The sequence below is a fragment of the Astatotilapia calliptera genome, chromosome 16 (genome assembly GCF_964374335.1).
Source record: "Astatotilapia calliptera chromosome 16, fAstCal68.1, whole genome shotgun sequence".
NCBI lineage: Eukaryota > Metazoa > Chordata > Actinopteri > Cichliformes > Cichlidae > Astatotilapia > Astatotilapia calliptera.
The window spans coordinates 31,428,060-31,716,417 of record NC_137437.1 but is presented as its reverse complement, the minus strand read 5'-3'; the positions used below and the strand labels follow the sequence as shown (position 1 = coordinate 31,716,417).

At 40.8% G+C, this 288,358-nt stretch overlaps 1 protein-coding gene and 2 long non-coding RNA genes across 27 annotated transcripts; 2 read left to right on the top strand and 1 right to left on the bottom strand.

Moving 5' to 3' along the window:
* Window positions 1–34,340: 34,340 nt before the first annotated feature.
* On the top strand, window positions 34,341–40,822 carry LOC113007276 (uncharacterized). The gene is made up of 4 exons (XR_003269897.2): window positions 34,341–34,569; window positions 34,655–34,731; window positions 39,070–39,179; window positions 39,380–40,822. It is a non-coding gene; the product is annotated as an uncharacterized LOC113007276 (long non-coding RNA).
* Window positions 40,823–85,289: 44,467 nt separating this feature from the next.
* Window positions 85,290–280,775, bottom strand: tns1b (tensin 1b). Of its 25 annotated transcripts, none has more exons than XM_080290504.1 (35): window positions 280,642–280,775; window positions 220,141–220,255; window positions 200,820–200,857; window positions 167,324–167,362; window positions 150,416–150,457; window positions 142,723–142,772; window positions 135,771–135,942; window positions 133,523–133,573; window positions 133,311–133,433; window positions 131,368–131,432; window positions 130,002–130,085; window positions 129,291–129,403; window positions 129,118–129,178; window positions 127,900–127,975; window positions 124,846–124,975; window positions 124,567–124,632; window positions 123,674–123,799; window positions 105,803–107,290; window positions 103,884–103,964; window positions 100,652–100,845; window positions 100,414–100,552; window positions 98,360–98,455; window positions 98,009–98,035; window positions 97,525–97,708; window positions 96,363–97,405; window positions 95,839–95,925; window positions 93,715–93,843; window positions 93,403–93,495; window positions 91,625–91,702; window positions 91,376–91,444; window positions 91,194–91,220; window positions 90,687–90,855; window positions 88,987–89,055; window positions 88,803–88,832; window positions 85,290–88,048 (listed from the first exon to the last, which is right to left on the bottom strand). In XM_080290504.1, the coding sequence occupies exons 1-35, from the start codon at window positions 280,738–280,740 to the stop codon at window positions 87,910–87,912; spliced, it is 5,592 nt and encodes a 1,863-aa protein (XP_080146630.1). In that variant the 5' UTR covers window positions 280,741–280,775; the 3' UTR covers window positions 85,290–87,909. The 25 variants fall into 25 exon arrangements, with proteins under 25 accessions (XP_080146630.1, XP_080146631.1, XP_080146633.1 ...); XM_080290505.1 differs by having other exon boundaries at window positions 105,803–107,287; XM_080290507.1 differs by having other exon boundaries at window positions 123,683–123,799.
* A 91-nt stretch (window positions 280,776–280,866) lies between these two features.
* Window positions 280,867–282,079, top strand: LOC145420964 (uncharacterized). Its single transcript, XR_013902212.1, has 2 exons — window positions 280,867–281,005; window positions 281,146–282,079. It is a non-coding gene; the product is annotated as an uncharacterized LOC145420964 (long non-coding RNA).
* Window positions 282,080–288,358: the final 6,279 nt, after the last annotated feature.

Sequence of the window (288,358 nt, the reverse complement as noted above, 5' to 3'; positions counted from 1 at the left end):
TGGATACTCACTGCTGATGATGTCACTGTTTTGAACTGTGTAATGTTTGCTTTGGAGAAATCATAAGGATCCAGATGTGTATTTTGCAAAGCACCACATACAGCATCTTTCTTTATTTTAAAGCGTGTTATTGGGCTATATTTAGATTACTTGGTTGCTATAGCTTTCAAAGCAATCCAGCTAACACATGGTTGACTCTGCTGGTCCCGAGTGCAAGTACAAACTGAGAAAGAAGTCGTTCAGCTGGATTAAGTGTCTACATTCAGGCCACATGGAGAAAACCTGACCAGCAGGACACAGACCTAATGATAGGACATGTTTTTCTGTAGTAGCTGAATTCTCACTTAAGATCATCATCATATCACACAGATATATGATATTTACATGGATGTCAGAGCAATAATTTGACGTTATGTAAATACAGTTATTCATTTTCTGAAGCAGTCGTCATATGAGAATAAAATATACCACTCACAAACCAGTGCCCCCATCATGGGGAAGGTGACAGGAGAATTAACCTTGCATGTTTTTGACTGTGGAAGAAACCGGAGCCCCTGAGGCATAGCTGGACTGGCCATCGGGCATACCGGGCATTTGCCCGGTGGGCCGCTGGCGATTTTTTGTTGTTATGGGCCGATGGATTTTTTTTTTTTTTTTAGGAAGGGTATATATAATGAAAGGTGTTGGATTGGCCAATTGGTCATGATCGACTCTGGGCTGGACCAATTACAGCCGAGGAGGCCGGATGGACCCTCCCCCTTGTTTAGCAATCACGTGATTTTTGCGCATTGCATGCCGGGAACTCGTGGCAAAACAATCCAAGTACCGCATCAAATGCAAGCATTTGCAGCACCGCAAAACGTTCATTCTCCGGTTCCAATGCCTTCTTGTTTTTTCTTTGACGCACAAAAAAGGAATGTACAAAACAAAAGGAGAACAATGCCGGTCCGTACAAAGACAGACTCGACGAAAAGACAAAGAAAAGATACGAGGAAAAAATCAAAGGAGTGAAAGGGTCAGACCCTTAGGAGCACACAGAGTGGACAAAAGAGGTTAGCGTGTTGCCCAACTTTCACCACGCTCAGATTTATAATTATACGGTTCTTGGAGTGAGTGCATACACTCATGAAGTTTAGTAACTTCAGGTCACTGCAACAAGCCCAGGTACAGTTTACCGACGGATGGGTACAGGATCTTGAAATGCACCGTGTAGAACGAAAGACCATCATACGAACAAAGGTAAGTTTACCAGTCTCACAAATCGTCTTCATAAATACACATTCGTTAACCGTTTATTAATAGGACCTTTGAGCTCAACGGTAATTAATTAGTAGTGGAAATAATTTCTGGTTCATTACAGAAATGTAGCAGTGACAATAATATTGTATGCTGTAATCGCACTGGACAATTAGTGATACAAAACAACTGTTTTATCCTGTGAATAAAAGTATATGTTTTTGTCAATGTACCATGGTAATAACAGAAGCGAAGCGCAATATTGTGTCAGGACAATTCACTATTTATGCACAATAAACAAAGGAGCATAGCGCGACAATTTCTGTTCAGCGCCAGACTTGCTTGTAACCTATATCACTAATTATGTTAAGAAAAATGACGTATTAACTACTACAAAACTCTGACCTTTGTGGGAATGCTTGGAGCAGACTAACATGTGAGCTGGAGTGTTCTGAGACGTTATATTTGGTATATCCAGACCATCCGTGGCTCTTACTTCGGAAACATGGCTTAAAAAATTTCTCTTCAACGACATAATCCGATAAAACAAAACGATCTCTTTACCCGTCGGCTTCCCGTGGCTGTCATGCGACCGGCTATTGCAGTTAATAATACAACAGCTTCTTGCCATTTTTTGGGTTTCTTTTTATCGCTGTGTAACTGAGTTCAATTGAAAGCCTGCGTGCGCTAGTACCTCTTGCCACAAGTTCCCAGAACCCTTTGCGGTTTTACCCCTGAATGACGTCACATTTTCAATCTTTATCCTGGTGGGCCGGTCTCCAGTCAAAATGCCCGGGCCGATTTTTTGTCCCAGTCCAGCCTTGCCCTGAGGCTCCACTATGTGTAAGATAACACAGTACTGCATCTTAGTTTGCACTGTTAAATATTAAATAATTACACTGTGAAAATAAAAGTGTGATACATGGTAAATATATTTTGTTGTGTGGGATAATAGTGAACAGATTCCAGGCGATATGAATGATGAGTGATTTGACTGAATATCTGTTACATTTGACAGAAATCGGATGAGTTAAAGCATAAGATCTTTGGCCGCACTATGTTTCTAAATCATTTGCTGCAGACCATATTATTACGTTTTTGCTATCCTCATCATGAACCTTTGTGGCAATAAACTTGATTGACTAAAGTGATGCAAGCCAAGGCCGTTTATTACAATCTTAACTGAGAAGGATTAAACGTGAGCAGTGTAGGTTACTTCAAATATGTGGACCGAGTCCAGGGGCATTGAATTACAAAAACCCTTCTCACCTTGTCTGGTAACTCGAAACCCAAACTTTATGTTGAGAAATGTGGAGCTGGCACAAACAGATAATGTTCCCCATCAGAGTTACCACAAACCACATGCTGCCTGCTCTCAGGAACACATGCTCACTTCTTTAACTTTTGGCCAACATGAACATTTTATCCCACCTCACCCGCTGAATAAGATGAGCAATTACACAAGCCTCCCTTAATGTGGGAGCAGAGTAATTTACATCCATGACAAGGATGAGGAGATGGAGGCCTAATCTCAGCTCAAGAGGCTTAGTCATTCAACCCTTATTGCCCTTACTTTCTGCCAGCTGCTATAATAAAACAATCTATTCATATTGTGTTTCACCACAGTCAATTATGTCTTAGCATCTCTCTTAACCATGAGTAATCGTAGCTCTAAATTAGTGTTGTTCATCTAGTGGGAGGCCTTCGGAGTTAAGAGGTTAACTCTAGGTCAAACTTGCGGCCCTGAATGAATTTCTACCCCATTAATTTTACTGTGGGTCCTGTACTCCTTCTCACCTATCCTGGCCTTTCTTGGTAAAACGATCCTATCTTCTCATGCTGTGTGTCTTGAGCATATGCTCTAACTATATAAATCTTAAAAGGGCAGAGCTCCAGTTAGTTTCAGTGTTTTGTTTGCCAGCATGTTTGCGCACGAATGTTTTTTATCGAACACGCAATAGTTCAGGCAGCCCGTGAAGTTGAGCTCAGTCGCATTGCCGCAGATCTGAGTGCATGATCACATCAGCTGATGCTTCGGGTTCATATTTAAATTGACAAATCTCGTATAGAATATTTCACTTAAGCTTCTTTATCTCGTCCCCAGTTGCTGCACTTCTGAAAACTGCTTTGCAACCCACTTCCGCCCCAGAAGAATATGTGCAGTAATTACTATTAGTATTCACTAGAGTAAAAAAAACACTCTTGAGTCAACAGCTAAACTAAGGATCCTATAAACGCAGTTTATCTGATATCACATGTTCTTCTTCTCAGATTTCAATATTGGCACGTTGGCTTAAATTTGCTAGCAAGGAAAATTAAAAGGGATTATTACTGGTTGGTAGTCAGTCATTGTGTTAAAGATCTCAAAAGCCCAGACAAACTGATTGCTAAAATGAAAAAATTAACCATTCAGCGTGCCCAGTTTGATTTTTTAACATCAGTGGACTAACCAATACACCCATGCTAGCACTGCTGTGTGGCTATAGTAGCATACATAGCGTTAGCCCAGGATATCTTGTTAGGTTAGACAGTTGTTGGACATGGGAATGGACATTTCCATGCTGGTGGTTCTGTATAGAGTACTTCATTGATGATATTATGCAGGTTTACAGTCGCTAGGGATTTCTGAGAATCTCTGCCTGTTCCATGTACAATTCTGAGCTCTCTGCAACAAAAAAGGAAGGAGGCACCACCTTGTGCCACTTTGCAATGCTTCTACTGCAAACTGCCACAAAGTGGGTGGTTTTTAGACTGGCTGAACACCAACTTCCAGTTTTATTTGGATATTTTTTCTTTTAATTGCACTTTGCAAAAACATATTTACCAAGTTCACTTCTGAAACATGAGCTGAACCTAGATGAGAGCCCTGAGACGGCGTTAGAGTCCCAACACAAATCATTTTAATCAGTGACTCGCTCCTTTTTTTTTTTATCAGCAACTAGTCAAGAAAATGAGCTTAAAACAAAAATCAAGTTCCACCTTCTATTGACACAAAAGGAGAATATTTGCTACCACTTATTTACTACCATATTCATTATTTATAAGGATCCCAAAGGATTATGGTGATGGCATTTGTATGCATGCGCATCACGTATTACATCAAGTATTATGCAAGATGGACCACTGAGATTACTTATAAACCTTCCAGATCTTTTCTACTACTGCACATTGCATGCTCTTGTTATACTTCAGTCTATTCTAGAGTCTCTCATATCACTAACTGACCAACATCCACTAAAGTATGGGAACTTACAGTCTTTGTTCCCAAGTCACGTTCTTTCCAACTATCCCAAAAGCTTGTAATGAGTGGAGAAAATATGCCACTCCCTACACTTGGAATGAACTGCGAAATCAAATAATGTTAGAGAGCTGTTGACAAATGTAAGAACGAATTAAAGGTCATTTTAAATAACCTGGAGGCAGTTTACTCCAGGCTCAAACCATCATGCCTGAACATTGCTGATCCTGCTTGGCGCGATGACAGTAACAGTTACTGATTGTGTTGTTTTAAGTTTGCTCAGTTAAGATGTGTGTGATTTTGTATTTTACTCTTCATCTCGTGTGTTTTTGCTGTGTACATTTGTGCTTACTGCTGTCTGCCGTTACCAGGACACTTTTGCAGAGCAGATTTTTCAATCTGAGTCATATTTTCCTGGATAAAATTTGTAAAAAAAAAAAAAAGAAGAAATTGACAAAATTTATGTAACCCTACCACCACCAGTAAACTTGCGCATGCCTCAAAAAGCTTGAATGAATAAACAATGCAGTTGCTTAAAATGGAAAACTTGCTAAGTTGTGGGTGACACCAAATAAAAATAAATGTGCTTTAAATTCACGCCTCTTATTAAGCTCGAAGCCTCAGTCTCGCACACAACTGACGTGTACTCATGGGAGTGTGCAGGCATCGCTTGCAAAACACGTTGCTTTTCCATCAGTATCCATAAAAAATTTTTTGGCTATTATTATTTTTCCATAATCAATCATAAGCAATGTTAGACTCCCCTTGTACACTGCAGTCTTTTGGGGATCGGGGATTTTCCGTTACTGGCTGAGCTAAACTAATCAGCTATTTATTTATTCACATCAAGCACAGGTTTCTACCAGCACTGTTATGCTCTTGTGAATTCAACACAAGATAAACCCGGATTTCTGGGAAGGTGAGCACGGAGTGGCCACATTATTTAATTTCCCGTGAAACATCTTGTGTTTTCGGATTAGTGTTGGTCTTTGCTCAGCATCTTCCTTCACAAAACAATATGAAGCAAACGGAGCGGCAGCCAAAAAGACACAATAAACCGAAAACCAAAACATTTATGAAACTTCTGAGGGATTACCAATCTGTGGTAACCATCCATTCTCTTGATCCGGCTCTCTTTTGCTTTAAATGTTGCAGCAGGATTGTGTGCTGGATTTGTTTTGGATGTTATGCCGTCCTTGCTGTTTTGATATACCGGATCTTGCTGAGAGCTGCCCTCATGTTCCTCCAGCTTCACACAGTTTTCTTTCTCAGGTTTTAAGAGTCGAAGCGTCGTGGGAAAACCTACTGACCACTCTTTCATCTTTCCTCTTAGCTTTTGCCCTCTTATATTTTTTATTATTACACCTTTCGGAGCCATTTTCCACCCTTCCTTCCTCTAACTACCTCCTCCTTATCTCTCTTGTCTTTATTGTTGTTTCCTGCCCCTGCTTTTGTGCCTTTTTCTTCTGAGTCATTCTCCGCTTTATCGCCATTACTTGCATGTCTACTTCACACACCGTCTACAGTAAGCAGAAAAACGCACGTGTTATGCCATGCTTCTGCTTGGAGGGTTGGGATACTGAGGGGGGTAATGGTGGTGAACTCTTAGCCAGTGAGTCATTCTTTTCAAAAGCAATGATGTCATCCCTTAATGCTGCTGAAAAGTTACCTGATTTAAAGCATTCACCCGTGGTACACTCCACAGTAAAAACACAGAGTGGCATTAGGACTGTCTTTAAAATTGCAAAGCCCTACTCGCCCCCCTTGTTTTCTCTCCTTCACTAATGGTCTTGCTTTGTTCGTTCTATGCTTAAAGGCCAGATGGTCTGATCTGGGTGGCGTGCTGTGGGGATTGAAAGAATATATAAGAATAATACATGTGAGCCAAGGCGTGGGTTGGGGAAAAACAAAGGCAAAGCAGACATAAGTGATTGCCTCATACGCAAAGCCCGTCCCCTTGGCATGACTTGGAATTCATTTTTGCAGCAGGAGTGGGCTCATTGCCGGGGCAAAGTTCATTTCTTACACCTAGATAGTATACGGGCCATGCATGAGTTCCTAACCAGCAGCTGTGTTTACATCCAGACTACATGCATACAGGAAAAACGGCTGCTGTCCTGCCACTGTGTCTTCTTCCTCTCCGCAGCTTTCATCTCACCCCTATACTGGATTTTTCTAGGCTTGAAAGGTTTAACCCTTCAAGCGCCTTGACTTAAAGGAAACGATGACAGGAAGCGTCAGTATTTCATCGTCTGCGTTACTTTGGAGCCTTTGCCGTCATTGTTCGAAACACCTGAAGTATGTCTGCATGTAAGTCAGAGATGCTGTCCAGTTGATTTAGGGTGGAAAGCTGTTCAGGAGCGCTCTCAGTGTTGGGAGGCATCTTAACAGCTGAAGTTCAAAAAGGTCAAAATAGCTTTTCAGATTGTGCTAAGACGCCTTTTTAACAAAAATAAAAATAAATAACCCTTCTACTTAATTTCTTTATAACCATCCGGGCAATTAAAGATTAGAGAACTTTTCTTTCACTTATTCTGTGATACCTCCCCAGGAATGTAATCAGGCCAAATCTACTGAAGGAGATGGGCTCTGTGCATATCAAAATAACCATAGCTCAGTAAGGAAGGGTCACACATATGTCTCATTCACTTGGAACAAAGTGACGTCATGTGATGCTAAACTGATCCAAGGATTTGCGTTGCTTTCACTATTAGAGTTGAGAGAAGTTCAGCTTTTCAAGGACCAACAAATTCACCGCACAGCAAATAACTTTGCAAATAAGGTCACTTACGGCTCAGAAAAAGCAAAAATGCCTGGACAGTACTATGAGTTAATTAGCCTTAAAAACAAAAATAAATAAGCATCAAAAAAACAAAACTGTCTTTTAGGTTACAGAAAGCAGGACATGGAAATTTGCTAAAATATAGTATTGATTATTAAAAAGAAAAGAAACTCCCCATTATTCACTTGGCTTGACTCTAGGTTCCCCTTCCTTCCCCTTGGAAAGCTTTAAAGCTGTTTGAGCGAGAGTGATGAATGTTCTCATAACCGCAGAGGATTTCAGAGCTGAAGCAGAGGAAGCACAATCAAACCAAGACAGTTCAGAAAGCCGCTGCGAGGTGAAAGTGCTGCCTTTATCTGACAATTGAAAGAAGTGTCGTTAAAACACTCACTATGTTATGGCTAAGACCTTGAAAGCGAAGCAGACGTGTTATGTTTATTATGCACTTTAAGGAAACAAAAGTTTGCAAGAGATCAGGGGGGAAACGCTGAGCCTCAGACCATTCTGAGCCAGGAGGATGGCAAAAGCAATCAGCTTCTTCAGGGTACTCAGAGTTCAGGCTGTTTTTTTATTTCCAGTTCATCCAGGCAGCGACAGGCGAACACGGTTGTAGCCTTTGAAATGAAGTTCACCCCTGTGCCATCCATGCTTGTAAAAGGCATGCATGACTCATGCATAGTGAGATGAAAGTATGATGGTTTCAAAAAGGGACAGAATGTCTGAGCATCCATGAACATAGCCCAAGTTGTTGTCACCAATTTATTAACTCAAGCAAATACTTATTACACCCAAAAGGCCAATGCATGTGTTTCATATTGAGGGGTCCTCACCCTTCAAATGTGTGACCTCACATAATTATCCCACAACATAGCAATAAAGGACATCTGTGAGAGCACAATGTGATTTTTGTGAAAACATAAAGAAACATATTAAAAAAACACCACAATGCCCTACTTTGTTAGATGTCACTGTTTTGCTCATTTGTCTTTCTTTTTTGTTCTCTTAGCAAGCCTTCAGTTCATGCTCCCTCTTTTTCCTTCCTTCTTTCTTTAGCTGCCTCTTTCTGCCCCTTTCCCTCACCATCACCACCACACACCACAGAGCCTCCCTCGACCCCGTCCTCTCAGCAGTCTGTTTTACTTTTCCAGCTGTTGGTAATCACGCAGGTGCCTGATTGGCTGACAAGCCCAGCTGCTGGCTGATGGGAAGGCCTGTGTGCGTCCAGCTGTGCGGTTTGAGATGGACCGTAGTCAAAGGGAAAAGGTGACAATCACACCGGACTCCCACGCACCCCACCTCCAATATTCACACAGGCAAGACTCGGGATGGAAGGAAGTGATTAAACCTGCCAACTCCCCCCCCCCCATCACCCTCCCCTTGCCTCCTGTTAATATCATCTGCATCATCATCATCATTAATATTATTTTGCAAGAATTCTTCTGGGACAGGCTTCTCAAAGGCTGCAGCAGGGAGGGAATGGGACTTAGCTCAGCTAACATTAAACATGTGATCTCATGTTCTAGGCACAGCATTGTGTTAGTGACATGCAGTGTGTGTAGCAGTTGTGTATCTGCCCTGGCCATGTGTGCTTGATATGAACACGGCCAAGGATCCCCAGCAGCCCTTAAAAGGCCCGGTTGGTCTCGGGCTGTCAGTCCATAGGTGGGCTCTACAATTCTTCCAACTGTTACAGATCTCCCCACAACGACCAGAACAAATAGTCAAGTTTGTAGGAGGGCCCCCTGTGGCTTTCTTACCCAGTAAATTCCATTTCGAGGAACACACATTGTTCCTTAATATGGTTTCAAGTCCTCCTCATAAAAATTACAGATTACATGTTAGACAAGAATAATATAAAGTGTATTCCATCACCATAATAAACTACACGCCAGCAGAGTAAAATGGACTCCAGCATGAGTTGGAGACAAGCATATTGCATGTTTGTCACATTTAAAATTTCACTAATCATTTTACTTTACTCGAAAAATTGATAAATGTATTATAGAAGAAATCTCACATATGATTTAAACTAATAAAAATTTTGATTCTTTTGGGGTTTCTTTCCTCACTGTTTTGGAAACCCCCTTCAGCAGTAGCAGAGGTGATCCTAGAGTCTACAGGGGCCCGGGGCAAAGATGTCCACCCACACCCTCCTTCAGTAAATTCAGTCAAAAGCTACATTTAACCAATTGTACTTGATCAGATCTCATAAATGATATCATATAGCTGAGGAATGGGCATTAAAAGCAGGCTGTGGTAGATATCTGAGTCATCCTGTTTTATATCTAGGGGGTAAAAACACCAAGAGCCCAAGTTGCATGCTGGTAAACAGGCAATGAGACAACATTAACCAGAAGGAACCAGACAATTATTCCCTATAAAAATGTGGCTTTGTTACATTTTTCACTTTGTTTGGATTAAATGACACTGCAAAACAAAACATGCAGGTTGAAAAATCCAAATTAAAGGATACCAAACGCACGCAGATTTTGTTAATTAATTCATTGTCTCAACTAAGAGTCTATTAGGTTTTATCTATGAGGCACATATTGGGCTAATATGTTAAATGTCTTACTTAACTCACTTAACTGGGTTTCACAAAGGTTCTGGCGAATGATTCTGTGTCTGTCAGGACATCACTTTGTGTACTTGAAGTGAGGAATGTGGTGCTTGGAAGTTGTTATAAATACAGGGGAAGTACAAAGGGAAGTACTTCTAAAAATCTGCTTGTTCCTCACAGTGACTCAGTGTTATTGTGTATACCTGTCACAAGGCTGGGTTCGCTCTGACTGCCCATATTTCACAAGAAAAAGTCCAGTGAAGTGCAGAAAACCAATCCCTGAGTGTATAAATGTAATTTTGTGAAAGGTCACACTGAGAGCCATTCCTGGCCTACAGTTCTTGCTCCTACTCATGTCCAATTAATAGTTTCCTAATACTTCCCTCAGTATCCAAGTGCAGCTGTCGGATTTAGACAGAACAGAACACACCTCGCTTTCGTCTCCATGGAAAAGTTGTGTTAATGTGTAAGGTTTTAAACTACTTTGTCAGGATATTTCATATTTATTCACAGTTCTTTAGACAAATGTTAAAGGTCTAACGTTAGGGCACGAAGGAGTTGCAGCTGGGAAGATTTTGTGAAAACTGACTTTTGGAAGTCTTTCAGTCCACATTTATTTGAAGGCAGAGGTGACTGGATTAAGAAAGGCTTTACTTGTTTTTCTTTTTAACCATTTAGAGTTTGACAGCATGTCCTCGGACCTTAGCTACACACTGAATTGATTGCCAGTAATTCATATTTACAACCATAGGGGCTCATGTGGTTCATAACTTGTTTGGCAACTTATTTTTCAGAGGTTTTAGGTTTATTAATTTTAGTTAGTAGGGTTAGAAAAACATGATCCTTTATTTACACTCAACAAAAATATAAACGCAACACCTTTGTTACTGCTCCCATTCCCCATGGGATGGATGTAGAGACCTAAAATTCATTCCAGATACACAATATAACCATCCCTCCCAAACAGTGGTCACAAATCAGTCCAAATATGTGGTAGTGGGCACATCTGCCATATTGAGATAATCCATCCCACCTCACAGGTGTGCCACATCAGGATGCTGATCTGACATCATGAGTAGCGCACAGGTGTACCTCAGACTGCCCACAACAAAAGGCCACCCTGGAATGTGCAGTTTTGTCTCACAGCAAAATGCCACAGATGCCACAAGCAATGAGGGAGCGTGCAATTGGCATGCTGACAGCAGGAATGTCAACCAGATCTGTCGCCCGTGCATTGAATGTTCATTTCTCAACCATAAGCCGTCTCCACAGGCGTTTCAGAAAATATGGCAGCACATCCAACCGGCCTCACAACCGCAGACCTCGTGTAACCACACCAGCCCAGGACCTCCACATCCAGCAGGTTCACCTCCAAGATCGTCTGAGACCAGCCACCCAGACAGCTGCTGGAACAATTGGTTTGCACAACCAAACAATTTCTGCACAAACTGTCAGAAACCGTCTCAGGGACGCTCAACTGCATGCCCGTCGTCCTCATCTGGGTCTTGACCTGACTCCAGCTCGTCTTCGTAACAGACTTGTGTGGGCAAATGCTCACATTCGATGGCGTCTGGCACGTTGGAGAGGTGTGCGCTTCACGGATGAATCATGGTTCACATTGTTCAGGGCAGATGGCAGCTGAGAATGTCCCAGTTCTTGCATGGCCAGCATACTCACCGGACATGTCACCCATTGAGCATGTTCGGGATGTGCTTGACCGGCGTATACGACAGCGTGTACCAGTTCCCACGAATATCCAACAACCTCGCACAGCCATTGAAGTGGAGTGGACCAACATTCCACAGGCCACAATTGACAATCTGATAGACTCCATGTGACGATGTGTTGCACTGCATGAGGCAAATGGTGGTCACACCAGATACTGACCGGTTCTGGGTCCCCAGACCCCCAATAGCGCAAAAAACTGCACATTCCAGGGTGGCCTTTTGTTGTGGGCAGTCTGAGGTACACCTGTGCACTACTCATGATGTCAGATCAGCATCCTGATGTGGCACACCTGTGAGGTGGGATGGATTAACTCAATATAGCAGATGTGCCCACTACCACACATTTGGACTGATTTGTGACCACTGTTTGGGAGGGATGGTTATATTGTGTATCTGGAATGAATTTTAGGTCTCTACGTCCATCCCATGGGAATGGGAGCAGTAACAAAGGTGTTGCGTTTATATTTTTGTTGAGTGTAAGTCAGAAACTTTGACCCCACGTCTTAGAAAACAAGCTTCATCCATCCACAACAAGTTTCTCCTCCATTTCCTTTGACGCACTGATGAATTTATCCCCACCGTTTTGAAAAGACTGGATATTTCTTCCTGGACTTACGAGTGTACAATTTTTCCCACACATGCAGCACATTTAAAGCTTCTTTTACTGTTTTTCTGTTGAGCTCAGAGTGACCGAGGCTTGTTGTTGGGCTAGTGGGCTGCCAAGACTACCAAAACCCAGCCTAGTGGCACCTTGGGCTGTGTCAGATGACAGTCCCCTAAAAGATGATAGCGTCTATCAAACATTTCTCCTGGTTTGTTGAAAGTCGTTTATTTCGTTTCGTTATTTATTATTTCGTTATTTATTATTTCGTTTGTATAAATAACTTAGAACTTTTTTTAAAAGCCAATGTCTTATTTTCACCACAGTAAACACAATAACCAGCACAAGCACCACTCAACATTTTAACCATTTGCCATCCTTGAAATTTTAGGACTGGTGTGATAGTTGTCTGGAAAGCACACAGTGGAGAGGTGGTAGGAAAGAGGCTAACAGGTGGGTGATTCATTTGTATGAGTCAGCACAAAGCTGAGCTTGTTAGTGGAAATTGTGACCTATAACACTGCTGAGAACAAACATCGCAGAACGACACCAGTTTCTAGTACAGAGTCAGTCAGTTGCAATTTATTATTCCTAAAATGGCATCAAATGGTAAACATAAAGGAAAGCACTGATCTCTAAACTAATGATTCTCACAATGAAGGACTAAAATCAGTGGCAGCAGGTCTGATGGAGCGATGAGTCCAGATTTGATTTTTTTTAAACACAGTGAAGCATCTGTCATTTGGATTCAGCACATAAGTCCATAAGCAAAGTTTCAAATTTTATCTCCAAAGCAGATGTAGCCCGTGTTTTTGATGAGTCAATGTCCTGTTGATTATGTGAGAGACTGGAAACTGATCTCAGACATGATTTTGACACTTTTTGTGGTTAAATGCTCTAAATTGTTGATGTGAATATGTCAAATAAAACTGAAATATCATTGGACTGAACTGTAAATTTTTTTTTTTTTTCTGCCATTGCCGAATGTGGTCCTGTGTATTTACAGTCACAGTATCATATCTGGGGGGAAAAGCCCCTCTTCATTTGTCAAGCACTCGTTGCTGCAGGTCTCATCCCTCTAAGTTAAATTCCATTAAGTCAGCCCCTTTGTGCTTTGCTCTGCTTCATGTACTTGAACCAAACCTGGAAGTTTTATGTTTAGTCAGCGTATGAGCCCACAACCTGCCACCCTTAGATTCTTCAGCACCACAGTTGTCCAAGCATCATTATCAAGCCACATACGAAAGCCTCTCATCATGCTATTCTGGATTCACACTCTTAATGAAGTCCAAAACCTGATTGCGAACTGTTCAAAACCATTTCCTCTGGTCATAAATCTGGTCTGTTTGGACTCATTATCTTTCCAAACTGTAAAACATGAATCAAGCGGGAATTAGCAAAGTATTGTATGGAGATTTCTTTCTTTTTTTTGGCCCTGAGGTACTTAACAAATGTGTTTTTAGTAACCCTCTGAGAGCATCTTAGCCGTGAGACCTTTCTTTGTCATCACTGCAGCTGTCCTATGACCTGAACCTTGCACAGTAGTTCGGTCTCTTTGGGCTGCGGCAACATGAGAATGGGGAGTGAAAAGACCCCATTTTTCTCTTTATAATTAGACATGTGCTATTAAAAAACACTGGAGTGTAAATGGGGTGAGTAGCAGTTCCTATTATTTAGCGTAGAAAATCTATTAAATCTATAATGCTAAAGTAAAGAGAATGTTTCTTGTGCTGTGGGTGGACCTGGTTGGCAGGAACATTATGGCCATTCCAAGTCTTTAAACCTTTAAGGTAAACTATGAATTTCAAGCAAGGAGGCGATGATTATCATTGACTTGTGTAATGCCGTTTGACATCTTTAATGTCTTTAATAAACTTTTATTTAAGTTTTTGTGAATGCAATTGACAGAGAAAATGAATATAAAGAGGTTGGGGCTGTAAAGACTGGAAACCACACCCTTGGCAGATGTTGACAGAGTGTATAGACTGTCTACAGTAAGGGTGTGTTCCTCGTATTACAGCCTATTGATCAGTTGTGTTTTTCCAGACTTCATTCATAGAAAAATTGGAAGCAGCTGCTCAATCTGCCTCCTCTGTTTCAGAAAATCTGCTGAGATGTGTGTACTGAATATGTTTCTGGATTTAAGAGAAATGTCTCAACCACATTACCTTTGGATGGATGTCAGCTATCGTTCTGCACAGCGCTGTTCTAATCACAGTCAATAGGCTGTCCACTTGTTAGCTTATTGTTTACATTTTTAGGTGATTTAGGATCTTCCTTCTTGCTTTATATTTCAAAACTTGTCGGATGGGGCTGTTAACAATCCACGCTCACATTGCCTGAGAAGATCACCGTGAGTTATCCAGCCATCTCTACCCAGGTTTTCCCTTTATCACAAAGCGCAGTTTGAAACAGGTCAGTTGCTGCGGTAAACTATGCTACATCGCGAACACGTTGTGAAGCTTTTTAACTTCAGAAGGTCGGATTAGATACATTATGACAAAGATACTTAAACTGTCCTAAGACTGAAATCTAGGAGAAAATCTCATAAAGCAAAGACAGTGGTACAACATAATGTGGTGGATTGGTAGCAGCTAGTTGTCTCCCATCATGCCTCGGAAGCATGTGTTATCAGTTAAGACGTAAAACTGTGTATTTGCATTTGTTTTTGTTACGTTACTCTTACAACCAATCCTGTTGATATTCTGGTGTAAATTCACTGATAGTTGTTGTTTTGATGGAGGAAGATGTTGCACCGTGAGTGAGTTCATGTGTGGGGTTGCTGTGTGGCCTGTTCAATAAAGAGCGCCCCCTTCCTGCTTGGGGTGAAATAACAGGCTCAACCTCTGTGGGTTCTCAGTTGTTGAGATTCCTCAGCTTGCCACAATAACTTTCTTTTTGCAAGATTTTTGGAAAAGTTTTGACCCTCTCTATCTTAGCTTTTTGACAGCAGACAGGATTGGATTATAAAACCAAAAGACACCGCACACACATGCTAGCAACTTTGAACTAACCTGGTAACACACACTCTGCTTTAGGAAACTAATGAGGACTGTGATTTGCGACATGAGCATCGTGCTGCAGTCAAAAAGCCGGGATACTAATGACTGAGCCGATAAATTCATCGGGAAATTTTTTAATGATGATATAAATCAAACAAACAGCTCACAGTTCAAGATATGCAACAAGATATACAACTTGATGTCTTTTCAGTCATGCCCCTGGCTATCAGAAACAATGGAGGTTAAGTTGTTCTTATATTTTTCAGCTAAAGTTGAGAGTTCAATCATCCCAAAGCTCATGCAATAGGACAGGTTGTGCACAATGATCCTTTCATAGCATATATTGTTTAGATTGTCAATTTAGTATGTTTCACGACCAGACTACGGTCAGGGGAATGCCGAATTCTACCAAAAGACTGAAACTAAGAGTGGATGTCAACCTTAATTTCTAATGTGGGTGTGAAATTTCTGCCCATAATACCCTGCTTTATCATCCATGATATCTAAATGGGACCATAAATAACAACTGAATATCATGCTTTGTTAAAAAGACATGAAAATCAAGGCTGAGACCATAAACTCAGGTCTACTCGAACTAAAATTTCATTTGTGCTTTTCTTCTATCAGACTTTGGCTATCAAACTGGGGCTCCATGTCTATATTTTATATACAGTCTATGACAGAGATAAAAGTGCTGAATTTCCAAAGTAGCTGTTAAGGAGAATCATAAATAGTTTAATCAGTGGAATAATTTAGCTTTTCCAAGCTTTCCACACCGGTTTAAACAGTTTATTTACAATGCTAATACTTGTTGATTCACTCCAGCTTAAAATAAAAACTTGATGAGTGATGAGTGGAAATAAACAGCACGGCCTCTGCTATTGATTATAAATGCAACATTTTGGTCAGAAATGGCTTTTAAGGCATTATGTAGGCTTCTTCTCATCTTTTTTTCTCCTGTTTGCTTTGGCAATAGAAAATTGCCTCATGACAGAAGTCTGTTGATTATTACATTAAAAGGGGGAAAAAGAATAAAAATGCTATATATTGACTTATTTATAGTATATTTAACCTAAAAAAAAAACAGTTGAACATCAGACTGAACATTACTTTTTGGTCATAATCAAAATTGGCTGTTCAGTCTTTGCGCAGCCAGGGAACCGTCAGCCAGAATTAATGGATTTTGGACTATACACCTCTGCTTGTGTTGGCAATCTACAGCTTTTCAAGGAGAAGTAGTGGGTGCTGCTGTGATGTGACAAACAGTGAGACAGCGTCGGGTTGCAATGCAGTTGTCTGAGCAGCACAGGCTTAAGAAAACAGACGTGCACCTCCTGCTGTGGTCACATGTTTGGGCGCCACAACGCCGGTTACCAGTTGTGATGATCACATTGTTCACACTCTCTTGCCCTCTCTTGGCTGCAGAGAAGCTGGTCTCACAGACCTCGTCGATGATAACCTGCTGCTTTGTTATGATAGCTGTACAACCTTGGCAGTCTTCAATCAGCCATAAATGGATTATTCATAAGGGGTAAAGCCATGACACATCAAAGCTGTGGACAAATTAAATATCAGGAAATGTCTTCTTTTGATCTTCAGATCAGTGTCCGGAGCTTGGCAGGCTTAGTCACTGCCAGTAACACCTAAGAACAGACACAGGCTGAGCAATGAGGCCTCTTACTTCATCAGGTTATTGATTAATTTTGCTATTTGGAGTGCCTCATGTACCGTTCTAATAATATGAAAGTTAAGCTCTAACATTCATCATCTTTTAAGGGTGCTGTTATTTGAAAACACACATACAGTCATCAGTTTTCTGTGTGATTTTATCCATCTCTCACAAAATTGGGTGGAAATTTTGGCCCACTCTCTTTCACAGCGTTGTTTCAGTTCATTATGATTTGTGGGCACTCGTTTGCGCAAACCTCTCTGAAGCTCCAACCACAGCATTTCAGTCAGGTTGAGGTCTGAACTTTAACTGGGCCTTCGCAATACTTTGATTCTTTTTGTCCTTTCGAGCATTGTCCTGTTGTATGACCCAGGCTGATTCAAGCTTAAGCAGTTGGACAGATGAGCTCTCTAGAAAACTTTGCTGTTCAGAGAAGCTCATGGTCAAATCAGGGACTGCAAGGTGCCCAGGTCCTGTGGCTGCAAAACAAGCCAAAGTCATGACCTCTCCACCACCACGCTATTAGCTGGTATCTGTTTGGGTTTTTTGCGGCATTTGTGGCACTGTGAATTGTGGCCAAACACCTTCAAATGTGTCCGAAGGACATTGCAGAAGTCTTGTGATTTGTTCATATTCACCAAATTATTATTATTGATTACCTTAGCCTCTTTTTTCTGACTTTCAGCTATTTGAATTTGCTGGGTTGTCTATGCCCTATTGGGCAGCACGGTGGCACGGTGGTTAGCACTGTTGCTGCACAGCAAGAAGGTCCTGAGTTCAATTCCACCATCAGGCCGGGGTCTTTCTGTGTGGAGTTTGCATGTTCTCCCCGTGTTTGTGTGGGTTCCCTCCGGGTACTCCGGCTTCCTCCCACCGTCCAAAGACATGCAGCTTGTGGGGATAGGTTAATTGGATAATCCAAATTGCCACTAGGTGTGAATGTGTGCGTGAATGTGAGTGCGAATGGTTGTCTGTCCCTGTGTGTTGGCCCTGCGATAGACTGGCGACCTGTCCAGGGTGTACCCCGCCTCTCGCCCTATGACAGCTGGGATAGGCTCCAGCGCCCCCCGTGACCCTGAAAAGGATAAGTGGAAGCGGATGGATGGGTTGTCTATTCCTGGAAAAACTGTTGCATTGTGTTAACACACACCTGAATGCTCCAGACCAACAAACTGACAAAACCTCTGTTTTTGCAGAGGTGCTCACACTTGCTGGTGATCAATTAATTGAGTGTCTTTGCTTAGTAGCACCTGGCTGCCGCTTCTTAATTACTATTGCAGCAGTAAGGGTGTACTTATTTTTCACAGGCCTGGTCAGAGTCACGTGAAAAGGACTGTATCCAAATCTCAACAAAAGCTCATCAATCTCCCTCTTTTTTAATCTGTTTCTTGTCAAGTATTCCTCTATTTTATCGCATGCTGTCATCCAACACTGGCAAAATGATCAAAGCAGATAAAATATGGATGATCAAAGGCAAAGAAAGCAATACTTTATTGTCCAAATGAAATTATAGGCTTCTGATATGAGACACACTCAGTGAAAGAGATACAGACTTTGATGGTTCAGTGCAAGTATAGTAATGTATATAAGCCCCTTTCTTCCTGAGTGTATAGTTTCTTTTTTATTTTCTCTGAGTTTGGTTTCTAATGCTATAAAAAGACCAGAAAAGAAGTTCATCAGCTGCTCTTGGACTTTCTAGACTTGACACATCTCGAAATAAGAGAAGACAGGGCATCTTTGCAGGAAGGAAAACTGGCACTAAAGCCATTTCAGCCAGCTGTGAAGTGATTAAACCAAAGGGGACTTTTTATAAGATGTGATTCAACCGGAAATTGCTTCTTTTTTTTCCCAGAGGCAAAAGTTCTTCTGTCTGTATTAAAAGGTCACATTTTTTCTGTGAAGTAATGTTTAGAAAAATACTCAAACCACACAATTGGGGTCACTGACAGAGTTTTACAAGTAGAAGGATCATGATTACAGGTAGGTGCAGTAAGACTAACTTTTCTGTTACGTTAAAGGTAACGAGAGGCCCTGATTTGATTGCCTGTCATTCAAATCCACCACATTGCCTCTAAATAATGCATTGCTCTCATCTTGGCTCGCTCAACCATAGTAATGAGTGTATGATGCTCCAATGCTTGTTGCGAAGACAAATGATGGAATTACAAATAATACAATGAAAAATTATTTGGAACTTTGAATTTATAATGAGGCTAGACCAAAAGTCAGATGCATCATGACAATTTACAGATTAATATGAGCACCAATGCACCAGGTTATCCACGTAGATTGGTGGTGGTGTGTAAAACTGAGGGAATCACTAAGGTGAGCGATCCTGTTGTTAAGTGATGACGTATGAAACCTGCTTCAGGGTCCAAACTACTCTGTGTTTATTAAGGCTGTTGTGTTTTTAACATTTTTTAATGCTTTGTATCTTGTTCTATTTCAGTGTTTCCCAACCACTGTGAGAAATGATCAGGTGTGCCGTGGAAGATTATCTGGTTCCACCTGATTAATACTCTAAGCGACCAGTGTGAGTAACGGGCGGAACAATTGCATTTTCTTCCACTAGAGGGCAGCTTAACTACCTGCTCTGATTAAATGGGTCACCAACTGACAGTAAAACAGAAGACAACGAAGAAGAAATTACATAACAGTCATGCTGTGAGATGAAGCAGCATATGTGAAAAGAAAAAGTAGTCAATCTGACCTGGGTGCTGGAGAAAATTCCGACCCAGATGAAGGCCCTTGCATGAGTAGTGGTCAGAAGAAAGCAAAAAGGGTATACTGGGGAAAAACTGAGCCAATTCCACTATACCTGGTGGGTGGGGAAAAATTATCACTATACTTTTTGTGACATTTCTGTTTGGTGGTGTGCCGTGTGATTTTTTTAAATGTCAAATATGTGCCCTGGCTCCAAAAGGTTGGGAAACACACTGTTCTGTTTAATCTGAACAAGCCCCTAAAAAAAGTCAGTGACGTTCAGTTTTTAAAACCTTACGATGTAACTTCAGCCCAGCCCATGCAGCAGTATATTAGTGACTAACCTCATATTGTGGATGGATTATCTCAGTTGTTCTCCTCACTGAAGATCGGTCCATTTATAGCATCCTGCCATGCGATTGCATTTATCGAGTGGAAAAAAGTTAGCGTTCATCCTCCAGCTTCACTGTGTTTATATTATGCTAACCATAGCCATGTAGCTAGTCACCATGTAGCACATCATTATACCAGGTAGCCCAAATTCAGTAATCCCACAAACATCACTACTCTATAGTTTTCAGCCTTCATTTATGATAGCAGAGCAGTACGTTTTAATTTTTCAGAAATCTCTCAATCAGAACATGGTGCATCATCTTTATATGGAAACTAGCAAGCTAACTCAATGCTAAGGTCAAACTCTGTTAAACTTCATAAATTCTGTTTTCATGGATGCCTGGATGTTAAACTTAATTGTTACACCTGGTAGAGCAGCTACACTGATAATTTTATTAAAGATGAAATAATTTAGACAGTTTGTAACTCTCAGTGGTGCCACAGTGTTTGTTTGACTTTGGGACCTGAAGCAGAGTTTGGACCCGGAAACGTCTAATGATGTCAGACTTAAAGACTGGATACTCCTTTGAGGAACAAAGAAATCTGAATAATTTATGTAAATAATTTTTTTTTCAATTGAAATCCAACCTGTTTTAAGCACTAGATGCAAAGTGAAGGGATCACCAAAGTTGTCATCTGCAGCAACTTTTGTGGCCTGTGCCAGTGATATTCCTAAAACAGAACCTTCATCAACTGATTGCCACTCTATTTTTAGGTCATGCTGTGAAGTCCTGTTCTGTTGATGTACGCCTGTCAATCTGTGAATTTCCCTGCAGACAAGTTTTACAGCCACACCAACATAGTTGTTGGAGAACAACCATGACACTAACCAGGTTTGGTTTCTGTGGCTTTGTTCTCTTCCTTGAAAAGAAGTTCATGCATTACAGGTGGTTAGGATGAGACTTCCAGGGAGCGATATAAAATTACCTGACACATCATAGGCACTGCCTACAGGGGGAGATCTGCCAACTTTAAATCAATTATGGTTTTTGAGTTTTATGGGTGCAGTCATCAAACTTCATGTTGCACCTTTAGCCTACTTAAGAAAGGGCTTGAGTAAAGTGCATATATTTTTATTGAGTCCTTTAGGATTGCATTAGTACCCAGGCTTTGCTACAAGGATGCTTGAGAATTATATCTGATAACACCCAGACACCCAGTGTTATTTGTGCATGTGAGTACCGTTTTGCTCTCTAAGTGTAACACATGGCAGTGTTTGAGCTCATTTTCTTATCAGTCTCTAGAAGACTCTTTCAACTATATTAACATACAACCTAAAACAGTAAGCATAGGCAAGCATGAGGCATCTTAACGGTGTTCTTCTTTGATGGTGTCATACCTATCTTGTTTTTTCAATCAGAGATGGAGCCAAATATAATAAATATTATTTAGAAGAAATAAAGTGTTCATGAGTATTTTTTCTACCCCTTTTTTCCAGTGTCTTCTTCCTCTTATCTCCAACAATCTGCTGGCTCAACAGAAATCTAATCCATGTTTATTTTACCCTGAGTATTAGGGCGAGATTGTTTGTACCCGTGTGTGCTGGATGCTCTCTGGGTTCATAAGAGGCAGTCAGCAGAAGCAGACGCCAAGTTCAAAATCTTGCCAAGTTGAAAGTCATAAATTACAGTCCGTGCGATGCCGAAGCTGCTCTGTGCCGATTTCCATTCTGATACATTGCGGTTTTATTGCTTATCTCTTCCCTGCTTGGGCAAACTTTTTCCCAATAATATTTACATCAGTCCATAGTGGGCCATGTGCTTCTTTTTCCCTTTTGTAAATGTTATGTTTGGGTTAGAGGGGACACTGATGATGAACCAGAGGAGGAACTCATCATCTCCCAGGATTTGGACGCACTTCCCCTCACGTGCAGACTGGTATCGCTTCACAGTTATTAACACTGATACAAGAACACAATGTTCTCAGATCTGTGTTGCATGAAGAGGGAAATGTAAGGCACATACCAAGCATTGCTGGAAATACTGAGTAATACTGCATTTCGTTGCCCTGTACCTGTGCATGTGCAATGACAATAAAGTTGAATTCTATTCTATTCTATTCTAATGTTGTTTGTACTGTACGTCCATGGGTGTTCACCACCCTGATGGACAAATACCAAAGCCTGCTTTAAAGACATACAGTGCAAAACTTCATTTAAGAACAGGGTTTTTTTCCAGGCCATTTTCTTTTCATCTGGGGAAAGTTTGTTTGGGCACCAGTGTCTTATTTAGGTACTGTTTTGATAAGATGTGGCTTTAGTAATGTGCGAACTTCCAACTTATCCTCTTTCAAATGATTACATGTTTCCAGCAAAGAATAAAGTGTTGGTGCATCTTACCTCTTTTCCTTTTTCTTAGTAATACCTTGGCTGTTAGGTTTACTAACTACTAGCTTTTGACTCCTTGCCTTTTCACACACCTAAGAAGTAGAAGCACTTTGATCTGGGCTTAATTACCAACCTTAAACATGTCACTTAAAAGAGAGAGCAGCATGACAGGGAGTGCATGAGAAGGAAAATCTGCACGAACAGTGCGCACTTGGTGGAGGCCACAACGAGCCCAACAAGATCAATGGAGCTGCCTGTTGGGTGGAGGTAACATGATCTAGAGGTTCGTTTAAAAAAGATCGGCCCGAGCCTTTAAGATAGACTGTGTGCTAACCTCGGAAGAAATGGTGGGGATTTGGCCAGTCAAAACATCACTCCGTGATTATAGAGAAAGAGAAAAGAGAGAGGAGAAAATGAGGGAGGATATATAATGTGCAGTATAGCACAACGCTGCCCTAGACAGAAATCCTTGCTTAAAAACTCAAGTGATGTGCTTTGTGACTTGAAACTCGTCCAAGGTCTCTGCTTTCTTTTATAATTAAAGCTATGGTGGTCAGTCATGCCCAAGAGTATAGGAAAAACCGGTTTGTGGGAGTAGGAGACATTTTTAAGCATAAGAATAAAGAACGAGGATACGTTTTGCTAAAAGGTCTTTGTTAAGGTAGTAAAGCTTCTTCCCTGACAAACACATGTCAGAACTTAATATAGATACACATTTTTTGCAGGGCTTTTCCCTTAAAGCCATTTGTAGAATAGTGTATAATGACAAAAGCATCCTTTTCCCAGTGAAACTTGGAAAAGACTTACTGGTTCGAATCCAGGCTGACAACAAACTTTAAAAAATGTAGCATCCATCACATTTCAAGTTTCCAAGTCGCTGTGAGACAATGCTTCACATGAGACTACATGGGTGATAAAATATGTTGGGATGTATTAAGGACTGCCAAGTCTCATGTCAAACCCCTGCATGTTTTTAACTGTAATATTCTGCTTGGTCCACTCCAGAGCTTGTCCCATCAATAGAAAAGGCCATTTTTCAAAAAAGTTGGACTGTTTTGGAGTTTGTGATTGGGTAGCTCTCCCAGAATGGGATCCAAAATGTCAGGAAGCCAAAATCCTGAAGCCAAAATGGAACTGAAGTGAGATTTTATTGTTATGTTTTTAACAGGTGTGTGATATTTTCTCATTTAGCCTGATTCAAATTTCCAATCGTCTGCGTCCTTTGTGTTCTCCCTGGTCTTCTATTTTTTCCCCGCCTTTATTAGTGTCATTACGTTTGTGAGTTGTGCTCATGGTATGCACACTTGTGGCTCATCAAGTCATCCCTGTGGGTTTGTCAACCCCCTGCTATCACATCTCTCTGCGTGCTACTACAGAAGTTAATTTGTGCTTTGCTTATTTAAACGTAAATTTAAAAAATTTACATTTGTTTTTAGACTGGCCGTCTCAATGCCAGTTAAGTCAGGCAGCATTCCATTCACCAAATACTGGCTGACTGCAGTCACTCTAAGACCACAGACTAGTGAAGGTGTTTTGAATAATTGCCATCTAATTTGTAAAACAACACTCAACACGTTGCGGTCGATCTGAGTCAGTCTGCGCCTTATTTGCAGTGCGTCTCTTTGCAGGGGGCTCAGCTGATTGCCACTGCTTGTATTCTGATTATATTCCTATTTATAAAAGCATGGTCACCAAATGCCTCTGCCATTTTGCAGTTAAATCGCTGTCCTGCAGCAACGATGTCACTGTTTGTGAAGGAACTTCACTGTTTCAGGACAAGCAAAAATAATTGCTGTATTATCACAAATAACAAACTGCCAACTTGACTCTCAGCTGCAGACTGATGGTAGACTGATACCATCTTATTGCCAATTTATTTCTGTCTTTAAGAACCCTAAATTTCTTTGAAGACAGAAACTGTGAGAAGTGGCAGACCTGGTCCCCATCTTCAAACCAACCATTTCAAAGGCAATTCAGTTCAGCAGTTTTATTCTTTATAGCACCAATTCATTAAAGTTGCTTTTTATTGTAAGGTAAAGACCCTACAGTATTAGCAATAAACCCCAACAATCCAATGACCCATGACATGAGCAAGCACATGGTGACAGTGGAAAGGAAAAACTGCTTTTTAACAGGAAGACAATTGCAGATGAACCAGGCTCAGGTAGGGACAGCCCGGTAGGAGGGAGGAAGGAGGAAAGAAAAGACCACAGAGAGACAAAAAAAGACAAACTATAACAATGAGATCACAAGTTCAGTGCACACAGTCTCTCTAATTATGATCCACTGCTTTCTGTAGTGTGACAATAACATTAGGCAGGTGATTTTATTGATGGCGTTAGCCTAGTAATAAACTGGGTGTGATATCACATCTCTGAACTGGTTGTGCTTTAAACCTTCATGCAGGTTTAAAGCACGCTGACCCTGTTCAGTTTTTAGTCTGCACACGGTCTCTTATTTTGAAAAAATTCCTGAATCTCTCTGCTATATTTGTGTATGACTTCCTGCTTTCTCCTGATGTCCTCAAAAACAGATTTGATGTGTATTTTAGTGACCTGTAACAATGAGTGCTTTTGGGAAATGGAGTGTCGGGTGGACTCAAAAGCATTAGCTTGAGTTGATGAATCAGTACCAGAATGCAACACAGCTGCATATGTTTTTCAGGTTGCTTTCGTACAGACTGAGCAACCTCTGTGCAAACCAGGCTCTAGGTTTATCTCTGTCCAGCTGTTAAGACATGTAATGGGCTAGTTACAGCAAGTCAGTCTCTAAAAACCACAAAATTTCATTTCTCCTATTCAGGGACCACACAAATAGTCGATGATATGATAATTATTAAATGTGAGGTGTTCCTCTGCTGGCTGCTTCCCACCACTGCCAGTCTCTTGGCTGGGCTGGGCTTGTTGCCAGCTTCCACCCAACTCTCGCTTCACACAGACAAGGAGAAGAATCCACTTATAAGCTGATAGCTGGTAAAAAGAACATTTTAAGTGATTTATGCCTTTAATAAATTTGTACCTGATCTTTTGAAAGCAGTGGGTCAAGTATAACTTTTATACAATTATCTAATGTTCTCGGACCAGTGCAACATTGTGCTTTATATCATATTTATAGTATATGATAAATGGGGCATATTATGAGACAGTGTTATGAAGTATTGTGTGCTGCTCCAGGGACTGCCCTCTGATAAAATGGAATTGCTCCATGGAGCTTTTATATTGAACTGTCTCAGGATGAGTCTCTGTCTAGATGCTCTCTTAAAAGCTCCTTCCAGACACTTTATTAATGATACTATAAAAATGACAGATGGCCTCCTTATAAAAATGTCACATTCCTACTCAGTCAGCCCCACTCCTGTTAGGAGTTCATGTTTAGCTACTTATACTCTCTGAATTTCCTGTAATATCTGGGACATCAACCAGCTTTCACATTTGAGTGATTCAGGAGATGATTGTGCAGTTAAGCTGGCTTTGGATCAGCACCTTGTCAAAGGTTTATCTGGTTTTAAGATCTGAATGATTTTAAATAGCAGGTGGATTAAGTCAGCTGTTGAGCTGGACCTTTGGATTAGGTTTGTTTTTTTATTCCTTGATGGATGGTTTCAGTCACAATGTGCAATTTTAGTGGATAAATAAAAAGCTAAAGTGAATAGGGTAATGAAAGAGGCATGGAGCAAGAGAGGACTACGTGTTGGTTTGGTATTTAGTTGCTGTGCCCTTGACCATGGCATGAGCTTTCCATGCAGCCAGAAATTACAGGAGGACATATTGGTCAAGATCCCCAAGTACTGAGTTTCAGTGATGATGCATCGTTGTATAGTGTTAAGCAATGAAATAGTCAGATTTGCAAAAGTGATTCCCCCTCATGCACTTTCACAGTGGTTCGGTCCACTGCCTGCATTCGTTAAATGGGGTTGTCTCCGTGCATGCAAGCTATGGTTCTTCAAAATTCCCTTGTTATTCAATTTTTGCCTGTGTATAAGCTGCCAGTCATATCAAAAACAGGTGATCCAATGTTTACCACATGCTGTTTATGTGGTTAGTCTGCTGGTGGCAGCTTTTGGCCTTGGGTTCATCCACATGTTCATCCACCAGCCTGGCCTCTGACTCCCGTTTCATGCACATCCTAATCACCTCCTCGAGGAACCACTGCTATGGGAGGAACCCCCATAGAGAGATTGTGTTGCAGAATGAATTACCATCTCAGACATGTGATCTTCATTAACTGATGCTGACACGTCTCGGTCCATTTGGCTGTTTACATTGTCATTTGTTTTTTAAGTGCCTACAACAAGGCTTCTGCAGCAGTAAATCTTGCTACACTGGGCCTGTTAGCAATGGTTCACAGCCAAACTTTACAGTGTAGTCTTTAGAAGTGGAAAATTAAAATAACTTACAATTAAAATACAAAGCCTGTAATGTGGGTAGCCACTAAAACAATAAGATCGCATATACAAAAGCATGAAATTAGTTTTCTCCAAAGCATGTCTGGGCTTTCCCTTAAAGATAGGATGAGGGGCTCGGTCATTTGTGAGGGACTCTGAGTAGAGCTGCTACTCTTCTAGTGAGTGAAGGAGTGAGTTGAGGTGTTTTGTCATCTGACATCCTGGACACCTCCTAGATGAGTCCTTTCAGGCACATCAAACTGGGAGAAGGCCAAGTAGCTGCGGTGATGGAGGTCTTTGCTTTAACTGTTGTCTCGATAACCACATGGATGGATGTACAATTTTTAAAAAAAAATCTATGAAAAGCTGTAAGAGAAGTAATTTGACAAATTCAGTGAAGAAAACATGATGATGATTAAAAAAATTACATAAATTGAAAAATCAATCACTTGAAGCTTGTTAACAGAATTCATGATGTATTTGAACAACCAAAAGTGGGTAAAAAGCAGGTCAATTAAAACAGAAAATACAGATAAAACTGAAAACAATGAAAAAATGCAAAAATACCAAAATTGAAAGATAAATAGCAAATTCAGAGAATGATACATTATATCCAAATGTTTTTGGATTACAAAGTATTTTCTTTGAATAACTAAGCACAAACTGTTAAGAAGAAAACCTCTTTGAGGCTTTCCAGAAGCTTTTTTATCGACCTTGAGAGTACATCGACTACACTGGGAGGACTCAAAGAATAATTTCTGGTCTCGGGAAAATATGAATTCATTTTTCTTTCTCACGTCTGCCAGAAACTTTAATAAACACATTACAGATTGTTATTTTTTCTTATCTAAAGCTCAAAAAGATCAGTCAGTGAAAGTTTTTTTTCCCTGAGACTGCCTAAAATAACACTCACACTCTCAAATATTCTCTTCAAATGCTGAGTCAATTCATTATTTTGTGTCCACATGCAAAGACAGTATATGCACACACAGGCACACAGCTGTTAGTTCTACTAATGTCATTAATATCCCCACGCAGTGAAACTTCAGCATTATTAGTCTCTGTCACACTGAGCTTTGTTGCCTTGTCACACTCAGCAGATTGAATACAACTCGTGACATTTTCCCCCGCTGCATAGTTCATGTAATGAGAAGGCGAGACTCTGATCTGGGTGTCGTCTCTGTAAACAAACTGTGCATGGGAGTAGCTTGTTATAGCCAACATCACTCCCCAGTGCTGCTGATGTAAGCAGAGTTATTTTCCAAATTTTCCAGACTCCCTGCTCGCATCTGTTTAGCCTTCAACGTGACCACATAACAGAGAGTCAATATTATTCAATATGTCTTATAATGACCATAATTTCAGCGTAATGATAACATGCAGGCAGCAACGATTTTGATTCTTGCCTGTGATTTTTTTCCCTGTCCTTGAAGCTTCGGATCATGTGGGAATCAATAACCGTGTCGCACCATATTCACTGTAGGCAAAAGCATATTTTCCAAGACAAGAGCCGTCATTTGTTATTCATACTTTGCTCTAACGAAATATTTGCTCACACCCATGGATGGAGGGGTGCAGTGATGGATTTATTATCTCAGCAGGGACACTTTGACAGATTTCACCAGTCAACACATTGAAATGAGTAGGCAACATCTGGCTTATCACACCTGCAATTTCTGAGGTTTGATTCGGGAGCATAGGTCCATCTCTTCTGGTTTTACATTTTTGGAACCAGTAGGCAAATGCAGGTCCAAAGGTTTAAGATATGGAGTTGTTAATTTTATGGAGAATGTGAGGGAGCACCAAATGTATGGGGGGGAGGAATTTAGGGAGTTGATGAAGACATTAGTGGAGTCTTATCAGTGATGAAAAGAGAAAGAACAGAGCAAAAAGGGAATTCAGGTTGATACGGCCTGTGTGAAGCAACACAGTAGGAACAGATGAGGCAAAGTATCTAAGATGTGTTTTTGTAGCCCATGTTTAGACGATTCATAGACATTGAACACTGAAGTGCCCTAAACCTGCATTCTTTTTAATGGACACTAGAGGGCGATACTAGTGGTTGCAAAAAGATCTCCATAGGTGATCTATGGAAAATGGCCTTCCGTTAACATGTTTCTGACAAGTTTACAGGTTCAATCACTGGGTTACATTGGGGGGGGGAGCACACTACATCCAAATGTTGGTCATTCTAAGTGAGGATGGAGCTAAGGGATTGTGAATGATAAGCCATTGAGAAGCCTTGGATTGTCAGAGCACCTTTTATTTCTAAGCTCTTTAGAATTGTCCTTCACATCTTTCCTTGACCTCATCCGATCTCCCATCGGGAGTGTTTCAAACTCGTGTCAAGCCACATCCACCCACTTAGATGTCCTCATGCTCTCGTTCTGGTTTCAGTCACATGACTTTCACAGCCGGTGCACCTGTTCCCAATCCACCAGAATCATCGATGTTTCCATTGTTCTCACTCATGCACCTTTCCCCAAACTTGGCTTAGAAGTTCTGCTCTGCTTTGTTGTCTGATTTATGATTGTTTCCATTTTCTGTCTCCTGCATGCCTGCCTGTCTGCCAACCTGTCTTTGAGCATCTACTCCACCTTTTAAATAAACCACCTAAACTGTCTCTTCCTGTCTGGTTGTATCTGCACCTTCTTCCTGCTCTCATTGTGGAAAATGTGACAGGCTAGCTGTTTTTTCTCTTCCAGTATTTGCGCTAGGCTAACAGTCTCTCATGTTACAGCGGTTTCAGGCTTCTCATTTAACTCTTGGCAAAGCAAGAAAGCAAATAAGGATATTTACAGAAATGTTGACATATTCCTTTTGAAAATCTCATCACTCATACGCCCCACTGTTATAATCCATTTTATATGTTCTGCAGTGCTACTATCTCCCTTTTTTTTGTTTTGTCCTGTGAAAACTCATTTTTCATCCTCTGTTTGTTTTCTTCATTTTTCCTAAAGTTCCCACTTCACTTTTCCTTTTTGTTCAGCTTCAGTTCATTAAACATTCTTGGCGCTGCAGGAACGTACTTTTCCATTACTGCGCCATTAATCATTTCAGTCGTTCCTTCTCCCCAGCTTATGCGGACACCCCCGTCCCTCCACTCCCAATTCAATTAGTCTTGTTTGACAGTTGTTATCTTGGAAAATGGCAGTAACGGCAAGTGCCACACATACAGAAAAGTACATGAAAGGAAGAGGAAAATTGAATGACTACCATCTGAACGCACATGCTAAATTACAGTAACCTATGACCCGTCACAGGATGGGCTTGAGTCAGTGAAAGCTTCGGGCCCTTGTAAAAACAGGACAGAGCGGATGAGGGAGCAGCTCAGCGGTTGGTCATATTTTGCAAGCCGCTGGATTCACTGCTGTAGTGGACACCAAGAACAGATGAAACGCTTGTGAGTCATCCTGGCCCTTGAATTCTTAATGGAGCAAGAAACACTGACCATGTTAAACTGTTTTCAAAGCGTGTGTGTGCATATATTTGAGTGCATTTATGTTTGTCTGCGATTTTTCATCCAAATGTTGTAATGATTTATTTTGTCTGAAACTCCACAGAGTTAACCCACTTGTGTTCCAAACTATAGTCTGAAAACCATCTCCGAGGTGCAACATGGAGCGTTCCGGAAAAGCTGAAGTGATAAAACGCAAAAAAGCCCATTACCTGAACTGACCTAACGTACACGAGAGTCCAACCGAAGTAGGACACAGGAATGACTGCCAGCCATTTGCAGAAATGCTGTAACTGAGGTCTGAGGTCCAATGCACTATTAAGACTGGAGGAGCACCATATGCTATGTCGTGCGTCACTGTTGGCTAGCATGTCACATTTATAATGCAAACACTTCCTTGGGCACACATGCAAAATGCATGGTGATAGGAACACCAAACAAAGACTATAAGACACATTGTTTTGTTGAGCCACTGTTAAGGTCTCTGAAGGGCAAGCAGCTTTAATTGTAGAACAGTTACATAATAATTGGACCTTCTTGGGTGTCTGACCTTTACGTAAGAGCTTGATTAGCGCTGGTTCATATAGCTACGATATATCAGGTTAAGACATGGAGATCCAGCATTGGTTAGCATTGTGACAAGAAGCTTCTACCCTCTAATCTGCTGTTCTGATAGGGTCTTTCCATGTGGCTTCCTCTCAGACTCCAGTGACATGCATATTAGACTATCTGATGTCTCTAAACTGGCTGCAAATGTGTGAATGTGTGAGTGAATGGTTGCCTGCCTCTTTAGGCTCTTGAAGGAGTAGCGGCCTGTTGAGTATGCGTCCTGTTTCCCGGGGGGATAGGGAGCTATAAAACAGCCAAGGAAAGCAAGAATTATTGGACTGTGTTGCCTCTGTAGCAGCCAGAGCTGTACCCAAAAATACACACACCTGGCATACTGTCAATACGAACATGTTTTATTTAAAAAATGGCACTGTGAAAGCTTGCGATGAGTAACAGTTCCACTACATACTGACAAGAACAAATGCTAATGCAGAAGTTAGCTTCTGCATCTACTGCACCTGGCCAATAAGTGAGGAAGTCTATAAGAAAATGACTTCGCTACAACCCCTTCAACTCACTCATGGCCTTGACAAACAATGTACTGATGAGTTTACGGTCCTAATCATTAGTTTCAGGCCTTATCTAATACAATATAATAAAGCGAGGTGTGTTTTAGTGATTGAAAACTAGCTACCATAGCAACAAGCATTGTCCACAGGCATAGAGATTGGACAACCTTAGTTTTCTGATGTGTATTCTTTGACCAGTTGGTTATTGGAAGTTGCTGGCTGGTGAATGGTGAAACTGGTCACAAGGAGACCTCCTTGTGATCACTTTGGTCAATTGCTGCAGTCGCTTATGTTTTACATGGAGGATGCTGACTGCAAACACTCGCAAATTACTCGCCAAGTATTACTGAAACGTGTAACATGAACTGGAAACAGAATATGTTCACAAAGTAAAAATGACACCTTTTAAATCTGAATCATCTGTATTTGGACAGGTGTGTGCACACAAACAGGAATCAGGAATGTTTGTGTTCATTTTGCTCTTCTGAAAACTAAAAAACATTTCTTTTTTATGTGTGCTGAGTTGCTGTGCTAAGGCACAGAACATACTTGAAAGGTCTCTGTTTCCAGTTTGTCTCACTTTTTCCCACACAAACTTATTGGTCTCTCAGACTTTAGTAATTTATTTTATACAACTGACAGAAGCCTCAACCAACCGCTCACCAACCACAGAATACAACATTTTTCTCCAGTGACCAGTGGTTGCCAGATGGTTGCCGACTGGTCTCTATGTGTCACTGGTAAATCCAGCCCTTGCTCATTGCTTCTGTTGAACGTCAACACCTAGGTTTTGATGTTCAAGAGGCTCAGCTTCACAAACAAATTGGTTATTTTACGGTGGCCACGTCTTTTTGTTTCATACAGTCTATGACGTGTACACAGACAAGAAGCTTAAGTTCAGTTTTTTGAGATGGAAGATTTGATTTTTGTGGTCCTTGTAAATATGGAGTGCAGATCCAAAGCTATGCAACTCACCACTTATGTTATTTGTCAGACATTATTATGTTTATTCACAAGCACTTTAAGTACACCCACGTCCATATAAAGGAACATGAGCAAACCTCCCCTGAACAGTATCCATATAGTTCATGTAAAGCATAAGGGCTGACTTGTTATGTGCTGGGTAAAACCTGAGCCAGATGGGTGCGGTGTTTCCATAATACTGCCGCATTTTCAATGAGACTCAAGGCGACTGCGTAGCAGGGCCACCCATGCTGTGCCGTGCTGAGGCTTGTACAGAACAGTAAACATGGCAGGGGCCTTTTGGACCGGCTTCTCAAGCCCCTGGCCAAGTTGTCTGTAGTGGATGCCAACCAGAACTGACTGAAAAAAGAGGCAGAGCTGTTCTATAAGTTAGCGCTGCCAGTGTATGTCAAGAGTTTCCCCAAGGGGATGAAATATTCACAGCGCTGCCAGTGGAGATGAAAGTAACTGCAGACACGTCATTAATTTGTCATGTTGTCCAGAGGAAGCCTTCCTTTTATTCTAAATCATGGGTTTGCCTTAAGAGATCCTTAAATGAGTTTGTGATGGATTTTCCCAATAAAGAAAATTACTAAGGGCAGTGCAGCTCCAACTCTCTCATGAATAATAATGATGATGAAATACACTGGTGATTCTCAGTTCATACAGAGCTAAATGAATCATAAGTCTGACTCTAAAACTCTTTTAGCTCAACTCAAACAGACCTCAGAGGAAACTTTCCACAATATCATGAAAGAAACATATGCAAGTGTAGTCAGAGTATGAATGTACCTGGAGCAATTTTGTACATTAACTATGAAGACCTCTCAGTAATTAAGATTAGATCCAGGGCTCCCATTGGACATCTTTCCGTTTTGTCACTGCCACCCAGTCAGCGTGGGAAACCATACAAGCTCCAAACTCGTGTAATTTCCTGCCTTTTGTAAACACTCCTTGGGGAGCTAGATATTATGCTGCATAGTCATAAATATATTGGTCACTGCTCTGGCCAGAACATTTGTGTAACACATGATAATGGTGCTCCGTTAAAGAAAAGAAAAACACTGAAATCACAATCTTTTCCCATATCCCATTCATTCTTACAAGTGTGTGAATGTTCAATTTAGGTTTGCACCAGTTAGTTCCTCAGGTCCAAATGTAAAATTGTGATGAGGAAAAAGCTGATACCCAGAAGGGAAATTCAAACAGAGAGCTAAATAGTAAATAGATCAAATAGATAGAATAAGACACCAAAGTAATAGATTTCAGGTATTAAGTGAATACTTCCTTGTTCTGCTAAAGCCAAAAAAAAGTTGGAATCCACCGCATGATGAAAAGAATTGCAACTGTATGCAATGAACTTGCGGTCCTCTTGAATTGAAACTTGCTTCAAAGACAAGGACCAGTTCTGCAACCACTTGCAGACAGTTGCTGTATTCTAAGGGAGTTTGGTGCTTCAATATGCAATAAAATGGCAATAAAGTGAACTCAGTCTGTGATTAATCAGTCGGTTGCTATCTGCATGCACAGAAATTCATATTTGCTACTTACATTAGACTCCAGACATAAACTCATGAATTTAAAACAGAAATTCCTTCACAAGTGGTGACATAGTTGCCGTCTATGCTGTCATAGTTGCAGCTATTCATGCAAAATGACACAGGTGCTCGGCAGCCTTGCTTTATATAGTTATGTAACCATAATATAACCAGCTGGGAACCACTCGCAAAAAGACATGTTGCAGACAAGTTGTGTTCATCATTGCAGACTGACTCAGATTGATTGGGTCATGTTGGGAGTCTGTCTTCATTTATGAATTGGATGGTGATTAGTTGCAAACCTTCACCAATCTGTCTAAGCGGGACTACAGACAGTCCAAGTCTGAAAGTATCCTTTGTGACTACCTTGTGATTGAAAGTGTGACCAGTTGGTCAACACATTCACTTGCAAACAACGGGCAACCTCTGTGTCATTTTTGTATTATATTTACATTTACAGTTTGGTTAAATATCTGATTTAACCACATATACGACAGTCAGGTATTTAACACGATAAAGGTTATCTTGTGTTTCTGTTTCGATATTATGTTGCAGTTGCAATGTTACATTTCAACCATAGTGTAACTGTATTTATTTACTTAAAAAACATGTTTCTAAATACTTTGCACCTTCCAATTAACAACTGGTCAAATAGCGCCCCCTTACGGTGCTGTGTAAGTGCGTATCACTAACTCAGTGGGAGAGAGAAGAGAGGACAGGCCAGCTGTCCTAAACAGTAAAATATTCAACTCTTAACAGGAAGAAAGAAGAGCTAGCATTGTTTAATAAACTAACAAGCGCGTGTTTTCAGATAGTGAAATTAATTAAGAATTAAAACAGACGTCGTATAACGGGAAGTTAAACAAATGAAGGTAAGTTTAGCACCGTTAAGCTTTTCTTCGATGGCTTAGAAAGCTAATTGTTTTGGTGCTAACAGCTGCACATTTATCGCCACAGAAACTCCAGTGGAAATGTCTGGGTATGGATAATAAACATTCAGCTCACGGGGGAAAGGAAGACAGCCTGCAAACAGAGTGAGTCCCATACAGCTTGTTTGTCGGGTTTGTTTTTCTGGCCTTGCTTCGTTAGATTGGTATTATGCATATGAACGCGTTCTGAATGAGGAGTGCTTTTGTCTGAAGTGTGAGCTTGTTGTAAAGCCGTGTGCCTACACAGAAGCACCCCGGAGAGAGCTCTTTAAGAGCTGGTGCCGTTTTCCCATCTTGTAAAGGTCACCTGTTGGATAGAACACGTGTCAGAGGTTATCTGCCATATTTGCTCACAGCTGATGTTTACTGCATATGTGAAACGTGGCTGTGTAGAAAAATCATCACCTGATTTTGTTATATGTGGATGGAGAGAGAGAGAGAGATTCTGTAGCAGACTATATCTATTTCCACAGATTAGGCTGGCACAGAAAAAGTTGTCCATAATCCCACAGTGATCATGCAGAGTGATTCATAGAGTAAGTTAATAATAGCCACTATTTTTACTCATGAATTGCAATCTTTATGGCGACATGGTTATTCATTAAATGGAGAAACATTGTGCATTTCTTAGATGAAACTCTCTCTTTTCACCTTAGATTTTCTTGAACTTCTGATACAAGTTAAACAAAAACCAAACAGCTGGAGTGCGGTGTGGGACACAGGGTCCTCTGGTGGGGCATTAGGCTCGAAACATTGGGTGTTTTTGACCATAAAGCCTTCAACTGGAGGGCAACTGGAGCTGCATGCTCCCTGCTGCAAACTTATTGGCGGGTCGGGTGATGAACCCTCTGAGATCTACTGACTAATCTGATAAGTATGTCCACTTGCAACCAGCCAAGATTAGATCCTAACATCTTAAAACCATAAGCGAAAGAAAATGGTCCAGCGTAGTCGGTTCACTGTGGTCAAACTGAAAAGTGCATTCCACAAACTCAATAAGCGCTGCTCTGTGACAGCCCGTGGTGACTTGGTTTCTTGATTAACTGCGTTCTGGAAAGATGTCATGTTGGTCTTAAAGCAGCTTTTGCGCAATACTTGCATGTCACAAAGCCACAACAGCTGCCTACAACTTAATATTGCTTTTGACGCTGTTCTTTTCCTGCCCGTTTTAATTATAAATCCAAGTGATGCATAAAAATCCAGTCCAGAAGCCAAAGCTGAATTTTCATTATTGACTGATTTTTTTTTTTTGGGGGGGGGGGGTTTCACAGCCATCAGTTTCTCTTCACAACTCATTTCCTTACCATAGCTTTTTTGTGGTCTGATTTACTTGACAGAAACTCTCGAGTGAAATTACAATGCGAGCATGATTTATTCATAGAGATTAAGTTAGATGAGGTTCCCAGAATTGAGACATTTTAATACAGAGGTATTTGCTTGAAAGTCACAAAGGCTACAGTAGAACTTTTGTTCACAGTGTGTTGTTCAGTTGATGTGGGGTATTTCAGATGGCTTTGCCCACCGGAAGTTTAGATGGAATAAAAACAAAACAAATCCCTCCAGTGAATTCTGAGTCTACCGTATTTTGAAAATCCCACAAAGGATGCACACAGGAGATATCTTGGTCAGATGCAGCTAACTTCAGATCTCTGAGCACCCTACCTGTAATGCTGAGCTCAGCATCACTTAATTTAGCGTCTTTTAGTCACTACCTTTATCTCTTTTAATTAAAATGGTCACAACTGTGCATATAAATATTAGGGCTGCCACGATTAGTCGACTAGTCACGATTACGTCGACTATCAAAATCGTCGATGACTAATTTAATAGTTGACGCGTCGTTTGAAGCTTTGTAAGATCCCAAAAGACGCAGGAATAAGTAGTAGGATTTAAGAGTGTAATAACGGACTGAAACAGAAGATGGCAGCACTGCATGCACAAGGATGCCAGCTGCCGTTAAACTCCGAAGAAGAAGCAGTGTCCGGTATCATAGCTGTATCCAAATTCAGGAACCGCATCCTCCTGTGCCCGCATTTGTAGGCCGATTATGTTACAACCAGACGACGAAGACTGTCCAAATTCGAAGATCCCGACAAATGCGCGTTTCATTTCCCCAGATTTGAAGGATGGGTCGGGTGTATACTTCGTGGCCCAACCTATCCCAGAATTCATAGCGCGGCCCTGCTTAGTTTCCAACAATGGCGGCAGCTGGTTAGTTTTAATATTACTCTTTTTATTCTTTCTGGGTCACAAAATAAACGTTTAACATATTTTCAGGCGAGAATGTAGCTGTGTAAACCTCAAATATCTGCTCAGTTTATCAAAACATCACATATTTTCAAAAGTGCTCCGACGTTTTCCGAGACGTCTGTTACCCACCAGCTCGATAGCTAGCCGGGGTTCAAGGCTCACTAGAGCCGTGAGAACACCGGACTCCCGGCAAATCGTTTTCAAACCCACCGCCGTCTTTCGCTACTCAGGTTAAACATGATATATAAGTCACTTAGATAACTTAAAAATGTTATTGTTTGGCTTTTTTCAGTATTTTATTTGTTCCTGAGTAAATCGGTTTGGCTGAGATTAAAATTATAGTTTCTACACAGCTGAATAAACGTCAAGCAGACAGCTGATTATCAGAAGTGTGAGATGCTCGAGAACATACTCCAGTGTCCTGTTATATTTTAGATAGCAAGGAGCAGACGGCTGAGTTTATTAAACTTCACCTAAACAATCTCCAGATTTCATTAAAATTTAATAAAATATCATATTATCTTTATTTTTAGTTAGCACATACCTTAAACACTTAAAGCTGTAAGCTAATGATAGTTATATAAGAGCAGATGCTGCTGGTGCATCTGCTCTTATCCAATGGATGCATGATCTGATTAGTCGACTAATCGCAAAAATAATTGGTGACTAGTCGACTATCAAAATAATCATTTGTGGCAGCCCTTATAAACATACAGCTTGTGTCTAAGTGAGTCTGCTTGGTCACCTGACGGATAAACGCCTTCTGAAATTCTTTCTAGAGAGAGTCGAAAGTTTGGTCATATGAATGCCTTTCTGCCTTTAGATCAGGAAACTTAAATTTGACAAAGAAAAGAAGCTGTTTGTTACACGAGCTGGTCGAGAGGAATGCTCCGGTGAAACGCTGTTGGCCTGCGAGTCTACATTGTTGCATTTCCTTTTTATTTGTGACCTTTCTAAAACGATTGCTCACAGATCCTACAGTCCAAGACTGTTCAAAGACCCCCTCTCAGTATTAGACATGATTTAGGGTCAAAATTTATGGTTTGTATTTAAAAATGTTAAAGTTTTGTAAGTTTTAGAGTCCTTCTTGTCAAATAACTTTCCAATTTTCTGATCTTGGAGGGTTTTTAATATCTGGCATCAGCTGAACTAGGAATTTAGCTTATTTTATTTTGCAGGGACTATTAGAGTGAATGCTTTTTATTGTGCGTTTACTGTAAATTACAGCAGCACATCATCTCACCCTCTGCTCCTGCTTCCTTGGAAGTTAGCATTTAAAAATGATTACCGATTTCTTGCAGAACTGGTGCAGTTCTCTAAAGAGCTGTTGTCTGTCATGGTCTTTATATCCAAGCTTTACCAACATGTTGCTTCAAATGTTTTCTCAGAGTGCTTATTTAATAAGTTAAGTTTACAGAACTGCCAAGACTTTACCTAATGTGAACAGGGTTTTTTGTCAGATTATATTTTTAACCAGGCATGAAGAGATTAGAGGTTTGTTCTGAAGTCTAATTTACATTAGTTTTGTGCATTAAAACGCAGAGAGTTGTGGGCTGTGAGTCATGTGTTGCTCTGGGGACATTGCTATTAGTCCACTGTGCACTCACTCACTCCCTTTTGGTGATGGCAAAAATGGCTCTGGGTAGGTACCAATAATCTAACCAGTATAGGGAAGAAACTGAATGCAACACCTTCATAGCTAAAGCAGATTCCTTGAGTCTTTCATTTGGATTTTTCCACGGGATAACACCACCATATGATGAATCTCTGTTACTCTTGTCAGCTGTATACATAGCCAGTCTTGGAAATTTGTGTGTTGCACCTGTAATAGCAGCAGCATGGTTGACTTCTCTTGTGAGAAGAGGTGCACATCACTCAGATGTGCCTTCCCATGGAAGCTTCACTACTGTTGTGTGGTTGTTGTTGTTTTTTTAAGCTAAGTGCATATGTACTAGTTTTTTTCTTTTCTTTTTTTTTTTTCTTTTTTTTTACGTTTCGAGTTGTTTAAACTTGAATGCAAAGGCCATACTGCGAATGTGTTAGATGTTTTAAATGTTTGAAGTACCAGACATCTAAGTATAAACATCAGCCTCAGTCTCAGGCATCAGGGTGGAGCAGATCGTCTGGGCTTAAATCATGCGAGTATAGTGCTGTCAGAAGGGTACAGACAGCATTCATCACATTCCTCAACAGATGCCACAGACGTAAGACCAGCACGCCTTAAATGCATTGGACCTGAACCTGGGGCAGGCAAAACCGAGGAAATCAGAGCTGACTGGGGCACTGACGGAGAATGCTTTGAGGTAAAAAAAAGAAAATTACTGTTAAGCAGACTTCTTACCATTTCCTCGTCTGCTGAGCTGCACCACCCAAAATGTATAAACAGACCTGATGAATATGTGTGTTGATGGATGCAATAGCACGCATTTCAACAGCAAATTAAACTGCACATGGCAGTATGGAATGTACTAGCATTAAAGTTTCCTATTATGTCTGTTTCCAGGTTTCCCTTACAGTGTTAGATACACTGCATGAAAGGGAGATGGACCTCACAACATCTTTGTTTATCTCAATGCATCAAATTAAAGTAACAAAAAAAAAAGATTTCCCACCTGGCCTGAAAAAAGATGCACTTTTTAATAGGAATGATGTAAAATGTAAAGTATTTAATTTTTTTGTGTGTGTAATTGATGAAAGCAGGGTTATTGCTAGTTGTCTTCCTTGACCAGTTTTTATAGGGTCCATTTTAATATCCCATTGTGGAGAAGTGGTTGTGCTAGACCTTTGAAATGTTTTAGGGTAAATGTATGGACTCTCAGGGGTGTAGCTCAAGTTAACACAGAATGATGGATTGAAAGATGTAGAGTCTCTGGCAGCAGATTTGGAGGCCTGTAAAAACCACAGCTTTGTAGGTATGGGACTGATTTTTTTTTTTTTTTTAGCATATTCTCATATACATAGCACATTATTTATAACAGTCCAAATCAGGTGACTGGTTTGACAGATATTACAGTTTGAATGTGGTAGGAAAAACACACATTTTCATCTAACTTTAGAATAATATTCCCAAATTACAAAGCCAAGTTCCAAATCAGAATTTCTTTTTATTTGTAGAAAGGGTGAAGTTAATACTACGGCCAATATGCTGCTGCTGCTGATGATGGTGATGAACTCTCTCCAAGACGGAACATTTCCATGTAACACTTTTTAAAGCAACTTATAAGATATTTCCAGAAACACTTTTGAGATGGTGAGAGTTAGAGCAGTTGAGTTCCACATGCAATCAGAAAAGTAAAGATTCTTGGAATTCAAAAAAAACCCCAAACACCCCAAACAAAACACGCCAGTGGCGCAATTGCTGGACAACACACTCATAACTGGCTCTGTTTTAGTTTTTCGCTAACTGCTTTAACACAGCCAAGGTCTTTGGACTGCTGAGCACAACATACCAGCACTATTACTTTTTCCTGACTCAGAACATGTAGTGAGCTTTAGCTTGTGGCAAAGATAATCAGCATACATTGTTTGTGCATTGTTCTGCTTTTGAAATGGTTCTAATTTCTTTTAGCTTTTAAGAATTGTTTCAAAGGTTGCCTGTGATGAACAGCCAGGCAGTTGAGATTCTTTCGGGACAGTCATCATATTTGTGTGAGCAGAATGAGTTTGAAGCTCTCCACATTTCTGCTATTCTTAATTGACCGGATCTAATGACATTATTTATGTTTTTTTTCTGTGAATAAGGACTATTTTCTTGTAATTGGATCACATTTGAAATATGTAATTGGTTGATGTCAGTGCTAGGCATTCATTCTTTGCATAGTTCACAACTGCTATTTGTGGTATTTTAAGCTTTAAAGAGCTTGTTGACATTTTGAACGATTGAGATGTACTGCCAAAAAAATAAAATAAATAAAAAATCCCAAATTCCACAGCTTTCCCAACCTCAGTCCTTCATGTTAAGATTTGTCACATTTGTCAGTTTGGGATTTTCCCAGGAATTTTCAAGAGATGTCTAAACTTCAGAGGAAAAACAAAAAAATGTAAGAACAGCACTGTGAAAACACAACGTGGATTATCTGCCATCGTGAGCAGGGATAAGGCGCACGGTTCTTAAAAGAAAACAATCCAAAGAATTTGCATGTGCAGAAACTTCCAGCTCCAAGATGTGTTCCTGAGCGACTGAACAGGAAATCTTGACTTGGAGCGAACATAAGCATCTTTTTTCACATTTCATTTTTAACATTTTAACATTTTGTCTCCTTTTTCCTGTTCCTGTCTGCCACTGGGGCAAAACACCAGCAGGAGAGGGATTGTGTTTGATTGTGGTGGACCAAAACCCAGACTACTGACCAATACGCACTTTGAATCGGGCTTCGAAGGATCAGATTCAAAGTGATGGAGTGGAGAATGGAAGCAGGCAGATCTCTGTGGGTTGGAAGACTTTGTGAGTTGGGAAAGATTTTTGCCAGAGGACAGCCAAGTGGATGGCATCTGTGGTCAGCAAGGCATTGCCTTTATTTCCTTGGATCAAAGTTAGCCAGGACTCGGTCTGTTTAAAGTAGGCTTTGTAAAACTCTAACTTGGCAGCTTTTAACTTGGAATAATAAAAATACATCTGATTTGTAATGCACCTTTCATACAAAAATGCAGCTTTGTTGCCATGTTCCCAGTGAGCAGCCATTTCTTAACCACAGTTTTTGTTATGTGTACCCTTGTGGGTCACATGCAATTTTGAATAGCTAAAGACAAGATGGAACTTAAAAATATACAAACGGCTTCCTGCCGACTAAAGAATTCAGGTCAGCTGTTTACATGGGATGTGATTTTATTCTAGTCTTGTGTTTAAATGTCACAACACATTCAATCAGAACAGTGTTAAATGCTTTGCATGACTCATGGTTCAAAATAATCCTTGTTTTTCAGTCCTTCAGTTCATTCTGTCTGAACAAAGCTGTTTTAGCTCCTATCCTTTATGGCCCCTCTCCCTTTAAACCACCTTTGTGCTGATTAATTGCAAGAGGCAACCAAGGTGGGGAGTCGGGGGCAATTTAGACTCTCTAATTAACCTAACAAGCAAAGAGAAGAAGCCAAAGTGCCTGAAAAGAGCCCCCCCCATGCATTGGGAGAACATTGAAACTCCATAAAGAAGGCATCCTCAACTAAAAAACGTCTTGCTATGAGGGAACAGCACCAACTACCACATTATAACACATTATTAAAACTTTGCCCAGGGTTCATGTTAGCACCCTCAAAAGGAAAAGCACAACATATAAGATTTTACGTTGAAAACAAACTCTTCACAGAGTAGTTGAGCTTGGAAGCCAGCAGTCTTGGAAAGCAAAGAAGCATACGTCCCCACGCATTTTAGGCCAAGATGGGATGCATGAATGCAGAGCAAGGGGCAATGCAGCCAGCAGTGAATCACATTAAAGCTCTTGTGTGATAGAATTCTTCTTTTAATCTGTTTTTGAAAACATTTACTCCGTTGCATTGAAATTCCAGCTGTTTATTCAGATTTAGGTGTTTATATGGAGCATTTTTTTAATCTTGTGTTTGGTTTTTAATGCGATTAGAATCATTATACCACGCGCCATGTAAATGTAGCTATTCTTCTACCAGCCGCAGGCCTTTTATTTACCCTGTAGTCAAATATTTTCATTCTAATTTTCATGAGTTGATTTGTAGCTTAGATAGCCTGACTACACTAGACCGCATACATGTTCTTCCCAGCTGCCTTTGCTAACCACGTCTCAGTTGTGTATTCTATTTATGCCACTCATGACACCAGAGAACCAACCAGCTTTGCCCGGGCTTTATGACAACACCTGGCTTGTATTTAACAGGCCTATAAATAGACTTTCCTCCAAATACAAACCACCTGGATGGGGTCAAACCACTGTCACACGCATCCATTTCAGTTTTGCCAGAAAGAGTTATCTGAGATGTAACGATGGTGGTGAACAGTGATTTACATAGATGATATCCATCAGAGCCTGTGGTCAGCCCTGTGGTCTGTGAAGACTAAGCACACACATGGAGGCTTTTTGGTGTCTACTCCATCATTGCTAACCAATGTAAGTTAAAGGGAAAAAACGTGATTTACTCTGAGTGAATTTTAATCGTCTTGTAATGGTTTTACTGCTTAGTCCCGCATAACTGATGGGTTTGGGATGGGCCTTACACATGAAATGTCTGTGTTTGGTTTTCAGTAATTGCTTTTGCATGACTTGGTCACAGGTGTCAGGCAGAGACTTTTGGTAAATGTTTGGCATGGTAGAGTAAGAAAAGTTTCAGGGCCTACCTGGAATAGTCCGGGCTTTAAATAGCGACAAGGCGTTACCCGTTTCCTCTGCCGGTTCACTCACAAACACACATGAACTGATGAAAGTTGACTGGAAATTATGAAGACTTGGAGAAAATAAGAGCAATTTTGCAGTAATTGCCGTCAAGCTGTTAGGTCTTCCAGTGCAAAGGCTGCATTGCGTGTTGGGAGTGTGAGTGTGGTGGGAGGTAGATATTTTTAGAATCAAACTCCTCTGTTCCAATGGCATGGCACTCAAGCACAACATACCTTCTGTGCTGTGCTTTCCTCCTTAAGACGAGCACTTTCCCTTCTATGTTTTGTGTGCTGGGCTGGCGGCCAAGACGGTGGCTTCACAAAGGGTCACAGAGCAGGGGCTTTTAATATGACCGGCTTTTGCTGACTCAAAAAAAGCAGTCCGTGGAAGGATTTATGTAACTACATAACAGCAACAGACTGAACTTAGATGTTCCCTTTAAGGAAGGCTTATCTAAAAAGAAAAGATTGCGAGGTTTGGAAAAATGTGATTGTGTAGTAAGACAGTTGTCTATCTTCATACGATCCTGTTGTCGTCACTGTTTACTTGGAGGCAATCTGAAAGCATCCTGTGGCTCATTCGCTGCTCATTTTGTTTTTTGTTTTTTAAATAAATGCCAGTAGATAAGAGTTTTACCAGCCAGGGAGGAAATTATTGTAATTACTTTATATACTACAGGATATTGCATAATTTAGTAGTAGCTTTCCAAATAAAATACATGTAGTCACGTACACCCTGAATAGAACAAGCAGTGGTGACTGCTGTCACCCGGCCACTCAGTTGACAACAGTCTAAGAAATATGGAGATCTGATCCAGTGATTTCAAGCCCTTGATTCAAAGACTAGGATTAGAGACATTTGCACACCAGCTAAATTTAACTATTGCATAGAGCTGGGCGATATAAGATTTTTTCATATCACGATATGTTTCTTTTTTCATTTCAGGCGATAACGATATCTATCACGATATAAGCCAAATAACTATATTTGTAAGATTTTAAATGTGCCGTTGCTCACAAGTAAAATGTGAAATAATCAGCAGCTTGTTTTTATTTAAATATTTATTTCCCATAATAAGTTCAACAGGGTAGATGTACTTAAGGAACATGAGACTTTTTCAGCTAAATAAAGGCAAATATGGCAAACTACATAAAAGGCAGCTGCTGAAGCGTTTAAGTTTCAAAATAGAACAAACAAAACAGGCTACTAAATTGTCAGTTCCACTTAGAAACAAAATATTAATTCTAAAAATAAATCTGTTTGTTTTGTAACTTGTCATCAGACAAAATTGACTAACTTTTGTCAATATCAAATAAAGTGAGAACTAAAAGGAAATTCTCAATGTCTCCTTGTTGTATAGCTTAGCTTTTCAAACAGTTACTTTAGTCTGACAAAAGCCGAATGACGAATTAGCGCTTCCAGTCAGAGATTGAGCATGCACCGCTTTATTGTATTTCCAGACTTGCTTTCGGCACATTTACAGTACGCGCTACTCTGTTTTTGTCAGACTTGAAATAGCCGAAATACCTTCACACTACGGAACTTCTATGGCTCTTCCGTTCGACAATCTCTCCGACGTTGGAACCATCATCTGTTTTCTCTTTGGTAACCTTCGGTCACACTCGGTTGATCTTTCTCTAGTTGGCGCACTCATTTCCTCCATTACCGGGCGGCACAGCGGCTGGCTGCTTCCCAAACAAATACACATGTGCGGCACGTAACAAGTCACGTCACGTGACGCTGCGGCTGTGATTGGTTCGGCTCTGCGCTACTTAATTTGGATTGGCTGTTGTTCTTTTTTTTTTTTTTTTTTTTTTTTTTAAGAGGACAAGAGAGACGAGGCCTATCGCAATAGTTTAACTTTTCTATCAAGGAAAAGTTATTTCGCAATACATATCGTTATCGTTCTATCGCCCAGCTCTACTATTACAGTAGCAGAAATATAGAGTATTGATAAACAGGTTCTTTTTCTAACTTAGCTCGGTGTTTCACTATGGGAATCCCCTCGGCGCAGGTTCAAAGGACATCATAGCATTTTGATCTTGATTTTATTAATAGAATTTTTATATATACATATACACGCCCGATTGCCACTGTAGCTTCTTTTCAGGCCCACAGTTTGTGAAACTGCCTTGCAGTTTCTCAGGTCATTGCACAGTCTGACCTCAGGTGAAATTACTGGGCCATCAGCTCCTGGGAAAAATGTTACATTATGTTAACACATGCCTGAATGCACTAGATCAGCAACTTAAAGTTCTGCTTTTATAGAGATGTGCATGCTTGCTGATGATGAATTAACCACATGCATTTTATTAGCAGCACTTGGCTGCGACTTACTCTCTTAATTACTATGGAAACAGTAACCTGTACTTAGTTTTTCACAGGCCATCAGTCCTCTATTTTTTTCCTAAATTCTTTTATAGGGAAAAGATCTAAATACAACTGATGCAGAGAGCAATATAAAGTTGACTTGCTGAATCATGAGAACAATAATTCCCTGTTTCCTTCAAATCCCCCCCCCCCCCCCCCCCAAAAAAAAAAAAAAAAAAATCCACAAAAGCATCACATTCCCTAACTATGCCCAAGAGCAGCAGAACTGTCTGTGATAAATGTGCCGTGGTCATAACAGCTGGGGGATGACAGAAGCTGTCAGACTACAGATTAACTCAAAACCCCACTGAAAGCAGTCATGTCACTTCTTACCTGATGTGCACAGAAGAGCTGATATGCACACACGCACGCACACACACGACTGCACACAGAAGTACAAACTAAACTGCCAGCACCTTTGTTTTGTTGCACACATGGCTGAGATGATCTCTTATCATGATTTGCTTTTGCACACATGCACACACAAAAACAGGCATGAAAGATCAAACACATGAGATATAGATCAGAGCACGGATGTGCACAAAGCATATACCGTACACCTCCACCCACTCAAATCACACAGGTAAGTTTTATTGTGTCTTGATGATAAGCCATTAGTACTGCAAATGTTCTTTCTGATTTATTTCTCTCAAGCTTCCCACACTTTTTTTTTTTTTTTTTTTTTTTTTAATCTCAGCAAGTGGAAAGAGGTGGAATTGCTTCTTGCCTATACTGTGAAAAAACAGTGCTGGGGTCTGAAGTGATGGCACTTATGTGGAAGACTTTATTAAAGCTCAGATATAATAAGTTGGAGCAAATGATATTGGTTTTATATTAAAACGTTAGTTGAGCACCTTAGAACACACAGTAACTTGTGTTCCAGATTTCATTACTGCAGAATCTGCTTGTGTTCTATCAAGTGGATAAATATGCTTTATTTTGTTCTTCCAGATGCTTAATGGTATGCAAGATAATACTGTCAGAAGCAGGCAGTCATTCACTGAGAGGCTGTTTGTCAAATTCCATTAAGCAACAAAAATGCAGGAACAACATGTAAACTACCAGATATTAGACTGATATCGGACTGCGTGGGTGAGATTAAACATGTCATGCTTTTTTTTGCTGCAAACCCTACGACTAGTACAAACTTCAAAAGATTTGGAAAAAAAAAACACTCCATAAAAATGAAAAAACTCTGCAAGACAACGTTAGCATGTCATAAGTCTACATCTACATGGTGGGCCATTTATATGGATACACCGTAATAACACGGGAATGGTTGGTGATATTAAAGTCCTGTTTGTGGCACATTAGTATATGTGAGGGGGCAAACTCCTCAAGATGGGTGGTGACCATGGTGGCCATTTAGAAGTCGGCCATCTTGGATACAACTTTTGTTTTTTCAATAGGAAGAGGGCCATGTGACACATCAAACTTATTGGTAATGTCACAAGAAAAACAATGGTGTGCTTGGTTTCAACGTGAATGTATTCTTTCATGAGTTATTTACAAGTTTCTCTTTGTTCACAGCCATTCAAAGAGGTTAACACGTGAGGAGCGGATCGAAATTGCGTTGATATCTGGTGAACGTAGTAACAGGGTCATTGCAGCAGATTTCAATGCGAGACGCCCTACGAGACCACCCATCTCCCATGCTACAGTCAGCAAACTGCTTGCTAAGTTTCGTGAAACTGGTTCAGTGTTGGATTTGCCAAAATGTGGATGCAAGAAAACTGTCACTAGTGAAGAAACATCAGTGGCTGTCCTAGCTTCATTCAGCAAGAGCCCACAGCGTAGCACTCGCCGCATGTCTCTGGAGAGTGGCATTAGTCGAACATCCCTTCGGCGGATATTAACTACTCACAAATGGCACCCTTACAAACTCCAGCTACTGCAGCATCTCAACGAGGATGACCCATATCGGTGCGCAGAATGGGCAAAACAAAAATTGGAACAGGACCCTCAGTTCACGCAGAAGATTTTGTTCAGTGATGAGGCAAACTTTTATGTGAATGGTGAAGTTAACAAACAAAACCACCGCTATTGGTCTGACACTAACCCACATTGGATGGATCCCTCCAAGACTGTTGGAACAACAAAAGTGATGGTTTGGTGTGGTATATGGGGTACAACGATAGTGGGTCCATTCTTCATCAATGGAAACCTCAAGGCCACTGGATATTTGAAATTGCTACATGATGTGTTTCCCTCTTTATGCACTGAAGCTGGCACGTTCCCTGAGATTTTTCAGCAAGATGGTCCACCACCACATTATGGGTGCCAGGTCTGAGCATTCCTAGATGAACAGTTTCCTGGAAAGTGGATTGGTCGTCGTGGGCCAGTTGAATGGCCCCCAAGGTCTCCCGATCTGACCCCCTTAGACTTTTATCTTTGGGGTCATCTGAAGGCAATTGTCTATGGTGTGAAGATACGAGATGTGCAGCACCTGAAACTACGATACTGGATGCCTGTGCTGGCATTTCTCCTGCGGTGTTGTTATCAGTGTGTGAAGAGTGGGATAAGAGGGTTGCATTGACAATCCAACACAATGGGCAGCACATTGAACACATTTTATAAGTGGTCAGAAACTTGTAAATAACTCATGAAAGAATACATTTACGTTGAAACCAAGCACACCATTGTTTTTCTTGTGACATTACCAATAAGTTTGATGTGTCACATGGCCCTCTTCCTATTGAAAAAACAAAAGTTGTATCCAAGATGGCCGACTTCTAAATGGTCACCATGGTCACCACCCATCTTGAGGAGTTTGCCCCCTCACATATACTAATGTGTCACAAACAGGACTTTAATATCACCAACCATTCCCATGTTATTACGGTGTATCCATATAACTGACCCACCCTGTACAATCATTCAAGTGTGAATGCATAGGGCAAAAAGGTGATGGGTTCTCTGGAGGGGCTGGTCAAAAAAGGGAAAATCATGATCATGAAAAGCAACATGATTATTAATTGATTTTGAAATAATTGTGGATTCAAGTGCAGGAAAACCAAATCTTTTCATTGATGTGGCTTTCTTTGCGCTTTAACTATAATTCCCTTGAAAAATAAATATGAACTTACTAATTTAGCCACAGTCATACTGGGAGTCAAATGAAAGGGCCATGCTGAAAAGAAAAACAAGAAAATTTATGCAAAACTGAAAATATGAAATATTTGATATTATCACTTCATATAAAGAGACTCCTTCAGCTCCAAATCACACACTTCAAGAGACCAGTTGGCAATCATATGGGAGTCACTGGTCGCAATGGAAAATTGTCTATTCCCTGACTGGTTGGTGACTGGTTACTAGAGGTTGCTGGCTGTAGCTAGGTGAAATCTCTTTGTGATTTCTTTAGTCACTAGCAGATTGTTAACCTGTGCTTTTCTGCAAACACTAATCAACTACTCAGAGCAACTGTAAAACCTAGAAAATCTGCAGTGCAAACTGAAACATTTTCACATTCACATAATAAACAGTCCACATTTCTCTTTTGTGTCACACTTTTCAGTGAAGCTACTTATCAGGGAATACATTTCTTTTCTCCACGGGTAGTTGACGTGGGGGTTGTTGACAAGTGTCTTGGTAGTGTGATTAGAGCCTAAACTTGTGGGTAGGGCTCTGAATTTTTAACCTAACAGCACCCTCTTCGCTCCTGTAAAGACTGCTGTGTTGGGTTTCTTGTTTGCTTTAGCTCATTGTCATAGTTCTGTTATTATTTGACTGTTGGAGAGATTCAAAGTCAGAGCAAATTTTACACAAGCCTTCACACACAGAGTGATGCCTTCCTATAATGTTATTGTGAGCACAATTTTCTGAGGATTATCCCTTTGGACCACGCAGTGATTAATAGGCCTCCTGTACCTTGCAGCACCATTCTTACCCAAATTAATACATTTCTTGGAAAAGTTTGGGGCCGGTTTCAACTGTCTGTCATGCAGTTCCATCGAAACTCTCAAATCTCTGTGTGTGCTCCTTGCAACTTGTATTTGGGCTTGCGTGTGCGTGTTGGCATTGTATATGGCATTGTCCTATTTGCACTCCAAATAAGTAGTTCAAATGAGTATCTACTGAAGCACGCACACCAAACGTCATTAATCATTATCCCATCATCCCTCCCATCAGTTTTTAAAGATATTAACTGTAGCGCCTCTGATTGTAGTTGACAGTTTCTTTTTGCATTATTAGTTATGCCAATGTAGTTGTAAAAGCATCATACCATTCATAAAAGTACCCCCATTCGAGTCTCGATGTGCTGGCTGGTTATCAATTAGCAGAAAGAATCAACATGCCACATGAAAAAGATGAGGGGGATTGTTTTTGGCTTTGAGGCTTTTTTTTTTTTTTTAACCCGCAGGTCATAAAATGATCAAGCAGTCCTTGGAATGCATAGTGGAACTCTTAAAACGTCCTTCAGTGCCAGAAGGCAAACCTAAAAGGAGCAGAAATATTGCCAGCTGTTGCAATCAGAATGGGAGGAGGTACATTTTTAACCTTTACAATATCACATCGTTTATTTTTGGGATTAATACAAACCGAAGGCTTACAGCAGATGTTTTCATAAGCTTGAATTTTTGTATTTATATACTTGCAGTAAATCATGCCACCTTACAGAGCTGTAATCAGTTTTACACATATCATATTTCTTTCCAGTTTGTCCATCGTCAATAAAGTATGCTGAAACAAAGTATAGGTTTTGTAATGAGAAAACAAATTGGCAACAGTTTTAGTAGTTCATTAAATGGTTAAAATAAAGTTTTTATTTGTCATCATGGTAAAGGATGGTAGGGTTAGACATGACCAAAGGTTCAAATATTTAGGTTGGTGTATGTGCAGGTAATCCGTGTGAGGAATTCGGACTTCTGTCTAGTCTAACCATATGTGTTGAGTATTGTTTGAATACATTTGTACTTAAACCTTGTGATTATGCAGTGCATCCAGTCAGAAGAGAGTTGGCTTAATGGGAAGACCTTAAAGAGGGATGAGCTAAAACTGCTTGTTTTAGACAGAGGATGAAGTGAGGGGCTAAACAAAGACCAGTACAAGCTACTAATGGACCCCAACGATGAGGAGCTGGATGCTAACATGTCCTTTTTAAGCTGGCCAGGGAATGGAAAATATGTTACCTTGGGCTTGATAAAGTTTGATGTATCTGTAGTGTGTTTTCTGTGAACAGTGTATATGTAAATATAAATGATAATATAACAGTAAAACAGAAAATATTCTAAGTGCTTGGTTTGGTTGCAAGCTTTATGCCCCCAGGCACTTGTGTAAACTGCACTTAAGCCAAGCTGAACTGTTTTTTTGTTTTTTGTTTTTTTTTGTGTGCAAACTGCTGTTGAATTCAGCTTGTCAAACACGGCTTGTCTTAATTACCGTCTCATAGAGCGTCCCTGTCATTCCAAAGAAGATTGAGACGTCTAACAAGCTGACACGGTCGTTTGTACTTTGAACTGAGCTCGAGAGTCTAGAGACATTCAACAAAAATGGCCACAACAGATGGGCCTCTCCTCTCTCTGGGAGCTGACACATGGAAAAATGAAGGTACACTGGAATGAATGTGTAGGTTTCTGCATATAGTGGAGATGTAAAATGCGAGGAAAGGAATGAATGCTAGCGTCTGCCCATGGACCGTGGCTCCTGGTACTCGATGCTTAAGTGCGATAGCGTGCATAAAGAATTTATGCATAACTGAGTTAGAGACAGGGCGGGTCGGGTACAACATGAATAAATTGACAGACAAACAGACATATGACCTGCGAGTAGCTGTGGAGTCGTTTGTACAGCCTCGCCTTTTATTGGTTTCACTTTAAGCCGGTCTCCGAATCTACACACTGGTTTCATTTAGCCCAACTCATGCTAGGTGTGGCACAGTGGCAGGCGAAAGGAAACCAAAACCAAATGGGTCCCGGGCTTGGCCCCTTAGCTGAAGCCGCCGTTGGTCCCTCCAGAAGCTGGCTGCTGTCTCGTGGCTGCCCAGGAAGAAACGAGTGTAAATCAGGCTACATAGGCGTGGTCCACCGCAAAGCACACCACTGCACAGCCAGCCACATTGTAGATTGGCACAGGGACAGCCGGCAGACACAAGCCCCGTATCCTAACATGCAGTGAGGGGTTCACGGGAGGTTGGAGAGGCCAGCTGTGTGTGTTACGGTTTCTGAGGGCATTCACTCTTAACGAAGAAAGACACCTCTGGCAAAACGGATCAAGTAAGTGGAGGACGGTAAGGGAAGAGGGCAGCAGGAACACAAGGGCACAGCGAGTGCACTGTGCCAGCACCGCTGCAGCACTAAGAAAACAAGCGCCATGACCAAACTTCATGAGGCGAGCAGTGAACATGCAGTCGAGGAGGAGGAGGAGACGACCGAGTGCCCTGCCAGCCCTCAGATTTAAACCAGAGCTTGAGTTTGTTGATTTTCTCGTAAGAAGGCAACAGTCATGCCAGCTCCGTTTTAATTCACATGGCTACTTTGCATGAGAGATGGTGAAAGCATACCTTTTAGGACTTTGTAAATGAGCCATTTGTTTTAATTTCAGTTGGTGTGCGTGAGTGGCCGCGAGTGGTTTTGCTCTTAAATGTGTCAACGTGCTTGTCTGCAGAAACACTGTAAAATCTTATTTGTGTGACTAATGCAGCACATATTACACATTATATTTGGATAAACAACACATGCTCATAACCTAATTTATCCATTCATTCATCTCTCAGAGAAGTAGCACGTGAGGTTGTGAATCTCATTGATATGTGTGCTAGTTTTGCCTGAGCATAACCAGTAGCTTCTAGGGTTGGGTGATCTGCAGAACAGTCTGATGATCCTGTTCCCTTTGTGACATTGACAATAACCAATATCATCACTGCAGGGTGGTCACTACTACTACGTGCCTGTTTACACTCTTCTCAAAGCCCTACAAACACATAGACACAGCAGAGTCCTTCGCCAACAAACATACAACAATGAAACAGTGGTGCGAGCACGAATGTGGACACTCAGACATGTCAGGGACATGAAGAGTTGCCAATGTGAAAATACAGTGGGGAAGATTAAATTTGATAAGATGACCTGATGGAAGACTTTCTATTCCAGTATGCTTACCAAAGCAGACAGTTGCGTTTAAATGGAAAGCAGCTACAGCTAAATATTAACAAAAATGTCCATGGCCACAAATCCCTGGTGTGTGTGTGTGTGTGTGTGCGCGCGCATACAGTATATAGGCCACAACAAGACCCAGATGCAGGAGTGGAAGAACGTCGAAGGATCATTTGCTCTGATGCAAGAATCCAAACACAACAGAATGACAGCAGCGGGCTAAGCTTCAGGCACTGTGAAAACTGGACAAAACAAAGGTTGAACTGTATCACAATAAATAAAAAGACAAATCAACGATAAATGAAAAATGTTCAGATTAGATGCACTACAACACAGACATGACTCAGCCATGAAGGTAAGTGCTCAGAGGGTCCACTCATCATTAACCATAGCCCCGAGCTTTGTAGAAAGGGGGGATACATTTAACTTATAAAACAAGCCATTTTATTGTATTTAATCTAATTGTTACATTGTTTTCTTAGTTACTAGTAATGTTCAAGAAGAATTAAAGCTGCTGCAGGACAGAAATGTAACTCTCAAATGACAGAAGCTTGGTACCTTGCTTTATGTAGGCAAACAGTTAAGCTGAGGCCCTTGCAAAGAGACACATAAAAAGACAGACTGAACCAGATAGATTGTAATCTGTCAGAAGGACTTTGCTGTCCTATTTTTACTCTAGTGTGACTGAGCCATAAATGATCAAAAGTTGTAATGGTAATAAATCAGAATGATCGTTGGCTGATACCTGCTGATATGTTAGCAATAATTTAATGTGGTAGATTTAACTGCTATGGTCGAGTTCGATATCCCTATCAGTAAATTGGTATTCACTGTTTCCATTGGTCTGTTTCTGATGCTGTGGTGCAACATAAAGATGGGAGAATATATTGATATTGGTATTGGTTGTCATTCGGACAGTCCTTATGTGTTCTGAGCAGTGAGATGCTACTTTTTAAATACTGTTATGTAAGGTTTTTGTAATCATGTCTTATGTTTCTGGTGTGGTATTGTGTTGGTGTATTTATATGTACACATGTTGTAGCTTTGTCTAGTCACCAGGAAGTCTGAACATGACAATAGCTAAAATGAATCCAGCAACATTTACTGTGAAATAAAGTGGCATAAAAGTAAAACATAAGCACCTCAAAATTGTAGTTTCAGTTAAAGCACTTGGGAGTTATGCCTCTGCCAAGCCATCTGCCTCCTTATGCTGACTTTGTTCTTCTTTTTAACTGTAGGAATGTGGAGTTTAGTTGAATGGGAATAAGTTTTAAAAGACGGGGTCGCCTGGTATTAATAAACCCAACAGCTGAGATCTGCTCACATTGTGAGTCAGATCACCTCCAGGTCTGGCCGGTGCAGTCGCATTCCTATGACAGTGTGTACATGTAGTGTGTCTGCATTTACAACTTGCATTAATGTGTTTTGCCTTATCCAAGCTGGACTCTAGACTGCACATTAAAGTGATTTTTATTAATCAGAAATGTGTGGGTTTGGATTTAGATGTGGAGCATTTGCTAGAACCTTTGAGATCATGTTTTAATTACTCTCACTGGATACATCCTCCTACAAAATGCCAGAGCATGCAAGATTTCGTTCTTTTTAAAGCTTTCTTTAAACTCTTTATGTGCTTTGATTTGTCCTATTCTACGTGTGGGTTGTGAGTTTTGTGTGTTTTTGCATGAAACGTGCTCCCTATGTATCTGTGGCCATGCAGAACATCTGTGTGGGAACTGAAAAACTTGAAGTAATAAAAGCTTTTATAAGGTTACCAAAGAGCATGTCTCAGCATCCTACACAGACCGCTTTTACAATCTAATCAATTTCTCATTATGATGGTGGTTTTGATTTCTATGCCAAAAGGTTAACACCCGACTCCACACGTTCCCCCAAGAACTAAATGAATTTCTCTTGTTCTGCCAATACCACCAAAGGGGGCTTAAGCAGGCTTATTTCAATTATCTTCCATTAATGTTAACTTTTTGCCCCGAGGTTATTAAAAACTTAGGACTGTCTACTTTGATTTTAGCACATAGTTTAGTCTCTGTGGCAGTTTTTTGTTTTGTTTTTTTTGAATGGAAAACAAGATCTTGGCTTTAGTGAAGGTTTTATTCTTGTGTACAAGACAAAATAATTGCAGATCTGCACTGACACACGTTGAGTCATTCTGAATACAAGCTGAGAAATTATCCAATTGATCCTGACCTTTTGAGATGGGCTCTCTAAGACCAGCTCTTCCTCAGTTCCAGACATGGTCTGCTGGCAGTCCTCAAGCTCTGAACCGTGTGACTCCTACAGAGGACTGTCCTGCCAGGCTAAATTTCTTTCACCTGCTCTAAAGTTAGACTGCCCTTTGTTTGGCACTTCCTTGGCTCTACCTTAACACTTGGTTTCTGGAAGGCAGCTGAGCATACCGAGCATGTTCCCATGTGACTTTCTCTTACAGTTTTAACAGAAAGGTACTTGACTTTAAGCTACAGCGTGCTTATCTATCCACACATCTCAGGTGAAAATAACTAGACAGACTCAACAGCTGAAAGATTTTTGGTGTCTGCTACATTTCCATAGAGCCATCTTTTGTAGAGAAGCACGACTACAGAAGTTGTAAAGCTCCAAACTACACTATAATCTGTTTAAAGAGGGCAGCCTAGCAGATAAGACTTGTGTAAATATTGTTGGAGTAGATTTAGATTGTCGTGTCGAATGAAGGTACCAGCATACTAGCAAGCTTCAGTGTTCGTGTAAGACATGAACGAAAGCCCTATGCAGAGCCTTTATGATTGAAAGACTGTTTTGTGTCACTGACATGATTGTTCAAAGTCTGTCTGCTTGCCAAAACATGCATGGCGTTTTCAGAAATGAACGCATGAAATGTGTCCTCCTCTAAAGATTTTCATACAAATACTTACGTGTCTATTTGGAAGTTTATTCATTAGGAAATGTATTGGGTTTTAAATTTGAGGATTTGGATGTTAGTCCCAACAGTGATCATAGTTTGGACATTATGAGAGAAAGAAATGACACTCAGAGACTCACCATCAACAGCTTAAACGGGAACGTATTAGCTGATTACATTTTTCACTGAAGTCTGTTCCCATTAGAGGTTTTGAGCAGATTTGGCCTTGGGGTCAGAGACGAATCTGAAGATTCTGGGTTGAGTTTTTAGTGAAGCTGTAACGTGAAACTTTGCACATTCATATTAAAAGCTTTTATTTGCTTTTCAAAGCATTCTTTGTCATTTGTTTCGTCATAAATCCACACCCACTCCCAAACATAATGGCTTGAGCATCAAATTATCTCAAGTGTCAGTGTTAATTTTCTGTTGACAGAATGATGACATAATCAAATAAATATGGGAGGGATTTCTAATGAGTGAAACAATCATTTTAACTTTCCAGTAATATCATCAAATAATTCTGGTGTTATGTTTCTGGGAGGTCTTTTCCCACTCCCAGTGAACTCCTGATACCCTAATGACATAAATCCGAAACGTATTATCTGTAAGAGAGCCATAAGACAGTCGTAATTCTTTTCTCAGTTTTGTCCACACTGAGCGGCAACAAAAGGCAAAACATGTTCCCTCATCAGATCAAATGCTTCTGTTTCCAGCTGTGCAAAAGAGCAACACACAAAATTGTTGAATGTGTGTGTTAGGGCTATGTTGGTGTTCAGCCCATGTGGCCAGTTTTCAGTAGAAGCCTCACTTTTTCCAAAATAAAGACACGTCAGAACAATTAAATTGGCGATATCAGATTATGTTTTCTAGCTACCTGCGTCTGAGGAAATGACTGATTTAATCTGAAGAATTTTTTTTTCACTGAGTGCTAATAACTGTTAGATCACTTACTAATCTCTGTGAGATGATGTCTGAATGGCTCTGTTGTTTTATTTCAAATCTAAATACCCTTTAGTTTCCTTTATTTCAGTATTATTATTATTTTGTTCTGAACTGGAAAATACGCTGTAATTTATTAAAAATCTCCCTTTCAGTCTCACATCTTATCCAATTTACTTTGTATAAAATCATTTTAGATTTCACGTGTTGATAGGTCTTTGTGTACTGTAGCTTAGTTTCAAGAGTTGATCAGAGTCAGAATAATATATATTTTAGGTTCAATGGTATTTCCCTTTAGAGCAGGCAGTATTTCTTTGCGTTCTCTTACGCTTGTTTGCACTGGCGTCATTCTTGTATTTGTCTGACCACTGCATGACCACACATTATAAAATGTCCTCCGAGCCGACCTGCCTCATGCACAAATGTAATTATCGTTATTTGCATATCAGTTTGATCTCATGACATCACTCAGCTTTCAAAATTGGATTTTCAAATACAAGGAAGGAACAGTGCTCATTAATGACAACAGTGAGCTGTGGTGTAATGGCTCAATTACTAATATGAAAATGTATTTCCAGGGTTGTCAAAATAAAACTCTGAAACGGGAAGAAAAAAAGAATTCCCCTTCCAATTTAGCTCATGATGTGATTTCAAGAGATAATTTTACAGCAGATGTCTCCCTTTTGAAAAACAAAATGAATAAATGATTGCTTGATAATCACATAAGTGGTCTTATATTTGTGTGAGTCATGTTACAGTATTGATTGGGAATCCGATTCTCTGATGCCTCTAAACTTCTCATTCAGGCTGTGTGTTACCTCAGATCACCTCACTAAGAGAGGAAAAAAACCCTCATCAGTGCTATCTGGTGAATTTAAAAAACATGTAATTTATTCCTTCCATATTTAGTGGTGACTGTTAATTTGCATACTGGTGATTTGGGCTGTGACACATGAAACAAATGGAAACAGAGAATGTAACAAGACATTTGCAGGAGGATGATGAATACAAAAACAAAAAGATCGTGGATTCATAAGAACTGTTTTTCAAAAACATACAGATGTTAATAATCGCTCTGTGTGCTCGCTACAATCATTAATTAATCAATTTCTGTTTATGCCACACAAGATATTGCAATGCTATGCTGTATCCACACCCCCCCCCCAACTCTATTAAAACATATACTGAATATGAAATATAAATATCATCCATTGATACTAAAGTGGCTACAACTTCCTGTATCGCTACTCAATTTTTTGTATCAGGCAGTAAACATGTTTATTTCTGTTGTGGATTTTGAGGTTTTTAAACATGGTAGCATATGGGGACTGATTCACTTTTGGATCCAGCCTCTAGTTGCCACTAGAGGCTGTGTTGCTGTGCTGATCAGCTAGCAGGTGTGCGCGCTTCCATTTTCAATGAGTCCCTGGCAAAGTCTGTGATCCCCACATGCTTCAAGAGATCCACCATCGTCCCTGTGCCCAAGAACAACAAGCTCTCATGCCTGAATGACTACCAACCGGTTGCGTGACTTTGGTGGTGATGGTGTTTGAGAGGTTGCTGAAGAACAACATCTCCTCCATCCCAAGCACCACAGATCTGCTCCAATTCGCCTACCGACCCAGCCTTTTATTTTTGGACACATTTCACTGCGTGTTGTACTTGTATGCATGTGACAAATAAAGAATCATGAATCTAGATAAACTGCAGTTTGTAGCACATTTTTCAGCCCAAGAAGCTTTTAATGAAATTAAAAATGTCATTCATTTAAATGGAGGCTTCAAAATGACCAAAAGCATCTCTAAATGTGCTTCTGGAATGGCTTATACCTGCGTTGTCACATGCAGTGTGAAACAAGTTTAAGTGTTCTGCATTCTCTTGGAACTGTAGAGGTATGCTTGTTCCTCACTTTAAAGAATGAACTTGGGTGTAATATGTGAGCAGGCCTCTAATCCAGACTTCCGTCAAACTCTAACACAGCCAGTTTGCCAGCTTTTTATGGAAGGTCAATCAACAGTCCTCTGCAGCCAACCGCATGACAGAATTGAGGGGCAACCAAAAGCATCGCTGCTCTACGCATGAAACGATGAAAGGGCCTGCTCGATGTAAGCCAGTGGAAAAAGTACTCAAGTGTATTTTTTCCATCCTCAGTCTTGGATGTTTTGAAAAACCAGAAAAATACAAACCCACTAGTAGATATGAATCTTCTCTACAGAGTAGCATTTTTTTCACTTCTGTTCAGTTAATTTCACTTTACTGTCTGATGGCTGTGCTTCAAAGGGTACCTTCTTAACTGTCTGCCGTACTGTTCCGGGTCAAAGCATCATCACAGACCTCTGGCTCTGTGTAGGAATTAATGCGTTACAACTTCTGTAGTTGATTTAGTCTTTTCCTCTGCAGCCCTTTCATATGCTCAGTGGGTCCTTGGACCTCACCCAGCACAGGAAGCTGAACTTCTTGTGTGCACCTTTCATGTTATTCCAGACAACAGGGAAAGAAGGACACACAAACACACACACAAATACACACAAGGCTAGGCAAATAGGGAAAGAAAGAAAAAAGAGTTGCAGCTAGCCATAGAGCAAAACCGATTCCAAGGATAGATTTCATTATCTGTGTTTGGCAGCTTGAATTTCTGACCTCTGCAGCTGTGAACACTGTGGCTTTCTGACTGTTTTGGTGCCGCGTCGGTGAGGAGTACAACTTTTAGTTGCCCTCAATGCTGTATATTTTGACCGCGTCTAGAATCTAATTATATATGCCATGTGTTCATACAGTAGCTTAGAATAATTTTGATTTTGTTTTGCAGAAAGACAAAAGCGTAACAGTCAAATCCAAATTTCTCGCAGGAAGTAAAATAAAGAAGTTATTTTTACCGTCTACACCATGACACGAAAACAAGATGCTCTGAATATGTCTTTCCTTCTGTTTTGTCTCCTTGCTCCTCTTTGTTCCCTGTTGTGCTTTCCACACCATGCTTTTTTGCCAGTGCTTTGCTCCTAATGACAGTCCCAGATGTGGCTTAATAAATGCACTGTTGAACCCCAGATTAACTCTGGGAAGTTCACTGAAGACGCATGTTTCACGACACCGACAGATGAACCCGTTCATTCTAAGTTGGAAATTGTTTTTGCTCTTGAAGAACAGAGCATGCAGGAGGTTTGGGGAAGGTGGGGGAACCTTCCTCCCTGCACGCCCACAGAGTATGTTTCACATTAGAGACACATCATATTTCATGTCATTTTATCAAGAAGATGGTCAGGAGTACAGGCTGTATGGAGCTAGTGAAACCGCAAGCTAAAAATACATTTATGTGCCACGATTGAGGCTGCAGCAGTACGCCCATTGCATGCATTGAAATGATTTTGTGTGGATCAACATCAGCGGCTTCAGCAGGCTTAAAAACACACTCTGTGCGTTTATATGGCCATATGTTATAAAAGCCGGATGTATCCATATTGGATGTGAGTGACAGACAGAGAATAAGCAAGCGATGAGACGGAGACTGGAAAAAATGCAAAGAAAAAGACTCTGAAGACCTGTTTGTCAGTAACTACTTTAAAATAACTTTTCACCTTCTGTGCTGGCAGACTGAAAATGAGCCTGGTCCTGAGCCAGGTCTTGAGTCTAACGTGTTACATAAAGATACTTCTAACAAACCACTAGCAACATATTTGAACACACTGGATACAGTTTATGTATCCAGTGACGAGCATGGTTAATGTTGAGCGTGAAACAGATATCCGAGCATTAGTGACTCAACCTAACCAAAGATTCTGTGACAGCAAAACTACACACATACTGAAAACAAATCAAAACTCCCACAGAGGACACAAACCGTTGACTCTCTTCTGATTTATGCCATAACCACTTCTCTTGCCTCCCTATATGGACTTTTAATGCTCTTTTAAATAGGAAGCTGTAATATTTTCGGGATTCAATATTGCCATGGCTGATGAATCAATCTACCATCACCTGGGGACAGCTTTAAAACGTCCTCTACTACCTGTCGTCAAGTTCAGATCCAAAGAGTTTTTATGCGTGCATAGTGCAGGTTTCTGCATATGATGGCCCTCCAGCTCCAGAGCAGAAGGTGGACCAGCCAATGGCAGCTGCAGTCCAAGAACGCTGGAGTACAAAAATGCCAACCTCTCCAACATGAGAAGGGAAGGGACAGGGCTAGGTGGTTAGCATCAACTGAACTTTTATAAGAAGAAATTATAGTTGGCCACCAGCAAACTGATCATGGATGTTTTCCTTCTCTTAGACAGATATATTTAAAAAATCCTTTTAGTCTGTGAGAAACCCTGTGTTACCCACAACCAGGCAAGCATTTGGCATTTCTGTATTTGCATGTGAGGGGAAAAAGACAAACTTTTGCCATTCTTGCAGCATTAGAGCTGGCGCACAGTAATTGGTCAAAAACTTGACAAAAAGATGCCAATAATTTTAGACACGGACAAGCTTTAAATCTGCAATCTTGCTCAATTAAACAATTACTTACAAAAATTGGAACTGATTATGGAACTTTTTGTGATGACTATGTAACAGAAATAATGGGGGCGTGAGTGACTTTATCCAAATTGCTTTAAGTGGTCATTGAGCAAATAATTGGGGACAACTACGAGGTCTTAAATCTCTTTATGCTTCTGGCCATTTGATAGGTCCAGCATGGACTCGTGTTCCTCCAGCTTGTGAGGAAAAAATGTCTCCTCAGACTGATGTTCTACTGCACCGACTGCTCATTTGCTTTGGAAAACCATTTGACAGCTGTCTACGCTGGTATTTGGTGGAGCTGATGAGACTGGCGAGAATGAACAATATAGTCTATGTGCAGGCCATGCAGCCAAAACAATGAGCTAAAAGCAGTGTACAGATCCAGGGTTACATGTACAGGAAGTCAGATGGAGAAAATGCACGTTAATTGCTTCATCAGTTTAATTTGAAACAGGGTTGCATTTTGTATAACTGTTGTCAGGTGCAATGGGAGTTTAAGTCAATGATGGGCTTTAAAACTCCTCCATCACCTCTCCCTCTTCTCCCTCTTGGCTGTGAAGCACCAAAGCACATCCATCTTCCTGTCCTCCTCCTAGCTGCCATCTCTTTAACACCTCTTTAACACCACCTGTGACTCTCTCACCAGCAGCTCTGCCCCAGTTTTAACCACTCTCTCCCTGGCCTCTCACTTAATGGGCTGTTAGTTTGGGTCAAACCTTCTGATGGAGGATGGAGACCCATGAGTTTCAGTGCTGAACACTAAGGTAATGTAACAACCATAGAAAGGATTGGATTCATCTTCCACAGTTGAGTTAAAGTGTTGCTTGCACATCTTTTGAATATAAAACGTCTGCCACCTCTATTAACATTGTGTGGTCAGCTTTACTTCATGGAACTTGCAGTGGATTTTTATCGACTGCCAACTTTTTATGTGGAAAAACAATCTAACCATCATTGGAAAACTCTCCAATAGATTTAAATGATGCCGCCAGGATACTGTCTTAAAATCACTGGTTGATATTAAGCAGATATAAAACTGTAGTTAATTCACAGACAAACCTGTATGTGACTCAGTAAAAAGGCAGTGGAATATGTTATGTTACTGTCATTGGTTTTGTTGTATATCCAAGAGTTGGGATGAATGTGTTTATTTGGAAATTAAGGGAGATGACGGAAAGGTTTTTCCATTACATTTTTTCATCTGCGTATATCTCATTTTTCTGAATCGCTGTGAAAACAAATGGGTTTATAATCTACAAGTTCATTTGACAGCTGTGTACAAAGTGTGTCATTTTTGAGGGCGCGCAGAGTGACATGGTGAATATTTGAAGTTAACAGTAACCACATCAATTTAAGACACACACAGACTCAACATCCCCCCCTCATGAGACATGTAATCACATCACTAATACACTTAAATTCCTGCTAAACCTTTGCTGCTCTTAGCTAGCTATTAGCCAGTGTCATTGCTATTATTGGTGATGACACTGAAGACATATAACATCCTAAATCCTCTATGTGGCCAAAAGAGCATTCACTCAGAGTAACCAACTGTAGCCTAACAGTGAGTCCTCACAACACACTTCACATCTTAATATATATTGGAGGGGATGCACCATCACCATCGCCCGCTATTTCAAATATGTACATAATGGGATCCCCGGTATTTTTTATGAGATTTTTAAAAAATGGTTTGGTAAAAAGTGTCAGTAACTTCATGCAGTGGAAACATGGTTTGTTTTTGTTGGTAAAAACTTCTTTTTGAAAATGCAAATTAATTAATTTTAACACTAACTATTTTATCCATTAAGGTAATTTTAATAAGTTGCCAAAAACTGCTGTTTCTAACGGCCTCTTGAGCCTTCCTCTCCCCATGTAAAAATGTCCAATTTGGCAGAACCAGTGAGAGCTTCAACATCCTGGTACAATGATTACCTCTGGGCCAAAGAATGGGAATCTGTCCACTGTGTGTGCGGTGTTGGTGCCTTTTGGAGAATCTTTGGGGAAAGACATAATTTGGGCCACTGTGAGGTTTGTGCTTCTTTATTTTCCTTTGTAAAGTGAAATCCTAGCATCTTTGAGTGGCTTGGTCTGTTACATAACACTGATTGGCAGCTATCTGTAGCCAGACTAACTACTACCTTATAACTCAGCACTTCACCTTCCCATCCAAACATGGTCATCTCCATCTCAAAAACTCATTGTTACCACTTTGGTGGCCAAACTGGAAACGATGAGTCTTCAGAATGTGCAGTCCAAAATCAATAAATGACATCACATATGCAATCTTTCATGATCAAGAATGATGCTCACATGTGTATTCGACTATCCAAAATGGCCCCGACTTAGATTTGATTTCCTCAAACTTGAATCCAAGTTGTATCACATAAACTGGACCTGTCAGTGTAAATATGCTTTATTTACTAGATTTAGAATAAAAGGAGTGACGGGTACCCTCTGGAGATGAAAAATTAAGCCAAGGCAGAAGTGACAAAAAACTGCAGTTCCTCCAAGTGTCATTTGAGGCTGGCTCAGTCCCCATAGACTCCCCTGTTAAAAATATACAGCATTAGCCCCTTTATAACAACTCGCAATTGTGATAAATGGAGGATGAATTATTTTATAACTCATCCACTTGGATAATGAGTTTGGGGTGTGGCCACGATGATTGGCAGGTGTCCTCATAAGCATCTTCTTGACCTCATCACTACTTCATGTTGTGTTATTGGACCTCTTTACTGTGTACGCTGCTGGTGCTTTTAGGGCCATTTTTAATGAGTTATCTGACCAATAATATGGCTTCCTCTGAGGTACAAACCATCCCAATGTCTGTGCTCAGGGTTTGATGAGTGGAAAATAAAGTGTCACTAATTAGCTAATGATGTGTCTGTCTTATGAATATAGCTTGCTAACCAAGTTAACTTCTGGCTTAAAAAACAAAAAACTAAAAATCCGCAATAGCCTTCAAAGCGCTTAAAAATGCAGAGTCTAGTGACTGCATCAATGTTTCATACAATACACATTTTTCAGTATCACCCAGAACAAACATCCTACCTTACTTTGCATTGGTCAGTGTCCTTTTACATGCTTTGTGGGATAATAAGAGCAAATACCAACTATTGTGCAAATCCTCTTGTGCATTCACTGACACACTGGGTTATTTATTGAGTTCCCTGAGCCATTTGTGAGAAGTTTTATGTGGCATGTCCACATGTTGTGTACAGATAGGAGTGGGTGCACCGCTCTTGTGCGTAGTGTACTTTATCTTTGATGATGTTTAAGTGTTAAATTTAAGTAACTTGTCATAGTAACAGCCACCTTAATGCTGGGACCCATTGCAATGAAGTGATTAATTGTAATTCAGAGACAAACAATGAGTGTCAGCCAGGAGAAAGTATCATTCTTCCTTTGCACAGCAACATCACTCCTCCTCTACAGAATGATTTACGTGTTTATAAATGTGTCCATGTTGGTAGCCATGTGTTTGGTTGCAATAGTTTGTGCTTTACATAAATAAGAAAGGCTTTGCATGAAAAGTTGGTTTTGTCTCGTGGAGACTTAAAAGGTGAGGTTGAAGCGTAGCATGGCCTCGTACAGTAACTGGTCTCGACTTACAAGCGTGAACAGAGATTAATGTGACCGTGTCCCTGCATGTGCATTGCAGGGTCAGATGTGCATGCCTGAGTCTGTTCAAACATAAACTCTAACACCCTCTTAAGTAGATGTCAGTGTTTATGTGGGCGTGTGTTTGTGCAGAGCTCATACAACACACTGACTAAAGAAAGAGGAGGAGGAGGAGGGGGGAATGTTCCCATGGAAGTGCTGCGAGCTCCATGATGCCCTCAATTTGTTTGGTTGCTCCTGTCAAGCTAATGAGGTGAGTGAGTGAGGGCGGCCCGGTGGAGGCAGAGGTCAGCCAAAAGCCAGCGCTGCCTGCCAGGCTGCTTTGCTGTGAGACTGTAGCCCAGGGCCCGACTGAGACTCTGGTCACGGCACAGCTCCCTGGCGAGGCTTGGCACACAGCGTGCCCATCTGCCACACATCAAAACACTGCATGGCAAAGGCAGGTTTACACTGTTGCATGAGTGGGCCACTTGTCCATGTAGAAAGTATGCATATTGGCACATCCCGTGAAACACACACACATTTTTGGAGAGAATCTTTTCTAGCCCCCGCAAGACCGCCATCAGGGTGGACTGCCCCCACCAGCTGCCAGTATAGCACTCAGAGTGGATGCTTCAGTGCATGCATCAATATGAGCAATTCTTTTAATTATGGGTGTTGTGCGGCCGATGCCGCTGTGTTTCCTGGACACAGTTCCAGTTATTGGGTCATTCGCACAGACTGAAATCCAATCTGTTTACAATTTTAAATGCCTGCAGAAGTTAAAATCTATTTTTCCTATCTTGTTGGTCTTTATGTGGTATGAGCATGTGTCTTAGTAGGCATACTTAGTTTTACAAATTGGAGCTGTCCGCTAATGGAGCCACATGTTGTGCTCAGATGCCGTGGAGTATAAATGTCAGATTAAACGCCGTACAGGGGATAGCATATCTTGTCCATTACACGAAACTTTATCCTATGTATAAAGCAGTTTATTTCAGCTAGAAAATGCACTTTTTAAATGTTTATGTAATAATGTGTAATTGCCTACTTGGTGATTAAGTGCATTAAAGTGTATTTAATAAGGACATCCTGCTGGACAGGTAGCAGTTGTTTATATTAATTTCCAGGAGGCTCATCATCCTGCAGTGTTTTGGAGCACACAGTGCCTGATATTCCACATGCTCGTACTCTCAGTGCCTCTGCAGCCTTCAGAATTGCAGCTCTAAACTGAAATCAAGTCGCCACACCTGCCGGACAGTGCAGCTGCGGCTGTGACACAAGTCCACAGAAACGGAGAGCAAGTCAAAGGTCATCACCTCCCTTCCTCCTCATCTCCGCAGCAGCACTTGCCAACCCAGTGACCCATAGGCCCTTCGGGGTAGTGTAGCAGCACCAGTGTTGCGTGCGTGTGTGTGTGTGTATGTATGTGTGTGTGTGTATGTATGTATGTATGTATATGTATGTATGTATGTATGTATGTATATATATATATATATATATATATATATATATATATATATATATATATATATATATATATATATATATCTCAACACACTCGCTCACAGCTGAGGGTGATTCGACACAAGGGTCAAGGTCAGGCAACAGATGGGACTCTGTCGCAACCTCGTATGGATAACAGCAGCTTGATTAGGCCGTTTACTCGCTCCACCCTGTGAAACTCAGACTGGGCTTAAACCACTCACAGCCACCTGTTGAGTAGAATTATGGCCTGTATTTCTATCCCAGTGATTTCTCATGCAGGTAAAGGGTTACCTGCATGAATGAACGGCTTAAACACACTTTTTGCATTAAGCGTTAAGGCTGAACAAGATAACATGCAGACATTACTACCCCAGGAAACAAGTGATTGAAATGGGGAAAGTGATCGGTTATGATGAAGGTGATGATGGGATTATTATGGACATCCCGTCTGTGACCTTACAGGCCCCAGACACACAGGGCTTGGGTCTGGCCACCACTGATTGTGAGGGAAATTTGATATACCCAGGCCAGTTTCGAGTGGTTGGTGGGAGTTGCTGGCAGTAACTCTAATATTAATTGCTAAATCCACACTGATGCAGGCCTAGTGACTGGGCTGTTGCCCCTCTGGTAACCACTTGTTGCTAGAAAAAACAGAGTGTCCAGAAACCAGTTGGGGAGTACAGGGTGGACCATTTATATGGATACACCGTAATAAAATGGGAATGGTTGGTGATATTAAAGTCCTGTTTGTGGCACATTAGTATATAAGAGGGGGCAAACTCCTCAAGATGGGTGGTGACCATGGTGGCCATTTAGAAGTCGGCCATCTTGGATACAACTTTTGTTTTTTTTCAATAGGAAGAGGGCCATGTGACACATCAAACTTATTGGTAATGTTACAAGAAAAACAATGGTGTGCTTGGTTTCAATGTAACTTTATTCTGTGCACGGGGGGGCTTTTCAGAAGAGAGACATCAGTCTATCCTCGGCTAGAGCGACAGCTTTAAACTTGATGTGTTATTTAATATTTGGATGAAAGGGTGCAGTATGTAGCTGTTTAGAAAAATGAGAGGGGAGGCAAAGACATGGAGCTTGTTAACATAATGAAACCCTAACAGGGTCAGTTGTTGTTTCACTGCGGTGGGATCCAGAAACCGAGCCAGCGAGTGGTCTCGGGTCACATCAGGGTCTCGTCTCTCACAGCATAAGTGCAAACGTGACAATGATGCCAGCTTCCACTGTGAGCGGCAGTCTTCTGCCTCAAATTACTTATTATGGGAATTGTTGCAATCAGCTATTGGACTGCCCATTACAGTATGTGATGTTATGTAAAACACTGAATATTTTCCAGGACATTTGTTGACAGTATCATTGTTTTTTCATTTTTAAGCAACATCTCTTTTGGAGACCGACGTTGCTGTTACTGCACACGTCTGGGTGCACGGGGCTTTACGCCGCCTTTTGAGTGTTGATGTTAATTCAACAGTTTATTATTTTGTTGGCCTCTGTTTAGTTTAAAGCTCTGACACTGACTGTGTTTTTCCTGACCTTTAACTCCAGTGTGAGCCAAACCAATATAACCAAATTGTACTCGCGTCTCACGTCACAGGCGCCCGTGCGCACGCAGTGCTGTTACAAGAAATATCTGGACTATACTCTCAGCTGGTGACGGACATAGACAGACACATGCGCTGGCATGCAACAAAACTGGGAAGTGGACAGCGAAAGTGGGAAGAAGGAAGAACTAAATACCAGTAACTGTTTACAGTTGCCCACCCCTTCCCCACACAGACGCACACATCCCGACGGTCCCACCAGGCAAATGCATCTGCCAGCGAAGATCCGGCCTGAGAGAGAGAACACTTTCCCAGAGATATCAGTGACGTACATATGTGAGCAAACGCACTTATAGTTTTACTCACTCACACACTCTCTCTCTCACACACACACACACACACACACACACACACACACACACACACACACACACACACACTCTGATGTCATGTCAGTCACCGTCAGGTTTCATTGTTTTTGCTGGATTGCCTGTTTATATTATCAGCCGATCCCCAGGGAGCCGACAGTGAATCATAGATTCTGGCCGTACCCTTCCTTTACAATGTGAAGGTCAAAACATAAACAACTACATAACATGATTATTTGTATCTGTGTCTCAAGTATGCATCATTGAGATCTGTGAACATTTGTTGTATTCAGTCTGTTTTGTGTCTGTCATTTGGAAACCTCAGTCGAGGAGGCCTAGAGAAGAGTCCGCAACCCCTGTCAACCACCAGGTGCTAGAGCAAATGTATATTCTTAAACCCATTGACGAGGAGTTGCATTGTGACAGAACTGTTGCAATGAGTTTACTTGACTGGTTGCCACGGTGGCTGGTAGTTTGCACGGAAGACGCTCGCCAGTGATTCATTGAGCTCCAGTGAAACTGAAAAAGTACCAGAAATAAAGACTGCCTTCAGAGTTGCTCCTTTGAATACATGTTGGATGCTGCAAAAAGGCATAACTTTTATTCCATTTTTATTTTGGGTTCCAGCAGCTTTCCCATTTTCATGACTGCGTGGTGAGTAGTTGGTGTTTGAACTAAACATATTTCATGAAAACTACAGGAAAACAGTAAGGGTTTCAGTGCAGTACCCTCTTTGTGATCAATTTCCCCCAGAAATGGCCAACAACTATTCGCCAACTGGTCAGAGAATACAGAAATTATCGCTAGGGCTTGCTATATAGGCCTGTGAGACCTAGCTGAGTAGCAATAGGTTATTTTGAATTGACTTCTAGGGATCGAGTCCAATTTTGTGGGGCTTTCAGTACAGCCAGTGGGTGTTAGGTTTCCATCAGTTTGTTTTTTTTTCTTCTTTTTTTAAACTTAACACATAGGGTACTTATTCACACATGCATTTAGGAAGCCAAAAACTAGCAAGGTTCTTGTGAGAAAAACTGTCCCTTGCCTACAAATACAGACTCTGTTAAGAGATTAGAAAATAACAGACCCCAGGGCCCTGTACTAAGGAGCAAGTTCAGCATACCCAGGATATCTTTTCCTTATTCGGCTCCGCTCAACATCGTCAATCACAGTTGACATAAGTTAATAGTTTTCAGTATCGCAGCTCTATCATTAAGACACAGGAAGAGCAAACATATGATTACGGTTTCCTATTTCGCTAAATTAATCTGATGTTTAAATGTGCCCAAGACAGTTTTAGTCTCGTTCATTCAGTCGGAGCCCTGAGAGCGTGTAAAGAATATAAGCAGAATATAAAAAGAAAATTCAGTGTACTTAACCTCCTTGGTTGATTTATGTAAGGTCAGCAAGTACAACTCTTAGGCGCTTTATTTTAGGATTGTATATCACTTTTTGATGGCTTATAAAGAAACAAAATTGTTTTAAAATTGCTTGGACTCAACAGGAAAGTTGTCATGGTGATGAACCCCGAAGTTTCCCCACTAAGACACAAATTCTTTATAGTGCAGGCTTCTCACACAGCTTTATTTTATGTCATATCATGGCACATAGTCTGGGTCTGGTGTGTTTTAATGATGGACAGACAGGAGGGTGACTGCCCCTGTTGGTATAAGGGTTCACACTCAGTTTGTAGACCGGGCGGTGATCGGAATCTAGACGCCTTGTAGGGAAGACGAGAGGCCGGGTGTTTGCTTTCCAGCTCAGAAAATGATATTGCCGGCTCGTGTTCCTTCACTTTTTCACCCCCTTTTTCCCTCTCGCTCTCCTCACCTCTAAGTCTAACAAAACAATTTGCACTTTCGGTCGCTAAATCTGCATATGGACCCAAGGCTGTTTTGGCCTCAATACAAATGTCTAATTTTATGAAAACTACTAATCACATAATAATATTATCCAATTTGTGAGTGTACAATGTGTAATTAGGAAAAATGTTTTCCTAATCTGTGAGGTGATTACTGTGACAGTGCAGGCTACTTCATTTGTGGAAATCCTGTAATAAAGCAGGATAAACTTTAAACAAGGAAAAATACATTTGGGGAGAAGAAGAAATTCGAGCTTTATTTTAATTTTCAGCTTAAGAAATTATCACTACAGACAAACATGTAAAACACATTTCCACCTGGAAATCGTGCAGTGTATATATTTTAGGCCACTGTCTGGCTTCTCTTCCTCCTGAATTTTTAACGCAATTACCTAAGTTCAGTTTTTCCCTTTGAGTTCTCACCAATGGCATCAAATTGAGAGAAGTTTATGGAGTAATCACGCTAATGAAAACAATAATTGGAGACTGCGGTACAAACAAAGTAACTGATAATGTGCAATTAGCTTGTGGTCTCGTTGCCTTTGAAACGGTTGCTTCAAAGACGGGGACCAGAGGTCTGTACAAAGCAGGATTTTCTGTGCTACAAAGGTGGTTCACTTCCCATCAGAATAATCCCACGACAACTTTTGCTGTATGTTTAGGCTCCACAAATAGTGCCAGAGTTGGTAAACTCAAAAATGTGTATGACAACCTTGCCTTTACATAGGATTAGAACTAGAATACAATCAGTTGGCAGCCAGCTGATTCAAGTCCCCTGTTGCAGGAGAGTCATTGCTCAGTGGTGCAGACTGACTCAGATTGAGTGCAACATGTTGGGAATCTGTCTGCATTTATAAATTAGGTTACAGTTATTTGCAAACCTTTGCCAGTCGGTCTGATTCAGACCAGTTTTTCGGAGACGGGCTGAATCATACTAGGAAACCTGTGCAATTTCCTTGTAATCCAAATTGGTCACCCAGCTGGTCACTGCAACTTCTTGCAATCTGTTAGTACTTGCAAAAAGATTCAGTGTAATTACTGATCAACTACCATTTTTTTATAGTTTGCAATGAGGCTGCTGTTCTGCTTTTACTCAAGTATGAATAATCGTGATTTTATGGATTGGTTCTTATTTAGCACTTTTCTACTGTACTGTAGCTCTATATATAACTTGTCTCATTCACCCATTATATTTATTCACACACATTCACACTGCTGGTTCATCAGAACTGCATCCTTGCCCAAGGATACTTTGGCATGCAGACTGGAGCAGCCAGTGATTGAACTAGTAGATGGCCTGTCCTACTTCCTGAGCTACATCCACCTTTAAAAAAAAAAAAAAAAAAAGGTTTATTGTTTGCTAGTGTTGGCTAAATATTTAACTTTCTTATCTTATAAACTCAAAACTTTATGAAACTTTCCACACAATGTAAGTGAGCCACAGTTACATACTCGTGTGCTTCGTGATTAAGCATGAACATCAATCTTAAATAGACCAAGAAGGGTCAGGGGTCTTTTAGGGTTAAAGAGCACAGATTAATCAGAGCACCATGCTGTCCAGGTTCAAGTCCTTCCTTGTGCTCTTGTGTTTATTGTGGCCACCCCCCCCCCCCCCCCCTTCTCGACTTAGCCCTGTACCTTTCCAAAGCAGATGCAAGGGGGTGCTGAGTAAGCCGAACGCGTAAATTCTTGTGCCTCAGTCTGGGATGACCACTGAATCTCTCCATCCTGACTTCTTGACCTGTAATCAAAGCCCTGGGTTTGGGAAAGTATGGGGTTGAGGAGGGGGATTGGAGGCCACATGCTACTCATCCACCTGCACACTGACAGGCACACAGGCCATCTGACAAACACCCCTGCACCCTAGCTTAACCTTTGCCCACCTCCACCATACCCCACTGCTCCCCTGGTGACCTCTGGAGCCATCTGTTAGAAGGATCTGAGATGTGTTGAGTGGATGGAGGGCGTGGGGTAAGCAAAGGGGCACCAGTAGGAATTGGGCCTCCTTCATTGGTGATTGAGAACTACGAGGTTCAAGGGAATTTGTACACAAAGCATTTTGGGGTTCAAAGTGACACCTTGTAATAACAGTAGTCTGTATTTATTTTGGCACACACAAAGGCCGTAACATATCTCAAAGCATTGCAATGGTGCCTTTTGTTAAGGATGAGACTTTTTCAGCAGCTTGGTATACAGTGCTGGGTCATGTTACAGTGTCCTGCACAGCCTTTCTACACGGCCGCCATCAGCGCTGCTCAAAAACACTCGAAGGAGGGCTTCCCACTAGGGCTGCTCAATTAATCGAATTTTAATCTCGATTACGATCTGGGCTTTCAACGATCATTAAAAATGACTGAGCCGATTATTAGCCCCTCCCTCGTGCTTTACTCTCGCGCTGCTCTGTGTGGCAAATCGAGCGCACCTCTCTGCATTTCGAAACACGTGTCACAACAATTAAGAGCAGCGGTCCCCAACCTTTTTTGCTCCACGGACCGGTTTATTTCATGGACCGGCCTTTAAGGTGTCGCGGATAAATACAACAAAATAAAACTAGTACTGGTACTGAAAAAAAGAAAATTTATTCATAACACACGTGAAAACCAAGTAAACGATAAAAATGATAACAAAATAACGCTGAAAACCGATAAAAACCGTGAAAACTATACATTTCACACCTGAGCCTCAACTCTCGCGGCCCGGTACCAAACGACTCACGGACCGGTACCGGCCCGGGGATTGGGGACCGCTGATTAAGAGGACCCAAGGGAAGCTCGGAAAGCTAAGCAGAAGTTATTTGGAGAGGAGAATGACTGCCGTTGGTTGAAAAGAGGTAAAAAAAAAACTTCAGTGGTGTGGAAACATTATGGGTTCGCGGAGTCAGACGTGGATCAAGTAGACATAGTGTGTAAACTTTGCTACAGTGTCGTAGCTGCACCACAGAGCAACACTGCAAAGTTCACTAAACATAGATGTTTACATTTTTCATTTATTTTTTTATATTGCAAACATTTGCACTGTTATCAGTATTTGCACACTATTTTATATTATTTTTGACAATCTTTAAAGTCATTATTCAATACATTGTTATTGTTAAATAAATATCGTCAAATAATCGAGATCTCAATTTTAGTGAAAATAATCGTGATTATCATTTTTGCCATAATCGAGCAGCCCTACTTCCCACTATAGCTCTTCCTACAAACAAGCAGTTGGCCAGTAATAATGAAATGGTCTTTTTCAAGACGTCACGTTTTCTTATATTCTATATTGTAGAGGTTTTGCTGTGTGTTCTTTCCTATGGCTGGAATGCATACTGACTAGGATAAATAAGCTTCTAAAGTAGTGCCCTTAAAAACGTACGTTTGTCCAAATGTGGCTGTGTTGAGTCTGGTTTTTCAGTCCAGCTATTTGTTTGTTAACAATTGAGATTTGAGATGGTTGTTGTGATCTGGAGCTTTCTGCCAGAAAAACAGAAACCAGAAGAATCTGTTTAAACCAAAATTGTGAGCAAGGCAATCAACTTTTTTTTTTCCTACTAAAAAGCTGGAAACTTTTTAGTCTACCTGCTGAGAGTGAAAGAAACAGCATGTAAAATGAAACAGCCATGGAACAGGTGGGTCTGCTCTGTTATGCAGCTAACTCTCCCACTGCTGGAGACATCAACCACCTGATGCCTTTTTCTGGCTGCCCACTTTCTGTCCTCTTTTTTTTTTTTTTTTTTTTTTTGTAAACTGTAGTAGTGCAAGTACTTCTAAGGTTTGCCCTTTACCACATTTCCCCAGGGCTGTTTTTACTGGCACATGCTACACATGTACCAGAGGCCAGGTGGAAGGAGGCATTTTTCTGGCCTGTGCTGTGATGTGTTTAAGCTGTAATACAGTATTCAAAGTCATCAATGACTGTTTACGTAGCCTGTAATCATATACAGCCTTTATAGTTTGCAATGGTACAGTGGAAAGGAATGCATCAAATACAATGTTTTCCACACACAGGTTTTACTTGTTTGGCCTCCCAGGTACATTAATGATAGTCAAGTATACTTGGCTGCTGTTTTTACCATTTATTTATTTTTATGTGAAAGAACAGTATCACTCTCAATCATTTTACTATCGCTGGGCAGCTCTTGTTGGGCGTTTGGATTGGTCCTCAATTCCACGTGTCGAAATATCTTTGGGAAACATACAGAATCCCAAACTGCTCACGATGTAGCTGTGTGAGAGTGTTAGAAAGCACTTGGACATGTTGGTAACATCTTGACGCCAAATACCACAGCACAGCTCAAGTCCAGCTTCCTGTAGTAGCATCGAGCTACCTGGGGAACACCTGACATCCTGGTGCCAGGCACCAAGCACTTTCTTCCATTGCTTAGTGGTCCAGTTTTGATGCTCACGTGTCCATTGTTGGAGCTTTCGGTGGTGGACGGGGTCAGCGTGGACCCCCTGACTGGGATGCACTGAGACACCTTTCTATTAGAACCAGCTTTAAATATTTCTGCAATTTGAACTACAGTAGCTCATCTATGACCGGAGCACATGGGCCAGCCTTTGATCCACTTTGCTTATTTTCCACTTGTGAGTAAAGGAGGGGAAAAAAGCGCAAGATGCTAAAATTTATACCTTTGTCTTTACTGGTGTTTGGTATGTGTGATACATCTCTACTGCCAGACTGTGGCAGCCAGAAACAGTTTGCTGACCACCAATAAAATAAACAACAGAAAAGAGCACAATGCTAACTTCTAGTCTCCACACTGTAAAGTAGCACCTAATCTAAGTCCAGCACACACATTTTATCAAACAGATGAAACATGCAAAGCCAAGACGCAGCCACAGCCATCAAATAGAAACAAAAATAAAGTCTAGTATAAAACAAATCTGCCAGGTAGAGCTGACACAGGTGAATGAGGGTTATCTTGCACTGGGAATGATTCCCAGTGAAAACTTGCAAACCTGCTCTTCCTGAAATTTTAAATAAGATTAATCACCCATTTATTTGTGACATGTGACATGCTAAACGGTCATAAACAGACAATCTGGGGTTCCAAATTTGGTATAGATATTTATTGTGAGAGCATATACTGAATGCATAGACTCTAACTGTAAGGGTTGGTGCTTGTCGCTGAAAACTGTCAGTTGCAGGTCGATAAGAAGGGATTGGCTGGCTGAAAACCACAGAGCTTTATAATGGAAAAAAAGGCTTCATCGAGCTGCAGTGGTCAGCAATAATCTAAGCAGGTTGGTCACTACATGAAAACCCAGTCACATTTAAAATAAGGTTTTAAATAGGCCTCAAAAATCCACCATAGTAACTTCTTCAGGAACTGCCTGTCGTCAGAGCCATCACATGCTTATTACACTGCATTATTACTCTGACTGATGTGTGTGAGCAGTTTAACCTTTGTTATTTATGGAGAGAAGACAGAGACATCAAGTGCCAGGTTCAGAAAAGAAATCCAAGGCAGTCATGTATCGGTGCCTTTGCAATAACATCCTGAAGGTTGTATTTTTAGCTGAAGTCTTTGAGTCAGGGACGTGAGGCGGGCAGCCCAGGAGGGCCTTTACCATCCAGATGGTGACGGCACTCGATGGTTTTGCCTTTGAGGCGCCAAGATGGAAACATTTGGAATAGGAGTGAGTCACACACACCGGATGGACAGTCAGTCACGAGTCCAGAAATCACTCACACATATACACAACTTTTGTGTACACACACAGGATGCATACTGTATTTCTATTACATGTTTGTCCTTTCTGTACACCAGTGAACTCCAGCGGCCGCAAACATCCTGTAAAACATGTCTAGCATCTCAGTCCCAATTGTCAAGATGAAAGGACAAATTAGATGTCCTCCTGTTTGTGACTGAATCCTCGCCAGATCTGGAGATGTGGCGTAATTTACACGATTAGAGCAAATACATTATCGTGCATGTATGTCTTTTCGTTCTGCTTTTAAGGTTTGCACGCCATCTGGCAGAGTGTAAACTTCTCTGCACATCCAGTTGGAGCCAGGAGGCCTGACACTCATTTCTCACTCCAAATGGTGACATGTTTCCATGTGTGACGACGGGCAGCAGGCTTTAGCAAGAAACAAGACACCTGTTGCTCTGGTCAGATTACCGCACTTTGCCAAGCAGACATAATATTGATTTTCACATTTTCCCTCCCATTAAGTAGCATGGTTGCACTTTCCAAAAGATGAAAAATAGTTGGAATAGGTACTGTGATGGTTAAATCAACATTTATTCTAAAGTTGTTTTGGTAAATGGATTCAAACTGAGGATTCACCCACTCCCACAGGACTATTCTGGGCTTTTAGGTGATTTCTAACTCTCGTATAGACACTTAGAATTTAGGGTTCAGTGTATTACTTGGGGGCACTTTGACACACAGACAGGTAGAACGACCCAACGACCTCCCGATGAGGTTGTTAGTCTGATCTGCAGCCATCTTTGATTCAGTTGAGCTGTAACTCGGGCTGTTTTTTATGTTGCAGAAATGTAAATTTGTAACTTAAAAAGTAACTTCTCTTAAATAAATAACTGTAAATTTAAAAAGAAAATCTCCAGTGGTTAGCTGTTAGTAGGTGTAGGTATGGTGACGTTTAGCAAACCAGTGCAAAACTGCTGCTCTGTGAAGCAGATTTGGGCGTCAGGTTTTCAGAATGACTGCTGGAGCGAAGCCCTGCATTCACTGGTCAGTTGCTGAAAGTAGTTATTAAAATTGGCTCCCATTCAGATTTCAGTTGTGATTAAAGCTCTCAGTCCTGAGCTGCTGTAAGCGGGCAGCCATGTTACGTATAATACTAGAGAAAGTAGCGTCTGCCCCAACTCTTACGTCACAACAAAAGTGGTCATTTGTTATGCCCTGTGGTTTGTGTGTAGTTATGTTTGGGTGACTTAAACTACTTGTGGTTATGGGAAGCTCATGCATATAGTTTGGGTAAGTGATGTCATTGTTTGCATGGCATAATGATACCTATCGGACAAGAATGGAGTCAGGTAAGGTTAGACTTCTGGCTACAAACCAACCAAACCAACCCAGTCCGTGGATAAACAGGCAAATAGGAGGCACCGGAGGGGCCTCGCAATCAGGTGATCAAAATCAGTATTTGGTTTGGCGAGCCCGAGCTAATTGGCCCATAATTGTACAGCAGTTGTCTCTCCACAAAGCCAAGATTATATGTCTGAGTATGACAAAGGTGTCCGAATCAGAGCCACAGAGGAGAGAAACTAGCAGGCGAGAAGGCTAAACAGAAGCAAACGCAGATTAGAAGTATTATCCACCGTCAAATCAACAGCTGATGCTCTCGTCGTGTCATCTGGACGCCATGCGGCGAAGCGACTTACCACTTCCAGAGTCGCAGCTCTGGCATGAAGGAGATGAAACGATTGGAATTCTGCTCATGAATCCTCTATGCACGACTCGCAGAGTGGTGATAAATCTTTCCCGTAAAGTGAAGGTTGAACTCGGTGGTAAGAATGCATTTAGAGAGAATGCTGAGGAGGGATGTTGCTTTAACTCTGAAAGACAAACTTGATCTTTAATGTGAGATGATGATAGAAGGAGTTTTATGCACAATCACTGGCCCGCTTAAAAAGAAAAAAAAATGCACCATTCCTTCTCTGAATATGACCCACACAACAACAAATGTTCTAATTTTTTAAAGCCATAACAATTTAATGCTGGTATGAGAAATAGATCTACATGTACGGGTGGAATCCATAGAAACACAATGTGAAGCTTACGTTCACTGAGGTGAGATGGAAATATTGTGCACAATACAAATGTGAGTAGCTCTGGACAAACATCTGTCTGGAAAGGAAACACTGCCATCAAGTGGGCGGACACATTATTACAGACCACTGCTGCAACTGCAAGTCATACCACATTAAACTGAGAAGTCAGTGTTGCTTATTGGATCAAAAAAATCTGTACTATTGATGGATTTGTCTTTAAGCCATTTTGTCTGTACATTTGATCCCTCTGTGAGACAAACGTTTAAAAATCATTGATTTAATAAGGACATCCGTTATAGCATCATATAATACTGTGTATGTTGAAACAGATTTAATGGTGTCACTTTAAAAATGTCTTCTCTTGCATGAATGACAAAAACAACAGTGTTCACACTGTTTGTGTGAGTTCAGACATGTCAGTCAAATCTTATTAGAATCTGTAAATTCTTCCCTTCTGCTTCCTTGCTGTCACATGTCATATATGACTTTTAGCCAGCGCTTACACGTCAAAAGCAGAACCTGGCGCGCACATTTTCTGCCTTTCGCCGTTTTCCCAGATGGCCAAGATTTGATAGAACATGTTTTAGGATCCAGAAATATTGCTCATTATTCTCCTCGTGAAGAGATGGAGTATGTGTGTTCTGTTTGTTTGTCTGTTTGTTAGCAGTCTAGTGTCCATAGTTCTCAAGCTTTCATGTGTAAGTTTTGTGTGATTGTATGAATAATACCTCAAGCTGATTTAATTTTGGTGACAATCGTACGGGCTCAAATTCTGGTCATAAATATTTTGTACTTGTAAATCAGACTGCGTAGCTGTGAACTGAGTTTTGTAACATTGTAAATCAAAGTATATGAAAACTTTGTTTGTGCATCTATAGGTGTGTGTGTGTGTGTGTGTGTGTGTGTGTGTGTGTGTGTGTGCGTGTGTGCGTGTGTGTGTGTGTGTGTGTGTGCGTGCGTGCGCGCGCGTATTTCCCTACTATAAGAATTTGGTATGTCACTTTTTCTTGAGCCTTTGACTTCGCAACTAAAACACGCAAATGTACTCCTCTATATGTATATATGGAGTGATGTGCCACTCTTCACTGACCCCCATATTTGACCCATTCCAGTTTGGGTCAAATATGGGGGTGCCAAATCAAATGGGTCAGTTTGCACCCCCCATCAGCCCTCCCATGTGTAACTAGCTGCTGGACTTTGGTGAGGACTGCTGAGAAGATCATTGGGACTTCTCAATGTCCCATGCACAGATGCCATCTCATCAAAGACTCCGCCCAACTCCACCCGACGCTGTTCTTCCTGCTCGCCTCTGGAGGTTTTGCAGCATCAGCATAATCTATTCTATTCTATAAGGACTCCTTGTCATCTCATTCTGAAGTTTGATTTACTTTCCAGCTTTTTCATTTAGTATTTATTAGAGACCTTTGTGAAGCCTCTTTCTAAACCATGTTTTATTTGCTTTTTGAGTTTGGTGTTCTCAGGCCTGGAGAAACTGTAGACTCGTGACATCATTGAAATAACACAAATGACATTAATTGCAAAGTTTTTATACTGTGACGTTCCTTTACCCCGCTCATATTAACTGTGTGCATTTTTTCATAATTTTATTAGGCTAGTAAGGCGACAGAAAATTGCTGTCTGTAAAACTTTATTATAACAATTGGAGAATTTAATAGACTAAAGCAATGATGTCATGAGATTGCCCTACAAATAATCCCAGTAGGTGCAGCTAGACTTGGCTGTGGATTTTAATGGAAAAGCCATTTGTCGCCGTTATGTTGTAAATCATGCGTGTGAGCAATAAGACCAAGAACTGTGTCATCCTAAGATGACACACTTGTAATAAATAAGCCATGGTTATTTCGGAAATCTGGAAGTTACATTTGATCAAGTGTTTGGTTCGCAGTGTGTCAATCTGAAGTGGAAATGATCGCACGTGATTTTATTTTGCGATTATCTTCACCTACAAAGTGCCCAAAACGGTCCCCCACCTGTGTCCTCTTTACACTGGGTTTAGGATCCAATTCAAAATTTTAGGGATCATCTTCAGAGCTCTTTATGGCCACGTGTAATAGTGTGCTTTAAATTGAAACACCAGCCCTGACCTGATAACCAACCCAGCCACGTGAGCTGCAGCCACTTCAGTAGTCGGGTAAAATAGTTTGAACTTTCACTTTCTTTGTAAAAAATATAAAGTCTTTGTCTTTGAAGACAAGTCCATGGAGTTTGAGGCAAAAAGAGTTTTGAATAACTACGATTTTTAATGCTTTAACCACTTTTTTTACACACTTAATCAGCATTCAAGTTGATTAAAGATGCTATTTTCCCACCAGTCTACATCCAATAACGCTTTTAATTTTGGCAAATTTCTTAAAAGTGTTGAATTTAAGTCTGTCATTTACAAAAGTATTCTCATCTCGCTCAGCGTTCTTTAACAGTCCCTTTTGCGGTAATTACAGTTTTGAGTATTCGTGGATAAACGTTGGGTTTCCTGGATTTGAGCGGGTTGATCCAATTCTTCCTGTCAAAGCTTCATCACACGGCATGAGAAGCATCTGTGAACATCAGCTCTCTCAAAGCAGGGTTCTGACGGGTTTAAGTCTGGGCATGGCTGGGAAATTTTGACAGTTTGAGCTGGAATCGCTCTGCGATATTGTGTGAGCAAAAATATTGAGCCACACCCCTTAATCTTTGAATTCGGGTGTTTACAGTCGCATTACCGCAAGTTTATAAAAAATCAAGCCCCTATGGAAGCAGTCTGCCTTTGCAAATCTTTGTGAGAGAACAGGTTGACTGAAATTGAATGTCATACTGTAATTATCTCTGTTACAGTTGATGGTGGAATGTCTTGGAAGAAAGACATTTCTGACTTGTTGCAAAGTGGAAGCATTTAGGTACCACAGCAATCCAGCCACCACAGCAGGCCATGCAAAGTTACAGAACAGGGTCGCCAGGTGCTGTTTGTAGTACCAGACCTGCTCTGGCATTAACATCAGACTTTCCACCAGGAGCTTCAGGGTTTCCATATCTGAGCAATTGATGCAATGTAACGGTAATGTGTAGCTGACCCAGTGCTTTTGTACATGTAATGTACATCTCCAAAAGTTGATTCTGTTCATCTGGATGTAGCGTTTTGTGGGAGAAGAGGAAAAGAGGGCTTTGCTATCCTACCCTGGAACACCACCAAGCCATTGGTTCAGATATGTGGATGACACCTGGGTGAAAATCAAATCTCAGGACGTACTACATTTCACGGATCACATTAACTCGGTGGACCAGCACATCAAATTCACCAGGGGGGATATGAAAAGTGGCAGGTTAGCCTTCTTAGACTGTGACATTTCCATCAGTAATGGGGGATATCTAAAAGCTGACGTGTACCGTAAACCTACACGTACGGATCAGTATTTAAGGTTTGACTCTCATCATCCACTGGTCATCAGGACGCTACAACGCAGAGCGAACACCATCCCCACTGACACAGCAGCCAGGGAGGCAGAAGAACAGCACATCAAGAAGGCCCTGAGTAAATGTGGTTATCCCAGCTGGACTTTTGTCAAAGCTGGAAAGGCACCTAAAGAAAGATCTAGCCGATCCAGGAGAGAAGGACAACCGCTGCCCAAGCGAAAACCTGTAGTGATCCCGTACGTGTCAGGAGTATCGGAGCAGTTGAGACGCATTTTTTCTAAACACCGGGTCTCTGTGGCTTTTAAATCCCAAAACACGCTGCGCCAAAAATTGGTCCACCCCAAGGATCGGGTCCCCCGACACTAACAGAGTAACATAGTGTACGCTGTTAAGTGCCAGGAGGATTGCCAGGATTTATACATCGGGGAAACCAAACAACCTCTGGCGAAGCGGATGGCACAACACAGAAGAGCTACCTCGTCAGGCCAGGACTCTGCAGTCTATTTACACCTACAGGACAGTGGACACTCTTTCAATGATGAGGATGTAACATCCTGGACATGGAGGAACGCTGGTTTGAGCGCGGAGTCAAGGAGGCCATTTACGTGAAAAGGGAAAGACCATCTCTGAATCGAGGAGGGGGCCTAAGGGTACATCTTTCACCATCTTACAATGCTGTGATTGCAGCCATTCCCCAACTCTCTGTGAATGGTACTCATGGCCATTGATCAGTGGTCTTTGGTCAGTGGGTTTTGGTCAGTGGTTGTTGATCAATGGTCATGAGAATTTGCATAATTATGATTAAGGAACTGACCTCCCAGCCCATTGCTCCTTCAGTGGGCTGGTTTCAGTCATTATGCAAATGTACTGTTTATAAGTTTTGGGGAAACCTGCAGTCAGCTGAGACTGAAGAAGTCACTTGGATGAGTGACGAAACGTTTCTCCCACAAAACGCTACATCCAGATGAACAGAATCAACTTTTGGAGATTTACTTTCCTGGATGATTGAGAATGCATCAAGATGTAATGCACATCTTTGTCTTAGCTGTTGATCTTAGCTGTATTTGCCTGCTTTCAGTCTTCCTTCTGTTTTGAAGAGTATCTCTGCCTTTGCCACTGTGAAGCAGCCATAAGCTGTAATTTATTCAAAAGATGAGCGCGGCCACCATAATACCACACATTGATTTTAGACATTTTGAAGTCTAAGACTAGTCCAAAAGTCTAAAGGCAAAATTAAACAATGGACATGATCTTATATGAAGCAATTTGATTGTTTCAAATTTCACTGAGTGTCAAATTAGTTTTATTCAGTATGGCTAATGTTAGCAGTGCTAGCACCAGTAGTCTTAGTTTCTGCAGGCTATTGTCCACATACCTGTGTAAAATGTGGTTGTACATTGCTTTGGTTGTGTGGATATATGTCATAGCACCCTGACACAGTCTATATAGGATTGTTCATTTTCCTGTAACTGGTTACTGTCCACCTCACAGGGAGACGGACACACTTTCGTCTGTTTGCAGCCCCGATTAGAGTCTTGGAAGCAACAGATAAGGCCAGTTGTGCTCCCGTAAGATAATACATCTGTTATTAATCTATCTTCTCATCACAGAACCAATGTCATTTATTTGAGCATTTTAACATGACAGACTATAGAGATTGACACGAGGCAGACTGAAGTGGAAATGAGCAGAACTGCAGTTTTGGCATTTCTGAGTTGGCTTAACTTTCCACACTTTGCAACTTTGAAGTATCCTCACTGTAGCATCAGTTGGTGAGAAGCAGTGTCTGGTTTTCACCACAGTATAATTTGGTCTAAAGTGCTGTTTGTTTGGGGGTTGTTTTTTTTTTTTGTTTTTTTTGGCACGCTCACATTGTCCTTTAAAGGATAGTTTGTAACAACAGGTCTGTTATGAGCAGCGCTTTCAGTTTTAGGCAATGTGAACTGTGAGACCTTATGTACATGGGTGTGTCCTCTCCATTGATATCAACTGGCTAAATGGCTGTTATCAGCTCTTATCAATCCCAGACCTGCTAACAGGCGGATTTCAAATCATTCAGTGGCGGTTGTCGCCCTTGTTAAATAGAAATATTAAAGCAGCGTTTCAGTCTTAAAACAATGGACTTGTGTGGCGTGAGTTTGAGGCCAGGCTTCTGGACTTTTTTTTTTTTTCTTCTTTAAATCACTCTTCACTTAAATTTTTCACAAGTTACTCGGTTACGTTATTCAATTACATCACATATTCAGTTACAATACATCTTTTTACAGCGCACAACAGATGCTTCAAAGCTCAATTTGCTGCAGTACCTTGCAGCAACTTGTACTACTGGAGCATCTATATTCATTGCTGCACATAAGTGCTAGAGTCCTTCTGTGTAATCTGCATTGCCCTGTGGTCTTTTCACATTCTTCTTCACGTTGTTTCCTTTTTCCCTCAAGGTCAAGAAAGTGTTCTGAAAAGATGAGGGACGCATCTATGGGTGTGATTTGTGTACTCCAAAAAATAAAAACCCTCCTATGCATCATGAAAGCAAACAATAAAGTGTAAATGTGCACAGATCAGAACCACATCTTTGCACGTCGAGCCGAACATGTCTCACTTTAAAGTTATCCAACCAGGAGGATAAATAAACCTGTTTTATTGCAAGGGTCTGACTTTACAGACATTCTTTACATCCTCTCAAATTTCATATGAACAATCCTTCAATAACAACAAGACTCCTCCCTTTATCCCCCCCTAAGCCCCATCATCCCACTCTGTCACACCAGCGCTCTGCATGTTCTCCTTCACTACATCCATGAATCTTCTTTGTGGTCTCCATATTCCACAGCTTTGTTCAGTACGCCCACACTCCCTCTGCATGTATCCAGACTATAGCAGCCTTGTCTCTTTTCAAACTGCTCGACATCTTGGTTCATCCTGGTCACTCCCAGTGAAAATCTTCTGTCAGCTCAGCCCTCCTGTCTTTTGTCAGTGCCACAGTCTCCAATGCATACATCAGAGCAGGTCTTACTACCATCTTGTAAACCTTTTTTTTTTTTTTTTGCCGCTATCCTTCTTTCACAAACCACCCCTGACACTTGTCTCCACCCACTCCATCCTGCCTGCACTCTCTCCTTCACCTCTCTGTGGCTTTCGATGGTTGACCCCAGGCAACTGAACCTCCTCCACCTTCACTCCCTCTGCTCTTTGCACCTTCATGTTTCCACCCGTCTCCCTCTCACTCACACACATGTATTCTTTCTTACTTCTACTGATTGTCATTCCTCTTTTCTCCAGAGATGTGACCCCTGCCGCACACCTCACCAAAGCTGGCTGTGGGGTGGCTGTGGCTCAGGTGGTAGAGCAGATGAGCTAGTGACTGGAAGGTTGGTGGTTCGATCCTTGGCTTCCCCAGTCTGCATGCCAAGTATCCTTGGGCAAGATACTAACCCCAAGTTGCTTGGGGTTAGTACACATTCACACTCCGACTCCATTGGAGTGTGAATGTGTGTGAATGCTTAGATTGTACTTAAGTATAGAAGGAAGTGCTTGTATGGGTGTGAATGGGTGAATGAGGCATGTTATATAGAGCGCTTTGAGTACTCCGGGAGAGTAGAAAAGCTATATAAGAATCAGTCCATTTACCATGTCCTGCATATATTTCTCTGCCACCCCGACTTCCTCATGCAGCACCACAGTTCCTGTCTTGGCACACTATCAGACGCTTTCAGTGAAACTCATTCTGACCTCCTCTGTACTCCATCAACTCTCTCAAACGTCACATCTGTAAAGCTATTTCATTTCTTAATTTAAAGTTTCACTGCTGCTCACTGATCATCACCACTCTTCTTAACCAAACAACTCATTCTAACATCTTTATTGTATAGTTATCAGCTTCTATCCGTGTCGTTACCACAGCTCTGCAGATCACCTTTATTCTTGAAAATCAGAACCTGTACACTTCTCCATTTCTCAAGCATCGTGTCACTCTACACAAGACTGTGTTAAACAGTCTGATTTAAAAAGCCTTCTCTCGTAGACATCTCTATATCTCCATGGGAATCTCATCTGAGCCTTTCTGCTCTTCATAGCTGTCCTGTCTTTACTCATCCTCTACACTTCCCGATTCACTAACCTTACTCCTCATCCACCCATCAATTTGGTAATCAGTTTAAAAATGTTAAATGCAATGTTGTAATATTTTATGCTAAATTAACCTTAAATCTTCAGTTTCTGCACAACAAAGCCAACCTGCCTGTTTAGTGAAAGAACAAACTTAGGCGGTTTTGATTTGTACTGCTTTTTAATGTGTTTTTTTTTCCATCAGAAATAGTAAAAGCCATACAATGTAGCAAACCAAAACAACATGACAAAGCTCTATACAGGAATAGTAGCTCATTCACACACATTCTTGGGTCCAGACTGATCTGTCTAGAGTGGGCAGACGCCACTGGAGTGTCCATCTTGGCAAACAAATGACTGACATTCAGTTTCATGGTTAGGAAGTCTTTTATCTTTTTTTTTCCCCTCAAGAAGGAGTTTGTAGGCAAAAAAAGCTTATTTGTCTTATAAGCTGAGCCAAGAGGCAGTCGTCACGTGAAACTCGCACTGATATCTTCCTATGGGCTTCTCTGCGGAAAGGCTGGTTTAAATGAGTCATGAAGATGCTGTGCACAGATTAGTCAACAGGCCGACGGTTACAATTTGAGTCGAGCATGCAAGCTCCTGCTAATAAATAATGGAACATTCTAGTCAGGTATAAACTCCTGGAAGGGCTCCGTTGCTTTTTTCCTTTTTGGAGACGTAGGTTTGAGTCCAAATAGGCCCCCAAACTAACCCTTACTTATGTTGCATCATGCTGCCATAGGTGGGAGTTTTCATTGCCACTCATTCCTTTAATTAAAATTGAAAAAGCAAAATAATTTTGTTTGTCAAGAAAACTACAAAATCATTTAAGTTTTGTCAGTGATCAAATTGTGTTAACTCAATATTTCACAGCTAAAACACTGTATTAAATTAAAAGTGGCTCCTTTGTAGTGATCCTTTTGCACCACACGGGGGAAGCAGCTACTTACTAAACTGACTTGGTTTTGCTGTTAAAAGCCTCAGACCTACTGTGAGGCAGTGTGAAAGTAAGGACCCCCGATAGTCTGCCTGAATACACGCAGGGACATGACACAGGTCTGTCAACAGCTCCCCTCCACTCGGTTGACAACAAAAACACGGATAATACTTTAACATTTCAAGTGCTCTAAACTTGGACAACGTATTTTCTCGGCAGGTTTTAAGTTAATAAAACAGCGGCGTTGGCATCACTTTAGGATAACTCCAATTTGGATTTTAGTAACAACCATTTTTCATACAAAATATTTCCCCCAAGAAAACAACAAGAATGTTAACAAAAGAAAATAATGCTGTGAAAAAAACATTCAAAAACAACAGTGATACCCCTTTTAAAATGCACACACTTTACACCTTTATATACGTCAATGCACTTGACTTTAGCCAAAATAAAAGCAATCTTTTCTTCTTGCTTTCAGTAATCTTGATGTATACTTTATAATACATGTATACAAGATAATATAGAGCAACAAAGCAACAAAAATAAATATCTTAAGTCACTGTTTGGAAGTTTATATATATATATATTTATATCTATATATGTATATTTATATGTATAGCTTACTTTTGGGTAGGGTGAGAGCTTCTTTCATCGATGGAAACTTTGAGCAGAGAAAAGTGCAGAGCAGATTTAGAGGACCAAATCTTTTTTCTTTAAAATAAAGATCGTCCTCACAAAAACTGCCCTCGGCCCTTCAATCATGAGTGAACGGTGTGGCTGCGGAGGCTGAACAGAGGATGGTGGCAGACGGGAAGCAAACCCCCCTCCTCCACGCTTCTCTGATACAATCAATGCCTTGTGGATGCAGTGATTCAGTGGCCTGTTCTATAATATTTTTTCTGTGGTCTCACTGAATGCAAGGTTCAGCTGATCTCTTCAGGCTCAAGCTGCACATCAGTCGCATCTTTAGCTACACTACGAACAGGGAAGGACCTGTGGTATTTTGGCTATTTGCATATATTAAGACGGCGTGGATATGTTTTAGGTTCTTCTTTTTTTCTTTAAAAGCTCTGCATTTAGTTAAGAAAGTCAGGCACCAAATGTTATCTAGAACAGTCCTACTCAAAAAAAGCAATCTAGAGTATTTACACAACCCTTACCAGCTGCAAAAAATCTTTTTTTTTTCTTTTTTTGCAAGATGGCAACGGTGCAGAATTGACCTACAGTATCAGTACATACAGAAAGAAACAGTATTTTTTGTTTAAGCAGCCATATTTGTTTTACAAAAGAATACTTCCGACCCTCATAGTCAGTGGCACGCTATACCCGCCCTGACTGCTTTTTTAAAATCTTTGGTTGACCAGTCAAAAAAGCCTGATAGATTCACAATCCACCTTTTACATCACACTACTTGACTTCTTCTTCTTTTTTTTAAAAAAAAACAAAAAAAGAAACAGTTGCTAAAAAAATAACATTTGCACACAATGTCATTCCCTCTTCCTGTTCATGAGTTAACCCTGCCCGGGAGGTTAAAGTCGCCTCCCTTGCCCATTGTCACACACAGCCACGCCTCATCCTGCACTTCCTCTGGTCCATTCTGGAGTCCATCCAAGATTATAAGCAAACGCATGCAAGCCGCGCACACACGAACACACTCTCAACACACACGCGCACTCATTCTTTCACAACTACACACGCGTTGGCTTAAATGTGAAAGAGCAGGAAAAATGAAGCGATACGTAAAACTGAAAGCCGAGAGCGTCTGTGAGGTTTAAAAGAAAAGGAAGGAAAATAACCAAAGTTATTTTGAAAAAAAGCGTGAGGGGTTTTTGCTGACAGCGCTCATCGTTTCTGCGAGGTGATCATCTTCGAGACGAAGTTGACGATGGCGCTGGCAGGTTGGTCAGGGTCCAGCTCGGCGAAGAGGTGGCTGACGTTGTCTGTTGTGCTTCCCTGCTTACGCGCCACAAACCCGAACAGCCTGAAACATCAATATTGGAGATTTCGTCATTAGGGCTGCCATTTTCATTCATCAACGACTTAAAGCAGATTTACAGACACTTGAAGGTATTTTTGTAAATGTGTGTTTGGTTTTGTTTATTTAGTTTAATCTCTTCCGAACTGAAGCCATCGACAGGAAGTAGTTTTTGAAAATACATTACCTGAACTATTGCCAGGATGTACTTCATTATAATACCAATAGTACCCTTAGTACAAAGTACTAAGTGAAACTGAAAATCTTTGTTCCTGCTTCCCATGGAGGTGAGGTTTTTACCAGTTACCAGAGCGTTATTACAAAAATTACCTTTTAAGTAGTTCACATTAGAGCCCCACTGACATAACAGCGGATAGTATCTTTGATGATATATCGTTACGTGGTTGTAACAGCCAACTAATCAAAGTTTAAAAAGGAAGGAAGAGATGGAAGTAACACCGACCATTGTGTTGATGTTACACAATCCACCAGAGGGCACTGTGTAACTTCTCTGTTTGCAATGTGTTTGAAAGACTACAAACACAAGCAGAGTGTGAACGAATAATCAGCAGGTTGGAAGAGTAAAACAAACTGTTTCTTTTCAAACTTCAACGCCATATCATCTTAGTAAGGACTCAAATTACTACACGAAGCAACTGTTATGGGTGCGTCTGACAGAAACTAAATATCAGCATCGGTCAGTCTCTTAAAAAGAGTACTTTCAAGTATCAAATGTTGACTGAAAGGAAAGTTTACTTACTTGGCTGTTCCTCCCTCAGGCTTGTTCCATCTGAAATGATTTAAGTATTTTGTTTAAGGTCTTAACTAAACAAAACCAATGTGCTACTTGGACTAGCTGAAATCACGGGCTTTAAACACACTTGAGGAACTGAAAACAAGTCGCTAATATTGTTCTAAGTATTTTAATGGCTCTCTGTACTCACTTTCTGTCCTGAGGGTCTATATCACAGAACGTGACAGTGTTGGTTGGGTAATGGCGTCGGAAGAAAAGCCTAAAAAAGATGTAAATGACACAAAACTTAAAAATTGAAATGTCCATTCTGTGGACTTGCATGTCATATACTTTTATACAGCTTTTAAACAGAGCAACCATTGATGATTTAGGCTGATTTGGTCAATATGAACTTTAACCTCCTAGGACCTGCGTCCACATATGTGGACATCACATTTTGGGTTATTTAGACTAAAATACTCAATTTTGCTCTACAAGGGCCTGATATCCACTTACGAGGACATTATACTGCTACTGTTCTATCAAAATTTTAAACGAATATCCTCATATGTGGCTCTTATTTTTCTTAAAAACAAAATAAGGTTAAAAAAAAATCTGGTAATTCTTTGTTTTTACATTCATCAGGCCCCAATCAGCCCAAATATCAAAGAGAAATAAAAAATGCATGTCGTGGAAGAGTTCGGGTCTTAGGAGGTTAAACTCAGACTGTGCCAGTTATGCAAGGGCTCTACTTTTTCTCGTGTATCACTACACATCAGACCGGTTCTAAATTGTTCATTCCATCAGTACCAGTAAGCTATCTCTCTTTGTCAATGCTAGCATGCTTTTCCTGACAGCCGTGCATTTAAAAACATTAATGTAAAACTTGTGGAAGCTGAGCTTCTATGATAATGCTCAAAGTTCATGTTTTCAAGCATTCGAGTAGTGAACTTGAATGCTTAAAATCACTCTTCCTGTTAAAAATGAGTTCTTCTTCTCTGCCGTCACCAAGTGCTTGATCACAAAGTTGGAGTTGGAGTTTAGGGTTGCTTTGAGAAAACTGCTGCTGTGAACTACCACTACATAAATAAAAACTGAAACATATGATGCACATGTCCACCCTTTTTCTTCTGCTTATCTAAAGTGCTTTTGGTATGGCCACAGGCTAAAGGAGAGTAAGACTTCCTTTCTCCCCAAGATCTTTTTCCATCTCCTCCCAGGGAATGTTGAGATATATAATCGTTCCAACAAATTCTACTGTGGGCTCCTGTCCCAGCTGGGTGTGCCCTAAAAACCTCAAAAGGGAGGTATCCAGGATACATCTTGTTAAGACGCTCAGATCACCTCAGCTAGCCCCTTTTGACACACTTTTGACACTGTGCTCCTCACAGTATCTCTAAGGGTGAGCACAGCCACTCAACAAAGGAAACTCATTTTGGTCGCTTGTATCAGCAGTGTCATTCTTTCTGTCACTACCCAGAGCTCGTGACCATCATTGATGACTGGGACATAGAGCCACTGGGTAGTCAAAACCTTGGTCTTCTGGCTTAGCTCTCTTTCTACAACAGGCCAGTACGTCTGCTTCACTGTTCTCTAACACCCTTCCAAAGCTCAGCACCCAAATGTAATGATGATATGCAGATGTAATAATAGGGAAAGCTGTGAAATAGTTAATAATATAGTGTATAAAAATTCTAATACTTTAATTTTCTCTATTGTTTTGTGATTGTGTTCAGTTGCTCATATTCATTAATTCCAGCCCTTTAAAGACATATTTATATCTTAAAATACGCTGAGATGTCAAAGGCTCGTCAAAAATATGTCTGCGACAACATATGACATGCAACGTCTACACTTGTGAGACATCAAACACCTCATGTTTAAGATGGGACAGGTGTGGTTTAGACTTACTTCCTCTGGTTGTCAGTGAGTGTGATGCCTTGTGAGGACACCTTGAAGTGCACAATGGTGGCAGTAGGTGGAGAAGCAGCAGCCAGTGTCTCAGATATGGCCTTAGCGACAGCCTGAGGCCCTGTCAGTGATTCCATCTCCACTGAGTTGATGTAGAGAACATTGCATGCTGTAAAGAGAGCAGACATCCCAGCTGGATAAATGGTGTCAAACCCAATCGTGAACAATCTGTTCATGCAATAATGTTGACATTGTCCTCATTAGAGTGCATGCTTTCTGCAACAAGGCTGGGGTTTTAGAAACCAAACAGATCATTCCACATAAAACATTCTGTCTGTTATGGAGCGCAAGCTGGACGCTAGTGTTAAAAGACATGTTCTGGGGAAATCTGTCACACGGGACTGTTATTTATTCGTCTTCATTTGTGGAGCATACACGGACAGACAACACACAGACACGATGCACATTCCAGTTGTAGGTTTCCAAATGAAAGTGCACTGGGTTTACCATGGGAGTCAGCAGGGGCCCTCAGCACTGGGACAACAAGAACGTCACGTTGTCAGAATGAGTGACAAAACACACTAATGACGCTGACAATTATGTCCAAGAACCTCAAAACTTGGCTGACTGTCTTGGAATGTTAAACTTAAATAACCTAATGACTTTTAATACTGAGGAGGAGGTTTTACCTGCTCCTTGTTTCAGCCTTTCAGCCATCGGGTTTGCTGTTGTGACCTCTGGTACTTCCTCAGTGAGCTCTGATTTACAGGAGAGAAAGTTTAAAGTTTACCGTTTTGGGATGAGGACTCCATCAAGGGTCAGATTTTCAGTTTTTTAAAAAAAAAAAAAATTTTTTTAACTGTAAAGATTTGCTTAAGAGTAAGACAGAAACACTTTTAAATGGAATACATGTTACACAGAACACTTATTGCACATACCTGTGGTGGGGATGACTAGTTTGCATGGGAGGGCCAGTGGTGTTATAGCATGTTGGTAGACCAATGCAGACAGGCAACCTGTCAAAGAGAAACAAGTTTTTATAAATGTTCAGCTTTACTTAAAGGGAGTTTTGAGTTGCCATGAGAAAGTTTGTGGATTTTTTTTTTCTCATATAACTGGATCAATTCTGCCGCTTGGTAGTTTTCTTCTTAGAGTGCCAAATCACAACAACAGTCAGCCCAGGGTGCTTTATATTGCAAGGTAAAGAACTACAACAATGGAACAAAAACCCCAACAATCAAATGACCCCCTTAGAGGAAACACTTGTTGACAGTGGGAAGAGAAAAACTCCTTTTTAACAGGAAGAAACCTCAGAACCGGGTTGAAAAGTGATGGGGGGAAGACAGGTGGAAGAGAGGCAGAGATCAATAAGAACTAATGATTAAATGCAGAGAGGTGTATAAACACATAGTGAGTAAAGAAGAAACACTGCAGTGCATCATGGGAAGCCCCCCAGCAGCCTAAGCCTATTGCAGCGTGACTAAGGGAGGGTTCAACGTCATCTGATCCAGCCCTAACTCTATGCTTTATCAAAAGGAACATTTTAAGCCTAATCTTAAAAGTAGAGAGAGAATCTGTCTCCTGAATCCAAACTGGGAGCTGGTTCCACAGAAGCTTCCAGTTTGAGAGTGTTGCTTTCTTCAGTTATAACAACCATCTTGACACGTGGTATAGATGACCTGTAGCTGGTTAATTGTTTAACAAGATTGCTGACATTAGGTTTTTATTATGGTGACCCATATTAAAATTATAAATAAAGAGGTAAATGTATGTGCAGGTAATCCCCCCTGAGCATTTTGACCAGTCTGAAGCATGAGCTTTTGACTCTTATAGTGACTTTTTCTTGTAGGTTTTCTACAATAGATAAGCCCTATTTAGCTGCTTTTCAAACCTTCTGTTTCCATTGGGCAGGCAATCTGATGAAAGCTAACTTAAAGGGAGGTGAAGGGAGTTAAAAGGCTTCTTTTAGGGAGTGTATGAACTGAGGGGCTGCATCATGGCCAAGGATTACTGAAAACTACTCTATTAGTGTCGAAGAATACACATTTAGATTTTAAATTAATCATAATGGATCCCTCGTTAACTAAATCTGTAGTACGCCTGACTTCTTACACAATGACAGCTGAATCTTTTAATTGGAGTTATTAATGTTACTTTTAAATGGTGGAGGATTATGGATAAACTTCACGAGCTCTGAAAGAGGGATTCAAAGGACTCAGGTTTAATTGTTCATTGTTGGCTGTAATGTCACACTGAAGTAAATTTAAAAAAAAAAAAAAAAGATGACAGGAAAAAACAGTTTTGTGCTTTTGTGTTAGTTGAAATTAAAGAAATACAAGCAAAAACTCCACTAAAGAATAAGAGCGATAAAGTGAGTTACAAGCTGAAGACAAGAGTGGAACAGAAGAAACGAGGAGCGCGAAGGCAAAAGTTCACAGAAGTTGGTCTGCCCCTTTAGTGCATGCAGACGCGCACGCACACACAGCCGTGTAGTGTAATTAGTAGGGAGAACACGAGAGAGATCACGTCACTCAATACTATAATTACAGCAGGATTAGACGTTTTCAAACTTGGAAAGGGGCTCAGATTTTCAACTGACACACAAAAGAGAGAAAGCGCTCGTGCTTGACATTTCCTACAGACTCGTTATGTCACTGCTAAGCTGTTAGTGTATGTTTTAGAAATGAAAGACAGCAGCAAGAGTGCTTCCACTAACCAAAGTAAGGCTCGTTGGGGCAACCTTTCAGCTTCACTCCTTTAGGGCTGCTCTCGATCAGGAAATGCCTCACCAGTTCATTGGTGATGTCACCTGCAACAAAAGAGCCAAGCAGTGCGTGAGTCCAGGCGGGTAATGCACCAGCTGAATCACATTCAGACATCGTCTCATATCTTTGGTATTAAGGTACTAACATTCATGCTGCCTCCAACAAAACAAGAAGGGCTGCACTAAACACAGAAGTAGTGTGTGTACTGAATATTTGGCACATTTGTAACTGCTTTGATGTACTGCCCACCGTCCTCCCCCTACCTTTCTTGTTCGGATGCACAGTGGGTGGAGGAGACGCCACCTTCATGGCTAGGCCATAAGCTCCTTTGAAGGAGTGACTGTCCCGGATAACAAAGGCTCCGGGCTCCCTGTCCTTCAGCAGGCTGATGGCTGGAATACAGAGAACATTGAGTTACTTTAGAACATCAGGAATCTGGGAGGTGATACAATAACCTACATGCTACTGCTGAGTCGGTTTATGGACCGACTTAGATGGATTGATGTTCCAACACTCACCTCAAGATAAATTAAGATCTTTTAACAAATCTTTAAACAAATTTCCCATGTGTGGGACTAATAAAGGTTCTTAACATCTACTGACTGTTAATCTGACATCATCAACAAGCCACATTTCATTTGTGCCTTTCTCAACAACCAAAACTCGAATGTAAAAACTCCTCGGCCGTCCGTTTCTGATAGCATGCTGTTGCTAGCAGCTCACAGAACGACTCGCCTGTGCCTCATTATGGCCTCACAGATGAAATAACAGTCGCTCTTTACTTTTGCTGGGTTCAGATGACACAACAAAGATGTAAAGCAGCACCAATCCAAAGATTTAGGCTATAATGGATAAGAGAGAAAAAGCTAGTAGTCTTGGGTACAGTGTAATGCATGAAGTGATACATCGGCCAAAGGACAAGCAGTCCAGATCTGTCCTCTTAGTATGATCTAGTGTTTGTTTAAATTCTTGTCTTTAGTTGTAATTCTCTGGCACCTCCTTCCTGATTATATCAAATAGGGGCAAAAGGCAGCAAAGCCAGATCTGCTCTGTGTTTATGTAGAAATGTATGTATCCTGGCCAAAGTCGGCAAGAATCTTTGAGCCTACAGTCACCTCATACCACACGGTGACCATCTTAAAGTCCTAAATGTCATACAGAACTAAGTGAACCTGGCATTAGTCTTGTTATTTATCTATTACATGCACTTTCCTCTGTGTTATGTCAATAAGTTGTAACAAAGCTCAGTATTAGATTACATTGTCGATGTGCAGGCCCCTGGCAGGTTGTTGTTAAAACATGGAGAAACTGCATACTACAGTATACAAACCACATGTTACACAATTATGGTTAGAAGCTTTATTTGTTACAATAAGTACTTAACAAAAAGAAATGCATTTGAGGGAAAGAAAAACTGGACAATTTGTCCACAATGAAAAACCTCTTTATTATTCCACCAGCTAAATTTAGGTGATGGAATTTGGAGGTCGGAAAAGTCATTAAAGAATGAAGGTAAGCCAAGGAAGAAGGTGGCATGAAGTCAAAAGTGAAGCATGAGTAAGAGTAGGATGAAATGAGTCCTGACCCTTTGTTTAAAAAAAAAACAAAAAAAAAAAAACTGCCGTTGGTCTGCATTTTATTAGAACTACAACTTCTAACATGACACTTTGCTTCAGACACTCCATTGTTCACAGAGAGGAGCTTTAGAGCTTTAACTTCACTGTTTAGTTCAATGCCCAGGCCTGTCCACATGTGACAGTTTAAGCAAGGAAGATGGATGAGATGAGCAACACATGCAGATGTTCCCTAATTCTCTGCATATGGTGTGGCTTTCTTTCTGGGAGTGCACTGCACTAAGTATAAACTCTCCGTGTGTCTGATGTCATCGCAGTTGAGCATATGCTTATGTTTAACATGATATAATCCATTACAGGCCAGTCACTAGCTGCTGACCTCACAGCTAAAACACACGAGGACAGAAATGTTTTGTGTATGCTGCTGCATGCATCGTCAGTATTGTGCACATGTGTACGTGCATTTATCAAAAGAGATGACGTTGCCGGGTCCAGTGACTTACATCACTGACATTCAGAACAATGACTTGAGTTTCAACAAAGAGTCCTTTTAGTGCAACTCAAAGGATTCAGAGTAAAACTCAATTAAACCATGCAGCCCAAGTCATTTCTATAATATGCTCTGTATGTTCACCACAATAACGTTTGCAAAAGTACTGCTCACAACACAGCTGATATGTTACGCTGCTAATGATGACAGCTGCTTCTGTTCCTTAATGTTTGTCTAAATGTTTAAAAGTATGACATAAATCCACCCACTTGGATGGATCTATATTTGATTAATATAATAAATGAGGTCTTTTGACTTCCTACCTTGCTCTCTGGAAATGTCAGGTTTGTACCAGAACTTGGACGTGTCTTGAACAAACTTGACGTTCAGCCTGCTGTCGGGGCTTCCATCTGCAACAAAAATCCAAAGATGTAACAGGAAATCACAAAAATATATCCTCTTTGCCTTGACTGTGAATTGGATCGGCCAAGATATAAAACGGATGTCACCCCAAACACTCGAAACTCATTTAAAAAAACAAAACATCAATGCTGATTTGTGGACTGCTGTTTTTGAAACCCTGACTTCACCATAGTGGTGCCAAACTGTACTAATTGTTTAATTCTAGAGTTAGCTGGCTAGCTTGCCAGCAAGATCAAGCAAGCAAATCCATAGTTTACTGACATATTACCTCGGATGCTAATTTTGCACAGTTGACAGTTGATCAGTTTAAATCCGGTTTGTAATTTTCATTTTTCTGGTCAGAGTCTGGAAACTTTTCCATCGCACTTCTATATACAGTTTATGGAATGAACCCCTTAAGAATCCATAAATTGTATGTACTTACCAGTCATAGTGAACCTTGAAAAGTCAGAAAGTGTGTGGAAGTAGCTGGGATTGCCTCCTCCACTCATTGTGGGCATCATCTTCCCGTTCATCGTGCCATAGGACAGCGCTCCGTTTGGTCTATCGCCGCTTGACATGCGCCTCTTCTCTGGAAGCTGGGGCTGAAATCCAGGGGCTGGACTGCCCTGCCTGAACCCTAAACCCATCCCCATCATCCCTCCATCTTGGTAGCCTGCAGGTGAGATGGGGAATGAGGGAGTTGGTGGTCCCTGGTAGCCCGAAGAACTGCTCTGTCGTGACAGGTTCCCATGTCGTTCATCTGGTGTCGTGTAACCACTGTGCATGGGGTGACGGTCCAAACTGGGGCTTCTCTGGGACATCTGAGAAATGGAGGGGTGACGGCCCAACACCGGACTTCCTTGAGCCTGTGTGATCGATGGCTGTCGGCTGAGCACAGGGCTGCTCTGAATAGGCTGACCGAGGGACGGCTGTCTGCTGAGGACTGGGCTCTGTTGGGGCCCTGGCCCCATAGCAGCCTGCCTGTTGAGGACTGGACTGCTCTGCGCTCCCTGAGATGGACAATGACCGAGGACGGGACTGCCACTGAGACCCGACACGCCCACTTCAAAGCCATTAGCTGGTGATGTCTGCTGGCTCATGGCGGGAACTTCCTGATTAATACTGGGGCGCTGCTGGAGGACGGGGTTGTTAGTAGAGCCAATGATGTTGGTCTGGATCTGTTTACTGGGGCTTCCATGGCCGAGTGTGGTCTGAACTGGTTCTGAACTGGGCGGGTTGGGATCTGAGGATGCATAGCTTCCTAACAAGGTGCTGGGACCCAGGTAAGGTGGTGTGGGTGTTGCAGTGCCAAGGTAGGAGGAGGTTGGAGAGCTAGAATCCAGGTAGGATGAAGTGGGGGTATTCAAGGCTTGATATGATGGAGTAGGAGTGGGGTAGGCACTCTCTGTAGGCTGGGAGCGGAACCCGGAATCAGTAGTGGGTTGGGACGGAGTGCTAACACTGCTCTCTGCTACAGGGTGATCGCTGAAAGAGAAGCGAGAGAAGTAAATAAGCGTGCGTAATAATGCAGTATAGCTTCTCACGGAGGAGTACAAGTACTCAAGGAGAAGGCTAAACATGACTATAAGACAGGCCCATCTTACCCCGGTGAGCTCTGTATGGGACTGCTGCTGGACAAAGGTGGGTTCAGTGTGTGAGTGGTGGTGGGACTTTGACTTCTCTGCTTGGTTGTAGCATCTCCCAGCGGAGTAAGGCTTCTATGTGATGTGCATGGCTCTCCTCCTGCCACTGCTGACTTGGCGACAGACTCCACATAGCTTCTTGGTGCTGTATATGAAAGACACGCCTAAATAAATAAAAGCTCTATACTGGGTTTCTGATTTTCCAGGGTGGGGTGCCTCATTATTGTCCATAAGGGTGATAAAATGCAAATAATAGCCTAAAGTGGTACTTAAGACCACTCCGAAAAGCAGCATACACTATTACTTAACTCTGATGGCAACTAAAAATGGGAATGGCTTTGCCGAATGTGACACGTGGACGGAAAAAGACTAAATATGTTGAGAAAAATGGGGTGGAGAGGGTTAAAGTGAATGATGATATGTGGCATTATACTGGAGCTCTTACCTTCCTCACCCTCACTGCTTTCATCATCTGTGAAGCATCATTGGGATAAACCAAAGAACAAAATGTTGTAAAAAAACAAAAAAAACCCAAGACGTATCAAGGGGGTTGGAAACTTTAGTGTTTGGTGTCTTTAGGGAAAGAAATATTAGCAGCAGTTAAATGTTGTCTTGTCATTTTTAACCAAACTCCTTTTATTTCTGTTTCTCAGCTCATCTGAACTAAAATGTATGCTTATAAAATGATCTTCAGTTGTATTTATATACGTCATTAGAAGGGAGTGGCAACTTGACTCTCATTTATCGATAACCAAAGGTGTTTGCATCACCAGAATCTGAAACTGTTGCAACCAACCTGAGCCTGTTTGATTGAGGAGGATTTCTGCTGGGTTGTGGGGCTTCAAACCCAGGGCTGACAGTGGAGTCTTGGCAAGACCAGGAGGGGAGCGACCTGAAGAGATACCAGACATTTATCACCGCGCACCATGGTACATTACAGACCTCTTGACAGCTGCTACCTGCTCACACAGTTTAACACTAACTCATCACTGGTTTTAGAAAATTATGAGGCAATCTAATTAACTTAATGTTTAAACCTATTAATGTTAAATTAACAGGTGAAAAGCTGTCAAGACACAGTATTGCATTTCCATCAATTAGCACACACGAGTGCAGTGTTTAGAAGGTGCCCATGCCTCATGCTCTGATGGAGGGGCAAAACATGCATGTGACCAGTAACGGGGTAAAACACGAGCTTAGACAGTCTCTGCTGTACTGACACTGGAGGGAAAGATAAGAAGAGGAATATGTTACTTCTTAGGCTTTAGCCATTAGACCTGTGTTACTCTAACAACAAATATGTAATACTCCTGTTGAGTCTTTCCAAAACATTACCTATCTTACATCTGTTTTTTTTTTTTTTTTGCAATGCCCACTTCTCTTTTTTCCCCTCCAGCCCAAATTAAAATAAAATCAAGATAACAGAATTATCAGATCAAGACACTCTAGCTGGGTAAGACTGACAGGGGAAGGGAGGCAATGCAGTGAAATAAGGCAGCAACATGACCCCAAACACAATTGACAACAATATACACTGAGAGCAGCAGCTCTAGAGAGTGTAAAAGTTCATGATAATGGCTGTGCTGTGTGTGTGTGTTTGAGTCTGCATGTCCTAATCTGTAGAGTTTTAACTGTAAGTGCTGCTCTCGTGTGGTTCTCATGCCAAAGCGGTGCAGGATTGTAGTACATGGCGGGTAATGGGGGCGAGGGGGTCGTTATGGCTGACGTTGTGGGACAGTGGAACTCCAGTAGAGCCGTGCATCCTCCACTTACCAAAGAATCCTAATCAATTCTTTGTACTTGAGACCCTGATGTGTCACCTTTAATTAGTGGTTTTGGTGTGTGTGTGTCTTTAGAGCGAGGGAGGGACAGGTGATTTGAAGACACACTACTCAGAAGACAGCTTGGTGGGAAATAAATCCGATGTCACGTGCGCTCATCATTTAGCCAACCGTGCGCTTTCAACAGGTTTTGCAAAAGACTTGCAAAACTGTTCTTAGTTAACTGGTAACCAGTTAACACCAGTTTGTGCACAGCTGGAGGAAAAAAAGTTTTCTGGCCCATCTTCATGTTTTTAAACCCAGTCCAACTATTTTTTTTCTCCCTGTTTCACAAACATTTAAGTTTGCTTTGTGAAAAAAATGTGCAGCTCCGTATGACTGAGACGTGTTCCTGAGCAGTGTTCCTAGTTTAAGTGGGAGGAAATATCTTCGGCCACAAAATAAGTGTTAAAAATACAGTGTCTGCGTTTTATAACTAACTTTTATGGGAGTGCCCAAAGAGGAGATACGCAAGAGAACTGGATGAGGTAATTGGCAGAGCTGGCTAAGACACTGTTATGTAATGCATGACCTTTTTTGTTGGGTGTGTGAGAGACTAAGAGGGGGTAGATGTATGTATGTGGATATGCTTTCAAACTTATATGCTGGTTTGTCTACGTAGTTCTTGTCAAAAACTCTGTTGTCCAAGTTACAAACTCATTTGTCAACACTAATAAAGCTTATCCTGTTTTATTATCTTTTTTACTGTAACTGGAGAGCATACTTTGCTAAACAAACCTCGTGTCCTACTGAATTTGATTTGAAACAGTTGGTGGGGAAGATAAACAATCCAGTGTTAACTGAGGTCATAGATCGAGTGTTAAGTTGGGTTATCCTCTCACAGAATTCTATATGTTCATTTTGCGACCAGGAGAGTCGCCATCTGCTGGCCATCAGAAAGAATGCAGGTTCAGTGCTGGATTAAAAAAGGCTAAAAATAATAATTTGTTAAATTCCAGGATATAAATCTTGAAAAAGTAATTACACCTGAGCTCCACAGTGCCCTCTGTCAGCCGGAGGGGGGACTTACATAGGTTGAAGTAAGGGGTTTGCGGTGAGACGGGGAAGGCAGGGGTTTGGGGAAACACCTCACCACCAACTGTGGGTGTAGGACTGATGTGACCTCCTTCCAGCTCCTCAAAGGCCTCTCGATAGCTGTGCATATTTTTCTGGAGTAGGAAAAGAGATGAGATGAGAAGAAAAAAAGAAACTGCCATCGCTGGTGCAGAGAAAATGTGAAAAGCAGTTCTAAAATGTGCGTTTTCTACCTCCTTTGGCCGTCCACCGGGGTTCATCGCTATGGCGTTGACAAACTCTGGTGAAACACACCGAATAGGAGAGCGAAGTGGGACATCAGGAGACGTACTGTCATCTGGTCCGTTCTGGTTCTGGCCTTCGCTGGTGATGCGACGGCGGGGAGCAGCTGTGGGCTCATCCAAGGATGACACACGGGCCTGGACGCCTAAGAAAAGCAAGTGAGTGTTACAACTTGGCAAAAGCTTGCTGCTTCTCTTTTATCCGCCTTCACTCAATCACTTCCATCAACGCCACCGAATGTTAATGGTTGTCAGCTATCGCTATTGCTCAATGCACAGGCCACTGCGTGTGTTTTGCAGACAATCAAACCAGGCAAAGCATCGGCAGGAGCCCGTGGTCCTTTCAAATTTAACATGCACATACAAAAAAAAAAAAAGTTACGAACGGATTAGCTGCTCATCAGAAGAAGAAGCCTGAAGGTCAACAGCGTTATTCAGAAGAAACCCACACCATGTTGGAAATGTGGCACACAGAATGATACTCCCGTCTTCTATGCAACAATTCTTTAATACTAGGACAAAATGTTCTGTTACAAACTCTTTGATGTGCTGGTGCAAACTGAATGTTTTGGCTGAACTTCAGAGCAGCCAATAAGCTGATTTTTCCTAATCTCATTTGAACTGAGAGGCAGAGAGAAAAGCTAGCAGCATAAAACAAACAGGATTGGAGTAAAGAGGCTTTTTGTATGCTAATATTCAGCAGCATTGACTCAAAGGATTGAGGGAGCAATACCTGAAATGCTGGCCAAAGCAGAAAAAGCCAGTGCCAAAGATTAGCACTGGCTGCCCAGTGCTTTGAAACTAGATGGAGGTCAATGGGAGGAAGTGAAAAGAAGGAAAAAAACATTAAGAAACAAAGAGGGGAGTGGGCGGATTATAAATGCTGTGAAGGTGCTTGTTCTCAAGTGGCTGTTTACAATTTTTAACAAGTATCTTGTTTCAAATTTTGTCACCAACTCTTCTCCTGCTTCTACCTTTATGTTTATTTATGCCTCTAATTCAGACCTAAATGAAAAGATGCCTTGTACAGGTGGAATATCCTTACAGGGAGATAAAGTTTAGTCCCTTTTTTTTTTGCTACGTTTTTAAAGTCAGCACTAACCAGCGAGCCCCAACTATTCGCAGCCTATGTACATATTCTATCAGCCACTGGAGCCATCCTTTTCTGGACCATTTTACACTGCAGCTGCTGGCAGATCATCTTCTGCTCTGGAGATCGGGTGTGAGCTAACCAGAACCCAGAACCTGCAGCAGGTGTACAACAGGTTCACAGAGACTGCAACGCAAAACAAAACCTACCAGCTGTCATTCAAGACGGTGGAGTTGGACTCTGTCCACTCAAAAAGCTGCAACAGAAAATAATGACTGTATATATACAGCATATAGAATTCCTTAATTGTTATAAGAAAGCGTGCACCACCCTGCTGCAGATTCTGTGGGAAACGCTGGTGTGACCGAGCGCTTCTCTCATCCTAACACTGGCAGATGATTTTGTGGACATCTTGAAAGCCTGACTGTTGTGGAAACCTAAAAATGTTGATATTCCCTTCACTCGGCTCCACTTTGAAGTGAGACAAAAAAAGACTTGGCCAAATATCTTAGGAGAAAAGTTGGAGATAGCAGCTATAAAAATGTAGCAGTCAGACAGTCGGGATTAAAGTTATCAGGCACTGCTTTTACCAAAACCTGAGATGTTAAAAATAATTTCCTGTGAGTTATCACCAAAACTGAATAGAACTTTCCAAATGCATGCGTTTCATTTTCCTGTTATTAATTTATGTATCTAAGTCATTCATCAATTTTAAAAGGCAGAAATCGGTGCCGGCGTAGGTGGAATGCCTCAGATATTTCAGCACTGGCCAAAATCTTCATCCAGACAGCTTTAAAAGTATGCAGTCTACACCCCCAGAACAGAAACACACCATCACACCGAGCCTGGAAACTGACAACCAGATGTACCCATGATACACTGCTCTACAGCGGAGCACTGTCAAACACCATGCCGTTGCCTTAGCGACCGCTAATAGTTTCCAGCTGGGGCTGCTGGTAATCCCTTGAACTGATTTTTTTTTCTCTCATCTCCTATTTCTGAGCTTTTGAAAGTCCAACTATATCATGGCATTGATTCGAAAAACAAACTTGATCGGTGATCCTGTGGCGTGCTTTTTCTTTTCTTTTAAAGTGAAAAACGCCGTTTCCATATGTGCACCTCTGCAACTAAGAAAGGGCATTTAAGGCCAGACTGAGCAGACTGTATTACTGGGAAAGTGTTCAGATCAATAAGAGAACTGAGCCGTCTTAATGATCTGCACTTTTGCGTGACATTTGCGTGAATAGTTCTGGGAGTTTGTTGTATATAAATGTCATGGCTGTAAATATGATCTCAGAGATTATTCCAGTTCTATCCTAGATCATTTTAACATTTAACTGTGATGTAGTGTTGCATCACTGCAAAGGATATTACTGTCTGTGGTGGAGAGGCCAGACTGACCCCTTACACAGAACAATCCTGTCTGCATTGTGGTCACTAGTTCTCAGGGGACATATAGCACTTTAGTGATGTTTCCAACTAGGACTGTGGTCCCTCTTTTACATTCAGTGTCTTTTGTCTGGCTTTGTAAATCTTGAAAGTAGCACAAGAGAAAAAACTCAGCCTTGAATGAGCCCAGTGTATCCTGGCCTCGGTATTGTTTCCCAAGTTTGGCAAAACGGATCTTGTGACATGCACTCTCCTGGCAAGGGACAGAGCCTCCTTTGTGCTTCCTCTGTGTCGTTCTTGTGAAACTTTAACATTATCCAATTGAGGGTTTTTTTCCCCCTTCTTTTTGCACCACTGTTGGGGCGATTCCCTAACCTTGAAGAAGAAAGCGGCTCAGAACAAACATAGATGAAGTGTGAGGGTGTACGAAGAAAGGAATCAGTGGTTAGTTTGATGATGATGCACCTCAAACGTATAAAAGGGAGGAAGTGGAATAAAAAGACAAAATGAGCAGATGGGGGCAGTCTAGTATTAAACAAGAAAAATGGTTAAAAATGCAAACCAAAGCCCACATCAGTCAAAGGCAAAGCAGATACAGAATCGGTTTGAAGCAACACTTGCAAAAGAAGAAGAAGAAGAGGGGATCTCCTTTCTTTCTTTTTCCTTTTTTTGAAGTGTTCCTTCAGACAGGATGGGAGAACCAACCCGAGAGGGAGTGAGAACGGTGGTGCTCAGACTGAGAAGAGGTCATGCTGGGGATGACACTTTGGACACGAGCCGAGTACTCTGGGGTAAACAGATGAATGATGAAAGAAAGAAGAATGATGAGGAAACTGAAAAAAGGAGATGGGGGATGAGGGGTCTGATAAGAACAGCAGAACGAGGAGATAACAGACATTTTCTGTTCGTATAAAAGATGCTTTTTCCTGAAAACAAGAGTGAATCACACACACACACTAAAAAAAACCCAGAGGTAACACAATGTTGCCTTCACAGTCCCCAAACAAATTACATAAGTATATTTCTGTTTTAAAGAAAGTAAAAGGTATTTTTAATTCCTGATGTTACAAGAACAAAAACTACCATTTTGTGCTCCTTAATGTAAAAAGTGTTCTACATTCAAATGGCAGCAGAATGAAGTATTGTTGATTCTGGAAAGCCTCATGTTCGCTATCTGAGGTCATGGCTATCGCACTTCGTCATGTTGACTTTGTTCAATTTCTTGCCATTCTGCAGGATGTCTCCCAAGCTTATCTAGGGATAGTCAACCTGCTGGACTGGAGAGAACCCTTCCTGTTTGAGCCTGAGTGACGGGGACTGATGATGTGACATGCAGGAAATGAGATAAGGGCTGAACAGTGTTTTCCAAGAGAGATGTGTATACAGTGCACAGATGATGGCATCAACTCTACTCATCACTACATTATTCTACATTTGCTGCCAATTATGAACTAAATGTACAGTGACGGTCATGTGAATGAGTTTCCATCAGACTCCTTGATGTCCTGTAAAAAACTAACTACAGCCCGCGATTAAGTAATATCTAGACCCACCTTTAGCAGCAATAGGTTTAAGTAATTATTCACTGTGTGAGTTCATTAGTCTCACACTTCATTGTGGAGGAATTTTGGCCTGCTTTAGTTCATTGACGTTTACAGGAATTCATTCTTGCACAGCCCTCTTAAGGTCTCACTACAGGAGTTCAATCATGATTCCAAAGGTTCTGTGGGTGCAAAACAAGCCAAAGTCATCCGCCCTCTCCCACTGTGCTTCATAAATGGTATGAAGCTTTTGTTGGTTTTTGCTCGACATGCTGCCGTGCATCATGGCCAAACATCCGTCCAAAGGACATTGTGCTAGAAGTCTTGTTGTTTGTTTAGATGCAACTTTTGTAAAATCACAACATGCAGTGATGTTCTACCCCCTAATTTCCTATAGAAGCAGTAAGGGGGCATTTATTTAGGACTGCAAAGTGTCCTGTAAAAACTTTTCACATGACTGTAACGGGGGGCTGTAGTAAGACAGTTTGGCCTAGTCAGTTCTGTGCCAGTCCTCATGGTAGAAATTTGGACAATTTTGTAGAAAGAGACAATGTCAGCTGCTGAACTCTTTAGTAAAACAGTCTCTACATTTTAGAAACGGTATCTGTCAGCTGTATATAAAACACTAGTTAAAGAGCTTAATGACACATAGTAGAAAATAAAGTAACGCTTTTTAGACAGAAAGCTCATCTTATTTTTTACTTTCAAAGACATCAACAGTTTGCTAAATTGGAAGTATTGGAGTATAAACTTCCACAGACTGTGCCACTTCAAGCAATTTAGTTTTTGTTGAATGTCATATCAAATTGACTACTTCGTGGTTATCGTGGCTGAACAAAAATAGAAAGTAAGTATTATTGACACACATAGTTGAATGTACTGTAGGTCAAGTTCAGTGCCCATACATCAATCTGTAGTAAAAATGGATTTTAACGGGGTTTTTTTAACATGCCAGAAAGAATACAGAAAGCTGTCAGATCATATACAGCAAATACCTTTGAAGATACAACCTGCAGCATTATCATAAGTTTTAAAATCTATACATATATAAGGGTCAGCATAAAATAAACTGTGTGATCTTACCAGCCACTCTTTGGGCCACCAGACCTTCAATGTTAAAGACCTCATCAGGCTCACTGTCTCTTGGCTGGGGTGATGCTGAAGATGCACTAGGGCTTTTCTGGGGTTCAGAGGCCTCTGCAGACTGGGGCAGCGTTGTTGGTGGGTAAGTGCTGACTGTCTTGATCTGGCAACTTACAGTGGGGGAGGCTTGTGAGGAAGTACTTGTTGAAGCTGTTCCAGAGGTGTAACTCGGAGATCGTTGGACAGGTGCAGGTTCTGATGTACTAGGCTTCACAGGCGGTGATGAGTGGCTGGACATGGGGCCTGAAAAATGGGTGTGAATGGTGGAATCAGGCAGGTAGGAGGGCCTGGTTTGGTTCTGAGAAAAGGATGGCTGTGTGGTCACTACAGCAGAGTTTTCGCGCAATGGAGCACTTTGGGACTTTGTCACCAGCGAACGGCCTGGCTCCAGGTCCAACATAAGGAGATTAAGAGTTTCAATTGATTGCTCAATCTCTTGTTGCGAAGCGCTGTGGCGATGAGGGAACTGTGGCAGGCTGTGGTGGCTAGGCATGGTTGCAACAGTGGGAGGCGGACTAAAAGTGAGGCCTTCAGTTACTGGCTCTTCTGGCACTCCGAACCGCTGCCAAACATTGAGACCACGCTGGACGGCATCCCTGCTACTAGTGGTGCGAGTGGGAGCTTGTGGCATTGACTTTAACTCTGCACCAAAAGACTGAGAGCGGTACAGACTGCCATTCTGAGTAGGCATGTAACTACCAGAGAATGGGGTAGAATCACTGTGGGGCAACGTGACAGACTTGCCAGATATGCCAAGCTGTGGTTGGACGGTTTCCAGAGGCTTTTCTGGGACGTTGCGCTCCAGATATGGCACGTGGTCCTGACCATTGATAATGGACTCAGACTGATAGTAGAGATCAGCTGGTGTAGCCCGCCCATCTGTGGAAGAGAACGTTCCAAGGCTGTCAACACTGTTGCCCTCTTGACTGGTAGGAAGCTCATCATCTAGAATGTCGGTCTCACGGTCAATGTTACCATGCCCATTAACATGGACCTGTGCGGGCACCAGGTGAAGCATCCCTCCAACAGCGGATGCCGGAGCTGATAGGAAGGCCTGTCTGTGCATGGGCCCCTCCAAGCCACTCAGTAGCTGCTCTAGCTCCTTTTTCTCTTGCGGACTGATAGACTGTTGGGCAGGTGGAGCGTGTTGATGGACCGAGGGTAACTCCTCACCCACAGGAATGTGTGTCTGGTTCACTGTGGAAGCCGGAGGGGCTGCTGTTGCTTCATCAGTTCGGTCGGTTTTGATAGAGGCAGTAGAGTTTCCTGAGTCGCTGCTCACAGACAAGGCATGGTCAACCGCAGGTAAAGCATGTTCAATAGCAGAGGGTGGAAGGCCGTTCGATGTGACTGCTCCGTCAACAGATTCTTTTTTGCGTACTTTGGCATAGAGGCTGCCATCCAGGGGTCCTTGGGTATGAATGACTTCTAAAAACAAAAGTATGAAAAAGCATCATTAGGATCACATTAAGCCAAATACAACTATTAAAGATGCCTACATTTTCCACAAACCTTAAATTTTTTGTTACCCAAGTATTTTTAGAGCCACAGCAATTTGCACATTTATTTCTGTAATTGTTAATCTTCAAAATATAAACACATGGGATTCATCAAGACATTAAGAAGAAGAAAAAAGTGTGAGGAACTATCAGAGATGCTGGATATCAAGAGGTTCTGTGGGTATAGCCAAAGCAGCTGCAGTAAAATTAAACACTGGCTCGTGTCCACCTATTCTACCAGCTTCAGGAAATGAGCCGGGTCTGTGGCATGCGCTGTGGAAAAAACGATGAAATCACGAGGGTCTGCCTTGCACTTTCTCAAGCCAATTGCATTAAATGTGTCACCTGAGAAATGCTGGTATATCAGCAGATGAACTGGTGGTTAACTTGTTTTTTTATGATCCCCAAAACCGCAAACATGATGGTCTCATATAAAATAAATAGATCTCTATACACGGCAGATGTAACCTGCTGAGTTGTTTCTGCATAAGCCAAGATTGAAGTGCCGCTGCAAACAAGCACAAACACGTGTGCACACACACACACACACACACACACACACACACACACACACACACACACACACACACACACACACACACACACTGACACATTATATTGTAGATCCAAACTCAGCCACAAGTCTAATGAAGAGGAAGTAGGGTGCCCTAAACAGAAAATTTTAGTCATCACTGGAAAAATCTGCCTCACTGAGTAAGGAAGTCCTGCAGGCTTTTTCTGGCCTATGCAACTGAAAGCAAAACAACAAAAAAAAGGCTGAAAACATGTGTGTATTTATACACATGAGCTTACATGCTCGCTTTTTCCCCTCTCTCATCCAGCCAACTCAGTAGCCCAATGCCAACTGAATTAGCAACATTTTCATGTGATCCGTAACAGGAATCCAATCTTCAAGAATGTAATGCCAACAAAAATCATGACCGACATCCTGTAACACCATTTACCGACAGCTAAACACGCTTCAGGAGAGTAAAGAGGAAAAACGGTACCTTCTCAAACAATTCCTCTTCCACTGTCTATGAAAGTTCCTCACTCATAACGCATGAATAGGCACGCCCTGATAACAAAATCAGATTTTACAGCTGGAAAAGAAGCTGCACAAAGACGCTGTCTGTATCTCGGTACCTTATAGAGATCTCCATCTCAGCTTTAGTGAATACGGGGCTCTGTAATGGAGCTCAGTGGGTGTACACAAGCCAAGTACTGCAAGGTCTCCTTGACTGGCCAGAGGCAACTTGCCAAGGGAATGGCACACTGTCAGGGTGCTGGTGGAAACAAATCTGGTGGCTCCTGGTCACAAAAACATCGGTTTTCTACTACTGAGCCGCTAACGAGTTCGGTAGATTTTTGGGGCACATGCAGAGAGAAAGACATTATGGTAACCACTGTTATAGTGTTTCCGATATGGCCCGCTGCAGATTTACAGCATTTGGAGGCTTATATTTGATGTATACAGTAGCAGCAGTTAAGTCAACTCACTGTATCAATACTCAAGGCTGTTGCCATAGTTACTACACACAGTACATACCAATTAGAATAAGTGATTAGACTCCTGGTAGTTGTTATTCTGTATTATACCCCTAAGTCTCTACTGAAAAGTTCACTTGTAAAACAGGACACTCCAAATCAAGTCATCATGACACATTTATGCAGCCCATGAAACTACTTGGGTATCAAGTGGGTATCAACCTATTTCCACTGACATGAGCGCACGCACACACACACACGTGTGTGTGTGTGTATGTGTATGTGTGTGTGTGTGTGTGTGTATATATATATATATATATATATATATATATATACACACACACACTTTTAATGCAACAGTCATGCCGATAAACATAGACATAAGTCATGAAAGAAGAGCCCTCCTCACTTTCTCCATTTCAGTGCCTTTATAATCACCTGCCCAGTAGCCAAATGTGACGCCAGCACAGCTAATTTGACATCCTCCCTGCCTCAGCTACACCACTTTAACAAGCTAACTCAAAGTTAAGTCACAGCCTTGTCAAAGGAAACGGCGGAAAGACCTTAGCAGGAGGTGGTTCCCCTACCTGTGTGAGCAGAGGATGAGAGTACAGTCCCAAACTAAGCTGGGAAAAGCCCTGCAGAGTTGCCCCCGGGGTGGGACATGAAGGATTACAGCAGGAGTTGGGGGAGTTGGTTTTGGCTACTGTTCCTGCTCCTCCTCTCTCTCCTGAATACCTCGCTGTCTGCATGGAGAGCGACTGCTGCTGTTGCTGGCTGCTCGGTGGCGCGCACTAGTCTAAAGGTTGCCTCTGCTATGTGTGCGCATGTGGGAGGTCTATCACAACAGGCTGGCTGACGGTTTATGTGAGAGGTGGAGGGTAAGGGGCCACTGAATTCCACTGTATAGCGTTTGATCAAATGACATCAGTCCCTGATGTCATTTGTCCCAGAGAGCCATACTCTCTGAAATGTATGGCTTGTTATGAGTTATGGACATTTATATTCTAATACATAATATATTCCATGCCAGTTAATGTTATAAATAGAAGAGACAAGCTGAATAACATATTCAAACATCCAGTAATATACGTAGAAATAAGCCATATTCATGCACACACAGATGCCCATCCCTCAGTCCATCAGTGTTGAAAACACTCGTGTAATGGAAAGAGCTACATCGTCCAACAGTCATTTAACAAGCACTCTCAAAGCTAGGAAGCAGGGAGCAAACTCCACCCTGGTGCAGGCAGATGGAGAAAACAGAAAAGCGTAGTGGGTAAAAACAAAAAAACCCAGAAGAGCAAATGCTGATCTGATTTATGTCCAGCTAAAACAACAGATAAAGAGTGACGCAGATGAGTCACAGTAGCTGTTTGTTATATCTTCTAACCCCAACACGGGAAAAGTGTGTGGTGCATATCACCTAGCCATTTGTATTTATTAGCATACTGGACAACCACTTTATTATTCCACAACATAATCTAGAATAATGGACAAAAACCACATGTGTCACTCTGACTGAAAATAAAAACGTTATATATCCACATTTTAGGGCTATTCAGTGGAAGTTGGACTACTTTGAGTGGCAGATTGTCACCAGTTCCCATTTTCCTTCCTCATATCCTTCCTTCTGGTCTGTTCTTTGAGTAATGTTGATGATTGTACTGATTGCAATGACTCCAGCTGTTCCACTGTCACATCCAGTAAAAGCCCAGCATAGTCATCCCTCGGCTTGTGTCTTCACTTTAGACACGACGTGACTGATCGGCAGGATTTGTACTACAGGAAATCTAATCTGTCACTTTACACTTGTGAGACTTTTCTTAGCGGAGCAGGACTATTTATGTTGAGGCTGCTTCTGTGTGTGCTGCTATGTCTGCTGTTTTCTTTTGGTTGAAATGAACCAATGGGAGCCTCTACAAATAACCTTTGACAGGGCTCCTTCATTTGCTAAGAAAGGGCATGTGTACGTATGACGCTCCACACTGTGTGTGTCCACGCTGGTGTGTTTTTATATAATCCCTAGGAGGTAAATACTTGCTCAGTGATCCCGAACACAGTACTTGGAGGAGAATATCTGCAATCCAGACCTCGTAGCTTTAACTAATTATAACGCAGCAGGAGAGACTGGACCAAGTGTTACCAGTGTGGAATGACCAATTAGTCTACACCCGCTCCATTAGTGACGAGACTGAGTGTGACAAACCCTTTATCATGTAACGCTTTAGGAAAAAGCAGGAGGCCAGCAACCAGACCAAACACAACAAAAACACCATCACCAAGAGATACAGTAGAGTCTACGATGTATAGTACTGTGCAAATGTCCTAGGCCTGTCCTCTTTTCTTCATGTTTTGCTTCTAAGAAGCTAGACATTCTTGTCATTTTTTAATGATCTTAATAGTAGTAGTAATACTAATAGTTGTCCAGGATTTTGGATGATCTTTCAAAGTTTTTCTTTGGACATTGTTCCCAATCTTGAGTATATGAAAAATGCTGAAAAGATAACACAGTTTGACGAGTATAAAATTGTATGTTTGCGCCAACAAGGTAATTCAGAAAGAGACAAAATTGTAGCACATCTCGGGATGATGTGCAGTGTGTGTGTGTGTAAGAAATCTAAAGCAGATGAACAATATCTGAAAATTGTGTTTCTAAGAAATAGGCTGATCCAATGAAGCCTCATCAGAAGTGGTCTCAGTGGCTGTGAAGAAGTCATTCTTAAAGAAGGGAAATGGGAAGAAAACGGCTTGGCAACAGTTTCATCTTTCAGAATGACAATGATTCCAAACACATTGCCAATGCAGTAAAAGCATTCCTAGATAGGAAGGCACACAGCGAAACACTATCAGTTATGGACTGGCCTCCCCAGAGCCCGAACCTCAAAATTATTGAAGCAGTTTGAGATCAAAAGATGGCCAACATCAAAAAAAGAGCTCTAAATGTCCTTCAAGAAGCCTCAAGAAGAATTCCTGAAGACTACTCAAAGAAAATACAAGAAAGCTGTCTAAGAGAGTTCAGGTTGTCTTGAAGAATTGACTTTCACCCCCGTTAGACCTGTACAAAATCTGTTTTTGCCTTAGATACAGTATTCCCATGTATGTTTGCACATTTCAGTACATTGCTTTATCTTTTTCTCCACTTTCTTCTGATAAGTATGTAGCTCAATATTTTTTACAGTACCATATAAAAACAGATAAATGGATAAAAGAAACTGAGAAGACTTGTAGCTAGAAAATGGTGTCAGATATTTTGAGGTTCTGTGGGCCAGATGGTGCAACTGTGTGACCTCCTAATCTCTGAACTCTGAGCTATGACCTTTGTGGCAATTGACCCTCCCTCTTACAGCATGTTTCTCCTCAAGCTTACAAGTATAAACATACATGTGGCCGTCTTGAGAGGAAAAAAAGTGTGTGTGTGTGTGTGTGTGTGTGTGTGTGTGTGTGTGTGTGTGTGTGTGTGTGTGTGTGTGTGTGTGTGTGTGTGTGTGTGTGGACACTGCTGCCTAAACCAGACAGGATGGGGTAGTCCATGTTTTCTGACCCTAAAGGTTGCACTAATAAAAAGCAATGACAAAACGATTTGACAATATATTAGTATAGCCTGGTGCCATTTTTGGTCAAAGTTAATGGCTTAACTATTGATTTGGCAACAAAGTCTACTTTTACTGTATGACTGGGCTCAAGGACAGATTAAAGTAATACATCGGTCTCATAAATGATCTACACTCAAGAGGATTTTAGATGTCCTAGGGTGGATTAATTGGACTTGTGAAGACTAAAAAGAGTCAGTACAAGTTAATAAAGCTGACCTGGGACAAAAACAAAACAGCATAGTGCTTGTCATGGTAGAAGAGTTGTTGTTGTTGTTATTATTATTATTATGAAGAGATTGGATGCACATGTAAGCACAGTTTGGCTAATACCAACACTCACAGTTGCCAGTCAAATGTAAGTGCAGGAACTTGTTCTTGCTAAATGAACACTTGCCTTGCAGCTCATTAAATATACATTAAAGATCACTGTGAATCAATCTGCGTAAGTGCAGATTCTCTGAGTTGGGGAAACAAAGAGCACGGTAATGGATGGTCTTCTCGAGTAGTCAGAAAAAAACCTATCGATGACTTCAGACTGGCAAACACTGTCCTGATTACAGGTACTAATGTTTGTATTCCAAAAATAAACTTCAAAGATAAACATAAAGTACATTAGCATCAAAACATATTCATCTTATCTAACCCTATCCAGGTGTGCGGTAACCTGTAGCCAATGTTGGTCACACAGAGTAACTATATTTAGCACAAATACTACTAAAAACAAACCCAAAGGCACAGCCATAACCTACGCACGCCACAAGCTATAAATCAGCCCAACAGCTCATCCTCGCAGAGCATTATGTTTCATCCTGGATGAGGCTGTGTCTCAGGAAAAGTCATCAACGGTCGTTAGCAGTAGGGCTGCAAAAGGAAAAATCTTGAGGGCCAAATGAGGAGAGCGTCTGATGAGCTGGCTGCAGCTATCTTACTCCAGAGGTGAAGAGAAGCTTTGATGAGCTAACTCTTCATACCCATGGTCTGGACTTACTACAAAGACAGAACCGCAATATTTGCCTTAAAGCCTTGATAGTTTATGCAGATCTTCCTCAAAGCGTCTCCTGTAGGCTCTTGTTTTAGTCAACATCCTCATAAATTCTTCAGACAGAGACCGGTCTTGCTCCTAACTGATACTTCCTGCTATTAGAGCTGAGTCAATATGATTTTACATTGGGTTAAACTCTCAAGTACGTTCAGCCCAAAAAACAAACAAACCTCAGCTTATTGTGATAGTGAGTGTCCCAAGTGACTGCTGTTGCTCTTTACTTTTTAAGACATGAGGCAAGAAGAGAAAAAGCAGGGCACCTACATTAAAAAAAAATTACCATAAAATTATGACCTTTTTTATTTTGGTGGTATTTCTTTAGCATACTACCCAGCAAAAATACCAGTTTTCAATTTTTTCACTGATTTTGATTTACAAATAACCCTGTAATTAGAATAGAACTTTATTGTCATTGCACATGCACAGGTACAGGGCAACGAAATGCAGTTTGCATCCATCCAGAAGTGCTTTAGTGATATAGATATATTACAATATATATTAGCAATAATATAGATATGTAAGTATATTACAGAAATGGGTCTATTATGGTATGTTATAATGTACACGGTATGAAGTATGTTGTGAGTATTCTATAACTTTATGTATGTACAGGCTGTAGTACATACAGGCTGTACATACAGCCTAATTACAATCATAACAATCATAATCCATTATTTTGGCCTCCACGTTGTGTCACTAGCCACTTCTTTGGATCTATCCAGGATGGCAGAAGTAGTTACCGCTATTCCACATGCTTTTCAGAGGTGCCTCCAGAATTTTTGGCCAAAATTATCTCGGTGGGACAACAGGAAATTGTGAGGGACGTACAAATTGTATATGCAGGAATAAATAATAAGTTCATGTTTCAACTCATTATATGGTGTCCTCCTCTGTTTTGTGCTCATGTTTATTAAAATTATTACCAACATAGGGCAGTCTTGTAAAGTTCCCCCCACCCCCGGTGGTGCCCCGATGCCATTCCTATCCGTGCCAGTCGGCAACCTACACAACCATTCTTTAGTGCAGCAGCAACAAAGCCACAGTCCCTCACTGGCTCCTTCCCTCTCTGGCTTTGTTTTGGTAAAAACTCATAAATCTGAGCTACTGCTATCAGGGACTGAATCTAGACAGTGATTGTGCCAAGATCTGCCCCTCAGGAATCCTAAACTATTGATAGCACTCAGATGAGAAGAGTGGAAGTTCCTTGATGTTAATATAACACTTTTTCCCCCTGGTAAAGTGAAAAATATTGTGTTCTGACAAAGACCAGGAAAAGTCAGTGAATAGACTTGTCTTTAGGCATCAAATCATAAGGCAGAGGAGAGGCCAATTATTCCCAGTGGAACTGAAATGAAAGTGAGATCTCCTGTGCTTTTACACCTCTGTGGCTCAAAAGAAGAGAAAAGCATGACCCACAGGAGAGTGTGCCAGGCATTTTGTGCTGCTCCGCCTATTTTCTCCTGAACTGGATTAAAAGAAAGGTTTGCTTTGAGATGAACATAGAACCATTGTGAGTTTGCAGCAGGTATTCCATCACCTACAGTGGGGCAAAAAAGTATTTAGTCAGCCACCGATTGTGCAAGTTCCCCCACCTAAAATGATGACACAGGTCAGTAATTTGCACCAGAGGTACACTTCAACTGTGAGAGACAGAATGTGAAAAAAAAATCCATGAATTCACATGGTAGGATTTGTAAAGAATTTATTTGTAAATCAGGGTGGAAAATAAGTATTTGGTCACCTCAAACAAGGAAAATCTCTGGCTCTCACAGACCTGTAACGTCTTCTGTAAGAAGCTTTTCTGTCCCCCACTCGTTACCTGTATGAATGGCAACTGTTTGAACTCATCTGTATAAAAGACACCTGTCCACAGCCTCAAACAGTCAGACTCCAAACTCCACCATGGCCAAGACCAAAGAGCTTTCGAAGGACACCAGGAAAAGTATTGTAGACCTGCACCAGACTGGGAAGAGTGAATCTACAATAGGCAAGCAGCTTGGTGTGAAAAAATCAACTGTGGGAGCAATCATCAGAAAATGGAAGACATACAAGACCACTGATAATCTCCCTCGATCTGGGGCTCCACGCAAGATCTCATCCCGTGGGGTCAAAATGATCATGAGAACGGTGAGCAAAGATCCCAGAACCACACGGGGGGACCTGGTGAATGACCTGCAGAGAGCTGGGACCAAAGTAACAAAGGTCACCATCAGTAACACACTACAACGGCAGGGAATCAAATCCCGCAGTGCCAGACGTGTTCCGCTGCTGAAGCCAGTGCATGTCCAGGCCCGTCTGAAGTTTACCAGAGAGCACATGGATGATACAGCAGAGGATTGGGAGAATGTCATGTGGTCAGATGAAACCAAAGTAGAACTTTTTGGTATAAACTCAACTCGTCGTGTTTGGAGGAAGAAGAATACTGAGTTGCATCCCAAGAACACCATACCTACTGTGAAGCATGGGGGTGGAAGCATCATGCTATGGGGCTGTTTTTCTGCCAAGGGGACAGGACGACTGATCCGTGTTAAGGACAGAATGAATGGGGCCATGTATCGTGAGATTTTGAGCCAAAACCTCCTTCCATCAGTGAGAACTTTGAAGATGAAACGAGGCTGGGTCTTCCAACATGACAATGATCCAAAACACACCGCCCGGGCAACAAAGGAGTGGCTCCGTAAGAAGCATTTGAAAGTCCTGGAGTGGCCTAGCCAGTCTCCAGACCTCAACCCCATAGAAAATCTGTGGCGGGAGTTGAAAGTCCGTGTTGCTGGGCGACAGCCCAAAGCATCACTGCTCTCGAGAAGATCTGCATGGAGGAATGGGCCAAAATACCAGCTACTGTGTGTGCAAACCTGGTAAAGACCTATAGTAAACATTTGACCTCTGTTATTGCCAACAAAGGTTATGTTACAAAGTATTGAGTTGTATTTTTGTTATTGACCAAATACTTATTTTCCACCCTGATTTACGAATAAATTCTTTACAAATCCTACCATGTGGATTCATGGATTTTTTTTTCACATTCTGTCTCTCACAGTTGAAGTGTACCTCTGGTGCAAATTACTGACCTGTGTCATCATTTTAGGTGGGGGAACTTGCACAATCGGTGGCTGACTAAATACTTTTTTGCCCCACTGTATGTCAGGTCTGGGCATTCGACGTTCATTGGGGAACGAGGGGAGTCTTCTAGACACGACATTAGCTATTTCAAATGTGACATCCACAAGAGTTACTGCGTGTCCACTTACAGTGCAAAGACCTCAACAGCAGATAAAAGACAGATACAAAGAGGGCCCTGTGAGAAGAGTCTATGGAAAGTGATCATGATTAATTATGTCATGAACCTTCAGTGGCACTTTTAGCCAGATCAGCTGTGTAAAGATGGAGATGGAGAGAGAACAGGAGTGTCCGGTCACAGCTGGACTAAATCTGTGTCCATACGGACTTAACAAACCAGTCATTCATTCCCACACATTATGGAAAACCAGCATCCACTCTCTCAGGATAGCCATAGAGTACATAAACTGAGGTTTTCCTGTGGGGATTCAGCCTCTAAGTCAAGTGCACATAAAACATTCTAAAAATCTTAACTAAACCCTAAGCTCACGATGCTCTCTCTGTCACCTAGCAGATGTCCCTGTCCCTGTGCCCCTGTAGCCAGGGTCCAAACTGGGACACTTTACAACACAAGGCACTTGTTCTCTCTTTGTGTGCTGTGCAGTCTTAACTAGAGAGGCCTTTATTTTTCTGTCTTGGCTGTTACGCAATAGGAGCTGTGCAAAGTTTGGAGTCAAAGCAGCCTAATCCGCCCAAAGCCTTGGACCAGACTGAGGGATTGATAGCATGGAAGCCTGTTGCCAACACAAAAGGCCAGAGATTTGACCTCTGCACAGTTTGACACTGTCTCTGTGCTTCAAATGAGATCACATTTTTTATGGAGAAGTTGGATTTATTTATTTATTTTGCATCAGGGAAACGGTCATTAAAGTGGCTAAAATGTGGCATAAGCAGATGTTCAGGCCAAGTGATATGAGAAGAGGTGGACAGCTGCTGTTGAGACCGATAGCATTTAGGGCACTTTACAAAGACGTGTACACATTAGTCTCATTTCCATTTAGTTATAATACAATTCATCTGGAAAAACCTGGCTTCCATAAGAACATCTGCAGGAAAGAAAACTTGGGAATCCATCCCGGTGGAAATATGGGCCACAATGTTAGAAAGTCTCTAGAGCTGCTGAAGGACCAAGGACCAGAACTGTTCAAGGATTAATAAAGGGGTAATTATTAAGATTTCAGCAATATCACGTGTGATTCCAAAGAATAAAAAAGCAAGAAAAATTGTGACGCTGATATTTGAGTTTTTGAATTAAAGGGACAATTGATCATTTTAGTGTGAATTATCCAGTTCTGCAGATATCTGTTTAAATATATGGTGTACTCTTAATGTGCAGTGGAACTAAACAGCAATTTCCGTCATCAAAGTGACAAGAAAAGAAATTTGTTTTAAGTTCATTTCTTAGCCACCAGAAAACATCCAGTTTGTCCAAAGAAATTCCACAGATTCACACAGAAACTACTTTTTTTCCTGCTGACTACACCTGTCAACCTTTACACTTTGCGGGAGGAACCGTGTGCCAGCCTGTGACTGGAGGCTTTTTAGCCAGACATTAATGGTGTCCCCCTGTGCGGGGCAGTGCTGGTAGCTTGCTTTATGATTCTTTTTGTAGCTGGATGTACATGACATAAAGAAAGTTTTTCTTTACGTCATGTACATTTCAAGGAACAATTCAGAACAAAATATTCTAGACGGATAAACGGCACTGTAGGATGAAGGGAGGGGGAAATTGTTCATTTGTTTTGGCGATGAAGTGTCCCTTTAATATTTAGGTATTTCTTTGAGCTGAGAGAAACTGAAAAAATAGATGTGACTGGAATTTGAAGTGTCCTTTTCTATTTTCTGATTTATCCACAAAACAAAAGAAGAAACTGCATTCTTTTAGAACAAGTAACGGCTGCATGTCAAAGTCTGGGCTAATTTATTGCTCACCTGGCCAACACACCATTTGAATCCCAGTCATCCGTATGAGCCCAAACATAGTCTCATAGCAGTGATATCATGCTGTTGCATCAACTTCCATTTCCACCAGACTTATGTAACTCTCCCAATCCCACCCCGCCCCAGTCTGTGGCTCACAAATACAGACTTAACTATAAAGCCCTCTCTATTGCTATAAGAAGTTACTAACAAATCGTCTGTGCCCACAGGGCAGGCACGATCCACCTCTGCTGGACTCCGAGCTGTTGGTCCGGGAACACACGTCTCTCCCTGTGACTAATGCGCATGGGATCAAGGAGGAAGCATTAACCTCCAGCAGAGAAAGTACAAAGCATACAGGGAAATGCTTATTTGGGCACTGGATAAAGTGCAACATTACAGCATCAGAAAAACACGCTTCTGCAGACAAATCAAGGACACTTGAGTCCTCTTGTTTCTAGAATTTGCTATAGTGTCTCAAAGCTTCCAGGCAAAACATGTAGTGTCACCCTTCATCTTGAGACATTATTGCACTCATACAGTTTTGCTGAGATGTGGGAACGCTACAATGTAGCTGACCAGAGAAGAATGAGAAAATCTGTTTCAAGGATGCTCATCTCCCCCTCTTTTAAGTTCCATGATGATTTCTCCCAGTAGGAATCATTCATAAATTCCATAAATGGAGAGCCTAAAAACACACAACTTTCTGTTGTTGTGGAATAAAAGCATTTGTAAAAGATTAAACATCGAAACATAAGTTTCCTTGTGAAGCTGAAGAACTAAGAAACATTAACAAATAGGTCACATGGTCAAGTGTTTGGATAATATATAACCTGAGGGCAATAAGTATCGTCAGGAACTGTGAAAATCAAATCTGTGATTGCCTTCAAATTTCCACGTTACTCACATGTGAGAGACGTCAAACTGCTGAATTAGTGACAACGTTTCACTCCGGAGTCACCCGAAGAGCAAACTGCACACAGGTTCGCGGCTGAACTCTTCAACAGCTATCAACGCTTGAAAAAAGGCGTCACGGTGAAGGGAAATTGAAGAAGCACCGGACACAAATTCACTGTGTAACTCTTAGAAAGTCTCTCTGCTAAGCAGCAGCGTGCACAAACCCACACTGACATTCTCTGTCACTCCTCCTCCTGTGAATGTGTGCACAAAAGAGCTTCACAGTTGAGCTGAAGAGTCCTGCCCTTAACTCCTCCGACTCCTCAGAGGACACGGGGGGAGAGAGAAAGTGAAGACTAAAAGGGCCAAGGTTTGGACCAAATGACTGAACTGCGGCTCACAAGCCTAGCGGAATATATGCAAAACGTTTTTCTGAGGCAAACCCTAATCACACTGGAATCCCTCTATTCCAACAACTTTTCATCCAACACTTTACTTAATAAACTGTTTTTTTTAACTGTCTCGTAAAAAAATATCTCTCTTCAGCCTCTGCAATTTTTTCTCTAGATACATCTCTCACGATTTCTTTTTCTCCTTATCAGTAATCTCTCCCTCCTTCTCTTTCCAGTTATTTCAGAAATATAGCAGGGTTGGCCAACTGAGGAGATGAGTACATAAGAGTAAACAAAAAAACCCCCAAAAAAAACACAACGTCCGTCACACCGCAAAGGACTCTCAGTACAAAAATAAATAAACAATACAATCCACCCTTCACTGAAGCTGAGAGTTCAGGCTGTGCTGCACATCGGCTCCTCACACAGATTCCTGAAGTAACGAGACCGTTGCAGAGCAACAAGCTCGCAAAGAATTCAAGCAATGAGGAAAAAATCAAAAAAGTTAAGTATCAAGTCTCCCTGGGTTGGACAATACTCGTGATATGTTAGCCAGACAGCTAATGAATGAGTTAATGAATCATTGTGATGCAGCTAAAAAAAGTCACTTTTGACATGCCCTGCAATGCACCGTCTCTCAGTCTGATTTAGGTTGCGCTGTTTGACTTCTCTGACTATATTTTACCTAATCGTGAACACCAGGATACATCTGGAGACATTCACACAAACAAAGCTGTGGCTGAGAGCTCATGATGACCTGAATGAAGGGGTCAAAGTGTAAGATTAAAAGTTTTTCTCATCTTTTTCTTGGATCTTAGCGATGGCTGAGAATAGATCTGGTCTTCGCAGCTCTGCATGCACAGCAGCTCCACCCATCTGCTGTTAAAACCTTCTGTTTTGCAAGGAGCAGCCAATCGAAAGGAAGCTGGCTCAAAGGAATGTGTCGTGGAAAGGAGAGGAGTTTAAATGGCTTGCTGTAGAGCAAAGATAAACTGAGGGTGCATTTGAATTATTCAAAGCCACTTTAGCAGGTTCCAGGAATAAAATATGGGGCTGTAAATGAGAATAATTCAAGAAATATAACCAGGAGACTCAGAACTTATTCCACCATGACTGAAATTTGACTGGCTGATTTGCATGGGCTGAACCACTGAAAGAAGGCAAAATGTACCTTAGTTATTGACATGCATGCTGTCCAAACTCATCATCCGATGAGAGACTGCCTTTCTAATATTTGACCATACTTTTTTTACTAGGCTATGAAGCAACACAAACTGTGTCCTGTCCAAACTCTCATTTACCACACACCTCTATAACACTGCATAACTAAGGGAATAAATAACGAAAGAAGGAAAAACTGAAGTCACAGTGCTGTAGGCTAGCACAGGAATTTGCATGGGAGTAATACCACAGATGACCGTTGACTTTATTACAAAATATTAGAGGTCTACAGGTAATACTACTCATGTCTAAATCGGGCTTTTGAGTGCATGTAATGTTATAGTTGTGTATAGTCAGTTGTGTAAGTGTTGTTTTGGATGTTGCTTGTTCTGCTGATGCAAGGTGCAGGCATGACAAGAATCCCTGAGCTAAAACTAACCCACAGCAGCTGAAACTGTTTTTATGCAATAAACATAATAAAAGTCAACATCAATCTTTGGAAACTAACAGCCACAGAGACACCACTTACCCAAAGTTGATCCCAGCAAAACATCAGCCCTATAATTTGAAGCTTTATGTAGTGCCCTAATAAGCTAAGGGTTCATGCAAGTAGCCTTGTGCTTTCCCAGCAGTGATCCCGACAGCGTGCAAACCCAACAACAACTCTTTTTCTTTCTAAGACTCGTGGAGATGTAAATCCAGAGCTATTTTTCCCTTCGGCTCTAAAAGTCACTCTTTCAAAGGAGTTAATTGCCTTTTCAGCACCAACAAGTGTGAAGCCAAAAAACAGTGGAAACACTTTGATTTATTGGAAACACTTTTTCCTATCTAGTCTGCGAATTATTTTTTTTCTTTAAAAGCTATTTTCACACTGAGCTCATTTGAAACCGTGCATCAGTCTGACGGTGCTGGCCGAGTAGTCACAGCACAAAAGGCTATTAAGGGATCACCTTTGAAGTCTTATCGACTACTTCAAACTCGAGTGGCTAAAAAAACAACGTGTGGGTGTGTGTGTGTTCCACATGTGCAGATGCTTACTTATATCATGCGCGCGAGTCTGTGATCTCATTAAATTCTAATTCAGATTTGACCACAGTATCATCATCAGATGACAGAAGGCAAGATGAGACAGACGGCTTGGACCAGACTGGTCTGGACACACAGATAATTTACACACACACCTTCACTGAAACAGAGTGAGCGGAGACTTACACCTGTTCTATTTTAGTAGGGCCTATTTCAAGCTGCCGCCAAGTGTTGGGTAGACACTTTATGAGCAGTGATAGAAGGAAGCCAATTGACCTCTGACCTTTAACTATTTGGGCAGCTAATAAAAAAAATGCTGGAATGTTGTATAAAATGTTAGTTAAAAGAAAAAGATCTTTTTTTTTTTAGGATTTTTTAAATATATATGGTAATTTTGAATTTGATTCCAGCAACATGTTTCTTCTTTTAACCACACTAAGTTAGAGTTTTAGAACTGTGGAGACCATATGCTGTAGTTGCAACAGCCAAATGCTCTGCTATTATTGCTCAAGATTGGATTGTGGCTGTTCAGCAGTCCAGGACCTGCTTTTGTTACACACCACATGGACAGAAGTTCTGGCCCGCCTACACAGTACACCTACAGGAGCTGCCACGAAGCTCCCAGAAACAGTTTTTATGCTGATATTAATGAAAGAGAAGATTTTGAACTACTAACCTACATTCTGAGTCAGCAGAATGTAGGTGACTTTTATACACGATGATGTTCCTCGGCATGTGGCGACTCCACTCTATACCTTTACATGGTCTTCCGCTTCCTGGTTAAGTTGCTATGTCTCTTAAACACTTCCACATTGGAATAATATTGCTTACAGCTGAGCCCTGCTATTTAAAACATGCAGAAAGTGATTTGGTATTGTCTTGCTGAAGTATGCAAGGGCTTCTTTGAAAAAGACACCACATGCATGGAAGCATATGTTGCTCCACATCGTTCTGCTTTAACTGGGACCCCAACAGATAACAAGCTGGATGGTTCCTCCTCTCTTTGAAGGACTTGGCGTTCTTGGGGTTTTTTGTTGTTTGTTAAATCCGAGACAAACCCATCTAACGTACGGTGCTGTTTCTAAGGGCGTAACATTGCTTCCTTTTTTGGGTGGCATAGAAAGCAGCACTTTGGTCACAGAGTGACCACGGCTCCCTCAAAAGGAAGCTTCTGTCCATGCCTGTGGCTGAACCAAGGAATGTCTCACACTGTGCTCTGGAAAGCGGTTGAGTTCGGTCCCGAGGGGCCCTCGGTTTCTCTGTGGTGATAATTTCACCACAAATGAATTCAGCGGTAGCGATGCCTCTCCTTCCTTTCAAAATACAATCCAACATTTACATTTACAACCTAAAAACTTGGTAATGCAATTTTGGGGTTATTTTTGGTATTTGTAGGGCAAAGTTTTGTAGGGCAAAATATCTGAATGGAAAAGATCTGAATGTGTCCTCTGTATCTGTATGGTGGGTTCGGCACATGATTTAGTCCATGACTTCAATAATCCACACAGTTAAAAATAAATTAGAAAATTGTGTAAGAAAATTATTCCATAAATCTCACATGAAATCAGACTGAGAACTATCATATGGCACATCTTTAAAGAGTCAGTGGATCTGATGCATTGTAACACCTGAATTCTACACGGTAAAGTTTGAAGGATAAGCATTCCTACCATTTTCACCTTCTGTGGTGTCCTCGCAGTTCTGATTGAAGTTTTCGTAGGAGTCCCAGCGGATCAGGGGATCTTGAGTGTTGTAGTCGACTGAGACACTCGGCCCGTTCTCCAGGTGGTCCACACCTTGACCAGAAGTACAAAGAGGCAGAGCAGAAAATGTGAATGTCTTTACATCCGGAAAAGGGAAAAGCTATTTTTATCAGAATCAAGGAAAAAAAATTGAGATTCAGAATTCATATTGAGATAATTGTTTTCCCTATTCGATTACATTCAAGACCCTGCGCTAAACTGACACGTTTTCTTTTTTTTATTTTCTTTAAACCTGGCTGGATTCTTTTGCTGCATGCTATCATCCTGTCTCACTTTTCTACCTGAAACCGTAAACTACACATGGAAGATGGACTGGTCTGGTGGTTGCTCTTTGGTGAGCCTGTTTCTGCTGGAGGTTTCTTCCTGTTACCAGGGATTTGTTTTCTTCCCACTGTCACCAAGTTACTGTTCCTCAAGGATCATCATGTTGTTGGAGTTTTCTCTCTAACACTGAAGGATCTGCATCTTGAGGCAAGGTGACAGTTATTGTAAATTAAAACAATATAAGTAAAACTCTGCTGAGCTGAGCTGTACTAACAACAGTCTGGCAACCTGTCCGAATTGTACCCCACGTTGCACCCTTTGACAGGTGGAATAGGCACCAGCCCCAACGCAACCCAGAATTAGATAAGCACTAGAAGAGAGATGGATGGTTCCATTTACAGTTCAGTGGAGTCACTGTTGTATGGGGCGTATGAGAGTGAGCTAATTTTCTCAGTCATGCCAATTATGTATAAGAGTATAGTATGGTTATGGAAAATGCTTAGTATGGCCATAAGACCCAACACATTGATCCTTACCATGTATTTTCTCTGGTCCAAAGGAGAAAATAAACTCCACTTTTCCATATTCTGGAAATCTATCATCTGCAAAGAAAAAAATAAATAAATAAATAGAGAGAGTTTTCTCTTTATATCTAAAGATGCATATATTGTTACACTAGAAAACACATGCAGTTTTTAAAGATTATACGCCCATTCAGATGTTCAGGTTTTACTTACTAATAGGTATAAGTTCATTGTTTGCAGGAGCATTATAATGCTGTTGTCAGTAGTATTTCAGAGTTGCAAGTCTTTTACCTTTGAATGTGTCATCTAGCTCATCTTTCCCAAAGACAATCCCCAGGTCGTGAACAGCGCAGGTGTGGAATTGTACCCGGAAGATCACGTCTCGGCATGGGCTGCGGTAGCGTTTGTGGTAGCACTTAAGCTGCAGGGCGATTAAAAAAGAAAAAAGGCTAATTTGCAAGTGCATAAATCTCTTTTAGCAGATCACCACTCGGTGTCATACCAAACAAGCAAAAGTAATGCTTCTTTATTAATAATTTATAATAAAATAATATTTTTATAATGTATAAAAATACTGTTTCACAGGATTCAATTCACAGGATTTTAACTGAGTGCAAGCAAAGAGACACAGCAGCCTGATTCTCTGCTGGCTCAGGTTTACTCTGTTTTTTTTGTAGCTCTATGTTTATTTTATTTTAGTTTTTTATCTGTTTCCCTTGTAATGGAAGGACCATCCACAAACATTATTATCCAAACTGGTTTTCCAAATACAGCAGCTTTAAGAGTAATGTTAAAACCACACTGAGGAAAATCGGCTCTCTCCCTCCTGCTGTTTCCTGACTGGCAGCCTTTTTTTTTTTAAAACAAGGCCTCATTTTTACATTCACTGAAAGAAACCAAAGAACTGTAATCATTCCTTACTGTGGATGTAAAGAATAATAAAACTGACAAACAGATTATTGCATATAGACAAAGAAATTAAAAAGAATTCAGCTGCAGCTAAAATTAACGATTTTTGCTAAAGGACTGACTGACTCGACTTTCTGACTGTGGGGTTAACCATAAAACCAAAACGTTTAGGACTGAGGAATAAAAGTAAAATATCCTCTGGTTTTGTGCAGCTTTTTGGGATATCGTAAAGGTCCTGCTGAGTGGTCCATTACCGCTGCTGAGTCAAGTTTAATTACAAAATATTATTCTGCTAATTTTATTCTAACATGCCTTCAGGGCTCGACCAATTTTCATATTTAGGTAGAGGCTTTAAACATCCCAAAATTGTTCTTCCCTCATTTGTGAAAAGGTTATTTTTAATTTGCTATTTCCCAAAATGTCAAAGAGTTTGACATTTTGGGAAACTGGCTTATTTGCTTTCTTGCTGATAGTGAGAGAGGCAAAGGGATCAGCTAGTGCCAGGAGATGGTTAGCTTAGCCTAGCATAAAAACAGGGAGGGTTAGCTTAGTTCTTTCTGAGGGTTAAAAAAGCCATATATAATAATCAATATTAAAACTCAAGAAATTTTTTATCATAATGACTGTATTTCTTCTTTCATGTGTATAAAAGGCTCATATTTGCACTGAAAAGTCTCTGTACACAGAGACTAGCAAACTTTTTCTACATTTAGTTTTGTTCCTGTACCCTCATGACACTCTGCAGACCTATGATTCTTTTCTCTTTCAGCAATTCTGTTATAGATTTGCTACTGTGCTTGAGATCATTGTCCTGTTGCATGACCCATTTTCAATCAACTTTTGGCTACCGGACAGATGGCCTCAGATTGCCACTGCAAAGTGTCCAGGTCCTGTGGTTACAAAACAAGCCAAATCATCACCCCTCCACCACCATGCTGACAGTATGAGGAATGTATGAGAGGTGTTGTGCAGACATGCTGAGTGGTCATATTGGCTGACGATCAGTTAATCAAATGTGCAGCTGGCTGTGTTATTTACCTTCTTAATTCAGATGGAAGCAGTGATATTAGTCCTGTTAAGATTTACTGTACATGTCAATGACCTTTAGCAGTGCCAAGAGGTGGATTTTGTTACACTAGGGCAGACACTTTTTTACTAATGCAGTTTATGTTAATGTAACCATCTGCTGCTCATTAAAGAGTGGCTTCCATCTTCTCCATTCTCCAAGAAAGCCACTAAAGATTTTCCCAAAATGTTGAAATGGCCTAACTTGTTATGGTCTTTTAGGTTTAAAGTTTCATTATAAACCCAAATGCAAACTTTAAAAAGATCATTAAAACAATTAACAAACCAATGCGAGGTTCTTCTCTGCAATTATCTTTAATCTGACCAATTAGATATACAAAACCATCACAGTTAAAAATGCAGGAGCACTCTGTGCTAATGTCTCCTCAGGCAGCAGTTCAAATTTTCCCTGTTATTTGAAAAATAACAAGCATCAGCAAGCAGTGTCTCAGCCTGACGGTGCATTCAGCAGAATCCATTAGTCTGTGTTAAATAAAGGATGAGATATGAGTTCAGCTTTGAAGGCCAAAACAGCCTCAGGTACAAACTAAGTGCTCACTTTCTAATTCTTCATGCTGACATTATGAGCCCCGAGAACATCCCATAGATAACATTATGGCTCAATTGACAGCAGAAGCAGAAACGTTGCTGATGTGTGGAGTTTTTCTATAGGCAAAAGAAAACCAGAGGCTCTCACAGGTGCTGCTAAACTGAGGATCTTACAGGAATGATTTCATAAAAATTCCCTGAATCTCCCTGAGAGAGTTGCAGGGATAGGTCTCACATGAGACTTTGTTTGAAATGATTATGTCCTGTTATAGCGATACCTCATGTATCCTTAAATGCTGTTTTAAAGAAAGTACACGGCCTTTTTCACGTCATAGTTTCCAGCAACATATTGTGTGCTAATGAGGGCCTATAAACCGAGGTATAGGACTCAGTCCAACTGTCTTTTCCCAAGTTTTTACAGCCCCATTTCATCTGTAAATGGCTACTATAAACTGCTGCAGCACATGCATTCAGTGCATTAAGCCAACGTTCAATTGGAAACACACACAGGATTCCCTCATTATTATTATCCAATAAAAAAATCTGAATATCCTGCATGTATTTTACCCTTATCATTTGGTATCCATATATTTTTCCCTTTTCCTCTGGCAGAGGTAAAACAATAAACATTCGGTGTTACTGGCTTCACACACTGAGCTTAGCCAGTGATAAAATGTTGAGATTCGGTTTCTTTGTTTTGCAGTTAAAATCCACGGAAGCCAAATGATTTAAATTTTACAAACAGCTGAAAGATTACTGAGGGTTTTTATCAGTCTATATTGTACAGCACTAGCTTCTGGGGTATGTCTCTGCTGTTCTTACCAGGATGTCCCCCTTCAAAAGGAGGCCAGGTTCAATGGTGATGCAGATGCTGGTCTGGCTGTCACCCTGGACATTACTGCAGAGAAATAAAAACACAACATGTCACATGACAGGCCCGCTTTTATCATTCTTGCTGTGGAAATCATGACAGCAAGTCCACTGCACCAGCTTTTGTTTCTGATGCTACTTCCCTGGATAAAACCATGTGCCAACAACAATCACCCTTTTTTTCCCACTTTAACAGTGGCCTTCACAGAGCGTAGCCCATGGTGTTTTGGGGTATTAGTGCCTGTCTGATTGTATTGTTGGGAAAGAAGGATCAAAGGGAGGAGAGTGCCAAAAGGGAGCATGTGAGAGAAAGTGAAGAGGAATGTGATTTCACCAAAGCTTTAAAGAGTATGGAAATGTGTCTGCACTGATTGTTTCACAGGAAATGTAGCGTCATTGTGCAACCATCACCAGGCTTTGTTGTTTTGAATAAGAAGAGCAGTAACAGTGAAAAGACCAAAGAGTTTAAAACTGAACTAAGAAATATTGGATCCAATGACCATTTCAGATGACGAGATCATTGAGTCAGAATATATATATTGATTAATCATAGTTGCTGTCGTTTTACAAGGTAATGTTATGGTTGTTATTCCTAAACAACCTTAATTCAATACTTTTGCTCAACCTTTGAATCAAAGTTGAAAGTCCTAAATAATAATATTTCCAAACAAGGTGTAAATGCAGAATGTGTGCCTGCCTCACCTGAGAGGTGAGGCAGGCACACATTCCTGCCTTTCCTCTCCCTGCCTTTTTCCTAACCTCCCCTCTTTCCAAAAACAACAACAGAGAGCCACAGAATCCTTTCTTTCCTGTCTGGCCCTGGGAACCAACAGGGTCCTGTGGCATGAAAACCCTGCAGGCGTCCACACAGATGCCTGTCTGCCTCTTTCATTGGTTCTCCAGTCACCAATAACATTAGACGTGATTACGGGATCTAAAGTGGGGAAACAAGAACCTACAGCTGGGGAGGCTAGCTAAATACAATAATGTGGGCCAAGTGAGAACTCTAAACTGGAGAGAGGGGTGCTGTGGGTGTATATCAGGGGGCAGGGGGGAGTAAGAGGAGAGGCAATAAAGGAAAATCAGCGTTTTTATTATTGAGCCATTACGAGCTCGCTATCCCTGGAATCTTGTAAAAGCAGTTGAGTGTGACTGCTTTTTAAGACTTACTAGATCCCAGATGTGTAGATGGGCTGCATGGCCTGGTAGATTTTGAGAAAAGGACGACAACCTGGGACATAAAAAATGCATTTAAGAAAGGGGCTCAAAGCTAAATTATGCGTGGTATATGTGTGTGTGTGTCTGTGTGTGTGTGTGTGTGAGTGAGAGAGAGAGATACTCGCCTCCCTTGGACTCAAAGTTGGGGATGCCGTGCATGATGACGTGATGGAGGAACAGCGGCTTGTTGTTGATCTTGATGTGTCCGGACAGCAAGCCGCTAAAGTACTCCACATACCTGAGTGAACAGAGGGAGAGAAGCAGCGGGGATTAAAGTGATGCCCAGTGTTTGACCACTAAAGGATGAACATGTAATCCAAGACACAAGCTTTCACTTTGACCTTTAGCTTGTCAGTCATGTCAAAGGAGCCAAAAAACTTCATGCATCAAATGGTTTAAAGTGGCACTAATCACAAACTATATTTACTGAGACAGATCCAAAGACAACTGCCACCCAACTCTGCATGTTCAGCCAATTATGAATCTTTGATTTTGGTTATCTGCCAACCAACGAACACAACTATGAATCCACCACAGAGGATCTTATAGCAGCTAAAAAGCCTTTCTTTAAAAAATTAGTGGCAAATAAGACTGACCAAAATTCATAACAGGGCAGAAATGCGACTCCAAATGAAAATGAATCTTAACAAATCTCAATCTCAAAGTCTACGTGTGCAAACGATTCTTGAAAGTTCACACTTTGTTTGCGGTTCCTTCTACTGCCCCCCGGAGGCCATTAAAATCAATTAATGCGGCTTTAAAATGTAGTGAAGTGACACAAGGGAGAGAGTTCACTCAGGGGTCAAACTTGAAACAACATTGGAGGGAAGACTGACCTTTTCTGAGATGGCTGACCCACAGGAAGCACTTTGTCTTCATAGAAGCGTTTCATGGCAAACCTGTCCAGAGCCTGGTCGGCACTGCATTTTGAAATAAAGTTTTGTTAGAGAACATTTTCTAGTCCATTTCCATTTCAGCATTTCTGGAATGTTTTTTTTTTAATGTTTTTTTTCCTTTATTTAACTGGGAATTCCTTTGATACAAAAAGCTCTCAGGGAAAAAAAGGCAGCTGTAAGGTTGCAAAAATTAGAAAGTTGAAAATAACAAAAACAGACATGAGTAAAAAAAAAAAAAGAAGATCAAAATAAGCAGTGAATGCAACACAAAGTTCAGCTTAGAAAGTTACTAGTTTTCTATGAATAAACTTTTTTTTTAAATTCCTACAAGTCATGATTTGAATAAATTAGAAAAAAAGAAAATATGCCACATAAATGACCCCTGTAGAGTATTAGCTTGATAACTAGAGGAGAGAAAAGCAGAAGTAACCACAGTAGGTCTATTCATGATTTGTTAGAGATCAGAACAATGTGCAGCTGTTGGAAATGTGGATATCTTAGAATAAGTAAGACAACAAATAAAAGAATGTCATTAAAACATTTTTCTTGTTTTTTCCTTCAGTGTACTATGCTATACGTCCCACAAGAAACTAATGACAGCTGTTCTACTTAACCTCAATGCAAAGAGTCAATCAAAAGCTTTGACCATAAATCAACTTTTCCCTGCACATCTGGCACATCACAATTTCACAGTTGTTTTCTGTTTGAAGCTCCTTTACCTTAGCCTGCAGGATAATGGAATAACAAAGGAACCTGACAGCTGTGCAGGAAAGTACGACGTTTTTGGGTTTTTATTTTATGACCAATCGTGTCATTTTAAAAACAACGTTGATTTGTGCTCATCTGGTTGTTTCTTTACGAGGAGGTCATTCTGTTAGTGGTCCTATCTAAGAGACAAAGCCAACACAGAAAACGAAAAGCAGCTCACTTATAATCTGAGTCGCATGATGCGGTGTCTCTTAGAACTTAACTCACTTTAGCTCACTTTTATAATTATGACATCAGGAACTGTTCTTTTGATTTACCAGAATTAAACTGGTGGTCTTCAGTCTCATGTTCTAACCCCCCTCCTTCTGCCTCATCACATCTTTAACTGTACTTCAGATGTGGGCTTCAAACCTGTGAACAATGCAGGCTTATTGAGTTTTTCCTCTTAAGCCTGTCCTCATGTAACCCCCCCTCCCCCTTGTTTTCCAAAAATGCCAGATTTCATCTTCACGCCTTCTCTTTCTGACTTTCGCTCCACTTTTTAAGTGGCCGGGACATGTGACTTTAGCTCCAGCTGCAGCTGGGATCAGAGACCTACCTGGCAGATATGTTGCTGTAATGCATGTAAGCCGCCACCACCACTCCTGTTCTGCCTCGATTGCCCTGAAAAGACATCAGTCAAGCACAAGTAAGCTAATTTTATCTTCATCTCGTGATGGTCAAGCATGCAGAAAACAATATTGTTATGGATTTCTTCTCTAGGTATTTCAGGCACTAACTGTGTAATGTCCAAATATGTTTAATGGTTATTTTAGTCATGTAGAATATAACAAAAGACATAAAATTAATTCAAAGTTCAAAAGAAGCAAAGAGGTACAGATATCATTCCCAGGTTAATGATAGCCATCAAATTTACACAATAAGGACCAAATGACCCTTATTTTTACAGGAACTGCAACATTATTTAGTATCACGTTAGATAGGGTTGTTCTCTTTTTAAAAGTAATTTTATTTTTGTTAAATTTCAAGAAGGGCATGTCCTTATTTACAGTTCAGTTCCACCACAGGGTGCTCCACTTACACTGAGGTCCAGAAGTACTTGAAGAAAGAAAATCTGTTGTAGTTTTGGAAATTTGGTGTGACTGTGTGTTAAAACGTCTGAAATTCCTAAATACTTGTGCAATACTTTTGTTAGACACCTTGAATTAAAGCTGAAGGTGTGCACATACAAAGTATGATATATGCACTGTTGCAATCAGACAGTTATGTTTGATATAGGCTAATTGAAAAGTTGATACAGAATGTTAAAAGTTGCTTTATGCAGGTATACGTAACTTCAGAACACATCAACTTTATGCATATTAAATGTCAAAATTTTCCAATAGAAAGTTCTTATTTGGAATCAGGCTCCAAATGACACTGTATGTAAAATAATCTATCATATTATGTTATACAAAGTCATTAAACTATGGCCTTCTTTATTTAAAAAAAAAAAAAAAAAAATGCTGTCAGGAATGCAGAGATTCAAAAACGGCAAAAAAAAATTTCTGTCATGGTAGATTCCTTGGATAAGTCTCCAGGCCCCAGTCGAGAACATTGGGACTCTCCAGAGCCACAGAAAACATTATACAACTATTTTCACAAGCTGAGCCCTCCGCGTGACCAGTAAACGGACCGTTTTGTGTAAAACTGGTGAAGTGGCCCACGTCTGGTTGTAAAAAACGTCTGCATATTTGAGCGTGTATATGTGTCCAGGCATGTGATACTATGTCAACAGAGACGGCGTTCATTTTAGCCCATCTATCCGCCTTTAAAATAAAGCTCGTGGTGGCGAATGAGTGAGTTCCACATTATAAATATCGCGGCAGCTTTAACAGCGTGGAGCCCAGTGGAAATGATTTGTGGAAACCAGCACGGTCAGCTTCCTTAGTGACCAAACTGTCGTTACTCGACTGGCAGGAAAAAAACCAAAAAAACAACAGCGGTTGCTACAGCAGCCGACTTGTTAGTAGCCTCCCTGTGGGAATGTTTTAGGATCCCATGGTTAATTCCTATGTTGCAAAACACAATCAGGAACAGAGCGGGGTTAACGTGAAAATGATTAGGTATTACATTCGGGACGGCAGCCTAGTAGCTGTATTGGATATACTCTTTATGGTGTGTGTCAGCACACTGAGGCTTCCCACAAGCGCATAATGTGATCCAAGTAAGTTTAGGCAACAACAGGAAAATATCGGTCACTTTAGTTTTTATGGTATTGTTAAGGGTAAAAGGGGTAAATAAACCTAAGTAGCCATGATGACTGGCATGCCTTACAGCCTTAATTTGTGTTTTCCTAACCATCATCCAGCCCCAACAAGCACACAAAGAGACGCACTCAGTGTCAGTGTTTCACTCAGATGGAACATCATTAGAAGCACACATGCACAAACAGCTGCAGCCTCTGAGGTAAGCAGCGGTCGTGAAAAGAGCCTGAGAGCACCCTCTACTGCCTGCAGTCATTGACTGTTTTTACAGCATCTTCTCGTTTTTCACTCTTACCTTATTGTGTATAACCACAACATTGTGGCTGTCCGCACTCAGCCACGTGTCCATGGCCTTACAGATGCTGCAGATTTTGTCCAAGGCTGGAGCGTGGTGGTCGGGCCAGCCAAAGTCCAGAACCTGAGAGAGGAGGAGAAAGGTTGCTGTTCATACCGGTGGTCATACAGTAACAAAGACAAAGAGAGGAGATGTTAAGCAGGCAGTTGTACCTTTGGATTGAGTTGGCTGATGTCATAGCGCTTCTCACTGAGGTTGAAGAGCTAAAGAAAAGTACAAATAAATATTACACAAGATATTAAATGAGAGAGGCAGGGCACTCTGGGAATCCTGAATACGAAAATATTAGAGAATTCGTACAGCCAAGCCAGTAAGCAACTGAACCAAACATGGGGGTTCATGATATGAGATGTACTCATTATCACCTCGGTCTTTGGTTATCATAGTAAAGGTAAGGGTACATATGTTTTTATTTGCCTATAATCTGAGTTAGAATCATATTTGTTCAGTGTGTTTGTGGGATGAGCCAGAGGGAATGATACACCACACATTACAGCTACAGGGCCATGGAAACCCGTGCCATGAAGCTCCTGGTGCACAGCTTCTGTGCTGATGTTCATCCTAGAGGAGGTTTGGAGCTCTGTAGTTATTGGCAGCTTTTAGGCATTATGCACCTTGTGTGTGAGTTGCTGATTCCTAAACGCTTCCACTTGGCAATAATAAAGTTTAAAACAGATTAAGGAATATTTAGCAGTAAGAAAAAACTCCATAAGCTGACTTGTTGCAATGGTGGCACCTTATTAATTCAATTCAAAAGACCACTGAAATCAATGCTATGGCTCTCTTCCCATTTTATTTTCGGGCTTCTATCAAAATATTGTCAAGAGGCGGGACCAAGATGGCAACCAAATGTCAAGGCTTGCTTCATGAAGAATTTTGCAGGCTTTTGAGGCATGCTACATGCACATAGTCAAGTAACAAGGATTAAAGTGTATAGGGATTTGGGATTTAAAACTTCAGACAAAAGCTGTCTCATCATTTGCAGTAGAAATGACAACTCTCATTGACCGGTTTTATTAGCTATGATAGATTACTAACAAAGTAGAGAGAGAAATTGATAGAAAACTCCATTTCTGGCTGACTTTAAAACATTTCAAGCTAAATAAGAAAGCATCAAAGCATCTTTATAGTCTAAATCATATTAACAATACTACCATGGAGGAAATATGGGATTAAACTAATTGTTGTCAAACAGGACAGAGCTAGCTACTTCTATATGTTACAGTGCAACATAATGTTAGCTTTGTGCTTTAATGTTTTTGATTCCAAAGTCATGCTTCACTAAACTTCAGAGAAAAGACGACTATATTTAGCGGGGTCATCGTGGTTCAGTGAATAAAAATCATGTGCTTTTAACATCACCCAAACTCGAACGAAGCCATTTTTAGTATCTGGCGATGGTGTTAAATTAGCCAACACATCATGAATGAGTCAGTCCTGAACAGAGTTTCTTGTAACTCAACCTGTAACTCAATAATGTAGTTAGCCGTCAATGAACTAACTGTTGCCGTTGCTGGGAAACTTCTCTATTAACTGGCTGGTTGTGCTAGTTTTGGTGACTAAAAGTGTATCCATTTCCTCCCTTTCACCCATGTGTGTTTGGATTTGCAAATGCAGTAAGAAAGACTTACTTTAAAGATATGATTGACTCTTAATAGATAACAGCAGTGTCAAGTTGGAGTTGTTTAAGTTTAGCAAAAGATTAAATGCACACATTGACTGAGGTTGTGTCCCCGCTGCCCAGCATGGGTTATATCCTACACTGCTAACAGATACAGGAAGTCACAGTTTTGGGGTGTTTTCTATGTCTAATAGCTTTGCTTTATATTGGTAATTAGAACTTTGTAAAAAGGATTTACCAGTAACTGAAGAAATAACATGTTTTTCATTGGGGGGGGGGTTGTGTATGATACTATCTTTATGTTATTCTGCCGCCAATATAATCAATCCAGGACTTTTTCGGCCACCTAAAATATCTTTATACTGTTATGTTATTTATTTATTGTAATTTTTGCTCCCCTCTTGGCCAGATCCTGCTTGAAAAATACATCTTTTTTTAACCTCAATGAGACTTTTTCCCCAAGAACTGCCTCTAACTTCTGACAGGAATGTTCTTTCTGGCTCAAAATAACTTTTATGAGAGATATAATTAAGATCTGTTTGGCAGATAATAGGACAACAAATCATTTACAACAGTTTAAATGCAGGCAACCACTTTTCGGCCCAACAAAAAGCAACAGGAGCGATGCTTTGAACAACGAAGAGTGAGGCAGGTATCACATGCAATATAAAGTATGCAGATGTTATATAACCACTCTGTTAGGTGAATATGTGGTTACACCTTAGCTAAATGAGCTGATAATGACTTTTTATAACTATTCGGTTTTTCTGAAACCCTACCAGGTAGTTGTTCCCGTGTTTTGATCGCAGCATGGAGGCCACCTCCCTCAGGTTGGCAGCGTAGCTCTGCTCCTCCACATTGCTGGGGAAGGAGACAGAGATGATCCGCTCTGTGATGTAGATGAGGTCCAGCTCGTAGCTCTCCTCCAGGGCCTGCAGCAGACTCGCACTCCTGCAGAAAAAAGTAGTAATTCTGAGTATCAGCTGATAGAAAAACCAATGCAGGTCACCGGACTGCAAAAGATAGCTTTAATACCCCGAAGTAATGCAGCACATGTGATTTATACACTGCAGCTGAATGGCTTTAACCGAAGACTGCCAAAAGGATGAAAGCTGGTCAATTTTAATTAGGTAGCAGTTTTTGTTTAATTTATACAGATACTGGATACACGTCTGTCCAGTTCATGTTATATGGGCAGAGAGGGCTGCTTTACTAAAGATGGTAGCAGTCCCAGTTTGTTTTAGGCAATAACATTATTATGGACACAGTCATTTCTTACAGAGAAATGTCACAAGACACGTCTTCTTCTGACGTAATTTCAAGTTTGTACTTTAACTTCACATCTTCAGAGTCACATATTTGGAGCCCAAGGCAACAAAAAAATGATGTGGCTTCATACGTCATCTGTAAACTGAATGTCCGCAGTGTTGCAAACAGAACACAACATTCTTTCTTCAAGTCAACATGGAACAAATATCCTAATATGGAGAAGGCAATACACCACATAAATACCAAATCCACAATGACATCACTAAATCTCAGCGGGGTTCATGCTCTCCCTGCTGCATTAAACACAAGTCATGTTCTTAGACTGTCTGCAAAGAAAAGCGAGCGAGGAGAAGGTGACGCATCCGATGAACACACCAGGGGGCTGCGGGATATGTGGACCACGCAAACTGATGATCAGTGATGAGCAAAAGTGTTTTGGTTGTTGTTCTGCTGAGTCTTTTTTCCCCCTCATTTGGTCAGATTAGATCTAAAAGGGAGAGATTAAGGAAGCCCAGATGAAAGGGATGTCAGAATTCCCTGATTGATCCGTAATTTACTCTCAGGCTCTTGAGAAAATGAGAGCAGGTGTTGCTCTTTGACTTTTCCAGATGTCTAAACAATACAGAGATTTGGTTAAAGAGCGAAGGAGCAAAAAAGCTATTTTTTCAGTAATCTGAGGAGATTAGCAGAAAAGAATGTGCTTTTACAGCTAAATATTGGAGAAAAGTCCATTTAAGACCAACATGCAGCACTAGATGAGTCGTGCTTACATGAAAGAAAGATCCTTAAAACGTGGCATCAACTTCTTTTATGCTTTTATGCTTAAAAAAACGTTATCTGCATGGCTGGAGTGGCTCTCAACCAAATTAAATGTCATTTGTTATTAATTAGTGGATGGTTTACTCACTTTTGAATCACATTTAGTCTTTTTTTAATCCCTCTTTTCAATGTTTGCTAAAAGATGAATTTTACTTTACAAATCCTTTTTAAAGGTCAGGACTGATCAGATTTACCTCAGACACAGCATCCTTGTAATTATTTTTGTGTACAGCACTTTGTTTCTGCTGCGTCTGTTTTTAAAATGTTTACTAAATAATTTTGGGATAGTATGATACTGTATGGTACCAATGGACGTCTGGTGCTTGGGCTTGTCCCCAAATGTGCTGCCCACAGTGTGTTTATAGTCTTTAGAATGTAAAATATATTTCATTGTTACTTTTACATTTCTCACTGATATTGCTCTGAAGACGTACTTGAAAGATTTTCTTGTCTTTATTGATTTGTGACATTTTTCTGTCAAACTCACTTTTACATATCACTCTTGTAGCCCTGTTTACGTGCCAAAGAGCTGTTGCAACGAGCATTGTGAGGTAAGTGCAAGCACACTTTTTAATGTTTAGTTTAGGGGTGTGTGTGTGTGTGTGTGTGTGTGTGTGTGTGTGTGTGTGTGTGTGTGTGTCCGTCCCACCATTTGCACATAATTACTGAAATCTCTCTTGGAAATTAAAAAAAAAAGCTCCACCTAATTAGAAACACAGGAACAATGTACAATGTACTGTACCAGATATTCATCTGCAGTCCCTAGAGGAGTTCATGAATGACATGCAGATAAAAATTCAAATTCAAATTTTATTTGTCACACACACACAACCATACACAGTATGACATGGGGGTGAAATGCTTGTAGCTGTACAATGCCCGACCATTAAATGACAGAAGAAGAAAAGTTTTAGTTAAAATTTAAAAGTTAGTTAAAAGTTAGCAATCAGATGTCATGAATCTAAAACTGACACATAAAAAGAATGTATACAAGAAAACACCTTAACAGAAAAAAAAAACTGAAGAAGAAGAAGGGTGGATGGGAGAAAAACACAGTTGTCTGGTGATTTTGCACTCAAGTACTTGCAGTGACCAACAATATGCCACACCCCTTAACTCTAGGGGACCCCTTTCATTTGTGATGTGATTGCACAGGTTGCGCGGTGGGAGGCAATCTGTCTGCAAACAATCACAGACTGACTGTATTCACTCTCAGACAAATTTGCAAAGGTTTGCAATTAACTGCCATCTAATTATTAAACAGATCGCCAACACATTGCAATCAGAGTTGATCTGAAATTTGTTAATTGATATATTCTGTTGTATTGCCAAATATTTGCCAAAAAGATTGTTGATCAGGTTTTGTGGGTTTTTATTAGAAGAATCATCACGTGCAAGATTTATGCAATATTGCTGTGAATATACGCAAGTTACATTTTTTTCTAATTTCCTTGCAGATGTCTGGATTTGGTTTAGTTATATGGGCTGAAGTCATTTTGCAGGCTGAGATGTAGAGCCGTACAGGCGTCCTCTGCGACTCACCGTCTCACTAGCAATAAACAGACCTCAACTGATCAAACCTCTTTCCGACTTTTGCCTTTGCAGAAAAATATCAACCATAAAGAGGCTATAAAGAAGTGAAGTGGGTGAAGTGAAGGTGGGGAGTGAGTTGAAGAGGTTGCAGGAGAGGTGCCTGGAGCCAGACTGCAGCATATTTCCCACATTTGTCAGCTGTGAGTAGCCCCTGAGGAAATTGCTCATATGTCTGGGAGAGGGGATCGCTCCAGCTTTACTGTTCAAATACTGTAACCTGCTCTTTTCTGTACATCTGGAGCCACTCAAAACATGCTTACTGGAAATTATTCATCACTTCAGATAAAAGAAATTGATATGTCGCACATGTCTCTACTGTGCTGAGACAGAAGTCTTATCAAGTTTTTGAAAATATTTCTTTAAACCTGCATCTCCTCTTTCCCACCATTTCCTTTTCACTCTCTTGCATCTCCTTGTGTATGCCTCTCACCTCTGAGTGCAGTCAAAGCCAATATACTGTAGACCTGTGGTTTGGTCCCATTCCAGATTCACCAGCATGTGTTGACCGGCTGAGTGCCAACCTGCTTCTCATCAGCTGAAGAGATTAAGTGATTGCTCCTTTTCTGCATACCGCATTTGACGAATGACGCATTATCTCTGCATGCTCAATTTCAGTGCTGCACTGATCTCGTTTGTCAATTCAGACAAACACTGAACCTTTTTTTTCCTAAATCCAGAAACCTTAGACATTTAACTGTTAAAAAAAATCCCCCAAGATATCTGCAATAAAAGTCAACAACCGGGATTTCCATGGTTTCTTCCATTCAAAATACGGAGCACCCTACTTGACTTCAGCTTATAATCATACTTGTCATACTTCCTGATGGGTATAAACATATTACCACATATTTTCTCATGACCCAAAAGGTCAATTGGCTCGTCCAAGTTAAACTCGCTACTTAGACTGATTTGACCTTTTCTATTATTAATATTTTGAGTTTCTTAAGCAAACGACTTAACACAATGCGCTATTCATTTTTTCTCTGCATTAGTTACAGATGCTTTTCACCTCTATATGTTAAATATTATATAAACGTGATGCAGAAGGAATAGTTCACAATGACAAATTGTAATATAAGACCGCCAAGCTCCCAGGGATTTAAGCCCATTTTAGCTTGTTTTGGTTTTCCAGCAACAGGCAACTGTTTTCAGGAGAGACTTATTGTATATTCCCTTTCCAGCACCAAACAGTAAACAGATTAGAGATGGACCGATCCGATATTACGTATCGGTATCGGTCCGATACTGACCTAAATTACTGGATCGGATATCGGAGAAAAATAAAAAATGTAATCCGATCCATTAAATATCACGAAAGCACCTCACAAAACTTGCAACACGCCGTAACTCACCTCAGAACGTTAGCACGTTGGAGCAGTATGCATCACGTGATAGAGCGGCTGTGGCATGCGGGACCTGTCGGTGGTCTGGATAGCATTTGGAGCTTCGCTAGCAACCCGGCATTTCATCTCCGACAAAGTTATCCCCGAGAGATGTAAAGCAAGTGTGTAAGTCCATCTCTGAATGTTTGTAAAGCATTCCTGCGTTAAGCTTAACAAGCGACTGCCTCTTCTTGCTGCTACTTCAATCATGAAACTGCTTAACGATCAGCTGATCGGCTTTTCTGTCGGGAGTACGTCTCTCTTGTTTGCTTTTGGCCCACTTTGCACCAGAAAGAGGAAACCAGCGGCTGAACAACAGCAGCACGTTTAAGCTCTATAAGCTGTTGTTAGAATTTATTTAATATTACTTTCTACTCGAGGATCTTTTTCTACGTAGCTGACGCTGGTAACTGTGCAGGGGCGGATCTAGCAAAGTTTAGCCAGGGGGGCCGATAGGGCATTAACAGGGAAAAGGGGGCACAAAGACATACTTTTCTTTCTTATTCTCATTTAAAATGTCTAGCTTTTAATAAATAATTATCTGACAGCCAAAGTTTTAATTTGATGCAAAATGAATAGAAGTCCATTACTGTATATAGTAACTATTAAGTCTAATATATATATATATATACACCCTAGTAAGCTATAGTACTTTTTCCTTTGTGAAGGTACCATCTGTGCAGTCTGCAATTTTGTTGAAGAAAGATGTTGAATCTATTTAATATTTCTTGAAAAATAATTGATTTCTGTGCATTTTTTTTTTCCACACTGCATCAAATTAAGGTTGATTACGTTGATTAAGCATCATGAGGTGGAGCGTGAGGAGTGGTTCCCTATTTTTTATTTATTTATTTTTGTTGTTGCTGGGAGTTGGAACCCTATTAGTTAGGTTGCTTAATATATATGCTAAGTACTCTTTAAAATACCAGAATAGGGAGGATGGTGTAGGTTTAAGTTTATTAGATTGATCAGTATTGCTGAACTATGAAATATTTTTTTTGGATACAGGTATAACAGAATAGCTTTAGTGTAGTTGTTGTTTTAAACTTGAGTATGAACTTATACAAAATGCAGCAAGATATTTAAAAAACAGTTTTGTTGATTAAAAAACACTATATCGGATTCATATCGGTATCGGCAGATATCCAAATTTATGATATCGGTATCGGTATCGGACATAAAAAAGTGGTATCGTGCCATCTCTAAAACAGATAAAAGTAATAAATATCTTTTTTACCAGTTAAATATTTCAGTGCTTCCCTAGAAGGTGATGAAGACAAAAATACACCTGAAAATGGTTACATTTGTATACCTATACCGATAAACCATCGTAAATCCCAAAAAGTTGATTCTGTTCATCTGGACGTAGCGTCGTCAGTCCCTGAAGAATTCACTTGGATGAGTGACGAATCATTTCTCCCACTCAAAACGCTACGTCCAGATGAACAGAATCAACTTACCGGATTTATCCCTACCGGGGTGATTCAGCATGGATCAAGACAAACTATCTTAAAGTTAGGTAGTTTGAACATTTGCTTCGAATGAGAGCAAAAGAAAACAAACTCAGTGCTTCTTTTTTGCAAGTAGCATGTCTAAAAGTCTTCAGTTGAAAGATCTGTGCACCACATTTCAGAATCAGAGAACTTATGTAATAATATCTGCAATGTTGCATGACCACAGCTGTCAAATTAACCTGTCACTGTAGATGTGTGATATGTTATGTTTACCACAAGTGAGAATTGTGGTTTTCTTTAGCTTTGATAAAAAAATAAAATAATACTAAACATGTTGTCTACACTACCTAGTTATTTAAACTAAGTAGGTAGGTAGTATTACCCAAACACTTTTATTTGTAGGCTTAGAGGACGGCGTAGCAACACAAACCTCCACGCAAATAAAAAGTGTGATCATAGGAATGTACCAAACCTGTCTGAACCCAGAGTTTGACTGGATTAGTTAATTTAGCGGGAGGATTACATCAGACAACTGTCAATGATTCTGATGTTAGGCACTTAAAAATGTTTTCCTTTATATGGATGGAAATCAGGTGTAATCCTCTCAGTAAATGAACTCACACGTTCTCTGCATGGGCTGTTAAACATGCTGATGTTCCAGATGTTGAACTGTTTTTATTACCTCATATCATCTAGGTGAATTGCTGCGAGGGAGCCAAACTGTCATTCAAGCTTCGCACAGCACACAGTTGTGTTGTGCCATCAAGTCTGACACATTAATTACACAACTGACAACATGTGTGACTCCCTGAGGACCGAGGCTGACACCAGATATCTTTATGTCCAACAACACACCGAGCGGTCCAGTTCAACAGCGGGGCATGTTGCTTTTACAGTGTCCCCTGGTAAAAATCGGCCAATATCACATTACATCTAAACTTTTCATTTTCAGATTCCTCACATTATCAAGCAGGATGCAGAGAACGCACAGAGCTAAGCCTGATATTTATTTCACCCCCCCCCCCCCCCCCCCCCCTTATTATAAATCTGCACTTTTGCTGGAAGCAGGAGAGATCGTTTTCTAAAATAATTAAACAAACGCAGCCTGATAATCCAAATGAAGCCTTTTATGGGAAACGTGGAGAGAAGGGAGGAAAAGTAGGAAAACTCAAAACTGATGAGGAGGACAGGAGACAAGAAAGAAGGGAAGCTACCTCGATGGCCTGCGCCGTGACTCCATGCTCTTTGAGGATTTTGTTGAGCCCTGCAATCACAAAGAAAAACTTTATTAGTATTCTTTGCATGCACACAAAGATGTTTCTCAACAAGCTGTTAAAAACATTCATACACCAAATAAGGAAATCAGTTAAAGAGACGTTCGAATTATTAAAATGACGCTTCACAGTCATCCATGTAACCAGCTCAGCCTTGCTGGTAAATTTGAATCTTCTGAAATTTGGAAAATAATGGAGCCTTTGATTTTACAGATTACAGCAGAGCATAAATGTAAATCATAATTATTGTAGCTGTAGCAGAATCACAGACTGGTTAGGGAGGTCCGTGGGATGCATCCCAGTGAGAATCAGAAGAATGCTGCACACACAACAACTTGTCAATCACTAACTAAAGCACTACCTACTTTACCCTCTTATTTTCCTCTAATAGAGACCATAATTTACAAAATAAGCATTATGTTGTACTGAGTAAGACTTGAAACTAGTGGTTGAGGTCATAAACTCATCAGTAAAGTGTTTACTGTAGTCAGCAATCAAAATGGTAAATGACCTGTATTTGTATAGTGCTTTACGAGTCCCTAAGGACCCCAAAGCACTTTACACATCCAGTCATCCACCCATTCACACACACATTCACACACTGGTGATGGCAAGCTTCATTGTAGCCACAGCCACCCTGGGGCGCACTGACAGAGGCGAGGCTGCCAGACACCAGCGCCACCGGACCCTCTGACCACCACCAGTAGGCAATGGGTGAAGTGTCTTGCCCAAGTACACAACGACCGAGACTGTTCAAGCCAGGGCTCGAACCGGCAACCTTCCGATTACAAGGCGAAGTCCCAACTCTTGAGCCACGATCGCCCCGGCAAAAGAGTCGAGCATAATTTTCCTGTACACTTTTATATAACCAAATATCTTATATTTAGAGACAGCGTGTGCCTCTCACACATATCAGTACTGAGATATATGTTGTGTGATATCTGGACTTTATTTCTTTATTATTTAAAAGAAAATTGATGCTCGATGTAATTTAGAGATGTGTTATGGCATCATTTGCACTCCCCTCAGCGCTGTCCGCAGCACATGTAATAGGAGCAGCAACACAACTATTTGTGGAAACCGAGGAAAGAATGACTGCATCACTTCCCCTTTTACTATAATTTCAACATACCGCATGTAGATCTTTAAAGAAAACAATCCTGAAAATTCAGAATCAGCCAATCAGGCTTCAATCTGTGGAGTAGCTGAGGTAATGATACTAACAGAAAACTCCGACGACCTTCACCTCGACACGGCAGATCTTCTTACTGCTCAAATGAGACTGTAAACGCGTGCTCGAGCCAGCTGTCTCCAGTCCTGTGATGTTATACTGTCTAACAGGCAGTTAGAGTTTGAAATAGTTTTCATCCCTTTAGAAAATAAACACTGAAAGACTAAGATCTGATCACTGCTGCAGAGTGTGTATTATACCTTAGGAAGGGAAGGAGGGGGAAGTCTCTTATATGAAGCTGTGTAGCGCCATGTGAGAACAGCTTCACATGGCACCTTCATAGAGCAAAGCAGAGGAAGTGTGGCTGAAAGTGACCGGCTGTGTTTGGCTCCACTAAGCCTGGCCCGCCTCGCCCCCCCCACTCAGACCAGCTTGAGGAGGGGGGTCAGAGGGCACGTGGACTTATTCACTCTCCTGTGATGTTTGGGTCACATGTACACAGGAAGGGGCTGTTATCCGTCATCATCCATTATATCAGATTGGCTGGCTAACCATCAGTGTCAAGAGCACCACTGACCTTCCTGTATGAGCATTAGTCTGCTCTGCTCTCCTAACAGCCGACTGTCGCTGAGTGAAGAACTGACACTCTGTTAGAAATGTGAAACCTTTTCTCATGTTTCATATAATAGTCTAAAAGGTTTCTAAACAGGAGACTCAGGTTGAGATTGTGCTTGTCTGTTTATGATTTTTTTTTAGAAAATCTTTATGCAAAAGTATCCTGGGCCATGATGGTACAGGAAACAGATGGAAACTCCAGACAGAGGACCTTCTTTCTACTCTGTTCGATTAAGTTTTATTTATACAGCGCCAAATCACAACAACAGTCACCTCAAGGTGCTTTACATTGTAAGGTAAGACCCCACAATAATACAAAGAAATCCCAGCAATCAAACGACTGCCTATGAGCAAGCACTTTGCTGACAGTGGGAAGGAAAAACTCCCTTTTAACAGGAAGAAACCTCCAGCAGGATCAGGCTCAGGGTTGGCGGCCATCTATAAGGCGACAGCTAACCACTGAGCCACCAAAACAGATATGTCAATAGTCAGGGCTAAGCATGACCTTTTGCTCCATTTTCCCATTACTACACCTTCTGCTGATGCACAAATACTACACAGCAGTAGAATTAAAAACAACAGGTTCATAAAAATACACATTTAAGAAAAATAAAAAGTAGGACTAAATAAGATCGAGGGTAGAAAAACTGAACACAACAGAAAGCTTCACTTTCAGAGATCCTGGTTCCCCTAATAGCAGCTTCCACGTCCCCGTACCAGAGCATTTAACCGGGAAATTGCATTTTTATCACCGTGGAAGGCTTTCACTAGATCAACTGGTGATAAATGACATTAAAGCATCTGTGGGGAGGTTACTTAACTCTGGTCCAACGTTAAAACCTCCTAGATTCTTGGGAAATCAAACCTTACAGTTACAGTTATTATCTGGCATTTCAACATCCCACAGCATCAAATACCAACGTTCTGCCAGAAGTGGCTTGCATCCTTTGAGCTTGAATATACCAGCTGCAGCAATATTATACACAAAGGGAAAAAGTCCCCTTTGAAAGCAAAGATACGCCTCTGCAGCGTCCTTAAAAAATTATGCTTACCCAGTTTGTTTTAACATGACAACCTTTATGAGCATCCAGATGTGATGGGTTGGGAGTGAGCACTGTCTCTATGTTGCTACAACCTGGTGTGTTACATCACCAACACTAAAAGGACAAACAGCTTTGACAAAACAGTGTTATTCGACACCCCAAGAGAGAGTTTAACCATTATTTGGTGAATCTGGAGATTCTAACAAGTATCTGTATTAATTGTGACATTGGGGGGCCGTGAATGCGTACGCATACATAGGCACAAACACAAGCATATCAGACGATGGGGTATTTTCCCAGAACGGCCCGTTTGTTTTGATAAATGCTTTGCTTCCCTCCCCTCGATTCTGCAGCCCAAATGTTCACATGAGTCAGTTGCCCAACTGAGGTGACACAAAGCAAATCCACCCCCCACTCTGTCTGCACTTTGGACTAAGTGCTTCAACATGTTGCAAGGGGCTCCAAAGCACAGCGAGTCACCAGAGGAGGACAGAGATGAATGAGCGAGAAACGACCCAAAAGAGAGGGTTCAAAGACAAACGCAGAGCGTGAAGAGGGCTGAGTGTTTGTGCCGAGCGGTGCTGAGGGAGTTACCGCGCATCAGGGTCAGGAAAAGCCCAAGCGTTTCTTGAGGTAAAGGGACGCCAACACGGGACACGGAGCCACCAGCATGCAAGCGAAAAAGTCTTAATTAGAGACTGCCAGAGAGCTGTCGTTTATATTGTGCTGCAAAGACGGCGGTTAATTCATAGTTTTTGCTTCAAATTAGTCTGAATTGTTGTGCAGAGGATTTTATGAGCCACGAGATTTAAGTTAAACTGCAACCATCTGGGAGAGTAAAGGCGCTGCATTGAAGCCAGGGTCAGCAATAAGACAATAACTTTCACTGTGGTCACATTGATGTTTCTGCCTCTGAAAAACTCAAAGACATCATGATGTGTGACGAGTTCATGAATGGAGGGTTTGCAGGAGCACATTGGAGTAGCTTAACAGAATGAAAGAAGAAAATAATCTTAACAAGCAACAGTTTCCCAAAGTTAAAGACGTTAAGCTCCTAAACACGACACAATCCACATCCCATCTCCTTTGGGAACTTCCATTAGGGAGGAGGAGGAAGAAGCAAGGTAGTGGGTAAAGAGAAGGAGGAGGAGGAGGTGGGAATTAGAGTGGGGGGTCCTCCAGGCCCTGTTTCCAGATGAAAAACATCTGGGGAGGTTGACTTTACAAGCAGGCCATACAAATTAACCATCTGAGAAAGAGTGAGGCAGTAAGGGAGGAAGGGGGGGAGGGAGGGAAAAGACGTTGGGGGCTTGTAAAAGTCTGCGAAGGAGACAAAAACTTTTTCTATGACAAAGAAGAAAAAAACATTGAGCGTGGAAAGAGAAGAAGCAACAAGAGCCGCTTTTAGCCAAATCCTTCATTCATCGCATCCTACCTTCCTGAAAAGGTAGCCCGTACTCCATCGCCATGCCCCCCTCAGAGAGGAGAGCCGCCTCCTAAAAGACCCTCCTCGGTTCATCTCTGGAGAGCTCCCGCTGCCTCTCCCTGCTCTGTGTCCGGCAGTGAACTTCCCTCTAAGAAACCTCTCCCTTTTCTCTGACAGCAGAGGAGCAGAAGAAGAAGAAGGAAAGCAGAAAAAAAAGGGCTCTATTTTGGGCCGTAGCCTGCAGCGGGCCACTACATGCTCGAGGTCGGGGCAGACTCCTCCACAGAGCTCCTCGTCCCGTTCCTTCTGTCCTCTGTGTGCTCTCCCTTCCCTCTCTTTCTCTGCCGTTGGCCACCCTCCCCCCTCCGCCTCGTTATCTCTCTCTTCCCCCCGCATTCAACTTTTCCCTCCCTCCCTCGCTCCCATGTCTCTTTCTCATCTTTGCATGGATCTAAATTGCTAAGCCTTTCCGTCTCTTTAGCCAAACATGTGGGAACTGATGCATGTTTGTAGACATAAACACACACAAGTCAGCTGAGTGGAGCTGCTCACTGCTGCACGTCCTAAGTCATAACCGTACAAATATAACCACGTGCCTTTTTTTGTGTGTCATCTTATCAACTTTCTCACACGAGAAGCTGAGGATCGAAGGCAGGGGGATCTGTCGGGGAAGTGAAATCAGAAAAAGAAGTAAAATGATGCAGCTTAAAAATTAATACTGATTAAAGAAAAACAGCCAAGATGTTCATAGCAGAAAAGAAAAACAAAGCTCAAGCAGAAACTGATGCAGGTCTTGTTGTCACAAGATAAATCTCTGTGATGCTCCAAGGCGATGAGGCGTGGCCAAACATCCGCCACACGTCACTGTGTAACCACACAGCAAATGCCCATGACAAGACAGCAGCAGCTGCACTTGCACACAAACAGACACTCGAGCACATACAGTCCACTCTGTACAGACATGTGATCATACAGTAAGCATAAAACAGCAACTCGTCTAATCACACACTTACGCCGAGGGTGTGATTCAGACTTTGGCCCTCGTTTAAGGTGCTGACCAAACTGTGCCGGACTGGGAAAAACTCACAAGACTTTTAAAAGACTGTCTCAAGTGACTGAAGGATAACATGGGAAACGCCAATATAAGCAGCCACACACACCATTCCCAAAAAGGCACACAGCTCTGTTTGTGTGTATTTTTGGTCCTTGTGGGGAAAGCGGGCACTCGGCTTTGGGTGGCAACTCTAAATTGGTTACTCGATCCTTCCTTTCTCAGACAAAATACAACTCGCAGGAAGTCGTGTTGGAGACAAATAGTGCCCAGTGAGTCCAAAACAAACATGTACCACCCTTATTTTTGAGTGCTTTGTCAGAACATCAAAATTTATTGTTCTCAAGGAGTTGGCAAAAAGAACCAACAATCATATCAACTCTTCTGAAACTCTAACAATAACAAAAAAAATGTGTTTAAAATACATTACTACCCAATGCTACCTGTGGAGTCTGGGCTGAAAACCAGCATGTCCAAATACTCCAGCAGTCACAGACAAAAACACAAGGTTTAAAAATACTGGAAGTTGTTCATATCTGCTAATGTAGCTGCAGCACTGAGCCCAGTGTTGCATGAATGCATAGACATTAGATGGTCACGCCTCAAAACTTCCATCCAGTCCACACACTGAGCCCCCAGACTGGAGGTTTGTGTCAAACAGTGTATGCAGTGAAAATTGAGGGTCTCCTTGTTTCACACGTCCTTACTGATTCATATTTAAAGCTTAGAGGGGGTGAAGGAGGCATAAGTCACACTTTTGTTGTTAAGTTGTGACCGTTCATCTCATTAACCCGGTAACCCAGAGTCTAACATCTCATGTGTAAATGAACCATGCCAGCACCTTGCATAAAACAATGCAAGCTACAGCTCCACACTTGATACTCAACACAATTTATTAAACAGATAATAATATTTATCTGATCCACAACTCATTTTATAAACTCACTTTAGCTGCAGATGCTTCAGTTACATTTTAAAAGAGTTTATACTACAGTAAACAGACAAAACCTTTTTAAAAATAGTTAGCGGGCCGTGCGGCTGCCTGTGCTGGGCTTATCTCGCTCACGCTGCGTAAGCTGAACATCACTCAGATGTCGTAGTGGAGATGAAGGATGCCAGAATTCACGTGCCACAGACACTTGTCTTTTCACTAAACACATCCACAATTTTTCCCCAAAATATTTCCATGTTATGTTACCATCTAGCTTTACTCCAGAATATTTCCAATGTAAATATTGAACTTTGTAACCTGCATCATATATTTTAATATAAATCGACTAATATTCAGTGATGCAGTATTATCGATAAAGCAACAACGTGATATATTAAGTAATTAAAATCATCTACAGCTTCAACATTAAATTGATTAAACACATTATTAAATCAGCAACTATGATTCAATAAAAGCACGGACGTGAGTCAGAAGAAAGTACTTTTACTTTACGTACTTTAAGTACAATTTGAAGCTCAAACTTGTACCATTCAGTAGAATTACGACTTTTTCTTAAGGGGCCATAGGCCTCTGCACGAGCCTCAAAAAATGCACGCCTGCTACGCTCCAGGTGCACAGGAGAAGGTGCAAACAGACTTTGCATTCCAGCACACTGCACTGGTCACATTAGCGTAACCCAAGTGCTTCTTGGCACAGGTTGCCAATCAACGGCCTTGCAGGTAACCGCTCTATGCAGTTTTTTGTTCTACTCCAGATGTACTCGTGTCAGTCCAGCAGCTAAACTGTCTGAATATATTCTTTTAAAGAAAATAAGGACTACTTGGATGTAGGGTCGAAGGATGTGTCATACAGACACCATCTTTGGTGTTACGGGGTTCGACGATAGATTTCAACTGGGTATTATTTAATGTTTCTGTTTTGATGAATCAAAGACAACCAAAAGCAACCAAGAGTCCACTTAGCTGTTTGGTACAGCAATGTGGCTTGATGCCCAGAAAAGAACTTCCTGTTTGATATGATTTAATGTTTGTGTTCTGAAAAGATAACGTGATATCATCTGGCGCAAATATGTGTTTTTGTTGTGGACGATGGATGTGAGATATTGTTTAAAAATATCTCATGAATGAGTGGGATTTTGATCTCAACAGGCCCTGCTGTGCATCAAGTGTAGACTTAATCTGGCTTTTCTGAAGTATTTATTATAATGAATGTCCTTCATGGCAGCTGGGAAACCATCCACTCATACTTTATACCTTTTCTACATCAAGTATGTCTGACCTCTCAGCCAAGGCTGCAGAGGCAGATCCATCAGCTCCTTCATTAGTCTAACCAAGCAAGAAGAATGGACCTGCGAAAAATCAGCAGGTAAACTCACCATGGTGTCTACATGTTTGAGAGGGAGGTCACTGCTCGGCGCCTGTTCAGAAACGACAAAAAGAGACAGACAGTGAGATCAACACCTGCCGATACGCTTCAAACAGTTGACTTCGTGAGATGTTATGTTGTGTCATCGGGTGTTTACGCTATGCTCAGAGCCATTCCTTGCCCTAATGTGGCCTGGAGTGGAGTAGAACTCCACCTTGAATGTGTGGGACCATCTATAATCCTTCTGTGCAAATATTTACACAAAGAGACAGGTCTGCTTCCATTAGCCAAGACCAGAGAGTCCAGCCGAGGAACTCTCTTTTTCAACACCATATACAGCTATGGAGAGAGAGAGTGTCAGGAAAGACAAAGGAGAGGAAAAAAGGGGCACTGTGGGACAAGAAACCAGAAGAAAGTGGTGGGAAGGGGTTGATGGACATGCTAAGAAAACAAAAACAAAAACACAGGAACAATCAGACAGATGAAGAAACAGGATTTGGGGTACAGAGAGGAAAAGATGGCAGAGAGGAGAAGAAGAAAACAGAGCAATCTGTGACGTCATGAGCTTGTGTGGGCTCCACTAACCTCAGACTAACACACACATGTGCATGGAACTAAATGAGGCCTAAAATGCATCATAGCATTTGAAGATCCACGCTGCTGTGGATTTTTATGCAGAGATGTTCATTACCTGACTGTTTCAACACCAGTAAAAAAAAAAAAAGAAAAAAGAAGAGTCCAAAGTTTCAATACTCTGCACTGAAAGTTGGGTTTGCTCATTTTTTCAAATTTTTTCATGTTCTGGAGATCATGAGCCTGTTCGGACTTTAGACAGCATTAGGGTAAATAGCAGGAAGATCTGAACAATAATACTGGCAGTACCACTTGCTGCATATCATTCTGCATCTCTCAATCCCTAAATGTCCTCTTTCTCTTCACTCTAAGTATGGAAAAATATCTTTTTAAATTCTCAAAACCATGGAAATAACCTAAAAAAATACCCACACATTAATAATAATAATGGATTGGATTTATATAGCGCTTTTCAAGGCACCCAAAGCGCTTTACAATGCCACTATTCATTCACTCTCACATTCACACACTGGTGGAGGCAAGTAGGGCTGGGCGATATATCGAGTTTTTTAAAAATATTGATATATTTTCATATGAGATATAAGATGTGACAATATCGTTTATATCGATATAGTCTATGTTACGTTATAATTATACTTGTGGAGCCGCAGGTTTGCCTCTCTTTCGTCCACTTATGTCTCTACGCAACGTTACTCGGCCTCGCCTCTCCTTCACTGAACACAACTCCCCCTCCCCCATAGCTTTACCTGCAGGCAATGACAAGATGAAAGCGGAAAATCTCCGTTAGCGAGTTACCTCGGATCGCCCCGTGCGTGGGGCTGGACGGTGTCAACGTGTTAGCGAGCTAACCGCGCTAACGACATGCAGCCAGGAGGGGCTGCACGGCCTAAAATCCTTTCATTTTCTCAAAACTCGACAGTGCGCCTTATGTATGAATTCTGGTTGTGCTTACTGACCGCGAACCGATTTTATGTGGTACACAGCGCTCAGCAATCTGTCAAAAAATGTTTTAATATGACTTTGCTAAGCTACGGAGCTGCACCGCTTGATGGAGCCGCCTCGCGGAGTGATAGTACTGTGCTTCAACGTAATATTACCGTACTGTGTGTGTATAAGGACCACAAATGGCACCTGTTCAGAGACGTGGTGCAGCTGTGAAATCTGTCTCTTTGTTATTACGCTCATGGTCTATTAGTTTACATTTTGACTGCACAATTGTGAGCTTTTCGTTATGCACAAAAACAACATTGTTTTCTTTTATTTATGGACCATGATTATTTAATAAATGCTGATAATTTATTTTTGAGTAATTTCTTCATGTACATCTACGCTGTATGTAAAGAAAATGCCCATTTGACATCTGGGACACAGTGTGACTAAGAACTCTCTTTTTGTTCTTAACTTATGGCTTTAAAAAAAAAATCGAGATATATATCTTATATCGCCATCCGAATTTTGGGTAATATGCCCAGCCCTAGAGGCAAGCTACAGTTGTAGCCACAGCTGCCCTGGGGCAGACTGACAGAAGCGAGGCTGCCATATCGCGCCATCGGCCCCTCTGGCCAACACCAGTAGGCAAGTAGGGTAAAGTGTCTTGCCCAAGGACACAACGACCAGGGCAGAGAGCCCGGGGATCGAACCGGCTACCTTCCGGTTACAGATACGCGTCCCAACCCCCTGAGCTAATGTCCTGTTTTTGGTAACAGAGCTGATACCAGAGAACAAAAAGCAATCTCCTCTCTGTAAATGCCATTAAAAGTCAAGAACGAGGAAAAATACAACTAATTCTCAGTGAATTACAATAAAAAGTCCAAAAATCCATCTTTGTCTGCCTCGTGCACAGATATAGATTCTCTTCATCACACCGAAGACACTCAAGTTTTATTGAAATTATATTTTTTAAATTTTTATATTTTTTTAACTATTGTAAAAATTAAATTGTGCAACATATGATTGCAGCGGTTCATTCTTTAATCCTGCTTGGTAGTGATCTCTGCAGAGTCCCACACAGAGAGCTGGGCTGCAACACCCAGGACGATCTGCTTCTGTAGAAACTTTCAGTGGAACATAAACAGCAAATGTAAACTGTTAATTACAGTCTGAGCGTGCAGGCCCTAGAATACAGACTCCAAACACTCAGACTAAACCGCCAAGCAGGGAGAGCACGAGAGACCTACAGTCACTGGAGTCTGCTCCAAACTGCAGCATTTATGACTGAAAGGGATTCAATTATCAGCATCGTGACTACATTTCTCTCTGTTGTACATGCAGACAGATGTTGTTTCTAAGAATGAAGGACAAGGAAACAGCAGGCTAATGTTTGAGATTCTAAATGCAGACTGTGGATTTCACTGCAAGGCCAAAATTTGCAGCCGCAGGCATTTTCACACAAATGGAGGCCATTGTGTGTAAACCCAGAAAAACACACAGAGACACAAACAATTCTCACAATGATATATTCGAACATGTGCATTTCCGCTTTGCAAGATTGCAGCCAGATGGCTGTTTTGCATCCATGTGCACGTCGTCGCTTAGAGATGCAAATAATTCAGAGAGCACGAGAAAGCCGGAGAAGTTTTGTATCAGCAAAACAGCCGACAGAGGAAGTGTTTGCAGTTTGTGTCAGTAATCTTCAAAAGAAGCATTTGAAGGGGGGCTTTGATACAGACATTACCATTTTTCTTTCTTAAATCAGGGCAATTCTTGCAGGCTGTGCACAATAAATGTCACAATTCTGAAACAAGAAACAGACCAAGCTTTCAGAAACTCCAAGACCCAAATGATTAAAAGCTTTAAATTAAACCTAAATTATCTGTCCCAGCTCGGAATTTCAGATTCAAGATCAAGAGGTCAAGTCTTCAAGCCCAGGACTGTGTACAGTGAAGGAAAGGCCAACCACTATCTTCTTTAAGACTAGATGTTTACCTGTGGTTCCTGGGTATTTAAAAGCAGAATTAGGAAATGGGCAAAACATTAAGCTTTCAGGCCCGTGTTCTGTGGAACCAGCTCCCAGTCCAGGACTCATCTTGTTGGGGTCTAGTTGTTTGGGGGGGGGGGTTCTCTATAGGTGAGGTGACTGTTGTTGTGATTTGGCACTATACTAGTTTTATTTGCAGTCCTTATGTTGACATAGCAAGCTCTTAAGGCTGCAGCTTTAGTGCATCATGCTGTGTCATTCTGCCACATGTCTGTCAGCAGGAGCCTCTGCTGAATCAAGCCAAGCAACAAGTTGATCTGAAGCTCTCATTCGAGACGTGTTCGTATCGTTTCTTTTCTAAATCAAGAACAAAGCAGATGTAATAATTTTATTTATTTAAAGCTACAGTTTAAAACTTCAGGATCTGATTAAAGCAAGAAGCTGTGGAGGATAGTAATGCATACCAGAATCCTGAATCTACTTTATAGCGAGACAGTTGTGTTTCTCATTTTGAATCACATTGGCCCATGTGACAGGGGTGCAAACTTGCAGATTTTAACTCTTAGCTGGCCTCCCTGTGCACACCGAATGAATGTGCTGTGGTCTGACAGCACACAACCGCAGGGCAGACTGCAAAAAACTCTTCAAACATAATCGTGATTAAACATAATTACAACAGATGCGAGAATAAAGACGAGAGCAAAACAAACACTCCTCTGTGGCCAAGAGCTTTGCAGCACCTGCGAGGCCAGCGTAAACACAAACCTCACAAGTATGTTAGTGTGCCCTTCTAATCGTGCCTCATGTGCCATTTCCATACAACTATTAGTCTGAGAGTGAGCCTTTGAACTTAAAATCATTTTCATCATAGATATTCAGATTTTGTGCCTCCTTTGCGCATCTCTTGCTCAGAGCTGTGTCATCATCGTGAACAAAGTCAGCTGAGGCTCATGAGAGGGGCTAAATGCAGGCCGTTGCTCTCCCACAGATCTACAAAATATTTCAGCTTTGGCTTAAAAGGAAAACAAATTCAGTATGCATGGTTTCAGAGTGAGGATATCTGGGAGGTTTCCCAGTGTCTTTGGTTAATAATAATGATAAAGATTAGTTCTAGTTCTGCTAACAGCTACATTCTGTCAACATTCATTGATCTACATGTCTCCAAACTGAACAACCTGTGTCACTTTTCTACTCCATGTTAGTTTAGAATACTTGTGCATCACCTATAACACTAAACCAAAGATTTGGCAGATTTTGCCAGAATGCCGACAGCTGACAAAAAAGTAGAAAGCTCGGCGTGATTAAACTGTTGTTTCATCCAAGGTCCTTTTATACTGACACGGTTCTTGTGGTCCAGATGGTTTCTATCAAGCATCGCAACCAAAATGAAAGACAGGCTGTAGGCTCAAAGTAAGTCAGGTGTTTGTATATTACAACAGTCAATTTAGACCTCAGACCTCCCCTTCCTCCTCCTGCTTTACTCACATTGCGGAGCAACGGTAGCTGCTATGGGAAAAGAAGCATTGTTATAAAATCTGCGGCCACTAACTACATGTTGGAGAAGTGATCTAATTTAGTTTCAAATCTGTGTTGCTTTAAATAGTTAGAGAAAGAAAGGTTTGATGCAGCACAGATGGGCAGAGGCAAATTAATGGAATCATAATAAAATGCTTTCTAATGTTATATAATTACATATATTCTGTTTCTGAATCATCTGTTCTTCCCATTTAATATCAGATCAGACTGCCTCACGGCTCGTAACGGCTTTGTTTTGGTGGTATAAGTAAAAGTTATTATACCTGAAATGAATCTCAGTGCAGAGGAGAACTCAATGGAAACATTAGGCCAGAGTTAAAGCAGAAAGTCTTTCTGTTCTCTGCAATGTTTACAGCACAGACTGTATATAGAAGATGGATGTAGCTATTGTGCCATCACCACATGGTTGGCTAGGTGTCACTGTGAAGCCTAGAGCTGAGTATTTTGTTGTTTGGAAGCCATATCTGCCAAATAGGATTGCAGGGACACAATAGACCATCATTTAGAAAATGAATATCATCTTCTATGGTAGAAGACTTGAAAATAAAGATTGAAATCATAAACTCATCAGTAAAGTCCTTTAATAAGGTTGTAAATCTAGGGAGCCAATTTTCCCACAGATTTCTATACAGCTAGAGTCGCCCCCTGCTGGCTAGCAGAAAGAACACAAGTTTAACTGACACACCAACTTCTCTTTTTATATTGGAACACTGACTACTGATGTTTTGGCTCAAGTAGAAGTTAGCATCATGTTTTTGTCATCAAACGTTAATGCCATTTGACATTGCAAATCACTTCCAGAACACAATACTCTGCTTATTCACTAACAAATTCTGAGTGAAGGAGTCTTTTAACTTAGTTAGTCCCGTTCGTCTGTCCTTGTAAAAAGTGTCACGCGAAAACATACAGATGATAAAAGACCATCGACTCAGCCACGTGTTCGTCTCCTCTGAGCGCAGCACACCGTCACCCAGAGCTCTATCTGCTCCGCCACTGTGCCATGTGCTCTTTTTCACATGAACACAGTGGCTCCTTTGACCAATTTACCAAATTATAGCCCGCTGCTTTAAGGAGAGCAGAGGTAGTGAGCACGCTGGGAGTTTCCTCCCATAAGGGGCAGGGAAGAACGTAGACAGTGAGCAAGAGCCTGTCGGGCAAATGACCCAGGGCTAAATATACAGCTATGCATCTTTGGAGCTCGAGACACAACCCATTTAGCCCGGCCCAGGCGGCTTAGTGTGGACAGAAGAGTGGTTAAGATCACCACTTTGGGTGTGTGAGTGTGGGTGTGAGACACAACGAGAGAGGGACGGCGTTTATACATATACATATATATATATATATATATATATATATATATATATATATATATATACATACATATACACATATATATATATATATACATACATATACACATATATATATATATATATATATATATATATATATACATATATATATACACATATATATATATATATACATACATATACACATATATATATATATATACATACATATACACATATATATATATATATACATACATATACACATATATATATATATATATATATACATATATATATATATATATATATATATATATATACATATATATACACGTATATATACATATACCTATATACACATACATATATACACACACATATATATATATACATACATATACACATATATATTAGGGGTGCAACGATACACAAAATTCACGGTTCGGTTCGATACTTTGGTGTCACGGTTCGATATTTTTTCGATACAAAAAAAATGTTCATGCCTTTTTAATTTGTCATTTATTAAAATTATAAATATATATTTTAACTCAAAAGTACAGTTTTTAAATTTAACCCTAACCCTTGTGCGTGTTTTTTATTTTGACAGCGAATGCGCACCTGCGGACCACTTATGTGCAGCCCTGGTTATTTAGCTCGTCATATTGCAGCCACAGAAATTCTTTTGTCCATGAAACCATAAAGCTGCACTTTCTTTTTGCCTTATAGTCTGATTTGTCATAACTTCTCCGTTTTGTGGTAAGCTTTTCTTTGGCTGTCACTTCTTCACCCTGACCTGTCTTATTTGGCTCAGCAGAACTAAAATATATATCTGTCTGTGAAGGTTCTCAGTCATCCAGGTCATCGTAGTCAAATATAAATCCTGCTGCTTTTACACACGGACTCACATAAGCTCAGCGATTCTCTGCGCGATCAACCTCTCACATGTTTAAGCTGCGGGAGATTTCACTTGTCATGTTTGCATAGTGAGCTAACAATTAATAAGACGATGTCAGAGGAATTGGTGCACAAATTATCATCACTCACAGATCAGTGCTGTCGCTCTCTATACACAGTTCGCTTGATTGCAAAGTGAAAGCAAAAAACAAGCGCAAATTTAAACGCGATTTCAATATGTCACATATTGACAGTGGCTCACCGATGCCAATGACATAATTACCCAGCTACATTTCTGAAAGAATGCAAAAGCATTAACATATATTTTTCCTTCCTACAATAGCCCGACGGGCAGGGAAGAGATAGATTTTGGTAGCCCGACTGAAAAAAATCGCTAGCTCCAGGACGTTGGGCTAGCGATATTGCGAGTCCTGTATCTGATTGAGGAATCACTCATCTTTGGAAAAGAGAGTTTATTACAGAGAAATGTCTCTTTCCAAAATAAAAGCTATACTATCCGCTTCTTCTGGGCTATATTCTCAGCAGCATATTAAACAGCTGTCTAAATGACTCGGCTAAGGTTAGTAGCATGCTTGCTTGTTTTTTTTTCTGCTTCCACTTGTCTTTGCACTAGGATGATGTCGGCGTAAATGTGCAGTCATATTCGTCGTGTTCCCACTAGTGCTTTCAGGTTAATCTCGTTGAAATGACCTTAACGCCACAACACCGCAAATCTCCGTTAACGAGCTACCGCCGATCACCCGTGCATGGGGCTAGACGGCCAACACGTTAACGAGCTAACTGCACTAACACACTAGTCCCCACCCATGTAATTAAGCATTGCATGGCACATCCAACATACTGTTTTACTTTAGTCCATGACTGCTTACCTTCAGGGTCATACGTCACATGAAAACCAAAATAATTCCAAACGCCAGATCTGAATGAGGGTGGGGGAGGTCCATGTTGTAAGGAGAGCTTAACTTCTGTCTCGCTAGCTTGCCCTGCGCTCTTCCTTCTGACGATGCTGTCTGTGTTGAACGCTCAGTGAATCTGCGTTCGACTACTCCGCCTAGGCTGCACTGTCGACCCTAGGCGGAGTAGTCAAACGCAGATTCACTGAGCGCTCAACACAGACAGCATCGTCAGAAGGAAAGTTGATAAAATAAATTACAAATTTTGTATTGTTCGATACATATGCGTACCGAACCGAAAGCACTGTATCGAACGGTTCAATATCGATACGAATATCGTTGCACCCCTAATATACACATATATATATATACATACACACACACACACACACACACACACACATACATATATATATATATATATATATATATATATATGTATGTATGTGTGTGTGTATATATGAGTCAGGCTCAGGGAGTGCCCCTCATCCTGTTGCCCTTTTCTCTCTGACTGGACAGCTTTTTTTCAGGACTTGCTTTCTTTGGAAACCTTGAAGAACACACACCACATGCATTGGCTGCGCCGTAGCTAGGCACCCGCGCTGCTCCCTGTCTTTACACTGCATTTTGGACTACATCCCACACAGAGCTTAGCGGCCTTAGATGTCCCTGTGTTTCAGCTAAGCTGCTGAATGATACAAAAAACTCATTTTACTTTGATGAGAAGCTATGCAGCAGCATTCCTTGGCAGCGAGATGAAACGTTAAATGCATGATCTGAAACTATCCACATTACACTAAAACGTACCGTCAAAGGACCTAATTTGCAGAGGAGGAAATGCATTCCAAAGCAACCAAAAAAACCTCATTAGTAAGACTGATGAATGCTATCTAGAACAGATAAAATAAAATACTACACCATGATTGCTTGATGCTCTAGAGTGGCCACTTACGGTCTCAAATTACATTCAATTTGAAAATAAATTCAGTTGTTGGAAACCAGGTGTTGGCACCATCAGGATATCACTCTCAGTTTGAAAAGTCAATAAAAACTGAATATATCTAATTGCTCTCCTCCAATGTCATAAAGGCTTCAGCACTATGAGTGACACAGACTGTCTGATATGACACCAAACACCTGTAAAGTGTCTTGTGCAACAGTGCCTTCTAGTGGCGATAAACACAAACTGTAGATCTGGACACAACGATGGTGGCTCACTTGATGCAGTTGTACAGTTACGAAAAGTTACATGTGTTAAATCTGCATTTATACACATTTCTAAATAAATGTACATTTACAGTCAGCGTTTCCCCCTACTTCCAGGTGCTAATGCAAGTTATGATCAAGTTGATGTTTGACAATAACCTAAAAAAGGCAATCGTGCTCCAGTGGTGCATCTCCTGATGTTGGTTTCCTATGTTTTCAGTAAAAATCAGCCATTATGCATACAGACATGTAAAATATACACACATCTGCATAGGATAGAAGCACATTAAGGGCCAGTAACTCCCCAATCAGTACTTTATTAATAAGAGGCCTTTCTGCATACAATAACATAACATCAAAGCAAAAAAACCTGATTCCAAATTTGTACGATGGTGCAAAACAACCTGCAATGAGTCATTTTCTGTTATTTTTTATTTTTTGTTCATAGGAGAATTGCACAGAATCGAAATACAACAAACAACAACAACAACATGGCACCGCTGAAAGTTAAAAACGGTAATACAGACTTATAGCCAAGCTCTCCTACTTCATCAACAACAGCACACACACACAGACACACAGCTGTGCCTCTCTCATGCTCCATGCTCCTTCATCTGCAGCGTTCACATAGCCACGTCCCAGAAATGTAAACACATTGCTGAGGAGGCAGGGCCTGTGTGCATCCAAGGTTGGGGTTAAGGTTGGAGTGTGTATGCTTGTTCTCAGTTCCTCCCCCTTTGGGGTTAGGCCCTAACATGCCAGGGATCCCTGAGGACCCGGGGTAAAACAGAGCGGCCGGTCCTTGCTGTGGGAAAAACCCTTGAGCCGGCCGTGACCCTAAACCACCCCTGACATCGCTCTGTTTCCTCACCCCCCGCCTGTCCCTGCTCCTACTGATACGGACCTGGCCGCTCGCTCCGTTATGTAACCATAAGCCTTTTCTAACATGTGCGAGAGGGGGGGAGTATGCAAAAGCATCCGCCAACTATTTTTACTTCTAACGTGTATGTGCAACGAGAGTCTAATAAGTCACGCTGTCATGGACACAAACAAAGACACACCTATTAAACAAGCTGCTTCTTCTTTTGTGCTCTAGTACGTGCTAGTACGGTAAGAGCGCAAAAATTCCATAAAAACAATGATATGTTTCTTTGGTAAGCATGTCTCATGAGGATTCAAATGTTGTAGTACATATGGTTTTTATTTATTTTCCAAAAAAATATGAAGGATTTGGTTTAGACAGCAAATTACAGAAATTATAAAATTAAAATGTGAAAACGATGTTTAATAAGTCTTTCATAGTGATGTGTTATCAACTGAACCTACGACTCTGCTCTGCTTTACTAAGATTTATAGCAACTCTGAGCTCATTGTTTAGCTGTACTATTTTGGTTCAGTCATCGCTCTCATAGCGTCATTTTCAGCTACAGGAGGCAGCTGTGTTCAGCAGAAAGAAAGCTCTTATAAACCATATTTATATTATGTTATGTTATACAAAAAAAGGAGACTGAGACAGAAGCAAGGTGGTGACGAACAGAGGAAGAATTAACAGCTGAAAGCCAGATGTGTCCCTCTGGAGGTGCTTGAGGTTGCAGCGGATTTCCAGATCATCATGTTGCTCTGTCACTGGTGGATAAACAATATTTATTTAATGCAAAGCAGGCTTTTACCTTCTGAGGTACCAGTCATAAAAGCTTAGAGACCAATTGGTGACCTCTGGTTGCTAGGGAAAAATGTGTATTCCCCAAGTGATTGGCAAGTGGGCACAAAGAGGGTGCAAACTGCAACTGTTGGAATCAGTTCCCTAACCAATTAGCAATCGGAATACACATTCTTCTCTAACTGCATGTAGTTGCAAGGGGGTTGCAGACCAGTTTGTGGCCCTGTGTGATTGTGGTGTTTTTCACAGTAATTTTTATGTGAAAAAAATCAAACTTCTTTTATTATTTCAACAGAAATTGCTGCTGTATAAAAGACATGAGGTCCAGGTCAAAGACACGATGTTGGTTAGAAGCATCACTCCCAGATAGGTCTGTTTTTAGGTAAAGTGAGCAAACTTTATAACCAGATTTTATCTGATTTAGTTTTTACATCCCGTTGATCACTGAAATTTAAGTTAATTTATACATTCTTCAAAGTAGCTGCCCAAATAAGTGTCCACAATATGCTTACCTAGAATGTTTCTTTGATAATTGAATAATAGATAATAGAATGATAGTAGAACGTTATCATGCTAATACAGCTTATTCTGATATTTAGGCATTTTGTTACAACTCCACTTACTGAAAAGATTAAAACATCACTAGGAAAAAAGTTGTGTTCTCACCAAATTATTTATTACTCAACATGTGAGGGAACAAGATGTAGGCGTGGCTAAAAACAGATTGTTAAGACTATGGTCAGGGGAAAAGGAAACCAATGCTGACTGCTTGTAAAGAGAAGCTAACTGTGGCAGTCTTATTGTGTTAACACAAATCACCCAACCAGACTCCCTACTAAGTATGGCATTGTCTGTGTAAAACTATTGAGGGATAACTGTCAGGATTTTTCAAGTAAAGATGGTCTATTTTGGTTTTAGCCATCAAACATGCTGATTTCCTTCGGGATTAATAAAGAATTCTGATTCTGATTATTAATAGCAACAAAACTAAAGCAGTCATAAAAAAACCATAGATTTTCTGAAGGATATATTGGCATCTTATACCTTGCAGTTACTGAGTGACCATAATCTAAACTGACAGTCTTCATACTGTGTTTTCCAACACTGGTAAAAATAAATAACTGCTTAGCGTGCAAAAAAAGTCCATTCTGGTAATCAGGTCAGAGTGAACAGAACTGGAAATACTTGGACTGCAGCTACTAAGTTTGTGGGATGACTTCATAAAACTGCAATTTATAAGCCACTGTTCAATTGTAATTCACCATTGTAAACCAAAAGGCTCAGTTATTTTCAGTGTATCAGTTACAAGTATACTGGTATATACTTTTGGTGCATTATACATTTTGCTTTGCAATTTGATGCAAAGCAACCAAACTTGTATGAGCTTTAAAATGTTATATGTTCACAAAAAAGAACTGAATCTCTAGAACATGCACACTGCATTTGGATTGGAATTCTATGGAACTGGATAGAAAAAGCATGAAAGTTACTTTCTCCTAGTTGTTTAACAACCATCTCCTTAGGGAAGTCACTCTGAGCAGTATGTAACTAATTCTTCTTACTGTCTAAACCAAAGTGCCGGAAGAGGAAAAACTTGACCATGATGTCCTATCTTTCACACAGCATCTTTATGTAATATCCACTTCAAACACCAATGCATTATGCTTTAGTTGGCTCTCAGTCCAATGTTAAACATGCCTATTTTATGTTTTAGTTCCTGCTTTCCCAGGGCTCTGCGAACATTCTGTAATTTGTAACCGGATCCCTGGTTGCTGCTTGTATACACAGCGTAACACAGGGCACATCGGGGAAATATGTGTGGTTCTAAACACAGCACTAATTGGACCACATCTACACCATCTTTGCCCTGCAGTTACTCATTACTCAGCGATGTCCTGGCCCTGTTCCCTGACTACACAAGACCTATATTAAAAAAAATGGTGGATGACGTAGGTGTTAGTGGTTTATGGTTCTCTGAGTGTGTGCATATCTTTACTTGCGAGAACAAATGTGCAGCCTATCTCACCGGTGAGAACACCTAACATCTCCACGACAGCCCACATACCCTCATCTAAGGGCTGTGCAAAATAAAACTGATTCCTGGCAACATGAGCTCAACATGAGGGAATATCTGAGGAATGCTCCCAGCATGTTCTACGGCACACTGTGCACCCCTCAGTTGCTGTCATCTTCAACAGTTGAAGATATCTGAAACGCACATCATCACTTACAGTAAATGTTGGCATTACCTTCCAGCCGTGGGCTGAATCATTTCAAATTCACTCCAGAGGTAGTCACCAGTATATTGCTACAACATACTAAAATCACTAAGCACCAATTTCACAGTATCATTGACTTAATGCTGGTGCTGTTAAGTTTTATTCATATCTACTAAATTATTACTCTAACCGTTCATCTGGCTTTATCATCCACAGTTTGATTGAGACCAGAATAAAAATAAGTACATTTAAAAGCTGCATCTATCCAGCTTAGTTCACACAGTGCCCTGCACACTGTTGGACTAGCTTTGTGCTGTGCCCTTAAACCAGTTGCTATGGAGACAGATTTACCTTAAGCAATGAGAAAAGTCGATTCTCTTAACACTTAAATAATGGTGATAAGTCTGCACTCTTTTTTTAATGATATTTGATTAAATCAAAAGCACCACCAGTATCAAGAACAAACTTTTACTCCCAGCTGTTGTGATAACAGGTCCTTCAAAAGGGATCAGTTATGCTCATTTACAGTACAGCTCCCTACTTTTATTCTTGGTATCTCCTAGAGTAGGTCTGCGTCATTTAAAGTTCAAAATAATCATTTTTCCATCTTATACTGGGCCTTTATAGGGCCCTCGGATTCGCAGAATTGCCATAAACCTGCAGTCTATTAAATGACCACCAGGGGGCAATAGCTGTAGTTGCAAAATGACTTCGCTCCTGTAGAATATGGTGAAAATAGCCCTCGGCCCTGACCTTTGTAGACATTATCCTGATAATTTTTTTAAGGCTCAGTCACTACTTTGGGGTCACATTCAACAAACGATTACGTTCATTTTGCGAATTATTGCCATTATTAGAGTCTGAAAGGAGAATTATACAGGATGTGATGGTTGTTAGCCAATGAACATGCGGTTTGACTGTCAGCTGACCCCTTCACTCATTATATCCAATTTCAAAACACCAACCTGATTACGAGAAATCGGTCAGCTTAAGACTTTATGCGAGAAGTTCACAAACCAGTACATGACATCAGGGTAGCTACATCGCACATCTTTTATACTGTTTAAAACCAACCGGTTTTAGGTCCTCACACTTAAAGGCCACCCTGACATTCAGTGAAGTTTCTTCTGACTGGCCATTCCCCCTCAAAAAAGGTTTGAACAGCAGGACAATAGGGCCTCTGCATACCTAGTAAGGGCATTATGGATAGGCACTCTTGTTGACAGCCAGGATCCAAGAATAGAAAAAAAAAAAAAAAGACTTGAAATTGAGTTTTTATACATAATAAACTCCACTTCAAATGCTCTGAAAAAAAGGCTTCGAACATCTGCAATTTCAACTCCACCTGCTGAGGAAGATCAAAGATTTCAAAAGCTCCCGCAGAACCTACTAAACACCTCATTGCAGTCATGATGATGTGGTTTAATGAAAAGCCAAAAACAAGATGCATTTGCTGTGAACCAATTTTGTTGCTTCCAAATTTTACTTTATTTTGGACATGTAAGGAATAAAAATGAAAAAAAAAAAATCCAAATTCAAATAAAATAGTAAACTCATTAAGCACTGCTTATTTTCATCTGTAGCCGAGTAGCAGCTGCATGAGATTCATTACATAAGGAGCGCGATCATCTGGTAATAAAGTTGAATTTCTTCCAGTTGTAGCTCGTCAATCTTACTGGAATGTCTGGATTAAAAAAAACCAAAAACCTTTCTATTTTTTTTTCAGCATTTTTCTCCAACTGAGTTAATATATGGTCAATCAGAGTGTACCTGATGCAGGGCAGTAAATCACGTTGCCTTTGGCTGTGAGCAAAGGAATTCACCAAACAAGGGCTGAGGAGAGCTGACTGAGAGCACACCTCAGGCCTCGCAGGCATGCACACTCTCACGTCCACCCACACAAGCACACACACACCATCCAGTTTCCTGTCACACACCAGAGAGGTGACGCACAAACACAATAACTTACTCATTTCTGTAATACATACTGCACTTTAAAAACCAAACACAGCAAAGCTTACCAACAAAAATTAACACCACAAGTCTTTGGAAAACTTCAGGTGCATAAAAGCAGGTGTCCACCATTGTGTTTATTTTTCATGCTTCCTATTTCCTCTTCAGTATCTGCAGTTGTATTTTTAGAAAATCAAAAAAAAGTGCCATTGTTTGTGTTGAAATCCATTGTTTCCCTCAGCTTTAACACTTCTGTGTTTCTTCCTCTCTCCTCAGCAGTACAGTAAAGACACGTCAACCAGTGTTTTACACCTCAGCCCGTCCGTGTTTATGGAGGCAATCAGCACCTTTAATGCAGGCATAAAAGCCTCGAGGGAGACGCCTTTTGGCAAGCTCAAGAGATAGACTGTCGAGATTTGCCCTGCAGTTACTGTTTGCCTCTGCTTTCTTCAGCAATACACAACCAATTAAGATATTATAATATTTTTTTAATCTGTATTTCAATATTACTAACAAAGTGTCCTCCACACTGCTTGAAAAATGTGGGTATGAAAAACATCATGAATGATAATGAATACAGTGTCTGTTACACAACTGTACAAATGCATTAAAAAAAGGTATATTTTTAAAATTTTTCAATATTATTTATATGTGTATTTTTGACATGACACACATATGTCTAGCGGATAAATTGTTTTTTCTTCCTTACCATTGACTATTAAAATACTACTATACTACTAATAAACTACTTAAAACTCTGGATAAACACCTAAATTGGTGAAACTTGAACCTAGTCCATGTGATGGCTGCAGGAGTGCGTCAGATGAAAAAGGTGGAGGGAAAACTGATAGAGGCCAACAGATAGCGGTGAAGTCTATTTTTGTGGTAAAATAATGCCCTCTGCATCCCAAAGGTGTTTCAGAAAGCAATGAACTCAAAGACATGCCTTTAACAATGCCCAGAGAGCTTAGCCTCATGCCTCTGCACATCTCAAACAGATGTCTTCATGGAGAAGGCATCTAGTGCCAAGGCAACTGCAAGGATAATAACATGTTCTTTCTTAATTACTGCTGCTTTTAAAAACAAAATAAGACAATTTCAAGAAATATTTTCTGTGTGAGCACAGAAAAGTGCAGGGGATATTTGCTTTGGTTTGTCAAGCGCCCAAAACCATTTAAACACACAACATTCGATGAAGCGAGCAAGCGAATCATATCCAAGTCTAACACAGCCTCGTATGTCAATACCATATAAGGCAACCGAGCAAGCGAATATTTTATGGCTCTTGCAGAATCTTTTCATACCCAGAATACGTCCCAATTTGCTCTGTGTTATTTCAAAGACCAAAAGTCGTCATCATGATATAGCAGATTCAATAGCACAGCTTTTTATTTACCTTTCTTATCCAGAAGATTTTTTTAAACTTTTATTCCAAAAGCTATAACCTTTAAAACCTTATCAGAACAGAAAATGAGCTGCCAAACAACGGTTAAGTCGAGCAATGTCAGGTTTATTTATATAGCCCCAAATCACAAGTTTGTCTCTGGGGGCCTCCAGATAATGGACCATTATCTGCTATAGTGACTGCAGTGTTAGTGTAGCTGATAGAGCATGTTACTTTCCAACCTTATTTGCAACAATTCTGCACCAAGACGGACACTGTAATAAGTACAGCATGGAAGCAATTACTAACACAAAAAAGAAAAAAGAAAAGAAAGACTGTTGCTTACCAACTCATAGTTTGTTGCTGGAACACAAGATGAGGACACCTGAAAACAGAAAGACAAGCAGTGAGTTATGTGGATGCTAATTTGGAGTTAGAGAAACACTGTAAACAACAAGCACACTGGCAGCTATATTTAGATTACAATTTATGGCTTCATATTTTCGACATGAACCCCAGATGCTTTAAGTTAGCACCCATGTGTTTCTCCATCTCCACTGTAGAATATACAACAAGCAAAGGACAAGCTTCTACAGAATTAGAGCTACCAGAAAGAGAAAAGGAAGAATCCCCTTCGGAAACAAACTAATGTAAAATAATATCTAAAAGTCGCCTCTGCTTTACTGTTTTAACTCCGTTCAGCTCACTGTTTTGGCTTTATGGCAACTTTTGTGCATGATGTTGAATTGAAAAAAGTATTTTTGTGACCCCCAAATGGCCAAAAAACAATGGATGCATCTTTAAATAAGGCTGATAATTCAAGAACTGTATGGACAGTGTTTAGCAGGTGCTGATTCGGAGCTACTGAGTTTAAAGACAAGGTAACGACAGACTGTTGTTGTACATGTTCACGTCCGACCCCTCGTACCGTAAGACCTTATTAAATTAAACAGAAGAACAAAGCGGTGGGACCGCTCCAACAGAACTCATGATCTGTCAAGTGCTCGGACTAATCCGATTACCATCCAACAGTTTCCATAATCATTCTGTGAGCTCAGCGTGAGGGCATGAGGCTGATAAACAGGAAGAGTATAATGATAATGGCTTCTAGCAGAAGATTCGAATGATGTGCGCCTAGAAAAAGATGCCCGCTTGATGAGCATGAATGCAAACAGGATGTCAACGTGGTGGTTGTTTCCTTCCTGTGCATGCCAGTCTTCTCATCCTTGGTTAGTGTTTCGTATCATTCTTCTGACATTTCTCATTTGGATTTTCACCAGTTAGTACCTTCATCTCATACATAACCGACTGACCGGTGATAGCACGGGGCAGCTTTATGATTCTAGAGTGCCTTTGTCATTGCTCTTTTCCTATATTCGAATTTCATTGCTATGCTCCGTCCGTTTTAGCTTTGAACGATTAGGCCTCGAGGTTATCACTGCTGTTAACCTCTAAGAGCACCTTTCATCTTTGCTACCGCTCCACCTCTCTCCTTATCCGAGACTAAACGAGTCATTGCTTGAAGACTGGATTTCTGCGATGTCGGGGTCTGCTTTGTGTTACTGTAGCACATTCTTCCTCTGCCCGCAATAATAAAATAAAAAACAGCCTTTGAAAAAGTGCGGTCTCATTAGGCCTTTCATGCAGCTTAGCGCAGTGTTGTTGGGCGGATATTGGCCAAAGAATTGCTCGCGTCATGTATCGCAGACTTCGCTTCACTGTTTTTGACCCTTCAAACTATGTGTAAATGTTGGCAGGTTCAGTGCCAGAGTTTGTGCGATTGATGAAGTCTCACTATGATTTAGTGGTTATGAAAATCCCAGCTGGAGCTCAACCACCGCTGGATTTTCTTGCTTATTGTTGGGCTGTATACTCATATGGATATGGATACAAAATAATCAAATATTTATTAGATCGGGTGACCGGATTCATTGGCCAATTTCCAGTCCCAGCCTTAACAATTTGAATTAAAAAGACCCAAATTAGCTAGCACTATGTACTTGTATAAACAACCCACTGTACTTTTGAAACAAAGTATGTTTTACTATCTGCCAGTTCTCAAAACCAAACTTAAAAGGGTCACTGGATAACTGCCACTGGGATGTTGGACGGCTGATTAGATTCACAAGGTTGAGGATGTGTGAGTCACCTTGGGTCATTACAGTCTCTTTTATAGCTGTTACCCCATCTGGAATACAGGAATGTTAACTCTAAACAGGAAATGACCTTAATCAGATTACATGATTTTAGTCCCTTTAGCAATGGAAGCAGCTGATATGCAAAAAGACAGTGCCTAAATTTAAGACAGGCTCCAACACAGTGGCTGTTACTACTTCAATGGAACCCTTCCATGAATGCTTGTTAGTTGTGAAATGCAATATCTCGACCGTGATACAGTCTGTTCCAATTAGGTAAAACATGAGGTAAGAGCAACACTTTTTTCACTGATTTCATGCTGTCTGTCACAGTCACCACCGTCCTAATATATTACCCGCTAGAATGGATTATGTCTGTTTTAACCTCCTAAGACCCGAACTCTTCCACGGCATGCATTTTTAATTTCTCTCTGATATTTGGGCTGATTGGGACCTGATGAACGTAAAACTATAGAACTACCAGATTTTTTTTTTACCTAATTTTTGTTTCTAAGAAAAACGAGAGCCACATATTAGGATATTCGTTTAAAATTTCGATAGAACAGTAGCGGTATAATGTCCTCGTAAGTGGATATCAGGCCCTTGTAGAGCAAAATTGAGAATTTTGGTCTAAATAACCCAAAATGTGTTGTCCACATATGTGGACGCCAGGTCCTAGGAGGTTAGAGAATTTTGTCTTACATGGTGAAGTGTGCCTGGAGATGACAGGATACAGTATTTACGTCTGCCTTAAATCAACCTCAGTTACAAGTTATTCTAGCCCTCCCATCCTTATCACTCGCGCTCAACAGCACACCGTTCTTCTCTCCCTGTTCCTTCGGGGGCCCAGGCTCCTTGGGCCTGGTCAGTGTTCTCACCTGACGCTGTCCCTGCCCCTGCCCCATGCTGTTGACAGCTCATCCACCTGCAGTCAGTCATCACCCAGAGTGTTCACATGCACGGAATTTCAAGTGATCAAGTTTTTGCAATATCTAGTCTGCATACTTGAACAAGAGCATGCTTTTATCTTGACTGTAAACCATGTTTAGGCCCTTTCATTATCTGTTATAAGCTCAGAAAGATAGCTAAAGTAATACCAAACAGAACAGTGTGTTTAAAACATCCATGCTTCATTTCATCCTACCATTTCTTTAAAGTTAATTTGCAATAAAAGCCTATATGCTACGCTCGACGGCCCATAGCTGCACACACAGGTGTTTTCACTTATATTGTCTAATCTTCTCAGGGCTGTGTGGGCATGTGCAGACAGTGATTGATTGACATCTTTCTTACTCTGCTGTTACTTCTCGTGTGCCTGTGGGGGTAAACTTGTCTATTAGTGCATGGAGTTTCAGTGACCTTATGTTATTCCCACCAGAGCTCTGCTCAACTTCTACTAAAGTAATAAGAAAATGCAATAGACAGAGAGGCAGTTCTGCGAAAAACTAAAACTAAAAAATTAAAAAAAGCTAAAAAACTAAACTAAACTTGCTTCCTCCACAAGAGCAAGTAGCAGCCAGTTGCTCCTATTCAAATGCACCTGAGTAACTGATCATCAGCAAGCGTTAGCAACTCTATGAAGGCAGGAGTTTTGGCAGTTTGCTGATCCGGGGCATGCAGGCATACAATGCCACAATAATCCCAGGAGTGGACATTCAAACAAATTCACCCCAAGGTCAGCTCGAGCTTTGTGCCAGGTAAGAAACCGTAACAAGCCAAGAGCTCAGTTAGCATTTTAAATACTAAAGTTTATGGACTGATGCATGGCTTAGGTTTGCAAAGTTGCATGTAAAGAACATATTAGGACAAACACATCATACCAAATGTCAGCACAATGAAGGAAGGGTGATGATTTTGGCTTATTTTGAAGCCAGAATACCTGGGTGCTTTGTAGTTATTGAATTGATACTGCTGTGTATACCAAAGTACTCTTAAGTATTCTAGAGTCAAATGTGAAGCCTTCTGTCTGACAGCTAAAGCTTAGCTCAAACTGGGTCATGCAGCAGGATAAGCACACTAGCAAATTAAGAAAATAAGAAAGTAAGTAAAACACAAGGGGGGGAAAGATATTAACAGAGAGGAGAACATTAGTGCTGATATGTGACTTAAAGGTTGTACTGTTCTGTCAGGAAGGAGCAGAAATAGCCATGAAGGGTCTTGTTTGGTGAGCCCCAAAACAATGAACACTACTTTGACTGGGCTACATTTCATTCGAAGAATCAGCCATCAGATAAACAGTTATTAGATCCGATGCACTGTACAGAATAAGTGGAAATGTAATCGTTAAATGCGTCATTTCGAAGACAGCGGCCAAAATGGCAGAACAGAACATAAAGAGCAAGTTCATGAAGGCGCCAAAACATTTATTTAGTTATTGCAACTCAGTTGTCATGACCAATAAAATTCATTCATTTTATTTGCAATTAAATTATGTTTGATGCAATATCAATGACAAATTAGCGAATGGCGCCACTGTAATGTAACCACTGATTAGAAGTTCAGATTGAGACTGTAGGTAGTCTGCCCACATTAGAATAGCTCACATTCTCCCTCGTGCTATGTAGCTGCTTCACTGGGACTTGGTGCCATTGTACTGTTGCAGTCAGAGTCAGGGTCCACCAGAAACCACAGCAAATATTTATCTAAAAGCAGGTGAGCACTTAGCAATGGGATAGCCGCAGATCAAACAGCAGGAAACCACTGAATGAAACAAATATTTCCAACACGAGAAGTCTGCATGGGCAAAACTAAAAGTGCATTAATTTACTTTTCAATAGAAGCGTGAGCATTAAAACGTTTCAGGATAGTCGTCAGTCGAGTCCGCCATGTTGGTCCAGAATTAAATATCTAAAGAACTTTGGTACCTAGACATTAAACTCTTATTTTGGTCCTCTCCTCATTTTTCCTGTCAAAATACTGCACGTGTTTTGAATTACAGATACATATATTTATGTAAATGCTGCAATGATCATTGCCATCTATGGAAATACTGCTCTAATATCAAATCTATGTGGCTTTCATATTGCATGGGGGAACCATGGCTCCTAATGCATACATGCCAATGCAGGCAGAGAACTGCACACAATCAAATTAATCACAAGTTACTGATGTTTCAACATACTTTAAAGCAGGTTTGTTACTTTAAAAATCTCAAAACTGTATTTATGATACAGAATACTCTTTAGTTAAAAACTAAGGAAGCATGATTTTCACACCTAAATTCTTATCTTCTATTAAAAGCAGCAATGACAGTTCTAGACAAACAGTTTCAAGACAAACGTTTGCTATACCCTCTGCACCTTCAGCTGTCTTTTGATACAACATATATCCTCTTTATTGCATGAGGATGTAACCATCAGTAACATTGTGTCTGTCCATTACCAGCTATTTCATTTTGTACAAATGGACAAGTTTGTGTGTTTTTCCATCTGACCACATGCATTTTTAGAGAAAAACAAGTTGGGACCCGCACTCAAAAAAAAAAAAAAAAAAATATATATATATATATATATATATATAAAAACATAGAATATTTCAGCATCTATTGGAAGAAAAGCCAGAAGTAGCCACAGCTGCTGTGTCAACCTCAGCTGTACATTGTAGATTTCATGCTTTAAGAAGTCAGATTTCTGTAAGTGTATCCAAACACCCCCATGGAAAATGAAAGGATATTTTACACTACTGCAAAATAAGCTCAGATTACAGCACTAGCCTCAGTACTATAGACCCACACATAAGGTATATTGTTGACCAGAATCAAACGTGCAAACAGCCCATAGAACGAAATGCAATGGGTCCAGTGTAACCATGGCTTCTGAATAATGTCTGAATTTAGATGAAAACCTACACAAAGCCTTTGTCCGGGCTCTGCGGTACGAGAGGAGGAAGCCTGGTGAGAGTGTGTGTTGATGCTATCGGCAGTATTCAAATGAGTGTAATATAATAAAGGATAATTGTGTTGTTGCATTCCATACATGCTTCTGTTAACTGCATTAAACAAGGGCCCATTTCCTGCAGACAAAAGTCCATGTCAGATATCCCTGGCTCGTATGACGGCGTTCACATGCAGTAAGCTTCCTGCTAGCCGCTGACACACTCCAGAAACTGACACGATATGTAACCGATGTCATTCTCCCAGATCTGAATATGTTAATGACCCCACCAACGACCCCACCAACGACACCACCAACGAACCCACCGGCGCAGCACGGAGAAAAAATGAATCGATTCATTATTTGGGTAAACAAATACCGCTATGCCTATTTCTACAAATCTCAACCTTCACGGAAGAAAATCAAACACAGAGATGGACGTTCCAGCTTTACTTCAAGCAGCAAACCGATTTCCATGCAGGTTAGCTCACTCTCCACTGTGGAAAAGAGCGTGGGAGGGCATGCGCTAGAAAACTTTCTCCAGCTCTCTGCACTGGCATATAAACACACGGCTTCCCTGTGTGCTTTTATGTTTATCCAGATCTTTGCATCTGGCACGTCCCGGCCGAAATATTCACTGTGCAAATTCAATTTGCGAGGCGTAACGAGTAACAGAAGGCTTTTCTGTGTCCGTGCTGGTCGAGTGTGCCAGAGTGCGGCTTCGTATGGACTTATTGGGATATTATCAAAGCACAAAGGAATGATGGGAGAGCTTTGGTCCAAGCAACTATGCCCTCTTCACTTTGCTTTTTTCTCCTTCTTGATCCATATTCATTATTTTATTAGAATTCTGATGCATCTATGCGGGCTGAATAGGAATTCCTTAAACCTCATTCTTTGCCCGATGTATTTTTCTTTTTTCCTAATGTACACTTCTGCTGCTTTACATCCACATATTTTTCTTTCTTGTCTGTCTCAGTCTGTGTGAAAGTTATGGCCTCTTTGTTTCCCTCAAGGGAAAGTTGTGGAAAATCTCAGATTTATTGGCAGATTGGACTGCAGGACGTGTACACGACTGAGCCGCTGTCTCCAAACACTGGTCCTCATCTCGGCGCTGCTGATTTATGTGTCACAGAATGAGAAGCACTTCAGGAATGAAGAGGCATGTACGCACGGTTGTGTCTGTTTTTCTTTTGTCAGCATATTTAAGTACACGTCTGGGATTATTATACTGTACTATACAGTATTTGGGTGTTTACAGTATAGTATCTTATAGCAAAAACAATTAGGACATCAATTAATTATTCACCACATTGGGGACTTTTGCACAAAAAAATCCATCTTTTCTAGAAAGGCTTTTTATCATCCGTCTTTGTATTACTATAAAAGCGTCTGGACTTCTTTAAGTTGCTTGAAGACGTTTCACCTCTCATCCGAGACGCTTCGTCAGTTCTAGGGTCAAATGGTGAAGAGTCCCAGATTTAAGCCCTGTGGGAGTGTTCTCCCAAGAGGGACAATGGACCTCCTAATGAACCTCTACCTAATCACTGAAGAAACATCTCAGATGAGAGGTGAAACGTCTTCAAGCAACTTAAAGAAGTCCAGACGCTTCTTTCCAAGCTTCTTAGACTACAGTGGTTCCCAAACTTTTTTTGCTAGGCCCCCCTTTGTTTTACAAGAAAAATGTAACCCTAACCCACGTCCTCCAACCACACACACCCATATTTTGCTCCATTGCGGCTTATTTCACACCTCAGACATTTAGTAAACAATTAAGCAAATACAAGTAATCTGCAATAAATTACAGTTAGTAAGAAAATAAACTACTAACTCTGCGTCCACACCTACACGGGTATTTTTGAAGACGCAGCTGTTTCGTCCACACGTAAACTGCGTTTCAAATCACTGAACACGGAGATTTTTTAAAACTCCTTTTTTACGTTTACGTGTTGACGAGGAATACAGAGTTCTTCACGCAACGTCAAAAGGTATGTGCCTTTTTTCACGTCACGCTGTGCGCCACGTTATTGTTTACATGAGATGAATTGAAAAATGGCAGATAGTCAGATTAACAGTATTTTGTCTCCATCTTCAGGTTTTACACGCTTACACATACACATGCAGTTATTGTCCCTCTATTTAGAAAGGCAGAGGCGTCACGGTGTGATTATTTTACATGTAGTTGTTTTTTTCCTGTGTAATAATATTCAACATTGCTAACAATGAAGTTGGTTTGGAAACATATTCAGCTATGGTTCATCTCCTGCTTTGCGTTTGTGGAGGCGCCCCGTGCTAGCAGTGTCCAAGCGTTGTTTTTTTTTCCCTTCTCATACCGCGCCCCCCCCTAGGGGGCGGGCCCCACACTTTGGGAAGGTCTGGACTACGATGACCTGGATGACTGAGAACCTTCACAGACAGTCTAAAGCCCTGTTTGCATGGGGCTAGTACAGGGGTGGGCAATCTCAGTCCACGAGGGCTGGTGTCCCTGCAGGTTTTTTGATGTGTCCTCGAACCAACACAGCAGATTTAAATGGCTAAATTAGCTCCACAACATGTCCTGAAGTTCTCCAGAGGCCTGGTAACGAACTAATCATGTGATTCAGGTGTGTTGACCCAAGGTGAGATCTAAAACCTGCAGGACACCGGCCCTCGTGGACTGAGATTGCCCATCCCTGGGCTAGTATTACTCTGGATCACTCATGATTTGCAATAATTGCAGAGGTGTGAATCAACCATGTCCATAATTTCCAATATAAAAACATTCCACCACAAATTACCCACCTCATTTTACAATTAAGAGGTTATGCAACCATTTTAAAATTGCATGTGCAATTGCCGCCTCAGGAATTTCAGCTTTGTATTTCTTTCTTTTTGCAAACCTTTTTGTGTACTGGCAATTAGAAATAGATGTTTGGACTGCATTGTTAGTGGTAATTCTGAGAGGCTCGTGTCCAACCCTAACCCTTCAGAAATAGTGAGACGCAAAACATGTGCGACAGCATTCGGTAAAAAACACGTTGCTGGCTTGAGTTAGTTTGTGTCAGTCTATTAAGATTAACTTTGGGTCTGTAGGTGTCAACCACACATCTCATCTCAGTTCTGATCCTCTATGTGTGCACTATAAAAGAAAGCCACAGCTAAGTCCATCACACTACCTAGCAAAGATTAGCTAACGCTAACTTTATTCACTGCCACAGTGATGATAAAGAGATACAGATAGATGTCAAAAGATTTTTGAAACGAAAAACCATCATAATGAGCACACAGTTTGTTTCTTTGCCTGTGTAGGAGCAAATTGAACCCCGGAGGGATCAGACAGCCTTTGCATGTCCCTGCCATGCTTCTTCTCCACGGCTGCAGCTCAAAGTGGCCTTCAGCCTGCTCATTCTCACCCCTGTCTTTGTTGGACGGGGCTGACAGCGTGGTGAGGGGAGAAGCTGCGGCTTGTTTCTTTTGTTCTAAAGTTACAGCGGGGGTCACGTTCCCTTCCCAGGGTCCTTCAGCTAAGAGCTGGTATTTACCAGCACGCTGATTTACACATTTAGCATGGCTCTCACTTTCTGGCACCAGGCCAAGCGGCTGAGGACGAGAAGAGGGGGTTAAGAAGAAGGCAGCCATGAAGAATCAGGGTTCAGAGGGTGGTTTATGTCCTCTGGTGAGTTGGCAAGCTTGCCATCTTCTGTGCCATTTTTCCTTTGACATTTTGGGCATTGTGCTTGTGTTTGCTCCCTCACCCACAGTCAGATGCAAAGATCAATACCAATTTCACTGCTGTCCTTACAGTATGGATAAACCTTTGCAAGGCATTTTGCCAAGCTTTGCTGAAAGACAGCGAGCAGAGAGAAACTTCAGCTTCTGTCAGAAGTCTTTCGGCATCTCCCCATTTTATATCTCAGTGACACATGTTCACATGAAGACATTTTTCCACATGTCGTCATTTGACATCTGCTCACTTGCAGGAGATGTTACTGTAGGAACGGCCCTTAAAACACGCAAACCAAAGGAACAAGCCAGAACAGACAGAAATAATGGGTCAAAGTCATAAAAGCAGAAATGAATGCTTAATACAGAATAAAAATTTTTGTCTCATAAACATTTGGTAATAAAACCTTTAATTTCTTTGATTCATGTCTCAGTCTTTATGATGACATATGTTTGCATCCTGGAATATGATTTGATTACAAAAGACTTGCATTCAGAGTTGAGGTGAACACAGAGCAGGAATGTTAAAACACTTTTAATGTGTCAAACTCTGCACATGCATTTTTCTGCAACAGTAAATATCAAATATGCTCAAAGAAGCAGTTCACAAACATTTTAAGCATAGCTGGACTTTTGAAACTAAGGCATTCCCATCCCAGAGTGTCACATACTGCCATTTTGTGGCATCTTCTGGCGTCGGTGGTTTGACACACCTAGCATATTGGACGCCACAGAACGAGGACGTGTAGATGGAGGTGGTGTAAGTCACGAGTCAAGGACTGGGGTTAGTGTTGTGTTTGGAAGCTCATATTTTCTCATATTCTTCTGATTCTTTTCACTGGCTGCTTTGTTAATAGCAAATTAGTTTATCAGAACGAGTGACAAACTTACAAAATCAGCAAGAACGAGCAGCTAGACTCAAAGTCTCAGTCAGTTATCAAGTGCTGCTCTAGTGCTTGTCCACATCATCCCTTGGCATCTGCGTGTTCCTAAACATGAAACTAAATGACTGGTTGAGCTTCACGCATGACTGGGCCACTGAAGAAATGTTGAAGCCAGCTCAGCTTTGACTTGTGCACAAATCAGTGGTGTGAACAGAGAACCATAAGGCACTTGGTGCTTTACGTTTAAATGCTGTGGGTGAGCATTTAAACGTAAAGCTAAGTGTCCAAATGCAACAACTAAAGAGTATGACAAGCATTTCTCCGTTAAACTCAGTGAATCATGCCAAAGGAGACCTTTCTAGTATCCATGAGATCTTTTGACACCCTGGGAATGAGACCCTCCATATTTTTATTACTAGTTTAGAGTAGCAGTAGCTCTGCATGATTCACAGTTTAAAATAATCTTTATTTATCTTACACTGAGCTTTGGTGGAGCCACTCAAATCATCCTTTGCTCCCTTTAAGATAACTTTCTCCTGATTGGCTGCCCCCCACCTGATGTTGAGCTTTAAACAGCAAGTGGGCGGAGCTTCTATGTTCACAGCCAGAGCAATGTTCCTACAGTAAGATGACCTTATTAGGTATACCCACTCTCAATGACATCACACAGAGCTAGGAATAGACAAAATGGTTCAAAACAGGGTGTTAGAGCAGTGTGAAGCCTGAGCTTTGGACTCGCAAGGTCACATTTGGCCATGTTTATTTTAAGCATCCACCATTGTAATAGTATATACAAAAAGAGAAGAGAAGGAGAAGCATAATAGCTCCATTTTAAATTTCCATTTCTACAATTATGCCCCATTTACTGATTACGAACACATGATGTGATTAAAATCAACAGAACATTTTTTTTATTCATATTTGCGTATTTTGGAGGGGAACTGTTATCTCAACATTAGATTGCATTTGCACGAGAAGCGTCGAGATCTTGGAAAGCAACAGGTTGATGTCAGGGGAGAAAACTGGACAAGCTGAGACGAGCCTGTGCAGTCAAACTGTGCACAGCTGTTATGTTATAACCTCAATGAAAAAGAAAAGGAAAGAAAAACCCCACAAAGGGAAGGATATCGTTCATTTAACTGCAGCACTAAGTCACCTGCACGCCTACACATTTAGCTGTTTTCTAACGACAGATGGATGGGTGGGTTTGGGTTTCACATTTAATCCCACCAAAGTATCTCCCTCCTTTATCTGCTTCTCCTTCAAGTCCCGTTTTTTTTTTTTTTTAACAAAACTGATGTTCATCATGCACTCATCAGCAGTTAAACATCAGCTGTTAAACATAGGATTACGTAAGAATTTCTATTTGCTCCATTTTGCTTTGCGCACAATCACTCATTTCTGACATTCGATCAGTATGAAACAAAAAAATCTGCAGAGAAAACACAGATCCATTCAAAGATCTGGATAACTTGACTCAGCTGAGCATTAATCACTGCCGCACTGTGTTTCCAGCACAAATATTAATATCCTAAATAGAGCTATTAATAATACGCATAAGAAAGCAAACTCACCACTGCCATTAACAGGTCATGAACAAGTTGGGCAAAACTATCCTGGCCATTAAAATCTGATGTCTAGCAGTTACACTCCTATATACTTCCTGGCAAGCTTTAAAAACACTCCACAAAGCTGAGAAACTATATTTTATGTTTTATAAAAAAGATTAAAGGCATATTTGTACTCAGGCCCAGACAAGCCTTTCTCCCATCTTTTAGCTCTCCAGCCTTCAAGTGAGTCCAAGCAGCTTGGTGAAAAATCAGGAACCTGGCACTGATGTTTCCTGCCTTTCTGGTCAGTACTATAAGCCCCGCTCGACACCAATCAGTCATGAAAAGCAAACAACAATATGAAGGTTTCTGGTAAAAGCGAGGAAACAGGTCTGCTTTCTATAAACATTCCCCACAGAGACATGGAGGCTTGATAACAAAGAAGGAGAAAAAAGGAAAAGAAAACAACCTCCCGCCCTCCTCGTGGACTTCTGGCACACACACATGAACATACCTCGCATGGTGTTCACATGGATGCTCAGTCATGTGGACACTAAAATGCTTTCACATCTCACATTGATTTAACGGGATAATTTACCTTCTTACCCAGAGAATAAAGTGACATAAAGTTTGCATTGTTTTTATGTTTTCCATATATATCATGTTAAAAAAAACTCAAAATGCAATGATGGGATAAGATGAATCTTTCAAACTGTTTTTGAACCAAACATTTGTGACATTTAGACTTTGCTCAAGTCTAAATGTCATAAACTTTATCCATCCATCCATTTTCTTAATTCCTTATCCAAACAGGCTCATGGTGCGCTTGGAGCCTATCCTAGCTGACACTGGATGAGAAGCAGGATACACACTTTGGACACACCTCAGAGAACACAAACTCCATACAGAAAGGCCCAATCCAACCCGCCGGGTTAAAAGTAGCTTTCTTGCTGGAAGGCAGGAGTGCTTACCACTACACCACCATGCTGGCCTCATCTAATCAGGAGCTGGTTCACCAAATCTGGAGGAAATCTTAAAAGAATCAGTGATGAAATAAGTGGCCACAGAGGTTCAAAGCTACGGCATCTTGTCGAAGGCTATTACGCGTCAAAGTCAAGAACTAAGTCCAAAGCAAACTTAGAAGACCTGGAAATCAAATCCTGAGACATGACCTCATCAGTCTTCTCTCATATCTACTGTGCAAACAATCTGAAAGATGTTTAAAAAAAAGTTTCAACTCAGTGGTGCAGGTTCAGCAATAATGAGATCAAAAACAAACCACCCTGATCGCAGTCAAGCTATGACATCAGAAAATCAAAATGTTTACATCTTATACAAACCCTCGGAAACTAGAAGAACTGAGTGAATACCTTCAGGGAAAGCATAACAAAGCAGAAATTGTGTTTTTTTATTGACCTTTGGGCAAAACTGGAACGAATGGTGTACGAGGGGCATAAAGGCTTAAAAAGAGCCAAACCATCCCAACTAACGTGTGCATGTAAGGGCACCGGGATAACAAAAGGTAAATAAATCTTTCAAGACTCTACATGTGGCTCAGTTCCCCTGGAGGAGCCACGTTCAATAATCATCAAGCTGCTTTAAAGCCAAAACAAGTCAATGTTTGTGAGATGGTGCACTGCAAGGGTACATTGAGGACATTGATTGGATACCCCTGATACAAAGTATTACTGGTCTACTGATAAGGTTGCCATCCTGGAAAATGGGGAACGGTGTCATTTGGTAATCAAAAAAACCCTGAAGTTGCATGCCAAAATAAACCTCCCAAAAAGAGGCTGGGAAAATGAAACCCCCCTCCTTTCTCAATATGTTCCTTGACTATGAAACTACCAATGCTATTCAAGAAAGGGCCATTATACCAGGCCTCCAGCTTGATTGCATGGAGTCATTGAAAAGATTAGCTGTCATTAAATGTTCCACTTTTTGGGGGTATTATAAGGAGCCCCTCTATTTAAAGAGTAGTAATCTGTGAGGGTCCTCGGGAAGTCTAAAGACTGCTGGCTCCAGTTACCAGTCAAGAAACATGGAAAGAAAGAAGACTGCGGGCAAATTCTTGACAGCAAAACATAAAACGAGCCATTATACCCACTGAGGTTTTTAGCCAAAAATAAATTAATACAAATATTTTACAAACTGTACATGATGCACAAAAGGCCAGCTGGAGGAGCTGTATAACTATTTTACCTATCTGCAATGGAACAAGTCCAATTCATATTTTAATTTATTTCTTCTCTCAAGGTGGTGTCATCTTTTTTTTCTTGCGTTAAGCTACTGTGTAGAGTTGTGTTTAATCACTGTCAGAGATTTCCATAATGTGAGACCAGAAGATGAAGTGTTGTGAAGACGTTCAGTCCTGGAGAACAAAAACATCAGTGTGGAAGTCTACATTCCCATTTTGGACAAGTTTCTCCAATAAAAAGATACCAGAAGCCCCAAACCTACCAGTAAGTCACAACCAGCCGACAACCTTGGAAGCTGAAAACCAAAGAAGATATAGGAGTACCAAAAACTGCAGGCCTTCAGTGTGTTTGAGGCTGGCTCCAAGAAACTGCTCAATTCCCATAAACTCCCATATTAACATGCAAAATTCTACAGCAGAAAAAAAAGCACGTTTGCAGCCAGCCGGGCCTCACTTCCGCTACCCGAGCGTGTTTGTGGTGTTGGTGCTTTTTGGAATTGTTGTCAAATAATGTAGAGTAAAACCCATCAAAGCGACTGTACTCCAGCTTTGTTTTGCAATGTTATAAGAAGAAAGCCATAATTAGCAGGTATGTATCTGTATCTATGGGATGAACTCGTACAGGTTATGAATGTTCATGGTCGTGTTGAATTATTTCAACACATCACCCAATGATAATGCACAACTTAAATACCTCAAAAGAAAGCTTGAAAACAGTGTGTGTTCATCTAAGCTGGTGGGCTGATGGTCCCGAGTTGTTCGAGCATCCTAAGCAGTAAATTTTGAAGGGGGTTCGCTGTTCATTTTAACTGCAACATTAGTCTCCGGATATGCTCTTTGAAACGCTCTTAAAACACCTTCCTGTGGGCCTATGACAGCAGTTTCTCATATATGCCAGATGACCTGCTAAGCAACGACAATAAGTGAAACATTATATGACGCCCTTGATAAATGTGAAGCTTTTACTTGCTCTCAGTTGAAGCTATTAATTATACTAAAAGCCCAACAATAAGGCATGATGCCTTGGCATGGCTATGGATTATTTATGTTGCTAATGTATTGCAGGTTTGCAGTATGTGCCAACATTGAGCCCCGAGGACCCAGGGAATAAATATATTGCTGTGTGCACACATTACAGTTCAGCACAGCATTTTGTGAACATAAGTGAGAGTGCATTAGTTCAATTATAATACAGTAGATGTATTATGCAATGTATCGATTCAGCCTATGCTGGATATGCAAACTTTGTACTGTACTTGAGTGTAACATTGAGCAAAATCAAAAGTGTCTCCTGGCTTACATTACAATGCACCTTTGTGCCCTTGAATAAAGGGCTAAAGCCAAGTTCTCTCACTCTTCTAGAGTTGTGCACAGTCACAATGTGAGTCCGTGAGAAAATAGTAAACACAAGAAACTAAATGGTTTGTTACAATACACGGTAATGTCGTAGCTGAGGCAGTGTCTGCAAGAACTGAGACATACACACAGAAGAAGAAAGATTACATCAGCTGAAGAGCATGAGAATTCACACTGGTGGTTTTTTATGGTTCATGAAGCACTGCCTTATCCCTAATCCTAGAAACACACACACACACACACATACACAGTAAGTGAACAAACACACCTTCACAAACTGGCCAGCCCTTCCTCTGTCCCGATCTTATGGCTGAATGTGTGGTTGAGTATGTAACTGTGGTTAGAGTTGCCTGTAAGAGTGGGTTGAGGGAGGCTTTGGCAGACTGGCAGACAGTAATGATGAAAAATGCCTCTTCTGAAATCCAGTCCGGCACAGGCTTCAAGCCAGTGGATGTTCGCCATTCCCACAAAGCCAGGCGTCACGGGTAATGCCGCTCTTCAGGCAAGACAATGCCGTGTTACACATACACCAGCCAAGGAATGTGTGGGTTACACATCCTACAAGTTATTACCAATTGTGATGTCAGAAACCGCTCATTCCAGCAAATCATTTGTAATCAGTATTTTGCCCGTAGTATTGGTTTAAAGGTCTGTGCAACACAGGAATCTGCATTCCCTTTAATCTCTTGAGTAATTTAAATTCTTTTTAGCTTCTTTAATTGTTTTGGTTTCCCCTTTCTTCTGCTTTTAGAAGAAGACTATCCGGTGACTATGAAAAATTAGCAGCTAAAATGAAAGAAGCTGCCCTCAGGAGTTGGTCAGTTGGACAGACAAATGCTAATATCGTCCCATTTCTCATCTCCAATCACTTTACAACAGTGTTATGCATGCAACCTATTGTTTTTCCTTAGATTAGCTGATCACATAATGCTGCTTTTAAATGGAATTGCTTCTGAAAATTCAACAGGCTTTTAGATTTAGTTACTGTTTCTTGTTTATTCTTTCCATTCCAAATGGTTACCACTCCAAGACCTCTTTCACAATGTTGCTTAAATATATATTAAGACATCACTTATTATAGTTTGCTTATATGGTGAGTTTTCATAAATGAGTCCCCAAAACTACAAGTGCTGAAAGACTTCTGGGTCTCTGTGGTTATAATGAAGCTGAAATGTACAATGAAAATTAAAGATGTTGGGTGGTGGAAAGTGCTCTCATACACATTGGTCCAAAATGTCACAGAGGTGGTCAACTTGGTTAAACCAGTCCTACTGTGGATGGAAGCACTGCAATCCTGGACGATACAGCTCACATCAGGACAGAAATGTTTCCTCAGAGCATAAAGGTGATTACTCTCAACAACTTTGGACTGATTTACAGTCACATCTCCCTGTACTGGAAACCATGCTGACAAAATGTACCCCACTGTATAACATCTGGAAGTGACTGTGCACAAACACCATGTGTAAAAGCTGGGGGTGCACAGGGGTCAAATTTAGACATTTTTGTGGACACATAACTTTTCCATCAGTGCATAGCTGGTGCTCAATTTCACACATTTCCACCATCTTTTTAAAAAAATGTTGTAAGGCTAGCACTGGCACTACAAAAGTGCCAGACCCAAAGTTGGAACCTCTGATGTCAGTGGTTAAAGGAAGGGTTACCATAATGAATTCACCAGTGACTGGCAGATGGTGCCCACATATTGAGTCCAAAATGAAATCCTACTGAAATTACCCCAATATCTGCTAATAACACCATTGGTTCTCAAATCTGTCAAAACGAGGGCCAGTTTTTAAAAAGCACAAAAGCTAGAGGGGGCAGTCATCAACACCAGCTCCATGCTGAAAGATAAGTATTACTGGACTCGTTCAGCTGTCTCTAGCATACATTACCAGCAGCAGCAATACATTACATTATAGCCTAGTATTGTGTTCCAACAGCTCCAACTACACTACAAAATGTATTTATGGAAACCTACTGTCTTCTAACTATGTGAAGACAATTTAACCTCTTACTCACATTATATCCTGCTGAAAGAGCCAGAATCTGTTAAAAATCCAAACACCCACTCAGTGAGGGTGGATGGGACAGAGAAAAATCACAGCTGTCAGTGACCAGCGTGACCTTGCAAATCTGTTTAAGAATACGCTCTGTGTTTTCACATTACGTCTTTATTCTTCTCCCCAGTTTGAAGCAAACTGGAGGCAACTGTAACTCCCGCTATACGTGCCAAAAATTCCCCAAGTGCTGTTGGGTTTTCTCACGCCTGGGGCGATTATATCTGTGAAACAACTTTTGCAAGGTCTTATTGTGAAACAACTGCAGCAGTCGACACAAACACACACACACACACTTTATACAGAGCACCACTGAAAGCATGACAGCAAACACATTTTCATTCTCACTCTTGGTAAGTGGAAGAGAAGAGAAGAGGCCACCATCTTTCCAGCTATGACCATGGGCCACCAACCACAAACATGGTTAGCCAAGGAGACCACACACATACACAAGCACTACAGAAGCAAGCAGTGCTTTACATTACCTGACATAAACACATTTAAATACTACACTGATACAACATGAGCTTGTGTATATTACATGCTCGTTAATATAAAATCCTGCAATCCACACCAGAAGCAGCTCGATGCACTCTGCTGTGGAAACACGCAATATGTGTCTGAATTCACTCTTTATCACTGTTCACCTACTGAAGACAGCACTGCTCCAGTGCAGCATAACGCACATGAGTATCACACCTATGTCAGGTCACACACATCCTGCGATAACTTTGTTTCTCTGTAACAGTGAAGCAAATCCACAATGCAGAAAACTGACACACACACACGAAAAGCCAGGAGCTCGATCATCAGACAGACAGCAGTACTTTACCCTCCTTTCCCAACCACGCTTCTTACCTGAAACACTGCGGTGGCCATCCTGTCTCAGAGTGAGTGTCTTTTTTTTGTGTGTCGTTCTCTCTCTCTCTTTCACTCTTTGGTTTTCTCTGTCTGGTTTTAGTGCTGCATCGTCATTTGGCTTTTCTTCCTCTGCCCCCCCACCGTGTGCAGCAGAGAGGTTTTTCCTCTGTGCTCCGACCAGATGGCTAAAAGCTAAATCCACTCACTGTTACCTTGGTGCAGCGCAGGACTGGAGGAGTGTGTGTGTGAGTGTGTGTGTCAGAGAGCAAGAACGAGAGAGCGAGAGAGAGAGTTTGTGTGTGTGTGTGTCAGAGAGCGAGAACGAGAGAGCGAGAGAGAGTTTGTGTGTGTGTGTGTGTGTGTGTGTTTGTTTCAGGCTTCAGGCTAATAGGTCTGGTTAGCCTCTCCCTCACTCACTCCTCCTCCAAGAAAATGAGCATAAAGATGTCTAAAGAGTCTTAATGTGAGCGCGCGAGTGGGGCGAAGTGCAGCCAAAGGCAAATCTTAACATCCCACAACTGGAGACGGCGCAGTGCAGCACTCGGCGCTGAATAAGCAGGCAAAGTCTGGCTACGGGCTACAGCTATTTCCCCTCTCTTTCACTCCCTGGGTTTATTTTCTCCTCCCTCTTGTTCAGACCATTTTCACCCTCCTCCCAAACGGGGAGACACATGAGTAACGAGAAAGGAGGAGAAAAGTACTCAAGTCAAATTTCCCAGGGAGATCGGGAGGGAAGAAGGGGACGTGAGATCGGGGGGAACAAAAGCACGCCTCTTTCCTTTCACCGTCTTTTTCTCACTTTCTCACACACACTCCTTCATCACGAGCTCATTCTTCATTCTCTCCTTGTTATCAGCTTCTCAAGTTACAGGTTAAATATGAGTCGTCGGCAGACCTCCACCCGCCTTTTCTGCCCCCCCTTCCCCACAAGCTCTCTCCTACACACTCACTCTACAGCTGCCCACGAGAGGGAAAGTACCATGAATGAATCCATTGACTTCAAGGCAAAGTCAGACAGTGTAAACAGCAGCAAGGAGCTACATGCTGACCAGTCACCAGCTCACAACGCCATGAAATTCTATGGCTTTGATTCCAAGAGTTAAACCTTGTCCCTACATGCTATTATAAAGATTTAGAACATCACTCTAGAGTGAAAGTAGTCAGAAGATTGCTTTCACTGACTATCAGCCTTTCACATTTTAAATATCTTTCCTTTAAATATATCACCTTGGCTTTGAAAACTACGAGTTTTAAGCTGGCAAAAAAGTAGAATCAAGTAACTTAAATAGCAATAACCTGGAGAAAGATCAAAAGCTCTTGACCCCTTAAGTTGGGTGATCTAGTGGGTCCTGTTAGGTCCACAAATCAGCTGTTCCGAGTGATCACCTTCTTCCAGTGATGAAATGTGTCTATTATGGCAGGAGAGGTTTGTTCCAATACACAGAGTAGAAGTGCTTACAGAAAAGGTCTAAGAATAATAAGAATATGGGAGTCATTCGCTGTGGCCTTCACAGTCACCAGAGCTCATCCTAGACTGATGCATCAGACACCACCAGTAAAACCAACACGTCGTCTTCCAGCCCCGTCTAATGTGAAAAATATGAAATAGTCACTTGTTAACGGGGATGAATCGTCACTTTTTACCTGACGGAAAACTGAGCTTTGAAAGATGAGGCAACCACTGTATTTTAAACTAACCTAACAGATTAGTTGTTCATTTCTAACCCCAAATTCAATTAGTTATGCATTAAAAAATAATACAGGGTGATGGGGATGCTTGAGCGTATCCCAGCTGTCACAGGATGAGGGCTGGGGGATACTCCCTGGACATGTCACCAGTATAAAGTGGTGAAGAGAATGGATATGAACAAAATTACTGAGTGAAAATTTGACTTTTTTTTTTAATTGAATCTAGTCTTAACTTATCATTAATGTCAGTTTAATGGCCAACAGGTGATAACCTGGTTGGTGCGATTCAGCCACTGCATGAAAGCTTTGGGGGAAGTGTGTTTGTATGCAGTACTATAGATTTTGTTAGCAGCTGTCAACCGATTGGCACATTTGGGCCACATCAGACTCAACAACTATCCAGTAAATGACATTAAACTGGATGGCTTTAATCTCACCTCAAGTCATCCAAGCAGCCTAGGTTATAGCACTACTCGCAGCCTTACAGTAAGCGTGCCGTTTTAATGTGCTCCCACAACGTCGCTGGCTATTATCCAGTAGCAGACAAAGAGGCTTTACTGAAGAATGCATGGTACAAATTTGTAGCACATTAAGGATTATGTCTCAACATGGAAAGAATGGCCACCGTCTTTGATGCTGCTTGGAGGTAATTACATGGAAGGCGGCTCTGAAGAGCAACACCTCTAGCTTGAAGTCGTGCTCACCAGATGTCAGCTCTGTAAGCGTTATTTAATTCACTATTAATGACAAGGCCCAGGAAGGAAGGGAGTGCTGCCAAAGAGCAGACATGTGGTTCACGGCAACAAAACAACATGCTTGTTTATGTGAGATAGTCACCTTCAGCGGAGGGACACGGTTTTAAACTGTGGGGAGCGGGAATTCCCTGTTCCTAGTGTCTGCGTTTGCCTGTGCGGCTCTGAGTCAAGCTTTGTGTTTCGCCGCTCACCACAATGCAGTGGTGCAGACCACCAGTTTCATCCGTGTATGTCGGGAAGTGCAAAGCGTGGGGAAGTTATCTGTCTGTGTTTGAGGCTGATATGTTTCTCTTAGTCTGGGCTATTTCCTGCGTCCTGGCTTTTATTACCTTCATAATCCTGTGGCTGCTGTCTGTAATCACACCGGCACTGCCAGAAACAACTATCGCACAGCCACGCCAATTCTTTTTTTTTTTTTTACTCTTACTGCTCATTTTTGTAGGAACTGAAATCTCTGAGTCTCTTTTTAACTCATTTTAATAGGACACAACATTAACAGGAGGGTCTGGGAATCCACCACAGGAACAAAATCCTTACATTTCTATTGAATTTTCTACATTTTCTGCATTACTTTTTGATGGCACCATCTTTTTTTCCCCATATAAAGAAAAGCACAATAATCAGACTTACTTTCAACTAATTTACTTTTATCGCCCAGTATTTTCCCTGCTAAATCCACGCACATGTAGGCAAGATTTCCAAAATGTGTGAGTCACAGCGTAACAATGTGTTATCTGTTTATAAAGCACTTAATAAAGCCATGGGCTTAATAGCTCAGATATATTAAAGCTCATGTGCAAAACTTTCTGCATGTTTAAACGTGGAATCGTGTGCATCTCAGTGATGTTTTTCAGACTGATCAAAAACAGTTACATTAGCTTAAGCAAACAACACTCAGCTTGGCTTTCAGTCAGACCTCCTCCTTCATCATGTTCCTTCTGGCTTCTTCAACCTGCTGTGCAGCAGCTCAGAGATCAGAACACAATGTGTCTTGCATGTTCTACAAAAACTCATAACTTACATTAACCAGGCAGTTCATTAGTTACCTCTTGATAGGACTGAGTTGGATGCCCTTTTGGAGACATCCTTAGAACTCTCTTAATTCTTGATAGCATTGATTCAACAGTGTATGTCTGCAGCACATGCTCGATGAGAATCTTCACTTCACCACATCCTAAAAGTGGTCCACTGGACTGAGATCTGGTGATTGTGGAGAAAACTCATTGCCATGTTCAAACCAATCTGAGCTTTGTGACATGATGCCGTGTCCTGCTGGGAGCTGTGAAGATGTGTACGCTGCAGTCATAAAGGCATGGTCATGGTCATCGGCAACACTCAGGGAGGTTGTGCTATTTAAATGATGGTCATTTGGTACTAAGAGGTCCAAAGTGTGCAAAAAAACATATTTCCCACAGCATTATACCACCCAAATCAGCCTCAACTGCTTTTATGTTCTTTACACCTAATTTGAATGTTGCAGCAAAAATTGAGACATTTTTACAATCGGCTATTGTCCAATTTTGGTGAGCCCGTGTGAACTGTAGCCTCAGTTTTTCTGTCAGGCTTGGCAGCCGGTTTAACAAGTGGTTATTTGAGTTACTGTAGTCTTGAAGAAGTCTGGCCATTGTCCACTAACCTCTGATATAGACATTTTTTCCCAGAGATCTGCCGCTCACTGGATATTTTGCCTTTACAAACCATTCTCGGTAAATCCGAGACAAGGTAGATGGTGCAGCCAACAGTAAAGGTCTTTCCACGCTCACAAAGGCACTTAAATTCCTTTTCTTCCCCATTCTGATGCTCAGTTTGAACTTTAGGAGGCTGTCTTGATCCTGTCCACATGTCTAAAAGCATCGACTTGCTGCCAAGTGACTGACTACATATTTGTGTTAAAACGCAAATAAACAGGTGTTCCTAATGAAGTGGCTGTGAGTGTCTATGCGAGAGGGGGTAAAAAAAAAAAAAAAGATTGCTACATCAGTTTCACTAAGTAGGCCCTTTGCTCCTTTAATGTTTATTATTGGGAGGGAACAAATTCTTCTGTACACGAATGATTGTGAAAGAATGAATGCACCAATCACTTTTTCACCATGTGTGGTCCTCACACCGACTGATAAGCAAAGGAGCAACAATAGGGGGGAATCAGTGCCTTCATCAGTGAATGATGGGGGAAGAAAAAGAGGAGGATAGAGAAAGAAAAACGTAGAAAAGAAAAAACAAAATAGTACACAGTAGGGCTACAGAGAGGAACACAGAGCAGGAGAGAACACTCTGGGTGAGGTCCAGTTTCATGAGTCTGACTCAGGCTTTCCCAAGCAACGTCAGGGGCGAGCGTCAGGCTCTCGGTCCCCCAGCGCTCGGTGGAACGCTTCGGAAACGCCCTCGCAGCTTACAGACCAGATTTAACATGGATTTTTCTACTGGATGGTCATGATTAGGCAGCAGGAGCTGACATGGGATGGAAAAGCTGTTGCCTTGAACCAAAGGACAGGCTGCAGATGTAAGGGTGGGGAACTTGAACAGAACAAAGTCTCCAAACTCCTTGAGCACGTAATAAAGAAGGCTCCTCTGAAAAAAACCCTCAACACTCACAGCTGTTGTAGCACTCAGAGACGATTAGAAACTCCGGGAGAGATGGTGCATGCTCAGCAGTTCTTCCTCTGTACAAGAAGGGCAATGAAATGAAAGTGTGGAATTTTTTTTCTAATTGATCTTAAGCACATTCATCCTTCTCACTCACTTCTTCCATCCACGTCTCCTTCGTGCACTTGGCACGTTGTTGACATTCTTTCCCACAGCTCTTGATTACTCCATCATGCTAAAGCTGGGCGTTCCTGTTTGTTTTCTCTGCTGTATCTATGCACATGTCGCTAACATGCGCTTACTAAATACATGGCCGTAAGCCCATGGTCCTTGTGTAAGCCGTTAGTTTATGCACATGAACAAGGAGAAATGACAGATGATTGTGACTGTAGGTCCATTTTTATTTCTTTTGTTTGACAGTCAAAGTTAAAGTCGCATATTTATTTTTTTCATCTTACTATAATGACTGCAGCGTACGTTTGTAGGTCTTCCTACATGTGTTTATCTATCTGGATGAAACTTACTGTATAAAAAATACTGTATAAAGGATCATCTATATAGCTTAGCTGACTTGGCTGAGTCATTGACTAGTATGTTGGCCGTTGTTTTGGGGTCTTTTAACACATCACTCACTAGTTTTCCTTTTAGAGTCTTTAAAATTTTATTTTCCCACCTGCAAGGCTTGTCTGTACTGTGCAACTTTGTATATCCATCTCCTGGTTCGAGAGCATCAAACATTATTTTTCTCAAGTCTAAACTGATTAATTTTGTTCTTGGCATGATGCTTTTTCATGTGACAGCCCAAACCCTCTCTGAAGTTTTTATACTGTGTGCAAATTAGAAGATAATCCTTGGTTTTAACTCAATTTTATAAGCCTTGAGCATTACAAAGTTAAATCACATCACTGCACATCAGTGGTTTGTGCTATTATTCGATAATAAAGTCCATTTTCAGGGGGCTAATTATATTAACCCTGATAGTTTTATGTCTGAAATAATTCTGTTATTATGTGCAAACAAAAATTATTTATGCTTTCTAAAGAAAACAATTTTAGAAATGCTATGTGAGAAAAGCACTTGACAAAGCCTTTAAATTTCACGGAGGCTCTAATAATTCTGTCCACATCTGTAGCACACAGCAGGAGGTAGCACATGTAGCAAGGACGACACTCACTTTGCATAAAATTTCAGACAATTGCCTTAAATATTTTCACGTGGGAGCAATCAGAAACTGCATACTTGCTAAAGTTCAACATGTCTTGACAAATACTGAATTGTAGTAAAAATGTTTACTTAGTCGATTATTTTCATCCTCATGATATAAAATTAAGTCAAAATCGCAATGAAATTAAACCCAGAAAACATCGCTCCTTATACAAAAAATGCACTCAAATTAGAAGCCATATGATTTATCCCATGATTGAGCTGTTGTTGTGTTCCTGCAAACGTTTGCGGTCATAAGGAGGAGAACAGAGTAGCGAGCATGTGTTCTGTCCTGTGACTGCTAATTCAATTAGCCTCAGAGCTGCTGGCTGGCTCTGCATTTGATCAGACGAGGAGCTGTTGTTTTCTTTTTGTTGTTTTTTTTTTTTAAGTAGGTGCAGATACCATGACCAATACAGGAATATTTTAGTCATGAGCCCACCATTGTGTGTTTGCTCTAACTGGTTGGCGCGCTAAGTGTGTAACAATTATACAACTCTGACACGGCCTCTTCCGTTTGTTTTCTTAACAGAGGGTCAGCCCCTCTCCTACTTTAACTTCCATTTCTCACTCTCTGCACGGCCAACACAACATGCAAAATGAAGGAAGCTGTTAATGTTGTCAAAGGGGTTCAACGCAATGCTTTGAAACCTCCCCAAACTTGGACTTATGTAATGTCTTACAGCAAAAGCACAATATGTATTTTTTCCCCTTTCTTTGAATGCCTTGTTTATCCATTAGAACGAAAGCAATGCAGAACTAAGAGCATAAAGGCCTTTTCTACATCGAGGGGGTTGAGCGCCATAAGTAATATACATTTCCTGATGATGACTCAATTTATTTAAATGATCAAAGAACCTGTTATATTATGTGTTTTAATAACAGAAACTTGAATTTATAAGAGAAATTAAAGGTGAAACCGCTACAGAGACTGTGTTACAGTCTTTGAATATGAAAAACCTTTGCTGGGGCTCAGTTGTGGTGACACATCACAGTTTCTGCCTGTGTGATAAATCAGCACTGTGGCAATGTGTGGTATCTACAGGAAGTTACTGGAACAGTAGTCAAGGTTAATCAAGCCAAATGATCCTGACAGCTGCTGCGACTGCTGAAGCAAGCGCTACACGAGAGAGGATGAGGCTCGAGGGCAAGAGGGAAAAAATGCAAACTAAATAAAGGCTTGTGTGTCGATAGAGACTGGCTGCAAAGACACATGGGAGCAGTGGGTCATTCTGGGATGAATCTTCTTCTTTCTGTCTTCTGGCACAGTGTAGAATAATCTCCAAAGTTTAAATCATGGATACACTGGGCTGGGGAAACAAAATGAATCAGTGACTTTAAATGAATTTGTATGTAAAGGCACTGCTGGTTTTCTACTTCTTCCTGAAGTAGACAGTATGAAAGATGGATCCAGGTATGCCTCCAACAGTTCAAATGTGTGTTGGGTAATAGGGGAGTCTGAATTGGCTGTAGGTGTCTAACTATATGTGAACCCTGTGATGACCCTGTCCAGGGTTTACCCCACCTCTCCTCTAAAAGATGGATGGATAGGACATAGTGGTGCTTTGAACCAAATGATACTCACTAACCAGAGTAGGTAGGATCAACCCTCTGGGGAGCGTCAACTTCATGCCAGATGTTTCTACAGCTAACAGAGTTTTCGCCTTGAACCCAAGTGTTGGACCATCACACCTTAGCCATTTCACACATGCACTGCAGCCCTGACCTTTCACTGATTCATACATTTAGACAATTAACAGACAGCGAGTGTGTGCTGATGTGCGTCGTGTCCTGCCTCCTGCTTGATCGGCACAGGCGCCACCTCATGACCATCAATCTCCAGCTGTCTGCCTCATATGTGAAAGGCCACATCTGGACAATGTCCAGAAAATCAGATCTGTACAACATCCAGACCTCATTACCTGGATTCATGGTTGAAAACAGTTCATCCATATCCATATAGAACAGATTTGTTTTGATTTATTGGGTGTGGGCTCTGAGGATTCATTAAACAACCAACCGCATAATCAAAATAACAATAATCTCAAAATCATCTAAAAAACAGAAAAAGAGGTCAACAACAGAACAAGCTATTGAATATGAATCCAGGTTTTACCGCTGAAACAAGTGCCCAGATAACTGCTAACCAGATAACTGCTCCAGAATTTCACAGTTATCGATGCAAACATTGTTCTCCAGCTGCAGACCTGACGATCTCTCTCAAAAATGCATCTCACATGTGTGGATACAGGTGTTTGGATGTGTCAAAGATTTGGAAACGATAAATAATACAAGGTAGACTGTTTGTCTTATTTGTAGCCGCACCAAGAACTTTATATCTCCAGGTGATCGCTCAGAAATGTTAAAAATGTCGGGAAACGGTAGCTACTGACAGGCAGACTGTGCCAGAATGACTATTGAACTCAGTGGTATGTAGTAAGATCCAGAAACTTCCTGGAAAGGAGAATATTTATGTAAGAGGCTCAATTCTGCAAGTGAACCTACTGGTTTTATTATCATTGACTATTATTTCAATAGATTTATACTCTGAAATGCTCAGTAACACAATTTAAGCTTGATGAATGGGAAAGGAATCAAGTGTTAGTAATAATGTTGCAACTTTCATGAAACAAAGGGGGCAATTTGCAGCTTTTCACTTGGCAAACCTGATGAGCCGAATGAGGGCACATCCATCAGGAAGCTCCAAGCAGCAACAACAGAGCTCAAACTGCAACATGATGTGCTCAGTGAAAGGAACTAAAAGGGTCACAAACAACAAATCTGAAATAACAAAAGCACAAAGTGGAAGCGAGCCAGCACAAAGAAACGTACGAGTTCTCTCCACAGTTTCAAAGCATGCGCTCTGAGAATTTCAGGAGCTGACAAAACAAGTGCTTCATCATTTCAGAGAAGCGGAACGAAAACACCAGCAGACAGAGAGGCGGAGAGATGATACGCTCTTCCACGTTGCTCCTGATTAATGGTGGAACACGGTGGTTTCCTTCTCAAAACACGCTTGACATGCAAGGATCAGAGAAACCAAATAACTTCGACTGGACAGCTCAGCTGTATAACACAACATACACCAAATACTATATTTGAAGCCACACAAATACACAGAATGGCAGGTTCCTTTATTACTATGAGCAAGGACACTGCAGTTCATTTCTGTACTATAAAGTGAAGTAGCTCCTTAATAGAAGTAACTTCATGATTTTAAACGCAGCTTCAGAATTACCCCGCACTACTAAATCATGTTAGCTCAGCTATGTTCAAAAGGTAAGGAAACAGCACAATGTTTGGTGTACATAGAGGATCTTTGCCTTTTAGTGACTACTGTCAATAGAGATACAGATTTTAAGTGAAAGCAATTCCATTCCTTGCTTGACTTCCTTTCTATAGACCTTTGTAGACTGATCATAAAGCAGCCTTAAGGGGCGTCCACACAGATAGTGACTGCTGGTGATGTCCCAACAACAAGAGACCACCCAAAGCAAAGCAAGTACTGGCAGGTCAAGAGTTAATATTGTCTCAACTCAAAAAAAGTCAAAAAATTAAAGCAACTACCAATGAAAGTGAAGAATGCTGTTGATTGACATATAGCACAAAGGAGTAGTAATTACACTAGTAGATTGACTACTAGCAACTAGAGATGGCACGATACCACTTTTTTATGTCCGATACCGATACCGATATCATAAATTTGGATATCTGCCGATACCGATATGAATCCGATATAGTGTTTTTTAATCAACAAAACTGTTTTTTTTTTTTTATATCTTGCTGCATTTTGTATAAGTTCATACTCAAGTTTAAAACAACAACTACACTAAAGCTATTCTGTTATACCTGTATGCAAAAAAAAAAATTTTCATAGTTCAGCAATACTGATCAATCTAATAAACTTAGACCTACACCATCCTCCCTATTCTGGTATTTTAAAGAGTACTTAGCGTAAATATTAAGCAACCTAACTAATAGGGTTCCAACTCCCAGCAACAACAAAAATAAATAAATAAAAAATAGTTAACCACCCCTCACGCTCCACCTCATGATGCTTAATCAACGTAATCAACCTTAATTTGATGCAGTGTGAAAAAAAAATGCACAGAAATCAATTATTTTTCAAGAAATATTAAATAGATTCAACATCTTTCTTCAACAAAATTGCAGACTGCACAGATGGTACCTTCCCAAAGGAAAAAGTACTATAGCTTACTAGGGTATATATATTAGACTTAATAGTCACTATATACAGTAATTGACTTCTATTCATTTTACATCAAATTAAAACTTTGGGTGTAAGATTCGGATAATTATTTATTAAAAGCTAGACATTTTAAATGAGAATAAGAAAGAAAAGTATGTCTTTGTGCCCCCTTTTCCCTGTTAATGCCCTATCGGCCCCCCTGGCTAAACTTTGCTAGATCCGCCCCTGCACAGTTACCAGCGTCAGCTACGTAGAAAAAGATCCTGGTGTAGAAAGTAATATTAAATAAATTCTAACAACAGCTGATCAAGCTTAAACGTGCTGCTGTTGTTCAGCCGCTGGTTTCCTCTTTCTGGTGCAAAGTGGGCCAAAAACAAACAAGAGAGACGGACTCGCGACAGAAAAGCCGATCAGCTGATCGTTAAGCAGTTTCATGATTGAAGTAGCAGCGAGAAGAGGCAGTCGCTCCATATATCGTTTGTTAAGCTTAACGCAGGAATGCTTTACAAACATTCAGAGATGGACTTACACACTTGCTTTACTTCTCTCGGGGATAACTTTGTCGGAGATGAAATGCCGGGTTGCTAGCGAAGCTCCAAATGCTATCCAGACCACCGACAGGTCCCGCATGCCACAGCCGCTCTATCACGTGATGCATACTGCTCCGACGTGCTAACGTTCTGAGGTGAGTTACGGCGTGTTGCAAGTTTTGTGAGGTGCTTTCGTGATATTTAATGGATCGGATTACATTTTTTATTTTTTTCCGACATCCGATCCAGTAATTTAGGTCAGTATCGGACCGATACCGATACGTAATATCGGATCGGTCCATCTCTACTAGCAACCAACCATTAGTGACAAAATAATGCACAGTGAGCGAATCTCTTCCTCTATTTATATAGGATTTGCAGGTGGCTGCTCCTTCCCAAACCTGGGTCTGCTGGAGGTCTCTTCCTGTCAAAAGGGAGTTCTTCCTCACCACTTTTTTCCAAGTCCTTGATCAGAGGGGACCTTGGGGAAATGCCGGGCTTCTCTTTCTCTGTTTGTTGAGTTTATCTTACAATGTAAAGCACTTTGAGCAAACTGTTATTGTGAATTGGTGTTAAATAGGCAATGATAAGGCTACTGTCCTTATTAGCCTATTCTTATCATTTATGTTTTTAACCAACATCCTTCTTGGATTTGACCGCTATTTTTATTTTCCTCACATTTATTTAGGGTTACAGTTTGCTCTTGAGAGAAATCTGTTGCTCTAGACCTGTCCGTGCTTGTGGATGGCTATATGGTATCAACACTACCTCTTTCACATCAATGTGTAATTTCCTGAGGAGCAAACACTGGGCAAACAAACCAATATTTTAATAACTACCTTGATTCAGGTAAATGAAGACTGACAGCCCTGAATTTGATCTTGATAACTCTAGTTGAGGTTAAATTCTTTCTAACTTCACAACTTCAACGTCACGTGTATTAAACCCCAGCAGAAAGTAGTCCTTACTAGGATGAAGTCTTTTTGGAAAGATGGTGTCCTGAACCGATTTTCAGCAGTGTTTTCTTGGCACAATATCCTGTAAGGTTAACTAAAAGGGAAAAATAAATATATTTTAATTAGAACTGAAGTCTGAATGCACTCATGTTGTTATTTAACTGCTGGGCAGGGTGGAAGGCATACAAGCCATGCCTTTAGACTGAAATTAGTGCCTAAGCAGTTTGAGGTTTTACCTTTCCTCAGCGCTTTCACAGCAAGTTGGCACGAAAGTCCCAGAAATCCTCTCTGTTTTTGTAAGGAAGTATATATATATTATATATACAAAGGAGACTGTGCATAAAGAAGGGAGACTTGTAAATTAGCCTGAAAAATGGAAAGATACCATCACTTCATGCAAACATATTCATGTTCACTTTCAGGATCACCCTATGTGATGTTTTTGGCTCTTTCCTGTCATCACCCAGAAGCAAAATTTTACTGACAAGATTTAACACATTTTTCACATCCAGCTGTGAGTAAACAGGCATGAAGGTGGGGAGGCGTTTTGTGACCATTTGTTTGCTGCCCGGTTAAATATGGGCTGTATATTATTCTTATCTCCAGATGGAGATTTATAATTGTAACGTGTACTTACGAGAACTGTCCTACCTCTGAGTTATTTTCGAGCGCTCAGATTCCTAACATTTCAGATCATATATGGCTGACAGGTCGCAGAAAAGAGCTTTAGCTGGATTTTAAAATAAATAAGTCATAAAAATGTAGCCAGTGGTCTCGCAGGCCTGACTGAGTGCCGATAGTTATCATGCTTGACCCTGTCGCGGTCACTCCCTTGTTTTTCATCTCAGGCTTTTTAGCAAATTGCTTCCTGCCAAAGCCTTGACATTTTTAGCTGAAATGTTTAGAAAAGGAAATGCTGCTGTGATTTTTGGAGATGGAAAGTTGCAGGTTTGTATATATAGACACTGGCAGTTTGCTAGGCTTCTCCAACAAATTTGACCTCTGGCTTCCTGAAATTCAAGCGTTATCATGTACTGTGTACTTCCATTCATCACACTTTAAAAATTGCACGATCTGCAGGGAAAACAAAGGAGAAAAAGACGTAATTTCTGCAGGTTTCAGCGACACATTTCTTCTCGATAAGGTCCTTTCAAATTACTCTGGATCAAAGTACATATTATGAGGGAAGTCAGAAGCTCATCGCTAACCAACACCAATGCTTTACCAACATTAAAGTGAGAGATCTGGATCCACAGCAGAATTTCATGTTATTCTTTTTCCCTTTAGTAACATTGTGTTTTTTCCCCCGAAGCTCCAGCTCTCCACCAGGTTTCATGAAATTTAGGTTTACAGTAACCTTGCTGAAACCCTACCATCACCCCAGCTACCTACCTAGCTGTCAGTTAGACAGCTACCTGTAGATGCTAAAGATTGATTAATTTAATGATTGCTAACAGGCGCACACAGCAGAATAAATGGAAAGCTGGACAGAGGGACTGGTGTCACTCACACGTTTGTAAAGTGTCATTTTGAAGCTTCAAGATTAGCAACTTGGATGTGTCGAATGAAGGGTGGATCTGACTTTGAAACCACATGCTAATGAGCATATTCTGGAAAATCTTCTTATAGAATAACCAGAATTTATAAAACTTAACGGCCTGTTTAATATGACCTGAAAGTATTGCCTGACACCATGAAACAACAAAGAAAGGTCTGCTTCCCATAGACTTTGATATAACTGCAAGTCATTTTTAACCACAATACTCCCTACTGGCTATTAAACAGGATGCATTAAGACTCTTCTGTAATGCTTCACTTTTCAGACCCACACACTCCCACTCTATTCTCATCTACCATTATTAACCCAAGGTTAAGAGAGAATCACACAAAAGGTTTTTAACCTCCCCCTACAAGAGGCTCAGATCCTAACTGGACATATTTGTAGTAAATTGCTTCTTTAAGCCCACTAAAAAAGTCTAAGTCATTCATGAAGAGGTTTGAGTGCATGACAATTCATTGTCGGAATTAGAATCAGCTGTGAAATTGCCACATATTCCCATATGCACCCGTTTCCCCAACTTCATATCAGCCCAGAGTAAAACAGATTTTACACAGAAGCACTCTGAGCGCAAATAAATGTAGCACAACAACATGAGCTAAAAGACTAAATAACTTTCTTGAGCAAAGCAGTCTATTACTAATGACGGAGGAATAAGAGACATTAGATTGGACCGTCTGTAAACACGAGGAAGCTGTAGGAGTGGGAGAATTTTTCTCTGACGATCCTAAATTTATTATTATATTAATCAAAAAACTGATAAAGGTCACACATTCTTTCAAACAGCAGTAAGACTATTCCATAGAGGTCACTGGCTACATTATCTATTGGGTGATGGTGGATGTGTTATATTTTAAAGGTTGTTTAGAGCTGTGGAATTAAACCTGAACCCTTGCACCTGCTCTCTCACTAGCTTTGGTGAACTAAAACTTTAAACCATCCTAAGAAACTGGCACTCTCATTTGTAAAGGTTATAATATTGAAACGCAGTCACCAGTGAGACAGGAATCACACGCAGGTCTTATAATTTCAGCCATTTTGTTTAATAACGTTCCACTGGAGACCTCCCTCACATGGTTCACCAAACCCACCGCCTCTTATTCAGCGTGGCCCGCCTGCCCTGCGCCCCTGGCATTTCCTGTGTGTAAAACAGAGTGGGCAACGCTGGCAACTAGCACCCATTTCCAATAATGGATACCAGATGAAGGGTGTGTGTTTAGGTATGTGCTGTATGTGTGCAAATCCTGCCCTAAACCCTAAATGAATGCTGCACCTTTCTAATTATCCAGCACGAACTCCAGCTTCTCTTTTTTTTCCCTCCCATTTTCTTGCTCTTTGCTTTCGCACAACATTAATCGAGCTCCAGCTCCACCAAGAGGTCTTTTATTTTTAGAACACGGGGACGATCTCCAAGACGCAAGAGCTCATCCAACATAAACAGATTCTGGTACAAAGAGTACTTGTTTAGACATTCTTAAGATTCTTCTGCAGAACATAAACTCCCCCCAAACCCCACCTATCTCAACATCTGCATGTATATGTGCACATACGCACATCTTAAAGAGTAGATGGCTCCAAATAAACAGAACATTCAGCCCTTCTCATGTTCCTTCATGTGGAAAGCAATATTCACTTGATGCATGAAGGTATTACTAAATATAACATTCAAATATCAGCAAACATGACATTGCCTTCCTTTATGGGTTTTTTTTTATGTGTGCAAATTGTTTAGGACTCTTACCTTGACTTCACATTTCTTGTGGCATGCGATTCGGCACACTGGAAAAAGAGAAAAGGAGAGAAAAACCAATTAACTCCACAGATCATAAAAAGCTTTTGAACATTATGGAGAAATTCAGACTGCGTGTTGCATTATGAGTGATGACGCTGAGCAGCTGTCAAGAAGACATGAAAAAGCAAGAGGTATATTCAAATTCCACAATGTTTGTACTGTGGTCAAAGTCAAACAGCATCTGCTGTTAGCAGGCTGATACTGCCACAGCAGCTCACACTCCCAGCAAAGGCTTAGAATTCACTGCTGTGAAGGATAACACACAGTGAGAGATCTCATCTCTGTGTCATCGGTTAAATGAACTTTTTAAAGTGTAATCATCACCAGTGCGATGATCTTTTTACTGAAGCATCTCAAAATCTACAGATACACATCAAAACAAACTCAGCCGGACATAATAAAGAAACCACTGTGAGAGTTTGGGCTGCAGTACTCATCGTCTCCCAGACTAAACAGCTTTCAGTGCAATGAATGAGTCAGGATGTTTCAGCCGTCTGTGCGACAGGCCACCCTCCAGTTATCGATTCCTACACTGACCACACGACTGTCACATGAAGTTAAAAGATCTGATTTATCTCGAGGTCTGCAGCTGGAAAATATTAGGTTACTCATTAGTCCCAAACAACAAATGATCAGTCTTGATGCATGCTCAATTATCCAGGAAAGGAAATCCCAAAAAGTTGATTCTGTTCATCTGGACGCAGCGTTTCCAGTGGGAGAGACGTTTCGTCACTCATCCAATGACTTCTTCAGTCCCAGCTTCAGTGGTGCTGGTTTCAGTCATTGTGCAAATGTACTGTTTATAAGGTTGGGGAAACCTGCAGTCAGCTGAACTGAAGAAGTCACCTGGATGAGTGACGAAACGTTTCTCCCACTGAAAACGCTACGTCCAGATTAACAGAATCAGCTTTTTGGAGTAATTAATCAGTTTTCCTGAATTTCTTGCTCCAGAATATTAATCTTAGGCACCGTTTTAAAGATCAGGGACAGATTTTCCTCCTGTTTTTGGAAACTTTCCACTTTTTGAACATTTTAATTCTCTCACCTTTTTTGCTACAATAAAAATCCACGTCTGTCTGCTTCATTCCAACCAGTACCCCAATTTTTCCTGGTTTACTCCTGGATTTTAAGACCACCTTCTAGAGATAAGCCTTGCTCTTTCTCCTAGGAACCTTCTGGGATTTTTTTTAAAGCCTCTCAAACTTTATTCAGAATACTGAATGAAACAGCCGTTATCTTTTGTGTCACACAAGAGCGTCGAAATCAGTCATATTTGTTATTTTTAGCAAGAAGTCATCTTTTCTAAACATTTTCTAAAACATGACTGATTGCATGAGATGTATTCAGGTGATATGAAAAAAAGAACCTCAGTTGCACTCTCTTCAAATAGCCACTGCACCAGTACAGTATATGGTTAAAGCAGATCTCGAAAATTTCATCAAAGATTAAAGAAGTTGTTTAACTATAGAATTTCTGCACAGTTTTCACAGCTCCCCTTCTGTCCTCAAGGCCTCTCTGTGGACTCCCACTGGGCCACCAATAAGGGTCAACAAGAGAGAGCAGCTGGACCAGCGGCTCATAAATTCTCAGCTTCCCTCGAAGGACAGAAAACCAAAACACGGCTCAGCGTGCCGAGGTGTAGGCTTTCCAAATAAAGGAGAAGGCTGTATGCTTTTACTGGAACGCTCTACGCCTTATGTAATGAGTTTTTCTTCCTGTCTCGAGCCACATTCTTCAAAGCAGTTGTAATATCTGTTGTGAATAGTTGTCAAGTCATTGATATGAAACTGGGAGGTGGCCAGTCCTGACATTGTGCGAGAGTCAGATTGTGTGTTTTGTATTATGTTATGGTGGCAGTGCAGTGTTTTCCTGAACCCTATACTTCCTCTACTCTTGCTTCCTAAACACTATGTTCTCTCTGATGTATACAGATTAATCATACAGGATATCCCTGAAACACTCCTTTAGTTCCACGTGGAGTTTTCTCTGCGTGACCCTCCTTCTTATAAGCTTCACTCTATGAATGTCAAGTCAATGTTCCACTGGGGCCAGCAGTTTAGTACATACAGACAACACAGAAAGACTTGATAAAATGCTAATTCTCCCAGGCTTGTGTGAAAGACATATCTTGACATTTCTTGGCCAAGTTCAACTAGTGAATGGTTTTGCACTTGCACAGGCTTAAACAAATCTGCAACATAAAAAGTAAAAAGACCAGAGGTGGAAGGTGAGACTGAGGGAAGAACCTGTTGGATGAAACCAGAAAAACCTCTCAAAGGAGGCAGCTAGTATTCGCAGCCTTGCCTTATTGGTTGTTACCCAGCGCTCATGACCACAGGTGAGGGTTGGAACATAGATCTGGTAGCTGGAAAAGCTTTGCCTTTTGTTTTATCCCACTTTTCACCATGACAGTCTGCTACAACGCCTTCATTCCTGAAGATGCTGCACCAACCCACTGGCCCAGCTCCTTTCCATCATCGTGAATAAAATCCCAAGATACTTGAACTCAGGGGCAGCTTCTCCCCCAACATATTGGGAGAAAACTACTGTTTTCAAGCAGATAAGCTTCTGGAAACTATGAATTTAAGGAGATAAACAAGACTTTGCTGGTGCAGTGGCGCCTATTGTGTACTATTCTTCACAGCTGACTTACTCTGGTTGCCAGAAAAGCTCAGACTGAGCATTTTTCTTTTAAACAAACACACTTAGTTTAGTTAGAAGTCATCTTTTAATTTCAATATAAAAATCTATTTCAAACGTGCATGAACAATATCTAATGTCGGTTCTAAAGCAGGTTACGCTAAAACAATGACATACCGCTAAATTTGCAGCAGGTATCTTTAATGTTGGATAAAAAAAGCAGGGGTGTAAACTCTTTTCCGCCAAGATAAGTTTGAGAACCAGTGCATTTAAGAAGGTTAATGCACACGTCTCTTTTTAAGAGTTAATTTGACTGAAACTTATTTGGTTATGAAATGGTTTTGATCAAACTGTCACACAATGTTTATTTTTAAAGACTGTTTTCTTGTTTAAATATCAAGTTTCCGATGTGTAAATTACACGTAAATACATGCAAATGATCTTCTATCTTATCCTGTGACACATGGTGCTCTTATTGGGACTGCTGTGGCCTCTCTGATGTCAGCAGTCATGGTGTGGCTGAGTGTGTGTGTTGGTCAGTTAGCTCAGTAGGAAAACATCTGGTCTCCAGAGTGCGATCTCATGAGTCTGAGTCTCCCTCATGGTGAATTACATTTTGATGTTTTATACACCCAAAAATGACATTTGTTTTTTGTTCGTTTTATTTTGTTCTCAAAAATGATCAATGAAAAAGAATATGAGAAGTTCAAGAAGGATACTGAGGAACATCGTCATGGCCGCCCGCACAGCTGTTTTCAAGAATCTTATTTTTAAGACATGATGTGACACTACAGTTAAACATCAGACACTGACAGTAAAGCCAATGGTTATTTGCTGAGAGGCTCAAGTTATCAAGGCCAAGAACACCTGATGTTTTACCTTTAGTCTTAAATGCTTTAAAAGATGACAGCTGCCGTTGGTGCAGGCTTCTTCAGTTCTAAAACCTGATGGAGAGTCACAGTTTAGTGGAGGTGTCACCCTGGATATGGTCCTGAAAGATGATGAACCACCCTGTAATTATGTGAGTCATTAAAGGCCACACATCCAGGGGACAAACTCCCAAACACAATTCAATTTATATAGTGCCAAATCACGACAAGAGTTGCCTCAAGGTGCTTTACATTGTAAGGTAAAGACCCTACAATAATAGAGAGGAAACGGAGAAAACCCCAAAAATCATATACAAGCACTTGGGTGACAGTGAGAAGACAAAACTCCCTTTTAACAGGAAGAAACCTCTGGCAAAACGAGGCTCAGGGAGGGGCGGCCATCTACTGCGACTGGTTGTTGTGGTCGTGGCAGACCAAAGTGACTGAACAACTCTCAGGACCACCTAAAAACAGGCCAAAACCTGAGACTCTCCATCAGTTTTGGAACTGAAGAATCCTCGTGGATGAGAGCTGAAATGTCTTCATGAATCAAAAAGAAGTCCTATTGCCTTTAGCAATGAAAAATGGCCTGGATGAGGAGAAGCTACGCAAAACTCTTTACTTTTACTTTGATGCACTTTGAAGTCCTTAATTTTGCTCAAGGTCAGAGGTCATGTTCTCTGAGCAGCAACTGTAAGGATTAAGGTACAACCTACAAGGCTTTTCAGGAGACTTTAGTTTTTCTTTCACATCTAACCCTATATTCTTTGGAATGAGAGAAAAGTTAGGGGTTTAGGAGTGGGTACTTATCAGTTTTAAAATCTATCTAGGGTTAAATTAACATACGAGAACTTTATTAACATTATTTACATCAGGTGCACAACACAGTTCAATGTGAGCTGCAAGATGATAAATGTAAGATAAAATATGTGTTCACTGGTATTTCAGTGTGCAACAAGAGTATGTCTACAAACTGAAACCTGAGAAAGTGAGAAGCTTCCTTTTTAGATCCAAAAAGTGTACTTACATCATGCAGAGGCATTTAGTTTCTATTTAAGCGCTCGCTGGACTATATTTGCACACGTGGGGGGCTTTTTTGACTTCTTAATTAGAGGCCTTCAAATCTGGGAGGCACCATGAAATCCTACCGGGATGCACAGCGCATCCCAGAAAGTTCCCAGAGTGAAACTAGAAGGGTTTGTTTCTACAGCATGACTCACATAATCTGTCAGGGAGCACCGAGATCGACTCCAGACAAAAATAATGAAACACGTTCATTTAGATGACTGTCGATTCCCGCAAAGACTGTTTTCTTAACTCACGTGGGAGCTTGTAAACCTTCTGCTTGGCTTTTGTCATGTTTACTTTCATGATCAAAATTGCTATGAATCATTATTTTCTTATAATTTATTGTTTTTTCCATCTAAACCACAGCTAAATCCGCCATAACTGCCCGTACAATGATGTAAAACAGAGCAAAGTACTAAAATCTCAATTGCTGACACAATTTGCCCACAAAGCCCATTTAACAGAGGCTCTGCAGTTTTAAATCATGCTGTATAATCTCACCGATTTGTCATGGACTCTTAGATGTTCTTGTTCTCTGAGCAGGCTACACTGGCTTAAAAGTGCAGACTGACAATCGATTTTTGACTTTGGAAATAACAGAAACGTCATCACAGTGAGGCCCGGCAGCTGGGTCGGAGCTTTCTGTCCAATCACGTAAGCTTCTTCATCAGCTTAAGTGTTTTTCAGCATCAGCCTTTTATGGTGACGTATAGCAGATGAGAATCCTCGATGTTCGGAAACGTGCATCTGTGTAATCTCATGACAAACGGGAATGCTCATAGGATAAGAAAGCTCATGTCCATATACAACTGGAGAGATCCATGATGGCTTCTAAATGGATCGGGCGCTCTTCCCAAAGCCACAGTAAGAAAGTAAGAAGAAAAGTTTAACCAGTAAATATTTGATAAATAGCTTAAACAATGATTTAGCTAATTATTGGTGGAAAAACAATTCAGAGTGGACCTATTGTGTTTTTTGTTTTTTTAACTCTTAGACTCCACTAAAGTAGCTCTCCATGATTAACAGTCAAAGTAATCTTGATTTAACCTTCTCCTGGTCCTTACACTGACTCAAACAAGCTCTACTCCCTTTAAGGCCAAGCTTCACTCATTAGTATGACTAGCAAATGTGGTGCTGTTGGGATCTGCCCTTATATGGTCAATGTTGAGTCCTATACTACTGGTCTGACAAAGTTTGGAGCTAACTGGAGTCCCTTCTAGATAAGCTGGGAAGGAAGTTGCTAGTCATAACTCACCTTCATCATTTAAAACTGATTTATTATCATCTAAAACTACACATTTTGTTTTTGAGCAGTTTTGCAGTATTTGCAGTTCAAAATAATCCTTTTCATTATATTGGACCGTGGTGCAGATGTTTTAGTCCCCTGAACACCTCCATTTAAACCAGCGTTCTCCTGATTAGAGCAGAAGGTTTGAACAACAGGTGCGAGTTCTGTGCCTATAGCAGAGGCTGTGTGCCTGACACGCTCATAACAGGGATATCCAATCACAATGACCACATAAAGAGCCAGGATTAGAAAAAGCTGTCAGAATCAAAGTCTTTAGAGCAGTGCGAAGCTTGAGCGTTAGGTCACAGGTGGCATCATTTAAAATTTTAACCATGTTTAATACTTGCATCCCGCACTGTAAGAGCATATATGTGACAGAAAATAAGAAAAGCACAGCAGGATCCCTTTAACGCTCTGTAGACTTGTGTTTCAGCGCTACACATGTGATGAGCTGTGACACAAGTCGCGTGGAATGTTCTCATATGTGTGGAAACCAAACACACTTTGCTCGATAAGCATAAAAGCCATGTGCTTGTCCATCAGGACGATGTCCAGCACCGTCCCCCGTAAACAACTCTCCTGGGCCACGTGGGAAGAAGTAAGACTTCCATATTGGGTGTGAAAGCGTGGAGCCCGGAGCGCTCAGGCTGGGCTTTACCTTGTTAGGAAGTCGGTGCTTTGGAGAATAAACAGAGCAGAAATGTTCCTGCTGGAGGGAGGAGGGAGAGGAGGAAAGCAGCACAGTGATGAGGAGGGATGGAAGATGAGGAGAGAGAAGATACTGGAGAAAAAAGACATCTGTGCAGAGGATGAGTAATAGAGCGAGGGGGTGCAACAACTGCTCACATCAATCATTGAGAAGATGAGAGGACAGCAGGGATGGAAGTCGATCAAAATGAGGAGATGATGACGAGTGTGGAACGCCGGCTGCTATCTGAGTCTGGGTCTGTGGTATGCTTTACGACATCGGAGGGAGGGGGAGAGAAGGGTTATAAAGAGGCGGGTGATTTCCTTCCCCTGGTCCCTTGGAATGAGCGTACAGTCCCACAGGGCTGGGCTGGACCCCTTTACAACACAATCAGAGGGGCAGGGGTTGGAGAATTTCCTCTTCCTCCACCCTCCTCACTCTCACTCTCTCCATCCTTCCTTTTTTCATTTGCTTCCCATGCACAAACACGTGAGCACCAACACGTGTACATATGATGCGCTAACATACACTCTACATCACTCGTGTGTGTACGCACACCAAATCCCTGAAATCACGATTCCTTAAATGTTTTTTTTCATCAGTTTTACACCTCTTTTTACACTGTAAGCGAAGCTACAAGATAAAACGTGAAGGTGGATGGATGGGTGGGTTTATTAAAGTAAAAACAAGAATGTCTTTGTCATGCTAAATGACACGCCACTTGCCCAAGTTTGAAACATTGTGGACTGGTAGGCATTTCCAGGTCCTATTTTAACCAAACATGAGTCACGAGCCATTCATCGTGAATCTCACTGCTTGGAGGTCAGTAAACAGCCTTGTGATGCATTAACACGGCCTTAACACACGGCCTGATCCCAACGTGTCAGGGGGACAAAAATAGCAGCACTGTGTGCAGGAAAGTCTCACAGTGACAAGAAACTTTTGGGGACAAAATAATCATTTTGAAAGCTTCATGAAAAAAAAGAATCTTGGAATCTCAATTAGGTGTTTTGTATTTACATAAAATATTCATGAACAAACACACTTTTAAAGCTGCAGTGTTTAAAAAGAAAGGTCTCCCACAACATTACACCTTTTACTTTTTTATATCAGGTAAAATTTAAATTGCACCACTGCATCTTCTGTGGGGTTTGTCACTCTTTATACTCCCTTACTTCATGAGAGGAGAGTATCACAGAGACATAAATTCTGAAGCTTGAAAAGAGAGCCCAAAGTAGGCTCAGGAGATCGGGTTCCCCCTCAGACCGCTCAAACATAATTATGGATTTTTTAATTGTTTATTTCTTTGGCCAAAGACATTTAAATACACTCCCCCCACCACTCAAAAACCAAAACAAAAAAAAACCAAACATGTTTTCTGCCCCAGCTTCAACTCCATTTATAGGTTGTAAACACCAAGTGTGTTTGAATTGGCATCTCTGGGTGTTTTTACTTGAAAGAATGTCTACTCAGTGGTTAGAAACCCACACATGCGGTAATGTTTTTTTTCCCTGTAAACACTGAAGAGACGGGACTTTCAGTGTTTATGATGAAGATGTCTAGCAAATGCAGGTGGGATATATAACATTTAACCTGCTTAAAAATATATATTTTCCATGTAATTATGTGCAATATGTGGAGAAAAACTGCCGAATCTCGCTGTTAGTTTGAATTATTTTTTCCAAGCAATGTCATCCAAATAGCAATAAAATAGCAAAAGTAATAATACATGCTGTGTTGCATAATTAACTGCATTAAATAAACAGAATCATCCATAAGCCAACCACTCATTTTGGAGTTTGTCTTAAAAACTGAATATTGTAGACAAAACAATTATCTTGTCACACAAGTGACTCCACAGACGACAGCATTAAATCTTCTATTGTTCCAAACGCTTGAAAACCTGCAGTAAATTTCTTAATTTCATCACCTGATCCCTGTTGCGTGGTGCAAAGAATGCTATGAATGTGTCTACACATGCACTCTGCTTGCACCAACCTGCAGTGCACTTGCTGCATTTTCTGTGTACTGTAGCATTAATGTCAGTAATTATCGGCACCCAGCCACCTCGATCCATCTTTTGACTCACACAGGGTGTCATCATTTAGCCCACATGTTTTCCCGAGCTAAAATCCCTGCCTGTGCTGGGTTTCTGCGGGTAAAGCCCCACCTTCATTCAGCTGCTCAGCGTTTCTTAACTTGGGAGATCCCCACAAACATTGCAGGGGAGTTGGATAAATCCTGAGCAAGAGTTCCCATGGACTCAGATCTGTGTCATGAGTTTGCTTCTTCCTGACAAAACAGGACTTCTGTTTGTTTACTCTTGTGTCTGGTTGTGTGTGTTTCACTGTGAGTATTAGTCTGACTTTGTTTTGTTGAAACAGCTGTTTCCCTAAAACAATGTGCAGCTATGGAGAAAAAACACAGGAAAACACTCAGGATTTAAGTTTCTGTAGAAGAATTCTGGAATTTTACAGTCTGCAGCAGATGTAGTGTGAAACAAAGACCTCTGCTGCCACCTGGTGGTTGCTGAAGTCCCTGAATCTGCCATGTTTTTCAAAACGTTGAGGTTTTGTTTTTTGTTTTTTTGTTTTTTTAATGGGGGCTCATGATAAGGGAGGCGTCCAACTTTTTGTCGGACTGCACGGCACTTTTATCAATTGTCTCACATTTTGATTGCCTCTGGTTTACAAAAGTGAACATCTGGTAAGAAATGTGTGCCTCAAAAAGTGACGTGCTGATCTGTGCATCCCTTCTGAAACCCCACAGATGAACACAAACTCTTTGCTCTTCAGTTTGTTGGGAGCTGGTTACCCTAATCATGACCCAAAGAGCCACAGTTTGTTGGAATTTTCTAAAGTGGTCCTGAGCAGCAGTGCTCCAGGCTTTCTGAAGCACTTTCAAAGGTTTTCTTGGACAATGGCAGCTTTTTCTCCAATTTTCAGTCCATTTTTGCACCTGATTATTTTCAGAGGAATGATCCTTTGTTGGTTAAGACTTAGGTGCCAAATTTATGCCTGACTGATTCCTAAGTCGAGGGATGAACCACTGTTATGGTTACACATAACAGACAAGTTAGCAATGAATCAATTTTAAATTGCATCTTAAGGCTTTGTTAGTAGTCCTGGTCGCGGAACACTGGACCAGCTCTTTATCCTCTCCAGGATACTTGAGGGTGCATGGGAGTTTGCTCAACCAGTCTACATGTGTTTTGTGGACTTGGAGAAGGCATTCGACCGTGTCCTCGGGGTGTCCTGTGGGAGGTCTTGCGGGAGTATGGGGTGTCTGGCCCATTGCTACGGGCCATTCGATCCCTATACAACCGTTGCAAGAGCTTGGTTCGCATTGCCAGCAATAAGTCGGACTCGTTCCCGGTGGGTGATGGGCTCCGCCAGGGCTGCCCTTTGTCTCCGGTTCTGTTCATAATTTTTATGGACAGGATTTCTAGGCGCAGCCAAGCGGCGGAGGGCTTTCGCTTTGGTGGCCTCAGAATCTCATCTCTGATTTTTGCGGATGATGTGGTTCTGTTGGCTTCATCGGGTGAGGGCCTCCAGCTCGCACTGGAACGGTTCGCAGCCGAGTGTGAAGCAGCAGGAATTAGGATCAGCACCTCCAAATCTGAGGCCATGGTTCTCAGCTGGAAAAGGGTGGAGTGCCCACTCCGAGTCGGGGATGAGTTCCTGCCCCAAGTGGAGGAGTTCAAGTATCTCGGGGTCTTGTTCGCGAGTGATAGGAGAAGGGAGCCGGAGATCGACAGATGGATTGGGGCTGCAGCTGCAGTAATGCAGACGCTGCACCGGTCCGTCGTGGTGAAGAGGGAGCTGAGTGTAAAAGCGAAGCTCTCAATTTACCGGTCGATCTACGTCCCTACCCTCACCTATGGCCACGAGCTGTGGGTAGTGACCGAAAGAACGAGATCACGGAGACAAGCGGCAGAAATGAGCTTCCTCCGAAGGGTGGCTGGCCTCTCCCTTAGAGATAGGGTGAGAAGTTCGGCTATCCCGGAGGGGCTCAAAGTAGAGCAGCTGCTGCTCCACATCGAAAGGAGCCAGCTGAGGTGGTTCGGGCATCTGACAAGGATGCCCCCTGGGCGCCTCCTGGGTGATGTATTCCAGGCATGTCCCACCGGGAGGAGGCCCCGGGGCAGACCCAGGACACGCTGGAGAGATTATATCTCTTGGCTGGCCTGGGAACGCCTTGGTATTCCTCCGGATAAGCTAGAGGAGGTGGCTGGGGAGAGGGAGGTCTGGGCCTCTTTGCTTAGGCTGCTGCCCCCGCGACCCGGCCTCGGATAAAGCGGATGAAGATGGATGGATGGATGGCTCTGTTAATAGCAGCCTGTCACAAAACACATGACATGTTCACATTTCTTTCTACAAAGCTGAAAACTCTCATATCTCAGTATGGTGTGGAGTGTGGGAGACCTAAAATAAAAAAAATAAAAATAAAAAAAATTAAAAAAACTATCTACAGCAAATGAACAGTATCTGAAAGTCATGTTCTTAAGAAAGAGTATAAAGAAGAGGAAAAAAATCCAGGAAAGACACGACACAGGACCTGAAAGAGTCTTCTGGATCTTCAGTTGATCCATTTGATGTTCACTGAAGCTTCATCAGAAGTGTCTCAGTGAAAGGACGGCTGTGAAGAAGCCACTGTTAAGCTAAGTTCACTTCATTAAGCTAAAAGAAACGGGGAGAAAAGGGTGGGGTATGCCAAATTACGCATTAGTGGCAACAGGTCTGGTCTGTCGGAGTGATGTGTCCAAATTTGAAATTTGCGGTTAAAATTGTGGAATCATCATTCGTCAACACTGATAAAATTGTGAACATCACACCATCAGATTTTGATCCACCATGCAATACCATCTGGAAAGCATCTGATTGGCAACAGCTTCATTTTTCAGCACAGCAATGACCCCAAACACGCTGCCAGTGCAGTAAAAGCACACCTGGATAGAAAAAAAAAAACACACACACTGGAACACTATCAGTCAACATTATTGAAGCAGCTTGAGATCATCTTGACAGAGAACAGAACAAAAACGCAGAAACATCCAAAGAAGAGCTTTGAATGTCTTTCAAGAAGTCTGAAGAACTATTCCTGAAGACTATTTGAAATTACAATAAGATGCCTCAAAGGGTTCAGGCTGTGCTGAAAAATCAAGGTCCTCATACTAAATATTGACTTTCAAGCTTGTTAGAATTGTCTAAACCCTGTTTTTGCCTTAACACGTAATATAAGGAAATAACGGGCATCTGAAGACTTTAGAGCAGTAGTGTAAATAATGAAAAGTGTATCACGTATCACGTTCTATTCAGTTAAATTTAAAACAGCATAAACTCATCAGGGATTCTTTTACCTCTTTTTACAGCCAGGCTTGCCCCCTGCTGGCTAACATAAAGAATGTCAGTATGTCAGGGACAGATTACATTCAACTGAACAGCATCAGATACGGTTGTAATGTTTCCATCAATCCAGCTGGTGGCTCCCTGACTGCATGAACTGATTTGTAGAGTTCACCGGGGACTGGTTTGTTTCCTCGTCTATTTGAACAACAAGCAATGTGCGCAGATTTCTTAGAACTGACAAGAAGCTAATCAGAGAGCAGGTGTGAGTGTTACAGAGTGTGAAGGTTTCAGAAGAAGAAACTAAATCTGTACAAAATCAACCCCGTTGTTTCTGACAGCGCAGAGAGCCCATGTGCCTGATCACTGCTCACTGAAAATCATTGTCCCATCAGTTTAGCAGATTAGTATAACGACATCTGACAGGGAGACGGTTACTTTCCATCATCTTCATCAATCTGCTCTCCTCGTTAAGCCAATGACTTCTGTCAAAGCACGGCATCACAGCTTCGTACGGTTTGTATGCGTGCGTACATTTGATGTGAACTTGGGCACTTGCTGCACAAATTGAAGTAAGATCTTACTCTGCTGGCGAGTAATGAGCCCATTTTGACACGATGCTGTAACACATGTTTTCACAGCCTAAGAATTTCTTAGCATCAGTGTACAGCTCCACGTGCAGGCAGTTCTAGTTGTGCGTGCATGTGCGCATGTTTGCTTGATGTGTGATAAGTGTGCATACTTGATGTGTGAGACGTGTGTGCATGTGTTTACCTTCACTGGGGTTTGCTACATACCAGCTGTGTGAGCTAAGCGGTCAAGAACAGAGCAACGATAACCTTCACTCTTGGTAACAAACACACACACGCACCTGCTATAGTAGATTTTCTCTGGTCTGTGGAGAGGACCCGTGTGCGGTCACAAAGGAGTCGCAGAGCTAGACTCTTTGCAGAAAAGTGCTTCTTATCAAACCTCCACCATTTTCTAAAAAATATTTTGGAGCTGCAGAAGTTTTATTAACTGCCTATGACTCTTCTGCCAAATTCTCAGTTGGATTTTACCTTTTAAGGGCACAATAGCAGCTCTAATGTACTACACACGAACATCTCTGTGAAAGAATATAAAAGCCAGTTCCTGCCTGCAGGCCCACCAAAACAGACGGCCTTTTTTTTTTCTTTTGTTTTGTTTTTTTAACTGGAAAATTTCGGCCCTGACCTGCGTCAACATGCTATTGTCGAAGTAACTAACACCTTGTATCTTAGCAACTGCTGAAGAGAGAGGAAGTGGAGGTGCTCCTGCCATTACGCGACCATGTGACTGGAGAGTGTTGGTAAACAAGAGCAGAAACAGGGAGGGAGGTACTGCAGGGCGATGGGAGTGGAGGTTTTGTTCTGAACAACCATTTAACACATGTTGGGTAATCGGCTTATTCACGATCTGGAAGAGAGTCCGATGAGAACACCGAAAACAATCCTCATGTCTGTTTGGTTACATGTGCAGAAACACGGGAAGCAGGGAGGAAGCAGGTGGCCCGCCTCCATCGAAATGCAGCAAAATGTGCACAATCAGCACCTAAAGCTCATTACCGTTTGCCCAAAAACCTCTTTACACTGAAGCGGTGTTATGAGACACACTGACACTTACATTTGTCTATTTTGTGTCCACAAGGTCTCCAGCTGACTACCTTTGTTCAGATTTCAGCAGTATGCTCATCAATTCTGATTGTCTTTTGATCCTTTGACCTTCAGATTTGTTTAGCAAAGCGCACGAGATGTTTTTAGAACTAAAAACACATGTGCAGGTTTTTAAGCTGCTGACATTAGAAGGACATTTGTGGTTTGGGTGCAGCACAATAAGACTGCTGGACCGCCACGTCCTGCATTAGCAACATGCTTTTCCTGTTAGGTGCTCGTCAGTGCTGCATAAGGACAAAATTAAACAGTTTCATTAGATATGGTGGTTGTTTAGACTTTTACTGCCACAAGACGCATTTTAAAACTACGTGAGAACGATTTACAGAATGGTGTGCTCTGTTTTTGCACAAAAAGGAATGAGATCACAGATACAAGTGGCAGAAATGAGCTTCCTCCAAACAGTGTCTGTGTTCAGGAGAATCATAGCTAGGTATTCTCTTTATTGCTGTTGGGCAGACGACATAGAGGGTGCGTGGACTACCAGATTAAAGGACAGCTTTTATTGTCAAGCTATCAGACTCCTCAAAAGCAACACCTGACACTTCCAATGGATAGATGGAAATTTTATGTGCTGTACGTTTTCTGAACGAGACAATCATGCTTCCAATAAAGGTCATTTTAAAAAGAAACCATAGGTTATAACAGCAGCTTTGTTTTCTGTAGCAGCTCAGTCTCACTTTTTATCATCTTTAAACCTGATACTGTCCCACCGTATTATGTCTATGAAGGTTCTCAGTCATCCAGGTCAATATGGATGGATGGATGGATGGATGAATGAATGAATGAATGAATGAATGAATGAATGAATGAATGAATGAATGAATGAATGAATGAATGAATGAATGAATGAATGAATGAATGAATGAATGAATGAATGAAAGAAAGAAAGAAAGAAAGAAAGAAAGAAAGAAAGAAAGAAAGAAAGAAAGAAAGAAAGAAAGAAAGAAAGAAAGAAAGAAAGAAAGAAAGAAAGAAAGAAAGAAAGAAAGAAAGAAAGAAAGAAAGAAAGAAAGAAAGAAAGAAAGAAAGAAAGAAAGAAAGAAAGAAAGAAAGAAAGAAAGAAAGAAAGAAAGAAAGAAAGAAAGAAAGAAAGAAAGAAAGAAAGAAAGAAAGAAAGAAAGAAAGAAAGAAAGAAAGAAAGAAAGAAAGAAAGAAAGAAAGAAAGAAAGAAAGAAAGAAAGAAAGAAAGAAAGAAAGAAAGAAAGAAAGAAAGAAAGAAAGAAAGAAAGAAAGAAAGAAAGAAAGAAAGAAAGAAAGAAAGAAAGAAAGAAAGAAAGAAAGAAAGAAAGAAAGAAAGAAAGAAAGAAAGAAAGAAAGAAAGAAAGAAAGAAAGAAAGAAAGAAAGAAAGAAAGAAAGAAAGAAAGAAAGAAAGAAAGAAAGAAAGAAAGAAAGAAAGAAAGAAAGAAAGAAAGAAAGAAAGAAAGAAAGAAAGAAAGAAAGAAAGAAAGAAAGAAAGAAAGAAAGAAAGAAAGAAAGAAAGAAAGAAAGAAAGAAAGAAAGAAAGAAAGAAAGAAAGAAAGAAAGAAAGAAAGAAAGAAAGAAAGAAAGAAAGAAAGAAAGAAAGAAAGAAAGAAAGAAAGAAAGAAAGAAAGAAAGAAAGAAAGAAAGAAAGAAAGAAAGAAAGAAAGAAAGAAAGAAAGAAAGAAAGAAAGAAAGAAAGAAAGAAAGAAAGAAAGAAAGAAAGAAAGAAAGAAAGAAAGAAAGAAAGAAAGAAAGAAAGAAAGAAAGAAAGAAAGAAAGAAAGAAAGAAAGAAAGAAAGAAAGAAAGAAAGAAAGAAAGAAAGAAAGAAAGAAAGAAAGAAAGAAAGAAAGAAAGAAAGAAAGAAAGAAAGAAAGAAAGAAAGAAAGAAAGAAAGAAAGAAAGAAAGAAAGAAAGAAAGAAAGAAAGAAAGAAAGAAAGAAAGAAAGAAAGAAAGAAAGAAAGAAAGAAAGAAAGAAAGAAAGAAAGAAAGAAAGAAAGAAAGAATGAATGAATGAATGAATGAATGAATGAATGAATGAATGAATGAATGAATGAATGAAAGAAAGAAAGAAAGAAAGAAAGAAAGAAAGAAAGAAAGAAAGAAAGAAAGAAAGAAAGCCTTCAATTCTAAGGTCAAATGTAGGGAATCGCAGATTTAAGCCCTACAGCAAATGCATACCTTGAAACTAAGCTTACCCTAATGAAATCAACAGATTATGTATTTAGATTTTACACAATGAGAATACACTTTTCAAGTGTTTCCAAAGCCCGAGCTCTTAGCTCTCTTAAAATCAGCTGAGTGCTTCTTTAAGTCTAAATACTTTAAATGTATCTGGGTACCATATTCTGCATCCTTGTCTCGTTGCTTCTAGTTTTGGCAAAATGGGAATTTAATGAATCATATGACATGGAGACAAACGAAGGAAGAGAAAAACAGAGACTGCTAGACGTCTGCTGTCTGAGCAGACAGCTGTCTCCTGTTCACTTTGTGTTGTCATCGTAAATCTGTCTCACACACACACACACACACACACACACACACACACACACACACACACGACCAAAGCCAGATACAAGTAGGGGAAGAGAATTATGCTGAGGTAAATTAAATCAAAATAGAGTCCAGTGAAGCCTTGCCATGATGGTTTAGTCCTCTAATAAATCATATCTTACAGGCGGTGGTCCCAGGTGCTGTCCTGTGTCAGTTTATGAGAACACTTAAGGGCTGTCTCCACACACAAGTGTATGCTGTTTAACCAAAACAGACTGACAGCAGCAGTGAGTGTGCGTCACATAGAAATACATCTTTTTGGGGAATGATTTATCATTTTCTGATCACTGCAAAGTGCACCAATGGAGATCTTTGTGGCATTTTAATGGAATTATTTGGCTAATAACAAGGTTTGCTACAGGAGACGGTTCATTCAAGAAGGCTTCTACATCAGGTTTTTTTTTTTTTGAGTATTTTACTTGTCTGTCAATTAGCACTTATTAGCAATAATCTATGTATATTGCCCATACACATGTAGTTTGCCTACTAAGATTTGTAGAATTAGCTAACTTAGCCTTCCACCCTCTCATCCAACAGCAGTGTTCAGGCTTGTAAATGTAGCCCAGAAACATTTTTTTGAACAGTACGTGTTGTTATTGTTGCGTAAGCAGCAGATGCAAGTTTGCTCCTGTGAAATACAGCATCCTATGCAGAACATGAAGGCTAATGTGAAGATTTAATTACATAAATTATCCCACCAAACACATTCAGAACACCTGGAAGCACAAGTTAGATCAGAGGATAAAGCAGGTGTTGAAGTTCAATTATTTTCTAAGCCTTTTATGATCCCGGAGGAGAAGACTTTACTGTGCCAGCATAATCTGCTCCTGCATCATTTTGCTTTATACTTGCAGTAGACACAGTCACCTAAAGACCTGCTCTAGTATCGCAACTGAGGAAAAGATTGTGCTCTTCTTCTGCTCTATTTGTTATGTAATAGGAGATATAACCACACCTTATATAACCGCACCTCCTGAGCTTTTGGCACTTTTTTAACATGAGCATTGCACAATAATATGTCAGACTGCCTTTGAGGAGCTGATAAGATACCAAAAAACAAGTAATGTTCATGTTTTTCTAAGCTACATCAACCAATCCTGTGTCAGTTTTGGGAAGATGCAAACTAAATATCCCCCCCACTGTGTGCCAACCCACACATCCAGCCTTTTCCACATGGATTCATTTGACGTTATCGGAGTGAAAACAGGCATTTCCACAACAGCACGATGTGCCAAGCAGGCCGAGGTCATACATGCTTCCGTTTTTGTTTTTGTCCTGCTCTGCACACTGGACCGAAAAGATTTACTGCGTCGAAATGGTCAGAAAACAGTGACCACATTAACGTCGGTTACTCCGTCTCAGCTTCTTTCCTGCGATTGTTTGACGTTTTATGTTATAAGCCTATCGCAGTAGTTTCAGGTTTAAAAAAAACTGTAAAAACATAAAAATAACCTCAGAAGGGTCCTGGCTATGTTAGTATATCCATTTAACACAGAGACACCCTGCAGTGTATATTTTTAAATGAGAAAACATGCCTCCATCTTTATTCTATTAATAATGACTGCACCAATGGAACGATGCGAATCAATCAGCCGTCAGTCAACCACATTGTCTCTTCAGTAAACACCATTAAGGAAATTGAGAAGCTGTTAACCTTTAACCCTCCTGGAGCTTCTTCTGCCGTCCTCTGTCACTTAACTGACTAAATCCCGACACAAAGGCGACCCCAAGTAACCTTGGATGACCTCTCATTTAGACCACTGATGGATGTGTAACAGATATTGCCTTCAATGTTTTCCTGACTGCAGCAGTTAATATTACCATCCCTGTGTGCCTGTTAACTCTAGCTCGGGGAGATTTAAGTGATCAAACAGAGTTTAGATTAGGAGTCTAACGAAAGTGTTTTGCAGCCTGTTTCCAAAAAACATAATGCAATCATTTGTAAATCATTTTAATGCTATAGTTTAATGAAAAAATGCATGCAAGTAGCAAAAATGTATGCTCATTTTCTATTTGAAAATTAAAAACCTGAAACGGTAAAGAATTTAGGGACGAGTCTGAAAGCCAGCGCTGAGTGGACTCAGGTGGTATTTTATTAAAAACAGACGTATTTCTAAAGTGGAAATCACCACAAGGACTCAGCAACACCTCTGGAACCCATCATCAGTGAACACAGTTTGCTGCTGAATTCTAATTAAAACTGTCTGGATTGATAATTTGCGCAAATTCTTATTAGTGCCTGAAGCTAAGTGACCTATTCCAACTGTTGTGAAGAAGTACATGTATAACATGTGCTGGTGGGGGCTTTGTAAGGTGTGTATTACACATTGTAAATGGGTGTATTTTAACCACAACTCAGTAGCTTTTGCTCAAAACCGTAACAAACAAGTGAAAGCAAAAACTTTCCAAGGAGTTTCCCCCCAAAGTCAGGTGTGTTTATGCCTCTGTAGTCGTGCCTGCCTGCTCCGAATATGACACTTCTTGGGACCTAAAAGTGGAAATGCTTCTTCAGGTGTTCGTCGTATATGTAGTTTCAGAAATGGTAACATGGTTCAGACTGTAGAAGCAGGGAATCAACTCAACTGTTTAGTATGAGGACTTCTGGACAAAATGCACACTAGTATAGATAACAAGATCTGCTTTCTTGTCTGAAAATCGAAGTATGTAAGTCTGACCAATCAAAGTGAGCTGAACATATTTTTGTTCGTCAACTCTCCCAGAAATGGTAGGTCAGACTGTATATGAACCTTGGACCCTGAAAATATTATCTTAACCACAAAAAAGGAGGATTAAGATAAGATCCTTTTAACTACAAAACAATGCTTGGCTCGGCTCACATAGGCAACAAACTGAAACTCTTTGAAATGCTTTCTAGCTAAGTGGTAATGAGTGCAAATATTAGACAATTTTTACAATTTTATTGTTTTGTTTTTATTGCTTTAACATTATTATTGTGTCTAAAATAGGTCTCTTTTAAATGAGACTGAGTCTCAATGGGATTACCTGTATAAATAAAGGTTAAATTAAAAAAAAGAAAGATACTAAAGGTAGGCTCATCAACAAAAAACGTTAACAGAGCATAACTCTGCTTGAATTCTGTCATCATCACGAGGAGAGCTGCTGGGGTGAGTCCTGATGTGGGTGCTTCAGGACAGGTGACTGACCTCGGCAGATGAATCCGTCTTGGATGATGGTTTGTTTGCAGACGCTGCAGTGCTTTGCCTTCTTGAAAGTCTTCACCCGGAACGTGTGGGAATGAAGAGCCTCCAACTCCTCTGGCTGCAGTCAGGAAAACAACAACAAAAGACAAAAGAGGAGGAATGTTAGTTTAAAAAAAATGTTGCAAGCTTCACTGAGTCCAGGTGGCGTGAGTCATTGAGCGGTATTTTTATGGCCAGAAGATCATTCAAAACACAAATGAAATCATTTTATAAGCTAGACAATACTGAATCTATAAAGTCAAACTGTAAATCATATATCAACCCTTACATTCATCTCAGGAGCAACCCCTCCTCCAGAGGCAAATCATTACAACTAAGTTATTTGTGCTTAAAAACTTTGCTTCAAAGTCCTCTAAAGTCCTCCCAGGAAGTAAAGCTGTGGGGGTTTAAGCTGTCAGAAGCAAACAAAAAACGAAAACACTGTCTTATCTCCTGTTTTTCTTTCTTTCAACCACCTCCTACTCCTTTCTCCTCCCCACATTTGACCTGTCATCTCTTTGCCCTCCTTTGCAGGTGTGTTACACAACTCTGGAGAAACTTTATCTCCCAGGCCTGTTAAACATCCCCGAGTGTCTGTCTGCAGCCTGCTGTTTTTCCTTCACCATGTACCATCCAGCGTCCAGCCCTTTTCCTGCCGGCTTTGTAAACGCAATTTAAGGTCGTGACACACACCAAACACAAAAGTGAGACCGACTCCTGCAGGGTCTTTGTGAGAAACGTGCGTCATATTTCCATAAGCCCCCCCCCTCTCCCAAAATGTTCAATCATGGGAAACGTGACATAATTTTTGTTGTTTATTTGCTCAGCTGGTCTCAGTTTGTGTCTTAAGGGAACAACAGCTTAACAGATTATACTGTTAAAGACACTTTTATATTTAATTAGAAAAGGCTGAAATGCATTGGGCAAGAACTGCAAAACAAACTTACACAACACTGACAGTATAGCACCATGTAATACCTCTGCAATCCTACTGAATTTTTCTCTGTAAACGTCTCCATGCACGTGTAGGATTTTTTCATGCATCTAAGTGCCTCAACTCTACATACCTTCAGTACTGGGATGAAAGAGAAAATGGATGTGTTTTCAACACAGGAAGTGCCCGTTAGCATGGCGTTCAGCCATGAGGCTTCCATTAAGAGTGTGTGTCTGTGTGTGTGTGTGCGTGCACATGCCGGACAGGACTAAGTGACCATGTGGTTGGCATATTGGGGGACTTCTTGTACAGGAATTCTCAAACTAGAAGACCACAGAGACATATTGAGCATGTTAGAAGGAAACTCAAGTAGTTCCCTCTCTGAAAGAGCTGCCAGACCACCAACCATCACAACCTTAAAACCACTAATGCCCCCCTCCGTTTTTATTCTTCTCAGTCCAAACAGAAATCTTGTTGGAAGGCAGCGGAGTGAGAAATGACAGCACAGGAATAACGCTTCAATTATAAATCAAACTAAGTATCTGTTGGACTAAGTGTGTAGTCTGTTCCCATTTAACTGCTCTACAGTAAAGCTAACTGGTCATCAAAGTGCTACACTCCCTGTAACAACAATAGCTGTAATTTCTTTGCACTGTTAGATATGTAATTCCAGAGAGGTTTGGATTTACATGGTTTGGTTTTTAACAGTCTTTTCTAGATTTGTTCTGGTCTGTTTTGTACAACTAATAGGCAACATCAAAGGCATCATCGGAATTGTATGATTAAGCTTTCTTGGAACTTGATTTATATTAGTGATTTGCACTGTCTGAGCCTGGATTTCCTGTCATCTGGGAAGCAGTTAAAACACAAGCAGGTAATATTTCAGGTTACTCTCTAATATAACATTGAGTTCAACACTGCAAACGCTAAAATGACTCAACAAGACTTGACAAAGATTTAAAACCGGGGTCAGTGTTTAGGTATGACAGGTCTACAACATTTCCTTTAAAGGGCAAAAGCTGTTATTCTTGCACTTCCATGGACTCGGGGGAAATGTCGAAACTTGTTGATGTAGGTTTTTTACGATTTATCAGCATTTCCTGTCATACAGGCTCAATAGTATCATCCATTAAATATGGCTGACTGGCACAAAGACAGATGCAATTTTTTGGGTGTGAAACCTGAAGCCAGTGCAGAACTGCATGAAGCCTGCATTTATAACAGGCATCAGGGGTGGCAGAAACATCTATTGTCCGACAGAAGTCAGAAAACAGCCTTCAGCCTTGACCCTTAAACACTTTCCTGAAGAGTTTATGACACCAATCAATAACTTCTTGTCATATTAATAGAGTCCTTTTTGCAAATATTGGTCATTCTAGGCATCAGACAAGAACATCATCCAGGATATGCTCAAGAATTTGGGATTTACAAATCAAACAGCTTCACAGAAACATCCACACTTGCACGCACATCTGGGTTCAAAACGCCAAGATGTCAGTGATGAAAACACTCATCTCAAGTCTTGGGAACTCTACAGAAATACATGATTATCAATCCTGTCAACTTCCACATAGTGTTGAACCAAAGATCCACCATATTAAAAGAAGTTTTAGCAAGATCGTAGTGTCAGTATGTTCTGGTAGCAGACATCTCTCTCCAGAGGTCTTAAAAAATAACATTCAAAAGGCTGGCACTGTGAATAAGGCTTTACAGCTTTATGATGCATTACACTTTCTCAGAATTGATAGTTTCTCTGATTCACGAGCTTATCCAGAGGTTTAGCAACTTAAACATACTCCAACAGCTCTATGCAGAACTTCACTGTTTGTTTTTCAGAGCCGGATGGCAACAGCAGGACAGCAGACCCTTCATTCCATCTCCCGACTACGCCTTGCCACAACATAATGTGATTAGCTTAATCTAGTTAGACTGAAATAATGACCATGGCTGTGCAGGATGCACCATGTTGGCAAGGGGGCTTTTCTGAGGAGGAGTGAAGGTCCCTGGTTGGCACTCGTATGTATCTTGCCAAGGCCCTGGCTGCCACCTGCTGGTTTAAGACTTTGGATATGGATTTAGACTTTGAGAGGCTGGAAAAGCGTGATATGTGGGTTTAATCGTATGCTCGGTCACAGTAATTCAAGCATGTCTAAGCTTTGCCAAATTACACCAAATTTAATGGACACTGATACTGCTGGAATGAGGCAGGGCGCAGATTACGTTTATACAGAAACACTGTTTTTACTTCCAGGCTGTTGGGGAATCAACTGTCAACATAAAGAGTCTATACTATCAGCAGGCAGGTGGCTGGAGGAACACCTGCCTTTAAATTGCTTTTTGTCAAATGTCTATTCTCAAACCACACAATCAAAAACAGTCATTAAGTCCTGTGGGGGCTACAATGACATCACCTGTTTTGGATGCAATTACCACAACGATACTTGGGAAAGGATGTGAGGCAGTAGTGCGCTCTTTAGTGAACTCTCATGTACTCTGCTTCCACTGGTACATTTTAAATTTCATTAAAAAAAAAAAATTATATATTGCATAACAATACAGTAAATTAAGCTAACAGTAAAAGAAAGCTCTCAGATGTCTCTAGTGAAATAAAAAAAATGTGAAAAAATGACAGGAATCTGTTTTTAAAACAAGCCAGAATATCAAAACGTTAACATAAAGTAAAGCAGGTAACGTAAAAATAAATGGAAAATTAAATGTAACATGCTACAAACCCAGGTGTCAGTTGCTGGGGGGATGTGATCATCCTAATTCTCCCCACAAGTGAAATCCCATCACATGGTTATCCTCAATGTTGCCCATCATTTCCACTCAGGGCTACAGGTCTTTGTGTCCTGTTTTTACTCAGATTTTGATGCACATCTCCACAGCTTCAACATTACATGACACAAAAGAACATCACTCAGTAGTTTTTTTATTTTTGTTTGTTGGTTTTCTCATCAGCAAAAGTTCTACAGCGGAGCCAAAGCTAAAGGGTGACATGAAAATCCTGCAGACCACTGACTAGTCAGGGAGAAACACGACTAACGGGTGAAACACAGAACATCAAACTCGCTGGCTTCCTTTTCTAAAACCAGAGTTCATATCTTTGCTGTGGCATACAGCCTCCCACCAAAAAAGCCATCATTGTTTTATCATCCATCATTTCTGTTTACACTACCTTTCTGTCACGTTGGCTATGATGACCCAAGTACCGTCTGCAGTGGAATAGAGAAGTTTGGACTCCTTTAAAAGTAGATGCCTTCTCCATGCACAAGGAAATTCATTTTAATAAATTTGGGAGTTCCTGTGGAGCTATAATCATGAACTAGGGATGGTCATGATGGTTACGAATAGTCATTAAACTATAAAAACAAATCTAATCTAAATCTGTTTCCTGTCATAAGTAGAGGTATTTTATAAGTAGAGGTATTTTTCTTCTCTCTTTAGTAATGAGACAATGTTTTGTAATTCCTTGTCTATAACAAACTCTCACTCTCTTCCTCTCTCTCTCCCTCTCTCTGACACACACACACACACACACACACACACCTCTACACTATGCTGCACTGTGTTAAACAGGCAGGATGTCTCAATCCAGGAGTCTATTCAGCGGCCTCTTTGACCACTCCTGAGCCTTCTCACACTCTCCCAGCCCTCTATCCATTCACACACCAGGACTTAACCAGTCAGACAGCCAGGGTGGGGGGTGGTGGTGGGGGTTGGACGGTACAGTCGTCCACTGTTATGCCACTTGTCTTGTTTGTACATTTTTATTCTCTGACTTCTGTGGGTAGAGCGGTTAAAATGAGGCTGGAGGAGTGTAATGTGCATAGAGGATACTCGAGCTGAAATTCTTTTGACTTTGAGAGGTTTAAATTTGCAGTATCACTCGAGTGCCAAGCAGTTCAAGACATCCTCCTTCACACAGCCACACAAAAGAAAGAACTCCTCAACACGTCCGTCTGTTTGAGTCCGCTTGCCCTCACCAGAAATCTGCGCTTCAGTCGTTTAACCCCAAAATGTAAATACGGCGCGCAGCAATATAGCAGGACGCTCCCTTTTGTCAGCCCTTAATTGTTTCCGATCATTAGCGATGCACCCGGGGCTCTCAGACTTTGTTTATTGTTTCGGGGTGGAGTATATGGGGGATTCGACTGAGGATGATGAGGAGACCTATGGGGGTGGGGAGCACAGATCTGCAGAATTAAAGACGTCCCTCTGAGTGCGTTCATGGGATATGAAGCCCAAGCTGATCATTTTTTGTTTCAACCTGTAGCGGCCCATGCAAATGGACTCTGTCCCTCACATTTGCGTCACACTTCAGGCTCTCAAATGGACCACAAAGGAAGGAAATGGTTTCAGACAACCACCCGGGACCCCCGAAAGCTGGGGTCAGGGTGTACAAATACCCCCCCCTCGTCAACTCAGGCACTGCAGCTCCTGGGAACAGACTCCCGTTCCCTTAGAGACGCACACATAATCTCCTGCCTAACACTCATTAGCACGCATGGGCAAAACAGGCGCTCTCGTGCATAAAGATGTGCAAATACGTACACACAGATGAACAGACCTCCTACATCACACATTCATACACATATGTGCAGAAATAACTGACCATCACTCACAAATTCCACCCTCATTTTACACTTTTCATTCCTAAAAGTTGTAAAAAGAAGAGGAAGGTCTTCACTTAGCAGCTGCTACCTTTCCACTTTTCCCAGTTTAGTTTTAGGCACAGCCTGGAACGGTAACAAAAGGGCTGACATCAAGAAGTTTAAACCAGATTTTTTCCTCTTTAATGGAACAATAGGTTTAGATGTTAATCAATACTGTGTTGTTAAAATTTAAGGTTAAAAGATCTGTTATTTTTATCTGTATTGGGCTCCCTGGACTGTTGTGGTTGACGGGGCTCAGCATGAGAGCTGCTCATGCTTTCACCAGTACCAGCTGTCCAGCCATCAGCAGCAGAAGTTTTACATCCACCACTTTTGCAAGATTCTAGCCTGATGCACATTGGGCTTTAATATCTGCAGTCTAAAAAACAATCTTTGGTTTTGTCATCGTTCCTCTTTGTTTTGGGGGGCATTGATTGCACTGTCAGTAACACCCACATCAGTCCAGAGGCATTTCTTGTTAAGTCATGACATTAAATCTTTAAGTTTTACTTTTTTCTGTTCCTTCACAAAAATTCTTTTTTCTTTTTTTCACTTTACAGATTTGGATTTTCTTGATCGCTAAACTGACACATTGCCTGTAAAGAGTCTTGACAACATTGTGCTGGAGGGATAAAACACACTTGTGGTCGAGTTCATCATTTTCAAATGATGCATTTTAACAACTGTTTGCTTACGTTTACATGTAGTGGACGTAGTGGTTTCTGATTAGTTTGTAGTTCTGGTTGATATATTTTGCCAGTGATAGGATTAGTTATTTGTGTGATGAACACTAATGAATTATTACATTTTCAAGCTAGTGGCTTCAGAACACAAAAACCAGTGTGTGGACAGTATTATCATCATTGCCACCACTTGTTTGGCCAGCATTTAGTCACAATATATCTGCTACGCTGGCTCAAGGTGTCCATCAGAGGCAGCTACAACCAAAAACCTCTGCACAGCTGCAGGCTGCACTCAGCCATTCCTCCACAGCAGATCCTCCATGCATTGTGTCCTCATATCAAATGTCTTGTGTATACATATATTAGAACACTGGTAACTACAATCTAAAACACAAAACTGTGTTTATTTAATCGACTACTACAAGTAGACATTAAATGATGGGCAATTTTATTCATCATTTTGTTTTTTGTTCTCCTCATGGGAGGATTATGGGTCAAACTGGGGGCATGGGGGTACCTCCCAAAGGCAATGGCAGGGGAAACAGTGTTGTCCAAGAACTCAAAATGCACAATTACAGAAACATGATCTCGTCACGTAGCGAAAAACCGCCATAATTTGATTAATGGCAGAAAAATTAAACTCAAATTTGAGATTTTCTTTTTTAAAAACATCTGAAACACATTTGTCCAAGGCTGAGTTTTAGATTTCAGATAGCACTGTTTTTCTTGCAATGGATATAAAGTTTTAGAATCATACTGTTCATACAGCTTCAGCATGTATTAGGTAATGTTATAGTATGGAGATAAACCCTTCCAGACTCTGCTTGGCGACAGACATTCCAGCTGAATAAGGTAACCAAGAGGCTGTTTTTCTCCTCAAGTTTAGAATTCAAAACTATTCCCTCGACTGCTTCCCACATGTGACTCATGCAGAGACCTACGTATGTACACACACTGATTTCCCCTCTGATTACACTGGCACTTGATGCATTACCTCATATACACACAGAACCATGTTTGTATGGGTACAAACGCCTCTGACACTTAGACTGAATTGAGCAGTACGGCCATCAGCTGTAAAAGCTGTAAGAGTAAAGTAAGTTTAAAAACAAAATATAAAAAAAAAATAAAATAAAAATAGAATTGCAAACAAAATTTGGTTCCTTTTAATAATAAACAGACAATAAAAAAAAAAACCCGTATACCATACACACAACACAAAATATTAAAGGATCAAAGACATGAAGTGGGAATGTGTGAGCAAACTAAAGTTTATTTTTAAACTGTCTTTACAATATCTGATACAAATTTTTCAAATCCATGTGCATCTAACAGTAGTTTTCTGACAAAAGCCCCATTTTTTAGTAATTATGAATTTTGCTTTCAATGTGATATGGCTAAAATGGTTATTTCAGCACACCAGTAAAATCATCAGGACTAGCTAATTGTTTTCTTTTACTGAAAACAATTAGCTAGTGTTGTACTAGAAGGCCACACGAGGCATTATCACAGTCAATGGGAGTTAAAAACAAAATGTATTTCTTAAGTTTAATTTCATATCAGTCAGTTCCAGGGTCAAATGTTCACTGTCCCTAAAAACAAGACAAAGAAACAGACATACCACTGACAGTTAAAGAGTAAAATATTTTTATAATCCTGATAACGTGCTCATAGTCAAGTGTAGCATCCAGGCATCCATGGAAAACAAAATAACAAGGCTAAGAGTAAGAAGATAGGAGTAAACTAGCTAGATGTCACCTAAAGATAAGTAGGCTAATGCTCAATCAGCAGAGAAAAGTGCCATCACATGACAAAAATTACATTAAAAAATGAGGATAAAAAATTAAAAGTTAGAGAATCTGAGATGACCCCATTCACACGATGATACTGGCAATTAATATGGTGCACCACAATTCAATTTATGTGTGTTAGAGGAAAAAAGTTACATCTGTTACATCAGTTACAGCTGGCTAGACGGCTGGGGTGTAACATTTCTCCAAAACCACCATTTGCTGGCACAGCATCCGAATTTAAAATGTCAAGAAACAAAAGATGTAGCTACTACTATTGCCCTACTATCTTACCCTGAAATTCCTGACCTAACAAGTGTTGCTGGAACAGTCCACAGTAATTGCTTATTCTCCACTTAAACTGGTCCTAGAAACTAACAATGACACCACTCCCCATGACCAAAAAGAACCCAACCAACCAAACAAAAAAAAAAAAAAAACCCAAAACAAAGACATTTTGTCTTCATATTGATAAGAAAATAGAACTTTTCACCAGGTTTCATGCAGAAAAAAAAGTAAGTGTTTTGTGATTTTTCAGCTGTAGTGAGAAGAGGTGAGAAAGAAGCCGCCACAACAGAAGAGACGGACAAGCACCAGCCGTCCGTCCTCCCCTTCTGTGTCGATTTCCTACAGCGTGAATGGAGGCAGTGAATAGCATATACACACAGTATAGTGCTTCATTATTGACCCCCACCAATCGAACACTATTGTTCTTCCCGCTGAGGCCAGAAGACTAACCGAGACCTCTGCAGTCAGCTGGGTTAATGAGCCAGCTAGCACACTACAATCTCTCATATGGGACACCATATGCATGGATAGACATTTTAACAAGATGCATTGGAGTGATCACTGCATGTCTCCATCTATGTTTTTGTGTATACACATGTAACGCTCACTGACTCAATGAGTGTGCAAGCAAAACTAATTTCAGATGACTGCAAACAGAATTTCTGAAAGATTTCTCAAAAGCTTTTTCTACTTTTGTGACGACCCCCCCTCCCATCCTCCAGAGGACGGTCCCCTTTCACAAAAGGCTGCTATTCTTCATTTCAGCTGGCAAAGGACAACTGACCTCTAACCTATCTCCTCTTCCCCACGACCTGACCTCTTTCCTCCACGCACTACCTTCATCGATTCAAGTCTTTCCCCATCACCAGCTAAAAATCCAAAACAATCGTAACCTCTATTCTCTTTCCATCTAAACTCATGATATCATGTGACTATAAACAACTCAAATAGTTGGGGGGGGGGGGGGGGTATAATAAAAAAAAAACAGAGTCTCTCTCCTTGGAAACTTTACAAACTTCACAAAGTATATTAGATCATTTTCAATGGTACCTAAACTGTACAGCCTATCAGAATGAGGCATGACTATAACAGTGGGTTTAAAATGGGGGTCATTAAAAAATTCCAGCTTTGCCAAACCCCCCCGAATAATTTAAACAGCACTTAAACTTCAGTTGAGAAATCAAAGGACAAGTTACTGAAAGATGCAAATGCTACCTGTAAAGTGGTGCTAAACTTTGTAATGCTCCCTCTTAACCAGTGATGAAAGATACAGATAATTGCTGTCTTTGAACTAATGAGGCAAGACTGCTAATGTTACCAGTAATCTGATGCTTAACGGCCTGTATAAACCTGTTCAAATATGTCAATGCTACAGCTCTAACATCTCCAGGACTTATGTAATCATGGACTCGAGTAGCTCTGCTAGAGTCACAGTTGAAAATAATCCTCATTTATCCCACACCGGGCTTTGGTGGAGGCCCTCAGTTTGAAACGAGCCATATTAGTTTATCTAGTTTTAAGTCCACTTTCTCTGGATTGGCTGCCACTTGCAAACAGCTTGAAGAGTAGGTGGGAGGGGCTCAACTCAAGCTGTGATGCAAAAGTAGAAAAAAAAAATTGCCTGAAACAGAGCATTTTGCCTAACAAGGCCTGTGCTTAGTCTCCCAGGGATTAGTTGCATCTACTCTGACCTCATTATTATCTAATATGAACATTCTCCATGGTAACAGTAGATTTGATAGAAAATAAAGAAGAGCTTAACATGTCTTTAAATGATCCAACACAATATAACACTGAAGACTTTGATTCTTAAAGGCAGAGTTGACAGTTGCATGCAAAAGTTTGGCCACCCCTGTGCAAACATACACACGCCTTTGGCAACGGTGTCAAAACAGCTCAATTTACACCTCATCTTTCAGCATGACTTGTATCTAAAACAGCTCTAGATTATCCAGATATTGTTTTGCATACAAAATACGTCAGGCATCAAGTATTACGACTGCGTCGCCCATCCTGCAACTCTTTGTGGTACTGCCACCAAAAGGTCTATCGGATTTGCCTTGTAAGTTTTTGTATAAAAAATAACAACAGCAATAAGTTCACAATTTCTAGTCTTATGAATGTCAAAATTTGCTGATTATTGTTTATATCTAGCAAACAAAGCTGAATACTTTTAGGCTGCTGTTTAGACAAAAAAAGACAAAAAAAGAACATTTTAACTTCTGGGCAATTTTTAAGGGATATTTTCAAAAAAAACAGGCAATCAACTGAATTAACGCAGATGCATCTAACCTATTAGCATGCACAAAACAGTAAGGATGAAGTTAGGAGAATGAGAAACATGAGCTTACACAACAACAGTGAGTGTTCTTCTTCCTTTCACAAACTCCTACAACACCATTTTCAGCTGATTCTCACATTTCTGTTTAGCCTTTGACTCCTTTCACATGCGATGCCAATTACCGGTAGCAATTATGTGCACGGGCCTTGTTTGTAGCAGTGTTATTCTGTCTTTAACTGAACCTCAACAAAACTAATTTGTTATGACTATTATTCAGCTTCAGTCAGACAGAAAAACACTTCCAGCCTCAAGCTGCATGCCAACCAGAGGCTTAATTTTCTGTTACCACCAGCGCATTGTTGATATTTTCATAGGCTAAATGACAGAACAGTAACTTTACAAAATATTTCCACAAAGCTCATCCAGATAGCTTTGTAATGACTTCTTGGTCAACTCTCGAGGAGAAAGTGAGAGCACATAAAACAAGCCTGGCTCCAATTAACTGCCTTGCTCTGACTGGCATGTTACAATACATTCAGCAGTTGAAGAAGGGAGTTTCTCTGAATCCCCTAATTGTCAGCAGCCCACTACAGAACAAGTGCAGTGAGCAACAATTCACAGCTAAATACCAGAAAGAAGAGAGCTCCCCCAAAGCTTTCCTTCCGCTCTCTGGTTCCCACTAACCAAATAGTCTTACAATGAACAGTCACCTGCTTTTCATTTAGGGGGGAAAAATGCACCCCAGGCATTCCAGTCCAGTCTCTCTTTCCTCCACTTTACTTCCTCTGACTCTACAGGCATTTCATTTCAGTGAGGTGGATCTCAAGGAGGAAATTACTCAGTCATCCAGAAGTAAAGAGAGGGGGGGGAAAAATCCCTTCTTTTTCACAGAGCATTAGAATAACGCACAGCAGTCATCTTTTCTAAGTTGTCACAATCTGGTACTCATTCAACTTTGTGAGTAGCATAGGAAGCAATGGAGAAAGGTAGGGGAACAATAGAGGTGGTCAGCCCTCCTACCGAAACACAACAAAGACACAATCTGTGACTTTTTATGTTAGGTCCTGAATTTTAACGCAGAACACCACACCAACCAGTATCTCAAGGTTCTTCATTGACAATCCCCTATGACAGGCTCGGCCAACGGCAGGCCTCGAGGGCCGGTGTCGTGCAGGTTTTAGATATCACCCTGGGTCTAAACACCTGGATCAAATGAGTCGTTCATTTTAGTTCAATGTAGCCATTTAAATCAGCTGTGATGAATCAAGGATACATCTAAAACCTGCAGGACACCGGCCCTCGAGGCTTAGTCTACATCCATTTAACCTCCATTTTCAGAAATAATCTCTATCTGCAACCCACTAAATACATATTAACCTCCCTTTTCACAGACAACATGCATGTGTGTGTTCTTTATGCAAACAGGATCGAGAAGGCTGGTTTGTTTTCGGAAAACACTGCACAGGTAGATAGAGATTTCTGTGGTTGGACCGAAGATGAGGTGAAAGTGTTGCTGGAAGTTACCACATGAGTCTAAGGCAACTTTAGTGAAGAAAGTCACAGCTGTGAGTCCGTGGACAAATGTTTGCCAAAGTTTCAAGTTTATCCTTTGAGATCAAAGCACGATCCTGGATTTTAAACTGCAGTTAGGTCAACACTTTTCCAGCGTGTGTGTGTAAATGTGGTAAAAACATAGTCTACGTGCTCATTAGATTCAACCCATATCAAGTGCAAGGTTGTATGAACTTTTTTCTTTTTTTGGGGGGGGGGGTTAGGAGCTAGTTAGGACGCATGCACCCTAACTAACCCTTTTAGCATCTGTCTCTATTAGAGATGGCACGATACCACTTTTTTATGTCCGATACCGATACCATAAATTTGGATATCTGCCGATACCGATATGAATCCGATATAGTGTTTTTTAATCAACAAAACTGTTTTTTAAAATATCTTGCTGCATTTTGCAAGTCTGCAAGTTCATACTCAAGTTTAAAACAACAACTACACTAAAGCTATTCTGTTATACCTGTATACAAAAAAAATATTTCATAGTTCAGCAATACTGATCAATCTAATAAACTTAAACCTACACCATCCTCACTATTCTGGTATTTTAAAGAGTACTTAGCGTAAATATTAAGAAACCTAACTAATAGGGTTCCAACTCCCAGCAACAACAAAAAAAAAAAAAAAAAAAAATAGGGAACCACCCCTCACGCTCCACCTCATGATGCTTAATCGAAGTAATCAACCTTAATTTGATGAAGTGTGGAAAAAAATGCACAGAAATCAATTATTTTTCAAGAAATATTAAATAGATTCAACATCTTTCTTCAACAAAATTGCAGACTGCACAGATGGTACCTTCCCAAAGGAAAAAGTACTATAGCTTACTAGGGTGTATATATTAGACTTAATAGTCACTATATACAGTAATTGACTTTATTCATTTTACATCAAATTAAAACTTTGGGTGTCAAATAATTATTTATTAAAAGCTCGACATTTTAAATGAGAATAAGAAAGAAAAGTATGTCTTTGTGCCCCCTTTTCCCTGTTAATGCCCTACGGCCCCCCTGGCTAAACTTTGCTAGATCCGCCCCTGCACAGTTACCAGCGTCAGCTACGTAGAAAAAGATCCTCGAGTAGAAAGTAATATTAAATAAATTCTAACAACAGCTTATCAAGCTTAAATGTGCTGCTGTTGTTCAGCCGCTGGTTTGCTCTTTCTGGTGCAAAGTGGGCCAAAAACAAACAAGACAGACGGACTCGCGACAGAAAAGCCGATCAGCTGATCAGAGGCAGTCGCTCGTTAAGCTTAACGCAGGAATGCTTTACATTCAGAGATGGACTTACACACTTGCTTTACTTCTCTCGGGGATAACTTTGTCGGAGATGAAATGCCAGGTTGCTAGCTATCCAGACCACCGACAGGTCCCGCATGCCACAGCCGCTCTATCACGTGATGCATACTGCTCCAAGTGTTACGAGTTAGGCGTGTTGCAAGTTTTGTGAGGTGCTTTCGTGATATTTAATGGATCGGATTACATTTTTTATTTTTCTCCGATATCCGATCCAGTAATTTAGGTCAGTATCGGACCGATACCGATACGTAATATCGGATCGGTCCATCTCTAGTCTCTATTGCAATGTAGAAACAAATAGACACACGCGGTAATGAAATATTTCTGCAACAGCTTCAACCATGACGTCAGTACTGATGGTGCAAGTAGACAGAAAGTATGCAGGGAGGTGCTGCCGTGTTATCTGTTTTTAGTTTTTATATCTAATTTTACATTGCTGATAGCTTTCTTTAAGAGGAGCAGCGTACTATTCTTCCTCTTGCTTCCACTAGGTTGCTGAATTTAAAAAAATTATAATAATTTTTTTTGTAAAGGTATTTGATTCAAGTTTGACCAATCAGCAACCAGCCTAGCAGTTATTCAGTGTCACTCAGGAGTACGTAACTTCGATTAGGTACTTTTTCTCCACCTATTCCAACCTTAAAAAAAAAGAAAAGAAAAACGTGTTGTAGGGCAAGATAGTGTGGTAAAACACATGCACCAGGTGCAGACCGCCATAACACAACCCACTAGTTCCTACAGTGGCCAGAGTATTGGCATCACACTGGAGTTTAACCATCTTCACTGATCCCTTAGACACTCTGCTACAGTCAGGTCTAATTTCAGATCACAGCTGTTCTATAAGTTTGTTTATTGCCAGTTAGCAAATGTTAGCATGTTAAAATGGTTTTGGAACATCATATCAAATTAACATTAGTGTGTGTGATTAACCCCATATCGGCAACACAATAGGTCTGTCAGCTCTCTTATGTTATAACCGTGATGTTTCAACCTTGATGAGGTTCATTATAAACCACACAAGGGCTTTACCAGGTTCAATCCAATCACATTGCACATTTGCATTTTTACATTGAAATCAGTTAGGTCCTAGAAAGAGCTGCAGATGACATCTAAAATGATATTATAGATGCAAAACAAACTATAATCGGTGGCTGTGATACTTTTTTCATACTAATGAGATAATTTAAAAACAAAAACTTTATTTATCAAACAGAAAATGTTGGATACTCATCAATTTAATCATGTAACAGGAAACGCATTAATTGTCAATCTGTTGATCCCACTTTGCTTATTCTTGTTTTTACTTATTCAACTTTAAAGAGCTGCTCTTTTCTTTTGTCTGCAACCTCAAAAGAAATTCTTTATTACTGCTGTAACACAATTACAGTATCGTTTCCTGGCTTGGACTCAGGTATCTGTTTCGAAATGTTACAGCAAATCCGTATTAAGCAATTGACAAGATTTCAGCTTCATTTGTTTTTACAGAAAATCTCAAAATCGCCTGAGATAAACTTTGTCTAAAGAAAACAGTTGAACCTTCTGAACTTTCCCTCGCAGCGTTGTCATATAGCAGCGTATGAAAATAAATTATACATGCGGAACATAGAGAGCTACAAGCTCCAAATAAAAAAGCAGACAGTGCCTGCCAAAGGTTTAGATTCAGAAGGATAAAAATGGGTTTAATCAAAGACAGCCAAAGTTCATCATAGGAGGAAACTGCTGAGGGAAACAGCATGAGCTCCATATCGTGCTGGGTTGGCAGAGGCAGACGCTCTTGGATGGGACGAGTGAAACTAAAACCATAACCCCAGATGAAGGAAGAATGGGGATGACATGTTTTGGGGGACTTTGTTCTTATGATTAGATCTTATTATTTCCTGATGAGAGCTTCTTCTGCTTTTCCCAACCTAAATCTTATCTAAAAATACAAAAAATATAAAGAAAATCTAAAAAGTGCAGAAAATTATTCATGGCACCAGCAAAACTAAACCAAGCCAACCACCTGAGCATGAATTCAAATAATTAAAGAATCTCGAAGCTCCCCCGATCCCTTTTGGATAAATGCACGGGCAGCGCAGCATGATGCTGTCAGCGCCGCTTCCAATGAGCGTTGTTTGGCCTCACTCTTGAATGCACAGGTAACCACAGGAGGTCTTAGATCAAGTCCAAAGTAGTAGGTTATCATGGCATTAAGAAGCTCTGTGACTCTCATTGGGACAAATCAAGCAAGTGGACGGCTAGTAAACGGGAGAAGTAAAGCCCAGCGTTAAGGAGAAAGCTCCTCGTCCTTTCTCTTAATCTCCACAGAGTGCTTTATCATGATATCAGGCTCTCAAACAAATGTGCTCGATTTCTGGAATCAGATTAAAAAAGGTGACATGTTTCCTGGCTTTAAACCGTGTTTGTGCTTTGTTGCTGTATTTTTTAAAAAATTACAGAAGTTTAACTTGGCTGCTAAGTTGTGCTCTGGCACTGAAGACGCTTGAAAATTCGAGTCTACGTGTACATGTAAGGAATGTTTTGGCTTGCAATTAGTCTACTGCACACATGAGATATGAAGCATATCCATATAAGGTGACTTTCAGCACTAAACACGGGGTCGATAAACAACACAGTAAACGTTTGAATCTTCTTTGACATTTTTCTCTCAATCACCTTCCTACTGTGAGCAGAAAGGGTTCGAATGTACGTCTCTTTAATTAGCAAGGGTGTAACAATTCTTAAATGAGATGTACTGTAATGTTTAAAGTTCAGGTAAGTAGTGAGATGGAAATACATCAGAATACCAGAGTTTGTTTTTTCTTCATAATCCAATCATAATCAAGTGATCACTTTTTTCCCCTGCTTCTTCTTTTTCATCTCCTCCAAAGAAAATGTTTGTGAAGTCAAACTAAAGCCCAACAATGAAAGCATGAGCCTCTAATAATCAGAGAACAGAGGTGAAAATCCACAACAGATTTACCAGTCAGCAGCAACAAGGAATACTTGGCTATAGTTGTACCTTAATCTGATTAATGTAAACAGAAAAACCTAAAATAGCGTTACATGAATCCACTGAACTGCTGATGATCAACTGACCTAAATTTCTAGCTTAAACCTCTACAAATGTTTGTTTCTATACTTCTTTTCTGGCGCAGATACAGCTTTAATATGTTAAAATCTGTACATCACTGGTGACTGCATTACAAAATTGCAGATTAGTTTTGCAATAAACGTGGCCGCAGGTACCACAGTGCGCTTCCTGTTAGCTGCCTTAATTATTACCAGGTTCAAACACCTACACACACTCAAGAGCATACTCTACAGCCAGTCCACATTGTTGTTCTACTTCTCAAATGTTCACCTTTGACCCTCCTTGTTCTCAAAGTCTAAGGCATTTCCTTGAGTGAGGTCACCTGTATTAAATTATTGTCTAGCACAAAAGCAGAATCCAGAGAGGGAGACAAAAGGTAGAAAGCTGTTGTTGAGGAAGAGTGAAGAATATACTTTATTTAAACAAGATGGTACCTAAAAAAATATAACAAAGTGTTTCTTAACAGTCAAAAACTAAGATAAAATCCATGAAACAAGCCAAAGACTCCAGTATATTTGGTTAAAGGTCATTTTAATCATAAAGTAACAAAAGCAAAAAGTCATGGATTCGCCAGACTCAAACAAACCATGTGATAGACATGACTTTGGGATAAGCAGAGGTTTAAAGGACAAGTATTAAACTTTCTAAGAGGCCAGGTGGGTTAAGCTCTTCAGAGAAAGTAATATTTCTACTAAAGTGGACACAAATGTTTAATGAGCATGGTGTCTAATGTCACCAATGAAAATGTAGATAAACTAACTTTACAGCAGTCTAGCAGCCAGTATCCCTGGATTAGGTAGAGTAAAATGAGGCAATCTAATTACGTTTCTGAATTCCAAACTTCCTGTCACAGAAAACCAGAATACCATGGGAGGTTTAGGACCAATGCGCCCAGTGAAGCATAGACAAAGCTGAGGGGGTCCCTCAGGACCAAAAGGGGCGGGTGGGGGTATTACACAAAGCTCAACATCTCTTGTAAATCAATGAGCAAGAGTTAAACGTCCCTTTTTGTTGTTCATGATTTTTCATCTAAGTCACGACCGTGAGAAGAAGCCACACAAAGATAAAGATGACAAAACTCCCCAACATGTCAACAAGTGGGTCAGCATCAAACCCAGAATGTAACTGTGAGGCAAACTCACTCAAGGGAGAGAAAAAATATTTGGGGTAACATAAACGCAGATGTTACGGTTAGGAGTGGTGATGTATTTCAAAGGGGGCCACACATGCGGAGCACTTTTCCCCAATCAGAGGTAATCTTAGGCAATGGGATTGAGGCAGAAGCTAACTACGAACAGAGAGAGACAGAAAAGGGAGAGTGGAAAAGGAGATGAGCTCAGAGAGCGTGTCGGAAAACGGCCAAAAGTAGACAACATCCAGGATGACAGTAGGTACTACACAGAGATATGCTAACCCACTTCTATGTGTTGCAGCTGTGAAGTTTTTGGGCTTCTTATCTATGTTTTATTGCCATTTAATCTTTTTTTCGGTAAGTGGCTTCCTTTCCCGTTAGAGCCAACTTTTCAACAACTCAGCTTTCGATTAATACATAATTGTGATGGCTTTTTGGAAGACTGCATGCATTTGTAGAACTCCCAAAATCCCTCTGTCTGCATAGTCAAGGACTACACAAATGGGCACTACCATGAGACCATGCAACTTGCATAAAGGCATGGAGGCTGGAGTAGTAACAACAGGCTTGCAGCATGTTTTGATTTTCAAGTCAAGACAACTAAAGACCACCAACCTAACATTCTTCAGATGACACAAATTCCCAGAACGATCCTTTTGAGACCCAACTCTGACACTACAGCGTCTGTACGTTAATGGATATTAATCATCCGGAGGAGTTCTTTGATCCCTCGAAACTGTGAAGGTTCAGCCGACGTCAATATTTGCTCCGACAGAAGTGTGAGGCCAATATGTGAGACTGTGGTTATAGTTAGATCAGAGGCACCTGGTCACTCCGGCACTAGGGCTGGGCCATATTATACCGTTCACGGTAATACCGGTATAATGTTAGGCAACGATAGGAAAATGAAATATCGCGATAGAATGGGAGTAAAACGCGCATGCGCAGTGCCTTTGTTTTCATACGCACATGGCCGATTGTTGAGTGAAACAGATGAACCAGAATTGGTTTGTAAAAATGGTGCAACTTCAGTGATGTGGAACTGGTTTGGTGTTTGTCCATCAGATACACAACAAAGCACATTTTTTTGCAGAACATGCAAGCAGCCGTTGTTATTGTCATATTTGTCGGACTAAGATGCTCTTAAGTCTGGGAGTAATCTGGGTCCTAAACTCCGTATGCTTCAGGTCAAACAACACTGCAGCATCACTTAGAGTTAAAAACTGTCTAAATTCTTTCATCTTTAATAAAACGATCAGCATTGCTGCTTTACCAGGTGTAACTATAAAGTTTAACTTCCAGGCATCCATGAAAACAAAAGTTATTACATTTAACGGAGTTAGAAGTTAGCAGGAAGCTAGCGGAAGTTAGCTCGCTAGTTTCGCTAGTTACCTAAGCATGATATAGCATGTTCTGACGGAGAGATTTCTGAAAAAAATCAAACGTACAGCTCTGCTATCACTTCCAACATAAATGAAGACAGGAAACTAAACAGCAGTGACGTTTGTAGGGTTACTGAAGTTGGGCTAGCTGGTATATAATGATGTGCTACGTGATCGCTAGCGACACAGCTATGTTAGCATAACATAAACAGTGAAGCTGGAGGACGAACACTAACACTTTTCCACTTATAAAAGTTAACGTGAAGGTTCTTCATGGTTAGAGACAAATGCAATCGCATGGTAGGATACTGTAAACGGACCAAACTTCAGTCAGGAGAACAACTGAGATAATCCATCCACAATACGAGGTTAGTCTGTACTGCACACTGCAGTTTAATGTTGCAAAGCACCTCTTTTTAACTTCAGTGGATATTATACATGGTTATGCTCAGGATATGTCAGCCCATTTCTACTGGAAATGCCTTTTGGTTAAACTTTCAGCAAGGAATTTGCATTTGCACTGTTACATTTTTATAAAGCTTTAATGTACATAAAAACCAGCTTCTTGTTTAAGTGAAAATAAATGGAAGGTTGTCTTTTTGCGCTAGTAATGTTGTGGAGTTGTATTTTGTCTCGCATCAATTATATCGTCGGTTATATCGTTATCGCAAATTTTCAAATATATATCGTGATAAATATTTTTGGCCATATCGCCCTGCTCTATCCGGCACATATCCTATCAACTTGCCTGTTTGGTCTAAAGGCCAAAGTAAGTGGGTGTGTTAATAACCTACTGCTCCTGAATGTCAACAGGATTTGCATGGCTTTTAAACTTTATAGGCTGTGGGCTGGTAAAGGGCATTTCATTGCTTTTCCAGGCCCCTACAGAGAAACCTGATTAAAAAAAAAAATTGAAAAAAATCCCTAAAACCCTTTTTGGCATTCATTAATTATTCAAAGTGTCTGGCGTTGAGGGTCAGCACTCTACTGAAGGTCTTCTTTCAAGGCCTTTCTCATCATCCGTAAATACTTTGCCCTCCCGTTTCGCCCGCAGCATCTTCTATTCATTTCCTGCGTCCTTCAAGTCGCTCCTGCCGTTTCCTATATTTCTCTAAGCATTTCTTTCAGCTTCCATGCTGGAAAAATCTTCCTTTATCCTGCTCTGACAAGAGGAAGCCCTCCCCATTGGAGGCTAAGGAACAGATCTCGTCTAGTTCCAGAAGCCAGTCTGTTTCCTGAAGCTGAACTTACTCGCTGTCAGGTGCCCAGTCTCCCACTTTGTATCATTCTATTCTACAGACCAGTCTCTTCATAACAGCTTTTGCAGCTGTACTCACTTTCCCATCTGTTCAAGGAGGACGTCTACAGTATGCAGACTTCATCATCAAATGGACAGTCCCTTTTCTGTTTTTATGTTTAATCTTGGAAAAGAGATTTGTGGCAATGGGTCGCCTCGTCTTTGCAATGTAAAACACATTCCTTAAAGACAAATTTGAGTAAATCATAGGCTGAAAAAAGCCACCATGACGCCTCCTGTCTGTTTGTCAACTCAAGTTTAGCACTGTCACCCTCCCCATCTTTGTTTTGTTAGAACTCAAGCCTAATTTATGTTAAGACATTTGTGTCTCCTCACGTCTTTGGCAGAGTCAAAGATTTTGGGTATGCAACCAGCCCAGTCCAGACGTGCTTGCTTTTGGTTCACCAAGAGTTAGTGCAAAGCCCAACGTTGACTGGCAGAATGCTGATTTGTTGAAGAGTTAATTAAACAGAAAAGTCAGCAAAAGCAGAGATAGGAGCATGAAGATAAGCTCAGTGGGGAAAATGGTTGCAGTGGACAGATTTTACTGTTTTTAACACTCGCTTTCCCTCACTATAATCAAGTTCTTTATCTATGATGACTTCTATGTTCCCTGTGACAGGGGTTAAAACTAAAGAACCAACAACAGCATAAATACGAAAGTAGCCCAGAGATCAGCTGTTATGCGTATTTTGATAGTGCTGCACAGATGCCAGCCCTTTAAATTAGTAAACAGCATCTATAGTGGCTTTGTTGGCACCCACAATCCCTTAAAGTGCCAATGCCCCTAAATGATGAGATTTAAGCCTTAATTTAATTTAAATAGATCAATTATATAAAACTTTACAACCTTTACAGCTGCCATAAAAGCCACAATTAGGTTTAGAGATGAAAACAGCCTTTTAAACATATTTCTTTGTGGTTTAAAGTTTGGAATTTTAATATCAGGGCTGACTCGCTCTTTCAAGCGAACATCAAGTTGACACTAGAGGAACTGCTGCTTATTATTAAGCACTTGCAATGAAGGGAGCTCGACTTCAGGAAGACGTTTCACGTGTCATCTGAGAGGCTTCTTCAGTTCTAAATACTGATGGAGAGTCCCAGGCATTTAACCCTTCAAGGGGTTTTAATAACTCTGTAGCTGGAACTGAAGATGCTTCTTAAATGAGATGAAACTTCACAATTCTTCAGGTCTTCATGAACCAAAAAGAAGTCCAGCTACCTTCATTGCAAATGCTTAAAATGACCATGACCTAGATGACTGGGAAGCTACACAGACTGGATAACGGGTTTATATTTCAGCCCTGGAAGTTGCCATTGGGTGTTTTCCAGAGCTACACATTTTTAAGATATCTCATTCAACAAAGTTTCTAAATGAAAATGTTTATAGCTTTAAGAAATCCTTCAAAAGGTCAGAAGTCATCACAGAAAGGGGCGAAAGCTACACATTTTCAGTCACTTCAGGAAGAGCAAAGTGATTGGAGCTTAATATTCAGCTCTTTTCTCTCCTCAGCATTTCTTCAGATCGATCTGGCCTTAAAGTGGCACTGTCCGTTTTAGGAAATTTCAGAAATGATCATGCACAGACACCTTCTCTTTCAGCATAAAAAAAAAAAAAAAAAAAACTTGATAAAGGATTAGTCTGTCCAGCAAACAGGTCAGAAGGGTGCAAAGCTCGTATAACCCACAACACCAGGCTGCTGGAATAAGGTGTGCCCAAATTAGGGCCATTTTAGCACCAAACAAAGATCTGCTATTAACACTGAATCCCGCCCCCTTAAGTGAGCTCGCTTTGTCATACACCGCTCTGATGCAGTCAATCAGTGACCCAGAGCTTAGCTGGGGGGCATTGAGATTCTTTTACAACCCCCCCCCCCCCCCCCTTCACCTCGCCCCCCGCTCCTCAAAAGAAAGAATGGTAATTAACTGATGAAGAGCTCTGTAAGATTATCCAGTCCTCACGCCAAGAGCTGCAGCTCTGCCAGTGGTGTGCAGTCATGTCCCAAAGGACCACTGCAGAATGGGGAAGGATGGATCTCAATGGTCTATTCAAACCAGTCTCCTCTTTCATCCTCTATTCAGCTGAAAAAAAAAAACGTGGAGAGCAGCAAGCAATGTCGTATATTTGAGACAGGAATGTTCTTTCATATCAGCACAAATTAGGAGAAGCACTCACAGTGTTTTAAGACATGTCGAGACCGTAGTCACAGCACATTTAGGATGGACACTCACACACGCACAAACACTGACCAGAGGGCACACAAGTGCACAAACAACCCCTCACTGTGAGCGGGAATGCGCGGCAGATTGAATTATACAAGAGAAAGCAAAAAATAGCTGTGTGTCCCAACCACCTAGTGCGAAACAGAGCGGGACACAGGGGGAGTGAGGGAGTGGGAATGGGTGAGTAAGGAGAGCATTTAATTCAACTCAAAGTCGGAGCAGAAAAGTTTTCAGCGTGCACACGGAGCAAAGAAAACACAAGAACATGTTACTGAAACGAAACAGACAGTGCAGAGGTTTGTCTCGCGTTTGCACGCCCTCCCGTTCTCCTTCATAATATCTCCCACATTCAAATGTGTCACCGTGCCAAGGCCCCCCACAGCCGGGGTCCCAACCCTCCACCCAACCCCCGAAAGCAGACCACCCAATAGATCCCCTGAGCGGGGCTCCCAAATAATCTGAAGCATAAACCTTTTTTTACAGAAAATATCATGCCCACTGCATCGTCACACTATGTCCCACGTGAGTCAGCCCTACTGACTTATACACATGATTTCACTCTGACATATTAGAGCTGCAGAGAAATTGTGCTAAAATTTCTGCTGTCAGACATCCTGTGAACTCCTAAAAATATCTGACTGGAAACTTTTCTCACCCAGAACATGCAAGACAGGCAGACCCAAGTGCGTGCAGGTCCAGCCAGAGCTGTGGGCAAGCTGAGAGAGACAGACGGCATGGTGACGGACAGGAGTGATGCTGCTGCTGGGGCTGCTGCTGGGGCTGCTACAGACCAGTGGGCTTCCTTAAGTTTAATCCAAGAAGAAGAAGAGTAGCCCAGCACTGCAAAGCCATGACCATCCAGGACATAAATACAGCTTCTTCTTTCTGCCTCTTCCTCAGTGTCCGGCTTGCTGTTTTCCCTCTATGTGTCTGCTCTAAATTGGATCCTTACTGCCTCTCCTCTGCTCTGCGCTCGGTCTGCCTCCCGTTCTCTCTGCCGGGGAAAGGTTCACAAAGGTTTTTTTTTTTTTTGGTTTTTTTAACTGAGGGGGGTCAGGCTGCCCCTACCTCTCCACGGGAGCAAAGGGGGAGGGGGTATAGTCCACTTATTATCCATCTCTTTTGCGCCTCCTCTCCCTCTCTCTCATCCCATGTCTCCCTCCCTCCTTAGCCCTCTAAGCCTCACCACTTTTAATTTCATTCATCCCTTGATCCCACCCCTCCCTGCTCGTCCCCCCACAGCATCCATGGCACTTCACCTCCCTCCCACCTTCTACGCCTCTCTCCTGCATGCTTTCCTTGTGCATTTCTGTATTAAGCCCATTTTAATATTTCATAAACTCCACGCCGCCTGCTTTTACCTACCTACCTTTGAGGTAAATCTTCACTGACATTTCTCCTGACATCAAAAAATGCAACTTTCAATCACTCTGGAAATCAAAAATAGGCACATGCAATTTATTTTTTCTAGTCTTTTCTCAAGGGAAATTTGCACCAACTCCTTTGGTACCTGCTTTCCTAAATATTTAAATTTAAAAATGTAAATAAGAAAAAAAAAAAGTTGAGTTGCCACTTTCATGGTTTGCATAGAAAATACCATCTTGTCTAAACAAGTGCAAACCTTACTTACAAGTGGTAGACAGTTTGCCTTCAAAGTAAAAGTTGCTCCTTTTGAAATACGTTGGTTGTAGCCATAAGGCACAAAACTTTTACTTTGAAGGCAAGCAGGCTGCCTTTCCAGTTTGCATTGCAGTTCTCAGTTTTGCCACCCCTCAGCGACAAGTTGGCAAGTGCTTGCAGACAAGCTGTGTCTTCCATGCAATCTACAGAGCTCCCATGGCAACCTGCTCACAACCAAAGCAATTGCAAAGAAGTTTTCAGAGCAGCACAACATGCCTCTTTGCAATCCTAACCATGATCACGCTGCTCTAAAACAGTATCTGCTTGTTATGCCACGCACCATCAGCTGCAACCTGACTAACACTAGGAGTGTGAAATGGCACAAGACATCACTGCAATAATGAATGAAGGAATGACCAATTTCATTAAATGATTAAATAGTGATATGCGATTGCGAGTGAGGCGCCAACCAGTCTCAGGGTCATGTTTGTTTCTACTTTAAAGTTGGTCATTTTAACATGGTAGTCTATGGGGACAGCCTCTGGTGGTCATTCCAGGAACTGCAGTTTTGGTGCTCGATCAGTACATTGAATTTGACTGACATTTTATCTCTTGTGTGCAGAAATACAAAAACAAAAACAACATGCTTGGTTAGTGACAGGAAGTGGCTTTAAACAGACCCCACTCCCTCTTCACACTTTACAAAAGGGAGAAAGAACACAGGGGCCAGGAAGTAAAAGCTGCCTCATTAAGTTCTCACTGCTCATCAATGACCATGTTAGCCCCATGACTCTTTATCCCTTTCTGCAGGTTTTTCATGCACATGCGCGCACACACAAACGCACACACAATCCTCCATACTACTTGAGCCTACCCACGTGTGCACTCAAACCCATCATTTCCCATCAGAGATAAACAAAAACACTCAGAAAAATCCCAGCCCACAATTTCCTCAAAACATAAATACATGTCATTTAAACTATCAAGTTCACCACATTCATATACACAAACATCCACCAATAACCACCTTTTCCTTCTCCACCCTCTCGCGCACATCTTCACAATTTTCTCACATGGTGTGTAAATACACAAACCCACCCACACACAGAAACAGTCATGCATACTCACCCTTTGGCACAGAGGACTAGTGGCCCAGTACTTCTTGCAGGCCACCACCTACACAGACATTCGCTAAAGGATACGAGGTTACAGACGAAACGAAAAACACACGGACACACACAAGGATGCAAAGCCTGACACAACAAGAAGTTATATAGTACGCATGGCTTCAATTCACACTTTCAGATTAAAAACTGCTCTTCAAGAGGACCACCTGTCATCAGCACGAGTCCTAGTTGAGTTTATAATTGCTTCAGTTAATGGTGCTTTCATTCATTAAATGATAGCATTTAATTAGAGTTGGATGGTTTAGTGGTCAGTGAATTATTACCAATGACACAGAGTTTTCAAAAGTTTGTAAGTTTTAGACACATTTTAATTAAGATTTTGTGTTATTGAGTTTTGGCCACTTAGAGGCAGCTAAAGCCCCATCACACAGTCCAGCGAAGTCACGGATTATGATAATCCCTCGTCGCTCATTGCCATCCAGTACATACATCTACTTCCACCTTTGCAGTTCAGGGTGGGGGGGCTGAAGTTTATCCCAGCTGTCACGGGGGCAAGAACCAGTGTACACCATGGACAGGGTTAACACAGAGAGACATAACTATTCATGCTCACATTTACACCTACGGCCAATTTAGAAACATCAATTTAGCCAATATGCATGTCTCTGGACTGTAGGTGTAAATCAGACTGTGCAGATTACAGGGATACAAACTTCAGCCATCTAGTAGATTCTAACCCAGGACCTTAGGTCTAAGGAGATTGTGCCAACCCCTGCACTGCTGGTCCCAGTCAAAAACGAGAAAGAAGCCAGGGAAACATCAAATGTGGAGAATTTAAATATTAAGACTCCTTGTTTTTGCCTGCTTTTTTATTCTATTTATTTATTTAAAATATTTTAGTATCTTTTCATAGCTAATAGAAGTAGACATCTCAAATCTCTCATTGAGAAGCCTTTGCTTTAATGAAACGCAGCTCCAGCAGCAATGCTTATCCTGTCACACTTGCACCAAAAAAAAAAAAAAAGGACCAAACACAAACTAACTGCAACTTAACATTCAGCACTTGAACATCAACAGTCCTGTGAGACTTTACACTGTCTGGCACACATGTTGATGGGACAGCACAGCTGACATGTTGCTGGAAATCAATTTGTTTTTGGACGTCATTTAACACCCCACTGTTTTTCTACATTCTAAAAAAAGATATAGAAATTACTACCTTAGCCTCTTAAATTATACTGTGGCAGAGCTGTAGGTGGCAAGACATTGGCTTTTTGACCACATGGTCAGCAGCTTGATTACCATCTGAGAAATGACAGGACAGGAAGCTTTGTTTGTTTACTTCTTTCTTCTTGCCCCCCATGTGTGAAATCAATCCAATGACCTTCCCAATCATAACTGTCAGAGAATGACAGAGCACTGAAGAGTTGTCCAGCAGAGCTTAGCTGTGCTGAAATAAAAGCAGTCACAGCACTGCACACTATGTTCTTGCATAAAGTCATCCTCCACATTATCTGTCAACACACTCTCATGTAACAGTGCATGATGCATAATTTATTTTTTTATAGTCATAACGCCTTCTATATACAGTAACAGAGGAAACTGTATCAAGTTAATGAATTTCTACAAGATACTCAAAGTCTTTTTTACCCCAGTCACATTATTTCACTATAAGGCCACCAAAAATCAAACAGAAACTAAGTGCAGCAGCAGCACCCACTGGTGGTTTTTGAACAAACTGCATCCCTGATTTCTTATCAAGTATTTGTTCAAACGGCGATCGGCCAAAACAATTAAAACCAACGCCCAACTATTGTCCAGGTTCCCCTTTTGCCACCAAAACAGCTCTAACCTGTTGGGGTGTGGACGTCATTGGGGGTATCTGACACTGCTTTGTTTCCAGTGGTTGGACCCTACGTGGATCGGGCTTGTTGTGGTGCAGCCCACAGATGTTCAGTTTGATCTGGGGAGTTTGAAGTCAGGTCAGCTCGGGTTCACGAGCAGGTTTGCGGTGTGGCTGGATGCCCTGTCCTGCTGGAAGTGCTGCACAGATATCCTAGATAGACCTCTCTGCATTGAATCATACCTGTTATTAACCTCTGTCTCTCTTCCACAGCATGTCTTTTATCCTGTCTTCCTTCTCTCACCCCAACCGGTCGCAGCAGATGGCCCGGCCCCTCCCTGAGCCTGGTTCTGCCGGAGGTTTCTTCCTGTTAAAAGGGAGTTTTTCTTTCCCACTGTCGCCAAAGTGCTTGCTCATAGGGGGTCATATGATTGTTGGGTTTTTCTCTGTATCTATGAAGCGCCTTGAGGCGACTTTTGTTGTGATTTGGCGCTATATAAATAAAATTGAATTGAATTGAATATCAAAGTAACATCCAGAAGAATGGCAGCTTTTTGTAACAGGATGAATTATATTACTCATTTCACCTGTTAGTGGTTTTAATGTTGTGGCTGTTTGGTGTAGCCCGGCGATAAATTATAAAGCGGGACTACAGAGACTGAGGGATTGTAATGCAGGAAAGGAAAGAAGGGCAAATTTCTACGACTAATCAGATCACTCAATTTGTTTTAGTACATCTTTAACCTTGACCATTTCGGTTTCTTTTGTAAAACCAGAGCCAAGAGCGGACAGCGAGACAATTAAGAAGATTAACTGCTGTCGGATCACTGTCCTTGAACCACGTAAAGACGGATAAACAGCTGAGTGAGATCAAAGCTGCCCAGCCTGTTACAACGGGCTCAAAACAAGAGACAGAAGGAAAAAAAGACTGAACTGATAAAAGAAGAAAAAATAAGCAAAGGCTATCAGACATGGATGAAAAAGAGGGCGGGAGAAACAAAAAACCCCTGAAAAAAAACAAAAAAAAAAAAACAAAAAACAGGGGTCTGTAGTCAGTGATCACATAGATGAAGATAGTAGATAAGCAGGCGGATAAAGGGAGAGTGAATGTGCAAACAGCAGAGGGGTGTGTTCTGTGATCTTGGCCGATGTCCTGACGTGCTACATGAAGGGGAGTTCACTTGTTGACAGACAGAGGAAGAACACACTCCAGCAGGCCACACACATGCACGCGCACACACACACACACACACACACACACACACACACGCACACGCACACGCACACACACACACACACACACACACACACACCCCTGTGACTCCCATCTGTTGCAAACAATGCAGGCCTGCCGCCCTCCCTTTGAGAACGCTCACATGTGTGTGCACGTTTTTCCTCTGTTCTTTCTGCTGAGAGGAAGGACCGTCCGCCCAACACCAGAACACACCGACCCATGAAAGCAACAATAACACGGCTGCAGTACACGATGTGAGGCATTTCAGGGTGGTCAGGCCTATTCTTTAAAAAAACTCTAAGGTTCATTAGTGAAAAGGCCCTTTAAAGCCATAGATGACCCAGGTGACTCCATCTGTTATGTCCCTTATTACATAGCAATACTAATAACAAATAACACTTGCTCGTTTTTCCACTTTCTAACACATCAGCTTTGAGGACCAATTGTTCACTTTCTTTCTGACATGTCCCACCCACTAAAAGGTGTCAGCGTTATTCACCTCACCTGTGAGTGGTGAGGTCGGGGCATGTTAAGGCCAGATTTAATGCTCTTTTTAAGCAGTTATCACATAAATAATAAAATGCATTAGCATTGGTTATCCAAATATCCTCTCCACCTACACAGATTCACCCAAATGCACAGTAAACTTATTTCTACAACTCTCTCTCTGCATTCCTAATACTTGCAATCTCTTCAGAGTATATGACTTGGATTTTTAATAGCAATTACAAATTAATGAAAAGAAACCAACCAAAGCAAAGCCATGAGGATCTGATCTTCCTATTAGAGCCTTTAATATCCTCCAGGGGAAATAAGTAGCAAGCACAGCAAACAAACTGTTCAAATTCACACACACAAAAAAAATCTTGTCATGATAAGAAATTCGTTTTATACTTCTGACCAGAATGACATAAGATATATTACAGGATCTATTCTGTTCGTAATAAGGTTGGATGATCTGATATCCTCGTGTCGGTGTTGTTCCCACATCATCATAATAAATGTTGTTCCAGGTTCAACATTGCAAGTGACCAATCACATTGTTGTGACGTCCCCCTTTTCTGCCTTTGAAAAATACCGCCTTAAAAAAAATCTACTTCACTTGCGAGAAGAGAAACCGCTTCTGTCCGCCGATCCAGGAACTTGAATTCTTTGGATTTCAGGATACTTTTCTTTAATAAACGGTAAGCATTATACATATTGTCCTTACAGAGGCGGTTTCTTTTCTCGCAATTGAAGTAGATTTTTTGAAGGCGTTTGTTTTTTTTCGAGGTCGCGGATGACGTCAGGAGAAGGTGATTGGTCACTTGCAATGCTGAACCTGGAACAACATTATTTATGATGACGAGGGAACACCACCAACACGAGGATATCAGATCGTCCAATAAGCACATCCGCAATTTAAAGATACTGGCTGACAGATAATTTTGACGTCAAATAAGAAAGTCACATAAATCAAAAACTAATAAAATAAGCAGTACAATATTCAAATGAATGTTTCAAATGCAACAAAGGGCTGAGTGTAGCAAGTGGCTGTGTTCATATGAGGATGTGTGAACTAACACACTAAGCAGTGGCTGCTTTTACAGGATTAATGGTTCTATTCATCAACACAGGACCTACAATCAGAGAAAGTGCCATGTCAAGTCAATCTGCTAATATCCTGCTGTTTTGACGTGTCTGTGCCAACGCGCTTATCTCTCCAGCTCATCATACCATGCCAGGCTGCTGAGGATCACACAAATATTAAATTTCCTTTGTCATTTGGCAACTGCAGATCTTAATCACGAGAATAATAAATAACTTCTCATACATCTTCGGTCAAAGGCTGTGAGTCATTAAGTTTCATCAGCGATCACACCCAGTGTTCTCTATAGATGAGCTAAAGCTGCATCTAAATCTGTGGCAAGTTTCCCTTCCTGCAAAGCATGCTCATAATAATAACAAAGACAATGCACTATTGTTTAGAATGCATGATTTTTGCCATGTTCATCACATTAGTTTTCAGTGTGTTTGCTTTTTTAATATTATTTTTGCTTTGATCTGCTGGCCATGTTTAGACATTAGGTTAAAGACAAAAAACCCTAACTGGTGAAGTTAAGGCAAAAAAAAACTGCTTGGTTTGGCACAAAAATAAAAAATAAAATAAATGAATAAGAAAAACTACTTACCGTAGGTTATGAAAAGATTGTGGCTGGGGTTACACATGCCCCCTCCTACATTGGACCTTGCACACTGAAAAGTTGGAAATGCCAGCTCTGTCTTTATAATGCAATGACCTGGTCCACAACCTGCCACCTTGAACATACTGTAAAGGTGACAAACTGGCAGCTTTCTAAAGCCTGTATACCTTGACTTGAATATTTTGGAATATCTGTCTCAGTTCATATTATAATCCTTCCAATACTATCCAAGCATTTCAGTCAAAACCACAAATGTAAACCTCGCTGTGGTGCAAGAGGAAATTCAAGAGGGGCACCAGCATCATTAACCTGCACTTTCTTGAAACCATGAGGTGAATTTCAGCAGGTAGACATTTCATTTTGAACCAAACTGACAGACTGACAAAGTGACACTGCTACACCACTAAAGTGTGGTCTTAACCCAGCCCACCTCAGCACTAAGCTATAAGCAGCAGCTAGAGACACCAAAAAAAAGGTCAACTTCAATATAAAGGTTCCTGCCTCTTAAATTAACAAAATAAGACATCAAAATGATATTTTATTGAAGGTAAATACATCTAAAATACCAGCTGTACCTTGTTTTTGCTTTTCCCTGGCTTCCAGAAAGGAAAGATGCAATAGAAGAAAAATTTTGCCCAACTGAAGACGGTGGCGAGACACCAGCCTAGTCCGCCCATTCTCTCGTGGAAAAACAAAAAAAACAAAAACCTCCTCGCGTCCTCTACCGTATCCTGTATCTCCTTGCTTTGTCTCCCCTCCCTCTCTAGCCTGCCCTTCAAGAGCCGTGTCCAGAGGTGCAAAGACTAGCAGTGTGACCTGGAGAGAATCCCAGAATGGCTTTTCATCCAATCCAAGAAAAGGTACCTTTTTCTAGTGTTTTAAAAAACTGGAGATCCCATAAAGTGCACATTACTCGTAAATGCCTTCTTCGCTCTCTTGTCTAGCATCCCTACAGCATCCCTCCATCTTTCTGTGGATGCTGCAGGATCTGCCATTCAAAGCATGAGGAGGAAAAAGATTAGGAGAGGGGAACTCAGAAGTGGGCGGTGGTGGGATGGGTCAGGCAGAGCAGTCTGGTTAAGAATGAGGCACTTATAGTGATGGAAAAAGGAGGGGGGGTCTTAAATTTAATGTAGAACAGTGGGGGGATGGCTTGAAGAGAGAAAGAACAATAAATAAGAAATGTGTTGAGTGGACAAGCAGTCCGTCGTCACAGTTTAAATAATGATGTATACTACAAAGCTGGTATGCTCCAGCTGATAATTCAAGCGCTTCATGTTTGAGGTTTGCAGTGAAAGAACCTAAAAAGAATAAAATGAATGCAGTATTTGGACTCAGCGGAGGATGCTGGTGCATTTGGAGCTTTCAGGGTTTTTTTTTTTTTAATGAAGACTGGCAGATTCTGACCAATCATAAATGGTGCATGGAGCCTCTGAACCAGTTTGCATCTTGAGTGATTAGTTGGGTGCCTAGCTTTCCTTATTGGATAAAGTGGAAGGCAATTGAAATCAATGGCTCCTAACTTGCTTTACATTTGAGGAAGAGCAAGAAAGTGTGTGCAATTACAAAAGGAGGCTTGTGATTATCCAAATTCTCTGCATTAAATTTGCAATTTCACCCAATTTAATCACTGATCATGAGACAATTTACCATTTAAAGAATTCAGAAAATGGAATAGTTGGCTCTTTATTTGGAAAACCTCCCAACCGCAGCTCACTTTCATTGCTTCCCCTCAGAGAACTCAGAAAAGAAAGACTGACTCTTTGGTGAAAAGGCCATAAGATAGGCCGTTAAGGCCAATTTGGGTATATTCTTAGCTTTTTGTTCCCGCTCTGTGGTTTCTTACAGTCAGCCTTTTCCATAGCCTGCCACAGATTTTTTTTTAAATGTCAAAAAGATGTTGGAAAATGTGAAGATGGTTACACTTTGATATCTGGTGTGCCCATCTGGTATGACTTTAGTCCAGAAATCCCAATTGTTAACAAAAAATAACCCTAAGTAAATGAGGCTGTACGTGTTCAAGGAGTTTATCCTAAAAAATACACTTACACAATAGCAAACTTTTTACACTACAATGAACAACCCCAGGAAGCAAACATTTGTACATGTACAAATTAAGAGTCACTTCTTACAATCAAAATAATTTCGCATTGTATCAAGATAACTTTACATGTAAATGAATGCAAAAAACGAGAGTGAAACATGGCAAATATTTAGCAAATTACCAGTAAATGTTGTTGTTAAGCTGTCAGATGTATTTAAGTAAAGCTTAATAATTAAGTTGGACTCTTATCAGTTTGATAGCAGGTAATTATTTAGCTTACCCACATAAATGATTTCCATCAAACCTGCTGAAAAAAGAAACTGTTCAATACCAACCTAACCAAGTCTAACTAATCAGTTCAAGCCTTGATTGTGCTTTGCTGCTGACCCGATGGCCCAGTAGGTGTACCAGATGCACTCCATTTAAGTTGGCTTAAAGTCTATTGGCTGGGGTGAATGCATTGTTGGTCTAAAGCAAGTTCTTAGCAGGAGCAGCAGGCGTGTGGACATCCGCACGGACCCTCGAATTCATCACCTAATGATGAAATGTATATCACTCAGACTCACGCGGACCCTTGAAGACTTATGTGATAAGTATCCTAGCTCAACTATCCATTAGCAAGTTAGCTACCTTTTCCCCCCCCCCCATTTATTTATTTTTTTCAACAGATTAAGAGTTTAAAGGTTTGAGTGATATAACCCTACAACTCCCTGCAAAAATTTTTAACACCTCGAGAGTTAAAACTTTCAGGATTTTATGCTCCAGGAGATCAAATTTAATGATTTGTTTCCCTAGTTTACTCACCCATCTCCACTTTCCCAACTTCCCATAGCTAAAGCTGACTTGGACACATTTAGCTTACTTAAGCATTTCTGACAAGCATTCATTTTAAACATAAATGTCCTGATATATGGACAGATGCTTTGTGCATTATAGAGAAAACAAAACTGCCTGGGGAAACTACAAGACCTCACTGCAAAAATGTCGATATGATGTGTGACGAGCAATTACATTCATGTTTATGCAGCCTAAGACTCAGGGTGTAGAAGAGAGAATACAAATTCTAAGCATATAAATAAAAATGCAAACAAAGCACAAATAAGATTCCAGTTTACTTTGCTGCACAAGCAGTGTGCTTGTTCTGAAGACACTTGCAGATTTCTACAAATTTTAACATTTCAGTTACTGAAACACAAAAGGGACCATTTATGTATCAAAGAAAAATAACATAATAAGAGCAATACTGCACATTTTCCAGAGCATTTAGCAGATATGTTATTCTTGCAGACACTTTGAGAGTGAAGCTACTGTAAGTTCTCACGTGAAGGAAAGGTCTCACCATTACACCAACCTATCAAGAGCTTTAAGCTTACACAATACTGGCAAAGGGAGAGAAGTTCCAGAGAAGGCGCAGGGACAACACTATGCACACTTCCTGCCTCTCTGCGGGACAAACAATGGGCTGGTTTCACGTCTCAATCTGGCAACGTCAGCTCTGTTGTCCATTCTAGGAAACCAGACAAGAGGTGAGGGAGTGAAGGGTCATTGTTTCTGGGAGAATAAGAGGGGAAGTGGCTGGTCATGGTCTTAATGTGGGAGGGTTCACTGGGATGTTTTACTCACAGCTGGTGGCATCCATTTGTCACTTTAATTTGATATTGTGTATCAGTAAAATGCAGTGGATTTCTAAAAGCACTGATAAAGAAAAACTGTTTTAATGCCATCTGGGTTATACTTTTTTCCACCACTCAGGAATTACGTCATCCCATTTTCCCAGAACATCACATCTAACAATGCTGCGGGGCAACAAAATAACGTCTAGCATATGAACTCAACATTGAAAATGTAGCGTTTTATATTCAATAGGCATCGCCAGTTAGTCGCAGCCTTCTCATGAGACTTATTAAGTGCAGACGCTGCGCTGCAGACTCTTTCATCTTTATTCAATATTTTACATACATTTCAGCTGTCAGTAGTGAGTGCCAGTCTGTGCCCAAGCCTTCACTAAATCATGAAGGCCTTGCTGGTTATATCCAGTATGCACATGACTGCAGTAAGAGACCGTTATTCCTGTAAATACGCCCAGGATTTGTTAGCAATCACTGCATCACTAGAAGGCAGAACAAATCTACAATGAAGTTAACTAATAGCCAATAATACCATTTGCACTGGAGACCCATTTGTTTAAATATTCCACTTCATATTTCTGCCCCCAACAAAGTGGTTGTGATTGATGCTGCAATTACCTCCTGCCCCTCCCATTATTGATCTAAGGCGTTTTTGGGATCGAGAGCTTGGCGGCTTTAAGCACATGGCAGAAAGCCATGAGGGAATTAAGTGAAAGCTAAGCTCATTTCATCTTTTGACATAGCACAGAAACACTCCTCTATCTTAAGTCGGCAGATGGGAGCAGTTTTGGCAAATTAGCAATCATGGAAAATTCATGTGTGGATTGGTGACAGAATGGAAAGCACATGAAAGATGCTGGTTTGAGAAAAGCTATAATCCCAGCTGCTAACCCAAAGCTTCTTTAGGTGGAAGAAAGATTTTAGTTTTTACCTGCAGGCAACTGATACTACAAATCTGAATCTGTGTACGAGGTGAAATTTGGAAAAATGTTATTGTTTTATGGAATATTTTATTCCATAACACTTTAAAGGTAATTTGTTTGGAAAAAAATGTCAGTTATGGGTTGTTTTTGGTTGTTTTTTAGGGATTTGGTTTACGGAGGTCCAAATTTACTGGTAGGTTTAGGGTTTACAATGAAATTCATCAGAATTTATCCCATTTTTCCTACATTATTTTAGATGCATACGGCAACTATGAAGCTAATAAATCATAAGTGTACAGGAAGGCCTCTCTAGCAACTTCAATCCTTTGTAGGGGAGTAAATTACAAATTCCAAAAAGGAAAGGGTGAGATATTTAACCTTTACTTATCATCTACACGAGCAGCCACCACACATAAAGTACACAAAGTCACCACTTCACCTTTGGAGGAACTATCAGTCTGCCACTGAGCAATCATCAGCTGTCTCATAAAAGCCCAGATGTGGCTGAAATGGACAAGCTGTAGGCCAAGGTGATGAAAGCGGTGAACATCCATTTTTAGAGAGACAGCTCTGTCATACCTCACTTTGAAACTGTAGGTACTTCTAAGTATACACAACCCTGACTACATATGCAATATTTTAGGATTTACATTTAGCCATTATGGATTAACCGATGGTCATTTAAAGAACTCTGTCCAATCAGCTGACCAGTTCACGACAGATGTTAGTCCACCTCACAGCCCTATGTAAAACAGTCCTCAGTGTGAAAGTTATTACGGTCTGTGAAGCCATAAAGTAATTACTTCTGCGGACACCTCCACATCAGAGGACAGGACGAAAGAAATGGACGAAGCAAATCAAATCAAATCACTTTTATTGTCACATCACATGCATTTCTGGATGTGTATACTAAATATTTTTCTACGTGTGTGTGTGTGTCTGTGTGTGTGTGTGTGTGTGTGTGTGTGTGTGTGTGTGTGTGTGTACACATATTTTACAAATTAAATAGAGTAAACAATAAATAATAATAAAGCACAGACCGTCTCTGAGCGAGGTCAAAAAACAGACAGACGGCACAAGGCAAAGTGTTTGTCATAAAAAACATTTTATCAGGTTAAAGTACAGGAACAAAGTACTTCATAACAATGTCGACTTTTTTTAAGTGGACACAAATCAAAAGGGCAGAAACCACCTTTCAACTGCAGCCCAGTCTCACAACTAAACGTGAAACAGAAAAATGTATCTACTTTTTGTGTTCATCGGCAGAAATTATCACATTTTCCAGTCGGTGAACACGAATGTGGAAGTAATGTATTTCAAAAGGAATTTTGAGTCACAAGGACATATTTCTATAGTGAAAGCAGGGAGACTTCACCATGGCAACAAACAAAGAAAAGCTTTAAAAAGCGTGGCAAATCTTGTCATGATCTTTTTCCAAACCTAACCCAGTAATTTTAATGCCTAACCAGTAATAATATTTCTAATAATATATTTTAAAATGATGTGTAAAAATCTTTGGCTTCAAACTTTGGCCTCTAGCATGATCAGTAACACGAATCGCTACAGCCCCAACCTCTCCAACTTCTAAATATAGACATTTTGTTTTCTCTTTTTTCCATTTATTTCATGTTCAAAAGATTAGCGATGAGAGTCCAGGTTGTCTGCCATCCAATGCAATTCATTTATTTTAACAAAAATATACTTGGATCCTTGTCTATTACTTCTTACATTTTAATATTGAGGTATTTTCGAGGGGACTTTTATATATTTTAACACAGCTGAACTATGTTTCAAACAAAGCTCATAAATACAACACTTTTCACCTCTTACAAGTCCAAGCAATACTGAGCCTGAGACAAATGGAAACAATATAAGCACTGTGACAGTCAGACAGTGTCTTGTCTGTCTCTTTTTATTTCTAAAGCAGAAAGCAGTGCATAAAACAATAGGAAGAGCAGCTGAAACAACACTAGCAGTCACTTTCCGCTGTAAAAATGACATCATCTACAGCACAGAAATCAGCTGTATGTAATTAACCTTGACAGCAAATCAGACTAAACTGAACTTTTTACAGTTATCTGCTTTACAAGTGGAACGAAGGACCCTGTTAACAACAATTTTACAACCTCTAACATTCCATGAGAAACAAAAGCCACGACTCCAGCCAAAAGCAGGATAATGATTAAACCTTTCAGTTTTAAAGTCCTGCATGGACAGTTTGGATCAGCATGAGTCATCCTACTTTTTCACTCAATAAAAATGTTTACAAACAAGATGTAATACCACATGTGAAAATTGTTTTTTGTCAGCTCACTTACACAAAGGGGAAAACTGACAACAGAAATCAAAGAGGCCAAAAAATGTCGCAACAATCAGAGTTTGGAACATTGGAAAGTGGTTGAAACAGTAACCTGAAAAAAACAACAGCTTTGATGCTGTGCATGCTAGGGCTGACCTCAACACCAGGAGCAACACCCTGATCACCCACAGTTTAAAATGACATGTTGCAACAGCACTTACCAGCCAGAGGGACATCGCAGTTCACTTTGAAGACACCTGGGCAGTAATTCCCTTTAACAGATCCGTAACTTATTGAACACCGAGCTAGCTTTTCTGGGATTAACACAGCTCTGTTAGTCCCCCACAAAGTTGGATGCACATACCAAAAAAAAAAAAAAAAAGAGCCTGACAGTCTGGCCCTTATCCTGACATACTTCCTGAGCTGTATTGTTAGTGCAGGGAGAGGAAACACGCACCGTGGAAAGCCAGTGTCAAGAGATCATAACATGGAAAGTGAGAATACCAGGAGCTATTGTTTGTTCTGATATTTTTTTGCATTTCTTGTAATTTTGCCAAGGTCAGAGGTTAAGATAAAAACAGCCAGAGTTGCTCTCTAATAATCTGTTAGAATCTACAACTTTGACAGATGCTAGCACATTTCAAATCCAGCAAATTATAAAAACTAAAAATTTTACTTCAGAAAAAAAAAGCTTAAAAATCATATAAAAAGTTCAATTTCTGATTTGTTACTTAAGACTCATCATTATTATTTTTTTTTTTGGGGGGGGGGGGGGGGGGGGAGCAGTAAGTATAACTAACTTAAAGACAAGCTAGCAAAGAATCTCTACATTCCCACAGACAAAAACCTGTATGTCAAATATGTAGTCACTATGACCTCACTGACTATAAACATGAGCATTTTTGTCACCATCACAAGAAAGTGAGAAACCAAGGACCTTATGGTTCGACAGTGGAGATATAAACCACAATATTTCTGAGTCTTACTGTATACCATGAAGTTATCTTGTATTTTACTCAAAATGGGACCATAAATTACAAAATTAACATCAAGCTGTAGCAACTAAAACTTGAAATCAGAGATAGCATCAGCAAATCAGGAAAACTATTACTGATTTCATTAATTAAAAAAGCAGTGGGGTCATTTTCTCATATATTTTCATACAGTTCAGACTTCTTTTGCAGCCAACAGTTGTCCCCTGTTGGCCATTAGAAAAAACATGCAGGTTCAAGGCACTTAATGCAATTAACTTTTTGTTTGTCATCCAATGCTTATCTTCAACAGTAATACTCCCATTCAAAAAAATCCAAATTTACGGCATGTTTTTGACTTTAACAACATTCTACTGAGGCTTCAAACCAGTATACTAAACTACTAAGACCATAAATCAAGACTTAAACTCAACAAGGCTTAATTTTTCAACCAGAGTTGTCACCCACTGCTGGCATTAGAAAGTCTGAAGATTTAAGGCACTTTATATGAAGCTTAAAACGTGTAGGTCAGAAAATTTAAGACATCAATAAACTTCACTAAACAGAAAATCTCATTCAAGACGTCGGTGATACATTTACCTTAGAAACAGCTCTCCTACTGTTTGATACTTTTGTGCAAAGTCCGGCACTCTCGCTTTTAACTAAAAGCCAGCTTCACCCCTTCACACAAATTCTAAAACACATCAACAATTAACCTAACATACTTTTCTCTGAGAACATGCAAAATCCACAGAGAAGGAGCGATAACAGGCGTAAGCATTGCTCCGCCATCTAACAGAGTTTGGAGAACACAGTTCTTATTTAGATTTAATGGGCTTAAAATCAGAGGTGAGCTCTGTGGGGCTAAATCTTTTTGAGATCTCCTTCTTCTTGTAGATGGAGAGATTTTTGTGAATCTGGCAAGTTTGATGAATATAAGAATTTTTTAAAAGGGCTAACAGAGGAAAGTGCAAAGCTGAGAAGTGCAATTCTCTGTGGGTACTGTCTATAACATTATGCTGCCCTTTTTCCTTTTTTTCGTGTTACAGGAGGTAGGAAATTCTTCTAAACAGATAAATTAAAGCACTAATGTGCTGGCCGAGGTGAAGAGGTCGGCCCTTTGCGACAGAGTCTTTTCTTAAAGAACTAACTCCAAACTAAACAGCCTTCTCTTTTGTTTTTTTAAAACAGACCCTTAATGGAAACCACCTCAGGCCTGACAGATTCATTGCTACTTGTCCGTGAGTTAGGAGGGGACTCTTAGAAAGCAGAGTATGCAGACTGTGAGCAGCCCGAGTGGCATGGAACATTAACATCTCCCTCCAGTTTCCTTTTCTCTTCTCCACATGACTTTTACAAGCTTTTGAAGAAGGAAGGGAAATTTACTTTGCTGGGGGACCCAGAAAAAAAGAATGCCAGATTCATTCATTAAAGATGTAGACAGCCAAAAAGAAAAAAGAACTTGCTGGGTCTGCTGCAAATTCCTTCCACACTTAGTGGAAGGTACTTAACAATGTTTTAATTGCTTTTAAATGGTTTTGGAAGTGGGAACGTCAAGGGTTGATCAAAGACACATCTAAAACACGAGTACCCATCAGCAAATTTTGCATGACGGTCTTCTTGCTCATCATAGATTGTCTGAACAAAATAAACATATAGTAATAATGTGGACTCCGGCTCATGTAGGTATTGTGGGTAATGAAAGGGCAGATAGGTTGGCTAAAGCAGCTGTTAAAAAAGTAGATATAGATGTACAGATACCATTGTTGAAAACTGAAGGGAAAAGTATAGTTTGGACAGAAAGTAAGAACTTCTGGCAAATGGCGTGGGATAATGAAACAAAAGGAAGACATTTATATAGTGTACAAAACACGATAGAAGTTAAAAAGAGTAGTGGATTAAATAGTAAGGAAGAGGTTATTGTAAGTATACGAACAGGAAGTGAAGTAAGAAAAGTCAGGAGATGGTAGTAGTGCAACGTCTTTGGATGCAAGCTGTCGTTAAACATGAAAGAAGAAGAAGGACGCATCTAAAACCTGCAGGACACCAGCCCTCGAGCCCTGGGTTTGGACACCATTGCTATAAAGGATGGATCCAGCTCTGGTGATGTCGCCCACTGATTTCTGAGATCCAATTCTTAAGCCTCAACAAGAATGTTTCCACCACCTTGGTTGCAAAAAAGCTAACGAGGTGTACATCTTACCGAGGAAGGGTTGGTCTGTTAAATCGCATGCTCAAAAGACTTGGGATTGACAACAATTGTCCTCCTTTTTAAAACTTTTTTTTTTTTAAATTAAATTCAACATGACCCAAAACAAGCGACTGAGCCCATGAAATCAGCAGGAGAGTGTTTACATAGGACAGGTCAGAAAGCAGTTTTCCCCCAAAACACAGCTATCACCATCTGGTGGCCTTCAGATAGAACATAACTTTTTAGGAACTTCGGCATTGGGTTTATTTTTTTCAACCCAGAAGCTACGTCCATTATTATACTGTCTTCTGGTTTCCCCCTTCATTTGTATTTTATATATATATATATATATATATTTATGTACTTGTTAACTTATCCATCTGAAGACCAGAGTTAGCAGAGTTAAAGGCATGGCCAGTATGACTGACAGGTGTCACCACCACTGATTCAAGACACTGAGCTGGACTTCTTGACTGTTTGTGTGGATTGCTTTCAGCACTTTGGTCAGTGGTTGCTGGGTTTGAAGTGTTTTATAAATTAAGCTGGCTAGGCTGGGCTTGGCCTTGCATCCATATAGTTTGAGGAACTATGCATGCTTGATAATCAAAAGGCTAGCATTCATTTATAACCATTACACTTCACCCCCTCCTCCAAACAAATACCAGTGAGTGATTTCATGGTCCATCCTTCACATTCAAAAGGTTTTTCCTATAAACAGAACAAAGTAAAAATGAATGTGTTTGAAAAACATTTCCGAAAAGTCTCAAAGTCCGTTTTTGTGATGGTATTGAAAGAAAAAACAAAGTTGCACTTTGTTTTCGTAGACCATCAACTTCCCACATCTATATACCCACACATCTAGCTTAAACACAATTTTCATAACAGTGTAGCGGCAGTAAACAACTATAAACACAATGACTGACAGCTTAAAGCATGAGAATGTGTTTCTGTCTGTGCATGTTGTAGTAGATGGAGGGATCCTGTGTGTGTTGTAAACACAGTGAAGCTCTGAGCTTAAACCATATAGGATTCATTCTTCCTAAAGCCTTTCTAAACCCCCCCACCGCTGGATCAAAGCCTGTGTTGTGGGCTTGGTTTGTGACGCAGGGGGGTTACTTTTCTGGCCGGCTGTTATTGTCCCTGAAAGTGCTAAGCCATGAGTGAGGCCTGTGTGGTGAATGCTGCTGCCAAGAGGAGTGTCTGAAATGTTTGTAGTCCTCCCTGCCATGTGTGCTGCGGATAAGGCAGAAGGCCTGGCTTTAAATTGGACGTGCATGTTGCATGACCTCACATTTGTCATGTCTGATTAAACCACACGAACCCCACATAAAAGCCAGCTCTTGCTTTAATATAGATAACAAAATACAACACTGACTGCCCCCTGCTGGCCTCTTTTCTCCACAGTCACCAAATGGATTAATTGTTTAAGGAAAGACAGAAGTTTCTGACTTAGTGGCGGAAATCATGAACATGTTGCTCTCTATGCAAATGTTAGGAAGCCACATGGTTAGAGGCTCAGACTGTAAACATAGCAATGCTGCTTCAAATAAACACTAGAAGACCATTTCTATTACTGTGCCCTATTTCACTTCCAAATATGACCGCAGAACAACAAAATATGAAGATGATAAAACAAAACAAAAATAAAACAAAAAAAAGAAATGACACCAGGCACCAACCTGAGACTTTTGGGTCAAATTCCAAACCTTTGTAAAGTTTCTGTTTCTGCATTTTTCAACATTTTCAACCAATAAGATGTTAACCTTCACTGTGAGTGCTTAAATTATTCTACACAATCAAAACTAAAAGTGTGTTAAACAGAACACAGTAACCACCGGTCACTAGGGGACAATGTGTATTCCCCGACTGGTTGGCTAGTTGTTGCTGAAGGAAATCTGTCAAAGAGGGTGCTGAACTAAAAACCTTTTTGTAATTGCTTTAATTGCTATTAGGCTGCCATAGTTCAACATAAAGGGCATGAAAGATGGTGCGTTTTCTGCAAACACTCACCACTTATACTCCGAGCTGTGGGGAATCTGGAGAAAGTGCAGCACCAACCAAAAACAGATAACGTTCAGCTTCAAAGTAAAAGCGCTGTCTTACCATTTCTACCAAAACATTTCAAAATGGGCAACTTTGTTTTGGGTTTGCGTTTCACAGCTTTAATTACGCTGCTCAAGCAGCTTGCAAGCGATTGCAGAGATCCTGACATCTTCGAAGGTTGATAATCACAACAACCTTCTAGCAAGGAAAGCATTCACATAGACGTTCTCAATGCAGCACGATATACACCTGTATGCAACCAACTTCTCCTACCGACAGCCAACATCCATTCACCAGCCAGTCATGGATTACACACTTTTCCCTAGTGAGAGGTCAGGTGGTCACTGACTCGTTTCTAGTCCTGTGTGACTCCACTTCTGGACACCATTTACACCATCACCAGTTTTTCAGTCAAAATAGACAAACATTTAAAAACAAATTCTCTCAAACGTGCAGTCATTTTTTTTTTTTTTTTACTTTATTTAATAGAAAAATAGATTACTCTGCAATCGGTCACAGTAATACTACAGCAACTACCTCTGCCTTCACAGAAGTGGATGTCAAAGATGTTACCAGGTACGCGAAGACACCAAACGCAGCAGGTATACTGGGGACTTAAGAAAACAGAACTGTTGACTGACAGCTAGCGGTGAAATTTTACACACTGCAATTTTATACTCCATCTATAAAGAAATGACACTATAATAACAATATATTATTCCTTAGAGTTCCAGTTTAAATTCAGATCTTATTTTCATTGACGCCATTTGTTTCCCTTGCACGTGCTGTCACACTTCCAGAAAGTCATAAATGCAAGAGTGTTTGCAGCCTCCACCCTTTAGCCTTAAGATTTATACACTGATGACACTGAAAAATAGATTTCAGTTACTGCACTGTATAAAAATGAGGCTAAGATTACCAGCAGACCTTATAGAAGTAAAAAAAAAGTTTGTGTGTATTTGTCTGTGTGTGGTGGTTGTGGCAAGGACACCCTGCCTGTCAGCCTTAGATGTGATACACCCTCTGAACATGGAGCTGCATTTCTTCGCAGCACCCACTGTAACCCATGGCGATGGCGAGCCTGCCCAGCAGCCAGGCATTATGCAAATGTAAATCACGCTTGACTGGCCACAAGACTGTGTGTGTGTCCATCGCATGGCTTCACATTTCACCCAAACTTTATTGGTGCCAGTGGTCTTTTTGTCTGCTTTAATTGAATTAACTTCTCAGAAACAGACCTTTGCAGGAGAGCGATGGGACGTAGCATAGCCATCAACCCGGCACGGGAGCTTTTAACTGTGTTTATACTGGAATCATTTAATTCTTTTGAAGGAAAGGAGGGGGGGGGGGGTGTCTCATTTACTTCATTTTATAACTTGATAATTCTTATTTTTAAGAGCTACATGACACATTTGTCACAGTCACAAAGCAAATGCATCGTCAGCACCATCAGACTCACTCCCTTTGCTTGGAAAGAAAAAAAGAAAAAAAAAAAAAGTAATTTAAGCTCCTGAAAAAAATTTTTCCTCAATCAGCGTGCTGGCTTTAGAAATGCATTCCTGCATGAACAAACTATTTTCTGCCAAAGTCAGAAGAATTTATTGTTGTTTCACAGGACATTTTTGTCTCTGCTCCTCTCACTGGTTTACAGTGGGTGGGGCTCGCTTAGCCTAACTGTCGTCACATGTTCCTGCGCATCAATCAACATTTAGCAACATAAAATAAATCAAATCTGACTAAACCACAGCCACATAAATTAGCCTTGTTTTTAGGTTAATAGACGTAGAGGAATGTCACAAATTGAATGCCAAAAAAAAATAAAATAAAATACAATCAACACACCATAAGTAACACTTTAATTTATGGTAATTATTCCTCAATTTGAAGCTATGGGCATTTTTGTGTAATTACGTGAGTAAGTCTCAGTTTAAGGTACAAAAACAGTCAATGGTAATGTCCCCATCTGCTGGTTAAAAAGCACAGCATCATTAAACCCACATCGAGGAGACCTGAGCTCCACTTTGAAGGGTCTGAAAATCTTCAGATAAAATGCATCACTCTGCTGTTGTTTTGACTACAAGGTGCTGTCTGAAAGAAGGAATGCGTTCATCCTTTCTTCTTTCACTTCGACTGCGGACAAAGTGTCGTGGTGTCCCACCCAGATGCCAAGCAAACAGCGTCACATGGTTTCCTCTGGCAGATAAAAGGGTTGTGGAAGTCCAAATGTTTGGCCAGTGTCTAAGATAATGTAGCGCAAACAGGTTTCTGCCATCTCTATGTGTTTGATTTATGCAGACTCGCAGGCGTGAATGGACTTGAATTCTGCAGGGTGATCTACGGTGGCATTTCAGTTAGATGTGCATCAGACAGCATATAATGCTGGCTCTGACTCAAATGGATATAAAGAGCCCAAAAGTTTCCCCACTGCACAGAAAAGTCATTTTGTGTCAAAAGAAACGCATTTATTCAAAGAGTCAACAGGGAAGTTCAGGAAGAAAGGCCTGTTCTGCTTTTCAGGCTGCTCATTAACTGGCAGAGCATGCTGCTGCTGTCGGGAGTTTCTTTATCCAGATCTGTTCAGGTCAAACACATTGTGAATTCAGCCAAACAACACCAGGGACTGTTGAGATTTAGGCTCACAGCCCTCGGGTCACTCTTGTTATTCATCTTCACATTAATTTCATCACTCCTGGGAGGCAGGAATAGCCAAAAATGTTTCTTTATAACTCACAGAACGTACATTTTCATGTTAATGTAGCCTGGCATGCAACAGTGATTTAATAAGCTAGAAAATCTACTTTAAAAAAAAAAAAAAAAAAAACCTGCTAGAACCTGCTTTTCCAAAAATTAAAATTCACAGTTAAGAAATAAAAATGGCATCTCTGTTTCTGCAGAAATTTCACTTCTTGTCAAAGGAACTACTGACTTCAGTCAGGATCATCCATCTGTTTTCTGGAGCCTATCCCAGCTTTCATATGGAGAGAGGCGGGGTCTCTCCCTGTGATTGACAGGTCGCTGCCACAGATTACAACACACACTCATATTTACACCTACATCTCATTTAAAATCACCAGTTAACCAAACATGCACATCCATGGACTGTGGAAGAACACCACAGTACCCGAGGAGAGCATGCAAACTACACACAAAGGCTTCAGCTGATGATCAGATTCAAACCCTCAAACCCAGACGTCTTTGCTGTGATGGAGCAGTAACGCCGGCACATCACCTCAATGATTAGTACTCAATTTCCAGTACTTGATGGTTTAATTTTAGTGGTATGGCTCTGTTGTGCGTCTCAAACAGTCTCACTGAACAGAGCAGGATTCAGTGACAACAGACTCTACAGTGAAGCAATGAATGTGCATAAATGTTGGACACAGCCATTGAGATATCAAACACTGATTAAGTCCTACTGTGAAGCTTGGGCCGTTTGGCCACCTTGATGTTTTAAAACCACACATGACAAACGAGAGGTGGATAAAAAATATGCTTGCTTAATCCTTTTACTATAATTTACAAGCTGAACATCAAGTTTGCATTTTTGTGTTTGTTTTGTAGAAAGAATGCAGGTTTCAGGGGAGTTTGGGTTCCAAAGCAGCTTGCAGAGGAAGACATCATGTGAACCATCAACTAATGTAGGCTTTCTCTGAAATGCCTGATCTTGACTTATTGCACTCTGTTGTATTATTTCATGGATGAATGAATAGTAGAAAGTTTAAGCATGTGTCACAGGAAACTGCCTTTAAGAATTAAACACAATTACCTGATTTAGAAATCAATTTTCAACTGTCTTTTCTTTTCTTTTTCAAAGGTGTGACTGCGTACCCTGGGCCTCAGTTTTGGCAGCTCACCTCTTTTACTCCATAAAAGACCCTGACATGCTGAGAGCTAATCCCAGAGTCTAAATTTAAGAATGCACATGTGTTAAAGGCTTGGCTACGGTGGAGCTTAGCAGTAATATAAGACAATAGCACAAAAGGGATCTCAGGAATGTGCCACAAAAGTGAAAGTGCAGAGAGAGGAATGCTATGCAGTGAGGCGATAAGTAACAGTGTCGCGGTGGAGGGAGCTGCTTGCTGATAATGCAGCCATTAAGGCAACTTGTTCAGCTTCATCTAAAACCATTAAAGGCACTTTATCTAACATTAGACTGTTAAATTCATTATTGTTATCTGAGAAAAGAGGAGGCAAAGATTTCCCTGAAAGATGGCGTGCAGAAAGTTAACAGATTTAGTTTGTCTTTTGAACCCAAAAAATGTGATGCAATGTCACTTTGCTGCAACAATTAATTAGCATTTACGGTACAACTGCAACTGCAGACATACATCAGTCAAAATAAAGCACATTTAATGGCAGAATAACAGTTCAGGGCAGTATAGTGCGAGTATAAGATTAGTACAACTCTGTTCTTATGTAACTATGAGTCATTCTCATTATCCCATGTCAACAAGTACGATATTACTTGCATACCCAGAGTAATATTAGCCTCCAGTCAGAGTTGATACACAGACCTAACACTACAACACAATAAGGTGGAGGTATTCAGGCTATTTTCAGAGTCATGCCACAAAGCTGCCAAGGCAGATAGGCACGCAGGAGGCAAACAAGCAGCAGATTATGTTCTGAGAACTCCTGTGACTATCGTGATGTAAAATGAAGTGGGATTAAAGGGTAAAACCCCTCAATTTAGGTAATCCAATATGTCATTCTTTCAGTCTGGGAAAGTCCATGAAGAATCAACGAAACCAGACCTGCATTAAAGCCAAATGCTTTTAGGCTTTTACAGCCATTTACTGCCATATGTATTCTTTTCCTCCTTTGCTTTGATGCGTGGGATGAAGCACAGTTGTCTTTGTCCCATACAAATAAAAACAAGATGAATCAGGAGGCAATGCACAAAGAAACGAAACTTAGCCAATAATAATAATAATAAATATTTCAGTTACTAAAACGTCCAATTAAATACATACTGTTTTCATACTTAATTAAAAATAAAGGAAATCTGAGTCTAATATCCATAATGCCTTTCAAGGGTGTTGCTTGAGTGGCACTGAACAGTTCTAAAGAGTTTCAGAGTGAGAGATGGAGGATAAAAGAGTGTCCTTCTTCTATGCTATGTCCTAAATGCATTAGAAACTTCATCCAGTGCATAAATGAGGCTTCAGCAGTCTGGGCTCAGTCAAACAGACCAAGGATTCTGAGATTTGTCCATTATCTCATCGCTTTCCTTTTTGAAATGTAAGTTTTCTTCTTAGATAAACGTTTTCTTTCATATGTTTTTAAAGGTTAGCAAGAGTAGCAAGTTTTACAACAGCGCTGTTTAGGATGATATGACGGGGTTATTCAACATGCTGTCAGATATCGCCAGCATCACAGGGGTAAGCATAAGATGTTACAGTTAAAGGTTATATACTCTGCAGTTGCATCGCTTGACTTTCATACACGGAGTAAGTTTACGGACAAAAGTATCGGGATGCACAGTCACTTAATCTTTGAGTTGTTTGGGAATCAGAGGAACTCACCCATGTATAAGTTACAGAGCGTGTTCAAGTCCTGCGGTGCATAGAGCATAAAAGTCGCCAATGCTCTGCTGACTCAGTAACTGCAGACCTCATCTGGCATTAACATCAGCACAGAAACTGTGTGCCGGGAGCTTCATGGCATGGGTTTCCATGGCCAAGCAGCTCCTGTAGGTGTAATCTGTAGGTGCCCAGTACTTTTGTCTTTACAGTGCATGTTTAATTACCAATTATTTCGTACTTTAGCTTTTACTTGTTGGTTAGGTTAGGCACTAAAAACAGCTCTTTTGGAAATAAAATATTCTGACTTGTGACAGGGGATCTTCTGCAGCCACATGTGAAGACTGGGAAGCGAGCAATCTGTGTTACCGCTACAACATGGCACAGACAAGTTGTGCTTAATGGCTGGAAACAAAACTGCCGTATCCAACCACCTGCAAATGCAAACAGGCTGGTTTATCATCATGTCAAATAATCAGCTATTGATCAGAATAACTTTGATTATGTTTTTTTGCATAATCGAGCAGCCTTATAAGACACCAATGCCCAAAATCTCTAGTCCCAGTGCCATTTACAGCCCTGCCTGCAGTAGACAAATGCAGCTGGAATCATGACAAGGATAGCGAACTAAAAGCATAAAAAAAGTCTGCAGACACATTCCAATCATCTAGATATCATTTTAATCATCCCACACGTGTGAATCTAAATAGAATCACTATATTTTCAGCTTTAGTGTGAACACGGGCCTTGGAGCCACCCTAAATAAACTCCCGGCCGGCCCATGTGACATAAATGCGCGGCATGTCGTCGTGGTCGTGTAGGGTTTCAGGCGCGTGTAACAAATGTGCAGCATCGCGTCCAAGAGTGTGATTTAATTAAAGATTCCTATGCCCTGTGCACGGGGTGGGACACGCCTGCTCTCATTAACAGGGATCAGGACAGGAACGTGAAACATGCAACTTTTTTCTCTTGTTTTTTTTTTTTTTTTTCCTCTCCTTTTAAATGGCGGGCCTCTGAGTTTCTGCTCGCATTTTACTAATAATAACTGCACAAGCTTTCACGACAGAACAAACTACCGTTGTCCCCTGTTGTTACATTAAGGGCCCTGAAAGCCACCATACATGTAAAAAAAACAGACAAAAACAAACAAACAAAACAAAAAAACAACGCTTTTTTAGTTACAGGAATATGGATAAAGACACAGCTTGATGCGTCAGTGTGAGGAAGTTACAGGACTGGTGTCCAATTACAGAGTTACATACTTTCTATACAAACACTTTTTATATTTATTGGACACTTTATGGTGACGTTTCATCATACCAATTGTGCCTTCTTATTTGTTTTGTTTTTTTACAGTCTAGAAACCACATTCCAGAGCAAATACCTATGATATTCCTCCTAAGAGGGATGTGTAAGTGAGGAAATCTATCCCTTAAAAAAAAAAGGGGGGGGGGGAAAGAGAAATGAAAACAGTAAAGGCAAACTGGCAACAAAGATCTGCCTCAGCTTGTTACAAACATTAGTGCAAAATGGAGAGATGAAAAAAATCTGGGGTCTTTCTTCCTGTGTGTATTCAGAGTAAATGCAGCATGTCAAGGGGGGGGTTATTACGCCCCCAAAGAAAAACATTCTCCTGATGATGAAAACATGATTGGGCGACCTGGGCAGCCCAGCCTAACTTTTGCTCCACTGTCACAGTAATTACCCTTGGAGCCCTGTGGCATCAGACCTTGGCGAAAAGACCCCGGGAAAAGAGAGGAGGCACAAATATCAACAAAAGACACATTTTGAGGCAAAAAGGATGCGACCTGGGAGAGCCGAGCTGCCTGTCCATCACTCGGAAGCGTTGTGAATGGCTACAAAAGCCCCCAGAGCGACACTTTGTGGGATTTCGACGTTGCCAAGAGCGAATGCCACATCGCCTTGCCAAGTTTTAGGAGCGAAGACAAGAAAATTCACCCCCCTCAAACACACACACACACATAAAAAAATATCAACAAAACTGGAGCATAAAAAGGCCACATTCACAGCTACACAAAGCCATCGAAGCTGGATGGTATAAGACCAAACAGTGTGTATTATGTAGCACTGCTGCAACAAGGTCCGAGGCCGAGGTGCAAGTAAGATCTCAGCTTTACGTTCTAAGAAAAGAAGCAAACAACTGGGACTCTGGAGGGAAAATTTAGCTGCTCTCTGCTTTAATCTATTATTTCGACTGTCATTCTATCCACTGTGCTTTGCCAAGTGAATTAAAGACACTTTAAGAAGCTCATTTTGTATCCCTTTATCTTCTCGTTCCAGAGGCTTTGTGGCAAACGTCACGCATCGCTGCATCAGTAATGTCCTGAAAGGCTATTTGGAAAAGAAATATCCGCTCATCGGATTCACACATCCTCTGCCTGCAAGGCTTTGAAAGTAGAAAGCTGTTTGACTCCCAAAAGAAAGAAAAGGCCAAAAGTCGGATAATTACACGCCTGCTGTTGACATAAAAACTTTTTGATGTGCGTGCATTAATACTACATTTGATATTTAACGGCAAATAGTTATGATTCGCTATTATTAAAGCAAATCTTTCCTTCTGCTTCATATCTGAACAAAAAGTTTATGTAAGATGGATATACAACTCAATTTTGTAAATTATGAGTGTCAAACATAAGGCCCGGGGACCAGAATCAGCCTAGAAAAGACTCCAATCTGGCCCACTGGACAGCTTTGAAAACATGAAGGTGGGCATCAATTTTTGGGATGGATGACCATCATGTATGTCTGACTGTAAGCCAGTGTGTCTCATTCATGCACACAGGCAAATAGTCACGTGCACACTCACAGCCACATCCTAACATTCATCAACTCTAAACGTTCATAACAACGGACCTAATCAGACGTTTATCTTAAAGAACCTAACAAAGGCAAAATGGCTAAAGCTACAGCTATCATACCAGAGCCAGATACAAATCAGCAGCCAGTTATAAGAATAATCATAGAGATGAGTGAAAAAGAGAGAAGGGCTGATATCTTGTTATTGTAGTAACGAGAACATACCCATCTAGCGAACCTGTTTTGTTATATAAATCTACTGCACCTGGTTTTGTTTTGGTGTACAGCAACTCATTCTCATTGAATTAACTGTACTAATTTAAAGAAGCAGAGCACTTTAGAAGATCCTGCAAGCTAAAAAGTTCATTTATTTTATTACGTTATTCAAAATATTATTGGCATTTTGCATTTTGAATAAATTTTCTTTAATGTTTATACTGTCAGTTATAGTTCTTAAAAAATTCCTTCCATATCTCCAACTACCTTAAATTTGTCCTTCCTGCTGAGCATCATAACGATAAAAACCAGGTGTCCCGATACAACCAAACGAACAAACACCAGTTTTCATTGGAAGAGTTCACAAATCCAGGCCTGAAAATGATGTTAGAGATTGCATTAGCCAAATGTTTTCTGCTGTCAATAAAAAAAACTCAAGGCTGTCCGCCACTTTGACAGATTAACATACTGATGGAGGATCTACTGTAACACAAAACACTGATAGAATATAAATTTATGAATTTGTTACCAGTTATTAACATAACTGGGTGACACATCAGGTTAGGAGTCCGGCCAGTAGCATGCTCACTCTTTCCTGACATTGACAGTTTTGCATTATGAATTTGTTGCCAGGGACAGATCATCAACTCGAAGAACTCCTGACTCTTGGTATTCGTTGCAAAGTTTACTGGGTTGTTGATAAAGATGCAAAGAGACAGAGAGTCATTAAAAGTGCCTCATTTGAGGGGAACAGATTCACTATATCAAGATTCGCAATATGAGATGAGATAGCCTTATTTAGTCCCAGAGACGGGAATTTCACATATCAGGATAAACTTACTGCCTTTGTCATCTTCTGATCTAAATCCTTTGCATAACAACTTGAAGTCGAAGACAATAAATCATTCAGTCCAGATTGTCACATGCTCCATTGAAAGCTTGCAGCATCAGAATAAAATGTCTGCAAGAGGTTAAATTCCTGTGTGTGCAGGCATTAAAAAGGGAAAATGATGGGGGTTAACTTTTGCTGAGGCATCACGCCCTTTTCCCGGTCAAGTCCTCAGTGGGCACCTCTCCACACAGGAACACACAGAGAGGGTCTTGTTCTGTAGCCCATGTGCAGGTCAGTGCCGGCAGGTAGGAGTGAAATGATAGGCCTCCCCAGAGACACGGCACAGAGGACACACTGTTTCCCAAAGCGAATGCATTCACTGGAATGCAATATGGGGCAGCAGGTAACTCTCAGTTCACCGCATACCTTTATCGAAAACCTTCAAATGCCAGGAAAGCCCCCGCCTGCCATCTGACACTTTGGTGGGAATTCAGAAATAGGGGAGTTTGAGAGCAGCACCTGACAGGCATCAAAATGAAATGAGGATTCATTTCTTAAGGAAGGAGCAGTCCAGCATATTACTGGTGTCAGACTGGCTACTAACACAACCTTGTTTCGCATTTTAAAAAGTACTTATGAAAGTCCTATAGACAAGTCTGGATTCACAGAAAAATGTACTGATTTAAATGCAGAAGGAAAATCTGAATGAAAATGTGCTAAATGTCAAATCCAACACTGAAATTTCATTTTAATTCAGTTTAATTGTCACACCTTTAATCTAACTCTAAGAGGAATAAAAAAGCCAGAAAAGGGCTGAGATTTTCAGCCTTCCTTGACTTAACCAGTTAACATGAAAACAACAGCAGCACTGACCGTGAAGAGCATCGGCACAGCATCAGCAACCAACATCCAGTTAAAGCCTTCTTTAAAACAGCAGTTAATTCATAAGTTAACATAACTCTGATCAAACCAAATAATGGGAAACTTTAAAGGAAAATATGAGACAAAAATACAAACCAGAGGGGAAAAAAACCCCCAATAACTACTGTAGCAAGTGGGCTTTGTGATATTCCTTACACATTCCTTATGTCAGCCACTGGTTTGTGGACTCTCCAAAAAAATAAAATAAAATAAATCAAGTTGTATATTTTAACCATCAATCTTGTTCATTTTTTTCCCTGTTTTGACTGAGAAACTGGAGACATTGTGCAGGTCAGCACAGTAAGAACTCTGCCACCAAAAAATACCCCACTTTTTCATGCAGTTTACAAATGAACATCATGCTCACAATCATGCTGTTGTAAATTAGACTTTAAACTAGAGAGTAAGACCATTACTCTCTAGCAATGGGATAATGAGATCATAAATCAATTAACAAGCAGGATGTTTTTTTCAATAGACGTTTTATACGTTACACTTTTTACTACAGCCAGTGAGTGACCGCCTGCTGGGTTATTCAGAAAACGCTGGTTTCATCCCTTCATCATTTATTAGCTAGTCAACATAACACAGAGGGAGACTTTTGTCCACAAGATCTGTTTAGAAGAAGTAAAATACATCTGTGAGGTAAAAATCTGAAACAGTTTCTTGTGGCTGCCTCCCTTCTTTCACCAATGACCTCCCACTTTCCTCTGTCATTCAACAGATTGGTGGTTTCAGCCCTGCATGGCTACTGTGCAGATCTCCAGATGTGCACGACTCCACGGCTGGCCTCCTCAACTCCTACCACATCCTACAGTTTAGGCTGTGAACTGGCAGGAACTTGCCAGAGATGGGCTTTATGGTCAAAAGTACCCACTAAATTCTTAGTCAGCAGCATTGTACATAGGGACCACCTAATAAAAATTGGTTCATGCCCCAACCTCACGAGTACTAATGGTCTGAGCTTAAGAAAACACCTTTGCCAATCCTAAATTATATCCAAACCTACTTGGATCCTGTCTGAAAAAGTTACTCACCCCCCGAGGTTATGCCACAGGACAATGATCTCAAACACACCAGCAAGTCCACCTCTGAATGGCTCAAAAGATTTTGGAGTGGCCTCAATCCAACCGAGATGCTGTGGGATGACCTTAAACAAGCCGTTCATGTTCAAAAACTCTCCCGATTGACTGAATTAAAACAATTCTGCAAAGAACACTGAGCCAAATTTCCATCACAGAGATGAGAGAGACTCACTGCTAGCTGTCACAGTTCTGCCAGCGTTGGGACAACCAGTTAAAAGAAACAAAGCTCGAGGTTTAATTTATATGAGCAATATGTTTTCCTTCTGAATGCAGAACTGATCAGTAATTTAAGAAATGGTCAAGATCAATTCTTATTCTGCTTTGAACTAACTGTTCCGGTTATCTGGGCCTACACAACCAAACCAGAGTTCCTTTCTGTATAGAACTGCAAGGCAAAGCTGCTCTGAGGGCAGGAGCTAAAACAAACTGTTCACTGCCTGCCTGGGCAGCCAAAGTACACAGCAGCACCAGCAAGATATTTCTCCAGGATGTTGGTGGACCTAACAGAAGCCAGACAGTGGATTCTGGGCATTTATAAAACAGGTAAGCAGACTCTAAAGGCAGCGCTAAGCCAAAAAGAAAAGAAAAGAAAAGAGCATGAACCCAGCTGTTCCCATTCAGCACTAGTCATCAGAAATACATTAATTTATATTAAACACCCCAATCTTAGCAGTGCTCAGCCTTTGGCAACATGTATCAACTTTCATGCTAACAAAGCATACTTTGTTTACATGCAAATGTGCAGGCTGTATGTACCCAATGTATGTTGTTGTTGTTTTTTTAAACACCAATTGTGCATGGAATTCATTTACAGAGCAACTTTATTTTGATTCCAGTGCAAAGTATTTAAATTGCCTCTTTGGCCATCTACCACTGCAATGCTCAATTTACTGCCAGCTTATCTGGTGTGCATGGCACGTGCCACCAAACAATAACCCACTTGACAAAGCAGCATACATAGCAATAGACCTTGCAATGGAGTCATGTTTCTCTCCACGTGATGAATCCACTCTTAATATACCCACATGGCTTGGTCTGCTAAGTATCTCTTAGGGTGTGCCCTGGCTGGCTTCACAAAAAGCATATTTTAAAAGGCAGGGTAATTACAAGGACAAAATAGCCTACAAATAGATGTGGATTTCCTCCAGTTTAAGCTGAGGTGTAGACACTTGTGCAAGTTAACTGACCATTGTGCAGTCTGTTTTATGAACACATGGAGCCAAAGGAGAGGAAGAAACTAAAGAAAGGAAATAAGAGAAAGACATTTAGGACACTCAACTACAGTAATATATGTTCAGTTCTCTCAGCTTTTCTCAATATCAGAAGCTCTTCAAGAGTTAAAAAAACAAATAAAGCAAGATAATGTTTTGCTGTAGAGCTACTTTTTTTTTTTTTTTTTTTAAACACATCAGCTGCTCACCACTTGTCACCAGGAATTCAATTGGCTATTCTGAGCTGGAGGCAGCTTGCCAAAGTTTTATATGATGCGGTTACTTTAGCACTTGCTTCTGGGAGTCAGTCAAACTGAAAGGGTTGGTGCTAGCTTGGATCAGCAGGAGGAAAGCTCTGCCATGATTGGTCATTCAGCTGTTAGACAGCTCTTGATATCTAGCCTTACCGGACAATAACTTTTTACAGTTTGCTCCATAGACTATATGCAGGCACCCTTTGGTTTCTGAACACCATGTTTTTCGCTTTGCCTATAGTATTTTGACCACCAACATGTTGTATCTTTTGGAGACAAAAGCTTAGCTATCATGCTGGATTTACAGTTGTGTGAAAAAGTGTTTGCCCCCCTTTCTGAGTTCCTATTTTTTGTATGTTTATCACACTTAAATGTTTGAGATCATCAAAGAAATTTAAATATTAGACAAAAATAACACGAATAAACACAAAATACAATTTATAAATGAAGGTGTAGGCCACTCCAGAGTCTTCATTTTGTTTTTCTTAAGCCATTCAGAAGTGGACTTGCTGGTGTGTTTTGGATCATTGCCCTTTTGCAGAACCCAGGTGCACGTTTGAGGTCACAAACAGATGGCCGGACATTGTCCTTCAGGATGTTTTTGGTAGAGAACAGAATTCATGGTCTATTTACCACAGCAAGTCTTCCACTTCCTGAGGCAGCAAAACAGACCATCACACTACCACCACCATGTTTTACTGTTGGTTTGACGTTCCTTTTCTGAAATGCTGTGTTACCTTTACACCAGATATAATTGGACACACGCTTTCCAAAAAGTTCAACTTTTGTCTCGTCAGTTTCCCAAAACTCTTGTGGACCATCAAGATGTTTTCTAGCAAAGCAAAATGTTTATGTTGCTTCAGCTCAGCAGTGGTTTTCGTCTTGGAACTTTGCCATGCAGGCCATTTTTGCCCAGTCTCCTTCTTATGTTGGAGTCATGAACAATGACCTTAACCGAGGCAAGTGAGGGCTGCAGTTATTTGGATGTTGTTCTGGGGTTAAAAGTAGAGCTTTTTTCCCAATAAGTTGAATACCTACCATGACTACTCCCTTTCAGTCAAATCTCACCAATAGTCTAGAAGGAGTAGCAATTCTTGCAGATCTTAGACTTCCACTGAATAAGCTCATCGGTCCTTTGATTGAATGAGCTAAAGAAATCACAGTTTATGTTGTTTTTGATGGATCCCTCTGCCAATCATCTGTCGGTGCATGTGTTCCCACTGTATCACAGCACCTCACAGCAAAACAATCTCAGGTCCCCCTCATCTAGATCAAAGTCTTGATTTTATATTTTGTTCGATCGTTATCGCTCTTCAAAGTTCGGTGCCTTGAGCTTCCCTGAGCACTGCTGACAGGTGTAGCCAAAACTATCTTCTTCATAAGGAAAACAAACCACAAGCATCACACGTAAAGTAATCTGTGTGCACCTGAGTACACCACCAACGCACACATAGACATGAAAAGGAAAACAAATGGTATGCAAAAAACCCTCTGGGAAGCAAAGGTTTTCAACACAAAGGTCGACAACTTTTAGTCCAGTTTACAGCTTAAAATGCTTGTTAACCAAGTTTCTCTTTAACACTCAAGCTATACTAACTAGGGAACAGCAGGATTTCACACATGGACCCTTTTAGAGCTTCTTCTTCACCGCTCCTTCAAGCGACTGCTGATTGTTTACACTCAGCATGATTGACACTTGGCTACCTCATTTGAGTGACTATTTTAAACGCTTTGGCACTACTTCATTACTGGAGCCACAGCTCTGCTGGCAGAGTCAGGGCATTCATTTCCCACAGCTCTTAGTGCGCCCACAGCCCTAAACGCCTCAGTGCCAGCTGCTTGTGTGCACCACTGGCAGCTCAGCACATCCAGGAAAAGTCACCCGAGATGCTCTAAAAATGTGTCTGTAGTGTTACCTCCAAGCAGCACAGGATTACACTGGTTAATATAAAGTATGTGTCTGTGCTATGGTGGGCAATAGATGCCTATTATTTAAGAGATTAAAGGATTTTCCTTCCACAGTACTGATGCACATGGTGTCATCTGGTGATTCCCCACCAGGGCGGCAGTTGCAGCATGTCAGATGGAAAGATTGTTGAATAGTCTGAATTTAAAAAAGAAATCAAAAAGCACAAATAAGTGTTTGACAGAAGAATGCCACATGCACTTAACTACAAGGCATAGGTTACAACACAGTGGCAACTTTGGGACACCCTCGCAGGAATTTGCAGTTAGCCTGTGCCTCTTTCTTTTCAGTTTAATTCAGGTGTTTTTCCAAGATTTCCAAAATAAGATAAGATAAGATAACCTTTATTAGTCCCACACGTGGGGAAATTTGTGATCCCACTTCTCTCTTCTTCCTTGTTTTGAAAGAATGAAAATAAATGGAAATAACAGACTTGATGAAGCACTGTTAAAAAAGAAAAAAAAGTAAAAATTACGACAAAGAACATTTCATTGTCCGTTACTGAGAGAGTCCTGAAAAAGTCACACAGATATTTGCACCTGCACACGAAACATCTGCTTTCACTTCGAAGTGTGGTTAGTAAACACGCAGCAGAGCAAACATGGTGCTGGAGGACCTAATCAGCCACTTCTACTTAAAGCTAGTTGGCTTTAAACAGCACTCAATGTTGGGGAACCTACATCTAAATGCTTAATTTGAGCAAAAGTGTGTAGAAATACACACGTCAAATCCAGTCTGGCCCCAAAACCCTCTCAGATACTCAGGAAACGCCACACAACAGCAAGTATGAGATGAGCGGAATTATTCACTTTGTTAGAAGCCAAAACAAAATGAAACAGCATTCATGGAAATTAAGTTCAGGTTTGTAAACTTTCATGACATTTTAGAAAAGCACATAAGATACCTTAGCAATAAAAACCAAGAAGAAAGAAAGTAATGATAACGACTGCGAACATATTAGACATATTGTAAAAGCCGAAACGGAACTGGGCCAAAGCTGGTGCACTGGACATAATCAAAATATATACATTTAAAGTAGAAAAACTCGCACCATCATTTAAACAGAGGCTTCTCAGACAGTGGGAGGCTCTAAGGACCAGAGTGGAAAGAAATCTAAGTTGGTTGTTTTTCCAGCGAAACTGGAACTGCTTCTTACCATCAATGGCACCTAGCAAAGCCTTAAATGACCCTTTGAACATCTCACTCAGCCAGCAGGCCCTGCAGAAGCAGAATACCTCCACGCAACGTTATTTGTTCCTTTTAATTGATTTTCTCAATAAACTTAAAATTTTGTCTCCACTCTATGGATCCAGGACATCATACAATTCATGTTGAGACCCGACACATGAGCCACAACAAAGGTTTTAGAAACACAGGCTGATGTAAACAGTTGCCAGCAGCGCTTCGGGAGGTCGAGAAAGAAGCAGTGTGTATCATACCGGCACAAGCATGCATTTATCCACACATCTGCAGGCTGCACAGGGGTATAAGAATGTGCATCACAATGTGATCACAAGAGAGCACAGAGGTCTTGATTTGCCAGATTCTGATTGCAGAAACGCAAAATTTATGAACAAATACAAAGAAAGAGGGAAAAGACTGTTAAATAACTCCCACCCTTGGAGCAAGAAGCACCTTTTGAGCTTATCTGTAGGGCTACAGGTTAGAAATATCTGATCACAGCAGAAAAAGATTAGAAAAGGGAAGAAAATGCAAATAAAGAGGCTGACACGGGCATGTGATCTTGAAAGTAACTAAAATGTATCATAAGTGCAAAAGCTGTATCAGATTATTTTCATCACGCTAAAAGTATGATAAGTTAGACTCAAGATTAACTTCACACATACAGTAGTTTATGAATGACCTTAAAAAATTCCTCTGAGAATGATCAGGTACAAAGACTGGACTGAAAAAAGAGTCACAGCCAGTGTCCAAAGAAAAACTTTGAAAACCCTTCAGAAAGCCTAGAAGAAATGATGGGTGGCTTATGACTTTTGCACAGCACTATAGCTCATTCTAAGCAGAGAGCCTAAAACCATATTAACTTTTGGGGGGTCAGACTTTGGAAAACTTCCTGATTACCTCTAAATTACACCAAACCAACCGGAGGCTGTTCGCAGCTGCAGTTTGGCATCGGGACTGATCTTCAAAGAGAGCCTACAGCTCAAAGTTGATTTTCCTGTCAGGGACGTGCTGAGAGGTGGGTAGTTTATCTTCTCAGAGCGGCTGAAAGACTGGCTCAAACATATCTAAAAGTGTTGATGTGGCACAGGTCACAGCCACGCTAACTTGTGATTTAAACTTGACCCTTTACTGAGCTACTCTGAAGGCTCCACCACCGCAGACACAGCAGCGGAGGGTAAGAGAAAGAAAATGTAAATTATTTCCATGACATCACCACAGGTAGCTCCTTTGATGCGTGTTTTTGTCATGGACTAAAAGCATGACTGAACTTGGACTTTTCAGAGTTGCCCTTGGCATCCATTGTAGTGAATGGTTTACCTCATTTCCTCCCAGGAGCAGTGTTTGAATGCCTAATGTCAACGCAGGAATTAGACGCACACTAAACCTGGATTGATGCTCGTGAACAGGCTGTTTCTTGTTCATTTAAGGAGCACTGGATATATCCTGCTCTCACTGGGTGACTTATTGCTGGAGAGAATCTGATGTTGCCTGCAATCGACTTTAGCAAGCGGAACCAAAGGTCGATAAGTCTTATCTGATGTCCTACATAAAGAAAGTCATCTGGCTTATGTACTACACACACATACACACACGCGTAAGCAAATAAACAAACCGAGCCTGCAGCGAAAACAACCTGAACAAACACGCAGGCAAGCCCTGTCTGTTCTTTTGCTAAAATTGGACGCCCACTCGTGTCTGCGCACATTGGCCACCCGCGCGTTTCCCCCCTTCTGGCAACTTCTCCTTACCTTCTTCGGGCTTCCTTTCTTCTTCTCCTCCCCATGGTGGTAAACAGGCATTTGCAGAAAGTCCTCTTCACAGCAGATGAAGCTCACCGAGCATCCCATCCGAGCAAAGCCAGAGCGCACACGTCCAAACCCATTCAAAGACTCCCAGCACTCGGTGCCCTTGTTCTCTCACGCCACTGCTGCAGCTGTAGGCGCACTAATTACTGCTTCATTCCGCTTAAACGCATCGTGAATCGGCGCAGTCTGTGCGGCATCACTGTGCGCTGTTTGGGGCGCGGAGAAGTTTCCAGGAGTTTGTCGCACTTGTTTTCGCCCGCACGCGCAGACTGAGCGCTTCCCACTGCAGACTGTGGAGGACGAACAGGTAGCCTGCAGCCTTAAACACTGAAGGTGTTCCTCCCTCCCTCTCTCGCTCTCTCTCTTCACTTCATTTATTCGGACAGTACACACTAGCTGTGTTACATTACTGTAAAGACTGAAACACGTCCATTTCTGTCCTAACAGGTACAATCCACACAAATGCTCTCCCTCCGCCTTCCCCGGGGTAATTATCTGACCTCCAGGTAAACATGTGCAGGGGTGTGTCCAGAGATTGGCGGCATCAGGTGGTACAGGCCCAAACTTATTCCACTGCTTTTTTTTTGTTTCTTTTAATGAGTTCCAGTGTTTGACATATTCTTTAATGTGTATTTAAAAAGGGATGACGCTGCATCCTGTGACAGGTGAACACACCTGCCAGGACATGTTTTAGTATTATACTGGCATGCAGCTTGTTTTACACTATAGATTTAAAGCATGCATATTATTTAATAATACAAGTTGCACGTCCTTCTTACACAATGTCAGTCTTACTTTAACTGTTTCACTTAACTTGAATTTTACTTTCCTTGTTTTTTTTTTATCACTGTTGTAAATACATAAATTCCTGCACTATCTCATAGTATGAGGTCCTGTGTGTGGCACTTTTATTTTAACCTTGTTGTTTATTGTTGTGTATTGTAGACTGTTCTATTTTTACTCTTTATCATGCTACTGTAACACAAAACTTTCCCCTGTGGGATCAAAGTATCTAACTTACTATCTATTATACTACAACTGCAGAATAACAATATTGATAAGACAGTGTGTCAGCTGTTATAAAGTCTCAGTAACGCCTCCTGAGGCTGGTTATGTTGGAAAATTTGACCAGACTGACAAAAACTAAGGATGTTTCCTGTTTATTTTCATTTGTACTTTTAAGGAAGTTTAAATTTAAAGAAAAGTTTCACACATACTTTTAAGTTCTGTTTTAGTTCACTGTAATAAGATAGTACCACACCCCCTGAAATATAATTACCTGGTTTTAATGTACATGTGCTTTATTTAGTACAACCCCAGTTCCTGAAAAACGTTGTGAGTCACTGTGTAAAATGTACATTAAAAACAGAATGTAATGTTCTATAAATCTCTTAAACCCATATTTTATTGACAATAGAACATACTAAATGTTGAAACCGAGAAAGCAGCACATCTCATAAAAGTTGGGACAGCGCCATGTTTCCCATCGTGTAGCATCCCCTCTTTTTTGAACTACAGTCTGCATAAATATGGGAACTGAGGAGAGCAGCTGAAGGACTTTTTGGGAGATGAATGTTGTCTCATTCTTGTCAGGTAGAGGACCATAGCTGCTCAACAGTCCTGGTTCAGCTTTGTCGCATGTTTCATGTCATGATCCTTCAAATGTTCACAGCTGTTCAAAGCTCTGAACTGCAGACAGGTCAGTTCAGCACCCAGACTCTTCTACTATGAAGCCATGCTGCTAGAAGAGCTGCAGTATTTGATTAAGCATTGTCTTATTGAAATATGCGTCTGGATCCAAATGTATGTTCCTCTAAAAGCTCTGCATACCTTTTAGCATTGGTGGTACCTTTCTATCATCTTTGAATGATAGAGCTTTAACCTGCATTTGTGAACAGCGTAGTGAACTGTTTTCACGGACAGTGGTTTGTGCAAGTGTTTATGGCTGTTTTGATGCAGTGCAGTGCTCCATGAGGCATCCAATAGTGATTTTCAGCCCTCCTTATGCACAGATTTCTCCAGGTTATGTTAAAAATATTATGTAGTGTAGCTGATTAGATATTGTACTTCATACCATTTACTTTATAGCTTTAATTTAATTGCATTATTTAAAATTACCTGGCAGTAAAGAAGTAATCAAAGTCATGTCCTGTTGCAACATTAAATTGATACTCTGTGCATTCAGTTATGAAATGTAGATGATTCTGCACAATATGTACTTTAAGTATAAAATTAGTTGCTTTGAGTATACTATCCTGCTATTAAGTAGCACAATAGAGTAAAAAATATCAGGAGACAGTCAATGAAAGTTAAAAAGAAATCCTGTGAAATATTAATTTTACTATTAGAATTTAAGTTTTAGTTTTTTAGCTCATTACATGGATTTTTTGATTGCTGGTTGAACACTAAGTGCAAAACAAGCAATACAATCTTCCAGTGTGCTGTATTTTAATTTGTAACTTTGTAACTGAGACAAAAGATTTGCATTTCTCAAATCCATAAAATCCTTCAAGCGCTTCAGTTTTAGTTCTTCAACCCTGGTGTGAGGAGTTTGCAGAGTGAATGAATCTCTGGGGTATGTAGTCAAGTGAGGTTAAAGGGCTTTTCATGCAATGATGCTTCCCCCTGCTGGATCATTTGTAAAGTAGTGACCAGAGTCAACAGAGCTGCCCGCTTTTAACCTTTCTTTAACCTGTCTTTCTATTGGATACAAAAATACTTACAAAGCTGCACAGCTATCCTCCATAACTTTCTTCTATTCCTGGACACTATCCTGTGTAACGCTGTGTGAGACTGTTACATCATTTCAAAGTCGGTTTATTGTCTTGTAAGTGTATATGTCACGTAATGTACTTGAAAATAACGATGGGAAAGCCGCACAAACTTCAAGCAGTTATTTCCTGCACCCAGTCTCTTTCCTGAATCTTTTACCTGCCACAGAAATCGATTTATGTTCAGGAAAGATGGTGAATCTCGGTGAACTTCGATAAGAACCGACAGCGGTTTTAGACCCTGAAACTAAGGAAGCAACAACATGAAAACCAGATTACCAGAAGTACTAAAACATATTACTGAGGACACTAATAGACTATGAGAGGACGGACATACAGAAATATAAGAGGTCCAGGACCTTGACAGCATCCACGCTGAACGTAAATGAGCTGGATTACCCCCAAGATGTAACCGTGAGGATGCAAGGAGCAGAAATACTGAAGGTGAACAAGTTTAAGTACCTGGGGTCAACCATCCAAAGCAACGGGCGATGCACAGGAGAGGTGAAGAAGAGAGTGCAGGCAGGGTGGAGTGGGTGGAAAGGAGTGAAAGGGAAAGTTTGCAACATGGTAGGGAGACCTGCCACAACGTATGGTTTGGAGTCAGTGGCAGGAGGCGTAGATATGGAGAACATGCAGACGATTGGTATGACAGAGGCGAATGCTATGGACAGGGTGGCAGATAAAGCCAAAGCTGACAACACTTCAATAAAAACCGAGACTCCGATCGATGCACGAGAAGAAGAAGCACACTTTTTTTCTTTTTATAATCTGTACCTACCTTCTCTTGTATCTTCAGTAACAATGCCGAAAATGTTATACCTTCAGATTTCCCCGTTAGAAAAAGCCAATTAATTGCTTCCATTTAACACTACAACTCAACCAGTATTTTTTGACTCAATAATAAAGCCTATCTATGAAAAGCCTTCAGCTGATCCAACATGCTGCAGCTAGAGTCCTGACAGGGATTAGGAAGAGAGAACATATTTCTCCCATACCGGCTTCTCTTCACTGGTTCCCTGTTAAATTCAGAATCCAATCTAAAATCCTGCTTCTCACACACAAGTTCTTGAACAATCAGTCCCCATCTTATCTTAATTACCTTATAGTACCATATCACCCCATTAGAGCACTTCACTCTTGCATTGCAGGCTTACTTGTTGTTCCTAGAGTATTTGAAAGTAGAATGGGAGGCAGAGCCTTCAGTTTTCAGGCCCCTCTTCTATAGAACCAGCTTCCAGTTTGGATTCAGAAGACAGACACTATCTCTACTTTTAAGATCAGGCTTAACACTTTCCTTATATAGCAATCCTAATTCACTTGCTTGATCACGTAACATATAAATTAACACATTAGTACACTGTGCAGATAATAACAGACACAATTACATAGACTTTATCAGAAAAACATTTTACCTTAACAAAGATATATAATTTGAGTAAAATGAAGATAAACAATTAACAGAAACTGAACAATTCACCTCATTCAGTCTTTTGAGTGTACCATGGGTTTCATAACATACTTTCAGAGTACTTTCAGACATGTGGCTTAGGTACAAGGTGATATAGAGATTAAAAAGCGTTTTTTCTTTCTCTGTCTCTCTCTCATGCTCACTTTCTTTTTGTCTTGTCCCACTTTCCAGCACATGCTGCTCCTTTTTCTCCAAACTTCTAACAAAGAAAATGTTGTAGCCATTTTAGTTTCCTTCAAAAAGTGTTAACTCAGTTAAAGGTTTTCATGAATTTAGCACTGTTGCCTCACAGCAAAAAAAGGTCCTGAGTTCGACTCTACCATCAGGCTGGAGTCCTTTCTGTGTGGAGTTGCATGTTCTCCCTGTGTTTGCGTGGGTTCTCTCTGTGTTTGCGTGGGTTCTCTCTGGGTACTCCAGCTTCCTTCAACAGTCCAATGGCATTCAGTTGGTGGGGTTAAGTTGACTGGTGATTCTAAATTGCTCATAGGTGTGAATGTGAGCATGAATGGTTGTTGGATTCTCTGTGTTAGCCCTGCAACAGACTGGCGATGTCTCCAAGATGTACCCTGCCTCTCACCCTGTGGTAGCTGGGATAGCCTCCTGTCCCCCATTCCCCAGCTCAACTCTGACAAGGACAATAACTGAATAAACTAAATAAACTGCACAGATGGATAAAACCTGTCATACATTGCATTATATGTATATACAATAATCATCTTTTATTGAATTGATTTAAAAAAAACAGTTTAGATGTGTTTTTCTATTAGAAAAAGCTCATCTGATGATTTTCAAATCACGTAAAGGAATGAAAAAATAAAGGAGGTTAAAGATTTTAAGTTTTTAGGAATAATTTTAGATTTACATCTCAAATTTGATAAGCATGTAAAGAAGATTTCAAAGATGGTTAAGGTTAATCTGACTTGTCTTAAGTTAACTCGGCATTACATACCCACTTCAGCACCTCAGTTATTTATGCATTTGTTAAGGGTTCAAATATTGAGGAGGGATACAGGAGGAAATCCAAATAACAACACTGATCCGGCCGGGTGGAGTCAAACGATGAGTTTAATGAACACACGTGTGGGAGATGAACACTGTACGCAGACAGCATCGATCTCACTCGAACAATACACAATCAGTTGTTTTTATACCTTCAGGGAAATTTATGACGCCCCCTCATGCGTCATCACATGCATAAGTTTCAAAACCACAATGACTTTTAACACAGTTTGAAAAAGCAACATCGCCTCGTCTCCATGCCAGGTGTCTTCCTGTCGCTGCCGGACGCTCGCTTATCGTCTGGAACATCAGCAGCAGTTCTGCAACAAACTGTTCTTTTGTAGGCACAATTTTGCAGTCACAAGCAAAATATGATTAACCTCTCACCTAAAAATGAGTCTATCTACTGTGTGTGTGTGTGGGTGTGTATGTGTCAACCTGAAATGCACTCAGTTTCACCTCTCACCTCACCAGCTAAACCTTGTAACCTTTCCACCAGACCAGAGGCTCATCCTTATGTGTAATAACCTAACTGAAACTATATCTGTAACATGTTGAATAAATTTTTTAATCAAGAACCTCTACTAAAAGCTTAATCAAAAGATATAAATGAATAAAAGACAACAATGAATAACCTGGTTAGTCAAATAGCATCCTCCCAACAGCTCCTCAAAGTAACTTACACTTAGACTCTGCTTTAGTTTCACTTTCACAAGCACGCTCTGCAAAAGCCTGCGCTTCCTGTCTACTTTGGCACAGAGTGTACTCAGAGTTAGGCCTTTCTTTTATAATGCAATGTAATCTACATATAAACATTTAAGATTATGAAAAGCATTCCAAAGCATTTAAGATTATCGATTTAACTCAACAGTTTAAAGTGGTTATAACTGCACCTGTAATAAAGGCTAATTGGGTGCCAATATGTTTAAACATCTGAATACAATATCAATGCTGTAGATTATGTTATTAATGCAATGATAACTAGAAAGTGCATTTTCTGAAGAAACTGCAGTGTGAATGCTTGAATCTGAATGTATGCACTGAAATGAATTAATTGCTGAATTTTGAGTTAAAAATATTGAATGAGATAAAAAAAACAAACAAAAAAAAACGAATTTAACCTGAAAACAAAGGTGCTGAACTGCTAAAAGCTGAACGTTACACAGAAGAAGAAGTTGGAAAAAAACTGAAAATGTTTTAAATGTAAATTAGAAAACCCTAAGAAATGAGAAAAGAACATTTAGAGTCAGAAAACATCTGAATGAATATTAAAAGTTCATATTCTTTGAATCACTGAATGACTAAAATGTGATCCCTCCGCTTGGATCCACACCATTTAAAAATTTTAAATGTCTGAGCTTTTAAAGACACAGTGTTAGAAAGAGAAGAACGATGGCGACGTTTTGAGGGTAAAATGATGGCTGTAACACTGTGGACACAGCAGCAGTTGAAAGAGAAGTGTTTAAGATGAATCTTGGCAGAGTGGCAGAGAGAGCTCGTTAAGCAGGCAGGTGTGAGCCTGGTTGCTATAGTGACTGCACCCAATGGCTCCATACACACGTACACAGACATGCGCCTCACTTTTGCTGCTTAAAATGAACAGAAAAGTCAGGCCGAAACAAATCGCTCCCAAATGAAAAGTATAGGTCGTATTGACGAAATTCTTTCACCGTGAGTGGCAGCAATGTCCAGTCTACCTAATTCTCAGTTTTCATGCCTGTGGAGTTTATTATATGGACGTGGTGACAGTGTAAAAACACCATGCTCTTCTGATTTTCAAACGAACCTTCTGAGCCGTTTTAACATTAGAGTCTATGGAAGAGTTGGAGGGAGGAGGCTGTGCATTGGTGACATTTACGAAAGAACCATAACACCTAGTACAATAGTAAACACATTGGATGAAAGAGGACAGCGATGGCTACATTTTGAGGGTAAAATCATACCTGTAGAGCAAACGCTGCAGACACAGCAGCAGTTTTAAAAAAGATTTTAAGATTAATTTTTTTGCTCCTCTCACTCTAGCAGTTGAGCTGTCTCACTCTAGCGGCAACATTCCGTCCCATACACACCCATTATAAACTCTGAAACGGGTGAAAAAACATCATGAAACTTAAACTGGAACTGAAGAAAAAGTATAATAGATATTGAAAAGATAAATACAAGTTGAATAGTTGAATGTCTTGTCTTCATTTTAAAGTTTGAATGGTGGCTCTATGTCAATGTATGTGGAAGTAGATACAGTTTAAAGAGGAGGAAGTTGAATGAGAATTTGAAGGGTCTCTCCATTGAAATACATGGGAAATTTTTGTTGAAAAAAGTTGAATAAAATTAAAAATATAAATGTTAAAAATGAGAAAAATAGAAGCAGTGTTGTCCAAAAGTATTTCTCTGATCTCCACACATTCCATGATATTCTCTC

What these genes read in the sequence shown, in the direction of transcription:
- tns1b (XM_080290502.1), bottom strand. Translation starts at nt 280,740, where the DNA reads ATGGGATGCTCGGTGAGCTTCATCTGCTGTGAAGAGGACTTTCTGCAA. An exon ending in TACAGCAACATATCTGCCAG is followed by an intron (nt 130,086 to 131,367) that starts GTAGGTCTCTGA and finishes TTCAAAATGCAG; the next exon opens with TGCCGACCAGGCTCTGGACA. An exon ending in GGTGGCCCAAAGAGTGGCTG is followed by an intron (nt 103,965 to 105,802) that starts GTAAGATCACAC and finishes TGTTTACCCCAG; the next exon opens with AGTACTCGGCTCGTGTCCAA.